Raw genomic sequence first — 210,534 nt, 5'->3', positions numbered from 1 at the left:
GCCCTGCAGGCTTATTACAAAAACTCCAATTGGTCCAAAACGCGGCAGCTCGAGTTCTTACACGTACAAAAAAGTATGAACATATTAGCCCGGTTCTGTCAACCTTGCACTGGTTACCTATAAAGCATCGCGTTAACTTTAAAATCTTGCTTATTACCTATAAAGCCCTACATGGTTTAGCTCCTCAGTACTTGAATGAACTCCTTTTGTATTACAGTCCTTCACGTGCATTACGCTCTCAGGCGTCCTGTCAGTTGGTAATACCTAGAATTTCAAAATCAAGTGCAGGTGGTAGATCCTTTTCCTATCTAGCGCCTAAACTTTGGAATAGTCTTCCCTGCACTGTCCGGGAGGCAGACACACTCTGTCAGTTTAAATCTAGACTAAAGACGCATCTTTTTAATCTTGCATACACTACTCTTCCATAATATAAATCTTCAGAGGGTTTAGGCTGCATTAGTTAGATCAACCGGAACCAAAAACACAACTGATGTACTTGTTGCATCAAAGAGTACAGAACAGTACTCTACTCTCAGCCAGTCTTGTCTCATTGTTCCAAGGTTACCACAGCGAGCAGGATGCAGTTCATGGCCTGACCTGATGGTAGAGCGGAGAATGGGAAGTGGGGACCTGACAAGAGCTGAGATGATAGAGCTGGATAAAGAAGGACGCGGTCTCTTGACATGTCTTCACCACAAAATTTCAAATGCTATTAGATTATTAATGATAATCTTAAACTATAATTTATTTTATTATTAAGTTTATTTATTTTATTTAGCCTTGTTGTGCAAGTTCTCTGGAGCTTGTGCAGAGGCAGCAGCTTTTGCCAGAGGGGAACTGGAATCCCCTGGTTGGGCCTGGGTTCTCCTGAGGTTTTTTTTCTCGATTAGAGTTTTGGGTTCCTCGCCACCGTTTGCATACTGTTTGCACTATCTGCCTGACCGGGGGGGCTGCTTTAGAATTTTAAAATTTTACTTAATTAATATTGCATATAGGAATTTATAGTCTGTTATATTTGACCTGTGCTTCTCTCTCCTTTATCCTAAATGTGTGCTCTCACTGAGCGTGTGTGTGTGTGCGTACTTGTCTGTGTACGTACGTGTGTGTGTGTGTTGTGTGTGTGTGCGTGCGCATCCGTGTGTGTGTCTCTATGTCTATGTGTGTTAGTACGTGTGCATATTGTGTGTGTGGAGTGTTTTGTATGTGGGTATGTCTGTCTTCTGTGTTTTCAACCTTTTCTTGTTTTTGCAGGTACAACTTTAATTATTTTGCTTATAGTCAATATGTCTCATGTACAGCTGCTTTGTAACAATGAAAATTGTAAAAGCGCTATATAAATAAAGTTGAGTTGAGTATGTAAAAGCACTCTGGATTTTCTAATAACGAAGGCTAAAAATCGGTAAATTAAGGCAGTTAGACCTGATCAACATTATATCAATATAAAATTAATTATTAGCGAAGACACACCACCAAATAGTCTACATGTAAAAAAAACTCTTACCTTTTTAAGATTTTAAAGACAACCGTGAGGGTATTCTAACAAAACAATAAAGCCGTTCTCATTTACATCTTTTCAGTTTCTATTAAAAAGCGGCGATTTTGGCTATATTCTTTCACACAGCCTCTGTCTAGGTAACCATGTGCATATTTACAGACGAAATGTGTTCATGTTTACACATTCAAACAGTGGATAACAGTGACAGGCTGTTGGAAACATTGTTTTGTACTCATTTCATTCAGGAGTCACCTGTGGAATGTGCTGCTTCTTCATGCCGCTCACTGAGACGATCCCTGCATGGGGAAAGAGAGACCTTGCGCTCGCGGGGGAAATTTTCCAACTGAAAGCTAAAGTTTATCGGAAAGTCGCTTGATTTGTCGCATTGTGCTTCTCCTGAACAAAAGCTGCTAAAGGGCTTGTTAAAGTTACTAAATCAAGAGACAGACTTGCATTAGAAATAGTGTTGTTTTTGGCGGCCTGTTTTGATTTTAGTTTTAGTCTAGTCTTTGTGTCAAGCTGTCATTTTAGTTTTTATTAGTTTTAGTCACGTTCATACTCTTTTTAGTCTAGTCAAGTTTCAGTCGACTAAAAGTCTGAGCATTTTAGTCTTATTTTAGTCAGAATTATCAATGACTATTTTCGTCTAGTTTTAGTCGACGAAAACTGATGACATTTTAGTCTAGTTTTAGTCAATGAAAATTGTATTTTAGTCTCTTTTTAGTAATGCAATTCTATTTAACCCAGTCAGTATAGTATAAGTACCTAGTAGTAGCCTATAGACGAAACCAAAATTTTGTTTTAGCCAAACCCATTTCAAACAAGGTTATATTATTGTTACCTTTTAGACTCAAGAATACATCCATTCTTGACACGGAAGACGTCTGATTTGAATTTACGGCCATCGGAAGGGGTGGGAATCTCTAGGCACGTCAAGATGCGATTAGATTACGATTCAGAGGGCTGCGATGCGATGATAAAACGATTCTCGATGCATCTTTTTCCTATACAAATTTTCTTGCTGTGTGACTATTAAAATCAAAGTATTTGTCATAACCCAGGCCGATTTTACTTCCAATATCCTTTATTAATAAACAAATGGAAGTGATTTCGCAAGTCAACTGGAAGGTTACATTTGCCAGCATTGCAAAGAACCAACAGGAAAAGAGTGACTGCCCTCAGTGCCCTGTAGTAGCATACAGAATGTAGTAAATTAATGCAGACTATTTTGCACATAGCACTGGAACTAGAGAGGTTTAAAGTTATTATAGTTCACTAAAGTATTTTTTGTCTGAGTGTTAAATTTAACGGGACTTTTATTTTGACGGGACTTTGGGAAGACGCTTGAGTTTTTGTGTTTGCCGATAGCTTTACTCAAACAGTAAACGCTCGCAGATGATATTTAAATAACAGGATTCCGCTCCGCATCTAGGTTAAAGCATCAGACGAAATAACGTTGTAACATTTCGTCTCATCTCGTTTTGGTCAACCAAAATGAAGAGACATTTTAGCATAGTTTTTATTTTGTAAAGCACATTTAGTCTCGTTTTTATTAGTCAACAATATTGCATTATAAATTTAATTATAGTTATCGTCACATGACCAGCATTTACTTTGCGTCTCGTCTCGTTTTCGTCACGTGACAAATGTTTGTTGATGACCATATTTCGTCATAATTTTCGTTGACGAAAGCAACACTAGTTAGAAACACTGTTTTGTGTGCGCACTTGCGTGTGTGCGGCCAGAGAGGCACACGGCAGAATGAATATAGCGAAAACATTTTCTCCCCCTTTCTTGGGCCCCAAGCGCACATGGGCCCCTGGGCCTGTGCCCATAATGCCCATTGGATAATCTGGCCCTGCTGAGTATGCAATCTTGATTTATAGCTATGATATTCTTATTACTTTCTGGGTTTTCAACACAGGCCTACTAAAATATTAGGGCATCATCAAGTAACAGGATTCATTAAAATGATATGAAACAAATGTATGCTTTCATCAAAAGATAATGTTAAGACAGTGATGTTCGGTTGTTTTATTCCTGTAACAATATCTTGCATTTAGCAGACATGGAAGTCTGTATTACATGATGACATCATTTAGGTTGGTAAGCTCCGTTATTAAACCAAATATAAACATAAAAATTGAAATGTGCTTTGAATGGGTAAAATCTAAAAGAAAACGATAGCCTACTGGAAGATTCTAGCAATGTCCAGAAGTCACACCCCTCAGACCTCACCCTCCCACTACCAAGATCTGTAGGTTCTTACACCCATCTTTCCTTCGAAAGAGCAAATACAAAGACTAGAATTTGTGTATATGTTTATAATAAAAGAATACTTGTTTTTAAATGTAGCCTATCAAAATCAGAGCAGATCCACACTCCATTCATTTGCAACTGATATGATAAACTTCACAACGCATTGATATTCCACATAGCCTACTGTTATTTAGTTCAGCTTTGTTTTAAAATGTTGTTAAACATTCAATTGCCGTCGTTCATAGATGAGATTGTGACCTTTGGTCTAATTTCTCCCGAATTTGTTTTGCTTCGCTAATGGCTGCCCTGGTCTGGAAGCAAACAGTCGGTTTGCAGTTTCATAACACATATCAGAGTGGCCACAAACGAGCCGGAATTCTGACCAACAGAGGGATTGTGGGAGGGGAAGAATTTACTGCCACACGCTGGAGAAGGGATTACCCCATCAGATCAGAGTGAAGAGAGGCAGTAGGCTATGCTTACCATCCTCCCCTCAAGCCTCACAGAGCACATGAGCTCGGCCAAAATATATAACAACACATTAACACGGAAACACATGATGTTTTATGGGACAAAATGTGGCACAGCAGTACATAGAAACAGGGTGAACTTAAATATGTAAATTTTTTGAAGAGACTTTTGTACTTGCCAAACTTTAAAATGTGGACGTATTGTACAGAGAAATTAGTCGGTGTGAATTGTGTGTCAAACATTACAAAATGCTTGTATAACACTTAAGTAAAGTGTGTGATAAGCCAGCAACACTGAAGTATGTTAAATCATGAGAGGAAAGTTAAGATTCTCTGTATTAATAACTTGTTGGTGTACATTATATCTTAATAAATGAAGCAAGAACAGAATTTCCAAAAACAGTATTTCCAGTTACAGGAAACAGTGTGTCATGGTCCTGCCGTCTTGTTCATGATTTTCTAGTCTTGTGGCAGGATTGTGACAGATCCCTTATGTTTAGTGTGAGAAAGTCATGGGTTGTTTACCTTTGACATTCCATGTGCTTTCTCGTGTCTCGTCATTGGCCCCGCCCCTCTCGTTTCCCATATTGCTTCCCTGTCGTGTCTTATGTTCCTCACCTGCCCCTCGTAATCTTCCTTTGTTTGTCACCCTATAAAGTATCCTCGTGTCTATTGTCCTGTGCTTGTGTCCTTGTACTTGTACTCTTGTGCGTTTGTGCTTACCTGTCTGCCCCTACCTCGTGGAGTATTGCTGTTTGAGTTCGTTTTTGACTTATTCCTGTGCCTGTCAAGTGTGCTATCCGTTGGGTTATATTATTCTTATTTATTGAACCGTGTTTGTCTTGCCCCCTCGTAGGAGTTCTTTGTGTTATTGTATTTTTGCCTTTTAGTTATCCCCTGGGTGTTTTGTTTATTTAATAAATTCCTGTTAACCCATTCACTGCCGCTGCCTGCACTTGGGTTCTTTCCCACCTTTCGTGACACAGTGACTAGGATGTTTATGTCATTGAGATCAGAGAGTTCCCTGATGCGGTCTTTCATTTACTAATCTGCTCATTGCCAGTAATAAAGTCACCTTTGAGATGACATCATAACCGCTGGTTTTTGATAGATTTGATTATTGTGCATGGGCACAACCTGTAACCAAGACTTTGTGACCACAGTAGACTAAACATGAATGATATCGTCCAATTTAAAGTACATACAACAAACACTAAACCAAGGCCCTTTCACTGTAAAAATGATGTGTAATAAGAATTGTTCTACCACTGAAATAATTTTAGAGACATTATTTTAAGGTCGAAAAACGAAAAAAGTGTTGCTTTAAGTTGCAATAGATGCAGCACTGTAAAAAACACCCATAAAAACTGTAAAATTCCGGCAGTTGAGTTACCAGAAATAAAATTTGTCCCGTTATTTTACACCCAATTTGTAAATTTGCAGGCCCTTTCTGTTATTTAACATTTTACCACATTGCAAAAATTTGAAGATACTGTAAAACAGTAAAATTCTGGAAATGTTTAGTTGTAGTATAGTTGTTGGCTCTCATCAGACGTCCAACAACTCTCTGTAAAGCCAAAGGATAACAGGCTGAACTGCTAGGCCTCAAATACACAATGAAGAATCGTTAATTCTAGGTAAGTATACTCTGTTTTAGCAAATTGTTCGCAGTTGTGATGCACTTGTACATTTTGTTCCTTTGCTGTGGTGATTGCTTCATTGTTCCACATTTTCTGAGTCGCTTTGGATAAAAGTGTACAGGGCTGGAAATCTCAAGTTTTAAAATGACCTGTTTGGGAGATGTCTGAAAACCATGATGATGTAACAGTTCCTTGTCAAACCTTTTGGCAGGCAAAACTTATTTTAATGAGCCCCAAATGAACATTGTCAATTTGTAAAGTCACTTATGCTATCAGGCCTTTCTATCAGTTTTGTTCATCATGTGGAAAACTCAACGGCCAAACATTTGCCAGATCCAGCAGAGACAGCTGGAGAACAAGAATGACGAGTCAAGACATACACTCAAGGACGTGATGCAAGTGCAGTATAATCTTGCGTGACTAGCCAGTTTTTCCTAAGTGGAGCTAAACCTTTAAAATTTGGTTTGTAATAAAAACGTCTTGGTTACGGATGTAACCTCAGTTCCCTGATGGAGGGAACGAGACATTGTGTCGAACCGACAGAATGGGGTTTGTCTTGAGAACCTATCATCTTCTGAGTATTTAGAAAAGGCCAATGAAAATTTGCATGCTGGACTCCTCCCCTGATGTCCGGTATAAGAGGGAAGCCGGCGTGCTCATTCATTCACCTTTGGTCTGAGGAGCCTAAAGCATCCTCCCCCGACCGCTGGGGTGGGCGGCCAGTGTTGTGGCATGAGGGACACAACGTCTCGTTCCCTCCATCAGGGAACCGAGGTTACATCCGTAACCAAGACGTTCCCTTTCTGTCGGTCTCTCGACGTTGTGTCGAACCGACAGAATGGGGTTCCTATGGAAAACGCCACAGCACTGAGCCGCGTCACAATCTCTGCGGAGCGACGTTGACTGGCCTGGGCGAGTCAGACGAACACGCTAGCGCGAAATTATGACCTTCCAGTGGAGAGGAAGGGGGACCCAGAGCTTTCCACAAAAAGTTGGGAAGCCCCCTAACGCCGGCCGTCACGGGCGGAGGCCTAATTCTCTAAATGGCGAGAAGCCGCCCGGCACCGTACGGGCCACTGGGTAAGCATTATTCCCCCTGGGGGAAAAACACTGCAGAGGCCACTACCTACCATAGGGAGGAATTAGTGGAGACACCACATGGTCTCACCATCAGGGGAGAACTCATGGGAAGAATGTGCGGACTGCAGGAGTTAACTGCAAGGTGGGAGTCCACCTGGGGAGGTCATGGGTTGCCAAGGTGGGAACCATTCATGAGGATACATCAGATGGAACAGCCCACGGAGGGGGGGTTACCACGTCTGGAGCACTAGGTCCGGTTAGAGCCATCTGGGAGATAACTCAACTGTTCCCCGGCCTAAGGGGGCAGGGCTGCTCTGCCCAGCTTGTCCCCTGGAAGGGTGCTTAGTGATGGATGGAATGCCTTTTCTTTACCCGAGGGGAAAGAATTGAGGCGGGATCGCCACTGCTCCCCCCGGAGGGGCTTCCGCAGGCGTACACCCAAACGGCTGCCGGTCCTACCTGTTGCCCTGCAGGATGCGGGCTGACACCGGTTCAACGCGGAGGTTGTAGAACCTCGCGAAGGTATTGGGCGTAGCCCAACCCGCAGCTCTGCAGATGTCTGCCAGAGAGGTGCCCTGAGCCAGTGCCCACGAGGAGGCGACACCCCGAGTGGAAAGCGCCTTAACTCCTAAGGGGCAGGGGCGATCTTGCGACCGGTATGCCAAGGATATGGCATCCACGATCCAGTGCGCCAGTCTCTGTTTGGAGACAGCTCTCCCCTTCTGCTGACCTCCAAAACAGACCAAGAGCTGCTCAGAGCTTCTGAAGCTCTGCGTGCGGTCCAAGTAGAGGCGCAGTGCACATACTGGACACAACACGGATGGGGTTGGGTCTTCCTCCCCGGTGGGGAGCGCCTGCAAGTTCACCACCTGGTCCCGGAAGGGAGTGGTGGGAACTTTGGGCACGTAGCCGGGCCGTGGTCTCAGGATAACGTGAGAGTCTCCAGGCCCGAATTCTAGGCAACCCGAGGACACAGAGAAAGCTTGTAGGTCCCCTACCCTCTTGAAGGAGGCGAGCGCTACCAGGAGGGCCATCTTTATCGACAGGCGAGAAAGATCGGCCTCCCCTAGGGGCTCGAAGGGGGGCCTCTGGAGGCCCTCCAAGACCACTTCGAGGTCCCAAGAGGGTACAGGGCGCGGCGGATTGAACTGTCTCGCGCCCCTCAGGAACCTGGTGACCAGGTCGTGCTGTCCTAGAGACTTACCAGCAACTGGATCGTGATGTGCGGCTAGAGCGGCAACATACACCTTCAGTGTGGAAGGGGAGAGATTCTTCTCAAGTCTCTCCTGGAGAAAGGACAGTACGTACCTGATCGAGCATCTCTGTGGGTCTTCTCCGTGAGAAGAGCACCAAGACGAGAAGATGCGCCACTTGAAGGCATACAATCTCCTAGTGGCCGGGGCCCTAGCCTGTGTGAAGGTCTCTACCACCGCCGGGGGTAGGTCGCTCAGGATCTCCTCGTCCCGTCCAGGGGCCAGACATGGAGGTTCCAGAGGTCTGGCCTGGGATGCCAAAACGTGCCCTTCCCCTGAGAAAGGAGGTCCTTCCTCAGGGGAATCGGCCAGGGGGGAGTTGTTGTCAGGCGCACCAGCTCTGAGAACCAAGTCCGGTTGGGCCAATAGGGTGCAACTAGTAGCACTTGATGCTCCTCTTCCCTGACCTTGCACAGGGTCTGTGCAATGAGGCTCACTGGGGGGAAGGCGTACTTCCTCTTGTCCCGCGGCCAGCTGTGCGCAAGGGCATCCATACCGAGGGGACCGTCGGATAGGGAGTACCAAAGCGGACAATGGGTTGAGTCCGGGGAGGCAAACAGGTCCACCTGCGCCTGGCCGAACTGCTCCCATATGAGCTGAACCACGTGAGGGTGGAGTCGCCACTCTCCGTGAGGTGACCACTGACGAGAGAGCCGGTCTGCTGTCTGGTTCAGGTCGCCCGGGATGTGTATGGCTCGCAGGGAGCTGATCACCTGCTGACTCCACAGGAGGAGGCGTCGGGCGAGTCGTGTTAGCTGCCGTGAACGAACGCCACCCTGGTGGTTGATATATGCCACGGCAGCTGTGCTGTCCGACTGGACCAGCACGTGCCTTCCCTGCAACTCTAGGCAGTTGATATGCCAACGCAGGCGGGGGCCCGTCCACCGCCCCGACACTGCGTGCCCGTTGCACACAGCACCCCAGCCCTGAAGGGAGGCATCCATCGTTACCATGACGTGTCTTGATAGCTGCCCTAGGGGGACCCCTCCCGTAGGAAGGCCATAGACGACCAAGGGGTCAGGGTGCGCCGGCAGAATGGCGTGATGACCATATGCCTGCTGCCGGTGTGCCACGCTCTCCAAGGAACTCGACTCTGTAGCCAGTGTTGGAGCGGTTGCATGTGCATCAACCCGAGGGGGACCACCCCCGCCGAGGATGCCATGTGCCCCAGGAGCCTCTGAAATTGTTTCAGGGAGACCGCTGGCTGCCTGAAATGCTTCAGGCAGTTCAACACTGACTGAGCGCGCTCTGTAGTCAGTCGCGCTGTCATGGAGACAGAGTCGAGTTCCATACCGAGAAAGGATGCTCTGTATGGGGGAGAGCTTGCTCTTTTCCCAGTTGACCTGTAGCCCCAACTGATCTAGGTGCCGGAGCACCAGGTCCCTGTGTGTACACAACAGATCTCGCGAGTGAGCCGAGATGAGCCAGTCGTCGAGATAGTTAAGTACCCGCACACCTTCTTCCCTGAGGGGAAGGAGGGCGGCTTCCACGACCTTCGTAAAGACTCGTGGAGACAGGAACAGACCGAAGGGGAGGACCCTGTACTGATATGCCCGTCCCTCGAACGCGAACCTCAGTAACGGCCGGTGTCGAGGGAGGATCGAGACATGAAAGTACGCGTCCTTCAGGTCGATTGCCATGCACCAGTCCTGACGCCTGACGGACGTCAGGATGCGCTTCTGCGTGACCATCCTGAAAGGCAGCTTGTGTAGGTGTCTGTTCAGAACACGCAGATCCAAGATAGGGCGCAACCCCCCGCCTTTCTTGGGGACAATGAAGTACGGGCTGTAGAACCCGCTGAACATCTCGGCCGGTGGGACGGGCTCGATCGCTCCCTTCACCAGAAGGGAGGTGACCTCCGCCCGCAGTACGGGAGCATCCCTGCCTCTGACTGAGGTAAAAAGGACGCCCCGGAACTTGGGCGGACATGTAGCGAACTGAATCGCATAGCCGAGAGGGATCGTCTTCCTCAGCCAGCCTGACAGTCTGGGAAGCTGAGACCAAGCTCCCAGAAACCGACACAGGGGGACTAGAGGTTTGATCTGCTTCATCGCCCCCGCGGAGGGTGGTTCGATGGCTAGCAGTACGGATTCCTTGCCGGGGGAGGCCACCCGGGGAGGAGATCGGCTCTGCTGTTTTTCCTGCCTGGCGATTGTCCAGCTCAACACACTGTCTGTCTGAGAGTGCTGAAGGCTGGTGTTTATACTCGACATTGCGCTTCGCCGTACGCAACGTCGAGTTGCCGTCCACCATCCACCGGTGGGAACGGCTGTGAAAACCCAGAGAGAGAGGAAACTCTTTTTGTGAGGAAGTGGGCGCTGGCCCCCAGGGGGGACCAACTGATGGTAGGACGGGGCAGGAACCGTCCCTGTCCGACCCAGCGATGGAGTGGCTGGGATCGGGCCCGGTGGTAGTCTCAATCTCCCTGGGGTCTCTCCGTCAGGGCCGCTTCTGCTTCCGCGACGGCTGCTGACGGTGAGGCGGTTTCCTCTTTGACATCCTTTTCCGGGAGGCAGCCTGAGAAGGGGGCACTGGAGCCGGAACCGGAGTCGAAGAGGGCCGAGGCTGCTGGGAAGCAGACGCCGCTTGGGATCTCGAAGGCCTGACGGCGGCCGAGTCACTGCGGGGCAGGATGTGTCTGATTGCCTCCGTCTGCTTCTTCACCGTCGAGAACTGAGAAATCCTCAACGGTGTCACCAAACAGCCCTCCCTGCGAGATGGGGGCGTCGAGAAAGCGAACCTTTTCGGCGTCCCGCATCTGCGCAAGGTTGAGCCAGAGGTGCCTCTCTTGGACCACCATGGTGGACATCGCCCGACCCAAGGCCCGTGCCGTCACCTTAGTCTCCCGTAGAGCGAGATCGGTGGCGGTACGGAGTTCCTGCATTACCGTTGGGTCGGTCTTGCCCTCGTGGAGCTCCTTCAACGCCTTGGCCTGATGGACCTGCAGGATGGCCATGGTGTGGAGGGAGGAGGCGGCCTGACCCGCAGCCGTGTAAGCCTTCGACACCAGAGATGCCGAAAACTTACACGCCCTGGATGGGAGTCTAGGCCGAGCCCTCCAGGTGGCCACTCTCTGCGGGCACAGGTGCACCGCGACAGCACGCTCCACCTGGGGGATCTCGACATAACCCCTGGCCGCCCCACCATCGAGGGAAGTAAGGGCGACTGAGCCTTTCTGATTGGAACGGGCTGTGAGAGGCGCGTTCCAAGTCTTACTCAGCTCCTCATGCACCTCCGGGAAGAACAGGACCGGAGCTGGACGCGGCTTGGTGCCGCGCTCAGACCCCAGGTACCACGTATCCAACCGCGAGCGCTGGGGTAAAGGCGGTGCTGTGCACTGCAGCCCAATGCTCACGGCGGCCCGGAAAAGCATGGTTGACATCTCAATGTCTGCATCTTCCTGGACTCGACCCCCCGGGGGAGGGAGCTCCGAGGAATCATCGGGGTTGGATGCCAAAAGATCGCCCTCCGATGCTGTGATCGACATCTCATCTTCGTCACGCACTTCCGAGTACGTGGCGGAGGAACAGACGGGGTAGGACCGTCTTTTAAGGGATGGTCAGACGAGCGACACGGGGCGTGAATGGTCCGTGAGCCTGCGGCTGGCGGGTTAACGTTCACAGTGATCCCCATATCACCCCCGGTGTTCTTCTGAAGACCAAAAGGTGAATGAATGAGCACGCCGGCTTATACCCGGACATCCGGGGAGGAGCCCGGCATGCAAATTTCATTCGCCAATTTTCATTGGCCTTTTCTAAATACTCAGAAGATGATAGGTTCTCAAGACAAACCCCATTCTGTCGGTTCGACACAACGTCGAGAGACCGACAGAAAGGGAACCTGTGAGTAACTGTACATTTACATTTATTCATTTGGCAAACTTGGGTACTACACAAAGCATTTACAGCATAAACGTTTTAAAACAAGAAGACTGATTAAAATCATGCTTAACATTATGCTGAAACTTTCAGTTGCAGATCAATCTGACATTTGGTGCATTTCTTGAAAATGTACATTTTGTCAAGTTTAAAAGCTCAGTATAGAATAGAAGCGATTGCCATGCAGTCTAGACTAAACAATGACAGAGAGGGCATAGTTTCTAGACACGATATAAAAACTGTTTATGAAATGATATATAGTCCTCCATGAAAGCATTTCATTTGGAGTGCACAAATTTCTCCTTCCTGAGAACAACTCTGCAAGAACTGTAAAGGTTTTTAAACTAAAAATAGTTTATTTATTTACAATTTTAAATCAATTAGAGCTGAAATCAAAAAGCAAACAAATATAAATTTTAACATTACAAAGGCATTATTAAAAAACGATCTCTTTACACTAATGCTATAATGTCGCATTTGAAACATTATATTAGTTTAAAGTATATTTTTACAAAATATACAACTTTCAGCCTTTGTACACACAAGTCATTGATTCAAGATGACCATACAGGTATGTCATGTTGTCTAAAGTACTACATAACATCAACAAAAGATTTACAACTTATGTAAATATATATTAAACAATTTACTCTAGTGTATGATTCCCAATGGCATAAGTAATGCTGACGCACCATGACAGCTTAAGATCACAGTTCAGCAGCTTTCAAAAGGCATTGATTACATTTTAATGTCTAATCGTGTCATATACGTAGTATCTTTAACGCTGTTTCCAAAATAACATCATAGAAAATTATTTTAAAAGTATTCAAATATATGGCATATGCATCTACAAAGCCTTAAACACAATTTACATCGTCAAGATCGATATGTAGTCTACAGACAACTTTTTCTAATCAAATAGCTTATGATCTAATGATCATTCTGAAAATATATAAATATCTTTGAAAATAACATATCAAATCTGTCAGTTTAACAAATTTACCACCTACTATTGTTACAAGCATATTACCGATGATCATTGTGACTGGCAGGTGGTACTGTATAAACTGCAGCTCACCACCTCATACTGTGAAGCAACAGAAAATACCAGCATAATTTATTTAGATATAATACTGATAAAGATATAGAAGGCAGTCCGACCTGTATGAAAAAGCAAAGTCAAACGCCATTTAGCATTAGAATAGAAATGCAACATTATACTCAGAACATAAAGTGCATGAAACTAAGCAAACAATTATTGGCACACATGTGAAGCAGCATATCACTATAAATAAAGAAGGCTATGTTAGCATAATCTGCAACAGCATTAGCATAAATGCTACAACACCAGATTTGGCTCTGGCTTCCAGAAAACCCAAACGGTGATCCGGTGAAAGTTTCTAGTGTCCATGAGAAAGTGCCGACGTTGCCTGAATAGTGCCAAGCCTTCCATTCACTTGCATCCTCGTCTGTGTTACAGGGACCTGTGAAATGACACGTCTACAATTGTAATGTTCTTATGCAACTCAATCACTTCTGCATCTAAGATCTACGTATCTAAGAATATGATCAGCCCTTTTTTACCTTCCTCAGACGTTGGGCTGCAGAGCCGGAGCGGATGGCCTCCAGAAGAGCATCTCGAGCCACCTCTGGGTTCTCCCCGGCGGGCAACACTAGAGGTGGCTTGTTTGGAGCTGGAGGTGGGGGAGGACAAAAGGCCGGAGGTGGGGGTGCCACAAAAGCCGGAGGAGAGGTGGGAGGAGGTGAGATACTATCTGTCTGGATATTTCTGTTCTCCTCAGTCTTCCTGAGCTGCTCCAGCTCTTTAGTTGCTCCTGATTTGGTCTAAAAGTAGCAACAATGAAGTGGTATTTATGACTGACGAACAAGCACATCACAGCTTCATGCAACAAATCCGTTTTCCCTTTGAGCAATAAACAAATGAAAAATGAATGATTTCTAAAGCTACTTGTTTAAAATGTACTTGGAAAAAATGACTCCGGTTAGATTTGTGTCCAATTAAATGCTCGCTCTCATAAATGAGAAAATCCCTTCCTCTTGAAACAACTAGCACGTAGCAAATGTTAGTTTATTGCTTTGTAACTACTCTCTGATTAAATAAAGAATGAGCCCCTCAATATGTCCAACCCAAACTTCCCGTTTCAACAGAAAATATGTCAACGCTGGGCAGAAAACTGTGCTTGTCAAGTGATTTCATGGAATCCATCAAGGCCTTTCAGTACTGAAACCCAAAAGCAATGTGGATAATTCATCTGGCAATCCTATGCCACAATACACATATTTGTCACCCAACTACCAGACTTTAATTTTACAGTATTGTAGAGTAATTGTTGTTTCTGGATTTGTATGCAGCCATTTATTACAAATGTTTAGTAGAGATGTACATTTTTCACGGTAATCAAACAACGAATGGCTAACTTATAAATGATTCAGCATACTGGAATAAAAAGAAATTAAATTACACAAAGAAACTGTAAACTTACGCACAATACACAGTTGGATACTGCATTTCAACAGGAACTACTCGTAATCCATGTTATACAACACATAACAGAGCAAATGTCTTACATTTGATATTTTTTCATTTTAAAGGGGTCATGTGGCGCGAATACGTGTTTTTCTGTCTTTGGTGTATTATAAGTTGCGAAAAGAAAGCCTCTTTGTTTGCCCTTCCAAAAGATGAGACAACTAAAAACTAATGGTTACATTTTATTTACAACACTGTTCCAGAACAGTACAATGCAAATATTCAAGTGTGTGCAGCGCATTTCACAGATGATTGCTTCATGAACCTGGGAGAGATCAAGGCCGGTTGTGCACGAATGCTTTTGTTAAAAAGTGGGGCAATTCCAACCATAACAACTTCTCAAGGACAGTCTGGCGCTTCAGATTCGCAGCCTGTAAGTATATTTTCATTTTAAACGACTTTGTTACGGACTAACGCAAGTTGAGTTTGTCGTGTGCTTGTAGCACATGTTGTTTCTTTGTGTGATCTACAAATGCAGACACGCGCGCAACGTGAAAAAAGACAACATAAGTCCTAATGATCAGTAATTATGTTCCAACTAAAGGCAACAAATGTCATGTTTATAATGGGGTTTATTGTCTTTGTTGAGTTTTTAACTATTTAACATAATATATTTTTTAAAAACCTTACCAATCCTTTACATCCTGCTCAAGTCGTGCTGGCAAAGTTGATGTATCGGCTTGATCATCTTCATTTTCCGGATCAGATTCGGGCTCGAATTGATAAGGAAAGTACCGATGACATTTTATCACCTGTCAGTACAATTGCTTGGGATGTTCCGAATATGGTAAGAGGCGTTACATTTCCGTCATACGCTTGCAGTATTCGACCAATCACTACGCACTGGTTAACTGGCCAATCATAGCACACCTCGCTTTTCAGAGCCATGAGCTTTGTAAAAAATCTGCGCGTTTCAGAGAGGCGGGGCAAAGAGGAGATACAAACATGCACGGTATGTGGAAAATACAGCGTTTTAGTGTATAAACACTGCATCATATCTAATGTGATGCAATATGACTCCTTTAAAATATAAATTTGATTAAATTTTTTGGTTTATATTTTTTATAGTATTGTTAATAAACATGGTAAAAATCTTCCTCCGAGATCACCATGTGCTAGCCTGTTGTTCAGTAGAAATGACTGAGCTTAGCATAAAATGTCACTCCTGTTACTGTCCAACCTACGTTGTGTTCACCCCGTTTCCCCTCTGTCCACTTTAAATGAAGTAAATAAAATCAACGTATATTTTACATGTTTTTCTAGTTACTTGCAAGAAATGGATTGGCAAATGAGGTCACAAATTTTTTTATACTAAATGAAATGCATTAAAATCACAATGTGGCATAAACATAACATGGCTTTTTTATAGATAATACTTGGTTAGTAATACGTTATTGAAATAATGCCTTTAGAAAATGTAAATAGTACATGCCTATTAATTCTAAACGCTAAAAAAGAGATGGGAATGTCCTGTAACAGGGGGGACATTTCACCTGTGTCACATGGAGAAAAAAAACTCTAGTAAGAATAAATACACCATAATATCCTGAGCTGGACCAGTATTTCTTATTTAATAAGCACTCCAACTAAAATGATAAAATCATGGAAAGTTTAGCATTTTTTATGGAAAGTTACTGCTCTGAAATAGCATCGAATACTAGGAATGACCCATGCGACAAATAAATATCTTGAAAAATCAATCTTGTTATTCAGTGTACCTTCTTCAGTCTGGAAGAGTTGGTTGGAGCTCTGATTGCAGACAGAAGTGCTGAACGCTCATTCTCTGCATCAACGTATGGCGGCTTCTTAACAGTGCTCTTACTAGAAGAATCAGATACCTGGACACACCAAAAAATCATTTTAATTCCTCAATCATTTTACATTTACTCTGAACAATGAAAGACATGCTGTGATTGACAGTTGACCTTTTTAAGGCGTTCAATCCCCTCTCCAGACTGAATGGCCTCCATTAGTGAGCTATGGAGAGAAGCTTCCTTCTGGGCAGGCTTAAAAACAACAGGCTTGATCTTCTTCAAGGGTCCGAACATGTTAGTTTGGTTGGGTGCTGACTGAAGCTCAGTTTTTTGCAGTTCTGGCTTCTTTCTAAGAGGTGGACGTGTGAAGTCTGTTGGCATCTGTCGGGGAGAGGTGGTGTCTGGGATTGATGTGGCTTCTTTAGAGAAGGATTCAATGGGTTTAATGTGAGAAGATGTTTGTGTGATGACCTGGACTTTATTTACGGAATCCAAATATTTGGGTTTGCCGGCCCCAATTAGAGTTTCTTCAACACTTCTGAAATTTTCAGAATTAGACACCTTTTCCACATTTCTGGGGTATGACTGTGAGCGTTTGGGTCCTGCAAAAGAAGGCGCTGAACCTTCTGTGGGTTTTAAAGTGGTGGCAGGTTTGTACGAAGCCAATGAAGGTGCATTTGTAGGTTTATTCTCATTATTGAACTGCTGACTGAAAGGTTTTTGAACTCTGACAACAGACTCGGTTGGCTCCTGAAGGGTGGTTATTTTAGTAGTGTAAATGCTGTTGTTTTTAGCAATGGCAGAAGCTACATATTGGCTTGATGTTCTTTTGGAGGGTTTCAGAAAGGAGAGATCTCGTCCTTCACCGGTGAAAGAAGATTTCTCCGCAGGAGAAGGATTGCTTACTACTACAGAAATGGGGTTCCTTTCCAAAATAATCACCTCTTTGTGTGTTTCTTCTGAAATTGATTTCTCTGCAATTTTAAAGACTCCAGATTCATCTCCATTCTTCACCGTGCTGCCTTGGTTGGCCATCGTTGATTGGTCTTGCTTCTCTGCTGAGCTCCAGAAGGCTTTCGCATGTCCTAGTGAGGATTCTCCTGCACTCGTGACCCCTTCATTTGTGGCATATTTCTCTGTGACAGTGTTTATCTGTCTCCTTGTAACCATGTTTCCCTGTTCGTCGATCTTAATGGCACCCACGACTAGAGAGCCCGCAGGCTTTTGTGTCTGGGACACAGCTGGTTTGGGAGGGATGACTACGAAGGTTTTCATTCCAAATCTGGAGACTGAACTCTGGGTGATCTTACCTTGAATTGCTGGGGCTTTGGTAGCAGGCGTCCTTTCTTCTTTAACAGTCTCTGTGTTAAGCCTCTGGACGGCAGGTTCAGAGTTCAGCCTGTCGTCAGGAACCTTTGGAGCGCTTTGAACAGCAGGACGCACCACCTGACTTTGAGACTTCAGTGATACAATGTTATTCTGTCCATTTGGTCTTTCAGTCTCAGCTTTACCCTTCGTGTCAAATTTGTGTTCTTTATTATCTCTGAGCTTATTCTTTTGTGACTGCTTCTGGTCGACTAAAGGTAGACTTGTGTTTTTCTTAATGTCTATAAGTTTACGCTCTTTCAACTGCTTCTGTTCATCTGTAGATGGACTCACGTTTTTCTTCATGTCTGGAAGCGACTGCTTCTGAATGCCTGAAGACGGTCTCACATTCTTCACCATCAGGCAGGCATTGTTGTTTTTGTTTTGGATAGCCTCATATAGTGTACGGGATTGTTTGGTGATGTTCGGAAAGCTGCACAATGTTGGCACCTCATGCTCCTTGATGTTAGATCTGTCGTCAACAGGAACTTCATCGATAGTTGTAACTGGAATGTCCACGTCAACAATAGACACAGGGATTTCATCATCCACAAACACAGATGCTCTATCTGAATGATTCATGTCTAATATAGAAGAAAAATCGAAAATATGTTATTCACCGGGTTTTAAATAGCATCTATGTTGTCTGTCATTGACTTTATCCATAAGTCACTTACCTGCTAGATTTGCATCTAAATCGGCCAGGGTCAGATGTATCTGAACTGTGATCTCTGGGTCCTCTTCATAACTATTCTGTCGCTGGATTGGCTGATGTTCTCGCTGAATATTCCCACTACTTGCATCAGAAAGAAATAAAAACATCTTATTTGGTAGTGTATTTATAAAACGCAAAAACAAACAAAAATGGCCAACCCTTGTTAGTGACAATAATATCCTGATACAATATTGCTGCAGGTGCAATTCAATGAAATTATTTTTCTTTTTTTTCTTATTTCTTCAGTCACTCTTTTTATCTTGTGTAAAGAGTTTGAGTCATTGTCACTTTGACAATGAATATAAACAGAATTAGCTGTTTCTCTGCATATTTGTGCTAAACACTCATAATTAACAGGGTTAATTTTAGAACGCTGTTTTGAGCACCATTTCAAAGACTTTGCTTTGTGTACTAAAATGACAAACAATTATGTTTGAATATGACCAAAATGCTCTACAATATTAGATTAGAGAAAGAACTTTTTGTCCTGGACCCATATAGGTTCAGAAGCCTATCTATACACAAAAATGATTCCACTGGTCACTACTGACACTGAAGCAGTGTGGAAGCAGAAACTTGAGCTAGAGCGAGGGCCTCAATGGCAAGTAAACATCAAAATTATGATTCTGGCTCAATACAATACACGTCACATATAAAACAAACCAAATACATGTATTAAACATCCTACCTTTTGAGATTTAAGACAATCCTGAGGGTATCTTAATTTTAAGATGATATTTTACGACAGCTTTTGTTTTTTGAGAATTTGGATTCTTCTTCATTTTTTTCCTAAGATCAATGTGGTCTACATACATAACATTGCTGACTTTTCTTAAATTAGAATTTGAGAAAAAAATATGAGAGTTAAGAATTTCCCTACGAATACTTTGTGAATCCGGCCCCAAAACACTCAGCTCCATGAAGCAAAGTTTTAAAAGGCTACCTTGACTTTACAGTCAGCCCTGTAGGAACATCGATAGGATCTAATTGCCTAATATGAATATGCGAATAATCTGATGGTTGTAAACAGAATGAAGACAGAATGAAAGAGATAAATCATCTGCTCTGTCTCCACTCTTCCTGGAAGAGGTTTAGATTCCTGTCCAGCAGACAAATAAAAGCACAATAAAGCGATGGATGTTTTTCTGTTTAGATGCAGTCAATATAAAAATGACAATAAAAAAACAATGTTTGTTGTTGAAATGTAATATGCTGAAAACTAAAGTAAAAATGTTCCCAACATCAAAAACAGATTATTTGAAGAGTCACCGTTTTTGTGTGTTGTGAAGGTCTGTAGTTAAAGTGAGTGTATACCTGTGTCTGGAGCCCCAGGTAGCACAGCCCTCATCGCTGTCACTGGAAGAGTCTTTGGACTGCTTTACAGCCACAGCTGGGCCACCATTCAGAGACATGATGTTCACCGATGATGCGGATTGGATCATTTCAGAGGGAGAAACCGGACTTGGCTCCTCTGCCATGCCCTCTGACGCTGCATAGCCCTGGTCTACAAAGCTCTCACTGCTGCCCACAGACACCGTTTCGACAGACTCATGAGCTGAACGTAGCCATGCTGGAAGAGAAAGTAAAATTATATTGTTATTGATGCCATGATGCTACTTTAGATGTCCCATGCTGCAAGAACCGAGAATTAGTCCAAAAGGTGCTTGCCACAGTCTCTGTTAATACATGCACAAAACATTATGGAAGGGTGGAAAATGACTCGCTAAATATCGCCTCTAGAATCTCACATTTCTCTCTGAAAATGTGAATAGTTCTAATAATTAGCACCTTTTTGTAAGTGTAAATAGATCTGCGTTCCACGTTCTGTGCGTCTTGCCAAAGGTAAGATATGTGTAAATAAAATCAGGTGGAATGTGGGTCATGGATAAAAGCCAAACAAACTAAACATAGCTGACTTTGCTCTTAAAAACCATTTGTGGAAAGCAAATTCTATTCTATTAACTGCCATACTGCACATACTCTCTTCCGTTGTTGCATCATGAGTTAAACCCTTTTTAATCCACTGATCTTCTAACCTACTCACATACCACAATGCAGTAATTACAGAGCTTGCATCGAAAATGACTAAATTAAAAAAAGCTATTCAACAGCTACCTTAAAAAAGAGACAGAGATGTTTTGCTGGAGGAACCTTTGGATGAACTCGGTGTGTAAGTGAATGTGTGTGTGTTCAGGTTTGGGCAGTTAAGCTGAGGAGAGGCCTGTTCCTGGATTCATTGTGACTCACAAACTGTTTCCCAGCCGTTTCCCAGCAGAGCTCATATAAACGCCAGCTGCAACCACAGCGAGAGTTGTTGTGCTTGTGCATGCACACACACAAACATAAACACACAGACGCACTATCGATTAGCGGCGCATGACATCTTACGACATGAGTAAACAGTGTCACATAACACAACATCAGAAATATTCATGAAATCAAGCTGTGAGCAAAACTACTACATCTAAAATCAGGACTTTAGATTGCAAGTAGGGATGCATGATAAATTATCGGCCATAACGGTATCGGACGGATTTTTAATGGTTAGTGTTAATGGTATCGCCCGATAATAAAATTTAGGCCGATATATTACAGCAGATAAATTATGAATCATTTTCTCTGGTTGAACCACTTCAGCTGCACGCTGCTCAGTTAAAATACTGTCTTTCTGTCATGATCATTCACTTACTGCTAATAGCAAAACATTGTTGATGTAGTATGTAGATATTTATGTATGTCTAAATTATAGGAACAAAAGCATATTGTTTGAAGCTGACTGCTGTCTGAATGCTTTCTGTCGTGGCTATTGAGAACACCTTTCTGGGTTGCTCTGGAAGAAATCTTTGATTTGTTCATTAAATAAACATTACACTAATTAAATATTTTTTTACTTTTAAACTTTTCTGGTATAAAGTAGGTTTGGTTCATGATTTTCAGGGGGGAAAAATAATATTTAGCCTGAGAAAATGTTATATTAATATTTGGGTACTGTATATCGGCCAATATATCGGTTATCGGCCAAAATTGACATATCGGTGCATCCCTAATTGCAAGAGTCACATTTTGCAGCTATTCTCTTAATGGTCCGAGTACAACATTGATTTGATTTTTTTCGTTTTCAGTTATACATGAGAAACACCACCAAAGCTTTGAAAACCGAGCTTTGACTAGTGCTGTTAAACGATTAAATGTGATTAATCGCATCCAGAATAAAACCTTGTGTTTACATAATATTTGTCCGTGTGCTGTGTTTTATAAATACAAAATTAAAATGCACATACATTTATACAGTATATTTAGGAAATATTTGCATGTATATATTTATAGATAGTTTAAATGATACATAAACATTTATTTCTATTAATTTCTGTTTTTGTATGTATGTGTTTATAATACAAAATTAATATGCACAGTACACAGACATATATTATGTAAACACAACATTTTATTCTGGATGCGATTAATTGTTTAACCCTATACATGACTAAGCTGAGCATAAGGCATATCTGTCTAGCCATGTGTCCTGCGCTGTAAATGACTGGATAACAGTGCGTCTATTTTCATGACCCTACTGCGACTACCACGGTTAAACTAAGGATATAAATGGGGGAAAAATACGGCAAATTTATTCACAAGAGCTTTAAAGCCATGGACTTCCATAAATAATAGATTAAGACATCCTTTCTGTTTATGCTGTAAATAATGGCCTTGACATGACTGTCCTTCAATTATTAAGAGCTTGACAAGAAAACTCAGTCCCACCTCATATAGGATATATACTATATGAATCTGAATTGTCATTACATACAGTATATTATTCAGACTGCACTACAGTGAGTTACACACACGGTATCATCTACAGCAGGAGTCTTCAACTAAAATTGCTCGAGGTCCAGTAAACGAACCCTCCTTACCAGCCGAGGTCCGGACAATTAAATACCTAAAAACATGAAGTGTCTATGTCTAGTTTCATAATGCCGTTCAAGGTTTCCACTTTTGACAACCGCAACAGACTCTGAGCAAATGAAACAAACTGGCCTCGTGCATGTCGATGTAGGAAGAATAAATGCAAATCTCTCGACCCATTCATCTCAGAAAACATGGTTTTCAGTGTCAACTTTTCTAACTTTTGAAAAGGACATTGTTTTTCAGTCACCGACAGTTACATCTGTCTACGCGCTGTGCAGTGAGTGCGCATACAGGTGCTGGTCATATAATTAGAATATCATCAAAAAGTTGATTTATTAGTTGATTATTTATTAGTTGATTATTTCTTTTAATTTGATGATTATAACTGACAACTAATGAAAATCCCAAATTCAGTATCTCAGAAAATTAGAATATTACTTAAGACCAATACAAAGAAAGGATTTTTAGACGTCTTGGCCAACTGAAAAGTATGAACATGAAAAGTATGAGCATGTACAGCACTCAATACTTAGTTGGGGCTCCTTTTGCCTGAATTACTGCAGCAATGCGGCGTGGCATGGAGTCGATCAGTCTGTGGCACTGCTCAGGTGTTATGAGAGCCCAGGTTGCTCTGATAGTGGCCTTCAGCTCTTCTGCATTGTTGGGTCTGGCATATCGCATCTTCCTCTTCACAATACCCCATAGATTTTCTATGGGGTTAAGGTCAGGCGAGTTTGCTGGCCAATTAAGAACAGGGATACATGGTCCTTAAACCAGGTACTGGTAGCTTTGGCACTGTGTGCAGGTGCCAAGTCCTGTTGGAAAATGAAATCTGCATCTCCATAAAGTTGGTCAGCAGCAGGAAGCAAGACTGATCGACTCCATGCCACGCCGCATTGCTGCAGTAATTAAGGCAAAAGGAGCCCCAACTAAGTATTGAGTGCTGTACATGCTCACACTTTTCATGTTCATACTTTTCAGTTGGCCAAGATTTCTAAAAATCCTTTCTTTGTATTGGTCTTAAGTAATATTCTAATTTTCTGAGATACTGAATTTGGGATTTTCATTAGTTGTCAGTTATAATCATCAAATTAAAAGAAATAAACATTTGAAATATATCAGTCTGTGTGTAATGAATGAATATAATATACAAGTTTCACTTTCTGAATGGAATTAGTGAAATAAATCAACTTTTTGATGATATTCTAATTATATGACCAGCACCTGTATATTATGTTAACTGTCTGTGGTGCCGTAGGACCCAAACTGCTACTGAGCGGACCTTGATGTGCCTGGTATAAATTTGATTGCATTAGAAAATAATGTTAGGCGTTCATTTATTTATTATGTCAAAAGGCTTTGAGGTCCGGACGGACGCATATTGCGGTCCGCATTCGGACTGGAGTCCGCTAGTTGGTGACCCCTGATCTAGAGTCATGAACTCTTACAGCCACACCAATCATGACCACATGCTTCCAAATCTATTCAGTCAAACGCATAACAGAACAGCCAGACTCATGCTCATGCTTCTTCAAGTAAAGAAATACAATTACATCACTGAAATACTGCGGGGGTATCCTTGTCTTGATTTTATACAAACCCATGCAAAGCTCTCACCTACAGTACTACACACCGGCATGCGAAATGAATAAAGCACCTTTGCAGTAAATCACACGAGGAGATCGTCCCAGGTCACAAACCGAAACTACATTTTTGGTTCATTTCCAGAGTGAATTAGCATTCAATGCCCGCGTTATTAACAGGACCTAAGTAGCATTTGATTAAAAATTCCTAAGAAATTAATAGCACATAGTGGTAGTCATTATACACTGTAGTTGTGGTAGTCATTATACACTGTAGTTGTGGTAATGTCCTGCAGTGTGGACTCACACTAACAACAGATTGAAAAGTCTCAGAATGTTCAGAATGTGAATTTACCTCATGTAACATTTAATGTGAATTTACCTCACGTAACATTTAATGTGAATATACCTCACGTAACATTTACAGTAGACATCAGCTAACACTTAGTAACTCATTTGCTTAACAGACAAAACTGCCCTTTACTACCCTAGTTATCATAATATATATGCTTATAATATCTGCTTTTATTATCCTGAGACATCTAAATGCAAATATCTCACAGCTAACATCATCGAAAATGTAATCTGAATAAAAGAGCAAACTCAAACATCCAGAGTAGGCATATCTCAAATCATTTAATAAAAACCAATCACACAGACCCTTGTAGCCAAAGAGAAAGCATTTGTCAAAACAAAGTGCACAAAGTTCTGAAAGTCCAACAAAAGAGTTTAACACGCCATTCAAAAACGTAGCATATGTAAACGAGGACAATGTTATTCTTAATTCATTTCTTGTCGCCTCACACAGAAAATGCGTGGTTTACCAACCCATAATTCATTGAGGACAATGTTTCAAACAAACCAACATTCAACAGGTATAAAACAAAACTCGTTTTGTTATCTAACCTGTGTATAGATTTAAAATCTGTCTTTGACCAGTGAACATTACATCACATGCTTTAACATCCCTCCAACCATTTCCCGACATCAATCTAAGCCTCTTAAATATCCACGTATGATACATCTGATCATGCTGTACGGTTCCCTTCATGCACATGGTTTCTCAAGCTAATCAGTCGCAATACAAAAATGAGTTTATGTACAGACAAATAAAAAAGGTCTCAAGTCTCACGCGTTGGCTTGAGTTAAGCATCAGAGAATAATATACTTATATAGGGAGAACAGCAAGAAACAAGGCTGAAGCAGATGAGTAGAAAGCCTTCCAGCAGAGGAAGATGAAGGGGAGAAGTGAAAGATGTTCATCGGCGTCCAGAGCGCAGAGACATGGGGGCACAGCAATAGACTGCAGAGGACAAAAAGAGAGGAATAAAGCAAATATTGCATGGACTTGAAAACTATATCTTAAAAGCTGTAAAATATTATGATGTTTACTGCATATGAAACATAACAGCCCTTATAGACGGTTTCAAAGTGACAACATAAACAAACGTTAATGCGCATACACGTGTTCGTGGACTGTCCTTAACTTCCGGTAAAAGTTTGCAAACAATAGAGTGCCTGTAGATTATTTACATTCACATTTAGTCATTTAGCAGACGTTTTTATCCAAAGCGACTTACAAATGAGGTAAACAATAGAAGCAATCGGAATAACATAAGGACAACAAAAAGCATAAGTGCAGTCTCATATAGCCCACCACAGTATGCAAAGCTATGGATTTTTTTTATTGTAGAAAGAGTAGAAAAGAAAGAGAAGTCAGTACTAATCGGTCAGCTGTTGACAGAAGAGATGTGTTTTCAGCCGATTCTTAAAGATGGCTACAGAATCTGCTAGGGATGTAACAATATTATCGATATTATAGATATCACACATACGTTGAGCAAACTTCGGCCATTCGGACATCATTCAGGGATGGAAAATGACAGGCAGCAGCAGCCTCTAATTCGCCATTTAACACCCAAATACACAGAGATAAAACAACGCGAGCATCGATAACAGTATCGTTTGTCATGAAGCTTATCGATACTCAAGTATCGACCTAATTACGTACCGGTCCAAAAAAGTACCGGTTCTCGGTATCCATCCCTAGTCTGGACAGGACAAGATCCTGGACTAGGACTTGCGTAGCATGCTCGGACAGGAAAGGTCTGATTTTCCTAATGTTATTTCTGATAACAACCAAAAGAAACCGAGAAAAAAACGTTACTTGGCTAAACTTGTCTCTCCAATATTTTGAATTTAGAGTGTGATACCAAGCTCAACCGCTAGATGTCAATGTACCATACGGTTTGTTTAAATGTGACCGAACTACAGGACCCATTCAACAAATTGATTATTTAATAAAATGAACATTCAACAAAATTCAATAAATCGTTTATTTAATACACTTATTATACAAAAAGACAATAATATAAATTAATAGTAACATAAATGTAATAAAATATAAATAGTTATAGTATTATACACTAGCCAAACACAGACCGGAAGTTAACTGCTGTCCAGGCATATGCCTCCGATGAAACGATCTACCCAAATCAAGGATGTGAGGGCACAGAGCCAAATAACACAGCTATGGCAAAAAGGGCTGTGACGGTGGCAGTTTTTTACCACTGGGGTGGTTGGGAAGTATATAATATTTATATTTACATATACAACCACATGACGAGTGGAAGAGAAATATAGACCTTATTTAAATACTTTTTGAAATATGATAACATTATCTGAAATAAATGAGGATGAAACATCTGTCCATGTTTAATGCGCAAATCCATCAGTGAAATGGCACACATCAGTAACATTTAAATAAACATCAGTAAATAATGAAAACTTAAAATAATATAAGAAAGTTAAATATTAAATAAAAAAGTTGCAGTGACAATTTGAGTCAGTGGCGTATTAACCCTTATGCTGCGTTCCCACCAAACGCGAATGAAGCATTAAACGCGAGTGATTTACATGTTAAGTCAATGCAAAGACGCGATAGGACATCCTGCGGTTGCGAATTGAGCGTTTTGGGCGTTTGACGCGCGTAACGTGTGATTAGCGCGAGTTGAAAAATCTGAACTTTGGCGAAAATTCGCGCCGCGTTAACCAATCAGGAGCTTGCTCTAGTAGTGACGTGATTATGACGCAGCGAGCGTAGTTGGACACTTGAAAATGTTGAGTTTACTCGCGCGTGAAATTCACTTCACAACAGACGCGAATTCGCATCATGGGAGGGGCTTCTGCCAGGCGGCTCCAGTCTCGTGTATATACAGTATATATATACGTATATAGCTCTAATTGAGTAAAGATCGTTTTTTACAATTTAGCAGATTGTCCGACCTCCTCACTCACTTTCATCCAAGCAAGATCCTTTTTATTCCTGTTTTGATAAAAGTAAGAAGATGTATTGTACAGCTCCAGGTATCCACATACAGCGACGATGATTTTTGTCCTCCATTCTGCCTCTGCTCGCTACGTCATAATCACGTCACTACTAGAGCAAGCTCCTGATTGGTTAACACGGCGTGAATTTTTGCCAAAGTTCAGATTTTGCAAATCGCGTCATTCGCGCCGCCTCATTCGCGTGAATCGCATCTTTGCATTTGCATCTTAACATGTAAATCACTCGCGCTTAATGCTTCATTCGCGTTTGGTGGGAACGCAGCATTACAGGCCTTAACAATTCCATTTGAAACAAACTGTTTAAACCTACCTTGGCTTTCCTATTCAGATTGCCAGAATTTTTTCTTACTTTTTCCTACTCGTTGATGGGAATCTAACATGTTGACATTGTCCAGATAAAGATATGTACAGCTGCACTAAATGCGGGTTCAGAAGATGTGTTCAGAGCGCAAATGAATAGATGTCTCTCCGCAACCGCGGCAACCTGCGTGCGCTCCGACACCAAGCAAGCGGGTCATAGCTGTTTTTTATTTTATGTATCTGTTCATTTCACAACAAGGTCCATTGCAGAACCCGCAGAAAGTTTTGCCGTGCAGGCCCGCGCTCGAACGCACCCACGGAAACGCATGCCAATAATTTCGGTGTTAATGTAAAATCTTTTAAATACAACCATCCACAACTACAAATACCAATCCTTATTATGTCATTTTTATCACACATTTGTCACAGTGACGTGCACTACTGCCGGTGGCAGTTCACCACCGTCATGGCACTTTACCACTGCGGTGGTGCGGTTGTCACGGCCACCGTCACAGCCCTAATGGCAAACATATCCAACCCGTCCTGAATTCTGTTCCTCTAACACAATGACTCATTTTTATCCAAACAGAAGCTCAATCGTGTTCATCTGACCTCTCACAACACATGCTGTATATAAAGTGGTTTCCCGTCACATTAGTCCCTCAAAGAGGTAATGATGACACATGCTAAAGTAAGGACCTTTCTTCTGAACCTGTCACAGCAAAGACAGTCTGGATTAATGGGAAATGAGTCACAGCTCAGACTTCGCAGAAATACTACGTGCAAATACAAGCGAAGTGAAAACACAACACGTGTATATGCAACCATAAACATAGAACTAATGACTGTGGATTTAGTGCCTTGCTCTTTTTTCGCATTTCCCTCATTTCCAGTAAATCTGTGGAAGAGACTGATGTGAGACAAAGCATCACCAGAGCGCTTTAGTTAGAGAGCTTTGAAAGGTTTTAAAGAAAGTCGTTTTGCTTATTTAATTTTTGCTATTTATTAATAAACAACAATTAGTATATCAGTGATACACACAAAGCAGAACTCTGCAATTTAATCATTCACAACATCGTTCTCCATGTTTATTCACTTTAGCTTCATATACGTACAGAGACTGATGTCATCAGCTAATGAGATACTGCATGCACTCATTATATGAATTATTATGAAGCAGAAATAACATGAGTAGAGGAACACTTGTGCCTGGGTGGTGTCTGAATGTTCTCTCATTATCATGTCCCCTACCTCCTGTGGAGATTATTTTGAGTTAGCAGGGGTTTAAACAGTACTAATGTATGTGTTTTGAAAGGAAGTGTGGCAACATTTAGCCTCGTGAGCAAGATCAACAGTGCCAGTTTAGCAGCTAACGGACAGAAACTCAATTTCATTACTGCAGACGTGCGTCTACTCGCACCGCCAGGATGGACAGTGAGTATACACTGAGGCCCAAAGGGTGTATATATGATATTATGTAGATACATGCATGACACTAAAGTTTAAGGAGAATCAAGTAATACTGTTCTAGCATGTAACAGACAAATGTATACAGACAATGCGGCATACAATGTCAGCAACAGACAACTCATCAAAAATGAAACAATGCTCCCCTCAACAGATATTCAGGCACTGTGTACAACTGCAGAAATATTTCAGATGTCTAGGTGGAAATGCTCTTCTCTAACTTTCCTCTAGAAGACCATAGACAACAAGAGGCTTCATAAATGTAAATGCGAAATCTCTACGACCAGTAAAGATAAATGTTATCCTCCTAACCGTCAGAGAAGACACCCTCTCATTTTCTTCTTTAATTTCATACTAAAATTTCCAAGATGTTACCAGAGACGGCTGCCAATACTGCCATAGTTCCTTAAAATGTTAAATGTTTGTGATGTTCTGCCTTTATTTCCCCCCAAAAAACTGCTAGCACAGCTACTGTTACACAAACATATCCATGTTTATTCATATCTCTGTAAAGACAAACATTAAGCCATAACTAACAATTTAACTGGAAAAAAAAGAGTTGAGGCGACTGGTTGCACACATCCCTGTGGTCTAATCTGCACAATGCATTCTTGTCTCTCCCGGCACCTGCTATCATTTAATCAAATGTGTGTCATATATGATCCTCTCCAAATTCAGGGTTGAAACAATTAGACTACAGTAGTGTGATGTGTCAAGCAACTTTGGCAGTCTACAAGGTTGAATTTGTTTTCTACAATAACCACATTTCTTTTCTGTCAAACCGTTTCGGCAAAAAAACAGCAGATCTCACAGTCTGCACAGTCATCATCATTTCAGCAGTATCATATCCAAACTGCACACTGTGAATCTGATAATCCAGTTAGCTATTGGGATCCTATTTGCAAGTTGGGAACCGTTGTTTGTATTACCGGGAAGACGTTGGCCAGGAGCTGGCATGCTGTGCTCTCAGTGATGTGTTATAAAGTTCGCCTGGAGCTGAAAATGGAAACCAGATATACTGGTCGTCTTCTCTTATCGTCCTCCATTCAACATTCACACTCAACACAGATTCAATATTAACTGATTTAGCCTCATACTAAAAAGAGTGTAAGAGTGAAAGGCAGACTTAATATAAACCTCAGTATGTTTGACAAGCACTTTTACACACAGGCTTTCCTGGAAATGTAATCCTATTTCTCTTTTTTCCCCGAAGTCATAAGAAAAGGATCCAATGAATCTGATGTTTTCTAAAATGTAAGTTTTGAAGCTATGGTAAACTAAGCCATGAGAATAACAGTTATGAGCTATCCTCAATGGCAAGTTCTCATGATGCAGGTACTCAATGCTTTACAAGTGGGCCTATGTGGTGTATAGTTCTACTCTAAACTCACACCATTGGTCAGGTCAAACTTGCTGTAAAAAAAAAGCATTGTTTTGGAAAGCCACAGCGATTACAGTTTCCAAGGGAATCACAACTGTTTGTTGTCTCTGTAATAAACGTAATGCATGGTATTTCAACGCTAAAGAAAATGCATAACTCTACATATGTCAACTTGGACATTTAATGGCTCTTTTAATAAAAAGACATTGTCACGTTACCTATTCCACTATTGCGGTTATTTTCCGTCTCGTCCATTTTTAGCTCCATCACTGAATCCGTCTCTTCCAGTGTGGGACTGGGACTTGGTTCCTCCTCTGTCGTGATCTGGGGGGCTGGTTCTGCCTTGTGTTCAGGTACCCGTTCATTCGTGTGTTCAGGTACAGGTTCCTTCTTGTATTCAGGTATATGTCGTTTCTTGTATTCAGGTACAGGGACTTCCTTGTATTCAAGCACAGGTTCAGCCTGTGGTTTAGATATGGTGTACTCAGCTATCACCTGAGCCCGATGAGCCACGGGTTCCTCAGCCAGACTGCTGCTGCTGGAACATGCGACAGCATCATCACCGCTGGAGCTACTGCAGATGGACCCGACCGGCTCTGAATCCTCAATACTGTGACTCAGATCAGAGTCATCGGCTGGATCTGTGGTGCTGGCAACTGTCACCGGGGTCCTTTCCATTGGCACTGGGATGCTGGGGACCCGCAAGGGTGAAGTAGGTAAAACAGTTGGGATAAAGGGCTCAGGTGTACTGGGGGTCGGGGTTGGCGGAGGGACTGGAGCCTTGCGCTTCTTTAACTCGTTCTGTGGGGATGGAGAGATGAAGATTAACGAGAGAGGTTTGAAAAGTACTAAAAAACTCAACAAAATGTATCTAAAGTCAATTTTCACATTTTCTTAAAAAGAAACATATAAATTACAGTAAATGGTGTATATTGCACTATTTAATAAAATATGAGCTTCAAATAAATAAAGTAAGCAAAAGACAAACTTGTATAAAACATTTCAGGACAAAAATGGTCCAGCTTGTTGGAAATATAGCCAATTCTGTCTATTAACTGTAAAGGTTTGGTAAAAGTCAGACAACAGTACATCAGTGAAAAGTAGAGTAAAGGTTGAACAGAGTGATATCTCCACTACATCTCATCAGCACAAGCTGTTTTTACAGCAGGTAACAGATGTATATCTACATGGTGAGAAATGAATCACAACCCTGCGGCACTCACATGTCATTGAGAGTACGTTTACACGATGAAAAACAGAAACATTTTTCCTTTGCCTTTTTGAAAAGTTTCATAAACGAGTAAAAACTATTTGTTACATAAAAACATGATGCATGCCAGGCCAGTGGATGGCGATGTTGCGCTATAGAGAAACCCTACCATTTTTTAAGCTAAAAGCACTTTTAACACATTTTGTCGGCGTGTATGTGCGTATATAATTTGTGTATATAAATGCTTTGTCTCCGCTGGTTGTAGTGGTGCAGTGAATCTACTTTTTGCTGGAGAAATGATAATGGGTATGTCACGCAGCACAACCAAGCAGCATGGAGGCCGCCATTATTGTTTGGGGAATACTCACGCATGCATGCCTAAAGACTGAATGCGTAATACCTATGTGTATGACGTCATCGTTTTTGGAAAACGCTGCCTTCAGAGTTTACACAGAAACGATAATGACGTCATTTTCAAAAACTTGCACTTTGAGACTTGTTTTCAAAAGTTTCCGTTTTCAGTCCCCCAGAATGCTGTTGTCGTGTAAATGAACAGCCAAAACGCATAAAAAGTTTTCAGTTTTTAGTTGAAAACGGTCTCGTGTAAACGACCTCTAAATTTTCATCCAATCTGAGCCAAAGCTGACAGACGCTCTAGTGCTGCAGATTCCAGAGGTCTGACAGGACTCAAAATCTGTACTAAGACAGATCTGCATTACCACAGGCAGCAAAAGATAATATACGTAGAATTTCAAAAGCAGGAAGAACTCCATGTCCTGCCTCATCTGCCTGTACATCAGCTTGCATTTAACTGTTTGTAAAATCAATACACTTTGTACGGCTCAACAGGCTGGTCAAGTGCAAACAAAGAGAGTCTTTCATGAATCAGAAAAGATTCAGATTTTATCTGTTTAAAAACATAACGCTACCGGAAAATCTCCTGTACCATATATGAACCAGCATGCTTTGGCACGTCAAGACCTCTGCAACCAGCTTGACAGGCCCAAATCCAGTTTAATTCCATGCGTGAAGTGATAAATCGAAGACGAGCCATGTTGGACATAAACAAGCCTAAACAATGGTCCTGAATACATGCATGCTCAAATGTAGGTCATAAAAACAGTTCTATGTCCGTCATATTTGCACAAAATATGAGGACAAAAGAAGTGGGTCAACTTCATCTGTTACTATGTTTGACATGTCCCTCCCCCTATGTTTATGTTTCGCTCTTTGAAATCAATTGTTGCGGTTTAAACTGCTCGTGTGAAATTAACCGTGGCGACCATGTGCTTGACAAGTGATCGATGGGTCACAGCCGCCCACTTTTACGCTACACTCATGACCTGAGGTGAACCCGGGTAGCCTACTGTACGTTACTTGAAATGACAAGTTCCCTTCAGGTTCCCTGAATCAATGTGGAGCATCAAGATGCTTCTGTTCTTGTTACCGTTTTGAAATTTTCTCTTATTACATGAGAAAATGTTGTGCCTTTAACAGTGGTAGACTGGCGTCATTAACCTAGAAACATATTTGAATTCAAAACACATAATTCATTAACTAATTAGTTAATATAATAAATAAGTTCATTATGTTTAATTGTGTTAATTTTATGCAATAATAGTGTGCACTGGACACACCCCAACCATGTGTAACACATCATGGGTGATTCTCACCAAATCTTGGTTTCAAGATGTTTCTTAAAACACGCACATCAACAAATTTCCTGTTGATTTACTAAAAAATTATATGACATGTTTAAAAGCATTCATTTAAACTTTTACTGACAGTTCAACACAATTGAAAAAGTAGTAAGATACATAAATAATTCATTCCTAAATCAAAATTAGGTGTTGTGCAAGGTGCAAACTCACAATTATATTTATTATGATCACTTTTTGTGTTACCGAATTATATGTTTTACAATTAAAATCTTTACTGCCATGATGTTGACCCGTGAGAATGACCCTTCAATTTCTGCTTGGTAAGTCTGACGTCACGCACCAGCGCTTCCGGGTCCAAATACTCTATCGGATGCCATAGGCAAATAAAAAAAAATTAGAGATGCACAGATTGCAATTTTCTTTGCCGATTCCGTTTTCCGATTTTATTACAAGTGAAACTTGCCGATTCCGATTTTCTATCCACACACTATAATTGACAATATACTGTATATAAAACCATATTAACTTTTCTTCAATACACACTTTTTTTTATTTTCATTACATAAATGATTGAACATTACATTTCCCCAAATGCAGTTCTCCAAGCTGCATTAAATTACAGAATCTTCTCTTTCCCAAACAACTCTTAAATTGAAGAACTCTGTGACTGAAAAGAAGTACAAATAATAAAATATAACTAAACATGTCACTTAATTTACCTTTTTCATTTTTGTACTCATCTCACAAAAGTCTAAGATAACAATAAAATACTTCAAATTTATTCTCGTCTGTTTCCGTTTATGAAACTAACATTGCTTTATTTCATTTTTTCTGAAATGTAAAATAAATTGTCTTTATCTTGTGTCTGTAGTATTAAAAGGGTTGATTTTTGCTGCAACTTCAATAAAAAAGTTAAAAATCTTATGAGTGAACTCTACTCTAAAGATGTATATGTATTTGCAGTTTTTTGTGTTAGTGAAGAACTCAATCAGATATACATCACATATATCGGCTTGGAATCTGCGAGACGTGAGACTGACCGGCCGGTCACCGGTCCGGCCTATCATACGAAAAAACGGCCAATTCCGGTCTCTGGCCGGTCAATCGGTGCACCTCTACAAAAAATGCTAATATACACTCATTGCATGCTGTGAAACTACAGAAAAATCTCCATAAAAACATCTTAGATGGTGAGACAGCGATTCATTTTTATGAATTATTAAAGAAATGTCTGAGATTCCATGAGCCTTGAGACTGTAGGTCAAAAAAATCAGTTCTCTTTTTTACATTTAATTAACACTTGCAATGTAATGTGCTCTTATTATTTGTGTACCACCCACTTAACCTTTAATCCACAACAGTGCAATGTACCAGTTCACTCCTCTGGCATGTTAATAACTGACTGTGAGGGTCACACAGGGCCGCTGGGTTACGTTAAACCACAGGCCGGTTGTTTAACTATGCTCTTCATGCTCACAGATGAATATGTGATGTCCTCCAGATGAAGAGCTCATCACATACACCACTGCACATTCAGGGAACTTCCGGGGGGATGTTGTAAGGTGTCATATACAGGAATGTATGACCTCTCACTGTGCACCTCTCCTTTCTTCCATGCTGTCTCACATGAGTACATTAAGTATTACCCATAAGTTACCCATTAAGTATCGTATTGACTTTAAAGTTCTTTTAATTACTTATAAAGCCTTAAACGGTTTAGCCCCTACCTACATAACAGAGCTTCTACCACACTACAACCCATCACGCTCTCTAAGATCTCAAAACTCCAGACTTTTGATAACACCTAGAATAACTAAATCCACCAAAGGGGGTAGAGCTTTCTCATACGTAGCACCTAAACTCTGGAATAGCCTCCCCGATACTATTCGAGGGTCAGACACACTCTCCCAATTTAAATCTAGATTAAAGACACATCTTTTCAGCCAAGCATTCACTAATACATAGCTAATGAACAGCAGCTACGCTAATTATTCTCTTTCTGTTTCTGCCCTCGCCTCGGGATGCCCATCCCGAGGTAGGGAGAGATTCCGCCAGGCCCAGATGAACGTCATATGCCCATCCACAACTAGAGATTACGCCAGCTACATCGGAAAATCCCGTGCCATCCTCCTGCGAGAGCCTGCGGACTGACTGACCATCCAGCTCCATCCAAGGCAATTCCATCACCACCCAAGAAAAAGGCGACCATCTGGCCGGCCCAGCTCAGACAATTCCATCCCCAACCGAGAGCAAAGACGGACTACCTGTCACATAAATGCTAAATTTACAATACTTGGTATTTAATGCTAAACTTACATCACACGACAGCAGTTTGAAGTTATGGCTGCACTCAGTGACTTTGATTGGAGGTAGCTGGGTGGGTGTTGTAGGGAGTGGGGGGGCTTGTTGGTTGTGGTTCGGGGCGTTTCATTTGTTGGGACTGTGTGGGTCTGGTCTGGTTGGTCTTGTTTTGTGGTCGATGTCGGACAACAGAGGAATAAAGTTAATTATGCCATTACTACTTTTCCCTGGTTGTCCCTCTGTTGTCTGTTGTTGATCACGGAATGGGACCGGGTTGGACCTGCACGGTTTCGGCGGGTGGGGCTTCCTGGGTCGCGGCTCGTGGGCTCTCCCTGTTCTTCGTGGACGTTGCTCGGTGGCTTTGGTCGGGGTCACTGAGTGCAGCTATGACACGTCAGAGGAGATCTGGCCCTCCCGGCTGAGCCTGGTTTCTCCCGAGGTTTTTTTTTCTCCATTATTCAGCATTGGAGTTTGGGTTCCTCGCCACAGCAGAGCAGTGCAGTGTTGGCTTGCTCACCGGGAGACTGCATTTATTTATTTATTTATTCATTTATTTATTAGATATTATTTATTATAATGATCTTGCTTGGTCTATAAACACCATGCACTGTGCTGTGTTTTACCTTTCTGTGTTTTTCTTATTTGCTCCTGTAAAGCTGCTTTGGAACAATGCACATTGTGAAAAGCGCTATATAAATAAAATTGAATTGAATTGAATTGAATTGAGTACATCTCATGCTATTGTTGTTGTCAAGCATTGTTAACTAGTGATGCACGATATTGGATTTTTGCCGATATCCGATAATTTCCACCTCAATTAAGCCGATGCCGATATATGCTGTCTATCCACCGGGCATTTTTACGCAGCTAAAAGCGCCAGGCGCTGGATAGGGTTTTTTCAACCGAGGTGCTTTGGTCGCAATTATAAGCTGCATGGGAAAAAAAATAAGCGCCAGCACTGAGCCCATGGAAAAAAACAAGGGGGCATAGCCTGGTCACTTCAGTGACTGTGCCTTTTCACAGGGCTTGACATTAAGCAATGTCATGTGGTTGTCCTTCGGACAAGTAAACTTGTCATTCACTTGTCCGAGTACAAAAATGACTTGTCCAACGATAAAAAAATGATATTTCATTTGAATTCTCAATATAATTGTTCCGGATCTAGATTGGTAAAGTTCGCTTCTAAGCATTTTAACTAGTGTCCGCTTTGGCCGCCTGAATTTGGTTATAGGCCTACTCTCCGTGACTGCTATAAAACAAAGGCAAGCAGTAATTATTATTAATGTTAAGGCTGTAGGTTAACTTTTTTGCGCATAGCACTGGTGCTAGAAAGGTTTAAAGTTTGGTAGCACAGGTCAAACTGTAGGAGTATAAATCGTCTGTTGTCATCATTAAAAAAAAAAATGCAAGTGCAGTTCATCATGAATAGACAGGTTACTGACAAAAGACATCAATGTTACATACAGATGAATAAATTAGTGCCGTATCATTTTTAGATTACCTAAATTTGTTTGAATATTTCTCTGTTGTGTATTTTTCCTTTTTAACTATACAATATATAGTGGTATATTTGTCCACATAAATTACTGTAGTATACTATAGTAAACTGCAGTAAAATTCTTAGATACTATAGTGTTTTTTAACTTTACTATAGTATACAGTGTTTATCAATTCACTACAAGGGCACTACAATTTTCAAAAACAAATACTATAGTACACCACAGTATTTTTTGTCTGAGTGTTCAATTTAATGGGACTTTTATTTTGACGGGTCTTCGGGAAGACGCTTGTTTGCAGACAGCTTCACTCAAACAGTAAAAGAGCACAGCGCAACTCTGACTGGAGACGAAGTTTGTGTGTTCACATCCTCATACAGTGTAGACGCAGATAAATCCTCGACCATCACTCGTGTTGTATGTTAAACTGTGCACGTAATTCACAGCCAGATGACATTTAAATAACAGGATTCAGCTCCGCATGTAGTTACATGGACTAGTTACAGTGCGATGCGCCATTGATTATTGTCACACACAACAAGCACCACCACGACAAACGCACTACACACAAACACACAGCTCTGTCTAATGCACATATTCTTATTATTCTACATATACAGTATGTCGCACTGTTGTTATTTTTTTCAAGTTACTTGTCCAGTCGGGCAAGTAAAGTTATCTCTCACTTGCCCATACAAAGCATTCACTTGTCCCGGACAAGCGTTAATGCCGAGCCCTGCTTTTCACATTTTAAAATTATGATAAACGTACGATTATTGATATGTATTAAAATAAACCGTCAAATCACATGCAAACATTCCTATGTGTATAAAGCTCAATAGCAATACGTATAGGAATATGTGCATATGACTTGATGGTTTATTGTAATACTCAATAATCTAAAAGTTGTGCATAATAGCTGACACACATTTCTATACACAATTCTACAACATATCTCCATCAATCTACTCATCAGGAAACGGACTCCACCAAACTGAGGATAGCGCTGCTAAACGTGAGATCGATTTCAAACAAGACTTTTGCAATTAATGAACATATTTTATCTAATAAATTGGACCTCTTGTTTATGACTGAGACGTGGCTAAATGCCGGTAAACTTGGACCACTCTCTGAAGTTTGTCCCACAGATTATAACTTTTTTAACACGACAAGGTCAGTTGGTCGTGGTGGGGGTTTAGCTGCTATCTTTAGAAATAATTTAAAATGTCGTCCACTTGCTTCAGAATTGTTTTCTAGCTTTGAAGTTCAGCAATTTCAGATGGAGGGCCGTAATCCATTATTATGTATACTTGTTTATAGACCCCCCAAGTACAATAAGGATTTTATAAGTGAGTTCTCAGATTTTTTATCCTCTGTGGTGCCAAATGTAGATAGGCTTTTGATATTGGGCGATTTTAACATACATGTTTGCTGTCCCTCGAAGCCTATGGTAAAATAATTTTTACAAACTATTGACACCTTCAATCTTATACAATCTGTTGGTGGCCCCACTCATGTCCAAGGGCACACACTTGATATGGTCTTGTCTTGTGGCCTTTTGGTCGGTGATGTGGATGTTGAGGAATTTTTTCTGTCTGATCATAAGTCTATTATTTTTAACATAGCTGTTTCTAGTCCTGTATTACACCGTGCCTCGGCATGCTGGCGTACTCGGTTTTTTAACTCATCCACATCTGAAAAATTTTTAGATGCTTATATTACTTCCTCCAGAATCCATGAAATAGAATCAAACTGTCTTGGAGCTAATCCTGACGAGCTGGTTAATAGGTTTAATGGGATTTGTTCAGACATACTTGATGCTGTTGCCCCTTTTAAATTGAAAAAAAAAACAGAAGTTGTGTACACCCTTGGTTTAACGATGAATCTAGGGCTATTAGACAAAAATGGAGAAAAGCCGAAAGGAAGTGGAAGAGGGATAAATTACAAATATCATATGATTGCGTCAAAGAGTGTATGATTCACTATCAAAAAACTGTTAAGATTGCAAAGGCGAATTATTTCTCTGATCTCATTGCTAGAAATGCCCATAGTCCAAAAATATTATTTAATACCATTAATAGTGTGCTAAATCCGATGTCTAATTTATATCCAGATCCGTCTCCTATGGCCTGTGAAAACTTTCTTAAGTTTTTTACTGACAAGATAGATGTTATAAGATCGTGTATTGTTCCCTCCTCTCTGGACTTCTTTCAGTCCATATCATTTTCTACATATCAGAATTTACCCCAGTGTCTCACAGTTACCTGGTGCAAATTATTCATAAAATGAAGCCCACCTTTTGTTCTTTGGATGTCATCCCTCCCCGTTTCCTATTAGAGACACTCGACGCTATTAGTCCCAGTCTATTGTCAATAATTAATAACAGTTTAACCAGTGGTATAGTTCCATCCTACTTTAAACACGCCACTGTGCAGCCCCTACTAAAAAAAAACAAATCTGGATCCAGCAGTTTTTAATAATTATCGTCCCATCTCTAAATTACCGTTTTTATCAAAAGTTTTGGAGAAGGTTGTGTTCAATCAGCTCTCCTCTTTCCTACAGGAAAATGGTAGTTTTGATAAATTTCAGTCTGGTTTCAGACCTCAACACAGTACAGAATCTGCATTGCTAAAAGTAGTAAATGACCTGCTGCTGATTGTTGATTCTGGAAGTTGTGCTGTTTTAATCCTGCTGGATCTCAGTGCGGCATTTGACACTCTTGATCATGGCATTCTTTTAAATCGCCTACAGCAAATTGGGATTCAAGGTTGTGTGTTAAATTGGTTTATATCCTATTTAAAGGGCCGAACTTTTTCAGTAGAGACTGGCAAATATTCTTCAACTTGTGCACCAGTCTTATATGGGGTTCCACAGGGCTCAATTTTAGGTCCTGTTTTATTTTCTTTGTACATGCTTCCTTTATATGCCATATTTAAAAAGCACAATGTTTCTTACCACTGTTACGCAGATGATACTCAGTGTTATGTTCCTCTGCACCCTAAGGATGGCTCCAGCCTGCAGCGTTTGTTTGATTGTATAAGAGATGTTAAACAGAGGATGTCTGCCAACTTCCTCCAGTTAAATGAGTCTAAGACTGAGGTCTTACTTTTTGGCTCCCCTGCTTCTTCAGAGGTTGTGGCCAGTAAACTAGGACCTCTATCTGGTAATCTTCATTCACATGTTAGATACTTATTTTTGACTCTACTCTGACTTTTGATAAACAGATCAATGCTGTGGTTAGGAGTTGTTTTTATCAGTTAAAGAATATTGCAAAGATGAAGTCATTCTTAACATTAAGAGACATGGAGTCTGTAATACATGCTTTTATCTCATCCCGATTAGATTATTGTAATGGATTGTACTTGGGTGTTTCACAGTCCCTATTGTCACGTCTTCAACTTGTTCAAAATGCTGCTGCCAGATTGTTGACCGGAACAAGGAAGAGGGAACATATCTCACCAGTGCTGATCTCTCTTCACTGGCTCCCAGTTAAACATCGTATCCATTTTAAAACATTGTTGTTTGTTTATAAGGGTTTGCATGGACTGGCTCCGTCATATATCTCTGATCTCCTGTTTCACTGTAATGCTTCCAGGGAACTACGATCCACTAGTAGTCTTCAGTTGACTGTTCCAAGGTCACGTCTGAAATCGAAAGGCGACCGTGCCTTTTCAGTGGCTGCCCCACAGCTTTGGAACAATTTGCCAACTTACATAAGATTTGCTCCAACATACACTGATTTTAAGTCCCTTCTTAAAACGTATTTATTCAATATTGCATACGGTCGCAAGTAAGCACAGTGGCATAACTGTAGTGTATTATCTGTTGTTTTGTTTTGTTTACCTTTGTATTTTGGTATATGTTTTAATTTTTGTACAGCACTTTGGCCAACAGCTGTTGTTTTTAAATGTGCTTTATAAATAAATATGACTGACTGACTGACACACATGAACACTGTACAGCTAGTTTTGTGGCTATAAATCATTCCCTTTAAATGCTTTTGAAGTTGGAAAAAGGTATTTTAATGTGTACTTTAGAGATGGTCCCTAAATTCACGAACGTTTAATGTCAAACCAACTTTATGCCAGTGAAACGCGGCAATGAACGCATGCTTTACATGCGCCACGCGCTCGTGTGTAAACACATTAGGACAATTTATATATAAAACAGTATACAATATTCATTAATGTTCCTGTAGGTAGGAAGGAGCTTGTTCTGTTGACAGACAGAGGCTTCAATTCCGCGAGTAGGCTACAGTTTGCAAAACTGTGTGAACGGATTGCGAAAGCGTGGGCACAGATTATGAATTTGTGGGTACAGATTTCAAAAACTGATGGGACGGTTTACAAAACCGAGAGCACGGATTGTAAACTCGTGGGTACAGTTTATTTATTCGAGAGCACGGTTTTGTAAACTGTGGGAACGAATTACAAAACTGTGGCCACGGATTTGCGGGTCTTGTTTTTTTTTCTCCGAGGGGTGACCAGACGGGCTCCGCATAAACGAAATAATTTTAAAACATTTGCAAAATGAATTTGGTGAATATGAATTAAAGAAGCAACAAGAGCATAGGTGTCTTTGAAATGGAGACTACAAAACGGCAGTGTGCAGAGACGAAAGTCACAGGGCGGCGCGTTGCATATTATGCACGCTTGAGCTCAAGTTCAAAGTCTACTCCCGATGGACGATGGGCAGGATTCAGCTTTATTTTTACTCTGTTTTAGTTAAAAACGTTAATCAATAAATAGGCAGTGCGCGGCAAACGGGCACAGAGACGGATTTCTTTGCGCACTTAGTTAATGTAAGAATGTGCTGCTTTTACAAGCATGATTTAATTACAGCTTCCTATCGGCGAGGCATATCGGCGCTATTTTCTTTATCGGGCCGATGCCGATAATTAATTTATAAGCCATTATCTGCCGATAATATTGGCGTGCCGATAATATCGTGGATCCCTATTGTTAACCATGAAGATATATATGGAGATATATTAAAGTTGGGTGCCTCACCTCTCCCCCTCCATCCTTAGTCCTAATCAAGACCTACTTTACCAAACAACAAGCAATGCACCATAGTCAGACTTAATCATCTTAAGAGAAAGTTTGTAAAGGATGAGTTGTATAAGAAGCTCTATGATGACTTCATGAGTGAAATCTTGCGAAGAGGGGATGCTGAGAAAGTACCTAACAATGGCAGAGAAGGGGAAAATGGTACCTACCTCACCATGGTGTTTTTCATCCAAAGAAAAGAGATAAATTGCGAGTTGTTTTTGATTGCTTTGCTAGATATAAAGGTCATTCTTTAAACGATCATCTGCTCCAAGGCCCTGATTTGATAAATAGTTTGAACGGTATTTTAATTCGATTCCGACAACACCTTATCGCAATCAGGTGTGATATAGAGATGTACCATCAGTTTCATGTTGCTGAATCTGACAGAGATTTCTTACGCTTTCTTTGGTGGAGCTGTGGAGACCTTAAACCAGTGGTTCTCAAACTTTTTCGTTGTAAGGCCCCCTTTGTGTAGAGTGCATCGCTTTGCGGCCCCCCAAATAAAGACTTATAATCTTAAATTTAACATTTTTATTTAAACAAAAACATATTCGGTTATACAATGCTGAAACATCAATTCTTTTGTCTGGTGGTCTTATTTTTCTGATGTTTGATTGCATAAAATCTATGATCAATTTCTATATTTCCTAAAATGCCACAAAATCTGTGGCCCCCTGGATCCATCTCGGGGCCCCCAGTTTGAGAACTACTGCCTTAAACAACCCCCTAACGAGTTTCGCATGAAGGTTCACCTCTTTGGCGCAGCTTTATCCTTAGGATGTGCAAATTATGGTCTAAAACATCTTGCAATTGAAAACAGCGAGTTACATCCATCAGGGTCAAAATTTGTAATCAAAAATTTCTATGTGGATGACGGATTAATTGGTGTACACAGTGAAGAAGGCATCAAGGTCATGGAAGAAGCACGAAGGCTCTGTGCTCTAGGTGGCCTGCGACTTCACAAATTTGTGTCAAATAGCAAAGCTGCGTTAGCTAGAATTCCCGCATCAGAAAAAAAATCTTTTTAATCTTTCATTTGATGAGCTGCCCTTAGAAAGAACCCTCGGCCTACAATGGGAAAGGGATCTGACCACTTTAGATTCAAAACTCACTTAAAAGATCTACCTGCTACTCGACGTGGCGTATTGTCCACTGTTGCTTCAATCTATGACCTATTGGGCCTTATAGCCCCTGTGCTGTTGAATGGAAAAAGGATTCTGCAGAAAGTGTGTAAACACGGCAGTGGCTGGGATGATCCTTTATCACATGAACACAATCTAAGGTGAAGAGGTGTAAAGAGTACCTGAATACCATACTTGAGTAAAAGTATAGATACCTTGCAGCGAAAATTACTCCATTACAAGTTACAAGTCACCAATGCCAAAACGACTTCAGTAAAAGTCTTAAGAGTATCTGATTTTAACAGTACTTGAGTATTTTACTCATACTGAATGTAGGCACAAAGAAGCACTAGTCCTCAATACTTAAGAGACATGTCAGTGAAAAACAAGAAACAGTTGATACGTGAGGAGAGCAATCGCATTTATTTTCTTAAATCATAATAAGACTGAACACCTCAAAATTGCAACAAATCATGGCCGACACCATAACCTACTGTACGTCTATTACAAACACCCAAGTCTCATTTAAGCTCAAGTGCTCATAAGTAAACAAAACTCCTTCAAAAAGGTCTCTTCAATATAACAAATAAATAAAATAATGTTAAGTAAAATCAAAAAGTCAAAGCCTTTTTGCACTGGATATGCTGGTTTTGGCCTCATCGCCAGCTGCAGTCATGTCCTCATTTCACATATAAACCGCCAGCGATTGACAACTACCTGATACTGCACTCATATTCACATAAAGAAGCCATGTTGACAAGTTTTAATAAGTTAGAGCAAAATCCACAAGATTATAGTACCTGCAATGCCCTGTAAATGGCAATATTAATGCTTCTGTAGCAAAAATAAACTGCTGCAAAAAAGATAGGTGCCATGCAAAATGTAATGTGTAATTGTATTAGTCATTACAAATTTAGTGGAGTAAAGAGTACATATACTTGTTCAAAAATGTAGTCAAGTAGAGAGTAAAAGTTGCTAATATCTTTAATACTCCGTACAACTACAAAGTAGCCAAAAAGATACTTAAGTACAGTAACTACTTACATTTACTCCAATACTTTACACCACTGCTAAGGTGGGAACAATGGAAAGGAGACTTGAATGAACTGCAAAGGGTAAATATACCACGAACATACACATCTCTCAGCTTTGGAAAAGCTATCGAAGCCGAATTACATCACATTTCTGACGCAAGCACCCATGGCTATGGTCAGTGTTCATATATAAGACTTCGCAATAAGGATGGTAATATTCACTGTTCATTGGTGATGGCAAAGTCAAGTGTCGCACCTCTTAAACTTGCAACTGTCCCTCGTTTGGAGTTAACTGCTGCAGTTGTCTCTGTTCAAGTGAGCGATATTCTCAAAAGAGAATTGTATTACTCTGTCAACAAGACGTTTTGGACTGATTCCAAAGGAGTACTGGGGTATATAAATAACGAGGCACGCAGATTTCACACTTTCGTTGCTAACAGAGTGCAAAGAATACACCTCAGCAGTGTTGGGTGTAACTAGTTACTAAGTAATTAGTTACTGTAATTTAATTACTTTCCCCTTGAAAAAGTAAAGTAAGGGATTACTCTTATTTTGTCTGTAATTTAATTACAGTTACTTCTGATGTAATTAAACTAAATACTTTGTGTAATATGTGTGTGCAATAGTGGAATTGACATCAAAATTCCGAGTCTAACTTTAAAATCTGTGCTTTAATGTATAATTCTCACATTTGTAATACTTAGGTCAGTTAATAAGAGTACTTTATGTAGTTTAATATTATTTGACTGAATGAATTAAATAAGCCGTTTCATGTCTATCCTTAAATCACTTAACTAATCAAGGTTGATGTAGGATATAGAAAGTAATTAGTAATAAGTAACTAAATACTTTTTGGAGAGAGTAATTTGTACAGTAATCTAATTACACTATTGAATATGTAATTAGTAGCTAGTAATTAATTACTTTTTCAGAGTAACTTACCCAACACTTAACCTCAGCACAACCACTCCACAATGGAAATATGTTCCAACAGAAGAAAAAACTTGCTGACCATGTGTCTAGAGGGTTATCAGTAAAAGAACTTCTCGCTTCAAATTGGTATACTGGCCCAACATTTTTGTGGGAAAAGGAGATCCCTTTAGTGAAAGAAGCTGTTCCTGAACTCTTATTAGGGGATCCAGAGTTAAAAATCTCAGGTACTTTGGGCATGCAATGTGTAGAAAGCTTTGACTTAACGAACCGTCTCTCAAGATTCTCTTCATGGTCAAAAGCAATTAGAGCTGTAGCCCGTCTCAAAAGAAGAGCCAGTAAAGAGAGAGTAAACCCCTCCCTTTACATATACCGGAATGGATTGCTTTGGTCCGTTTCTGATCACGCAAGGACGAAGCACATACAAAAGATACGGCCTCTTGTTAACCTGCTTGTCCTCTCGTGCTGTGCATATTGAAATGCTTACTGACCTGACAACAGATTCATTCATAAATGTCTTACGCTGTTTCATCGCTATAAGAGGCCCTGTGCGTCAATTAAGGTCTGAGCAAGTAATGAGCTTAGGGAAGCGCTTAAGGAGATTGACACTGACAGATTAACCATTTTCCTGTCTGAAAAACAATGTGATTTTGCAATGAATGCCCCCCATGCAAGCCATGCTGGTGGAGTTTGGGAACGCCAAATCAGAACCATAAGATCTGTCTTAAAGGGAACCCAGTGTATAGAGAGATGTATGGCTTAATGCGTTGTAATAGCCTTACACTACTAGCATTTGTCATTAGAAACACATCAAATATTTTCAGTTCTTAAAAAAATCCGAAATGTAATACTCATTTTAACCTAAGGAGGCCGCCATGTTCTTTTTCGATGACGTAAACTGGTTGCACGCACAGCTAGGCAGCCAAACTAAACACCGACACACTAATCAGTTCTTCAGTAAATATAAGGTTCTGTAGGATAATATATATATACTATATGTGTGTGTGTAACAATATTCACAGCAATTAAGAAGGAGGAGGGTACCGGCGAACGTTGAACAACAAAACTTTAATAAAATAAACAAACAACAAAACGAAAGTAAAATGCCGGCAGCTCCCTCACGGTCGACTGCCGGTCACACATAATAAAACATAACGTAAAGTCCAGGCCTGGTTCTCTCTCGTCCTTTACTGTTGTCGCTCCTCCTTTTATATAATGCTAAAAAGACGCTATTTTGGTGTATTGTTTGTCAGAAACAACACAAACATGCATATTAATAACCAAAATCATTTTGAATTTATCATATACACGATGTTTTTAAAGTATACGATTATGGTGGATGCTGATTACTTAAATAGTCTTAAATGTCTCAAAGGCGGTAGTTTAAAGCTATGATTTAACGCACGCTCACCTTGAACAGACGTCTACTAGTGGTGGGCGGATCGATCCTGAAGTATCGATACTTTCGATACTGAGGTTGTATCAAAAAGGATCGATCCTAACATAAAAATATCGATACTAATGTGTTTTTAGTTTTTACTACTGATTTTATTTATTTACTAATGTAGCTAATAATTGTATAATGAAGAAAAACTATTTCCCATACACCTAGTTTTGCACACGTTGCTCCTCCCTGCCCTGCTGTGTTTTGTAGTCCGCTATCACGTGACTCAGAAGCGCCAAGCGCAAGCACGCAGACGCTGCTGCAGCCGGCGAAAAGAAGAGGAGCATCGTGTGGAGTTTTTTCACCTCGGTGAATAAAAACACTGCGAAATGCGATGTATGGCAGTGGGCCTTTGGGGGTAAAAAGCCAAAGATTAAAAGTACTTTATTGTTTGAGACACAAAGTAAATAAAGTGCTTAAATAATAGTGTGCACTTTGTTTATAAATTCACTTAAAAAGTGTAATGAAAGGGAAACATGTTAATTTGTTCTATTATTTTGTCTAAACATAACACTGAACAAAAACTGAAAAGCAGTTTTAAAATCTTTGTTCTTGAGTAATAATTTTGTCCACTTTGGGTTTTTTTTAAAGCTAGAGAAGTAGTACTGGGATAACGAGAAATTGTTTTGTTAAATATCGTTTTTCTGTTCTGTTAATCTGTTATTGTTACTATTTTACAGTAGTAATTTGGTGCAAAGTTCATGTTTGCAAATTCAATTACAGGAATAAATAACTAAATAAATAGATTTATTTGGTTTAAATGATGTCCAGTGTTTTAACATCTACATGATTAATTAGCCTACAGGCACATTAAGAGCACAAATCACAAAATATTTTAGTGGTCATGAAAATGTGTTCAGATTTAGCATATTAATGATGCATTCATCTTATAAATCATGACATTTCATTTACAGGAAAGTAAATGTAAGTTCAAGTGAATGCTTTTTAAAAGTAAAAAGTATTGGTATCGGTATCGAAATCGGCAATACTGGCCCTGCATTTACTTGGTATCGGATCGATACTAAATTTTACAGTATCGCCCACCACTAACGTCTACTGAACGTGTTCTTCTTTTATGGCTGGCAGGCTGGCTTGTGTCAAGAGGACATACCGCCACCTACTGTCCCTGTGTGTTTGTATATCTGATCTTATGTTTTACGTGTCATATTTTACTGTTATATATGGAAAACGTGTGTGCTTCGCTGTTGCGAAGGAGAACAGGTTTAGGTCGCAACCATTTGACATCACAGATTCTGACGCAAAAAAAATGGCGGCCTCCAAGTAAAAATATTTTTTCCAAGTTTATGAATACGGTGAGTTACACAGTTTTTTTATTTCACAATTATAAAGTCAATGCCATTGTTCATATATTAAGCCATACATCGCTCTATACACAGGGATCCTTTTAAATGCTATCCTTGCACAACACCCAGAGCGACTCGACGATTCTTCCTTACGGGCCTCTTTATATTAGGCAATGGTGATAGTCAACAGTAGGCCTCTTACTGTGGATTGTCTGACTGATCCCAAAAGCTTGACGCCTATCACTCCAAATCATTTGCTCACGATGAAATCTGTCACCGCTTTACCTCCACCAGGAAAGTTTGTCAGGGAAGATGATTATTCCAGGAAAAGATGGTGACGTGCAGTATCTGGACGAACAGTTTTGGAATCGTTGGCGCAAAGAATATGTTGCGAATATAATCTCAAGCCAGAAATGTGTCATGGCTCTGCTTCATTTAGTCATGTTTTTCTTGGTCCTGTAGCAGAGCTATGACAAAGCTTTTGGTTATGTGTGGAGAGAAACATATTATTGTCCTTTTGACAATAATATACGTTCTCTCCAGTCTCTCGTCATTGGCCCTGCTCCTCTCGTTTCCTTGTTATCTTTCCCTGAGTGTTTGATTACCCACACCTGCCCCGTGTCGTTATCCCTCGTTTGTCTTGCCTATATATTCCCTCTTGTTTCTTTGTCCTGTGCTTGTGGATTGTACTGTGTTCTACGTATGTACCTTGTGCTTGATGCTGTGCATTACTCCCCGTTTGTCTTAGTAAGTGTTAGTTCTTGTTTAGTTTGTATTTAGCCCAGTGTCAGTTAGTCTACGTCCTGTTGTTTGTTTTATTGTTTGGTGACCTTTCGTTTTCCCCCATCGAGGGTGTTTTGTTTTGTACTTTTGTTTATTGTTTAAAATAAATATATCTCCTGTTAACCCCTTCACATTTGCCTGCATCTGGGTTCTTCCACCTCGCTGCCACACCCCCTGGTCGTGGCAGACCTTGACAGAAATGGGGTGCATCTAAACGCAATCTTGAATCTGGGGATATTGTTATGATAAAGGATGACAACCTACATGGAAATGAGTGGAGAATTGGTAAAGTTGAGGAAGTTGTTAGTGGAATTGATGGACTTGTTAGAAGAGCTAAAATACGCCTTGGTGATTCGAAACTTAATTCAAGGGGTAAGCGCATCAATGAGCCGACGGTACTCGAAAGGCCAACACAGAAACTTGTTCTGTTGATGGAAAGTGTTTAGTAGATTCGAATTATCCTTTATGGTATTAAGTACTATTTTATAGATTTGTATATTTATAGGATTGAATATTTATGAATGTGAACGTTATGTATTTGGATACTGTAATATTTTGATTGATTAAACGCTATTAATAATTTAAGGGTTTTCTCTAAAATCATTTGTGGTTTATACTTGGTGCCATGGAATGTGCACTCATGATTTTGGTGGGAGTGTTACGTTTGGAATATTTGTTTAATTTGTAATTATTTCTTTCATTCAAAGTTCACAATTTTGAGTATATATTTTTTGTTTACATTTACCGTTGAGTCATTATATATGTTAACTAGGGTTGTTCCGATACCGATTCTAGTATCGGAAATTCCACCGATACTACATAAAATTCTGGTATCGGAATCGGCGAGTACTTGAATCCATGTACCAATCCGATACCAATTTCTTAAACAGGATCTAGTTATGCCCGCTAACTTTGCTTAACGCTGAAACACAGAAAGTTGTGCTGTGAAGAAGAAATGAAAATGTGCTAGGGACATGCACGAATATTCGATCCGCAATAATTATTAGAAAATTAAAAATGCTATTTGAATATTTTTATTTTTATCACCACAGGTTTAGAATTGTCTTGTCTTATTTAACGCTTCTTCACTTCATCTATAATGACTTTTTAATGTACAGAAAATATAAAAAATAATTTGCATGTGTCCTAAATCTTTCTACAGTCAGATCGCAAGCTAGTTTAAATATTTTAAGTTCACACACGACGGCCTGACGGGTCGCGTGTTATGCTCAGCTCACATTACCAAAAATGTTTTAAAAACTGGTGAGCCACAGAATTCGTTAACATTACATTACTTATAAGTTGGTATAAAAATACCAACGTAATATTAAATGATTCGATGATTCATTTATTTATTACCATGACTTGTTCGGAGCAGTTGTTTGTTCGTTAGAAATATGTTGGGCTAACTAATGCTGATTTCAATAACTTTAAACATTAAAATGTACATTTCACTGCAACTAATGTTAATAAATTTTAGCATAAGACTGGTGTCAGGACTCTGTCCTTCCTGTTTTCGAGTTCTTTAACTCTATGGACAGGGTCGTGACAGAACCATGTCCTGCGGGTGTTCTGTGTGGAGACGCGTGGCTTTTGTTTACTTTTTGCCACGTGTCCTCCGGTCTTGTCTATGCAAAGCTAAACAAGACAGACACTGACCATGAAACAACAAAGAAAACAATATTTGCGGTGGTGATCAGCAGAATTAGTCATTCTTCCTCAAATGCCGGTCACGTAATAAACAACAAGCACTAAAATGGCTCTGTCTTTGTTTTTAGGATCAATTAACAGTCGGTATGGAGGTATCAAGAAGCCTGTTTACTTTATTTATTATCAACATTATAAACAATAAAGCCAGATATTCTTGTCAGATCTGGGTTTTGTTACCGGGAGTTAGAGAAGAGCAACGCAACGCATTATTCACATTCTCCGCTGTCGGCTTGTAAACTGTCGGCTTGTTGAACAGACTTTCAACAGAGTAAAATAGACCTACTGCATTATGCTTGCTTTTCTTATCAAGAACATGTTAAACAAAATAAAGAAGATAACCATATATCACAGACTTTCAATATGCGTTTTGTTTTGTATGTTTGGTTTTTGTATGATTTCACTTCGCGCGGGTTTAAATGCAGTTTTTATGTATTTTTCCTTTTTTTCCAACGTTGCTAATCTTTTCAACATTAAAAACCCTATATACAGGATCTAATATTAGTGCATTATGAATATTTAATGATAGTTATACGTTTGATGTGAAATTTTGACTAAATAAAAATGAAACAAATTACGTATTTTTTCAATTAATTTAAATAAACGAATATTCGTTTTCTGAGCTCAAATATTCTAATATGAAATTATTGAAAAATGCCCATCCCCAGTGCTAGCGCTAATGGCAGTATTTCAGAGTGGACCAACCAGCCAGTAAAACTGCGACTTAAGAAAAATAAATAATATTACTGTCAAATGTCTGTCAGATAATAAAAATACTCTTTAATTTACTGTATGTATTTGTTCATGTTTTATTAAGGGATAAGTCTAAAGCACACCATAAAATAATTATATCAATTCACACAGGGCTAGTATATACAGCTGTATACAGATACACACCCTGGTATTGGATCAGTACTCGGTATCGGCTGATACCCTGAGCCCAGGTATCGGAATCAGCATCGGGAAGGAAAAAAGGGTATCTGAACATCCCAAATGTTAACCAGGGACTTTTATTTTGATAAGGTTGTTCATGGAATGGATATGAAGCGTGTGTGTCTCATAGCACTTCAAGAGTAAATGGAGTTGCGTGAAGCTCAAACGCACATGGTTAGCTCGCGCCAAGGCTAATAGCGCCTTAAAGATTTTCTAGCTCCTGGTTTTGAATGGAGACCAAGGTAAATGTGATTTGTTTATTGTATATTTTTGTTTATGTGTTGGGTATTATGGGTTTGTTTGTATTTGATGATTTTCTCTTATTACTCATTCATTGTTTTGTTTGGATTTCTGTTTTTGTCAACATATGTCAGTTCTTACGGTGGATTTCCACGCTTTATAATGATTTTAATCGCAATGTGAAGGAGACGGGTGTATAAATAAAAGCGCGAGATCCATCAGTTGAAGAATCCATTATTCCTTCGAACCAGAGAGCTACAATATGACTGGTGTTATAAACGTCTTGGTTCCGGATGTAACCTCAGTTCCCTGATGGAGGGAACGAGATGTGTCGAGCCGACAGATGGGGTTTGACTTGAGAAACTATCATCTTCTGACTATTTAGAAAAGGCCAATGAAATTGGCGAATGAAACTTGCATGCCGTACTCCGCCCCGGATATCCGGGTATAAAAGGGAGACGATGTGCTGCATTCATTCACCTTTTGGTCTGAGGAGCCTGAGAGCATTTCTTGACCGCTACGGTGGGCGGCCAGCGTTGTGGCAAGAAGGACACAACGTCTTGTTCCCTCCATCAGGGAACTGAGGTTACATCCGTTACCAAGACGTTCCCTTTCTGTTGGTCACTCGACGTAGTGTCGAGCCGACAGATGGGGTTCCTATGGAAAATGCCACGGCGTGCCGTGTTACAATCTCTAGCGGAGCGACGCTGACTGGCCTGGGCGTGTCAGACGTGAGCGCTAGCGCAAAATTGTAACCGTCCAGTGGAGAGGTAGGGGGTCCCAGAGCTTTTGAAGAAAAGGAGGCACTGTAAGGGCCACTGGGTAAGCATTATTCCCCCCTGGGGGAAAAACGCTACAGAGACCACTACCTACCGTGGGGAGGAATAGTGGAGACACCCGCATGGTCTCGCCAGCAGGGGAGAACTCATGGGAAAATGTGCGGACTGGGAGTACCGCAAGGTGGAAGTCCACCTAGGGGAGGTCATGTGTTCCCGAGGTGGGGAACCAACCATGAGGAGAAACATCGGACAGAACCACCCAGTGGGGGGGTTACCACGTCCGGAGCACTAGGTCCGGTTAGAGTTATGCGGTAGATAATTCAGCTGGTCCCCAGCCTAAGGGGACAGGGCTGCTCTGCCCAGCCTGCCCCCAGGAGGGTGCTTAGTAATGGATGGAATGCTTGTTCTTCGCCCAGTGGGGGAAGAAGGGACGCGGAAATAGCACGCTGACCCACCTAGGAGGGGGGAAGGTGCTTTCGCAGGCGTATGCCCTACCGGTCGCCAATCTTACCTGTTGCCCTGCAAGACACGGGCTGACACTGGTTCCATGCGGAGGTTGTAAAACCTCACGAAGGTGTTGGGCGTAGCCCAACCCGCAGCTCTGCAGATGTCTGCCAGAGAGGCGCCCTGAGCCAGTGCCCACGAGGAGGCTACACTCCGAGTGGAGTGTGCCCTCACTCCTAATGGGCAGGGGCGATCTTGAGATCGGTATGCCGTAGCGACGGCATCCACGATCCAGTGCGCCAGTCTCTGTTTGGAGACAGCCCTCCTCTTCTGCTGACTTCCAAAACAGACAAAGAGCTGCTCAGAGCTCCTGAAGCTCTGCGTGCGGTCCAAGTAGAGGCGCAGCGCATACTGGACACAACACGGATGGGGTTGGGTCTTCCTGCCCAGTGGAGAGCAACTGCAAGTTCACCACCTGGTCCCGAAAGGGAGTGGTGGGAACCTTGGGCACGTAGCCAAGCCGTGGTCTCGGGATCACGTGAGAGTCCCCAGGCCCGAATTCTAGGCAGTCCGTGGACACAGAAAATGCTTGTAGGTCCCCTACCCTCTTGATGGAGGTGAGCGCCACCAGGAGGGCCGTCTTCATCATAAGATGAGAAAGAGCGCTCTCTCACAGGGGCTCGAAGGGGGCCGTCGAGTTGCCGTCCACCGTCGTGCCGAGGGTGAGAGCGGCTGTAATGATAACCCAGAGAGAGAGGAAACTCTTTTGGTGAGTAAGTGGGCCGGTGGCAGATCGTGAGATGGGGCAGGAACGTCCCTATCCGACCGACCAGCGATGGAGTGGCTGGGGTCGGGCCCGATGGTGTACTCGATCTCCCTTTGGCCTTCCATTCAGGGCCACTGAACTGCTGGGAGAAGTTTCTCAGCGAACTTTCTCAGCGTCCCGCATCTGCGCAAGGTTAAGCCAGAGGTGTCTCTCCTGAACCACCATGGTGGACATCGCCCGACCCAGTGCCCGCGCGGTCACCTTCGTCGCCCGTAGGGCGAGATCGGTGGCGGTGCGGAGTTCCTGCATTAACCCTGAGTCGGTCTTACTCTCGTGGAGCTCCTTCAACGCCTTGGCCTGATGGACCTGCAGGCAGGCCATGGCATGGAGGGAGGAGGCAGCCTGGCCCGCAGCAGCGTAAGCCTTCGACACCAGGGATGCCGAAAACTTACACGTTTTGGATGGGAGTCTAGGTCGAGCTCTCCAGGTGGCCGCCGTCTGCGGGCACAGGTGCAACGCGACGGCACGCTCCACCTGGGGAACATCGACATACCCCCGGGTTGCCCCACCATCACGGGAAGTAAGGGCGACAGAGCTGGTCTGACGGAAACGAGCCGTGAGGGGGGCGTTCCACGTCTTACTGAGCTCCTCATGCACTTCCGTAAAAAACGGGACCGGGTCCGGGCGCGGCTTGGAGTCGCGCTCAGACCCGAGGTACCACGTATCCAGCCGCGAGCATTGGGCTGCAGTGCACCGCACCGCCTCTCCCCCAGCGCTTGTGGTTGCCCGGGAAAGCATGGTTGACATCTCGATATCCGCCTCTTCCTGGGCTCGACCCCCCCGAGGGAGGGAGCTCCGAGGAATCGTCGTTATCAGATGCCAATAAGTCGCCCTCCGAGCTGCAATCAACATCTCATCTTCGTCACGCACTTCCGAGTACGTGGCCGAGGAACAAGACGGGGTAGGACCGTCTCCTGGGGGACGGTCAGACGAGCGAGAGGGGGCGCGAACGGTCCGTGAGCCTGTGGCTGACGGATTAACACTCCCGATAATCCCCATTTCACCCCCGGTGCTTGCCGTAGCGGACGGCAGGGCCGTAGCCACTGCGGTCTCGGAACAGGAAGCAGACGAGGTGGCGGCTGTGTCCACGAAGAACACAGCTACCTGTGACCGCAACATCTGGATCGCCATCCGCTCGCAGTGCAGGCAGGACGTATCCACAAAGGCTGCCTCAGCGTGCCGGACCCCCAAACACCTGAGGCAGACATCGTGTCCGTCTCCCTCCTCGATGAGCGTGTTGCACCCACGAGAACAGCGGGTCATGCCACGCTGGAGAAATTTGCTCTATTAGAAGAAAAAAAGAAAATAACTCGAACACCTCCGGAACTGCCGAGACACCCAGGGGAAGTTGCTGCAGGAAGGGACAGTCCGCTGCACCACGTCGTACAGATTCCAGCAGAAAATAGATCAGTGTAGATCCGATTTGTGATTATAAGATCGAAGGCTCCGAAGAAAAAAGGTGAATGCAGCACGCCGTTTCCCTTTTATACCCGGTGTGGCAAGGGGGGTGTGATTTAGCGAGGTCTGCAGCGGGAGAGAAGGCTGAGAGAAGAGTGGTGAGTAAATGGGGTGCGAAGTGCAAATGATGATCAGCTGTATTCCAGTAATTGGTGTGGGGATGCATATAAACAGCTCGGAGACAGGAGCCGGGCGTGTGAGAGCCAGCAGAGTCTACTGCGGAGACAGAGAGAGAGAGGGAAAGCTCGAGAGAGGAGTGCTTCACGAGAGGATCGTCAGCTCCAGTGGAACACGGAGGCTGGAAACAGAGACGCGCAGCGTCAGCATTGAACTTTGATTTATTTTGTTAATAAAACATACTTCTCCTCTGCAGTAGTCAACCTGTCCCCGATCTCTTCCTTCTCACCTACACGAACTTTGTTACACCCGGATATCCGGGGCGGAGTCCAGCATGCAAATTGAATTCGCCAATTTCATTGGCCTTTTCTAAATAGTCAGAAGATGATAGGTTCTCAAGTCAAACCCCATCTGTCGGCTCGACACAACGTCGAGAGACCGACAGAAAGGGAACTGGTGTTCACAGTACGTAGGTCTTCATCGCTCTTCACTCTCTATTAGATGCGCACTTTTAGTGTGTTGCGACTCTCTGTCTTTAGGTTTGTTTATTATCGCGCTTGTCTTTGCACTGCGAGTCTCTGGTGACTCCACATGCATCTCCCAGTAGCAGCAAGTCACCTTAAAAGCGTTCATGTGGCGAGCATCATCGCGCGTTTCAGCAAGTTTCGCCTTGGCTTGCCTAAAGTTAAACTTTATTAAAACTATTAACAGCTTTACAAAGCGACCTGACTTCTGAAATACTTGAGAATTAGCTTTTTTATATGCACGCGCAGATCACTGCACCCCTGCACGAGCACTGCGGGTGAGAGAGAAAGCACCAGACTGGGGCAGATCACAAAACTACAGACTTAAAGAAGTATGTTTGATTTGCTAATTTGTTATGGGTAAATTAATTCACATGGTTTGTCATAATAACGCCCAACTTGCAGAGCGCAGAGTTAACCACGCCTACTTATTTACATTCCGCGGAATACACGGAATAAAAAAATCTCTTATGGTTGACATTTTATTCCATGGTAACAGAATATTCCGTCATTCCGCCCAGCCCTACTTAGTCCTAAAGAATGATTGGCCTGTGATCAATTCTAAGAGGTAAACTAAAGCCTGAACTATTTAACTATGCTGTCCTGTCCGCTGGTCATGAGCTGGAACATTCGATTTAGTCCACCTTTATAGTGGGACCACACATACAGCTCAGCTCTGACACACAATCACCACAGCCTCTCCTCACATAAACATAGACTCGCATACAAACCATCAACATGAAACTTTACATTAAATTCAGGCACAAAAATCAACTGAAACATACTATGAACACTACAAGTGTTAATAAACGATTTACCAACATGATGCTTGCCTTAGTAAAGTCCTGTAATCCCTCAATGGTTTGTCACTGCAACACAATGTGTAACTGTTTGCAATTTTGTTCTAATAACAAAACAAAATATTATGCAAATACAAAAACAAACTAACAAGAAAAAGGCATCCTTACAGTGAACATACAAAACAACGTTGTTTGTTTTAGCAGACACAAAGCACAATGTTCACCTCCAAACGCATGTGAGAGAAAAAGAGAGGTGCTGTAAACAGTCTGGTCTTGCGTCAGTACCTCACTTCCTTGTTTTGCCCATTTTATTTTTATCACACCATTCCAGGTCACATCAGACCTCCACAGTGTTGCTTAATCACTCTTAAATCCAGCCACCACTGAGAGAAGCACAAACACATCTGAAGAGGCCACCATGTCAGTGAACACTACATCACATCTCTTTCAGCTTTCTAGATCTTTCTTACACAAGACACCAAAGGATCAAAAGTTAACAATGGCCAGAAGAGTTCAACATGAATAGCTCAATGACCAGAAATGCACATAAGTGGTGCGCAGGTGCGACCTAAATTAAAAATGCCCTCTGTAAATTAAGTTTTTTATCATTTTAACCATTATACCGCATGACGAAAATGTGTTTGTATCAGTGTTAATTTCGTTAACGAAAACTATGACGAAAAGTATTCGTTAACGACATGTTTTCACTGACGAAAACGAGACGATAACTAAATAAAAATGAATGCATTATAACGAAAACTGTAATAAAAATACTGACATTTTCGTCAACTAATAAAAACGAGACGAAAATATTCTTGTCCCACCTGGCGGACATCAGTTTGCGCGCATGTGCTGCTTATCTCATATAAACGGCAGAGAGAAGTCTCTGGGAGAAGGGGAAGCACAACATGTATTCTGTGTCTCCACGCGGTTTACAAAGCGTCTATTTTCCTTCACGATCGCCGGTAAAACGCCGCAAACTTGAAGCGCGACTGCAGGCGAGTCACCCCGAAACACATTACGAAGGCAAGCTCAAAGGTTTTTATATGCCTATGTTAACTTAACACAATAGTCAGCCAAAAGAAACCAGCGCTGTCCTCTACTGATTATAGAAGTGATGAAGTGAGTCAAACTGTACATTCCAACCAATATGTAACATGTTTGCATGACTAAAGAAATGTAATACAATTTATATAATATGTCTTTTTGAAAGCTATTTCTCATTCATTGCTGTTCAAGCAAAGACAGTGCAGCTCTTTCTTCAAAGAGCATGCCATGAGCCAATAGCCTTTGAGTGTGAGCCCTGTCAGAGCGTTTCATTGGTTGAATGAACTGACGCCCACTTAACGAGTCAATTGAGTCAAATGGGATTGAATGAACTGGAACATGTCGTTCATGGTCTAATATTCTGTGTTCCAACAATGCAAATCTAGTTACTGAACTTTTCTGAAAAATAAAGGTAATGACCTGGTTTAATTTCATTCTAAGGTAAGTAAATTATGTCAAAACAGTTGAATCTTTGTATGGAACATTTAATTACACCAAGTAAATGATTTAAACCATTTAGATTTTAGTAGACTAAATATAATGTATATTTATTCGACTAAAATGTTTTTCATATTTCGTCGACTAAAACTAGACTAAAACTAAAATGATGGGGTGACTAAAATGTGACTAAAACTAAATTGCATTTTCGTCAAAAGACTATGACTAAAACTAAATCAAAATTTGCTGTCAAAATTAACACTGGCTGGTGTAATAGTCGATCTGAAAGACGCATATTTACATAAACAAAAAAGATGACTAAGATAAAACTCAAATGACTGTCGTGGACTAAATAGCACCGTGTCTATACGGTCAGCGTGACAAAGACATATAACGCATTAGAGACTTATATTGTACATTTTGTCCACACTAGATATAGCGGTGCGACGCTCACAATCCCTTAGAACAGCATGTGTCGTGCGCATCGTGAGCAGTGTTAATTTCGTTAACGAAAACTATGACGAAAAGTATTCGTTAACGACATGTTTTCACTGACGAAAACGAGACGATAACTAAATAAAAATGAATGCATTATAACGAAAACTGTAATAAAAATATACTGACATTTTCGTCAACTAATAAAAACGAGACGAAAATATTCTTGTCCCACCTGGCGGACATCAGATTGCGCGCATGTGCTGCTTATCTCATATAAACGGCAGAGAGAAGTCTCTGGGAGAAGGGAAAGCATAGGTGTCTCCACGCGGTTTACAAAGCGTCTTATTTTCCTTCACGATCGCCGGTAAAACGCCGCAAACTTGAAGCGCGACTGCAGGCGAGTCACCCCGAAACACATTACGAAGGCAAGCTCAAGTGTTTTTATATGCCTATGTTAACTTAACACGAGCTGCTGCATAACGTGAAATGCAACAAAGTCAGCCAAAAGAAACCAGCGCGTCCTCTACTGATTATAGAAGTGATGAAGTGAGTCGAACTGTACATTCCAACCAAGTATGTAACATGTTTGCATGACTAAAGAAATGTAATACAATTTATATAATATGTCTTTTTGAAAGCTATTCTCATTCATTGCTGTCTCAAGCAGAGACAGTGCAGCGCTTACTTCAAAGAAGCATGCCATGAGCCAATAGCCTTTGAGTGTGAGCCCTGTCAGAGCGTTTCATTGGTTGAATGAACACGCCCAACTTAACGAGGCAATTGAGTCAAATGGGACTGAATGAACTGGAACATGTCGTTCATGGTCTAATACTCTGCGTTCCAACAATGCATATCTAGTTACTGAACTTTTCTGAAAAATAAAGGTAATGACCTGGTTTAATTTTATTCTAAGGTGAAGTAAATTATGTCAAAACAGTTGAATCTTTGTATGGAACATTTAATTACACCAAGTAAATGATTTAAACCATTTAGATTTTAGTAGACTAAATATAATGTATATTTATTCGACTAAAATGTTTTTCATATTTCGTCGACTAAAACTAGACTAAAACTAAAATGATGGGGTTGACTAAAATGTGACTAAAACTACATTGCATTTTCGTCAAAAGACTATGACTAAAACTAAATCAAAATTTGCTGTCAAAATTAACACTGCGGTGTAGACACGGTGTAAGACTAAAATAAAAAATAGCTGACAAAATTAACACTAATTTCAACAACCCAATTCAATCCGCAATTTATTTAGTGTAACAGAAAAGTATTTTTCTCATGAGAACACTTCATTAAAGACTTAATACATGAACAATATCAATCTGAATTCCGTTACATATATTATACATTATTGTACTGCTTATGGTGTATTGCACTGCCTGCGCAAAAGCATGTCCCCTGTTTAACTTTGTTTAATTATGTGTATAGTCATGTTCACTAATTTGTGTTTGGTCCTGTAAATATTACTGTAAGTCCAAGTCTGTAAATGTCACTGTATAAGATAAGCAAGTATCCCGTAACTGTGACTAAGTCTGAGCCTCCAGTGTCCAGTTTCCTTGACTCAAAATAGTCCATTTCAGTTTCCTTGACTGAGAAATACAATAGTATATGACTATGTACTTTTCATCGTTTATAATGTTGGGATTGTTTATTCCCTGAAGACATTATTAAATTCAACTGACATCTGTGGTTGATCTTTAATGTGCTTATGAAACAGCAGGTTTAAGGGTATTTCTGTGAGAGCTATTGTATTTAGATAACAACTCACTGGAAAAACTTTATTACATTAAAGGTTATAACTCAGTCTAGGATCTGGCGAGAGTTTATTAAGTCTATTAAGGTCTCTGTGTAATGTGTAGAGTATTTTAATGCGCTGATCTCACATTGGGCTCTGATGATGTCAAGACCGGATCAGGGTGAGGTGAGTCAATAACCTCGAGCCTCTTAAAGAAAAGCATTTCATAATCCTCATCTCAGGCATACTGAGGTGCACACGAGGTGAACAAACTTTCATAATCATCAGGCTTCCATGGGTTCAAATGGATACCGAATCACTGGGATTTGCTCTCTGATGCTGTGCAAAACATTTTCATGTATTTAAGGTGTTGCGTTCATCATACTACTAAAATAAGATGCTTGTGTACAGTACATTTCTGTCGGTGCTCTGAAATTATTAATTTGACCGTGTGAGATTAAGACAATGCTTGTTAATGTGCTTGTGTGTCATAGTTCAAACCTGTGATGTCATCGTCTGAGTAGGTGCTGGAGGGGGTGCAGGAGCCCTGCGTTTCTTTAATTCCACTTTCGGGGACATCCTGGAGATGTTCATCACAGACTGAGACTGACCCAAAGTGCTAGGACGGGTCTCTACACACAGGCCACTTGGCACCACGGTCACACCCTGAGTACAACACAAAGAGAGACCAGGGAAACAAACACATTTGTTTATGCTTGCATTTATGTTTACATTCACATTTAATTATAGACAATTAACAAGAACATGTTTACAACTGGCTGTATGTTTTACATAAAGTAGAACTGTAGAAGAGTTGAAGTTGAAATAGCAGAGAGTAAAATAGAATGCATTAGTGGTGCAACGGATCACAAAACTCACGGTTCGGATCATAGTACGGATTTTGGGTCACGGGTCAGATCAGCTAATGTAAATGCTCATCATCGTTTTATTATTATAATATGAGCGGTTTCGAGAAAAAGTTGTGAAAAAAACTGAAGATACCTGAAGATATCAACAGATTCATTTAACAGAGAATCTTGTTTCTAAACAGTAAATATTACCTTCTTGGCTATGTCATACAGTATGCATGCATTATTTTAAAAAATGACAATATGCATAACAAATAAATATGATATAAACATGCTGTCAGAGTAAACAGCTGACAAATGGATCTCTAGAGATCAGATTATAAATGTGACACGTGTTTTGAGGTGGCGATCATGAAGTATCTCGACTGACTTTCTCTCGTCTTCTCAAATGCATTACCGAATTATGAGTGAGCATCACATCACATCAAAACTGATGAAGTGGCGCGAGTTTCAGTTTTTTGTGGATTTCTAATATGGCACATATTGGATTGCGTCATTTGACACAACATTACTTAAACCGCTGAGTAAAACTTGTTGTAAAGTTAAAGTTGAGATTATGCGAGAAAGCGCTTTCATATTGTACTCATCGAGATCCTAGAGAGAGAGCGAGAGTGCGCTAAAACTCTCTTTTACTCTATGATGTATAAACTTACAGTTGAAGGAGTAGTTCACCTTCAAAATGAAAATTCTGTCATCATTTACTCACCCTCTTGTCCTTTCAAACCTGTATGACTTTCTTTCTTCCGCATAAAATGAATATTTATAATGATAATTTATCAAATGTGTATTTTGCATCTAATTCGGCTTAATTCTCTCAAATTCTATAACGTAAAACAATCTATAATTTATTAATTGCCTTCTAAGAATGCAGAATTTGTTCAACAATAATGTTGTGACATTTCCACTTCCAAAATAATGGATCTCACATGCAAACCCAAATCATTTTGTGTGTTATTACTTTTAGTTAAATAAGTTACATAAAAATCTTCAAAAGGCAGCGTTCCCTGTGAACGACTTTTATTTATCACACTGCAGTTCATGAGTTCAACACTATATAATCTCACTAATATCCTGTGCGTGTGAGGGTGTCTAACAATAGTCCTGCGGTGGATCCAGAGTTTAGCCCCTCAGGAGAGGCAGGTAAGGCATAAGGCCACTGTACGTTCAGAGCCGCACAGCTCCAACACTCTGAATGCCATTTAAAGGCCAGAAGGTTTAACAGAGGACAGCAAATCAATAACATTTGTGCTGGAAATGTCACGACCTGCTCATGGAGAGAGGCTGAGTTCTGAGGGCATTACCCTTGCCATGACCCCACAGTCACATGCCATAAAGCAGATGTTTAGAACAGAGACTTGTAACATACAGTATACAACAATAGTGAGGAGAGATCACAGCAGTATTCAGCTCAAATTCTCCTTTTGTGTTCTTTTGAAAAAATATCAGGAAACTGGTTTGAGATAACATGAGGGTACAATGATACCTCCACATTCCAGAGTTCCCCTAATGTCTAGTGCACAATGAATGAATTAAGTTCATCTGCTTTTATGTTTGGGCGACAGGAAGATGCAGATCACATCTAGTCTTATAGCGCGAGTATGAGCACCACACTTTGCAAAGACTTGAATCTGATATCTAGTCATCTAAAGCAGTGTTTCCCAACCCTGGTCCTCGGGGCACACCTTCCAGAATGTTTTAGATCTCTCCCTATAAAAAAAACACCTGATTCAACTCATCAATCAGGGGTAGGGCTGTCACGATTATGAAATTTGATTGACGATTAATTGTCTGATAAATCATTGCGATTATGGCGATTAATTGTCTGTTTTAGGGCTTTGGCGATTATGCCGATTAATTGTTTGTTTTTGAGCTTTGACATTTAATTCTCATTCATTTTTGATTCAGCGATTGAAATGACCATATTGTTCTGAATACAAGACTATGTTTTTTTCTTGGAAATACATCGGAAAAAATTGGGTCATCATATATTCAAGGTTTAGGCTTTTACCTGTCATTAATACAACCACCAAATACTTGTAAATTAAGTAAATTCATCAGGTGTGAAATGAAGCCACCGTTAAAATACTATCAGTCATAGAAAAGCTTCTAGTCTTTTTTTTTCTCACTTGCAAGACTACATTAAAATTTTACTTGTGTGTTAATGAAATTTTGGTAGACTGGTTTTCACACTGAGATTTGCTTAAATAATATTAAATTGTACTGCAGGTAATTTGTATATGTTTTAGTTTTTGTTTTAGTGATTGTGTTGTGGTGGTACATTTTACAAGTATTACCATGCTTTAGTAACAATATATACACTAAAATATGCAATATGCAGATGCACTACAGCTCCCCCTAGTGTCTTCTATAGAGATGTGCGATAATTGCGATGATCCGAAATCATCGCGATGAGGTCAAACAATCGCGATGAGACGATTATTTAATAATCGTGACAGCCCTAATCAGGGGTTTCATATAGGGAGAGAACTAAAACATTCTGGAAGGTGTGCCTCGAGGACCAGGGTTGGGAAACACTGGTCTAAAGCCCTTTTCACACAGAGATCCTGGAAAATACATGGAAAATGTGTCCAGGAATTTGTCCCGGGATCGTTAGATTTTGTTCATTCACACTGCCAGTGATTTTCTGGAAACTGTGCATGCGTTCACACACATTCCGTAAAGTCACGTGACGTAATAAACTGCAATGTAATGTTATGTGCATTTTTTTCGTCATGAAAATAGGGTTGATCACGGTGAAAGATATTTCCTTGCGGTCTTTTTTTGGTTATTCTGTGGCATATATTATTGCCTTTTGCAAATGACAAAGACATCAATTTTAAAACAACATTTTTATTTATATTTTTTATTGGTAAATGCAGAACAACGAAGAGGAATGAGGCACAAGAGCGCAAGGTAGGCTATAGCACAACAAGATTAAGCTAAATATAAGCTAAATATAAAATGTCATATCAAAACAAATAAAAGCAAATTGTTCTGGCTTGTTGGGTGCAAATTTACACAGCCGGCTTGAAAAACTATAATGGAATGCTGCGAAGTTAAAACTAGGCAGTATTTGTGCGACATAGCCTAATACAAAATGCACGGCATAATAATTTTTCAGTAATATGATGTAAAAAAATGTGAGTTTAAAAATACGTTTAGCATTTTTTTAAAACAAAGGTTGAGAAAAGTTTTTTAGCATTTAGATTTTGTAACCATTTCGGAATAAGCTCATGTAGATTGAATAAAAACCCGTTAATAGGGTCTAAAGCATATTGCACATAATGCTATAAAAACCATAAATAAACACTTAGGTCAGTATATGATCATCATGTTTATATTGTTTACAATGTTTTTTTTTGAGAAAAACAAGCACATAAATGTTCGGGTAAAAGTTTGGAGTTAGTCGGTTAACGGTGTCTGCTCAGAAACTCGTGGCTTCTCCGTAGTGCAGCACGAGCACGGCAGGTGCACACACAGCCGTGTTTTAAAGGTTGGTAAGCGATCAAGTTTATTGACGCGCTGTGTATTTTCGTGTTAATAGTTTTGATAAAAGTAATTTCAAATTTCAACTCTTGCATTCATCCATGATTTAGCTAAAGACAAATAGTAGGCCTATTTTTTTAGTTTTCGATTTACTAACGAATAGGGATGTAACGATTCACCGTGAGCCGGTTGAAAATCGGTTATGATGAGTGACGATTCAATTCGGTTGAGGCTTGAACTGAATCGCAATACATTTTTTGAACAGCAGGGGCCGCTATTTTCACTGCAAACCTAAACGTGGATGCTGATATTTCTTAAATGCAAAAAAATCCAAGAAAAAGACAGTATTAGTTTGTTTATATTAAAGAGACTTTTTCTATTATTAATTTGTTATAAAATCACAGTTTAGTTTTGTTATTTGAAATAAAACATTATTTTATTATGCAAAGAAACGTGAAGCATTTAAGAAATAATGCAAGGGACGTTGTTCATTTCTAATTTGTTTCAACTCATTTTTTAAAAATAAATCGTGAGTAAATCGTGAATAAATCGCATCGTGAGATCAGAATCGTGAATCGCATCGCATCGTGAGCTGAGTGAATCGTTACATCCCTACTAACGAACAAAAATTACTCGCTTAACTACAGTATATTTGTTTTCATAGCCAAATTATTTACGATTTATTATTGATGTGTGTCATCACTACACGGCTTTTAAGGCATTGTTTCTGCCTTTTGTTCACACAGGGCGCTTTCTGGGACTGATCCCATTAATGTTACTAGGTCCCCTTTCCGGAATCACTTTTCGGATCAATCCAGGATGCGTTTGTGTTCACACAGAAGGCACTCTGGCAATGCTACAGCATTTTTTTGGGATCAGTGGTCTGTGTGAATGGGGTTAAAGAGATGTGAGAAACATTCCCAAAAAAGACAGAAAGTTCAGCTGTCAGCTGGAAGGAGAGACAGAGAGCGAGAGAGAGAGAGAGAGAGAGGGCAACACAGACTATGCAGTATTACAGCTTGACTGAAAAAATTGTGACAAACACAGACATACTGTCGTGATTCTGCCTCATCTTGTCATGTCCTTCTTGATCTTGTGGCAGAATCACGGCAGGATCCCTTGTTATATGTGAAGAGAGATGTTTTGGCCCTTTTGGGCCTTCCATATTCTCCCTCTCTCCGGTGTTGCGTCTTTTAGCCCCGCCCTCTCGATCCCTCGTCAACTTCTCCTTAGTGTTTAATCCCCGTCACCTGCCCGTCACCCTCCCTGTATTATTATCCCTCGTTTGTATTCCCCAATATATTGACCTCGTGTCTCTTGTCTTGTGCTGATTCGTTTTGTGCTACTTTGTACTGTTTTTTGTACTGTTTGAATTACCTCGTATTCTCAGTGTTCCTCATCTTTGTAAGTGTTACGTTTTGCTCTGCCTAGTCTTGTGTGTGTAGATAGTTTAGTCCTGTCTAAGTTTCATGTAGTTTAGTTAGTTGCCTTGCCTCGTCTGTTTTATCCCCCTCGAGGGTGTTTTGCTTTGTATTTTTGTAAATAAACCTGTTTCCGTCCACCGTTGTCTCCACCTGGGTCCTCATTTCCACGATCATGACACATACGATTCAAACCGGACACCATGAAAACGTACACACGCACCAACACAAACAAACACTGACACTTGGAAGTGCAGCAAGACAAAATAATCACAGCTCTCCATCACGGCCGCTGTCATTAGACTACACAAGCTCGCTGCTAAAAGTTCAACACCTCTTTTTTTCTTCACGTCCCTAAGAACGGAATGTTCAAAGCAGGAATGGCTATTAGCGGGTTATTTAATGGGAAATCAGTTACTGCGACGTGTTGGAAATGCCTCTTGGCACTGACTGTGATGATGTTCCATACAGCGTGCACCTGAACGTGTGTAATTACAAGAACAGGGAAGATCCTTTTAAAAATTAGGCACTGGGCCGTTTAGCAGGGTGTATCTGAGACTGACAAAAGCTGACATGTTAGAGATAAAGTATGGACATCTGTGACCCTGGATCACAAAACCAGTCTTAAGTAGCACGGGAATATTTTTAGTAAAAGACAAAAATGCATTGTGTGGGTCAAAATTAACGATTTTTCTTTTATGCCCAAAATCATTAGGATATTAAGTAAAGATCATGTTCCATGAAGATATTTTGTAAATTTCCTACCTTAAATGTATAAAAACTTTAGTTTTATGAGTGGATGGTCTGCCACAGTGCCCCTGATTAACAACTTCAAAGACAATTTTCTCAATATTTAGATTTTTTTGCACTCTCAGATTCCTGAGTTTTAAATGGTTGTATCTCAGCCAGATATTGTCCTATTTTAACAACTCATACATCTATATAAATCTTATTTATTCAGATTTCAGATTATGTAAAAATCTCAATTTCGAAAAATTGACCCATAAGACTGGTTTTGTTGTCCAGGGTCACATCTGTGCTATTGGGCGCACGTGCCAGAGTCTGTTCAAGAACACAATGTGTTTTTTGGAAAAGAGAAGAGAGAGGGTCAGAGCAATCTGGGTGTGAAGATAAGATCTTTGGCAGCTTGAGTATGTGTGTGTGTGTGTGTGTGTTCTTGTTGTAAGAGATGATCATAAATGTGGCACATGAAAAGCATGTAATAAAACAGCGAGAGAGAACTGTAATGACCTCAATGAAACACATTGTGTAACACTTCTAAACCACACGAACTTGTGACAAGTGATCCGAAGCATAAACATCCACATTGTTTACCTCAAATGTGTGAAGGGCTTAGGTGAAAACATGAAAGGAGTGTCATTAATAGTGTTGTGATTAGCAAGAATACATCATAAAGAAAATAGCATGCTTTGTGCTCACTCCTGTGCCTTAGTGATTACCGACACCTAGTGGTGTTATCTAGTAGTACATACTTCATGTAGAATCAAGAGTTTAGCACAGTTCAGCATTAACCAATCAGAATAGACAACCAAAATGATGTTTAAAAAAAAGCCACTATAAATGAAACGGTAGAGAAATGAAACTGCATATATATTAAACTATATGAAAGAGATGAGAGTACAGTAGCAAAGGACAGGGAGGTTAATGGGTTAGTACTTACATTCTTGTTAGTATCAGCATTGTCAACAACACTATCACCATCAAGACTGTCCATGTCCTCAGACATCTGAAATGGGATTGTAAAACTAGCACTACAGTCACACTTCATAATATCCACAAAACCATGAAGTTCACTGCATATAGACTGCTACTGGAGTAAATAACAGTGATAGCTTTCATTTTCACATGCTTGGTTATTCTAATACACCAGTTCCCTCCGGTATATTCAACCACCCAGTCAATATTACAGGTTATGGTCAATGAAGTCTGAGTTTCAATGTGCAGTATTCAAATATACAGCCCTGTAAAGACATAAATATAAACACAATGTATTCCTTTGTTTTACCTTTGATTTCCTGCGATTAAACTTCAGGAATCCCAGCAGCCCCTTCTTCTCTGAGCCACTCAGACTCTGAGTGGAGTGAAGAGATTCTGCTGGAAGACAAATGCATTTAGTGGGCATCTTACACAAAAACCAGAAGTCAAGAGATGGGTAATGGTAGTAAACATTAAAGATTTGCATTTCCAGATGAAAATGATTTGCAGAATGGAGTTTTAGGTTGCTGTAACTAATGTTTTATTTTGAATAAAGATGTGCATACAAATAACAGTTATTGTGCAGTGAATGAGTAAATGGACCAATCACAATGTTCGGTTTGCAAGCACATGTCAGCACATTTGTAACTCTTAATGAATTTGTCAAATATGTCAACCTTAAATGACACAGTTTGCACGTACTGTAACAGTTACAACTCATTTCTTGTACACTTTTTCTACAATGCATTGCAGTCTAACAAAACACTTCACTCAATTACCACAAAAAATACAGAAAAATGTAGAATAATGTAGTTACACAAACGGTAAACCCATACACAATCTGTCTAATTAAAGAAAGCACATGAAGTGTTTTGAAAGCTTTTGGCACCAAGTAAAGTGCCATTCCTGTGACATGTACTACATTTCAACACAAGATGGCGCTACTCTTCTGTGATGCTGCAAAGCCTCTACTGTATATCCACACATCTACACTGCAAGAGCACTACATCAGTTGAATTAGCAAGACATCGAGCAGGTTATTCTAAATGCAAAAAATTACCCAAGCATCACACAAAAAGCACAAGAGATGAAAATATAAGACAAACACTGCATGTCTTACATTTCATTATTAACAGGTTAGTTCCATTTTAAAATGCATGTTCTACGACAGAGACATAAATCAAGCCCAGCATATTCAACTACACATAAAGCCCTTGTGCTTGAAATCATCTACACAGCATTAGTACCTGAGTAGCTCAGGGCAGGTGTCAAAGTCATTTTAGGCTGGAGAACTGAAAACAAATCAAGTTATAATCAAAACTCAAATATCATCTTAACCACTACCCTCACTTCATTCACGATTTGCTTTGCTATTTCATTTAATACTTATAGATTAATTACAAAAGAACATTTGGGATTAAAGACAACAGACCGTCTAAGTGACCAAAGGGTCTCTTAAACAAATACACCATGTGTTTATGCTGTACCTAGGGTCTGGTCCAGGACATACAGTTCCTTGATTTCCAGATCACTCAAGGATTTGTCCAAGTCCAGCTTGTGGTTGCTGATGTTGTCTGTGAGCAGGAGAACACGGGCTGGATCAAACTCGCACTTCTGACAGATAACAGGCACCAGGGTATGCAGGGGGACCAGTGGATTTACTCGCAACACCGCCTTCTGATTGCGGTGATAGTTCACCACCAAACGCACGCTTTTCTACAAAATATGAATAAAAAGAAAGAAACAGGCAGCTAAATAACCAGGCTTTAATAGAGAAAGGAATTACTGCAACTTAGTAAATAACTTATATTTAATATATAACTTCTATTAAATATAAACACACTTGGTTCTAATAAAAAAGATCAAATTGTGAACATGCACAGTGCCAAGTTACATGTTTTGTTAACAAACAATTTATTGAGAACAATTGCAAATCTCAAAGAAAAGCCTCAGACAGCATCAATATTCCTATTCATGAAATTACTCTTCTACTATGCAAATATTGTTCATATGAAAGTTTCAGCTGGACAGGTAGACACAACAGACCTTTTATGTACACAAGCATGCAGACAGACAGCCAACACAAACAAGACAAGTTTTTTGCCCACTTAAAGAAAGTGCCATTTGTTTGTCCATCTGTCGTGTCTTAAACCATATTTGTAACGTGATGGATATAGTATATATAAAGATATCAACACTAGACACAGCCTGGTGCCATTCTGCATTGACTATTGACAACCACGTCCTACATAGCGGAGCTGCTTTTTCACTCTTGTAACATTCTTGGTCTTTTTTATCTCAATTTAACCACAAACCAATATTTCCATTGATTGTGCAACATGTAATAGCCGACATAATATACAGTCAGACATCACAAAATAAACACAGCTGAAACAACACCCTATTCCCCTGGTCATAATTATGCAATAATGACCTGTACATATTTTTTATCTTTTTCTTGCAAAACACCATCACACACAAAAAATAAATTGCGGAGCCGACATGTGGTTGTGTGTCAATACACAGAAAGCCTTCCATTTCTCTGCTTATTCACTTATGTGTTGTGTGACTGCTGTAGCCCAGTGACAGGCTGTATGTTTGCTGTTGTAACAGCAGAATCAGAGGGTCAGACTATAGTGAAGAGCCTCTAACTCTGGCCAGAGGTCAGACATGAGAGAGAGAGAGAGAGAGAGAGAGAGAGAGAGAGAGAGAGAGAGAGAGAGAGGCCAACCAACCTGGCTGAGGAAGAAATAATGCATGGTAACTAAAGGTAAGACTCTCATCAAATATTCACACATGTGGGGGAGAAAAGGGCACTACAGAAAGAGAGAATGAACACTCAGAGCACAACCTTTTAAAGACACACTGTACCTTTACTCGAACCCTTTTATTGATGACTCCACCCTCCTGATGCAGTACATGGGGAATAATTACTGTGCCATTAAAAGCAATATGAGTTATATGCTAGATCAAGAACACACAACTAAATAAAAAAATGAATCAAAACTATATAAACCAGGAAACTTCGCACATGGGATGTAGACAAACACTTGCCAATGCTTGAATCTCTTGGAGGGATGTATGTCTACATCCGTGATCTATTTACAGCAGTATTTTCTGAGCCCCCTTACTGTTCCATTGATATTTATTCATTTAGCAGACGCTTTTACCCAAAGAGACTTACAAATGAGAGTGCACTTTCATTTTTGTAAATGATCCAACAAAAGCTATCCCAGGACTGCCACATTACGATCTTTGAAAGCTTTAATGCCATCAGCCCTATATGTTGTCCAGCACGGTTATAACACGCAGCGTTTCAGACAGTCACTCACCTCTGGCACTTTGGGTGGAGGTTTCCGTACCACTTTGTCCTCAAAGACTCGTTCTTTGATCAGGGCGCAGGAGATGTCCAGAGCGCCCAGCAGGGCGTTGGGCTTGAAGGCGACGGGCTGAGCATCAGGTGACAGCAGCTCCAGGGTGTGATATGTTGGATTGAGATGGTACTGACTGCACAGATCCACCAACAGATCCATCAGAGCTTTTCTGAAGAGACAAGGGGAGAAACAAGGACAGAGAAAGATAGAGTTACTTGACAATTAAGACTTGTAAGAGAGAGAGAGAGAGAGAGNTGCTCGAGGTAAGGGTGGTGGAATCGCTAGCGGGACTGTGAGTGCCGGGATCGGAGTTAGTGGTTACAGAGGGAAGCAAGTCCACTACTGTTGCTGTGGTATCAGCAGCATGCCTGTGAGAAGAGGGGGAGGGAGAGAGAGAGAGAGAGAGAGAGAGAGAGAGAGAGAGAGAGAGAGAGAGCTTAGGTTACAGGTGTTACGTAAAGCAGCAAACTGTTACATGAACGCTGGTCATACAGGTTTGGCCTCACTAACCAGCTGTCAGTAATTGAACTGTCACCTATCAAAAACTGCTATTCATAAATAATTAAACACTACAGATGGCTTTATTGCCTTATCACAACATTAGACACAAGAGCATCAGTGAGATCAGTAGGTGATGGGGTCTGACTCTCTATCAGTGTTTTTTACCAAATGTCTTTGTTGTTTTTCTAAAACACATTTGGACTCTACTATAAGCCGACTGCTTTGTGAACAAGAGCCACAACAGTACTATTTGTACATGTATTTAGGAAAAGGTCCTAAATTATTTTTTATATGCCAACCTGGTCAGGTCTGTTTGCCATGCTGTCAGTCTTTCACATTGCTGTCGGATGACTTTATGTCACTCCTGAGGTTTGATTTTGTTGAAATTCCACAAATACTGGACTGGAATGACCAGAACACATCTAGAAATGTTGATGTGAAATGAAAATTTGGAGCGGGCTTTTAATATTTTAAATTGCTGTATTATTGACCACACTTTACGTCATTTGAACCTTGAACCCTTCAGTTACCATGCCAGATCTTTGACCCATGACACACTAGTGCACGAGTACTTCGAGAACTCAGCGTTGAGAGGCCGCTATAATTCATCATGAAAAGGTTTTAATTGTGTTGAAATCAGCAACTATACAACATTGTCAAAAACAAGCCCACGTAGGTGAATGCGAGTCTCTGATAGTCACGGCTACTATACTCCTTAAATCTATGTGTATAGGGTTTCTTTTCATCTCATGATTAATTAAAAATATATATAATATTTTATATATCGCCATCGCTGTTTTTCCGAAACCTTGGATGTCCAAATTCACAGTTTTTCCAGGAAACGGGAAAAACGCTGCACTTTTTAAATGATTAAAAACTGTGTTGTCAAAGTTGATACAGTTTAATACTTTTTATTGGTTAAATGTAAAAATAAAGGGTGACTAATTAGAATTTTGATGATTTATGCCCAAAAATAAAAATGACATCAGCGACATGACATGTTCAGAGTGTCTTATGAGTTGTTTAGTAGCAAAAACTCTTGCATTAACTGTCCACACTTATATTTTACAAGGCTGTGAACACTAAGCTCTTCTTCCGTTAACACCCTGATAAGAAACGTAATTCTCACTTTAATAATGCATTGTTGCATCATCTAAGAATGCACTCTCTGCACCATCAAGAACACATAAGTATCATCAAATGTAAAGTGTACTTTCATTGAAACCAAGCACGCAAACTAAGCTATATACAGTATAACCAAAACTGGCTAGTGGTAAAATGCTGCTATAAAGACGTGACTGTCAAGTCTGCACTTCAACCACAGGTAACTGTGTAACAAGACAGACTGTTCACAGTTACAGAAATATTCCAAAACATAAATCGTATGACTCGTGCAACAGTGAGAATATTCAACATTTTGCCATGCAACCTTGCACTATTCATATTCTATTTATACTCTTTTCAAAAGAACAGACTATTTTTTACACAAAACACAAAAACATTGCCATATTTGTGATTTAATAACTACAGAAAACATGTACACTTTGTTGCCTTCTGTAATCATATTCATGTATTTATGGGCTAGTGACACTCGAATGAACATTCACCTGCCGTCCACATTGATGGTGGTCTGGTACCCTGTAGGCATAGTGATGTGGAGATCTACACTGGATTGAAGTATGTTTTCTTTGCTTTCTCCACCAGAAGATCCTCCTCCATCAGGCACAGCATTACGGAAGATCCTGCGGGGGGCAGGCTGAGGGGGTCGAGGTGGAGGGGGGGCTCTGCTCTTCATTCTCCTCCTGCAAAATGAAAGCAGTGAAAATGTAAAAAGCATCAAATTAAATATTCTAGTACCAAGGTAAATTATGCACTGCTAATAATCCCTGGTCTTAAACTACAACAAATTACATAACTTTGAGCTTTGCATCGTTGCAAAGACATAACTGTTTGCTTTAAAATAAGTGCTTGTTTTTTGGGCAAGTCCCTCCGGGCTCTTTAATACATTATTGTTCTTCTGCATGTTAGGTGTGTCTGATAGAATAGTGGGATCTCATGTCCTGAATAGTCATCAGATGAAATGACTTTATTGTTTGACCATAAAATAAACTTGTATTGACATTGCTAGATATCGTGCTATTGTTTAACAACAAGCTTTAATCATTGACAGGTAAAAACGGCACGTTAAATATTTCCAACTAAGCAGTGAAACGCAATCATGGCATGAGATACTGAAGCAAATGCTATGCACATTAACTAGAAGTCAATGGTGCACCATTTGGTGTTATACCGACACAGCCAACAACCCATTGCTTTAAATGACAAAGTATTGAAAAGATATCCCTCTGCCTCAATCCACTCACTGTATACTAAAAAAAACGAATCTATTAGGGTTGGGCCGATAATGATTCCAACAAATGTTTCACTTTCGTCACGTAACTCTCGCTGCGGGCTGCAAATCGCGTTGTAAACAAATATGAACAATGCTAAAGGGGCATATAAGCTCGCACTGTTCACACTGTTCAGATGCACCTGACTTTATAACTGTGGAACTCGCGCTGTATAAAGAAGAAGCTCAGCTTGCCTGACTTTACAACGGTATAAAGACTCTTGTATTACATTATATTAAGCAAACTCACCTGACTTTATATACCTGCGAAGCTCGCGCTGTACAGATGACACAAGTCTGACTTTATAAATGCCCAGCTGGCACTGAATAAAGTCGTGTCTCTGCGCAGCTTGTGCCTACACGCGCCTCACTTTATAATGCCGGGGCGAAGTCATCGTACATCACGATGTTTCACTGTAGACATCGTCCGATGCCAATTTGGTAGACATCACCCAAACCTAAAATCTATGCATACAAGTATGTAGTGTTTAAGTATCACATTAAAAATACGATGAAATATCAATATTATATATGTCAATATTACAATTCCAATGGGTTCCTTTGTCATCAGCATAAAGACATGCACAGCTCCTGCCAGACAAAAATTTGTATGGACAAGAATGTGTATGCCGCAAACCTTGACATAAATTTGACTACACTTATGCAGCACATCAATTATGTAAGTGTATTGCTTACAAAGATCGAACATCAATGCGATAATACGTCATTTCATATTGCAGTAATAAAATGCAAGTCTGATCACAGCCCAACCCGCAAACTCTTTAGTTGATTAGATCAAAAACTTTTGTTCAGTCCATAAAAGCACAACATTAGCTCATTACATTATGTCAAGATGTGCTTTAGACTAGTTGTTCTGACAATTCATGAAAGACCTGTAAATTCCTGCAAATAATCTATTCTATATGAATTTAATAATTATTTTGTAAATAACTGTATAAATAAAATCAAACTGTAAGCTATAAAAACAAAAATCCACAGACAAAAACTTGTCACCATATGAGAATCTAATACATTTAAGCAAACTAAAACAATGCGTTCCTACATGACACTGCTTGGCAACTGACACACAATTTACTTTGACTTCTAAACAACACAGTAATATAATACACCAATAAACAAGCACAGAGAGTAACATACAGCTAGATCACATTACAATAATCTCAGTCATAGTTTTAAAGTGAAAAAATCTGGTAAAACATGAAAACATTTTCAAGTTAAAAGAATATCTATTTTTTTGTCTCCTTGATAAACAAGGCTAAAAATAATCTCCGAAAGCCTGTCTCACTTTCACTACCACACTGACACCAAAACAAAGTGCTTTTTAACTTTAACTTATCAATCAAGCTAATTTCCTTTCCATTGTGAAAATATTAGCAAATGATAAAAACATCCTACTACTGTCAAAGCAGCGTGAGTCTACAGTCTGTATCCAGGAGTCACACGGCACCCAAGCTACTGGAACATAGCACGTCTTTGATCCTGGAAGACGCTTCTGGGCAGCTGAGAGGTGCAAAGCATGTGAGAATGCTTGAACCCTGAGCACATCCAGTAAATGATTGATTCAAACTTGTGCCAATATCCCTGCTATCAACATGCTGTTGTGTCATTCACAGATTATGCAACCAGGGTTACTCTCCGCCCCGGAGCTACGTACATGGTCACCTACTCCAAACAGACCAAATGAATGCTAAAACAGATTGATTTGAATAACACACAACACTGGACGTGACCGATTTCAAAAAGATTTGAATGTCTCTGTTCTGCAATGCTTTATTTGTAGCCTGTGCACTATAATGAGAATAGGCATTCTAGAGACATGTCATTAGGGGTAGGAGAAAAAAATTGATTCACAATGAATATCGATTCAATCTGCTAGAGATTCGAATTCACAAATTTCAAATATCTAGTTTTTTAAACGTTACTAAATATAATAACGTGACGTCTTTGGAACAAATAAGGCGCAAGTCAACTGCAAGAGCAGTGCAACACCCGGACCTTTTACAGAGTGCACACCTCACTCGCAAGCACAGCAGAGAAAGAGAGAAAACCAAATACATTCAGCCCTGTAGGACTAAACTGCAAAATCCCCCCCCAAAAACAAAAAGATATTCTTAGCTTCGTATACAGTGGTAGGCTAACTGAGACCAGTTTTACTACACCTATGCATTGTTGTTCTTTTGTTGCACATTTTGCTTCTATTGTTTTCCCCTACTTTGTAAGTCGCTTTGGATAAAAGCGTCTGCTAAATGACTAAATGTTAGGGATGCCGCAATTCTCAATATAATATTGAACCATTTGGTACAACCGCCACTATGGAGTTATTCTGCGGACTATATTAAAAAGGAATTGCAAACTGCATTTGCAAATGCGTTTTCTATTTGTCGTGTCAAAATTGTGACATAATTCAAACGCAAATGCAAACCGTTTTCATTTGCATTTACGCGAACGTACAATGTCTGCCAAATTTCAAAAGGAAAAGCAAATATATTTGCAAATGAATTACCTGTGTCTTACGAGTTACAACCCTGCAAATTTAAATCGCAATAGCAATTCCCCATATGCTATTTCACTTCCTCTGGCGTCGCGTATTAAGCCTGCCAAAACTCAAATGAAATCGCAAATCTCTTTGCATTTGCGTTTCCTCTGACTTGTACAGAAACCTGTCAATCAATGGCGGGGGTGGGCTTATTCAACGGGGTGTGTTTGTATCGGGAAGTGACGTCATTCATCGTCGTAGTGGTGGCAGTCAGTCCAACACTAAGGTGACACCGGTTGTGGCTAAAAGGGTTTCAGCTACAGCTAAAAGCCAAAATAACAATAATGGAACAAATGAGGATCAGATGCAAAGTTTCATATAGAGAAAATCTTTACAATGAATCACAATTGCGGTATTTAACAAGTATAATTTAAAGAAGTTCAACGGGCTCGATAAACAGATGAACACAAACAGTGGTCTGGTGATTTCAATGAGCTACCAATAAAAGTCATATTGAAGCCGTGTGGATTCATCATAATTACATGAATTTCTCAGGTTGGTGCATCACCTGATGGGCTCATTTACTGCACATGTTGTTGAAAAGGCTGTTCGGAAATTAAATTTTAAATACAGCAACAACTCCATCCAGTAATTTGTAGATGACAGCTACTTCTGTGTCCAGCAAACTCACTAAAACACTGGAGCACAAGTTTGTCTTTGTCTCACTATGTTATGATACACAAATAAAGAGATGTAGAATTCACGTACTTTTGTAATTTATTATTAACTTGTTATATGCATAATGAACAACAATGATAATGCAGGATGCTGTTTATTCATACAAAGTGAACATGTTTTGTTATGGTTTACAACACGTATTAATCATGATGCAAAATACGGTCACAGTGTTGTCAAGAAATGTCATGTCCTCGGAGTACTGTGAAAACGAATATCATAAACAAACATGTGTAGAGGAATGTTGCAGAAGGTGATGATTATCCATCCTGCACCGAAGTTTCACATGCTAAGTGATGCCGCTCTGAGCCCAGAGTTCCAGCGCGAGTTATTTCCAAAAAAAAAAACTGAAAACTGCACTGTTTTCAACGCCGATTGTGAGTGCAGTTGTAACTTCACTCCTAATGTGTTTAGCTGTATCACATGTATGTATCTACTTAAGTTCCAGTCGACGGTGAATGACGTCACTTCCCGATACAAACACACCCCGTTGAATAAGCCCACCCCCGCCATTGATTGACAGGTTTCTGTACAAGTCAGAGGAAACGCAAATGCAAAGGGATTTGCGATTTCATTTGAGTTTTGGCAGGCTTAATACGCGACGCCAGAGGAAGTGAAATGGCATATGGGGAATTGCTATTGCGATTTAAATTTGGCAGGGTCGTAACTCGTAAGACACAGGTAATTCATTTGCAAATAGACTTTGCTTTTCCTTTTGAAATTTGGCAGACATTGTACGTTCGCGTAAATGCAAATGCAAACGGTTTGCAATTGCGTTTGAATTATGTCACAATTTTGACACGACAAATAGAAAACGCATTTGCAAATGCAGTTTGCAATTCCTTTTTAATATAGTCCGCAGTATCATTCCATACGCCACGGTTCAATACGTGTAAGTGAATTGTGGTTTTCCGGTTTTGCGTTAAAAAAAAATTCTGCGCGCTTCCTGGCTCTGTCCATGTTTGGCTGTATGTCTGTGCCCTGAGATAGATAAACGCATCCCCACGAGTTATATCTAATAGCGAGTGGTGGTCGGGCCGTGAATCGAGACTGCCTGCAACACGAGAAGCAATGTGCTGTTGAATATAATACTGTTGAGTATAATGCTGACGAACAGACGCGGGCTGGCTTTATTGTATGCCCGTTGTACTAAAGTGATAATGTCCGAATTTGGCACATCAAGAATGTATTTTTACACTGCATACGAAAGCAGCACGTTCGTGTTCCTCTCACCCAGCACATGCAGAAAGAGCGTCTACAGCACCATGCCAAAGTCCGGCGGCCTTTCGGACAGCTATTTACGTCATAGCAAGAGCGCCTCCAGGCAGCTATTTAGCATTGCATTTCTTCCAATTTATTGCAACAGCAGTGACGCACCTTGTTAATATATTATCTTTAGCCTTTCCCATTGAGCACTATTGTTTGCAGGGTTACGTGCACCGCACGTTTACTTCCATTACAGCAATCGCAAGTTTTGCATTACTTTATTTTAAATACTCTGATATTATGCAAAACCTATTCAAGAAGCTTATTTTACTGGCATGTTGATGAACAGTAAACCAAAAACTGCTGTGAGCTGCCAGTGTAAATCTTTACATTTATTCAATACACCAGGAATTTGTACAAGTAGATTTTTGCTTAAAGATAATAAAATAGTGTCAAGTCAAGTAAAATAAAAAGAATTTCAGTAAAATAGTTTTTTTTCTTAACGTTTTATTGTTCCTATCACATAAGCATAGAACAATGAAAATACAGTTTAATGTGCAAAGCCATCAGAACCGAACCGAAAACCGTGGGAGAAAAAATGAGGTTCGTATTGAACCGTGGGTGAGCTGTTTTGCTGTATTGTTGCATCCCTACTAAATGTAAATGTAGAGATAAACTGAATAAATGTTTAGGGTGGTCTTTCTCTGCATCTGCTTTGTGCAGTGAGTGAGCAGCAGGGAGAAACAGCAAATTCAATTTACTATACCGCCGCTTACTTGTCAGTAAGTGCAAAATAGCGTTTCCCAAAACCTGTCACAGTTTAGACTTAAGAAAATGAACATACTTCTGTAAATATGCACAGTTTGTTAGCCAAACGGACGCGCTGGGTGCTCTGCACGAGACTAAAACACTAATATTGGTAAAATAACCGCTCTTTTAATGTATGTGTATGATGATTTTATCATACGATGTGGCAATGCATGGAAGTGACTGTCGTTTAACATACAGCATTAATGAGTCACGTTTAATTACTATTATTTACTTATTTTAATGTCTGACAGCAGAATACATCAATGAGAATGGCTTTACTGGGCACTCAGTTGTATTAAAATACAATTTGTGACAGTTCTAAGAGTAGAAGCCAATGTACCAACACTAGTCTGACTCTGAGCACAAATGTGACACGATGACATCTTAAATATGCTAATTAGTACATCAAGAATCGATTCTGAATCGAATCGTGAGGAACCAAACGATTCCCACCCCTACATGTCATCATAAATAACGGCATGATAACAACACATTCAACACAATCAACATACTGTACATGTATTGTGTTGCATTGTGCAACATTTAAACCTGTAACAATAACCGGTTGGGCAAGTATTACAATTATACCTGGTTAGTATTATAATTTATTATAGTTACTATGCCTTAATTGAACACAATGCATGAAAACGCACAATGAGGCATTTAAAATGCAGTTATTAAGCATTTTAAGTTATTTTCCGTGTTTGCCCAAAGCAGATTTGACAGTAATAGCAAAACCTCAGCATCTGTTGTGATGAGCGCACACGTGTGGGTGTTACATTAAAGCAACACTTTGCAGTTTTTTTACCTTAAAATAATGTCTCTAAAATTACGTCAGTTTTAGAACAACGGACGAATTCTACTGCCGCTGCTACCTGAGAATGCTGCTACCATAGCAGCTATAACCACACTCTGTAAGTTATGTGTTCGGGTCGGTACACGCAGCCCCGCCCATTCCCTGCCTGCACAAGAGTGCAATATGGTTTCCAAAGGATGTTTCTGCATTCACCGGTCCCATCAGCTTACTTAAACAAATTCACGTGCACTGTAAAAAAAAATCCCGTAAAAAAACAGATAAAGTACTGGCAGAAAATTACCAGTACATTTTCCTTTATTTTACGGACATTTCCATTAATGCTAAAATGCAAATGAATGCAGTGCAAAATGTAAAATACAGGTAAAACAACTGTAAAAATGAACACGGAAAATTCCTTCATATTAATACAGTATATTGTGCCCTATTTTTACGGCTTTTTTTTAGAGTGTGTATTGTTATTTCACGACATTATTTATGACACTAGTAACAGACAATTGCATTTATCAACCACATTGGGGAACCTGTGAGCAAAAAATATAGAGCTGCTTTAAAGGGATAGTTCAGAGGCAAAACAAAATTACAACTCGTTTTACTCACTATCAAGGCATCCAAGGTGTATAATGTATGTGACCTTCTTCTTTCAGGCGAATACAGTCCAAGTTATAATACCATTTATCTTGGCTCTTCCAAGCTTTACAATGGTAGTGAATGGAGGATGAGATTTTGAAGCTTAATAAAGTGCATCCATCGATTATAAAACTGCTCGACACTGCTCCATGGGGTTAATAAAGGCCTTCTGAAGCGAATCAATGCGTTTCAGAAAAAATATCCATATTTACAACTTTATTAACTGTAATGTCTAACTTCCGTTATCCCTCAGCCGCAGCCGCCTGCGTCATTTGCCGGAACGCCATCCTCATCAGTTTTTTGATAAATGGATGCACTTTATTAAGCCTCAAAATCTCATCCTCCATTCACTCCCATTCTTAAGCTTGGAAGAGCCAAGAAAAATGGTTTTATTAACAATTATTAACTGTATTCGTCTGAAAGAAGAAAGTCATATTCACCTAGAATGCCTTGAGGGTGAGTAAAACATGGTGTAACTTTGTTTTGCCTCTGAACTATCCCTTCAATTATGAAAAAACACACCTCCGGTGCTGATGGGGACAGGAGGCCTAGAAAGTGTGTTTTTGTGTCGAGCTCAGTAGCTGCTCAGAACGCACACCATGTCTAACAAAGAGGCCTTCAGGCATGAGCCAGATTCGCTCAGAGAGCAGGAAACTCAGCTTCTCAGCTGGCAGCTCCATTCACTCTGGGACTGGGTTACTAATGCACTCACTTTGTCCTTTGGATAGGACTAAGCTTTCATTGCCTATAGTTCTCACTGCTATTAACAGAGCATCAGTGTTCAGCCATGTATTAGCAAGCTATTCTTCACATACTATTTCTGCAGCATTTAATTTGTATATTGAGTGCAGCATGCAAATTTCCTGTCTACTATGATGACCTACTACTAGATGACCTGTGCCCAACCTTTGTGCAGTATTATGCTCAAAGCGTAGGATTTTTCTACTGGGCCGGTTGGGCCAGTGGTTCAAAATTTTACTGGCCCTGCTTAAAGTTTTACTGGCCCCACCACAAAAAAGTGAAACGCCTTTTTTACCCATGTAAATAATCTTAATAAAGAAGGTTATGGCACCAAAAAAACAAAGCCTAACTGATATACATTTAAACTAGCATCACAGAATAGAAGCGCACAGAAAATATTGTGAATACACACTGTTTTAATCCTGAAATGCTGTAAAATTCATTTTAAATGCACTATAAATAGCACTGCCAGAAACATTTACACAGCCACCTTACATCTAAGCAAGATAAAACAGAGATAACCAATCAAATCAACAAATAATTATCAACAGTGAGTGAATTGGAAAAAATAGATGAGATGCCATAAAATAATAAATGCTAAGGGCAAATGGTAACTAAACAGGGTTTTTCCTGGGTCAAGATGGGGCGTGTCCCTCATAGTGACAATGAAAAGATTTTGATACGAACACTGATACGAGACATTCCCTCCATGGCTGGCTTAACAGAAGTCATTCAACCTATCGACAGTTAATCAAAGAAAAGGAAGCTGTATGATGCCCAGGGCTTGACATTAAGCATTGTCATGTGATTGTCCGAGTACAAAAATTACTCGTCCAAAGATAAAAAATGATATTTAATTTGAAGTGTCAATATAATTGTTTCGGATCCTGATTGGTCAAGTTTGCTTATAAGGGTTTTACCTAGTGTCCGCTGTAGCCATCTAAATTTGTTAACGCCATGATTTCTATAGAACAAAGGCATGTAGCACTGGTGCTACAGAGGTTTAAAGTTTTGTAGCACAGGCCAAACAGTTCATGATTAAAAAAACAATCATCATTAAAATAATATGCAAGTGCAATTCATCACATGAATAGACACAACTGACAAATGACAATAATGTTACAGACAGATGGATAAATTAAGGTCATATAATTTTTAGTTTACCTAAATTTGTTTTATTTTTAAGTTCTGTGTACTTCATTTGTTTACTATACAGTAGAGGTATATTTGTCCACATAAATTACTGTAGTATACTATAGTGATATTTACTATAGTAAACTGCAGTAAAATTACTAGATACTATAGTGTACTACAGTGTTTACTACAGTTTATCAATTTATTACAAGGGTACTACAATTTCCTTTAGCAAATCCTACAGTATTTTTTGTCTGAGTGTTCAAGTTAAGGGTACTTTTATTTTGACGGGTCATTGGGAATACGCTTCAGTGTTTGACGATAGCTTCACTCAAACAGTAAAAGGCTCGTAAAATAAACTCTCAGAGCAACTCTGGAGATGAAGTTCATGTGTTTTATATCCTCATACAGTGCAGACGCAGACAAATCCTTGACCATCACTCGTGTAGTATGTTAATCTGTGCACCTCATTCACTCAGACATGCAGAACAGCCAGATGACATATTTAAATAACAGGATTCCGCGTCCGTATCTAGTTATGATATGGACTCAATGCGGTGCGCCATTGTTTATTGTCACACGAAAACAAGCACAACAACGACAAACGCAATTCACACAAACATGTAGCTCCATCTAATGCACATATTCTTATTATTCATAGCACAGACAAAGTTTTCGTAGCACTGTTTTTTTTTTCAAGTAACTTGTCCGGTTGGGCAAGTAAAATTCTCTCTCACTTGCCCATACATAACATTCACTTGTCCCGGACAAGCGTTAATGTCGAGCCCTGCTGCTTAACAGATTAGTCAGAGAGAGAGCGTCTGTGCGACCCAAATCAGGACCCAACCAAACACCCACACACCCCTCCTGTCCATCACACTCTCTGCTCCAGTTAACAAAACCAACAGAAACAACACATTATGTTAATTTCTACTAGCACATATATGTCGCACATGTTACAAAAAAATCTGTCTATGCGAAGAATACATTTGCCAGTGTAGCACGCGCACAATTCAGTTTTGCACGTGATTTAGACAGAGCCGCTTGTTTGTGTGAGATGTGTTTGTCACAATGCTTGTTTGTGTGTGGTGTAAATCAATGGTGCACCGCTATTTTAGTTGTTTTTGCGTTTACAACTTGTATTCCTGCTGCACTGAGTCCATATTTAGTGCCCTGTGAGTTCAGCGATGTGGAAACAGAGAAGCAATAGCGGAGATGTGATCTGGCTTTTTAAATGTGTCATCTGCTTGTTTTGCGTGAATGAGCTGCACAGTTTAACGCATTACTACATGCGTGTGATGCTCGTGCACTTGTCTGCGTCTCACTGTATGAGGACATGAACACATGAACTCGATCTCCAGAGCTGCTCTGAGAGTTTATTTCATAACCATTTCACTGTTTAAAAAAAGATATCATCAACCGCACTCTCTTTGCGACAACCCGTCAAAATAAAAGTCTGGTTAACTTGTATTTTTAATCTGCATGTTCTACTAAAAATATTAATTTACGAGTGATATTTTTGCAGAGATCGCCACTGCGACCATGCAAATTTACTTGTTTTAAATTGTTTCCAACGGAAGCGCTGCACTTAAAAAAATCCAGTGCACCAAATGCCAACGGGAGAGAGAGAGAGCTGTGCAGGTAAACCTCACTTCCCGACCCCAAGAGGTGCTCTAGCGACAGACACTAGAGGCTGCAGTCTTTCCTCGTAAGCCCGATTCACAATTCGCTCAAATAGGGGGTGACACGGTCGCGACACACATGCGGTGCGACATGCTCTTTTTTTAAGTCGAGATGAAAAAATCTCAACTTTTCAGAAAGCCGCAAGCGCCCCGCAGGTCATGTGACAAGAACCAACCAGCCAATATAGACAAGCTCAATGAAGATGGAGACACAGATGATCACAGCATAACTAAATCTAGTAGCAGAGTTATTGCAAGGTATTTTCAGTGCATATAATCCATATATCCTTTGTTTATACCTCCTCGTCTCAACGGCTATCGTGGCCCATGGTTGCTTAGCGACACCAGACGCCAGGAGAGTGCAAAGTCCAGGCGCTTTGGGAAAAAAAGGAGAACGCAGTGCAGCTCACATTTTCCACGCAGTTTTAGACGCGAAATGTGAATCGGGCCTAAGAGCGCCTGTGTCACGGTTCTCGGGTGAGGTGAGAGACAGAGGACCCAAGTGCAGACGGGAGGTAAGGGGTTAAACAAGACTTTAATAATAACAAAACAAAAAACCCACGACGGGGTAAAATGACATGACATAGAGAAGACAAGAACAGTAACAGGAACTAAGACTAACTAAACTAACAGGACTAGACTAGTAACACATCACATAACTACAAAATAAACTAGACTTACTGACATGACAGGAACACAACAGTGATCCAGCACAAGACAAGAGACACGAGATCAATAAAAAGGAAACAAAATCAAGAGGTAGACAGGTGCGGGGCATGAAATCATTAACAGGCAATAACGAGACGAAAGGGCGGGAACAGAGACGAGACCTGGAGAGTATGGAAGGCCATCTGCGCCAAATTGCCTCTCTCCACATGAAACAAGAGGTTTTGTCATTTGTCAATTTTTAAAGATCATACTCATCCACTTCATTCTAACTTCGAAATGCTTCCTTCTGGGCGCAGACTTAAAGTCCCTTCGGCCAGAAGAAATGTATACAAAAAATAATTTGTCCCGATGGCAGTAATCTTTTTAAATCGAATGACTTTTTAAGGTTTTTATTTATTGTTATTATTATTTATTATTTATCTATTTTTTGTGATTTTATTTATTGTGTTTGCGGAATTGGGGAGTTGATATGTGTAATGTTCATGTCAATGTATTGTTATGTTATGTGTAATGTTTATGTCAATGTATTGAACCATGCCACCAGTGTCAAAGACAATTTTCCGCTCTGTGACAAACAGAATGGACAATAAAGTTAATCTAATCTAATCTAGTCATGATTCTGCCACTGGATCAAGAAAAGCAAGACAAGATGGGGCAGAACCATGACAGAAGCCCCTCCTTAAGGAGCGGCATCCTGACGCTCCCTAAGAAACAAACAAGACTAGACAGACTGTGACAAAAATCATAACTATACAAAACATGACTGTAGCGAGGAAGGCGGAGCGAGAGCCGTGGGGCAGGAAGGCGGGGCCGGTGGCGTGAGTGATAATGAGTATCAGCTGTACGCGCACCAGTCCCGCATGCCTCACGGGGGAGCGCGGGAGCATAAGAGGACGAGCGACGGGACTGCCGACGAGAGAGGACCGGGCCCGGAAATGTTAAGTTTTGTGTTTATGTTTGTGTGGCCTTTTACTTCCGTATTATTGTTTGTTTATTTTTTATTAAAGTTTATTGTTAAATGTTCGCCGGTTCCCGCCTCCTTGCTTTCCCTTTTATTGAGCTTTGCTACATTGGTGCCGAAACCCGGGAGGAAGGAGGGACATGCTGTCGAAGAGCCCTCGCCACCGAGCGGCCTCGCGGTGCTGAGGAGTTCGGGCAGCGCGGACGAGGGACGTCTGCCACATGAAACAAGAGGTTCTGTCATGGCTCTGCCTCATCATGTCATGTCTTTCTTGGTCTTGTGGCAGAGTCATGACAAAGCCTTTGGTTTTGTGTGGAGAGAAACATATTGTGGTCGATCAAGACTTAATATGCATTCTCTCCGGTCTTGTCATTGGCCCCGCCCCTCTCGTTCCTTGTATAGCTTTCCACCCGTGTCCTATTACCCACACCTGTCCCTTGTTTATTATCCTTTGTTAGTCTTCCTATATAGTATCCTCATGTCTGCTGTCCTGTGCTTGTTCGTTTTGTGATACTACCTTGTCCGTCGTGCTCGTAAGTTTATATACTACCTTGTCCGTTGTGCTCATAAATTTATATACTGCCTGTTTTCATGTTCCTGTCCTGTACATTGTTCCTGATCCCGTCTGTCTATTTTCCCTGCCTGGTTTTATTTTAGTCTTGTCATTGTTTTTCCCCCATCGTGGGAGTTTTGTTTGTATTATTAAAGTCTTGTTTTGTCACCCCTTACCGCTGCCTGCGCTTTGGTTCTTCTCCTCTGTGTTCGTGACAGCCTGACTCTCATGCCTCATAGCAGGAGCGCCAACGCTCTGCTCTCCGTTTTTTCCACAATCAGCGCACCAGAACCCGATAAGGCAGCGTGGAATAAGCGCCCGTAAATCTCCGCAGAAAACTCCATGGAATTCCGCGGATTTCAGCACTTGTTTTTGACAAATATACAAACACAACATGAGCGCATTACTATGATTTGCTGTTTGCTATGACAGATTTTAGTGAGCCTGAGGACGAACAATGTGATATTGGAGAAGTTTAAAAAGAAACTAACCACGAAGAAGTTCAGGGAACGTAATTTGTCTATTACTTGAGACACCACTGGATCATTTCAAATCGAATGTGGTCTCTTGTGAACGACATGCGAATTCTCTTGTTAAGTTTTATTTGAAGTTATCTTTACATTGTGTTGTGAACATGCAGAAAAATTAACATAATAAATAAAATCAACATAATAACGTATTAACACAACCCCTTTCTTTTTGCTTTAAACTCTATAAGCAATAAAATGTTTACTCTTTCATACAGTATATATAATATATTAATATGGTCCTAACATGCACCTTTTCTGTTGGTTCAAATGAATTCAGAGTTCAAAATTGGTCTGGTGTATTCGGAGTTTAAACAAAAATCTGCAGATTCTGTATGGCTGTAACAACTCCTAGACTACATCCCCCATAATGCCTTGCACCTGCACTCCTCCGGCCATATTGATTGTTCCCCACACCTGACTCTCGTTACCGTACCCTTTACATGTTTGCACCTTACCTTTGTTTTGTGTCCAGTCTTGTTTTAAGTCAGATATTGTAAATCTTGTTGCATATCTAATTGTATTTTGGATTCTAATCTAATGCGCTACCTTCGACTCCTTTTGGATTATCTATTTTGCCTATTTTTGTTCCGTGGATGTTATTATTTGGATTTATATTCCTGTGGATGTTTAACCATGTTTACAATGAATCTGTTCTTCTTGCCTGGATTCATTAAATATCACATACTCATCAGTTTCCTGTGTGGCATCGTTCATCATTAAGTAGAACTGTTACAATGGCCTTGCTTATGAGAAAAACAACTTGAAAAAAACGTTATGTGAAACCTATGAGAGGAAAGATACACATAAAACAGGATAACTAAAAGTATGTCATTTAAAAATGTAAGTTCATGTTATGTGGCTCTTAAAAAAATCATTTGGCGCCTGTGTTTTTCCTCTATAGGAGCCAATAGCTCCTTAATTGATTTTTTTGTCTTGAGCCCTGTACATAAACACTAGAGTATACTTACTCTTATTTACTAAATTAATATTTACTATGGTAAGGTTCAAAAACACTATCGTATCTGCAAAAGGAGGAATTTTACTGCAGTTTACCATAGTTAATCATATAATAGTATACTACAGTATGTGGGACAAATATATAATTATTGTATAGTAAAAAGAATGGAAAACACAGAACTCGGTTTTAAACAGAAAAAAAGGAACATGGGAAAAACTAAATTATATGGCTCTACTTTACCCAATTGTAACATTAATGCCCATTTAAACTACACATAAATATTTTTTATGTGTATAATATTTTTTAATATAACAGATGTTTTATACTTGTGCTTCAACTGTTTGGCCTGTGCTAGAGAACTTTAAACCTCTGTAGCACCAGTGCTACGTGCAAAAAAATGAACGTATAGCCATATTAAACCTACAGACACAGTTTAACTGTACATAGGCCAAAATAAAGTGCTTCCACTGCCTTAACAGAAGTCATTCAACCTATCGACAGTTAATCAAAGAAAAGGAAGCCGTATGATGCCCAGGGCTTGACATTAAGCATTGTCATGTGGCTGTCCTTCGGCAAGTAAAATTCTCCCTCACTTGCCCATACGACACACACAGCGTTAATGTCGAGCCCTGATGCCATTGTTGATACTACAGCCAGTCAAGTTGCTGCCATCACAGACAAACAGGAAAACCAAAATATTATTTGAAGACACAAGGTAAATCTGAGATAAGGGCAAAGCGCAGGGCCTTCTAAACTACAGTAGGGGGAGTCGTGTCATGAAGTCTGTCTACCGCTGAGGGTTTCATGAGAATCGGCACAGAACAACAGAGCATTCTTTTATTAGCAGTTCCCACTGTGTCTGTGCGTCAGCGATAGACATAAAAATCACCCACACTGCTAAATAGGGTGATATTTGCCCATTTTGACATCACCAGCATTTGCCGATAACCCTGACCACTGGGTGGTTTAAAGGACATTTGAGCTTCAAAATGGTTTGGCCAAAACAGAGAGACTTAGGAGAAGCTCATTTCCTCAGGCCATCAGGCTCCTAAACTCAGTCTCTTAACATCATTTGACCTCACTCACTGCACTCTAAGAACATTCAACATCCAATATAGTGACATTGCTACTTGCCAAGTAACCACCTTGTGTTACTATCTGTTTGCACATTCCTGCTCATGTAAATATTTACAGTTTACTTCTATCATAGACTATATATACCTTTATCTTTATAATATTTATATTTTTCTTTTGTGTTTGTATTTTTATAATAATTGGAACTGACCTGACCTACGTTTCACTGCTGGTTGTATATTCTATATATAATTTTGTATGTGACAAATAAAAATCTTGAATCTTGAAAAATGTAAATATATTGGTTCCTTACTGACAACATATCTTAAAGGCGACTATGCATCAATGTTTAAATAGTCTCGCGTAACTTATCGCCACTTTCTTTGGCCAAGGCCCGCCCAAGAGGCCATATGACTGACAGGTAAAGCAACCAATCACGTTTTGTTTTGTCCTGCGTCATGTTTAGATGCGTGGAAATGTCTCCGCAGTAACAGACCGGTGCATATTCACGAACATGTCAAAAGTTAACAGCAACAAAATGATTATAAGTTTATGCCGTGAACCTCGCATACTTTTAAGAATTGAGCATTTAGTCGATCGTGATGAATTCTTATAGCAACCGTTGTAAACGTCTCCTGGAAATCCTGTAAAATTCAACCAATATGATGACGACTTCGAACATGCTGAAGTGTTTCCAGAAAAGTGTGCCTTATGCATCAGACGTTTAGCCAACGGTCCGTGGGCGTGACTTCTGAGGCTGAGACTAATGTTTAAATAACAGAATGGTGGAGTTATTGGGCCACCAGGACTCTCAAAATTAGGGGTGGGCCGATCCCGATACTCTGGATCGGTATCGCATCGATAAAGAATTTTTTTGCTGGATCGGGTATCGGAAGTGGCAGGACGATCCAAAATCCGATCCTGTGATGAATAATTTTATCAAGCTTTAAGATGGATGAGCTATTAGGAAACTGCTGTAAGAGTTTTCATGCACTAAATTTGAACATTTTCTTATGTCATGCGATAGCTTTATGTGAGGAGAAAACAAAAGATCATTAAGCTCATGAAAACTCGACTACTGCTGTCACCTGTCACTCTCCATTCAGCATTCTCTAGTGTTCGGTGACAGTCAGGACACTATTCTTTCCAAGATGTTCCAATGTTTTAATTATTCTGCATAATCACTGAATAGTAGTGTTTGGTTTTGTTTAAAAGGATTGTATTTTGCTGGAGTTGGTAATCACTGATGGGTGTCTTATATTAAAGAATTGGAAACGGTCTGAGTAAAATAACTGATTCAAAGGCTCAGTAAACTGTTGGAAGGATGCAACGTACTTCATGTAAAACATATAACATATCTCTTACCTTTGTATAGTAACTGTTATGAACTTCAGATGAAGGTGCATTAAGTGCATCTAGGCGCACCATTTCTGCGCCCGAGACGTGCACAGTAAGTGTAAATAAGAGAATGAATGAAGCGCGTCATCCAGCTCCCAGAATGTGCAATACGTGTAGAGAAGCGGATCCATTAAGTGCATCATTCTGCACCCGGGATGGGCATGGGCCCTTTTGTGCCACTTTACATTAGAGCAGAGAGTGTTTTCACTTTTACACATACTTTGAACATAATGATATATTCTTTATAATGTAGTGCAATATTTTTTTTCAGTCAACTTTCATAAATACGTTATAGTTTAGTTCAATACAATAAAATACATTCTACACTGATCAGGAAAAAGCAGGAATAGTATCGGATCGGTCGATACTTACAATTCAGGTATCAGAATCGGATCGTAAAGGAAAAACTGGTATCGGCCCACCCCTACTCAAAATCCATCAAATAATGCTCATCATGCTAATATTTTTTAGCCTATTTACCAGAGAGATATCCCTAATATTCATCTTGAAAAGTTCACCATCCAATGTCAACTTGACATGACAACACAACCTAATAAAAAGGACCACGGTCAGAGCTCAAGTGTACGTGAATGTTTCCCCTACCATCACCTTAGGGGGGCGCCCCGCCCCTCCAACGGCACCTCCCGTTTACTCAGTTCACTGTTTGCTATATAGGTTTGTGACAGATTATAAACCATAACGTCTTGTATCTACATTTAGCATTAATGATATTAATAATATTAATAGCATTAATAATCAGCATGTTAAGAGCATTTCATAATGAATCATGTTTTAATCAGAAAGATTATTTAGAATCAGTAGTATGAATGACATGGAAAGGCTACTTGTTAGTAACTTTGTAAGTACTTCTGCACATGATAAATTCATTTCAGTTGTTACATTTGTTGTCAATAGTTTTTTAAATATTAAATGGACTACTAGGACTCAGCTTCAGCACCCTAGCCTACAACACATTTTCTCAGTTACCAGGCCTTACTGTGGCTATCAGAATATAAAATAAATGGCCTGATAAAACAATAGATTTTTTTACGAAAGCTGTAAACCTAGGGGAAACTCTGTACATGTAACATTCAAAACTACTGACACAAACTCACTGATGGTCTTCTACAGAATAGTCCGACTTAGGAAACTACCCTGTTATTCATTCATCACACAAAGCTGCCCTTTTTTCTGAAAGGACACCAACAAGGACACGGATCTCTCCTGAGTGCTACTCCATTATGTTGCCTGCACTTAAATTTCTTAAAGTTATAATATTGACATTTTATGCAAGAAGTTTACACTAAGGCTACTTCATACCAATATAAACAAAAACAGAAAATGTGTTTATGCACAATACATTTTTACAGAATAAAAAGTGTATGGATTACATTCCCATAGGACGAAAGCTCACTTTCAACGGGTTCTTATCTACCTAATGCTCAAGTGTTAGGTAAACAAAGAAATCTATGCGCTCCATGTGTAAGTGGCACATGAGATCTGACCTGAGCAAATGCTCTAGTGAACTGAACAGTGCTGTAAACAATAGTACCTTTATTAGCAGGATGAGAGCCGTGACAGAACGGTGCGAGGCCGGTGACGCGAGTGATAATGAGCGTCAGCTGCGTGTTGCACCGGTCTCGCATCTCTCACGGAGGAGCTACGGAAGCATAAAAGGACGAGCGACAGGAGTGTACGACGAGAGAGGACCAGGAATGGACATTGTGTTAAGTTTTATTTATGTTATTTATGTTATTTATGTCAGCTACCTCACGGTCAACTGACGGCCCTTTACTTTCGTTTTGTGGTTGGTTGGTTTATTTATTAAAAGTTTATTTAATGTTCGCCGGTTCCCGCCTCCTTCCTTCCTTACTTTGAACTGTATTACAATCACTATTATGCAACATGATCTACACACACACTATAAATGCCTCTGGTTTTGCCAGATTTAACTCGCATAGCCCATTTCTTCAAATGTCGCCACCTGCCCCTTGAGTATGGTGTAGATTATGCTCCATTGAGGAAGTGAGTGCCTTCACCCTCAGTGGCTCGGTAGGGCGTATCAACAAGCACATGCCTTTTGGGAGTCATGGTGTTCACATAGCAACCTATTTTTATACCTAAAGAGAGGGAGAGAGAGAGGGAGACTATACCTACGCAGCTGCAAATTTATGATTTAGCCCTCACGCAAAGAGTGAATGACCCAGACTGGACTGGCAAATCCGGAGAGACATTCAACTCTTTACCAGCATTTGTTTGCCGTTGCTATGCACATAACCCGCTGGCACTGCATCTGCCCTTGATCTCTGGTTACAGGGCCATTTTGCTTGCCGAAAGCCCCACCCTTTTACTGCTGGGGTATAAAGCTTCCCTGTCCTTTGAGGAGCTATAAACAGCTCACAGCAATGCTACCGTACGGACAACTTGTAGCAAAAGTGTTAAAGGTGACAAAATGGCAATGACTACACAGAAACACTAAAAATCAAGGCAATGGCAGAATCCGAACACGTTAGTTCTTCGGTTCAACCAGTGCAGATTTGTATTCATAAAAATCATTTTAAAGCTTAGTATTTGTTTCCTGCTTTTTTAAAGAGTTTTCCATCGTGTTACGCATAAACCTGTCTAAAATGGTTTCATTACATAAATCCTATGGAAGACTCAGAAGCAAATTTGCTTTTATATTAGAGAAGCAGCTTGTACTCAAACAAGTCTATTCACCCTGTCCCATCTCTCACTGTCTGGTCACATACATACATACACGAAAAAATACGTAGTCACGTTTTAAAATGTGGGCAATAACAGTTAATAATGTCAAATTCAGAAAAGAAAACTGCTGAAGTAACAACACGTCCCATCACAGGACACTCCTCACTTTCCCACAATGCCATTCTCTCACTCCAAACACCCACACATGGAAAGAGGAATCAGGCAGGCGTTCTTTAAGTTCCATGGCTGCTGGAATAAACAGTCTGTTCTCCAGGGAGACAGAAAACTTAGTCCTCTCTGGTACAAACACTCACTGGGATTCTAGGCCCAATTACTCATTCTCACCAGAGAGTTGGCGGAAAAAGAGGGTGATAGAAAAGGTGACCAGAAGTACAACAGGGTTTGGAAGAGCTAAATTCAATGTTTAAATAATATGACCACCTCAGCCATTCTTTATTAGAGCAATACTAAATATACAAGAGAAAATAAGACGGGTCTCTTAAAATGCACAACTAATTTGTTTCCTTTTTAGAAAAATTTACATATTTATTGCTGAAATTGCATAAATTCATATCTGTGAAAACTAAACCCATTTACTACATTCCATTGCCATATTACATTCAAAATGCAAAATAGGCCTAATACAAATGTATACATATGAAACATTAATAAAAATAGAAAGAATAATTTCAAAGGTAAACAACTAACTTCAGCTTATGCATGATGCATTTAGTTTATCTAAATTAGTTTTAGTTTCTTTTTTTAATATAAGTAATATATTTGTCCACATAAAAATACCGAGTTAATCTGACTTTTATTTTGGCAGGTCGTCGGAAGACTCTCTGAAATAAACTCTCAGAGAGCAACTCTGGAGATTAAGTTCATGTCCTCATTCAGCGCAGACGCAGACAAATTCATGAGCATCACGCGTGTAGCACGTTAAACTGTGCAGTTCATTCACTCAGACACGCAGAACAGACAGATGACACGTGTAAATAACAGGATTCGGCGTCCACAAGTCCGCGTGTAGTTTTATGGACTCAATGCAGCCGGAAAACAAGTTTCACTCGCAAAATAGACTAAAACCAAGTAAAATAGCAGTTCACCATTTCAATAAGCGATCACTTATTTATCAGCATGAGACATGCGTGTGAACAGACTAAAATGCGTGTGTCTCGCGGTGAATGCGTGAGACTTGAGAGCCCTGTAACATGTACAGAGTTTAGCGGGCTGTGTGTTAGTAATAAGGGACCGTGGGGAAACGCAGTGCTCCGTGTGTACTGTAGTTAAATGGATTAAACGAGGCTTCGAGGCAACACAAATTGCCTCAATGATTTATTGTATTCGAATAACTCGAGTTACTCGAGGAATCGTTTCAGCCCTAGTTCCATCCTTTGGTTTCTCAGTCACATCAACTGTCTGCTCACTATCTACACGAAGAGAAGCAAATACAAACCCGATTCCAAAAAAGTTGGGACACTGTACAAATTGTGAATAAAAACAGAATGCAATGATGTGGAAGTTTCAAATTTCAATATTTTATTCAGAATACAACATAGATGACATATCAAATGTTTAAACTGAGAGAATGTATCATTTTAAGGGAAAAATAAGTTGATTTTAAATTTCATGGCATCAACACATCTCAAAAAAGTTGGGACAAGGCCATGTTTACCACTGTGTGGCATCCCCTCTTCTTTTTATAACAGTCTGCAAACGTCTGGGGACTGAGGAGACAAGTTGCTCAAGTTTAGGAATAGGAATGTTGTCCCATTCTTGTCTAATACAGGCTTCTAGTTGCTCGACTGTCTTAGGTCTTCTTTGTCGCATCTTCCTCTTTATGATGCGCCAAATGTTTTCTATGGGTGAAAGATCTGGACTGCAGGCTGGCCATTTCAGTACCCGGATCCTTCTTCTACGCAGCCATGATGTTGTAATTGATGCAGTATGTGGTCTGGCATTGTCATGTTGGAAAATGCAAGGTCTTCCCTGAAAGAGACGACGTCTGGATGGGAGCATATGTTGTTCTAGAACTTGGATATACCTTTCAGCATTGATGGTGCCTTTCCAGATGTGTAAGCTGCCCATGCCACACGCACTCATGCAACCCCATACCATCAGAGATGCAGGCTTCTGAACTGAGCGCTGATAACAACTTGGGTTGTCCTTGTCCTCTTTAGTCCGGATGACATGGCGTCCCAGTTTTCCAAAAAGAACTTCAAATTTTGATTCGTCTGACCACAGAACAGTTTTCCACTTTGCCACAGTCCATTTTAAATGAGCCTTGGCCCAGAGAAAACGCCTGCGCTTCTGGATCATGTTTAGATATGGCTTCTTTTTTGACCTATAGAGTTTTAGCCGGCAACGGCGAATGGCACGGTGGATTGTGTTCACCGACAATGTTTTCTGGAAGTATTCCTGAGCCCATGTTGTGATTTCCATTACAGTAGCATTCCTGTATGTGATGCAGTGCCGTCTAAGGGCCCGAAGATCACGGGCATCCAGTATGGTTTTCCGGCCTTGACCCTTACGCACAGAGATTGTTCCAGATTCTCTGAATCTTTGGATGATATTATGCACTGTAGATGATGATAACTTCAAACTCTTTGCAATTTTTCTCTGAGAAACTCCTTTCTGATATTGCTCCACTATTTTTCGCCGCAGCATTGGGGGAATTGGTGATCCTCTGCCCATCTTGACTTCTGAGAGACACTGCCACTCTGAGAGGCTCTTTTTATACCCAATCATGTTGCCAATTGACCTAATAAGTTGCAAATTGGTCCTCCAGCTGTTCCTTATATGTACATTTAACTTTTCCGGCCTCTTATTGCTACCTGTCCCAACTTTTTTGGAATGTGTAGCTCTCATGAAATCCAAAATGAGCCAATATTTGGCATGACATTTCAAAATGTCTCACTTTCAACATTTGATATGTTATCTATATTCTATTGTGAATAAAATATAAGTTTATGAGATTCGTAAATTATTGCATTCCTTTTTTATTCACAATTTGTACAGTGTCCCAACTTTTTTGGAATCGGGTTTGTAGAACAAAATCTCAGTATCACAGAAATTTAGTTTAAAAATAAATTTACACTAATAATAACACTAACAACACCTTTGTTAATATCACAGAAACATTTTTAAAAAATACACAGCTACACAATAAGACAAGAACAACGGATCTGCAGTAGAATCAAAACATTAAAGAAATTGGTAAATAATATAACTGATCGCAACAAATGAACTGATTTGCTAAAGTAAATCTCACTTGCCAATATTCAAGGACAGCGTAGGAGAGTGTGTTTGCTCCTTAAATCCTCTAATGACTCATTTTATTTCATAATCACTCTAATCACTCATTGTATTTTATTTTGTTGTTGTTTGTGGCATTGAAACAACACCCTTTAAAATTAGGAATGCACCGAAATTAAAACTCTTGGCAGAAGCCGAATAAAAATGAAACACTTGGCCGAATACCGAACATGGCTTTTCGTATTTCTTATATTTATTTAGCAAATTTTTTCACTATTGCATAAACTGAATGGTCAAAATGTTATTTCTATATTTTGTCTTGCTTTTCAATATAATACAATATAACTTAAAATAAAATTGAGCAAAACAAGTAGGCTCAATTAAAACAAAAAATTGAGCCCTCTCCCTTCGTGAATAGCCCATATTAGGCCTATAACTGACTGCTGAAAGAATGTACTGTACTCTGTACCCTTACACCCAAACACTTCATTAAAAAGTGTCATTCAACATTATAATCTTAAAATATGAATAAACGAAAATTGTTGGATTATTATAGGCAGGGGTGTAAATCTTGGGGGGGCCGGAGGAGACACGTCCCCCTCCATCCGAGGGTTGTCCCCCAAATCATTAAAAATCGCACTGTCTATTGTGCTAAATATATGTATGTATACCTAAACTAATTGTGTAATTAGAAAAAAATACAAATGCAAAAAAATTCGTTTTAAGTTTAGAAACAGTTGAGTTCCCCCTCCCCTGCCTCACAGTGGTTTGGCCCACTGCCTGCTTTCCCCATTCATCTCACCTATGCTACACATAAGTAAGGTATGCGGCTCAGTTCATCAGTGGTTGTTGATCTCCAGTAAGAAGGCTATTTTATTCACGTTAAATGAAGTGATTCTCTTTAATGTAGTTGATGCTGATTCATTAATAAATTAGTTGTGGCAAAAAAGGCTGATTACTGATGTATTTTTCCATGAATCTGCTATGTTAGCGATTAAAACGTTACTTAGCTAGTTAATGTTAGCTTGTTTACAATAGCTTGTTGCATAGTGCGTCACACACTGCAACTAACACGCCGAAGCCGTTTCCCATGCATCGTTTTATTTGTGGCGACCTGGTATAATGTTAACGTTAACGGCCATAATTTAGCCACCGATCCTTGCCATTCAGGTCCCGTGTCACACACAGTCGCGCACATACCGGTGACAATTTAGTGACTTTGGCACTATATTTAGCAAATTTCAGACCTCTTTTGTCCACAAAAGGTGCACAGCTTTCATTCAGTTGGAAAAGGTCGTTTTCTCAGCATCTATTTTGTGCAGTGTGTGCGTGGCTGACAAGCTAAACATTCAGTTGACTGAAACTCGACGATTCATCAACGAGTACAACAAAGAATTTAAGCATCTGTCAATGTTACTGACTGTTTGGGTACACGAACATGAACATAGTACATCTATGCACATAGCTTGTTGGCGGAGGCAGTGCACTACATTGGAAAATAACCACCACTCTTTAATGTAGATGTATGGTGACTTTGTCAGACGATGTTGCAGTATAAATCAGGATAAAATTTTAAAAGTGTTCAAGTGTTTAAAAAGTGACTCATTGTTAACATGTAGTATCATGGGTAGTGTGTTTTTATACTTGTTTCCTGTCTTGACAAGAGAGACAAAAAAAATGTAAATGGAAACAGCTTTATTAGTGTTCACTTGTATTACAGTACGTGGCAGTTCAGTTATAATATGACTGCAAGTCTGCATGATAAACCTATGAACCTAACGCATATTGTCGCTTTGTGTCGTAGTAAGTACAATTTTGACTGTATTATTTGTGTCCCCTTCAAAAATTGCTCTTGAGAAATGTATTGTCCCCCTACTGTTAAATGAGATTTACGCACCTGATTATAGGCTACACTGCAAAATGATTTAAAGAAAAAAGCATCCATGCAAGCAATTCTGACTGAACCATTTCAGTTCATGTCTCTCCTCCAAACTCCACCCACAAAAGCTGACTTCTCTCAGAAGGTGCACTCGTGGCCGGGATTCACAGAACATACTTTGACAAGTTGTTTAGTACAGGGAACTGTGTGCACGCGACCACTGTATGATGTCAAAGGATGCTGTGAGCGGCGAGGCTACTGTCAGACCTGTCTGAAGTACACAAGTTACCGACTAGTAAAGACGCTTTCATTCAGAAATTTACTCCGGCGCAGCAAGTTCTGTGCTGTGTCTTTCTCTGACACTTATTATATGCTCCACACACTGCCGACACATTTGCGCATGCTCGCTCTCTCAGTTTTAGATTATAAGTCTTTATTTGGGGGCACTATACACAAAGGGGGACTTTGACAACAAAAAATTTTGAGAACCACTGCTATATATGTAGTTCAAACCTATTTTCAAAAATCCTGACTTAAGGCAGATCTTATGAGCAGCTGGTCCTAAACTGGCTACTCGTCTTTAACTACTAATTCACTGCCTGCAGGGATTCAGCCAGTGCTCTGTTCATGCCCCAACTTTCTGATGTGCGTTACAGATGATCTATTCACCTGTGCATTACTCAGACCCTGAGAATTACAGGAGGCATGTATAGACGGCACACAACATCTGCAGTATCACTACAAGAATAACGTGCCGTGTAATCTATATGAGGTTCAACAGACATTTTACTACCAGCGAGTAGTGAGTGATGTGGTCTACTTTGCTAGCTTTAAGTACTTTTATCTAGATAATCACTATTTACACTGCATTTAGAAGTAAAAGCCGTGGGCCTAAGTGGTTCCGTAGCAGGCTGCTTGGCATCATGTTCAAAACATGTCATGATCATTTAGCGCCAGTGTTTATTTGCACAGTAAGACTAAACCTGTTTGGTTATTTTGTCTATTTGATCGGTCTATGAGTTAGGCTACTTGTAAACAAAAGGTGGTCAACTGAGAAGGCTCAGACAGAATCGTGACCAAAATGGTCAATCATGATCAAATGTATGTCATAAAGTGTGTTGTTTTCCCATTTTCCAGTAAAGGAATAATCAGTACATAAGAATTGCACTGTATCTTACACTGGTCTGTCATTATCATATTCACCCATTACGGTCTGTCAAAATTAAATTCAATCATATCTAGGGCTGCACCAACTAATCGATAAAATCGATAATAATCGATAATGAAATTCGTTGTCAATGAATTTCATTATCGATTAGATGGTCTGTGACGTCACTTGCGAGCTGCGCAGTTATAAATCAAGCGCATCTTCTTCCCTTTTAAAATTACCGTTTTAGATGCGTCTCTCTGTGTATGGAGGACTAAACCTGCAAAAATTATAAATAAATGAATGTATAAATAAATAAATATATAAACGAATAAATGTAATAATATGAAAATAAATACAGGAATGAATGGTTTGATAAAACAAAATAATTCGTTTTAGCTATTATTGATCTTAGCTTTAACTTTTCTTTTCATTTTTTAAATTGATTTATTATTTTTTGTGTCCATTTTTAATTATTTTTAATTATTATTATTTTTTATTTTTAGATTATTTTATTTATCATTTCCTTTTATTTTTACATTTATTTATTTATACGTTTATTTATTTTTATATTTATTTATTATCGCATGTATTTATTTCCACTTTTATTTATTTATTCTTGTATTTATTCTTACTTTTCTGTGTCTTGTATGATAATTAGATGGGTTGGTCTTGCCTACTATTGGTTCAGCGTAGATTGAAGCGTTTGATCGATTACTCTTGACTTGTTTTGGACTAACGTCACGTCACTCACTGATCGTTTGCTTCGTGTATAACGTTTATGGCGTGCGCACAATTAGCTAGAGAGTTACAGCATTTAGCCAATGAAGTCGATAACCATGCATCAAATGACTATGTGTCATTCAGATTAGATGCACTTATTGAGGATTTATTACAGATTGACGGAGAGATAAATGACAAAGTTCTTCAAAATCTGTGCGAGTCAGGGGGTGCTAAGGTGGTGACCAAGTTCCGGTTACAGGTCCTCTGCCAAAGAGGTGCATGAACGACCTCAGCAGATTCGTCGATTCTGAAAGCACAAGACGACTTGATATTAAGATGTCTAATAAACACAGACTTTCTTGTTACATGATTTTGACATTCTTGTTAAGATTGCAAATTATTGGTATGATCGCCCGTAACGGCTGAAGCGAGGTGAAAAAATAAATAAAGCGATTTGACACGGGATTCGTACCCATACAATAAAGCGAGGCAGCGTGTCACTACGGTAACAATCACACTAAGCTATTTCGCAATGCTAGCTGCTGCGGATCTTTGCAATAATATCAAGATGTCACACAACAATATGCAGCTGGATGAATCAAGGGAATATGCCCGTTTTAACTTGTGACCTCTGTGTTATTTATCTCTTATGGAATGTAGTTTACGAGTACCGTTTAGTAACCACGTCTTTTTAGAAGGAATGGTTTCCATTTGATGGCCCCTGTAGTGAAAGAACGATGCTCATTACTACCGTGTTAACTTGTGACTTAAGTTCACTATGTCTCAATTCATTTACATTATGTTACATCATGTTACATTAAATCTTTACGCTTTTTCTAACCGAAAGGCTGCTTATAACTATCACTTTGACAAAGCGTTAGCTTGCGACTTCGGTTTACAAGCTCATCTGTGTAGTTAAACCTTATTACATTTTGTGCTTTATGATTTTCACCAGTTGAACTGTAACACCACCATAGCACCCTCTGACTCGCACAGACTTTGAATGTGCTGCAAAGAGGCTAACAACCGAGGAAGAACTTTGTCATTTATCTCGCCGTCAATCTGTAATAAATCATCAATAAGTGCATCTAATCTGAATGACACATAGTCATTTGATGCATGGTTATCGACTTCATTGGCTAAATGCTGTAACTCTCTAGCTAATTGTGCGCCCGACATAGTTACTTAACGTTATACACGAAGCAAACGATCAGTGAGTGACGTGACGTTAGTCCAAAACAAGTCAAGAGTAATCGATCAAACGCTTCAATCTACGCTGAACCAATAGTAGGCAAGACCAACCCATCTAATTATCATACAAGACACAGAAAAGTAAGAATAAATACAAGAATAAATAAATAAAAGTGGAAATAAATACATGCGATAATAAATAAATATAAAAATAAATAAACATATAAATAAATAAATGTAAAAATAAAAGGAAAGGATAAATAAAATAATCTAAAAATAAAAAATAATAATAATTAAAAATAATTAAAAATGGACACAAAAAATAATAAATCAATTTAAAAAATGAAAAGAAAAGTTAAAGCTAAGATCAATAATAGCTAAAACGAATTATTTTGTTTTATCAAACCATTCATTCCTGTATTTATTTTCATATTATTACATTTATATATTTATTTATTTATACATTCATTTATTTATAATTTTTGCAGGTTTAGTCCTCCATATCTGTGCACCATGAGCTGCGCAGTTTTAAAGTCAGACGTGTCTCTCCGTGGATGCGTCTCTCCGTGCAGCGCGAGGTGTGCAGTTTTAAAGTCACACGTGTCTCTCCGTGCAGCGCGAGGGAGTAGCCCCAGAGTGCAGGCTGGACGATGGGGCGGGGCAACACATTTGGAAGGAGCGACACGTGTCGCCACCTTTCAATAGGCTTGTTCGACTTGATGCGGCGCCGCAAGATCCGACAGGCTGATGACATCAAAGTACCGCGAGAGCGATTCGATAGCAAACTTTTAACGGTTTTTCGAATCGCTCTCGCGGTACTTTGATGTCATCCGCCTGTTGGATCTTTCGGTGCCGCATCAAGTCGAACAAGCCTATTGGTTCATGATCAGAAGGAGCTTATTGGTATAGAGAAGTGTGATGCTATTACAGCTTACTGGGTTAGAGAAGCATGATGACAGTACAAGGAGAGTAAAAATTGTTTCTATTTATTTAACTTTATATTTTAACGTTTAGCATGATGTTCGAGAATTTAATGTGGCGTAGCCTAGTTAACAAACACTGCCTCCGAAGTCATTGCGTGACAGGAGGGCAGCAAGGCAACAGCTTTCGCACGCAGCTCATAACACAGCGTCTCAGCTCATACCACAGTGTCCCTTAACCTATAAAATTAAAATGTTCATTGTTTTTTCCACTTTAGAAAATGTCAACTACCGACTAACCGTATCTCCAACAAACACGAAGAAGCACCACACCATTTAAACCAGAGAAGAATATGTTTTTATCTATATTCAACTGTGCCCGTTTTGTAATTTTACAAACAGTGTCTCATGTGGTACAGATCCATGCGCGTGGATGACATTTGGAAACTGTACAAATAAAACGCGGGTTTTGTAGCCTGTTTGGAAATAACACATCTGTAAAAGACGGAGAAAACATCACCTTCTTTAACATTTTACACCCGTTTTTTTGTTCACGTTTTTTCACATTACTCCTATTTAAGGCAAGGACATTTATTGACAACACTGTGACCGTATGCTGTGTCTATTAATAATATGCGTTGTTGTTCATGATGTACAAGGAATATAATAATAATTTCCATCTCCCCCTATTTCAATTCTGCATCTATTTATTTGTGTATCATAACTTACAGTATTGAGCCAAAAACTGAAGTTTGGTTAGACACAGAAGCAGAAGTTGCTGTCAAATGCAGATTCCTAGATGGAGAACATACAGTATGAAGAGTTTGGAAGTCCGTTTTAAATGTCAAAAATCATGTTTTTTTGTGCATTCCAATTAATATCAATCAAACTGCAGTTGGTTTGTTTTGATTTAAGCCATACTAACTCAAAAAATACAGCTAACTAACACAATACAACACAATAAAAACATGATAACATAATAAAAAACATTTTATGCATGTTTTTTTTTTTTAAACGGAGATATACACACACTGCTTAAACTTTAAACTTCATATAGCCTATACACACTGCTCTAGTATCACTTTCGTTGCGGTAGCTCGTTGATATAACCAGAGCACTGTTTGTGTTCGTGCGTATGGATTTCTTTTATGTTTACTAGGTAACCCAAACTTTGCTTTATTGTTCACATTTCTACTAAATGGAACTTTCCATATATTATTGTTATTATGTTGTTTATTGTCGCTGATGTCTAATTCTTCGTTTCAACCCGTCCAAAGTTGTCTAAACCAATAAGCTGTTCCTAATCATGTACCAATGAAAGTTGAAGTTGGCGGGGCGACACATGTCGTTCCGCCTAATGTGTCGTACCGCCCCCTCGTCCAAACTGCACTCTGGGGTACTCAGCGCGAGGTATGCAGTTTTAAAGTCACACGTGTCTCTCCGTGGATGCGTCTCCCCGTGAGGCACAAGTTTATGGAAAGCCAGGAGGGTCAAAAACGCGCGAATTTTAACACGTCAACAACGCGTAAAGTACGTGTTGTTTGCGCGTAGAGTACGTGTAGTTTACGCGTGAAAAATCGACGCGTATTCTACGCGCAAACAACATATGGAAAGCCAGGAGGGTCAAAAACGCGCGAATTTTAACACGTCAACAACGCGTAAAGTACGTGTTGTTTGCGCGTAGAGTACGTGTTGTTTGCGCGTAGAGTACGTGTAGTTTACGCGTGAAAAATCGACGCGTATTCTACGCGCAAACAACACGTATTCTACGCGCAAACAACACGTACTCTACACGCAAACAACACGTACTCTACGCGTGACGTCAGACGTCAATTTCGCGTGTTTTTGAGCCATCCGGCCACTTGACCAGTTTGAACGTGTAAGCGTGATGAGTTCCTATTGGCTGCTGAGCGGTAGGGTTAAACCATTACTGTAGGCCTAGGGGTTTGCCTTCCATTTCTAGACTCTTTGCCATCACAATGCATGTAAGATGCGAAAGTTCCACTTATCTATTTGTGCTTGACGGCCAGTGAAAGTCCTCACCACAACAAGCTATTAGATATAGACTTTAATAATCTTATTTGCTGTCTAATTCTCTCGCAATTGAGATTGATTGTTTTAGCAGAGACAGTAAGTACTCTAAATTTTTCGAACAAGTTCCAGCTTGAGTGGTTTAGGGGTAAAGTCAACGTACGACTCATCAGCCCGATTGCGGTTCGAATCTGCCTTTTGCCAAAGGTGTTATCTTCTTTTCCCTTCCCTCATCAGAATGAAAAGGCATATTTTTGTAGCGCAAATAAAGGACATGTTCCGAAAGTCGAAATAAAGTGCCTCACGGCTAATAAACAATGAAGCTTTTATCTGATAAAGTTACTGGTAGGTGTAGCAGGGAGCTAGGCTTTAACTGTCCCAAAGGCAGCATTCGTTTGTAACAAAGAAGTTGCTAACGTTACAGGTGGAAGCTAAATACTGTGGGAAGGATTTAAGCGCACTGCACGCTTGCTTTGAGTTCAATGATCTTGTTTGTTTTCTATTTGCTCTTTCTTGAGATTGATTGTTTTATCTATAGCTTGGCGATCTTATACAAGCTTAGCCTGAGGCTTTTCTCTAGCTCATCTTTTACAAGACTTGCAAGAATACCATGACAGTTGTACTCAGTAAACGTGATTTAATTTATAATACCTATATATGTGTGTACATAGTATGTAGATACGTATGTGTCTGTATTTCATTGCTTTGTTTTTTCCTCTTTTTGTGTTGTACAGCTGCTTTGATACAACGCAATTTGTAAAAAGCGCAAATAAACATAAATTTGTCTTGACTTGACTGTTTTCCTGCTTCTCTGTAGACTATAAAATAAAATACGACTAAAATAACGAAGTCTACTCAAATAGAGTACAAGTACCTGCAACATTGACAAACTAAATAAGTAAAATGCTCTTGACCCTCATTAGCTTCGGTGGCGTATGGTTAGAGACGTCACATCGCTATGCAGCTTTTGTAGCAGATCGATAGGGGTTCGTATCCCCCTTTTGCCGAACGTGTTCTCCTTTTCCCATCACTCATCAGGTTGGAAAGGCATTTGTTTCAGCACAAGGACATGTTCAAAAGGTGTAAAACGCTTCTTGTGTTTTTATGCAAGAGAGGAGAGATCGATCTGCATTTTTATAAAGTAAACAGCTGATTTTACATTATAACACGGGTTTATGTTTTAGAGGGAAATCCCTAACAACATATAAAATGTATAACTTTATGATATTTTACAGTTTTATTTAAGAAGTTGCGACGCTTTGATCACTTTGATTTCCCCTGAACAGCGGGAAGAATGCAGTCATCTTCGTCCATATAGGACATCATTAGACAAAATAATCTAAATGATTTTATTTGCATATACTCACAATACCAGCAAAAGTTAGTGCTTTTGTAGAAACAGAATTAGAACTCCATTGGACACAGCATGGTGTTGCGTTTGTTATTTGTATCGGTTAGATTTTAGATGAAGAAATATTGTTGCAGTTAGAAAGAATAGGTTTAGGTTTTATCAGACTTGATGAAAATAAAGTAATGTTTTATAATAAAATTTTATTGAAATATAAGATAAATAAATACGAATTTATACAGAAATCAGTTTTTCTTTTTAAAAATAAGTTAAATAAATATTCAAAACTAATTGTCGCCTGAACACACAGAACACCTTGCGATAATTTGTAAGCGTACAAAAAGTACTGCTTTCATAAGATAAGCACATTTATCAATAATAGTCACAACAGCTAGCAGTGGTGTGGTTTTTAAAGTTTTAGAATGAAAAATGTTTTCATTAGTTTTCTTGAATATTAATCTGAGCGAAAATAACCAGTTTCAATAAAATTAGTTTCACACAGAATCTAATGTTTGCTCGGGTTTTCTATACGTTCTGCAAAAGGTTTGTCTCTAATTTAAATTATTGAGGGATAAATAAATTCCTTCTCTAACGAAATTCAGAATTACAACATTTCTGATGTGTTAATATGAAAATATAATCCCCACATATTACCCGCACAAAAAAAAAACAAGAAAAAAAGCAAGTTGAGCGATGGTTAAACGGTGCACACCCAACATAGGGTTTGGCTATGTGTATATTTTCTTGTCTCTGCCAAAATACAAATAGGAAAATTAATTTGTACGTCAAAATCAAAAAGTGTCGTGTTCCTGGTCTGATCCCCGGGCTTTGTTGTCTTTTTGTCGTGCTTCATTTGTTGGTTATTGCTTCAGGTTTGTGCATTTTAATTCACAAATCCTACTGTATTTATATATATATATATATACAGTGTATATATATGTATATAAATACAGTAGGCCAAGGGGGTTGCCTGCCGCCGCTCACAGATTCGGATTGGGGTTTTTTATTTTTTTGTTTAACAGATAAAATAATTGTGATTTCATATTAAAACTAACCAATGAATCATTTAAAATCATTTAAATAAATTAAATGTGAAAAATTGGATGTAAGTCCAAATAAAGTCTAGAAGAAGAAAGAGAGCCTGGAAGCATGGCCTAGTGGCCTGAACCCCAAAGCTCAAGTAAAAAGGAAGAGAATGAAGTGAGGGCAGAACTCAAGAGCAGAGCTCAAGGAGAACAGCCCAGAGGAGAAGAGCAAGAGCTCACAGAGATAGCAGCTTCCAGTGAGAAGAAGTAGAGACAGAGCATATCTTATCCTTTTTAAAAGATTCAATTTAAATCGAATATGGCCCAAAACACACAATACTTTGTAATTGTTTTGCTGTGGAGTCCTTCAGGTCACTGGGTTCCACCATCTCGCTTGAACAGATTTTGCCAAGTAAGAGATGTTGTTATGGCAACATTGTTGACAACATTTTTGTAAAAAAAAGTCTACACCCACTCCAAACTCTATAACCATAACCATATCCCTTAAACCAGAGGGAAATGATAGATGAATAATAAGGGTGCAGAGGCACAAAGCCTTGGTTAGCTTAATCTTAACATGAAGTGTAACTAATCCCTCAAATCTGATTGGTTGATTGAAATGTTGTCCCAGGGTCAACATCTCTCACTTGGTGAAATCAGGAAAGCCCCACCATCTCACAGGACCTAAAGTTAGAGACTTGCAAGGTGTTGTTCTGTGCACTTCAGTAACGGTCTGGTTTGTCTCAGCTGCTCCCCTGCCCGTCCTTGTAGTGCTTGAAAATGGCAGGAAAAGCCATCACAGAGTTCATACCCTGGCCACAATCCTTTTGAACTGTTGCCTTCTAGCCAATGCTTCAAATGAAGTACAAGAACATTTAGGCTCAAAAGTATATACAGGTGCATCTCAATAAATTAGAATGTCCTGGAAAAGTTCATTTATTTCAGTAATTCAACTCAAATTGTGAAACTCGTGTATTAAATAAATTCAATGCACACAGACTGAAGTAGTTTAAGTCTTTGGTTCTTTTAATTGTGATGATTTTGGCTCACATTTAACAAAAACCCACCAATTCACTATCTCAACAAATTGGAATACTTCATAAGACCAATAAAAAAAACATTTTTAGTGAATTGTTGGCCTTCTGGAAAGTATGTTCATTTACTGTATATGTACTCAATACTCGGTTGGGCCTCCTTTTGCATGAATTACTGCATCGATGTGGCGTGGCATGGAGGCAATCAGCCTGTGGCACTGCTCAGGTGTAATGGAAGCCCAGGTGGCTGTGATAGCGGCCTTCAGGTCATCTGCATTGTTGGGTCTGGTGTATTTCATCATAGATTCTCTACGGGGTTCAGGTCAGGCGGGTTTGCTGGCCAATCAAGCACAGTAACACCATGGTCATTGAACCAGCTTTTAATACCTTTGGCAGTGTGGGCAGATGCCAAGTCCTGCTGGAAAAGGAAATCAGCATTTCTGAAGTCCACAGTCAACTCAGCCATCTACCAGGACATTTTAGATCACTTCATGCTTCCTTCTGCTGACAAGCTTTATGGAGATGCTGATTTCATTTTCCAGCAGGACTTGGCACCTGCCCACACTGCCAAAGGTACCAAAAGCTGGTTCAATGACCATGGTGGTACTGTGCTTGATTGGCCAGTAAACCCGCCTGACCTGAACCCAATAGAGAATCTATGGGTATTGTCAAGAGGAAGATGAGAGACACCTGACCCAATGCAGATGACCTGAAGGCCGCTATCAAAGCAACCTGGGCTTCCATTACACCTGAGCAGTGCCACAGGCTGATTGCCTCCATGCCACGCCGCATTGATGCAGTAATTCATGCAAAAGGAGGCCCAACCAAGTATTGAGTGCATAGAAATGAACATACTTTTCAGAAGCCTGACATTTCTGTTTAAAATATCCTTTTTTTATTGATCTTATGTAATATTCTAATTTGTTGAGATAGTGAATTGGTGGGTTTTTGTTAAAAGTGAGCCAAAATCATCACAATTAAAAGAACCAAAGACTTTTCCACAACACCAACTTTTCCACAACATTCTAATTTATTGAGATGCACCTGTATATATTTTTCCCACAGATAATGTCATAACCTATTCCTATCTCTTGTAGCCTATGCACATCTCACTCCTTGATGGATGTGACATTAAAATGCTCAGAGTGTTACCATTTTACTGAACCCTATTTCGGTAAACACTTGTTAGAGTTTAAACATCAGAAAAATGTCATTCTATGCACAAGATTTTAAATGTGTTATGGATGTGACAAAAAAGGACACGGTTTTCGGGAGACGACAAATTTTGTAGGATTTCTGTGAATTAAAATGCACAAACCTGAAGCAATTATAGCCAACAAATGGAGCACATAGCGAGCTGTCAAAACTAAAAGCCGTGTGCTCGACACAACAACATACGCACACTGACAAAAAGACAACAAAGCCCGGGGATCAGACCGGGAACACGACACTTTTTGATTTTGACGTAGGCCTATACAAATGAATTCGACTATTTGTATTTTGGCAGAGACAAGAAAATATACATATAGCTATAAAACCCTGTGTTGGGTGTGCACCGTTTAACCATCGCTCAATGTGCTTTTTTTCTTGTTGTTTTTTTGTGCGGGTAATATGTGGGGATTATATTTTCATATTAACACATCAGAAATGTTGTAATTCTGAATTTCGTTAGAGAAGGAATTTATTGATCCCTCTGTAATTTAAATTAGAGACAAACCTTTTGCAGAACGTATAGAAAACCCGAGCAAACATTAGATTCTGTGTGAAACTAATTTTATTTATACTGGTTATTTTCGTTCAGATTAATATTCAAGAAAACTAATGAAAACATTTTTCATTCTAAAACTTTAAAAACCACACCACTGCTAGCTGTTGTGACTATTATTGATAAATGTGCTTATCTTATGAAAGCAGTACTTTTTGTACGCTTAAAAATTATCGCAAGGTGTTCTGTGTGTTCAGGCGACAATTAGTTTTGAATATTTATTTAATTTATTTTTAAAAAGAAAAACTGATTTCTGTATAAATTCGTATTTATTTAGCTTATATTTCAATAAAATTTTATTATGAAACATTACTTTATTTTCATCAAGTCTGATAAAACCTAAACCTATTCTTTCTAACTGCAACAATATTTCTTCATCTAAAATCTAACCGATACAAATAACAAACGCAACATCATGCTGTGTCCAATGGAGTTCTAATTCTGTTTCTACAAAAGCACTAACTTTTGCTGGTATTGTGAGTGTATGCAAATAAAATCATTTAGATTATTTTGTCTAATGATGTCCTATATGGACGAAGATGACTGCATTCTTCCCGCTGTTCAGGGGAAATCAAAGTGATCAAAGCGTCGCAACTTCTTAAATAAAACTGTAAAATATCATAAAGTTATACATTTTATATGTTGTTAGGGATTTCCCTCTAAAACATAAACCCGTGTTATAATGTAAAATCATCTGTTTACTTTATAAAAATGCAGATCGATCTCTCCTCTCTTGCATAAAAACACAAGAAGCGTTTTACACCTTTTGAACATGTCCTTGTGCTGAAACAAATGCCTTTCCAACCTGATGAGTGATGGGAAAAGGAGAATACGTTCGGCAAAAGTGGGATACGAACGCCTATCGATCTGCTTCAAACGCTGCGTAGCGATGTGACGTTTCTAACCATACGCCACCGGAGTTACTGAGAGTCAAGAGCATTTTACTTATTTAGTTTGTCAATGTTGCAGGTACTTGTACTCTGTTTGAATAGACTTCGTTATTTTAGTCGTATTTTATTTTATAGTCTACAGAGAAGCAGGAAAACAGTCAAGTCAAGTCAAATTTATGTTTATTTGCGCTTTTTACAAATTGCGTTGTATCAAAGCAGCTGTACAACACAAAAAGAGGAAAAAACAAAGCAATGAAATACAGACACATACGTATCTACATACTATGTACACACATATATAGGTATTATAAATTAAATCACGTTTACTGAGTACAACTGTCATGGTATTCTTGCAAGTCTTGTAAAAGATGAGCTAGAGAAAAGCCTCAGGCTAAGCTTGTATAAGATCGCCAAGCTATAGATAAAACAATCAATCTCAAGAAAGAGCAAATAGAAAACAAACAAGATCATTGAACTCAAAGCAAGCGTGCAGTGCGCTTAAATCCTTCCCACAGTATTTAGCTTCCACCTGTAACGTTAGCAACTTCTTTGTTACAAACGAATGCTGCCTTTGGGACAGTTAAAGCCTAGCTCCCTGCTACACCTACCAGTAACTTTATCAGATAAAAGCTTCATTGTTTATTAGCCGTGAGGCACTTTATTTCGACTTTCGGAACATGTCCTTTATTTGCGCTACAAAAATATGCCTTTTCATTCTGATGAGGGAAGGGAAAAGAAGATAACACCTTTGGCAAAAGGCAGATTCGAACCGCAATCGGGCTGATGAGTCGTACGTTGACTTTACCCCTAAACCACTCAAGCTGGAACTTGTTCGAAAAATTTAGAGTACTTACTGTCTCTGCTAAAACAATCAATCTCAATTGCGAGAGAATTAGACAGCAAATAAGATTATTAAAGTCTATATCTAATAGCTTGTTGTGGTGAGGACTTTCACTGGCCGTCAAGCACAAATAGATAAGTGGAACTTTCGCATCTTACATGCATTGTGATGGCAAAGAGTCTAGAAATGGAAGGCAAACCCCTAGGCCTACAGTAATGGTTTAACCCTACCGCTCAGCAGCCAATAGGAACTCATCACGCTTACACGTTCAAACTGGTCAAGTGGCCGGATGGCTCAAAAACACGCGAAATTGACGTCTGACGTCACGCGTAGAGTACGTGTTGTTTACGCGTAGAGTACGTGTTGTTTGCGCGTAGAATACGTGTTGTTTGCGCGTAGAATACGCGTCGATTTTTCACGCGTAAACTACACGTACTCTACGCGCAAACAACACGTACTCTACGCGCAAACAACACGTACTTTACGCGTTGTTGACGTGTTAAAATTCGCGCGTTTTTGACCCTCCTGGCTTTCCATACAAGTTGTGCTGTTTTAAAGTCAGACGTGTCTCTCGGTGCGTGCGTCTCTCCGTGCAGCGCGAGGTGTGCAGTTTTAAAGTCAGACGTGTTTTCTATGCATCTCTTCAAGCTGCGCAGTTTTAAAGTTTAAAGGGGAGAGGTGTTTTAAATGACAAAATTAAAGATTATATTAGTAAAACCCAATTTGTGGCGTTTGCACTTTGCAAAGTACATAATAGGCTAAATACCCTGATTTGGTGGTTTATTTATTTCAGAGGTGGGTAACGAAGTACAGTTACTTGAGAACTGTACTTAAGTACACTTTTTGAGTATTTGTACTTAAGTATTACTTTTTCTGTTTACTTTTTACTGTACTTCACTACATTTGAATGACAAATATCTCACTTTTCATGGCACAAAAAAATGATTTCCTTGGCCGACCCTCCCCTCGCTCCCACGTTTGGGAGAGACTATTGTCAGTTGCTTCTAATATGACACACCTGAATCAACTCACCAGGTGTATTAATTATGGAGACATTCACAACATTTTGGGAGAAGGCTAATGAGTTCAGTTGTGTATACTTTTCCCATATCTTATTATAAGCAAAAGATGTAATTAAATTTTTATCCGATTAATCGAAAAAATAATCGCCCAACCAATCGATTATCAAAATAATCGTTAGATGTCTAAATTTTGTTGTATAAACTGTTGTATTGTAAAAATGGCACATGCGTCTGCCCACATGTATGCGCCACGAGAAGACGAGAAGATGCGCATCCGGGTTGCGTGCTCGAGCGCTGCATGTCGCATACGTTGGGGCATACCCTAACCTAACATAAACAAAGTCTTGTGAACGCGCATCAGAGACTTACAGGGAGAAGAATATGTTGATTAAAGTCGTTGTTTTGGTTTCTTTTGCGCACAATAAGTACTCTCGTCGCTTCATAAAAATTCAATTGAACCACTATGATCGGATGGACCATTTTACAGATGTCTTTAGTACTTTTTGGACCTTGACAGAGATAATTACCATGATGTCTTTGAGGAGGCCTGGGGTGTATTCCAGAAAGCTGGTTATGTGACATACCCGGGTAAGTTTAAGGGTTAGTTAGCGGATAACCCCAACTTTCCGTTCCAAAAACAGAGATAAGTTTCAGGGTATGTAAGTAACCATAGCAACTTACTCTCTGAAGATAACCTGCTCCGGAGCAGGTTATGTTCCAGGGTTAGTTCATTTTAAGGAAATGTTACTAAGCTTCAGAGGTTGTCTGCGCATGTGTGCATTTTTGATGTGCGTCAAGTGGGCGTGAAAGCACAGATTACGTATAATATATTACAATTTTACAGCAATATTACAATTACATTTCAATCTCACCCATCGCAATTTAGCATTCACAACTAATTTTTTTATTAACTTTATTATTTAACCTTTTAAAATGAAATAATCTTTAAATAAAATAATGTAATTTATAATGTAATAAACTGTTATTGTTAAACTTTATTTAGGCTATTTATATTAAATATTGTATATACTTTGAATTAGGTTTATTAAAACATCTCCAAATATCACTGGATAAATATACACATCTTACAATTTCCAACAGTTAAAGGATGTTAATAGTGAAGTATTTTAACTCCCGAGGACTGCATATCATTACTCTTGTCCACTTATGCAATATTTGATGCATTGGGTCGAAGAAAGTTGTGGCCTAATGGTTAGAGAGCCAGATTTAAAACTTCAAAGGTTTCCAAGGCTTTATTAGGTGACCCCTAATGGGATTACCATGGCATAGTGTTCACATATTTAAATTCTTATTATAATTTTAAATCCATTTACATAAAAAATACATAAAAAACTTATACTTAAGGTTTTTCATACTCACTGTATTCCATAAAAATATCTTTCTGATCAACAGCCTCCTCCCGCAGTTTAGTATTGAAAGGTCTTTCTCCAAATTACAATTAGCCTTTCAGGATAGGCCGTTTCCACCTCTTTTAACATTTGGAAAGCCATGGCCTTTAAGCAAACAAAGTCAAAAGAAACAAACAAAAATACGAAATGTATGTGTATGTGATATATAAAGGCTACATGATTATTATGTATATATGACTCGGGCTAACATTTTAAACCTCTACCTCATGTCACAGCAGACCTTCATCCTCTGCTGTAAATTAATTATCATACATATTGTAGTGTACTGAAAAGCATTGCACAATTTTTTTTCCAAAATTATGACCAATGTAGTAGTTTCTAGAATTAAAAGAGTCTCCATTAATATGACTACATCAGCAACTGTTGCAAATAAAGCTCATACAATGCAAAATCAGTTTTCAGAAAACCAAATAAAGGTAATTTTTTTTAAGGAACATACAGAGAAGGAACAAAAAAGAGGTTTAATACTGCCTTCAAAATGACCAATGTGATACATATACACAACACAATTTTGGTAAAATACCATGGTAAACACGTTAAAATTACAGTTACAAACATCTCAACAAATCTACAGTTTATTTAACAAAGATAGCCATGATGAGTATATATTTTAAATATTATAGTATAAAATAGTGCATATATTTACAATATGTATATATTTAAATAATTAATTTATAGCATTTATAGTTTTATAAACACAACCTAAATAATTTAATTTTATGATTTTTATCCCGCACTTTATACACTGATGCAGATTTAAGTCTTTGAAAAAAACTATGATTTATAACGTTGTTTTACAGTCAAAAACTTTAAGCTTCCCGGCCGTTTCCATGGTGACTCGTGAAATCTGTGATCCATTGACAATGTCTTCATGTTGTTTCTGTGAGCACGCATTAACTATGGATATCTTTCGGGAGGTTGATTAAACTAACTCTTCTCAGGTGATTTGGAACCGACATACCCCGAGTAAGCAAGGTTTGGGTTAATCAACCTAGAGTTCAGGGTTTAGCTGACGGTAAGTTAACCCTGCTTTCTGGAATACACCCCGGGAAAGCTTGATGTCATCAAAAATATCTTTATCTGTGTTCTGAAGATGCTGGGAGGTCTTAAAACGTGTAGTAAAAAAAGACAAATTTTAGATTTTTGGACGAACTGCTGTTGCTTTTTCAGTAATCAATCATGGAAAAGAGCTTCGGTCAGGAGCATTCCTACTTCTGTAGCAGAGGATAGAGGACTGTAGGAGAGGACAACAGGTGTCTTGTGAAACTGCTACAAAAATGCGATTGCTCAGCTGAAAGAAGAAACTCCTATGGGATCATTGGATGGGTGGAGAGGAGGAAATAATAATTAGACTGTTCCAAACACCCACAGCCCCTGAGTGAATTAGGAATACACCTCAGATCTTAAGCAGATATTTAATTACTGCTCCCTAACCTGGCCTCACAGGACCCACACCCAGGCGCTAAGCCTGCTCCTTCTAACATTCAGCATTATTAACACCTTCTGCACCAATTAGGGATGGGTATCGTTAAGATTTTAACGGTATTACTACTCTTATTGATACTGCTTATCGGTCCGGTACTTTAAGGGTATTCTTATCGGTACTTTTTGATATAAAAAGAAACAAATTAGGAACAGAATTAACATTGCTTTATTTGAATTAACATAATTAACAATAAATAAATTATTCAAAATAAATCAAATTAACAATTTACAACAAATAATATTTTTCATAAATTCTTCCTTAATCCTTCAGAATTCAAGTAACGTCTGTTAGCATTCAGCATACATGAGATGAACTAGATTGGGCTAAGCAGTCAAAAACAGTGCATCTCTGTCTGTACATGATGCACTTTTGACAGGTGCTTTGACAGATTACTTGTGTTTCCACCCTTACAAGCAAAGGTTTTGTTGCACTTGTGGCAACGAGCATTGTCACTGTCAGCATCAACTTTGGTTAAGTGAAACCACAGTTTTGAACATTTAGTTCAAAAGCCATCGTCACGAATTAAGAGTTTAATTCGGCTGTTCGTGTGTGCGCACGCTGTGTAGACACAAACTGCACGAGAAACACGTGACGTGCCGCCTCGCGCGCTATGCTGGGAATAACGAATATGCATGCGCCAAAGACAAAATTCTTGGTGTTATTGAAAATTAGAAACTATTGTTGAGTTAAAATGTGCAAGATAACATTAATGTAGCAATAGCATATACGATTTTTTTCCTGAGGACCGAAAGCAGAACCGATAAGGGCTGAACTTATCGATGCTCCGGTCTTTCATAGTTTTGCCCTGGGGCCCGTTTAATACAGGGTTTCGGTACCCATCCCTAGCACCAATAAAAAAATATATATTGTGCTATACCTGCCACAGGACCATCTGTTTATTTATAAATGACAGGGCTCGACATTAATCTTGTCCAGACCCGGGACAAGTCAATGTTTTGTATGGGTAAGTGAGAGAGAATTTTACAAGTAACTTGAAAAAATATATATAACAACAGAGCGACATATATGTAGAATAATAAGAATAAATGCATTAGACAGAGCCGCGTGTTTGTGTGAAGTGTGTCTGTCATGGTTGTGATTTGTTTGTGTGTGACAATTGTAAACAAATTTAGGTAAACTAAAAATGATATGGCCCCAATTTATCTTTTGTCAGTTACCTGCCTATTCATGATGAACTGCACTTGCAATTTTTTTTTAATGATGACAACAGACGATTTATACTTGTGCTCCTACTGTTTGACCTGTGCTACCAAACTTTCAACCTCTGTAGCACCAGTGCTATGTGCAGAAAAAGTTAACTTACAGCATTTACACTAATAATAATTACTGCAGGCCTATAACCAAATTCAGGTGGCCAAAGCAGACACTAGTTAAAATGCTTAGAAGCAAACTTGACCAATCTAAATCCGATATTTGAGAATTCAAATGAAATATCTTTTTATTATCTTCGGACAAGTAATATTTGTACTCGGACAAGTGAATGATAAAATTACTTGTCCGAAGGACAACCACATGACACTGCTTAATGTCAAGCCCTGAATGAGTGTTATAATATAAATGAGAGAATAGGAAAGATTTTGAGTGAAAGGCAACTTGGCTTCTAATCTGTCCAGGGTTGTTCCTGCATAGAGAAATTGGAGGCGGCCGCCTCTGTCAAATGTCGTGCCGCCTCAGACTCTCGCCAAAATTATGTCGGGTGTCTTCACAAGAAATGCTGCGTGCATTTAACAGACTGTCATTTGTAACTGCAGTTGCGGCATTACGCTACAGTGGAGGCGCTGTTTCGTTATCGGCACACTGATGCGCTAAAGTGTTGCAGAACAAGAGATAGCCGTGTTTCATGGCTGTTTGTTTTGCATCCAAGTACGTTTAATTTCTTGAAATTTCTTAAATTAACATGACATACATCATTATAATGTCTTTAGATGTGCAGTTGGATCGTTGAATCAGCGTATACTGTACACAGCGAGTTCGCCAGTATGAACGCACATTGCGTTCAGAACGACTCGCACACGAATGACTCATTTGAACCAATTCATTTAAATTATTAAACTTTTCAGTCACTAGCGATCATTGAATAATTTAAAGTGAACCACAGAGAATGCAAGATGTGAATGAGCTTTGCTCATTTAGTAAGACTGGTTAATTCAGTTGGCTATTGTGGGCTGAAAAGTAAATTTTTTGAAAATGATAAAAAAGCTTTATTTGATAAAAAAAGTCTGTTTGGTTGAATAAAAGTAATGTTTTATACAGTATAACTTAATAATTGTCATTTTCATCTAATTTTATTAGAACTTTTAATATGTCAAAGTCACTTTGGTTAAGCCACTTAAAGGTACGTTAGGCCTACGAGTGTGTACAAGATCAGGATGGCACCACCTCCGCCTCATTTTGAGCCAGGAAAAACCCTGCTGTCTATTTCAAGTTGTTCAGTGTTTCCCACAGAATTTTGTGAGACTATGGGAGCAAAACATATTTTCTTCTAGGGGGGTCCGGGGGTCTCTCTAGGGGGTTGCCCGTAAGAAAATTTTGCATATTTTAAAGGTAAATGCTGCAATCTGGTGCATTTTTAGAGCAAAATTAAGTAGTAATTTAATCATTGGCTCCATATATGAATGGGGATAATAGGGCACAACTAGGGCTGTGCCGATAAACGATATCATATCGAATCGCGATAGAATGTATTTCAAAAACGATGATAAGCTATTGGCATTTTGACTCGATATGGATTAATCTTACAGTCTAACAGAACGCAGAAATAAACGCAACATCAGTCAGTCAGCGTGCAGCTTTTATCATGCGCGTCAAAGTACAAAGTCCATTTCATACTGCACTTGGCAAAGAAAACTCGACATGAGGAGGAAAACATTACTGGAAGCGGAAACAAAGGTGAAACTAACCTCGAGTTGTCATCTGCTGTTTATCAAGTGTCTTATTTTTTTTCGCAATCGCCGGTTAAACAAAACAAACTTGAGGCGCAATTGCAAGCGAGTTACTTCGAAACTCAAGCACAAACGTTTTTATATCCATCGTTAACAATATCTGCTAACATGAGCTGGTGCATATGAAACAAAGCAGCGCTGCCCTGTACAGATTAGAGATGTAATGAAGTGAGTTTGTGTGCACATTAAAATATTGAACCTTGTATGTAAGATGCTTGCATGATTAAAGAAATGTACTACAGTTTATGTGAGATGTCTTTTTGAAAGACTAAGGTTCACTGAATGCATTGAATGAATCCCACTACTCGAACAAGACATTATTGCAGCGTTATGTATGTGCGCAGGTGCTGAGCCAATAGCGTTCGAATGTACCAGTAACGGAGCCCTTTCATTGTTTGAATGTACCTAATGAACACTCCCTTTACTTAACGAGTCAATTGAGTCTAAATGAGACTGAATGAACTGGTACATGTTGTTTATGGCCTAATATCCTCTGTGTTGCAACAGTGCATTCATTTAATTGAATTTTAACTGGTTAAAGGTTAACTTTTGTTAATAAACTGTATTTAAAATAGATTATTTTAAATACAGTTTTTTAATTAAATATATATCGAAATAAATATCGTTATCGATCAATATAGAAAAAAACTATCGAGTTTACTTTTTTGCCATATCGCCCAGCCCTAGGCACAACACATGGTAAAATGGGAGTTCACAAACAGTCAAAACATGTAGAGCATGAGTCATCAAAAAATGAAACAAAAAAGTGTTTAACAGTTGAACTTTTAACTTTTTTAACAATTTATATATTACCACATATTACACGCTGATTGTCTGAGCAGCACTGCTTGATGTCCGACAAACAAAATATATTGACAAGTTTGGGACACAGTGACACAGGGAAGCATGTAATCATTGGCACGCACCGGTATATATTTTTTTCTTACAGGAACAGCTGAAGCTAAAGGAGTAATTAACTAACCTAATGAAGAAACTAAACAAAATATAATTTACCATTAAAAACAAAACTAAAGTATTTAAAAGAGTACATAACTAGGGATTTTTAAGGTCCTACTTTGGTTTATGGACTGTCCAACAACAATTTTATGTACATAGAAGGTGTAAAAATACTGTTATTTCGTAATAATAGGCAGTTATTCTTACCTTACTTCTTGACAGACTCTCAAATGATTCGTTGCTCGATTCATATTTCTAATCCCCCCTTCCACTAGCCTAGTCTGATGTGATGGGTCAGATGGTCTAGTCTACTGTGATTGGTCTAATGCGAATGAGGTTTACGTGCTACTGTGTTTGGGGGAGAAGAGTGAAGTTTTTGCGGGCAGTCCTACGCAAAACGTAGGCGGGGACTATATGTAGTGACGTAAATCTGCGGCGGTTCACGAATCGGACTAGGGACGACTCGTTTGCGTGATTCAGAGTCGACTCCCTTTTTTCCAAGCCAATAACTTTGTTATTCATTCACCTTCGGATTTACAACTTGGCAGACTGCTTACTTTCCAAACACGGCAACATTACACACTGCATGAAATGTAATTTTCATGATCTCATGTTATGTACTCTTTAATACTTTTTAACTATTTATTAATTCTAAACTATTTTAACAGTTTAAACAGTGTCATTCACATCATAATTCAAATTCGTGTTCCAGCACAGTTGGCAATCAAACTAAGTGTTCTGCACCTGAGCCACAAAAAACCCCAAACATTTTTCAAAAATAACTTAACGAAATGAAACGAAATATGAATAATTTGCCATTAAAAACAAAACTAAACTATTTTAAAGGTTACAGCAGTTTCAACACTATTATTCACATCATTAATTCAAATTAGCGCTCCAGCGCAGTTAGTAGTCAGACTATGCGTTCTGCACCTAGCTAAGCCACAAACAAAAAATACCCCAAACATTTTTTTAAATTAACTTAATAAAGAAACTAAACTAAATTTGAATAATTTGCCATTAAAAACAAAACTGAACTATTTTAATAGCTGCAACAGCCTGTTTAATGCGGAGGTACAAAAAACAAGACGGGCTTCAGTCGGATTCAACTTCAGCTCCGTTGTGTAGACATGATGCTTAATTAACAAAGTTCGGGAGGAGCCGGAGCATATAATCAGCACGGCCGGTCTACTATCAGCAATCACCGCATCTAGACAATCAGCCCTACCGAGCTCGCTTATAAATAGGGAAACCATCTTACCTGCTCTATCTCTTAAGATTAAGCATCCCTCCTCCACCCCGGCTCCTCTCCCTAACTCATTATCCCCAGGGGGTGTGCTCTGGGCTCAAACCGGTTCCGAGCTCGGCGCACTCACCCCGACCAAGGTGTAGAGTGTTTCGGGCTCGGATAGATCTGGCGAGCTCGGAGCCCGCTTCCCGGACAGCACGCCAAATACGCATAACCTTATAACCACGCTCTTTCATTATTTCCCTATCAACATCACTATTATCTGCGCAGGTAAACTCGTGAAGCGCTGCTCATTTTAAACGACAGAAATGGTGTTTGTCAAAGGTCACTATATGCAGACTGATATTTTAGCTGGAAATAATATGGAAGCTGAATATAATGATGCTAACGCCATGAGGAAATGCTATCAGTTTGCTCAGTCGTACACTGATAAAATCATGTTTGTACTGGTGGAAAACTGCAGTGAATACTGAAACATTAGTTAGATTTACTTATACCTCAAACGATGTTGTATTCAGTATGGCTTGGCGATAGGGGTGTAACGATACACTCAGCTCACGATTCGGTACATATCTCGATGATGGGTTCACGATACGATACACATCTGGATATTTTGAAAAAAATAAAAAAATTAAACTGAAATTCAAATAACATTTATTTTCTAAATATTAACAATTTCAGTAACTTTTTTTGTTGCACATACAACTTAATAAAGAATTTTAACATTTTAAGGCTTAACTGAACCTGCTGTACTGCAGATTTGTCACTGAGTGTCAATTTTGACAGCAAATTTTGATTTAGGTTTAGTCATAGTCTTCTGACTAAAATGCAATTTAGTTTTCATATCATATTCATGTCATATTTTAGTCATCCCCATCATTTTAGTTTTAGTCGACAAAATCTACATTATATTTAGTCTACTAAAATCTATCCGGTTTAACTAATTTAAATGGTGTAATTAAATGTTCCATACAAAGATTTAACTGTTTTGACATAATTTACTTTACCTTAGAATTAAATTAAACCAGGTCATTACCTTTATTTTTCAGAAAAGTTCAGTAACTACTGGATATGCATTGTTACAACACAGAGAATATTAGACCATGAACGACATGAACCAGTACATTCAGTCTCATTTTGACTCAACTGACTCGTTCGTTCAGTGAAGGGTGTATTCATTCAGTACATTCAACCAATGAAACGCTCTGACAGAGCTCACACTCAAACGCTATTGGCTCATGTCTCTTTGAAGCTGCACTGTCTTTGCTTGAGACAGTAATGAATGAGAAATATCTTTCAAAAAGACATATTACATAAACTGCATTACATTTCTTCAATCATGCAAATCACATACTTGGTTCGATTTTTAGCATGTCATTCAATCTTTTAATCTACAGTACGACTCACTTCTCTAATCGGTACAGCGCTAGTTTATTTTGGCTTTATGTTGCATATCTTCTGATTCTGATATCACATTATGCAGCAGCTCACGTTAGCGGATAAACTAACATTGGCATATAAAAACGTTTGTGCTTGCCTTTGTAATGAGTTTCGGGGTGACTCGCCAGCAGTCACGCTTCAAGTTGGCTGTGTTTTACCAGCGATTGTGAGGGAAAATAAGACGCTTTGTAAATCACGTGGAGACACAGATTGTGTCTTGTGCTTCCACTTCTCCCAGAGACTTCTCTCTACCGCATTATGTGAGATAAGCACACGTGACACGCTGGCGCAGAGTAGGTAGTGTCTTGACCGCTCAACGAATACAATTAAACATCATATCGTAAAATATCCCCATCTCTCTTCGATGCGCATCGTGACATTTTTGCATCGCGAAATATCATAGTACGAAGTATTTTTACACCCCTACTTGGCGACGTCTCAAATCCTGGCCAGTTCATGTGTCTGCGTTTCAACCGCGAAAGCTGAAACATTAGCGAGCGAGCGTGTGTTCGTACATACAGTATGTGTTTGTGTGTGTGCTGCCCACATTGCGCTGAAGCAACAGAGAGGGGGACGCATTTCTTCTAGCTGTGAACAATGGCACAGCAACGAAACAATGCTGCAGAATTCAACGAAATTCAAAGAAATATTTGTTGTTATAAGAATTTGTTTTTTGCCTAGTTTTAAGACTGTGGCGGAACAAAGGAGACTATGGTGGGCCGCCATAGTCTCGTCAATGAATGGGAAACACTGTTGTTTCTACTACTTTTATGATAATTTGATATCATTTTTGGACAAGGTCTTCATTTGTGTTCCACTAAAAAACCATACAGGTTTGAAACAATACAGACCAGAGTTTCCCATAGGATTTTGACAGACTAGTGGCGCTGGTGATGTCACAAACTAATTTGCATATATGTGACATCATCACGTCGTGTTAGTGTTAGCCCTTTTAACGCTTGCAGCGTTTGGTTACAAATAGCAACCGAACTCCATGACTTCGCGCACGAAGGCAGCCCAGAGAAACATAGGCAGCGTAAAGGAAGTCTATTTGAATTATAAACAGATAGCGTCTTTGCAATAACTAATCACATATTTAAAAACTACAATACTAATTTCTTGATAGAAATGCAATCTGTTGAAAGTGAAAATTAAACTTACATTTATACAAAACTATCCTCCAGCGGGCGTTTCGGCCGCCATTTTATTTTTTCGAGCTTGAGACTTCTCGACCAATCACGTTCCTCGCATGTTGTTATGGAAACAACAGGTCTCTGTCATTGGTTAGCTGTGAAAAAGGAGCTTGACGTAGGGCTTTTTTTTTTCAGAAAAGTTGAACTTTTTTCAACCTCAAAAGACACTCTGAGCTGCAGAAAAAGACGCCGGCGCTGGCGTTTAAAAAAATCGCTGAGGACGTTTTTTGAAAACACAGTTTACTTCATAGGATTATAATGTAAAACAGACGCTAGCAGCTTCAAAAAAGAAGTCAAGTCTGAACATGGATGTATTTCACAACTGGATGCCGCGAGAGAGAGTTTTTGCCTTCTTTAGCTAATTTCCATTGAAAAGAGTTGGTAACACTGGTCAAAATACGTGCCTGCTGCAGAAGCGTCGAAAGGGTTTATGATAAAAAAGACGCTTGCGTTCAGAAGACATTGCGTTAACACTTAACTCTGATTACACATGAGACTAAGCGAGAATCTAGCAAAGGCGAGCGTCTTTTATTAAAAACCCTTTCTGCAGCAGGCACGTATTTTGACATGACGCACCACACACATGACGGCCTAAATACATGTTTTGCCGAGCTTCACATTACTGCTTCCCCTGAAGAGGAGTCACGGATCGCCACTGCAGCAGTCACTTTAACCGCTGCTAAATTCTTATTTATAAACGCAACATCATCGGACAAAATCGCAATACAGTACATCTACATTAAAGAGCGGCTATATGCTGTTTGCCCTTTCTCGACAATGTGTTGCTGTATTACAAACGCTTCTTTGATTTTAAATGCAAGTGACAGTTAAATACGAGAGGCCGAGGGCTCGAGTACACACACAGGGAGTTCATTGGAAGAGAGAGTGCCTGCGAACACGGAAGACGTGCACGCGGCCACACTCCACTCACACCAAACAAGTCAGGAAGGAGAGAAGACACGCAAGCGCTGTTTATCCATAAGTTATTCGATCACAGATACTGTCACTAGCACGGATGGATACAAAAAAATGTGACGCCAAAAAAATCATGGGGCAGCCATAAATATACCTGGGGGACTGCCCAAGTAATTTCATTGTATGGGAAACGCTGCAGACTCAGAGTAAATAAATGATAACAGAATAACTCTTATTTTATACCCAAAAGAAAAAACCTTGTCCCATCTTTCTGGAAGGCGATTCAATGTTGTTTTATTCGTCCAACAAGCTAATGCGGTAATAAGATTACTTGACTGCTCTGGTCTTCCAGGACATACCAAGTCTTTGACAAGCCTGTTCCTCCATGGCCTCAACTGTTGAAGTGAGTGGCATAAAGTTCTTTGGCACTCCAAAAATAACCACCACATAACAAACTATGACACACAGTACAAAAAAAGTACAGACAATGCTATCCGGATCATTTCTATTGGAGTAAAAGGTGTTAACCCGGCTCGGTCAGTAAGGATCAATTGCAGTATATTATACGCATCTGTCCAATGAAAACCGGGTACATTTCAAAGACCTGAACTCAGATCTATTGCAGGATTCAACAAGTTTCTCGTCACAGCATTTCATTCGATGCCACACTAATAAACATGCTGTGCTATATTTGTTGAGTCAATATTAAAGAAGTGAGACCAATGTGCTGGAACCCAAATATGCAAAGCTTGTTTCTCATCTTTCAGCATGAGATTTGCTCATTTGTAAAACATTGGAAGCAAATAAATGTGGTCAAAGGAATAAATGAAAGTGTGAAAAAAGCTGAAATGAGGAATTAACTATTTCGTTTCAGAACATCAGAGATATTCGAGTCACGTTTAATATGCAGGGTGTGTCTCATAGCTCCAGTGTGGGTTGTGGTGGGTGTGGGTAAGGAGGAGGCTGTAGTGATCCACTGGTTAGTAAAACAGATTATCTGTTGTCTATTTTAAGCCTTGGTGACGTGGAGGCCGACTCAGGGAAGGAGAAATATGAGCTGCAGCGCACCAATGCATACAGATAGTGTCAATGGAAGGTCTTTGGAAAAAATTGTTTTGTGGAGCAAAACCTTTTACCACTGGCATAAAGTCTGGTGCACCTTTTTCTGGACAAGAACCACCAACAGGAAGAGACTGTCTAACCAAAATGCAAATTAAAAAAACCACAGACTGTTCCATTTACACATGCAATTTAGATGTGGATTTAGTGGATTTTTAATTGTTTAAAACTATAATAGTTGTCACTTTAGATATACTGCAGGGCTCCAGACTAACTTTTTTTACTAGGAGCACTGTAGCCCCTGACTGAAAATCTTAGGAGCACAAGCAAAACATTTAGGGGTACACCTTAAATTAGCCTGCAATGCAATTATTTTCCCCAAATTAACTGTATTACTGATACTGACAAATAAGTTACTTGATGACTGCAGATTTAGTTCTGCTTATTTAAAAAGAGGCAGAGTTTACAGAGAAGCTTTGTTATTGATTGGTGCTAAATAGAGAGACTGTAATCTGAATTCATTTGAACCAACAGAAATTGTGTTTGTCACATAAGTATATATTATAACAATTAAGTATATATTTAATTGTTAACAGTGTTACACATTAAAGCAAAATGAAAGGTTATTACGTTCTTAAGAAGATTTTATTGTGTATTAAGCACACTTTTCCTCATGTTCACACAACACATGTAAATATAGCGTCAAATAAAACTAGGGACGTGTGTTTCCCATTTATTAGCTTCCTTACAAATGCCTGGTCCTTTTTGGAAAATGCGCGTGCGGTCAGCAGAGACTTGAGGTGCAGATGCATTTGTCACTCAGCCCCCGCATTGCGTGCAAGGATACACACACAGACGGCAGTGGTGCGGTTTCCTTCAGAAAAGCGACTAGCGTCTTTTTGGATAAGCATTAGCTTTCAGTGAGTAGAAAAATGTCTCTCTCTCACATTAGTTTTCACATATCGTGAATTACTGTTGCTCCTCTGTGCCCCGCCTTTCTGAAACGCCTCGATTTTTAACAAAGCTCATCGTTGTGAAAAGAGCAGCATGCTCTGATTGGCCAGCTACCCAATGCTTTGTGATTGGCCGAATACCTCAGGCTTGTGGCGGAAATGTAACGTCCTTACCATATTCGGAACATCAGCCTTCAAAGCATATTGACAGCTAATAATGTCACTGGTACCGTGTGAGTTCAAGCCCGAATCAACTTTGCCAGCACGACTTTGCCAGCAGAGCGTAACAGATCGGTAAGGTTTAATTTTTAAAAACTTTTAGTTTTAATAATTAGCTAACTATAGCTAACTTCTTGAGGTGCCTTTGACGCTGTGTCTCGACGCAACACGACAAAGTCTATAAAACATAACGAGGCATTCGTTGCATTCAGCGGGGACATAGTTACTGAATATAATGACTTATACTTACTTTTTTCGTGTAGCATCATGCTGCAGGGGAAAACAGTCAGAGGATACGAGGCTGAATACAGCTCCCGATGGATTCAGCCTCGTAAATATAAAAACAATTTCTGCATTTGTGATCGTAGGACCGACAAAAAGCTTACGTTTGAATAGTCAGTTGCAAATTCTTTAATAATGAAACGTACTTACAGGCTGTGAGTGACAAGCGGCACACTGTCCTTATAAAATTGGATTTTTGCCCCACTTTTTAGAAACAGCCTTTGTGCACAACTAGGTGTTAATGTGCTGCACACACTCAGATTTTGGAGTGTTTTGGAACAGTGTTGTAAATAAAACTTAACCACTGATTTCTAATTGTGTCCTTGTTTGGAAGACCCAACTAAGTAGTTTTTCATTTATAATGAAACACACGGTATCTCCGCAACATGAAGGCTGCAACAACAACACTACAGCAGTAATAGACTTCTTTCTTTGCGTATACATTTTGAGCGGTGTTCTTCAACGCTTCTCACGAACAGACGCAGAAAGGTGGGGGCGTGTTTAAACGAGGCTTTTTAGGCAGGTTTGGATGAGCCTCCGCTTTTAAGTAAAACATCTCTTTTGGTTTGAGACTTAAATTTTTGCAATTTTACGTGTCTTATATATGCATGAATAACTTGTAACACACCAAAGATACAGGAAAACACGAAATCGTGCAATATGACTCCTTTAAAGGAACAATACGGCATTTTTAGGAGGATCTGTTGACAGAAATGCAATATAATATACAAAACTATTTCTTCAGAGGTGCATAAAGACCTTACGTAATGAACCATTAAGTTTGTAATACCTGTGGCGAGTCCCCCATTGCACAATCAGCGTCGCCATGGAAACGCCTGCCATCAGAGACACACACCTGCCGGTCGTCAGCACCTGTTCCCAATACACGAAGAGGCATAAAAGCCAGGGAACAGGAGAAGAGGGTGAGATACAACTCCACATGAATCGACTGCTAACATTGTGTGTTTTCTCCCCTCGTAGAGACCGACGGCTGACGACCGGACACATTCCGCGAGCACCCCGGGATCTCACGAACACAAGGGACGGAACACAGAAGCACCACATTCTTGGACACACATTTCACGTTTGTTGCACTGTCTACTAATAAATCACCCTCTGGGGCTTTTGTGAAACTCGTCTGTGTCCGTATCGTTGCTTCCCTCGCCACAGTTGGTGGAGAATGCGGGCGATGTAAACAAGCAACGATATGGCAGTATTTCACTTTCCCCTTTGTTTGTTTTTGGCAGTTCCCGGAAGTCACGCTCTCTCTCTCTCCCGCCTAGGCGATTGTGATGGAAAAGATTATTCGCCGGCTAACGGAGCTCACCGCTCGACAGATGCAGTTCTCTGAGCAGCTCTCCCAAAGACAGGACGCAACGGAGCAAATGATAGCGGCGACCGCGGCAGCGCGAATCCCATTACCGGACGCACGGTCGACAGCCCACTTCCATCTCACCAAGCTCAGCGATCAGGATGACGTAGAGGCCTACCTTCACATCTTTGAGGTCATCGCCACCCGGGAAGCCTGGGACAAGTCGGAATGGGCCCGGATACTGGCGCCTTTTCTTACCGGCGAAGCCCAACGGGCGTACTACTCCCTCCAAGCTCCGGCCAGTGAGGACTATGAGTCGCTCAAGAGAGAAATCCTTGCTCGAGTTGGATTGTCCCCAGTGACCGCGGCACAACAGTTCCAGGAGTGGATGTACAACGAGGCTTTGCCTATCCGAGCCCAAGTAGCCCAGTTGACACGCTTGACCCACCTCTGGCTGCTAACCGGGGAGCCTACAGCCTCCCAAGTCGCTGAGAAGGTGATGCTCGACCGTCTCCTGCGAGCGCTGCCCCGGCGCCTCCGGGGACCTGTGAGTATGCGCAACCCTTCCTCCCTCAGAGAACTTGTCGAGTCGGTCGAGTTGGCTGAGGCGTCAATTGCTCGCGATGCTCAAGAGAGAGCGATGACACAGCCCCGGAGGGTGAACCGGCCATGGCGGCCACCGGAGGGCACCTCTCAGCCAGTAGGCAGATCAGCTGTTTCCTCTCTCCAGGACGAGCCAATGCCTATGGAACCCGCGCCTGCAGCACCCCGGGCTTGGCTCGCCGGCTGTGGCGTACATCGGAGGATTCCCTCCGGAGCCCCAGAAAGGAGGATCAGGTTAGACGGCCAAGCGGTCACAGCAGTGTTGGATTCGGGGAGTTCGGTGACACTGGTGCAATCTTCAGTCATCCGACCCCGACATCGAGGGAAGATCATGATCCCCATCACCTGTGTCCATGGAGACACCCGCAGCGTACCGGCCAGGCGAGTCACCATCTCCGCTGGACCAGGAGCCTGGCCACTGGATGTGGGGATCGTGGAGGACCTCTCCGTACCAGTATTACTCGGGAGAGACTGGCCGGGTTTTGACCAGCTGCTGACACCCTCGAGAGAACCGGCTGAGAGAGGAAACGGCCGCCGACGACGGAGACCGGCGCGGCCAAGGAACCCCCGACCCGTCATGCTGGCCACAGATAGCGAGAGAGAGGGTGAGTGCCTATCGTCTTCCTCTAATCTTTTCAACGATCTATTCCAACAGATAACCACCGGAGGATCATTCGGAAGAGAACAGAGAGAGGACGAGCGGTTAAAGAACTGTTGGCGCCAAGTGCGGATCGTAGAGGAGGACGTCCGCCAGCCAGCCCCACACCCCACCCCTCACTTCGTCGTCAAGAACGGTCTGCTTTATTGCGCTGCCCAGAGGCGGGGGGAGGAAAAACTGCTACTGGTAGTCCCAAAGCGAAAGACAACCACCATTTTGGAACTGGCCCACACCCACCCAATGGCAGGACACCTGGGAGCCGCCAATACTGCCCAGCGGATTCGGGACCGTTTTCACTGGCCAGGACTCGAAGCCGAAGTGAAGCGATACTGCCAGAGCTGTCCCACCTGCCAGCGGACGTCCCCAAACCGGCCTCCCCCTAGCCCTCTCATTCATTACCCCTTCCCATCATAGAGGTGCCCTTCAACCGCATTGGGATGGATCTGGTAGGACCGTTGCCGAAGTCTGCCCGGGGCCACGAACACATCTTGGTCATCGTAGATTACGCCACGAGGTATCCTGAGGCACTACCCCTGCGGAAGGCCACTTCGAAGAACATCGCTAAGGAACTCTTTCTCCTGTTCAGCCGAGTGGGAATCCCCTCAGAGATCCTGACTGACCAGGGGACACCGTTTATGTCCCGGCTGATGACCGACCTCTGTCACCTCCTCAAGGTGAAGCAACTCAAGACATCGGTCTACCATCCCCAAACCGATGGACTGGTCGAAAGATTTAATCAAACTTTAAAGAGGATGCTTCGACGTGTGGTGACAGAGGATGGGCGTGACTGGGACTTAATGCTGCCGTACGTGCTCTTTGGCGTCCGAGAGGTTCCCCAGGCCTCCACCGGATTCACGCCATTTGAACTTCTTTTCGGCAGACAACCCAGGGGTCTGTTAGATGTGGCTCGAGAGGCCTGGGAACAACAGCCGGCTCCCCATCGAAGCGTCATCGAGCACGTGCGGGAGATGAGGGACAGGATCGATCGAGTGATGCCCCTGGTACGGGAACATCTGGCCGAAGCCCAGCGCGCCCAAAGACGGCTGTATGACCGGCCCGCCCAACCTCGGGAGTTTCACCCAGGAGACCGGGTGTTGATCCTCACGCCAACAGCCACCTCCAAATTCCTGGCAGCCTGGAAAGGACCATGTACCATCATTGAGAAGGTAGGGCCGGTCAACTACCGGGTCCGCCAGCCGGGACGACGCCGGGAGGAACAGCTGTATCATGCCAACCTGCTAAAAAAATGGATCGCCCCACCGGAGCAAATGGCTGCCTTCGCCGACAAGGAACCTCCAGTGGTCCAGATGGGAGAACAGCTGTCCCCCGTGCAGAGGACGGAGCTGGATTCCCTGGTCAGTCAGTTCCGTCTTTTGCGATAAGCCCGGGAAGACCAGGATCATATACCACGAAATCCGTATGCCCCCAGGCGTCGTGGTCCGGCAACACCCCTACCGGGTCCCGGAAACTCGTCGACTGGCTATAGAGGACGAGATCGCCAGGATGAGGAAACTACAGGTCATAGAACCCTCCCGCAGCCCATGGTCCAGCCCCATCGTCATGGTTCCTAAGCCGGACGGCACTCTCCGCTTCTGCAATGACTTCCGGAAGCTGAACGAGGTGTCCAGCTTCGACGGGTACCCCATGCCCCGAGTGGATGAGCTCTTGGATAGACTGGGAAGGGCCCGCTTCATATCCACGCTGGACTTGACAAAAGGATACTGGCAGGTCCCCCTGAGCCCGGAATCCCAAGAAAAGACTGCCTTCAGCACACCGTCGGGCCATTGGCAATACCTGGTGCTGCCGTTCGGGCTCCATGGGGCGCCTGCCACGTTCCAAAGGATGATGGACATCCTCCTGCGGCCACATCAGGAATACGCAGCGGCCTATATCGATGATTTAGTCATCCACTCGGAGAGCTGGGGAGAACATCTTGATAGATTGCGGAGAGTGCTCAGGGACCTTAGGAAAGCAGGACTAACGGCAAACCCAAAAAAGTGCCAGCTGGGTCTCGCCGAGGCACAGTACCTGGGATTCCGGATTGGCAGAGGTCTTATACACCCCCAGAGCAAGAAGGTGGATGCCATCCGGAATGCGCCAAAACCCGCCAACAAAACCCAGGTACGTGCCTTCTTGGGGCTGGCGGGCTACTACAGGTGTTTCATTCCGAATTTCTCTTCTCTAGCCAGTCCCCTGACCGACCTGACCAAAAAGGGGCAGCCCGAAAAGATGAAGTGGACCCCAGAGACAGAGACCGCCTTCCAGAGGCTGAAGCAAGCACTATCGTCCTCCCCGGTGCTGCACGCCCCAGACTTCGGCTGCCCCTTCATCCTCCAGACGGATGCTTCCGACACCGGCCTCGGTGCAGTTCTCTCCCAGGTCCAGGAGGGAGAGGAGCACCCGGTCGTATTCATCAGCCGGAAGCTCACCCCTGCCGAGTCCCGATATGCCACGGTGGAAAAGGAGGCCCTGGCCATAAAGTGGGCAGTCCTGGAGCTCCGCTACTACCTGCTAGAACGGAGTTTTTCCCTGGTCACCGATCACGCCCCCCTACAATGCATGTCCAAAGCGAAGGAGACCAACGCACGAGTGACCAGGTGGTTCCTAGCGCTCCAGGACTTCCACTTTAAGGTAGTTCATCGGGCCGGGACCGCCCACGGCAATGCCGACGGTCTGTCGAGGATGTGGTCAGGTTGGACATCCCGGTCAGGGACATCCCCCCCTCCTCCCCGACTTACGACCCGTTCGTCGGACAGGACCCCCCACCGTACCCGGACGACGCTTTGGGGGGGGAGTGTGGCGAGTCCCCCATTGCACAATCAGCGTCGCCATGGAAACGCCGGCCATCAGAGACACACACCTGCCGGTCGTCAGCACCTGTTCCCAATTCACGAAGAGGCATAAAAGCCAGGGAACAGGAGAAGAGGGTGAGATACAACTCCACATGAATCGACTGCTAACATTGTGTGTTTTCTCCCGTCGTAGAGACCGACGGCTGACGACCGGACACATTCCACGAGCACCCCGGGAACTCACGAACACAAGGGACGGAACACGGAAGCACCACATTCTTGGACACACATTTCACGTTTGTTGCACTGTCTACTAATAAATCACCCTCTGGGGCTTTTGTGAATCTTGTCTGTGTCCGTATCGTTGCTTCCCTCGCCACATACCTTAGAATAAGCAATTTATATCTACATACAGAGTGGCCCTACATACATTGAATTCGCCGCCATGTTTTGTACAGCAGCCCTAAATGGACAAACAACTCTACAACGCGCGTTTCCTCTTCCTTTCCTCTGCGTTATCATGGTGAAACGGATCCGTGATCTGTACGGATCGTGCTCTCCGGTGCGGAACGCATGTGACCCGTGGATTAACTGAAAGTTTATCCATCATTGAGTAAAACGCACTATCGCTCGCTCTCTCCAGTATCTGGACGAGTACACTATTAAAGCGGTTCCAGATAAACAATGATGCTCAAAACTGCTCCGTCACACAGCTAATATTACAACAACATATCTTGGTATGTTAGTATGTTACTCACGTACTGATCCGAATCAAAGCAACCTCCTCGAGGGTGATTCTTAGACGTTCTTTCTCTCCAACGTCTGTCTCTGCTGGAAAGTATCTCCATAGATATCTGTGAGTATATCTGCTAAAAGCCTTAGTACCGCGGGTCTTAACGCGCCTCTGCTGGAAAGTCTTTATAATATTAACACAGGTCCTTGCTCCTAGGGATGGGCGATATTATATCGTTTGCGATATACCGGTAGAAATTCCCCACACGATAGGAATTAGTCTTCCCGCAATATAAATGATCAATTCTAGTTGATGACGTATTTCTTTGTGAGACCCATTCACAGCTCATACGTGAAGTGAAAACGGGTATAGCGGAGGGCGGACGTGAAGCTGAGAAAGAGTTTGCACTAAAAGCTCTAAATCTCGTTTAGGTTGGCACTGTAGATGCATCCGAGTTAATGTTTAGTTTCACTTTCGTTTGATTAAATTTGTTTGTTAAGTATTCGTTGATAGTCATAATACGTTACACCACAATGTTTAGTTTGGCTAAAAGTATTTATTTAAACATTCGTTAGATGTTATGCGTGCATGCACAAATTGTTTAATATGATTTCTTGCCTGTTATATACAGGATGAACGGAGTGTCCCGTGCGCAGCTCGCGCACACATATGCTTTCATAGCGACACAGCGTGCACAGCACTGCTGCCTGTTTATGCGAGTTTGTATTATTAATTTTTAAATTATTTTAAATAAGTTTATGAGCGCATGAAAGCGTGGATTATTTAATTAGATTTCTTTAATCTGCATTTTTCTGTTCTCTTTCTGTAGTGCGAGTCATAGACAGATTCAGTGTATGTTGCTGAGAGAAGAGAAGGTTCACACAGTTCAAGAGAGAGTGATTGACAGCGTGATGCGATCGTTTCTACCCAACAATAGGCTATATACAGTTTAGGTATGACATGAATCTGCCTACAGAAAGGAGGTTGCTCAGCTGGCTGCCTGGTGTAGTCAAAACAACCTAGAGCTGAATGCATTCAAGACAGTGGAGATGATAGTGGATTTCAGAAGGAACCCTCCATCACTTCCTCCCCTCACCATCCTGGACAGCACTGTGGATACTGTGGAGTCATTCAGGTTCCTGGGCTCCACCATCTCTCAGGACCTGAAGTGGGAGTCCCACATAGACTCCATTGTAAAGAAGGCCCAGCAGAGGTTATACTTCCTCCGTCAATTGAGGAAGTTCAACCTACCACAGGAGCTACTGACCCAGTTCTACTCAGTGGTCATCGAATCTGTTCTGTGCACTTCAATTACTGTTTGGTATGGCTCGGCCACCAAATCAGACCTACGAAGACTACAACGGACAGTTCGTAGTGCTGAGAAAATTATTGGTGCTCCTCTGCCCACACTTCAGGACCTGTACGATTCCAGAGTGAAAAACAGGGCAAGAAAAATCATCATTGACTCCACACACCCAGCACACAAACTCTTTGATCTGCTGCCCTCTGGCCGGCGCTTTAGAGCACCAAACACCAGGACTTCCAGACACAGAAGCAGCTTCTTCCCCCAGGCAATCTCCCTCCTAAACAGATAACTGCTCCTTAAGAGCAATATTCCACTTCCACTACTCCTATAGTGTGCACTATAGTGCCTTATTATATCTACATCTTATGTATACATGCATATAACACTACCTCTACTTACTAAATTATCCATTTGCACAAGTGTACATACAATATGTTTATTCTACTATATACTACCCTGTACAATGTCTCTTATATGTTATTATCCCCCATTTTCTGTAAAATAGTCTTTATTTTATATATGCACAATTTAGAATCTTTTAGACTGTAAATCGTATTATATTGTATTGTCATTGTGTTGAATGTCTGTACTAGAAGCTTCCAACACCAAAGAAAATTCCTTGTGTGTGCAAGCACACTTGGCAATAAAGCTCTTCTCTGCTGTGTTAATTGAGTTTTAGTTAATTAAATTTTTCTTTACTACAACCTTTTGAAGTCGAATGTCACTATTATATTTTATATTTACAAAAATACTTTAGGTATATTTTAGGAGCCTGTTTAATTTGGGGTAAGTTTTACTTTTTGATTAATGTTTGTGTTTCTGAGGCTCTAGACTACATGCAGCTACTATCACTTCAGCGGTGGATGGTGTTATAGATACATCGTCATTTGTATCGTTATCGCAACAAATACCAGAAATTATCGCGATAGAGTTTTAGGGCCATTTCGCCCATCCCTACTTGCTCCTGCCTGACTTTTATCCTTCTTTTTAAACTTAAAATCCACAAAACTTTTATTTTATGTAATACATAAGACATCGCTCTTTCTACAGTCTTTCTAATGCCCGCAAAATCTCTTCCCTGCGTCAACATGAGAACGACATATTTTTGTACTGTGGTGCCACCGTTGTGTTTGGACTGAGCGAATCGTGGCAAATCTATAATACAACGCTAGTGGCCGCTGTTAATCAAGAACTGCGCCTTTAAATATATAAGTGAATATAAACAACAACAGCTTTATTGGGCATTCAGCTGTAATAAAGTACAGTAAGTTCAGAGAGTAAACGCAAGTACAGCATGATGACATCACAAACATGCTAATTAGCACGTAACCCCATCTTGCATCATAGTGATGAGTAATAATAGATTATGACAGATTTTTTACGAGCCTGTCCGTCAAAATGACAAACAATAAAAAAAAGTCTAGCGCAACCTCTGTACGAATGCTGTATTGCAAGAAACAATTTGTCTGAATTTCTATATTTTTTATTCAGTATGCATCATACTTATCTGTCTGCGCAGCTTGCATGGTATAGAGAGGTATAAAGAGTCAGTGCAACCTGCGGTGTACAAAGACGCGCCTCACTTTGTAACTTTTTTATTGAATATATCATTTTTATTGAATGTTTTTTCTGAATAACAATACAACCAAGCCCCACTTTATAACTGTGAAGCTCACGCTGTATAGATGGCAAGCCTGAATTTATAAAAAATATGCATCTCTGCACAGCTCGTGCCAGATGCGCCTTACTTAATAATGCCGCAGCCCAACCCTAGTGTGGAGTAGGGGTGTAACGATGCTGGGTTCACGATACGATACACGTCTCGATATTTTAAACAAAATTTAAAAAATGAAACATTTATTTTCAAAATATTAACAATTTCAGTCATTTTTTTGTTGCATATACAACTTACAAGAATTTTAACTGAAATCAGAATTAAGATCAGTGTCAATTTTGACAGCAAATCTTTATTTAGTTTTAGTCATAGTCTTTTGACTAAAATGGAATTTAGTTTGTCATATTTTAGTCATCCCCATCATTTTAGTTTTAGTCGACGAAATCTACATTATATTTAGTCTAGTAAAATCTATCTGTCGACCATGAACGACATGTACAGTAGCAGTTCATTCAGTCTCATTTTGACTCAATTGACTCGTTCGTTTAGTGGGGCATACTAACGAGTCAAAAGGGCATATTCATTCAGTACATTCAACCAATGAAACGCTCTGACAGAGCTCTCACTCAAACGCTATTGGCTCGTGTCTCTTTGAAGCTGCACTGTCTTTGCTTGAGACAGTAATGAATGAGAAATATCTTAGACATATTACATTATCTGTATTACATTTCTTCAATCATGCAAATCACATACTTGGTTTGATTTTTAGCATGCCATTCAATCAAGTACAGTACAACTCACTTCATCACTTCTCTGATCTGCACAGCGCTGGTTTCTTTTGGCTTTATGTTGCATATCACGTTATGCAGCAGCTCACGTTAGCGGATAAACTAACATTGGCATTTAAAAATGTTTGTGCTGCCTTTGTAATGAGTTTCGGGGTGACTCGCCAGCAGTGATGCTTCAAGTTTGCTGTGTTTTACCGGCGATTGTGAAGTAAAATAAGATGCTTTGTAAACCACGCGGGGACACAGATTGTGTCTTGTGCTTCCCCTTCTCCCAGAGACTTCTCTCTACCGCATTATGTGAGATAAGCACACGTGACGCGCTGGCGCAGAGCTGGTAGCGTCTTGACCGCTCAACGAATAGAATTGAACATCATTATTGTAAAATATCCCCATCTCACTACGATGCGCATCATAACATTTTTGCATCGCGAAATATCGTACTACGAAGTAGGGCTGAAACGATTCCTCGAGTAACTCGAGTTATTCGAATACAAAAAATCATCGAGGCAATTTTTGTTGCCTCGAAGCCTCGTTTAATCCATTTAACTACAGTACACACGGAGCGCTGCGTTTCCCCACGGACCGTTATTACTGACGCACAGCCCGCTAAAATCTATTCATGTTACAGGGCTCTCAAGTCTCATGCATTCACCGTGAGACACACGCGTTTTAGTATGTTCACACGCTCACACGTGTTTCTCATGCTGATAAATAACTGATAGCTTATAGGGCTGTGACGGTTGCCGTAACAACCGCACCACCGCGATGGTAAAGTGCCATGACGGTGGTGAACTGCCACCGGCGGTAGTGCACGTCACTCTGACAAATATAGGTGTAATAAATATGAGAGTTGCGATAACGATTGCTAGTTGTAGCCTTTCAGTTGTGGGTGGTTTTATTTAAAAGATTTTAAATTAACAGAAATTATTGGCATACGTGTCCGTTGGTGCGTTCGAGCGCAGGCCTGCACGGCAAAACCCAGGTTATTCTGCGGCTTCTGCAATGGATCTTGTTGTGAAATGAACAGATACGTAAAATCAAAACTGGCTATGACCCGCTTGCTTAGTGTCGGAGCGCGCGCAGGTTTTGCCGCGGTTGCGGAGAGACATCTCTTCATTTGCGCTCCTGTGCACATCTTCTGAACGCGCATTTAGTGCAGCTGTACACATTTTAATCTGGACAATGTCAACAAGTAAGTTTCACATCAACGAGTCGGAAAAAGTAAAGTTTTTATGGCAATCTGAATAGGAAAGCCAATGTAGGTTTAAACAGTTTGTTTCAAATGGAATTGTTAAGGACTGTAAGGGTTAATACGCCACTGACTGAAGTTACTGCAACAAGAGCTTTTTTATTTAGTATTTAGCTTTCTTATATCATTTAAGTTTTCATTATTTACTGATGTTTATTTAAATGTTTTATATGCTGTAGTGTGCCGTTTCACTGATGGATTTGCGCGTTAAACATTGACGGATGTTTCATCCTCATTTATTTCAGATATCATATTTCAATTATTTAACAATTTCAAGTATTTAAATAAGGTCTATATTTCTCTTCCACTCGTCATGTGGTTGCTACACGCAAATATAATAATATAAATATTATTTATATAAATAATATATATTTCTCAACCACCGCACCATCTATTACCACCGCAGTGGTAAAAAACTGCCACCGTCACAGCCCTAATAGCTTATTGAAACGGTGAACTGATATTTTACTTAGTTTTAGTCTATTTTACGAGTGAAACTTGTTTTCCGGCTGCATTGAGTCCATCAAACTAGATGCGGACTAGTGGACACCGAATCCTGTTATTTACACATGTCATCTGTCTGGTCTGCGTGTCTGAGTGAACGAACTGCACAGTTTAACGTGCTACACGCGTGATGCTCATGAATTTGTCTGCGTCTGCGCTGAATGAGGACATGAACTTCACCTCCAGAGTTGCGCTGAGAGTTTATTTCACAAACATGTTAATGTTTGAGTGAAGAACCAAACAGACATACTAAAAAATAAGTGTCTTCTGACAACCTGCCAAAATAAAAGTCATAGGCTATTGTTTGAAATTATTATTTCCATTTTTATCCATGTTTCTTATTTATATATTTGTATTATATTGCATTTTGAATTTAATATGGCAATGGAATGTACTAAATGGGTTTAGTTTTCACAGATATTAATGTATGCTATTTCAGCAATAAAAACTAATTGTTCTAAAAAGGAAACAAATTAGTTGTTTTACTCATTTTAAGAGACCTGTCTTATTTTCTCTTGTATAATTAGTATTGCTTTTTAATAAAGAAAAAGTACTTATTATCCGAATACCCGATTAATCGATGGAAAAATCAGTAGAATACTCGATTAGTAAAAGAATCGATAGCTGCAGCCCTACTACGAAGTATCGTTACACCCCTAGTGTGGAGTGTACCTTTTCACGTACAAAGTCTGTTTTGATGCTAAGCTATACAAAGCTATACATCTCACTTATGCATGTAATGCACAGCATTACAAACCAGATACATAAAATTACATATCGTCGCTGTCGGGCGGAAACCTCCTATGTCCAAATTTGGTCAATTTCATATTTTTTCACAAATTGATGCTATTGGTCAGTCCTCATGTGGGTCTGTTATTTTTACAAATTATTAACCAATCTAAAGTGTTGAAAATAGCTTGAGAGCAAATCTCTTAACTCCATTGGACACTTCAACTGTCTGAGAAGACTCGTAACTCCACCTCTTCTTCACTCCGCGGGAGCCTCTCGGCATTACGTCTCCTGATTGAAAGTTTTTTAGACAATAACGAGTGAAAATAGTTAGGTTAGATACATTTGAGTAGGTCTGTTTTGTTAAAAATCGATAGCTGTAATGCTTCGGTGCAGAAGGAAGCCCGTGAGCCACGAAGGTAAGTTTGCGAGCAGATTCGGCTAATTTCCGCCTATTAGACAGCCTAGTCAGCTCATCGTTTTTTGTATTACATCACTTATAGTTCTTAAACCTTTAAAATAGAGTTTAGGAAGATGCATGTAACCACAGTCGTTAGCTTTGGTTAACTATTGAAGCCTTTTCTCTTGTCAAGAGGCTCAACGCGACCGCCGACTTTATTTGCGTGCAGATTAATTTCCGCCTATATTAGACAGCCTGTTTAACGTTTTATTTTGGTATTGCATCACTCATAGCTCTAACGTTTAAAATAGAGTTTAGGAAGATATATGTAACCACAATCATTAGCTTTCATTAGCTTTTAAAGCCTCGTCTCTTGTCAAAAGGCTCAACGCCACCGCAGACTTTGATGAACACTGCTGGCAGCAGCGACGTCTGTGTCCGTACCATTCTTATCAATGAGTGATCTCGTATCTCCCTGCTCCCAAGTCATAAACCTTGTATCTCCGATTAAACATGGTTTTGGGGAAATGTTGTGTTAATGTTGGTACACAACAGTATATGATAGCAATATAAGGTATAATACCAACTTTAACGATACAATGTTTAATAACTAAAAAATAGGCAGTTTTTTTAATTTCCTGAAAAATAATGGTTTTGGAGATACGAGGATTCCGCCTGACAGCGACGATATAATACTGCATACGTTATTATAATTAAGCTCTATTTCTACAGAGATTGTTTACAATAATCAGGGCTCTAGACTGCAGCTAAATAGTCAGAAGCTTGTATTTTTGAAGAGTTAAGTGCTTTCATGACTAAATGCGGTCAGGATTGGGCTAACTGCAAAGGCATCACCAGCGACGGAGCAGCCAACATGACTGGCAAAAATAGCAGAGTTGTCAGAAAAATTAAGGATGCAGCAGGACAGAACATTGTTTGTAATCATTGTTTCATTCATCGCGAAGCTTTAGCATCAAAAGGAATCCCACCGGAACTTGAAGTAGTGATGAAAGACATAGTCAAAGTTGTGAACTTTATTAATGGCAGTGCTCCTAATAGCCGACTTTTCGAGGCTGAATTGGGAGCCGAGCACAAACATTTACTCTTTTAATACAGATGTGAGATGGTTGTCAAAGGGAAGGGTGGTCAGCTGAGTGTACGAGTTGAGGGATGAAATACATGCTTTTCTTACTGAGAAACTGTCACCTCTCGCAAACTCATTCCGCAATGAGAAATGGCTTTTAACACTGTCTTATCATGCCGACCTATTTTCTGTTCTAAACAAACTGAATCTAAAACTGCAATGACGTGAGGACAACATTTTCAGACACTGCGAACAAATTCAGGCTTTCCAGAAATCACTCGAACTCTGGCAGCTGCGACTCAAAACTGCAAGCTACTATATGTTTCCGACAATAATGAGACACATTGAAGAAAATGATGTTTGCAAGAAATCGGTCGCAAATCTAACACGTCTCATTCAGTCACATCTGGATGCACTGATGGAGAGTTTCTGTCACTACTTTCCCAAGTAGAATTAAAAAGACAAGGAGTGGGTGAAAAATCCCTTTGATTATGAAACTCCGAATCAATTGCTAAACTGAATTTAACCTCTGAAGAAGAATCAGAAATGCTTCAGTTTACTTGTGACAGCACATTGAAAACTTGTCACAAAACAGTAAAATTGTCTTTGTTCTGGATCAGCCTTTCCACAGAGTATCCCATGCTGAACAACACAAGCATTTTATTGCTACTACCCCTCACAACCACCTATATGTGTGAAACTGGATTTTCAGTTTTGACCAAAATGAAGACGAGACAGCAAAACAATCTGGATGCTTCTCTGGACATGTGTGTTGCCCTTTCGTCCTGCGTACCTGCTTGGGAACAGATTATGCAGAATAAGCAGGTCCACCCTTCTCATTAAGTAAGTTGTATAAACATACAGACACGCGCACACACACATACTTATTATCTACCCCAGTCTCGCTCCACAATATATATATATATATATATATATATATACAGAAATGGTCGCACACGTAATTTTATATTATATATAGACAGAGAGAGGTGGGTCGCCTAATTTTTCTTTCTTTTTTTAAGAGTCGCTCTTTAAAAAAGTTTGAAAACCACTGGTCTAGAAACCTGAATAATTACTATTATCCACATATATATATTATCATACCCGTTACAACAAGATTTACACTTTGTTTTGTGCAGACAGAAGCATGCAACGGAACTATTTATTGTTATGCAGATTACTGCCGATCATCTTTGTGTGCAACGGAGAACCCTTCTCGACCTTGTTTTTCAAATTATAATGTTTTGCAGCACTCTGTACAATGTATTTTCTTGTATTATGCGTATTAGTGGAAAACACTTAATTATAATGTGCGATCCAGCAGGAGTTGAGGGTAAAAAAACAATTAGTTGCTAATTAGGAGTAAAACACCCACATGTGAAAGTCAAATGCCTGCGATTCGGTGCGAGAAGGTTAAGAGCTCCACCTATACACCTATATTAAGAGAAAAACAAATTCAAGGACACTATGACACTAACCTTTGTGTGGTCTTTAAAATAAATTCTGTTATTGTGGTACGGCAAACACTTTGAAACCTCCAATATACTAAAAAACAATCCACTACTTAAGCTTAGAAATGCCAACTGTGATACGTGACTTGTTAACTAGAGTTTAGTAAATGTGTCTGCACATCTGGTGAAAGCCTTACATATTTCTAGAATAACATATCTGAAAGAGCCGTCGATATGTTTGACCTTTAGTCATACAAGTAAAGTATATGACTAAGAAAACTGCTGTATATAAGACACCTCTGGTGTTTTGTAACCAGTTACTCACAGATTCAAGCCAACCTGCACCCAAATCTGAGCAAAACAGCGAGTTTCACAGAACACAGATTGATCTTTCCATTAAAAATCAAGTTATAAAGTAAACCTCACCTGTATATCACAACGTCAAAACCCTAAAGTATATCTCATGCTGAATATTTTTAACATGAACATTACTACAGCAATGAAATGATAGTGGTGGGAATGCTCAACAACTGTTCAGCCTTAAATAACCACAATCATCTTCTGCTTTTGCTATGTAATGGGGTCTGATTACATAAAGGGAAAGGGGGGCGGTGGGCGAGATCCACAAAGCAGACTGTTGTGCTAAACAGGCGTCAGACAGTGGCCACCGACCAACATTTAAATGATGAGATGAGACACTTTCCCATCAACAACACAAGTTTCTGGGGTAAAAAGGCAGAAAAGTGTTGAACTCAAACTCACGATGAGGCTTCAATTCAATGATAAGTGCATAGAGTCAAAATTGTTTTTGATGTAGAAAAGCCAAGCAAACATGTGGCTAAAAAAAGGAATAACAAGCAATTGAGTCAAAAGCGCAGAGCACAAAAGGTGTGAGAGGTACAACATAAAAGCATCACTGGTCAATGAATGAGCTGTTGTTTGTTTTTTATTTCCTGGTTACTCTCTCCTCTCACTTTGCTGCTAGAACAAAGCTTCTCTCCCAACCGGCCCATCTTTTGTTTAGATGTTTTGTTGACCTGAAATGGCATTTGCTAGAGCATTGCTTTTAACTGCAACAGCCATAATACTAAAATGTAGGCAAATCTGAATCTAGGCTGCAGATTTACAGCCAATTTGCATCAACCTGCCTCACAAATGTGGAATATTAAGCCTCTAATTTCCACTTAGTTTAACTTCTTGTTCTTTCCAGTAGTGAAATAACAAGAAAGTGTGGCTGAAAAGTATGCACACAAGGTTGACACTGGAAGACCATGTCAAAATGCAGATCTAAAATAGCCATGTGTAACAAGTTAATGCACTATAAACTAACTAATCTGTGTCCACATGTGTGCACAAGTGTACGTGTAATATCACGTTATTTACATGCATGCAGGGAGTTCAGTAGAGGTGTGTAGACTCACCCTCCAGTTCTGACTGAAGCGTCTCCGAAACTCATGTCAGCAACTAAAGCCGCTTTACTTCAACACTGCCTTCGTTCGTCCAGCCGGGGACATTGAGATATAAACTCAAAGACCATTAATTTACATATATGTCACCTTTAAAATACAATATAAAAAAGAAATTAGCAAACGAGACCTTTTATTATTCTTCAATGTCAAACACAGTCAACCTGCAGCAAGGTGCCACGGTCATGTATTCAGAAAGAATTAACGTTACCTCAGACTAGTGTTTAATGTACGTGCTGTTCATAGTCAAACATAGAAACACCTAAACTGGTCAAACCAAAGGCCACTAACACGAACATAGAAACGCAACAGTTACGTTATTAATAAAAAAGTTGCCAAGTCCAAGTAAAAGGAATATTACCGCTGTAACATTGTCATATTATCAAATAATGAAACCCTTACCGATTCAGCTGCGCGTGTGTATCGGTTTTACAACGGTAGAGGTGTTTTGCATGTGAATTCTGTGCTAATCCCGTCGAGCACCTTCTTCTCCGCGTCTGCTCGAGCCCGCGCTTAAAGAGCCGGGAATTCCGTGCGCGAGAGCGCGCCTGGCCTGAAAGGACTGGCAGCGGGAAGCACGTGCCCGTTAAAGTAAACAGCAATACTGTCAATAAACAGTTCCTAATATTAAAATATCTTTAAAAGAACAATCATTTTACTTATTTAAGAGCACGATTCGTATCATATCGCTTTGATAAGATGCTGCTTAAACATGTTATCAGTAAGCCTGCAAATAAAATGCATTTCCTTAATATTCAAACTGTTTTCTCCCAGCATCCATAGCGTTTTTAATCTGTCTTTTTATTCTGATTGGCTACTCGTCCTTTATGTGCCCCACCGTTTGCGATTTAAAAAAAACTTGTAAAACTGTTCATTATGTTTATATTTTGATTTTATATATTTTAAAAGTAACATTTGAAAGACACATTTGCAAAGACTACTGTTTTCATGTAAATTAGACTACTGTTTTGTAATGTAAATATACTCTTAATTTAGTCTTGCAAATTGCATCCAGTCAGGGCACCAAAGTTATTAAAAATGCACAACTACTAAGTAAATCAAAGCTATACCAAAACTAACTGCTGTAAGCAGTTACAACCCAGTCACAAGCAAACCTTGTCGGCATATAATAACGGAACCCCTGGGACTTCTTTTTTCTGCCACTTTTCAAGAATTAATGAAGGCTACAGGTAAATAATATTTATAGGAAGATTCCTCTGCACTGCTATTATAACCCTGAAGAGGGCGCTTTTTGACTGATTTTATCTTAGGTGCACCTGCTTAGTCATGCAACTCACACTAAAGGTAGATAAAGAGACATTGAAAATGAGCAAAGTGTGTCATTTTACAGAAAGTTATAAACCGATTTAAATGGCAATGCGTTATTGTTAAAATAATGTTCAACAAAAGTTAATGTTTAATGAATTCATATTGTCATTGCAAAATTGTGTACGGAATGTTTTGTCTTTGATTCTGAAAAGCCTCTGCTTTGAATTTCTTTTTTTCAATGTGTGTCCTGTGTAAATACCAGAAGCACATTCCATAAGTATCGTATTATGTATCGTGGTAAAGCAGCTGTGTGAACATTTGCAATACCATTTTCAAGTCTATTCACATCTCACAGTGAGCTACATTCCACAGTTTTTTTTAGGTTTATTGAATTTGTTTCATTTAGGTGATTGTTTGTTTGTCAGAAAACTACAATTATTTACAGTACAAGTAAATGGATGGCTCTTGGATATCCATGTATGCTCTTGCATATTCTAAACACAAATATACTATTTGCTAGTATATCTGGGATATTTAACAATTATTAGTGGCAGTTCATAATGTTCTTTTCATTAAGATAAAGTCCCGCCTCTGGGAGGTTCAGGAAATAGCACCTCCTGTGTTCTGCAGCTTTTTCACAGAGAAGCTCATACAAATTTCACAGATTCAGCAGTCATTACCAAGAGACATGACACAGGACCCATCACTCGGTAAGTGACAATTTGATCCATTTTGGTTTAATGCCATTAGATTGCTTGTAAAGGTCTTCCTGATTCAGATCATTAAATGTTTATTTTGTCACATTAATAATGTTTCTAATTAATCATTTGTTAAAAAGATGCAAAATAAAGAACAAAGCATCGTTATTAATTGAGAAATTTGAACATTAAAATTAGTTTCCAAGAAGCATACATTAAACAAACAAACAAAATGTTAACTTTAAAACACACAGTCAGTCATGTCATGTCATGTCAGTCATGACCACTAGATGTCATGAAAACACAGACTAACATTGAGTCCTTTTCAAGTCCTTTTTGTGGTGTGGCTTGCCGATTTCCGAATGCCTTGCAAACAGCTCTATAATGTTCTACTGTAACTGTTTTCTGTTCCAGAATCATACAAAGATTACTACAGCCAAAGCGACGATGATAATACCGGACAACCATGCAACAATGGCCACACAAAGGCCTTCAGTGAAGTCTTTCTTCCGACCCTGTACAGCATCGTCTTCATCATTGGCTTCATCGGGAACAGTCTGGTAGTGTGGGTGCTTTTCAGATGCCGTCGCAAATCCAACATGACAGACGTGTGCCTTTTTAACCTTGCCCTGTCTGACCTGCTCTTTCTTGTGTCACTCCCCTTTTGGGCCCATGCTGCCATGGCCGAGTGGATCTTTGGTAAATTCTTGTGTCATACCGTGACGGGCCTTTACATGCTGGGTCTTTATGGCAGTATCTTCTTCATGGTCCTTATGACGTTGGATCGCTATGTCATCATCGTCCACCCCTACAGCATCTTCTCCAGAAACCGGTCTGCCAAAATGGGTGTGGTTTTGGCCTCGTGCGTGTGGATGCTCAGCCTGTTCGCAGCTCTCCCTAATATTATATTTGCCCATGTGCATAACGAGACAAATCATTCGCAATATTGCAGTTCACACTTTCCAGTAGACTGGAATTCATTCACTTACCTTGAACTAAACTTGCTGAGCCTGGTTCTCCCTCTGATTATTATGGGCTATTGTTACGCACGCGTCATCCCCACTCTGATAAGCATCAAATCACAAAAGCGACACAAAATCGTTCGACTCATTCTGGCTGTGGTGGCTGTGTATTTCCTATTCTGGACACCATACAACGTTGCCATATTCCTTCAGTTCCTGCACCAGAACAGCTACCTGGACAGTTGTGAGTGGTCTACTGGTTTAAGCCTGGCCATGCAATGGGTGGAGACTATTGCCTTCAGCCACTGTTGCCTCAATCCCATCATCTACGGCTTTGTTGGAGAGAAGTTCAGAAGAACGGTCATAAAGGTGGTGAAAGAGCAGTTTCCTATGTGCTTCAGACAATGCGCTACTTTCTCGCAACAGCTTTCTGAACGCAGAGGCTCAGTCTTCTCAAGATCTACTGAATATTCCAGCACGCATATCATGTAGTGCACTTCTGATGCATTTCGAAATTATACACTTCATTCTTCCTGTGCAAATTCAAAAGGTTATTTTCATTTTGAGCAAGTCCTATTCCTTCGAACCCAAAGTTCCTCTTTTTTACTAAATGTATCATACTGTAAGTTTATCTACGAATAGGATTTGAAAAAAATTTTTTGCTTTGTTTTTGAGTGTTTTGTTAGCATTATGGATGCGAAGGCTATAATATGTCTTGCTATCAGAGCTGGTGCTTAAATATGTGCAAAATTGTGCAAAATTGTAACTCTTTTTTGAGTAATTCTCACATTTGATATCTACAAATGCAGATCACAGCTTCTGAGATGAATGATCAACTGTATATTATCTACTGAATGTATTTTCGTAAAGGGTTTTAAAATATTTTGTTCTTAAGCCATTTTTTTACATTAAGCCATTAAAAGTTTTGCTCGTAGCTTTTTCGTGTAGTACTGCTTGTTAAAATGTAATATTATTATATTATATTATAATATATTATATAGTATTATATTATATTATATTACATACATAGTATTATATTATATTATATTCGTTTACTTTGCATGCACTGTAAGCCACTTTGCATAAAAGCACCTGTTAAATGCATGCAAAATGTATAAATGTCATGTTTACATTCCAGTATTCAATAAATGGCTGAAATATATGCATGTAGAATATATCAATGGAATATGTAAATGTAGTATTCCTGGAAATTTTAAAGGAAGTGTAATGTAGCAGCCTGTGTCTGTGTGGCCTCGTGTGGTTGGTGTATTTGTTTGTGTGTGTGAGGGGGGGTGTGTTTCCCCTTACAGAGAGGAAACAATCTGAAGCATAGCAGTTAACCACATGTGCAGGTGTGCGTAAGTCTTTGTCTAGTGTTAGCACGTGAAACCAGTCTCAGGAATGACACAGTACATTTATGCCAGTTTAGTTTTGTAATGCTCGATAGCACAGCAAACGTTTAAAGGGGATATGAAACAATGTTTCATGCATTCTGACTTCTTTACAATGTTAAATGTGCTGTTTTCTCATGCTTGACATGGTCAACTTGTCAAAAAACGAGTTGGACGTATGACGTAATATTTTTGTGCTCGATACACTCCCCCAGCGTTCATATAGGTTTCGGAAAGTTTTTTTCGAACATGAAAATATGTTTCGTAACAACTTTTCTTAGTCCCTTATTGGACAATTCTCCTGGAAAAGCACATCCACGCGTCAACCAGCTAGAGCGAGATGAAAGAGCACGCCCACGTGTCAACCCGCCGGAGAGGTGAAACACCCACATGTCAACCAAGGATAGCGGGAGAAGGAGCATGCGCACATGTCACTTTCACTTGGGTGCAGGAGAGAGAGAGCAAGTTCAGCTGTGTTTGCTTGTTCACTGCATTTGGGTGATAAATGTTATGTAAACTGTGGATATAACGCTGGATTTGGAGATTGTTTGAAACTGATGGAGTGGTCCCAGCACTAAAAGATGCCGGAAATGAACCGCACGCAATAAGTGAAACTGAGTCATACAGTATGTCTGTGTTTTGTTGGGTGCTTTAGTTTCACCTATCCCCACCCCATCCCCCCCACACGCGTCGTATGTTTTCGGAAATAATCGTACATCTGTATCTGTCTTTTATAAATGTGATCAAACTAAAGACTACGGATTTTTAGAGGGTACGATTCTGTCAGTAAGATTAACATGAGATCTGCAGAAACTGTCTGAGTGACGGACACTTTAAAATAGCAACCATATTTGAATATAGGCCTAATTGAAGAAATAATGAAATGCAATTAGAGGGATCTTAACTTGATTTTACATAATGTAAATCGCTGTCATTATTTCTACGAGTGACAACAACATAAATATGTTCTGGCCAGCTGATTTGGAGGGGGCAACCCAATCTCCCATCAGATGATTCAGTGCTCTCATAAAACTTCTATACCACCCGAAAGAGCTCTCTTAGCATTGTGGTTGGGTAGCGCTGTTGTTTTTTGTCCTGGAGGGCCACATCTCTGCGGAGTTTAGCGCCAATCAGCTCCAACACACCTGTTTTCAGGTGCGTTCCAAATCGCACACTTATGCACTATTCTACGCCATTTCGTAGTATAAATAGTGTGAGTAGTTTGTTCACATTGAAAATTCTCAACAAAGAAGTGCACTTTAAGTGATGCACTCATCAACCGAAAATGTTAAGTGTGGATCACGCACTTCATGCACTTAACGGTCGCAGTTTCACTTACGTAGCGGAAGGGAGGCGGGGGCTATCAGACACTGCTCGAGCAAAGTTCTCCTGTGGAGTGATTACGCTTAAATTTGATGATGACCGAAGTCATGAAACAGATGGAAATTACATTAAATGTACAATATACGAATTTATTTGATTGACACACTTTGTGTTGTGCGTTTGGCGTCATTTGCCCTCATCTGGGAAACTGCATATACCAACTAACCGTTAAGTATTCCAACTGGGATGATACTCTTCCTAAATTCATACACTAGATGGCTAGAATATATCGTATGTCATTTGGGACACAACTTTGAAGTTTCTAGTAATCCCGAAGACCTTGATTAGAAGTTCCAGATGTGTTCGATTAGGGTTGGAACTAAACTCTGCAGAGCCCTCCAGGACCAGAAATCGCCTACTTCCTCACCATATAATGAGTATGAGTCATGAGTAGTATGTCCGAAACCTCAGTATGCACAAAACAGTAGGCAAGAAATACCCGGATGGTCTACTGCTTCCGCTGAGATTTGTGAGTGTGCATCGGATGGACACTTCTCTATCCCATGATGCAACGGGAGCTGAGCAATGGTCAAATTTCAAAATTTAATCAAATAAAAATAGCAGAGAACTTCAAAGCGGGTGTCCGTTTTTTAAATGTACATATAGATTAATGAATTTCTCGTGAATAAATATTGTATGTACCGACGCCAAGATACAGGTTGATGTTACTACGTCATAGGTCAAAGAGCAGATGGGTCACATGACAATAAAACATGGTGGATGCAGTACGTCCAAAATCTATTCATACTACCCCGACACATACTATATAGAACATACTGTTTTAACGGTCGATAGGTAGGTACTTCATTTAAATCAGTATGTAACAATCCCTGCTACAACATTTCTGAAGAAAAAAACCTATACCCACCTCAAACCCTAACTATAACATATACTACAAAAAAATTGCTCTTCAAACCTGGTCTTGGAGGTCCTCTACCCTGCAGAGTTTAGCTCCAACCCTGATCAAGCACACCTGAGCAAGCTAATCAAGATCTTTAGGATCACTAGGGCTTTGTCTCAATCAGCTCCTCCCGAGGTCGTGTATATCGTGTACACGAGTTCGGGCACTGGTAAGGACCCTGGCTCACTTCTCATTGGGACACTGTTCACTTGCTTTCCTGTGACGTCACTGCGTAAGCACGTTGTGATAATTCACAGCTGGTAGTTATCAGCAACAGGCAAAAGTTCTGTCGCGTTTTATAAAGTGTATTGAATTGGCTCATGTGATTTCAGTTAAAAGGCTTCAAAAATGGTCACGTGGTTTCCAGTGAGGGAACACAGGGAGCACCGATGCTCTCTGGTTTTGCGGTGCATTGTGGGAAATTTTTGTTAACAAATGTTTCCGTGCACTGGAAGGATTTTTTGAATGAGACAGCCCATAAAAGGGCGGACTCCCTGATCAGTGCCCTGATTACTGAACAAGGGAGCTGACTGACACACACCCTAGGACAGTGTCCGAAATTGCCCCCATACCCAATTGCTTTACATACTGTAAGTTCACTAATATAGTCCACTTGAAGCAGCGAATGAAATTATTTAGTGAATTTGGACAGCGCCAGAAGCGCTGTGGGCACCATTTTTCTGCTGAGATGAGGAAATGGCTGGCAGTCGTACAAAGAGTTGTACACTCATTATTGCAATGCATCATGGGATTGAATTATTGCACTCAATAATTTCCACTATGAATTCGGACACCACTAAAAATGGAAGTCTCATTAAATAGTGAACTATATTAGGGTAAAGGGGTTTCTCGGACAATGCCTAGTAAATCACAGGTAGGTTAGTTTGATCAGAGCTTGAGCTAAACTCTGCAGGGCAGTGGACTGGATCTGAAGAGCCCTGGTGCAGAAGCATCTAACCCGCTTGTAAGCTTAAACTTCACATGAACTGTAAACGTATCTCTCAAATCTAATTGGTTCTAGTTCAGTTTTGTGTGCATTTATACCTTATTTGTTCACCAAAAAAATAACATGTATTTGACAGGTACGCCAGAATCATCAGTAAGCAGCCTATTTGCAGTATACAGCGAAATGCACCGGTTTCTGTTCTGTTCAGAATTCCCTGTGATTCTGGAAACGGTACCAAAAAAGTATTATTCCTGTGCATGATGAGCGATTACACCTGACAAAATCCTTTAAACCCTGTTAAACATATTACTTTATAGTATTTACTGTTCTCTAGGAAATGCGTATACTGTATACTTATTTGTTTAACTTGTTCATTAACGCAATCAATGTTTCTTCAAGTTCTAAAATGTTGCGTATAGGCAGCGTTTTACTCCATGCCTGAAATAAATTTTTGTATTCTTAATATTCTCTTTTAATAATAGTAGAACAAACAAAAGGCCCGAACACACAAGGCCCAAAACCCAGCCAACAGCACTCTAAAAATTGCTGGGTTATTTTTAAGCGTAATGTCAAAAAGGCACAAACTCAACCGTTGGGTTGTTAATTAACATGTGCTGGATTGTTTTAACCCTCAAATAAAAAAAAGTCAAGGTTGAATTAACTCAGCGGCTGGGTTTGTCCCTTTTTGACCCAATGCTGGGTTGAAAATAACGATGTTACATTCTTGAACAAGAACGTTACGTTCTTTTGAGTCGGTTTTGACCGTTTCTCAGGTAGTAATCAGTCGAGCTGGTTCACTGAACCGAACTTCAATTCCAGGTTGATGACGCTAGACATATAGCACATTTATGGGACGTCCGTCCCAAAAGAAGCTGAATGAGCCGGTTCAAGCAACTGTCAGTGTTTACATACGAACAAGGATTCTGAAGAGTGGGTTGACAGTATTCACACACGCAGGTACCACAGAGGACTTGAAGGGACCAAATGTGCAATGCAAGTTTCTTTAAAAAGAAACAAAAGCTATACAATTACAACTCGATTTTTTACTAGATGTTTATTTGAAATGGAAACCCCAAGTTTATTACCCCTGATTTATTGTGACTTTGATTACAGTAAGAGGACAAAAGTAAATCAACCTCAAATGGGTGCTCGACCAAAAAACGAATGAAGGATTATATACAAAAGTCGACACACCAAAGCTCCAAAAAAGACAAAAATGTATTGATTAAAAGACTATAGGATGGCGTGTAACATTTCTCTTAACGTTGCTCTTCCGCCTGTGTGCTTGAAACGTTACACGTCATCCTATAGTCTTTTAATTAATCATTTTGTGTCTTTTTCGAAGCTTTGACTTTGATTACAGTCAAATCAAAATCTGAAGCGAAACAAAAAACAATGAGAGAATAAAAAAATCAACAACAGGAACAGGATACGTTAACCAGACTTTGACCTCAGATTCAAACATTAAACTAGATTAGAAAATGCAAACAACAAACCAAGACAAGAAAAGACAAAGGCATTGAATAGGAGAGAAACTGAAGAGAGATAACAAGGGCAAGAGGTGTGTGGCATGACTTATTAACCGTATAATTATGAGGAAACAAGGGGGCGGGGTCAAGACATGAGACATGAAAGCACATGGCACACAGCAACCAAACCAAGACCACATGCTTTCAAACACAGAGCACAAGAGATGCAGAGCATGAGTGTAGATCCTGACGCCATGAACAAAAACCAAGAACTAGACTCCTCTGACCAAACATGAGACAAGAACATAGCCTTAGTGTGCCGACATATAGCACCAGTGCGCTTGCGGCAACCTGAGTTCGAATCCCATCTCGGGGGGGGTCCTTTGCCAATCCCGCTCCCTTAATATCTCCACGTAACCCTTTCCTGTTACCTTTCTATTCATCATATTCATCAAAAAAAATTAATATTCAAGAATTTCCTCAGAAAGAAGTTCATAACAAGTACACAAGTCACAATTCTGGAAATGAGTGTTCCTTAAAATGGGGGTGGGGAAGTTTGGGTTGTATTGTGACATAATGAAAGGTCAAATGGTCATCTCAGGAATATTTATGAATAATTTCACGTTATCATTTACTGTTCAGATTAAACAATTATAAGATATTTTCATAAATGATACCTATGACCACTCAGAGGAACATAATGGATAACAAATCCCAGACAGCACCCATCATTCAACCACAACACCGATAACTTTCAAAGTACTCCTACAGTTTGGGTTTTGGGTCTTAAAACCTACGAAGAGCAGTTTGTACAGGATATGAAGCGTAGGCAACGATCCTAATTCTTGTAAAAAAACTAAAATTCGTTTACTCATAATTGACTAATTTTACACTTTGTTATTCTAATTCCAGAAAACCGACTCACTGTTGAAGCTGAAAAGAGCACAGAATATCATTCATCTCATGACAGACATATCGCTCATTTGTGTGGTACTGTACGGCCTTGCTTATTGACGACATTAGACTCTCTGTGGGTGGGGGAAGGTATTACGGTTCATTCAGTAGCTGGTTCAGCATCAGTTGACTCAGAGTTATTGTTTTATCAAGTCCAAGGGAATTTTTGTCAGTGCATCCAGACCTGCTAACATCAGAACAGTGACAGGAAGTGCGTTCACACCTAACCTTCCCTTGCAAGATACAGTAATGCACCAAAGCACACACACACATGCACGTGCTTCATTTTACAGGAAATTTGCTGAAGACAAATGTACCGAAAGAAGGTGAAATGTACTAGTCTCTCTTTCATGCCCATATGAACCAAGTCTCGACAACAAGTTAGTGAGTTAGTCCCAACATCTCACAACAATCATTAATCATGGATGAAGGGCATACCGAAAGGTAAACAGAATTTTTAATTACTGGATTTCGAATTTACTGAAATACAGATTTTTTCATGTTGTATTTGGATATATCCTTAAAACGTGACAAATTTCGATATATTGGACAGAGAACAGCCATGAAACCTCAAAATGTCCAGATTGTTTTTTATGTACAAGCAATTTAAATAATGAATCTTAGGGAGGTATTGTACATTTATTTTAGGACCGGTTAAAAATAGTAGATCACAGATACTGATGTATGTTGACAGCAGTGGGATTGTGGTGGGATGTTTCAGAGGCCTGTGGTTTATCAGCGTTATGCGACCTCCTTCTGTTTGTATATACATATATTTGAAAATGCTGCGGTCTGCATGTACTAGCTGTGAGGTTTACTTATAGTGCTACTTTCAAATCATGTTTACAATCGAATTTTGCATTTATAGTGCTTTTAAGTTAAACATTTATTATAAGATCATATTTATGGGATGTATAATTGTTACATGCCGTTATATACTACATCCTTTGTTATAGCATCCTACATTGTTCAGAACAGAATGGACAATTTTCAGAAAAACCAAAAACAAAATATTTACTTTCATAGTTGACCTTTGTCTGAACATGCCAGTGCGGTTTGTGTTCGCTTTTTATTGCGATACAGCTATTACAGAAAATGTTTTACATTTATTAGGATAGTACCTGATTGAGAAAACTTGCAGAATATTTACAGATGGTATTGAATGTGGTTGAGATGTTTAAAACAAACATACAGCACCACGGCTAGACAAAATACACATTTGTGTAATAGGACTCTTAAAAGGATAGCTCACCCAAAAATTAAAATTCTATCATTTACTCAAGCCTGTATGAACACAAAGGAAGATGTTTTGAAGAATGTTGGTAAACCGAACAACGGCTGTACCCATTTACTTCTATTGTATGGACACAAAACCAATGCAAATCAATGGATACTGCTGTCGTTCGGTTACCAACATTCTTCAAAGTATCTTCTTTTGTGTTATGGAGAAGAAAGTTGTACAGGTTTCGTACAGTTTCCATTAGTGGTTCCAAAAAACATTGTCAAAAATCACTGCATGATACAGACAAGATAAGTGCACTCTTTAAAAAAACTCTTGCCTTAGAAGCAAAAATGTGTGTGCCTATACTGGAAAATATAATGCAATAAATTAAATTATATAGTATTCTATATATTTTTTCTATAATATATATGGAATGATTGAATATATTGACTGTTAATACATAAGAAAATACATTTTCTTTGCCTAAACTTGCATCCAAATAATTATTTTTAATTAAATATACTTTATATTACAGAATGGAAACGACATATAACTACTACAACCTCCCAACCCAAGAGCCGTGCATTACTGGAGATTTAACCCTGAATTCACATGTCAAGTCTGCCATTTTCTGTGTGGTCTTTGCACTCGGCCTTGTTGGGAACATTATCATCTTATGGGTTCTCCTGAAAGTCATGCATTTGAAAACTATGACAAACGTCTGCTTACTGAATCTGGCTCTGTCAGACTTGCTGATGGTCCTGTCGCTGCCCTTCTGGGCTCTGTATGTTCAAGGTCATTACATCACAGCCAATGCCATGTGTAAGGCTATGACAGGCATATATCAGGTGGGATTTTACAGCGGGATCCTGTTTGTGACCCTGATGAGCGTGGATCGCTATCTGGTTATCGTACACGCCGTGGCAGTGCTGGGGGCCAAGATGCTGCGCTACGGAGTTGTGGTTAGTCTTGTTATATGGGTGATTTCGATCTGTGCCGCTCTCCCGGAGGTCATCTTTGCAGCAATGGTGACAGAGGACAACCTCACCAGATGCCAGGGAAACTATCCTTTGGGCTCGGCCCATAAGTGGAAGCTTTTCCGCAACTTTAGCGAAAACACTGTGGCACTTTTCATCTCTTTGCCCATTATTGCATTCTGTTACATCAGAGTGCTGATGGTGGTGCAAAAGACCAAAAACTCAAAAAAGGATCGAGCCATAAAGCTCATACTTGCCATTGTTGCAGTGTTTGTGGTTTTCTGGGTGCCCTACAATGTGGTTGTGTTTCTAAAGACCTTGCAGCAGTTTGATATTCTCAATAGCTGCGAGGCGTCTCGTCATATTAACATGGCCATGGACTTGACAGAGACAATCGCACTGACACACTGCTGCGTCAATCCAGTCATTTATGCTTTTGTTGGAGAAAAGTTTCGCAAAAGCCTAACAAGCGTGTTTTCGAAATATATCGTGTGTTTGAAGGTCTACCAGTCAACGTCGATTCATTCAAAAGTTTCAGAAAATGACACCTCCAACACGGCTTTGTAAAGAACAGACATCTTTTCTTTATTTACTCCCACCAAAACAGGACCCAGTTCAAAAGTCCCTTATGATTTTTTTCTTAAATGATGGAAACGTTTTAGAAACTGCTTATATTTGCTTTATTAGTTTTGCTTCTCTGCTTTTGTAGCTTCGCAATATACATTTTAATGCAAGCTTTTTTGACAACACAACATCATATCGCTGTACTACCTCAATAAAATAAAAAATCCCTTTAAAAAAAAAAAAACATCTGGTGAGGCAAAAGAAGGTTTCTTCCACCAAGTGTGCTTGTGAATAATACAGTGTCTTACAGTCAAACTATTTTTCAGTGGCTGTAAAATGACCTAATGCATTAAATTACTTTAATCGTATTTCAGTACATTTAAATTTGCAAATGTATATAACACATCCAAACCAAATCTTCTCCCGTGAGCTCTTACCTCATACCATGCAAAAGCATTTAGCACATGCTCTGTACTTCACTGTCAATAACCACTGGACTTCCTAAACCATACGCATCAAAGGCAAAACCAAAAAGAAATATTACAAGAATGTACTGAAATGGCCTAAAGAAGATGTCTCAATGTTGAATGTTGAATCTGGGTCAAGAACTCAAATTGTTATGCTGTCTTTCTGTGTAATATCCAATATAACATTTTATCTTCAAGTTACTCATTTCAAACACAGAGATTGATTCATGTTCATCAATATATTGATAAACAAATAAATCACAAACGTGTGTTTCAAATGTATGTTGTAATGCTTTATGTTACCACAAGAGCACTCCATATAGGGCATGGTTTAATGCCTCCGATGAACCAGGAAAATACCAGGTAAAAGTAGTACAAGGATAGACACAGACAAAGTGAAGTGCTAATGCTGTACTACTGCTGGTTCACTTACTGTACATGTTGGATTCTGGGAGTTTCTGAGTCGGGATTCTGATTTGAGGGGGTAAAAGTTTTATTGGTAGCTCAGATTTTCCACCGTTGAGTACAAATAAAACTTTGCAAACTTGCTGACTTGCATATAACTCAATACTTATCTGTTTACACAAACGTAATGTTCGCTTGTTTAAATTTCTGACAGTGAATAAATGTTTATATTACGTGAATATTTTCAATCCATTTTTTACTTAAAACATTTTTAATTCACTTTATTTGTTCATTTTACCTTTTTTAACATCCCTTGAGTCTGTCTTTTTTTCAAGGGAGACCTGGCCAAGAATACACCATTTAAAAATAAAAACACAATAGTAACATTTTTTTAATATAACATTGTTTGTGTCGGGTATCGTCTATGATGTGACCTGTGCCTCCTGTGCCTCCTGTTACTGATTATTAAAAGTCGTTAGAATAGTGCTTGTTCTCCGGCACATACTTGGGCAAGTATGTTGTGTGACAATAACAATATGCTCTTCCATTACGAACGTTTTTAGCAGTGTTTTGAACTCTCCCATGACAACAATGTGATCAAGATGTAGTGTTTTTTGGAGATTATTCCAAGGGAGAGGTGCAGCGCAAGCAAAGACTCACTACAAAATTCAGAACAAAACATGGAAGAGTATTCATCTACAAGAGCGAGAATCATACTAATTATAAAAATAAGAAGATTATTTAGATAAAGAAGATTAACCAGGATGGCTGAGTCCTCATATAGTATTGTCAATGTCCTTCTAAAACCTCAGATGTCCAAATTAAGGTGCTAATAGGTTTCAAAATGAAACCTAAAACTATGATCCGAACTTCTCTTTTACAGTAAAATCTACCGTAAGGGGTATTTACCAATAAAATCATTCCTCGTGCTTTTAGTATTTTAGTTCACTTGTATAACAACATCTGAGTAAATGTATATATATATATGTGACCCTGGACAACAAAACCAGTCTTATGGGTCAATTTTTCGAAATTGAGATTTTTACATAATCCGAAAGCTGAATAAATAAACTTTCTATATAGAATCTGAGAGCGCAAAAAAATCAAAATATTGAGAAAATTGCCTTTGTATTTGTTAATCAGGGGCACTGTGGCAGACCATCCACTCACAAAAATAAAGTTTTTATATATTTAAGGTAGGAAGTTTACAAAATATCTTCATGGAACATGATCTTTACTTAATATCCTAATGATTTTTGGCATAAAAGAAAAATCGATCATTTTGACCCACACAATGTTTTTTTTGTCTTTTACTAAAAATGTTCCCGTGCGACTTAACACTGGTTTTGTGATCCAGGGTCACATATATGTAAACATGACAATGCAAACGTAGCAGATGTAAAATGTTCCAAATGTATTCATGCTCTGTAGCTATAAATGAAGTATACAATGTCACAGTAAGCAGTTTCAATTACAGCTAACCTCTGATTACAGCATGTGGAAAGTTCAGTCAACTTCCTGTTCTTTGTCACAAAATGAAACGTGGTCATTCAATGTGACCCTCATAGTGGATGGGTTGCGAATAGTCGACGAGTGTACATCAGTTGTACACTTATTATTGTAGTGCATCATCAGGGTGCACTTGATAATGTCAACTTTAATGGATGTTCTGCATTACCAAACCATCGTCATCAGAGAAGGACCACTACCCCATAACACAAGAACATTTTCATATTTTGATTATGAATAGGTTATGAAGGCACATGATTCATGATTTGAAGCCTGCAGCATATTTAAATTATTAACAAAAGAGAAACAGCAAAATGAGCATTAAATACATTTAGACACCTTTCTGGTTCACTTAATCTTTCCGTGCGGGACAGGCTTCATTGTTTTGATCTACATTAATTGTTGATTTTTTTAATTCTTATTTGAAATTCTGCTCTGTAAAACTTTTGTAAAACTGCTCTGTAAACGTTTTTGTAAAAAATGTGTTTGAGATGCAGAACTGTAAAGTAACTTCACCTCAACCTTTGAATTTCTTTTTAAAAAATACAGCAGAAAGCCACAGGTTTCTGAACGACTGAAGTGAAATGTTCTGCAGAGAGACGGATTTCCTGTGTGCTTACTGCTAATACACTAAGACTGCTGACATGACTATGTTTAAAAAATAGTTTCAAGTAGGCACAGTCAAAAATGTTTTCAAAACTTTTGAAATGTGTCAAATTAAAAATAACTTTAATGAAATTGGCCCACAGCTCGCCTCAGTCTAGCACCCTGAAACATAAAATACTTTGACATGTCTGTTGAAAAGTAGCCTAAATAATTTGAATGCAAAATTTCAATTTGGTTTAATTAAGTTTCTGATGCAAACTTAATGTGAGATGCATGAATTCACTGATTGTTTTTTTTCGTGGACTTCTGTGATCACACACACACGCATACACGCACGCACGCACACACACACACACACACACACACACGCGCACACACACACACAACCACTTCCCCATTATGAGATACAGTTGATTTTATCTGCATGCAGATCTACAGTATGGTCAGGACGACATTCTGTGAGGACTCTCAATATTCTAACAATGCTGCGTACTAAATGGCCAAAAAAAAATTCTGTATAAAAATGAGTCAAGATGGAGTTCATCTGTCAATAAAATAATACCTGACAACTGAATGCTACCTCAGACATTCAAAATAACACAGAAATTTTATCGAAATAGCATACTTTAAAAAGTAAACATGCCATTGGCTTACATTGCAGGAGCAATCCTTATCTACCAAAATACCATAGGCAGTGGTGTAAAGTATTGGAGTAAATGTAATTAGTTACTGTACTTAAGTATCTTTTTGGCTCTTTGTACTTTGTACTGAGTATTAAAGATATTTGCAATTTTTACTCTCTACTTGACTACATTTTTGAACAAGTATATGTACTCTTTACTCCACTACATTTGTAATGACTAATGCAATTACACATTACATTTTGCATGGCACCTATCTTTTTTTGCAGCAGTTTATTTTTGCTACAGAAGAATTAATATTGCTAGTTACAGGGTATTGAAGGTACTATAATCTTGTGGATTTTGCCCTAACTTACTAAAACTTGTCAACATGGCTTCTTTATGTGCATAGAAGTGCATTATCAGGTAGTTGTCAATCGGTGGCGGTTTATATGTGAAACGAGGACATGACTGCAGCTGGGGATGAGGCCAAAACCAGCATGTCAAGTGCAAAAAGGCTTTGACTTTTTTTTCAATTTGACTTAACATTATTTTATTTATCCGTTATATTGAAGAGACTTTGAAGGATTTTGAAGGAGTTTGGTTTACTTATGAGCACTTGAGCTTAAATGAGACTTGGGTGTTTGTAATAGACATAGATTATGGGGTCGGCCATGATTTGTTGCAATTTTGAGGTGTTCAGTCTTATTATGATTTAAGAAAATAAATGCGATTGCTCTGCTCACAAATCAACTGTTTCTTGTTTTTCACTTACATGTCTCTGAGGTGTGAAGGATTAGTGCTTCTTTGAGCCTACATTCAGTATGAGTAAAATACTCAAGTATTGTTAAAATCAGATCTCTCGAAGACTTTTACTGAAGTCGTTTTGGAATTGGTGACTTGTAACTTGTAATGGAGTAATTTTCGCTGCAAGGTATCTGTACTTTTACTTAAGTATGGTTTTCATGTACTCTTTACACCTCTGCCACAGAGTCTTTAGTGTTATATTTATTTATTTTTTGACATTGAGGCAGCAACTTCTTAAGAAATACATTATTATACTCTCTGCAAACTTCCGGACTGACAAGCGGGCATTTTGCCTCATAATAACTTCAAATGAAAGGCAAGCATGAAACCACACAAGAACAAAGGGAAATTATCAACATTGTTTTATTGAAATGTGTTCCATGAAAGTTTGTCTATCATGTGTCATATTTATCTATCATGTTATATGATATGACACACCCTTTAAGAACACAACTTACAACAGAAATATTGAAAAAAACCCATCTGTAAGACTAGTGTACTGTGTGTCTGTCCTTTTAAGAAGTCACTTGTGCACTTAAGTGATTAGGTGTGTGCTTTGTGTAAACCACAACACGTTGCTTAGTTGTTCTTCTAAAGCTGCAGGTGTTTTTTCAACGATTTACTAAAGAAAGAAATGTCTGTGCAATCATTAAAAAGACATATATACGTAACTATTTATATTGTAGTACCATTCACCATTAGTGTTTGTTTTCTCGTGCTGTCTACAGGCTGAGCATGTAAAGTAGGTAATTTCCTCTACATTTTGCTCCAAAGATGGTGGGAACCAATCATGTCATTGCTATCGACTACATACAATAGTTCTGAAACTAGTCCTGCACTTTGCAAAGCCCCTACCCCAATTTAACCAGAGGAAGTGTCACAAACCAATGCCCTGACAGAAAAAAAAGAGAATCTATATTAGATCTTATTTATCTCAACCGATCTCATATCATGCAATCTCATCTGTTCTTATTGTCTTGGAAGATCAGAGGGCAATTCCCAAATTGATCACATTTGTGTGAGTATTCTTTACTTATACACTATTGATGTTATACTTTGAATATGCATGCATGCACAAACATGCAGTATGTTCATGTATTGGAATAAATGTATTGGAGTGAAAGTGCAGTAGCCTATGTCATAGTCCCTTCTGCATGTTCATAGCAGAAACCTGAGGTGTCTTTTTGATAGTATGGTTTCACACTTTTGTTGAAAACATCATATGGTCACATTTGCTCTTCGAAGTTGGTAAAACATCTGTTTGAAACATTCACCAGATAGACCTAAATGTCACAGGTGGTTTGTAAAATCAATACATAGTTGTAGTGCTGAGAGGTATGTGAGATCTTCTGTGTCAAATTTATTCAATAATTATTATAAGACATTAGTTATTCACAAATTCGTACTGTACATGTTTTTACAGAAGAGTTATGCAAGCAGTTAAACATTTGTGTGTTTGTTTTCTATGTTGGGTTAAAAATGTAAAAAGATTCACAGATCACACACCAGCTGTTGTTACAAATACAGTTCGTTATTTTATTTATTATACGGTATAATTTGACAACAAAATAATCTTGTAATATTGCTAACATTTTTATTATTGGAAGGTAGAATCATTAGATGAATATAATCAAAATACAAATAATTGATTATTGCACGGAATTGACCTGTTTTCCCTTCTTTCATTCAAATGTTTTACTTATGGTAGCTACTGCATTATTATAAACTCTGTCTGTTTTCATCTACCACACAGTTACAAGTCCTCTGATTCTTCTGAAAATGAATTCTACCGTTTCAGAGCTGGGGTAAGACCACGCATCTCATACCTTATTGCAATAGGAGACCAGCAGAACATTATAGACACAACTGAAAAACAATTTGAAATCAGATGCATCAGTCTCTATAGTAGTGCTTCAGTTGCTGTCAGCTAAATCTGACTGGTTTGGGGAAATTTAGTTAAACGTTCACTTTTAGCAAAATCAAACAGAGCTTTAATGGCCAAAAATGCACATGCACCAAGAAACTTTGATGACAGACGTTTTCCGTACTTGCAGAGAAACAACAGACTGATACAGAAATACACATACTGTATAAAGAAGACCGTATAAGTGGGTTGTACAATAATAATAAAAATGTTTGAAAAGAGCACCATTCTCAAGCTCAAGGTTGCTGCACAAAACTAAGTAACAGCAACAATAAGCAAAATACTGACAATGAGCAAAAAAAATATATGACAAAACAATTCAAACAAATAGCAGGAATAACAAGAGAGATCTAGGCAGAAATAGGATAATACATAGTGAAGATAAAATTTTAACTTGAGGTAGAAATGGAATATAATTAAATGTCAGTGGAAGTGACTTTGGTGTTATGGCACTAAATGATTTGCCAAACATGGAAGACAGAAGGAAAAGAGGAACAATAAGGAGTTTGGATTCTGAATGTAATAACAGGTCATTCAGACATTTTAAGGTTAACAGAATTATTTAGTACTGTTTCCAGATACAGATAGGTAGCCAGTGTAATTCACAGAGTAATACTGTCAAGCATTATGCCAAAGTGATGTTGTAATTGGGAGGCAGACAGGCAGTCCAATGACAAAGGAGTTCGAATAGGCATGAGATTATGACAGTGTATACTTAAGAAAAATTGCAGTCTTGGTAATGGAGAGTACATAAGACTAAAATGTATGTATAAAAGGGAAAAAACTTAGATCAGACTTATTTAAAAGGAATGCTGGACCAAATACAAATACTCCAGTTTGATCAATGTTACATTTTAGAAAATTATCGTGTTACCCGATTTTGATATCAGTAATACAGGCATTTGCTGAACAATAAGACGCAGAGGACGCAGATAAATTGAAGGTCATCAACCGCAGTGGTTGAGACCATGGCGGCAAACAGTGTGACCGAGAGGTAGCATGTACATAGTGAATAGTAATGGACCAATCACAGAACCCTGAGGTACACCTTCAGTAGGACGAGAAATTGACGCCTTAAAGTTGTGCATCAAAATGAAATTTGTCTATAAGTAAACTATGATGTATTCCATGAAAGAGCATTGCCAGAGATGCCATTAGATGAAAAATGAGAGATACGAATATGTACAGCATATACTGCAACATACTTTACATGTATACAGAAAAGGTGCTAGTGCAATGCATTCCAAATTGACCTTCAGGCACATTTGCACAGAGTAATTTGTTTTCTTGTCTCTTTGTTATAAAAAGGACCACTGCACAGTCTTCTTGGACAGGCATGGTATCCTTCAGTACCCCACAGGTGTATAATCAAAAATTTACCAGGTGAGGCAATGACATGTTCTCATCATGAAATGAATAAAACAGTAATGACAGCCATGTTTATAAGTCACTATTGACTGTGTAGCTTTGCTTTATTTTTTCTTTAAATTATTATGTTTATTTTTCTGATTAAATTCGAATAGAACAGTTAATGATGACACAAACACCTCGCCACTCTACAACTATGGTGACTACTACAATGGAAATCTTGATCCATCTGACTTTTCCCCCTGTGAATATGGAGATCATGCATCCAGCCTCCTACCTGTTTTATACTCTCTGTTTTTCGTGGTGGGCATGCTGGGTAACTTGCTGGTGGTCTGGGTGATCTTGATGAGTGTGAAGCTGAGAAGCATGACTGACATCTGTCTTCTGAACCTGGCTTTAGCTGACCTGCTGCTGGTCTCCTCTCTCCCATTCCTGGCACACTATGCCAGTGATCAGTGGATCTTTGGAGGTCCCATGTGTACCATGGTGTTAAGTGTCTATCACATTGGATTCTACAGTGGGATATTTTTCATTGTATTGATGGGCATCGATCGATATTTAGCTGTTGTTCATGCTGTGTTCTCTTTGAGAGTCAGAACAAGAACATATGGGATCTTAGCCAGTGCGGTCATCTGGATCATTGCGATTGCAGCTTCATTTCCTGAGCTGATCAACCTTAATGTCAGTAAATACAAAAATCAAACCCTTTGTCAATCATACCCAACAAGTGATGAAAAGTCTCTTTTTTTAAAGACTTTCGGTATCTTTAAAATGAATGTTCTGGGATTATTAATTCCACTTGTTGTCATTGGATTTTGTTACTCAATGATACTAAACAGACTCCTGAGAGTTCGCTCTTCCAGAAAACAGGCCATGCGACTTGTCATTATAGTGATGGTGGTCTTCTTCTGCTGCTGGACTCCATATAATGTTGCAGCTTTTTTGAAAGCTTTAGAACTGAACAAACTCATAAATATAACCTGTGAAAGCAGCAAGAGAATCACTCTTAGTCTCCAGATCACAGAAGCTGTGTCTTACTCGCACAGCTGTCTGAATCCCATTCTCTACGTGTTTGCAGGAGAGAAATTTAGGAGGCACCTTTTCCGACTCCTGAATAAAACCCCCTTCAGCAGATTACAGTTCATGAAGAGTTATCTTACACAGGCCACAGGATCTTTTTATTCACAGACCACCAGCGTGGATGACAGGTCTACAGCAGTGTGAATGGAGGGAATTAATTGTGGTAGGAAATATGGACAAGGAACCATCAAAAAAATTCTATGGCACACATCATTTGCAGCTGATGTGCCCCATTCCTATAATGCAGCAGTTTGTAACCCTGGTCCTCGCGACCCCCCTCTCTGCATATTTTGCTTCTCTCTCTTGTTTAACACACCTGATTTGAATCACCAGCTCATTAGAAGAGCACTCCATGAACGAACTGTGCTTCGATTGACATTGTCCCTAGACAGTGTTCATTGCTCTCTACTCCTGCACACAGGAAATCAGCTGAAGTTTAAGAGCACGGATTTACGCTACGCGACAGCCTGCAGCGTTTTCACACACAGACAAACCTTACTAAGTGTTATTTAACCGTAATCATGAGATTTGCATGCGTCTTGTGCACTTTAATGCCCTTTGAATCTTACATGGGCCTACGCTCCTTACAAAGTGGAATCATGGCAGAATATAAATTGATGTTCACTTCGCAGGGCACTTACGGTTGTATTGAACAAACCTCTGAAAGAATAAGAAAAACATACAAAATATGCAGAGCAGGGGGTCGCGAGGACCAGGATTAAGAACTGCTGCTATATTGACTAGTTACAGTATAAACTTTAAATGCTTAGATTACAGGCAGGTTTGTTATTAGTAACATCTGTAAATGTTTGTATTTAATTTGAATTAGATCATTTATGTGTGCTTTGATTTTTATTTGTTTTCCAGCAATGCATATGTATGTAGTTCTCAATCATTTTGTGATGGTATTGTGTTGGGTTTGTTTCTTGTACTATATCTTCTAGAACTGTATTTACTTGTTACAATACTGTATACAAAACATGTTACAATAATGCATTTACTAACTAGATAAACCGTTTTTATAAACAAAAATACTTTCAGTAAACAAATCCTCACATTGGAATTATAAAGTCTGCCATTTTTGTCAAAATTGAGTTATTTACATGTTCACACATAACTTATTTACATTGTGATGTTTTTTCTTTACATTGTGTACATTTGGGGACTTTTTGGAAAACAAAAAGGTTTTATCTACAGAGTCAAATGGAATGCAAAAACTTTGCTCAGAATGTAGATAGAACCTTATAATTCCAAGGTGACGAAATATAAGTGTGTGACCAAAGTGTTTAAGTGATATTTGTGATATTAACGATAAGAACGTGATTTAATATTCTTACAGGTTGAAAGTTTTAAAACGCTTGACCTGAATGTTTAAAAAGCGTTTGTTCTGAAGATGTACGCTAAAATGTCTAAAATTAGTTTCATGGACAAAAATATAATTTTGCAAACACAAATGTTTTTGTCATTACAAAATAACCATTTTCTTAAAAAAAATTTAATTAATGACTGACCGAATAATGAAGAGAGCAGCCAATAAACGCTCAGAATAGATGGGGACTCCTTTAATATTGTATAAAAGCATCTCAAGGTGAAACTGCCGCTTGATACTATGATTCAAATACAAATGATACAGTGATACAATGATACAAATTCTATTCAAAAATGACTACACTGAAGATGCCAAAATGTAATAAGTTTTACTTTTTGTTTCAATTTTTAATTCACAGCATAATTTTAATAAATCCTTTTGTGTTATTCCACGGTTTTGATGAGCTTACTATTTTTATAAAATGTAAAAAAAGAAACATGAAGGAAACGAGTGTTCTGAAACTTTTCACTGGTAGTGTATATGTTTGTTTTCATATTGGGCAAATGGACAACAAAAGGTTTTCTCATATTTTTGTGTGTATGAAGTTTCAAATAAATGTGTAGAATAGATAAAAAACACCAGTAAGTGTATAACTCTCATTCCAATTCAACACATTTAGCCACATAACTATTTAGAAAACTATACAGAGTATATATATATATATATATACAGTAGAAAACAAAACTTTTTAACAGTCGTATGTAAGATATGTACATGTAGAGCACATAAAGTATACAGTGGCCTTCTTATGCAGCTTAAACTCTTAAGTCACACTTAAATTAGATATAATAACCTGAGAGGAAAATTACCTCTAGAACTACATAACCTCTTGGGTCAAATATGGACAAACCCACCATTCGTTAACATTAACCTAGAACATTCTCGTTTAGTTTAATCCAGTGGTTGGGTTTGTCCATATTTGACAGAGCCATTGGTTAAAACAACCCAACATTTTTAGAGTATTGGGCCCAGTTGGTTAAAAATAATTCTGCAAATGACAAATAAAAATTAGTATAGGTCATTGTTTTAGCAAATTCCAGATGTCAATTATGCATTGACTTTCTCACTTCATGTTATGCATGTTTGTATAAGAACTAGGGGTGTAACGATACTTCGTATTAAGTAAATTTTGCGATGCAATAATGTTATGATGCGCATCGTAGAGAGATGGGGATATTTATGATATGATGTTTAATTCTATTCGTTCAGCGGTCAAGACGCTACCAGCTCTGCGCCAGCGCGTCACGTGTGCTTATCTCACATATGTGACCCTGGACGACAAAACCAGTCTTAAGGGTCAATTTTTCAAAATTGAGATTTTTACATCATCTGAAAGCTGAAGAAATAAGCTTTCTATTGATATGTGGTTTGTTAGAATAGGACAATATCTGGCGGAACAACAACTGTTTACAAAGCTGGAATCTGAGGGTGCAAAAAAAGCAAAATATTGAGAAAGTCGCCTTTGAAGTTGTTAATCAGAGGCACTGTAGCAGGCCATCCACTCACAAAAATAAAGTTTTTATACATTTACGGTAGGAAATTTATAAAATATCTTCATGGAACATGAACTTTACTTAATATCCTAATGATTTTGGGCATAAAAGAAAAATCTGTCATTTTTACCCATACCCTGTATTTTTGGCGATTGCTAAAAATGTTCCCGTGCTATTTAAGACTGGTTTTGTTGTCCAGGGTCACATATGCGGTAGAGAGAGAAGCACAAGACACAATCTGTGTCTCCAATTGGTTTACAAAGCGTCATATTTTCCTTCACAATCGCTGTTAAAACACAGCAAACTTGAAGCGTGACTGCAGGCGAGTCACCCCGAAACTCATTACAAAGGCAGCACAAACGTTTTTAAATGCCAATGTTAATTTATCCGCTAACGTGAGCTGCATAACGTGATATGCAACATAAAGTAAACCAAAAGAAACCAGCGCTGTTCCGATCAGAGAAGCGATGAAGTGAGTCGTACTGTATATTAAAAGATCGAATGACATGCTAAAAAACAAGTATGTGATTTGCATGATAGAAGAAATGTAATACAGTTTATGTAATATGTCTTTTTGAAAGATTTTTCTCATTCATTACTGTTTCAAGCAAAAACAGTGCAGCTTCAAAGAGACATGAGCCAATAGCGCTTGAGCGTGAGCTCTGTCAGAGCGTTTCATTGGTTGAATGTACTGAATGAATACGCCCTTCACTGAACGAAGGAGTCAATTGAGTCAAAATGAGACTGAATGAACTGTTACATGTCGTTCATGGTCTAATATTCTCTGTGTTACAACAGTAGTAGTTACTCAACTTTTCTGAAAAATAAAGGTAATGACCTGGTTTAATTTAATTCCAAGGTAAAGTAAATTATGTCGAAACAGTTAAATCTTTGTATGGAACATTTAATTACACCAATTAAATGAGTTAATCCAGATAGATTTTAGTAGACTAATATAATGTAGATTTCGTCAACTAAAAATAGACTAAAACTAAATAGCATTTTAGTCAAAAGACTATGACTAAAACTAAATCAAAATTTGCTGTCAAAATTGACACTGATCTTAATTCTAATTTCAGTTAAGCCTTAAAATGTAAAAATTCTTTATTAAGTTGTATGTGCAACAAAATAAGTTGCTGAAATTGTTAATATTTTGAAAATAAATGTTATTTGAATTTTTAATTTTGTTAAAAATTTCGAGTTGTGTATCGTATCGTGAACCCAGCATCAAGATATGTACCGAATCGTGAGCTGAGTGTATTGTTACACCCCTAATAAGAACTATAGTTAATGTAATCTATATTTGACCGCACATTACTCATGAAAAACAGCCCTCCACTCATCAGCGCTTAAAAACTGGGTTACAGGTTTAACCACATACCCAGCCATTACCGCTACACAAACATCTGATTCAAACTGTGCTCAGCTATCATTCTCCCACGGTACGAAAGCAGTCAAAGCCAGATTGTCGTCATATTGTAGCACACACTTGTAATATCTCTAGTATGACCACTGTGATGCAGTCTCATTTCTGACATTGTGGGTTGGTCATCATTGGCCAGCCCAGATGTCAAGATTAAACAGCATGTGTGGACGTTCATTATGGGGGACATTCATAAGAAACAAGCTTTTGTGGGACTATCCCCACCACTCAGATGAAACTCTTGCCTACATTGTTTTTGTTCTCTGCAAATTTGCCCACAGTACAAAGAGCAAGAGGGTGGAGACTATGAACAAAGTCAAAGAACAAAAACATGCAGTATAACATTCACACACAAATGGCTAATGGAAGTGTGTTTGACGAAACTCCTGTTAGTAACCTGTGTCCTGAAACCTAATCAATAACCTTAATCAGTTTTATCTAAGGGTTTGGAATGATAATGGAATTGATGTAGTACGCGGTTTTGCACCTGTTTAAAAAGTTTGCCTTAAGAGCCACAAAGGTTACAAACTCTCCTCTCGGTTTCCATACACCAGTATTTTGATTATGATTCATTGGCCAAAAAGTGAAAACACAAAATAAACAAAATTAAATGTTCATATGGTGATATTGTGACAGCACTAAATGTATCTAGTTATGAAAAGCTACTCTGAGGAACAAAATTAGCATTCAGGACATAGGAAGATGTGCCAACCTTGTTTTAAGACCTTCAGTACTAGTAAAAACAATTCATTGGCTTAGTAAATAGCACAAAAATAAAATCATTTAAGTGATTTTTTCAGTGGGACATATTAAAAAAATCAATAAAAAATATTTTGGTGAATTCTGATAGAAATATTTGAGGATTATTTACTTGAACTGATCAGTTTTAAAGTAATTCCTACCAATTGTCTCTGTTTTTAACATCAACTGATTAAATTGAGTAAAATTCACGGCTAAAGTGATCACGTGCGCATCATGTCTGCTTTCCTCAGCGACAAGTCTAACCAGCAATCGGCACTCCTCAGAAATCTTGTTTGTAATTGTATATTGTTGGACTTTTTAGGCAGTCCTGCATGTTCAAAAATTTGCACAGAGACGTTCTCCAAAATCGATTAGAAGTTTATTATCAGATGTAAAAAGGAGTAACAAAGCTTTGGGTTGTCAGACGATCTCCTCACTCCACCACAAGCCAACAACCCAAATTATTCAAAAACACCCATATTTATTCAGTATGTGACGTCGCTCGCATCTTCTGACTCCTCCTCTGCCTTTTAAAAGAAAACACTCAATCATCTAATGCTTTTAATTATGTAGCGTTGTTTCTTAATCCTATGATTCATTAAAACACATCACAACTCATGATTATACTTAAAACATATGCAGTGGATTGATTCATAACATTTCTTTTATATGTGACTCTTTGTGTGTGTGTGTGTGCGTGCGTGCGTGCGTGCGTGCGTGCGTGCGTGCGTGCGTGCGTGCGTGCGTGTGTGTGTTGATTTAGATAATTTATGGTTCCAACCCCCACTTATCCTGTCTCACTTCGTTTGCCACAGTAACTTTCCACTGAGTAAAATAGAAAGCACATGACAAAAGCACACAGCTTAATGATTTAATGAAAGAAAACACTTATTGATTATATTGATAATTAAATCATACTTTTATCTGAAAAATATTCCCACAATATCCAATAGTTATATATTAAACATTTACTATCAATTGTCTTTGTATTTTACCTCAGCTTAAAAAAAGAAACCTTGATGATTCTACTCGCGGCTAAACGAGAGAGCCACCTAACTTAAAAGACTTCTCTTGCAAATCCTGGTAAGTAGTCAGCTAATACTGCATATGTTGGCAAACTTTAAGCTCATTAAACATTGACGGTATGTTCGTGTATAAGTTACACAACAGTGAGTTAGTTTTCTAAATGTTGGCGCATCCGTTTGTATGTTAGCTAGTACCAGTGACCATTTTTGGAATGGGTAACGTTAGTACTGTTTGAATCACAGTGTATTTATTTCAACTGACAAATGTTAATACAGCCAGGATATTTAAATTTATAACGTTATATATATATATATATATATATATATATATATAAAATCAATAACGCTAACGTAACGTTACACTGATTTCACTCCGCCTTCCGCCACCATGTTGAAAAAGAAACCCGGGAGTACAGATAGACTTTGGACTACCAACCTGGTGTTATTAAAACTATTTATGATCTTATATGTGGAAAACATGAGCTGAGGATGTATGTTAAATAACACAAGATGTTTTATGTCATGAAATGGAGGTGAGACACGGTGACAAGGTACAGAGGACCCAATCGCAGACAGTGGGTAAGGGGTTAACAGATTTTAATAAAAAAATGACAAAACAAAAACCCACGATGGGGTAACACTACAAAACAGGGGACTAGAATAACAAGACAGGACTGAGACTAACTACACTAAACTAGACAAGACTAAAAAATAACATTTACCATATAGTACAGAAGACTAAACTACACTAACAAGACAAGACCTCACCCACATGAAACAAGTGACAATCACACCATGAACCAGCACGGGACAGAAAACACAAGGGCATTATAAAGGGGATAAATCAAGAGGAAACAGGTGCGGGGCATGAACTAATAAGGAGCACTAACGAGGAAACAAGAGGGCAGGAACAATGACGAGACCTGGAGAGAGTATGGCAAGCCAAAAGGTCCAAAACGCCTCTCTCCACATGAAACAAAAGGTTGTGTCATGGTTCTGCCACTAGATCAAGAAAAGCAAGACAAGATGCGGCAGAACCATGACAGTTTTACTTGACCACTTCAGACGTACCATCACATATTTGTAACAGTTTAAGCTACCACAAGCGGGTTTCACTCGCACACACAGCTACTCTAACGGTGTTTTTAAATGAATCATTTCTTTATTCATGTCACAGACACGAATAGCAACACTATACCCGCTTGTTTCTAACACTCGTGTGTGTGTATATACTGTACTGTATACGGGGTAATCGGCGCTCCGTTTCCAGCTGCACTGCCGAGGGCAGCTGCCGCTTCGGTCTTGTACCGGCCGGGGCTGTCCCGGTACAGCAGAGCAGCTACAAACGGAGCGCGGATTACACCGTATGTATCAGTATTTACACATAGAAACAAGCTAGTATATGGTTACTAATATGGGGTCTGTAAGCACACTATTTAGGGCGCAAACCTCCCTTTAAACGAAATGACGCGTTGTCATTTGTGGTGAGCCACCGCGGTAAAGTTAGTTTGACATTGGACATTCATTAGACATTCGGTTTCATACCAATTAAGCTCTTTGAGCCTGTTATGTTTTGATCCCAAACTAACTCAGATAGATATAAATATATGCCCTTTACGTTGCACAAGGCTTAATTACTAAAAAAAACTATATAAATTAACCATGAAAATTGATTAAACAATTTAACTACGTGACATTAATCTATAAAACCAGTAATAAAATGTTCAGAAAAGCATGTCTGTTATTGCACAAGGCTCCATTTTTTGGAATTAGCTTTTTGTGTATTTTATAATAATTGTACAACTTTTAATGTATGTAATTACATAAATCCATTAAACGACAACAGCATTTGAGATAAAGGTATCAAACCAACTGTAACATACACAGAGCATTATTCCCTATGATGCACAAGGCTTGTTTTTCTGATTATCTTTTAAGTCTCACTTACACGCTGGATCTGAGACATCCCAAGACTCACAGATACTCATTTGAAGTGTTCCTAAAACGTCGTCTTGAACTGGATACAGCAAAACTTTCTTTTAAGGTTCAGAGACTAAATAAATCACCTGCTTGCATAGACTACTGATTCAAGAGCATTCCATAGAATGGGAATTCCTGTTGGAAAGTTTTTCTGATTCCTGTTGGAAATAAATGCCTTCAAGGGATAGTTCACCCAAAATGAAAACATTTCAATAGACTCACCTTTAAGTTGTTCCAAACATGTATGAGTTTCTTCTGTTGAACACAAAAGAAGATATTTTGAAGAATGTTGGTAACCAGACAGTTGATAGACCCCATTGCATTTTCATAGTATTTTTTATTACCATGGAGGTCAATGGGGCCCATCAACTGTCTGGTAACCAACATTCTTCAAAATATCCTCCTTTGTGTTCAACAGAAGTAAATATAGGTTACAGGTTTGGAACAACTTGAGGATGAGTAAGTAATGACAACATTTTCATTTTTGGGTGAACTATCCTGGTGTTGCAGTTTGATGCATTTATTCATTTATTGCTTTAATGGTGATTGTATATGGGGTATGCACCAGGAAATAAAGTAAGGTTTAATCATTAAGGCTGTTTTAAATGCTCTTATTTTACATGCAATCTTAATTATTAAAACAATATAATTTTGTTAGACTTATTTCAGATTGTCCAATGCTTAATTAACAAATACATTATATTTAAATAATTTGTGTACAGTTGCTTTCTTATTTGGTTTTATTATTCTTGGTAAAGTACTCCTGTAGTAAACAAGTAACTGCAACATTTTGATAATTGATAGTCTAATATTACATTAAATTACATTTACTAAATTACTAATTGAAATTTAACAAAACAAATGTGCTATATTTCAACAATTTACACAAGAAAAACTGAATAAAATATGTAAAATGAGTAAATCCGAGTAACTAAGCGGTCAATTCAATGAAATATACTATTTAAATTGATTAAATGCAAGTAAAAATGTAAGTAAATCTGAGTAACTCAATTATTTCATATGTAAAATAAAATTGAGCAGATCTACTCGATTTTATTTTACATATAAAATAGAGTTACTCAGATTTACTTACATTTTTACTTGCATTTAATCAATTTAAACCATATAATTCATTGATTGTCTTTTTTGTGTGTAAATTGTTTCACAAAAAAAATGGAGTAAATCGCAGTAAAACTTTTTAGAGTGTAGTAAGCATGCTTTTTGGCACATTGATTACCATTTGTGTAACCAAGAGTCCCTTTTGACAAAACAGTGTGTTGGTGCTATGGCAACACTTCTGGCATGTGCACCAGTGTCTGAGCATGTGTAAAATCATGCTTATTTATAGTCGATGCCAGGGTCAAGTGTTGTAGCACCTATGCGCACTATGGAGACCATAAAAGGCATTCAACTTCTTTTGTCCTCGTGAAGTTGTATGTTGTGTTGTATAAAACAAAACGGCAGAGTTTTGAGAAGAGAGAAGTGTGAAAATCGTGCAAAGTTTAAAATATTTAAATGAAGAATAATTTCTGTAATTTAAGAACAAAACAAAATACTTGTACAGTATGTGCTGCCTTGCCCATCCTCCTGCAACCCAGCTAACAGGGAACGTTCGCACAACTTTCGCTAACGTTCTTTAAAAGTTGTCTAAAAGTTAGAACAAAACGTTCTTCAAATAACGTTTATGGAACGTTTTCATAACGTTATATTTAGTTAATATACGTTCTCAAAACGATGAGAGAAAACGTTCTTAGAACAATGTTCTCGGAACGTCCTCATGACGTTATTTATACTTGATGAATGTTCTCAAAACGATGAGAGAAAACGTTCTTAGAACAATGTTCTCGGAACGTCCTTATGACGTTATTCATACTTGATGAATGTTCTCAAAACGATGAGAGAAAACGTTCTTAGAACAATGTTCTCGGAACGTCCTTATGACGTTATACTTGATGAATGTTCTCATAATGATGAGAGAAATCGTTCTTTTTATTCTTTTTTTGTGGGCATTTCAGTTAATTCAGGTGCATTCCCCTCCCAGATAGCAAACTGACATTGATCAATGTCGATTTCTGGTTATAAATGTCATTATCGGGCGTCAATCAGATTTCCATGTCGAATCAACGTTCACAATTTGGTAGGTACATCAGTAGGTTTTCGTCAAGAATAAAATATAGATTCAACATCGAAATGGGGTTATCAACACGACGCATCAGGTCGGAATCATAACCTAATTTGGAAACTTGGTGGGAGGAGTCGGAGTGCTGCTCGCTCTTGACTTCAACACTCTCGTGCGTGCATACAACTTTGCGCGGCCAACTTTCGCCAGAGTACATCTGAGGTAAGCGAATGTTTTGATTTTACATAGTTTTTTATACTGAAATATAATATATTTTACCAATATTTTGTTATCGTAGTTTTAATGTGTTATACAGTATTGTGTAGGTTTGAAACGTTCTTGCATCATAATCTTGTAATTTATCGTCGTGTTAGCACACGGCCTGGTGAGCCGGTAGTGAACTCTAAGGTAAATGTTAATGCCGTTTTAGTTTTTTAAAACTGCCACATGCAGCATCGACCACGTGTAAAACTTTATAATTTTCTAAAATTTAGGATGAAAGCGATCACTTATGTCGTAACTATGACAGCTAGAACATGAAGCACGTAAACTAAATGAGCACACAGATTGTAATTATTTTAGATTTTCAACATTGTCTCTATGTTGCCAGGTTTTTGTTTGTACCTGAAACTTAAGGCACCACTTCAGCTCAGTTATGTAAGTAAAAAGTTATCAAGTAATTATTAAAGATCAGTAAACAGTCAGTAATGAAATAAGAACAAATTGCAAATAGAACAGGTACAAATTATGTAAACAGTGTTTTTATTTAAGCGTTGATTCAGTAAACTAGTGAAATAAAACATTGAAGAGTGGTCACTGTTGTTCTTAATACATTTGCATCTCACAGAATGTTTTTTATGATTTCTGACTGTGATTTGACATAAAAGCCTGTGATTGTTATTATTTCCTCAGACAGGAAACCTGGAGCCAGTGAACCAGTACACTGCCAATGATGAGGCACAGAGGGCCATCTCTGCCACTGAAGCCATTCTGAACAACTGCTTTATCAGAGTGTACTGGCACACCTCCAAAACACAAGAGCAGGGACCCAGTCAGAGCTTGAACCCTGGTAAGTAGTTTTCGCGGGGAGTGAAAGAGAGATACCCAAACATTAAAATTTGGTCATCATTTGCTCACCCTCCAGTTGTTACAAAACTGTATATATTTCTTTGTTATTCTGAACACAAATTAAGATATTTTAATAAGTTTGTTTCAAAGTCATTTTGGGTCTAATTGGGCCATTCCCATAGTAGGACAAAAGACTACTATTAAAGTCAGTGGTGACCCAAAACGGCTTAGTTACAGACTTTCATTAAAATATCTTTATTTGTGTTCAACACGACAAATAAACGTATACAGGTTTGTAAGGCTGGTGGATGAGCAAATGATGACAAAATGTTCATTTTTGGATGAACTATTCCTTTAAAATGCAGGAATGAATCCCCTACATTATTGTTCCATGTTGGTACGGCGGTGTCATCAACAACAGCTATTAGTTCAGTTTGGTTCCAATCTGTACACACAATAGATTTTTGTTCTGTTGCGTAGTTACTGTTATGTGAATAGTCTTGTGACTGAATGGATTTGTAATGGGTTTAAATTCTATGGTTGTTATTGCTGGTCTTTTTTTCTGTGAAATCCAGATGAAGAGATCAAGAGGCCTGGACAGATGTTGACTGCAGAACACCACACTGAGCAGACTTGTGCCACAGTTTTGCATAAAGTATGTCACAAACCAAAGAGAAACGCTGCGCTGCTTCTTTAACTACTGAACAATTACATCAATGACTGTGCATGCACCCCACAGATACACTGCGCCGCGTCTTTGCCAAACACGTTGTTGACTATGCGCACTGCACAGACGCGTCTCGCCGAACACAAAGTTTTAATGTATGCACACTCGCATCTTTGATAACTGTGCACATTGTTTTGTTTGACTGTACATATACTGGCAGCGCGTAGCTCCTGCCGCAACTAAATTACATTATACTTGTTTCATATTGTCATTTATATACATACTGATCAACCTGTATGGACCTCAAAATAAATAGACTGCTGTTGTTATGTACGTAAGAGGGTTAGCAGGGCTCTAGTGTGCGACCTTATTTCTCAATGGTGCAACTAAAAAAATCTGAGGTTGCACCGGTGCGACCAGCCGTTCGAGGGAGAAAGAAAGTCTCCGCGACTCTGAAAGTCTCCCTGTGATTCAACAACAGACACACATTAGGCCCATATCGTGGTCTAAACCAATCAGAGATAGTGAAGGGCGGACCCCGTCTGATTGGCCGTGGTCCAGATATTCCTGTACGTGTGTGTACCAGAGGTCAAGTTAAACGAAAATTCTCTGTCATTGACAGATTTTTTTTACCAGTGATGGAAAAACCTGAAGGCCGTCCGTCCGTCCGTCATTTTGACGGATTACAATGAGGGCAATTTGTAACTCCCCGTTTCCCTTCATTAGAGCGTGATATGCTCGCGAAGGGACGTGCGTGTTTTCACCTGTCATTGTTACATGACTAGACATATGTGATGCGATCTGGGAAAACCCGTCGGATGTCGCGCTGGGATGCGGGAAAGACAGTTCACCTATCAAAGTAAACCACATAACATGAAGAATGAAGGAGTATCAATGCACATTTCCCGCCAGTCCTGTGTAAACTACTGCATGCAAAGTTTTTTATACAATGTTTTTGTGAGATGACAGAGCTCCCCGTCTGCAGCACCTGGAGTTATCCGATCGCAAAACATACAAGGGATGATCAAAAGTCCAGACACTATGCACATGATAAACAACGTAAAACTTGCTTCACTGCTTATCAGTTGTTATCCGTAATGTTTGCTAGTTTCCTTGTGTAGTGATAATGGCAGAGCTCTCGTTCTTTAAGTGTGCCCGCACCATTTTCCTTTCGTTTTATTCAAACGGTTTTGTACAGTATTTTTATAGACTTCAACACTAGTAAATGTTTTTTTATTAAATTGTTATTAGAGTAAGTATTTTACCACTGTAAAGTGACTTTTACTTGTGATTCTGGACTGTTGTGCTTTTATTTTCATCACTTAACTTTAAACCCGTTTTCCTCCAAATTCCGTTCCTGAAAATCATAGCGCTTCAGCCGACCTCAGCCATAACTGTTGTTACACACCCGAGGTTATGAGCAAAATAAAAACTGATCTGGAAAGGGCTTCAATATGGTATCAAAAACTGTAATACTGTATATAAATTTGCACCATGTGTTGGGTTTTCACAGATCGAATCACATATGAACATAAACATTAAATATATAGATGAATATAAACAACAACGGCTTTATTGGGCATTCAGTTGTATTAAAATACAAGTTCCGAGACGCAAGTACAGCGTGATGATGTCACGACCATACTAATTACCACCTAAAGCCACCTTGCACCATAGTGACGGGTAATAATAGATTATGACGGATTTTTTACGAGCCTGTCAGTCAAAATGACAGACAATAAAAAAGTCTAGCGCAACCTCTGGTGTGTACGTGTGAAAATGCGTGTGCTGCAGTCAGACAGAGAGGTGAGGAGCATATAGGCCTGTCAGTTAAACAGAGTGGATGTAGCTGCGGATGATGAGAGAAGATGAAAAGAACGATTGACAACTTTTTTGTGAATAATGTTAAGTTAAGGCCTGATCCGTCCGAAACTCATAAGCGATGCTCTGACACGGAGCCATCAACCTCCCAGGTTATGTCAAGCCCTGGTCCATTTATCTTGAGATGTTTTAAGTTTCAGTTCAGTGAAGCACTTTAAGCACCAACACTTTTTCAGTAAGTTACCTTTCTTGTAGAATTGTGCTTCAAATAAACAACTTTATGTTGACCAGATTGTTAGTTAATCATTTACAAGTCAATTTTGCCTATATGGACAGCGATTTAAAAAACAGTGAACTGGTAAAACTGTGGTGTTAAATGCGATGCGGTCGAAAATTTGGGTGCACCTAACTTTTGTGCTGGTGAACCCAAGAAAAAAAGTTAGGCGCACCAGTGCAACCAGTGCAAAAAGTTAGTCTAGAGCCCTGGTTAGATTATTTAGTGTAGAGGTCATTTCAAGAGTGATAAACAAAGTGATGGAAAATACTTATTTTCATGCATGTTAAAAATGTGGAAAGAACTCACTGCATCTCACCCTTTCCTGGCTGCATTATTATTTGTAGAGTTTATGGAATGTGTGCATACATTGTTACAAGTATGACAGTTAACATTTCAAAACAACATTTATTTATTTTGTTTAATATTTTATTAATTTAGGGAAATGAGAAAGATTCTTAGCCCTCATCAGTCTATTTGGATGTTGTTGATAGTGTAAAAACATAAACTTTAAAGCACATGTGATTGATGGATTAGCATTGCTCAACAATACGTACTCAATTAATGTAAAATAGTTTGACTTGCAAATTATTTTTAACAATTTAACTGTGAATCTGTGAACATTTTTACTGTCAGTTAATGGGCCAATGTTAGCATCCTTACCTAGAAACACATGCTATGACTGTCTTACATGTGTTAAATAAGTTAGTAACATCTATTTACAATCTATCTATTTACTTTACAGATAGAGCATGAAGAGACACCACACACACATTCAGATAAGATTTCTCACTGATTAAATGTTCATATGAAAGTTTGTTACGTTTTGGTGGTCAAGTTATAATTCACTGTCATAAATCTAAATGAAGGGTTTGGTTCCAAAATGAGATAACTAAGTTTTAATTTTTTTTCAAAAATATGTTTTTTTATTGAGCATTCCAATTTATATAAATCAAAGTGCAGCTGCTTTGTTTTGATTTAAGCTATGATAACTAAAAAAAAGTACAGCTAACTAACACAAAAACATGATAACATAATAAAAAAAGATTTTTGAAAAATTAATGAGTTTTTAAAAAGCTTTTATAATTAAAATACCTGTTGATTGCACATGTAACTGTTGTATACTTTTTTGTTCCTGGAATGATGTTAATAAACGTGATGTTGAAAGAGAACGTTGCAGCACTGCTCATCTTAAAATAACATTTTAATAACCTAATCTAAACTATTTTTTGTTCCAAATAAACGTTCTCAGAACGTTGGATTTTCAATACATTTTTGGTGGCAAGAACGTTATAGGAACATTATGCTAACCATACATTAACGTTCCAGCAACGTTAAGCAAACTGGACTTTCTAACGTTCTTCTAATGTTACAAATAAACGTTCTTAGAACGTTGGATTTTCAATACATTTTTGGTTGCAAGAACGTTATAGGAACATTTTGCTAACCATAAAAGAACGTTCCAGCAACATTAATCAAACTGGACATTTTTACGTTTTTGGAACATTTTAAATAACGTTCCCACAACCAAAACAGAACATTTTGAAAACGTTCTCAGAACATAATTTTGTTAGCTGGGAAGAACTCTGGACTTCATGCATGCCATCCTCCTGAGAGATCCTGCACAGCAAAATCGCCAGTGTTAAAAAAGGTCTCGTTAACTCTCACAGTGTTTATATAATCCACATTTTGAGAGTGTGGATTATATATACACTGTGAGTGTTAATTTGTCTTTTTTAACAGTGGTGATTTTACTGTGTGTGAATTTATCTGATCATCCCAGCTCCAGCTGACAATCTCTGTCAACAATCAAGAGCAAAGATGGACCCTTGTTATTTTAATCCTAATTCTAATTTTTATTTATTTTAGTCTTTCTTCCAGTAAAGCTGCTTTGCAAGTTGCAACAATGAAACATTGTGAAAAGCGCTATTCAAATAAAACTGAATTGCAGTTTGCCCCTGCAGTTGTTTTTAAATACATGTTTAACCTAGTGATGCACCAAAATGAAAATTGTGGGCCGAAATCGATACAGAAAATTTAGGATGCACTTGGTCGAAAACCGATATCGAAAATTACTTTAAAAAAATATTTGAAATAATTTGTATTTAATTGTATTAATTACACACACTAAAACCACACAAATTAAGGAGAACATATTTAAAACGATACAAAAAATTATTTTCCCCTTGTCATTGCAACACAAATCAAATATAACTTTTTTTTTACCAATCATCTAAACATTGTAATTTTCAAATTATTCTGGTATTATTATATGCATAACAGTAGTCAAACAGCTCTTGCTAATACAATAAGTTTATATATTGTGCACAATCATTTTAATGAAAACAACATGCAGAAAACAGAGGGGCAGTGAGTCAGTGAGTCAATTCATGTGAACAGGCTTAAAATGAGCTTCAGTGATATCAGCACCTGCCGGATGACATCCATGTGAGCTACATCACTTACTGACAGATCCTTCCGCTGACCAGGGCTGGCCCAAGCCTTCAAGGGCCCCCCCACCCCCAAGCAGAATTTTATTTGGGGGCCCCTCTGTGCCACCAATATGACTAATTATTGTCAATCCTTGATTAGTCGCACACTATAAATCTAAAACACCCATTATCAATTTTATTAGTTGTAGCTGTGTTAATTTGCTTACATCATACCAATGTTTTTACCCTTCTACGGATGTAACAGTAGCAAACCCACAGGAGTGGTAAGGTGTTAATTTGCACTTTAACATTCAAAGTCTTGCAGTACCAATTGGCATACTTAATGTGGTGTTTTTAAACCACTAGACAATGCATTTACTGTAAACATGTTAACCACTTTAATTACTTTTGGTTAGAAAAATTAGCAACATGCAAATAGTGCAATACAATCAACTAAATTCCTTTAGATAAAAAGTATATTTTTATATAAAAAAAATATTTAGATGCACAAAATGGACAATATTAAACTAAATAATAAAATAATAACAAAATGAAAAGATCAGATGGATCTGTAACAAGGTGGTTCAAGCATAAAATATAAAGCTGAATACCAATCAACTACAAATAAAATCAAATACAAACAGGATCTCCTTATATGAAAAAGAAATACAATTGTAATGAAAAAAATGAAAAATGTTTCTAATAAACACTTTATTTTAGACAAACTAACTCAACTTTACATGTACCACCAAACTATTTGCAAACTACACCGTCAAACTATATAATACATCACTGCAGCAAGCCATCATTACGCCGAAAACACTGAGGCATAATGATACTGGATATAATAGCAAAGACCCCAAAGGTAGGCTAATGTAAGTAATGTTAAACTGTTATCAGTACCAAAGTTATAAAACAGAAGCTTATTTTTTATTATCAGTACCAAGTTTATGAAACAGAAAGAAACTTATTTTTATTACAGAAATATAATCCAGGAAAGTTATTTTTAAAACCAGCTAAGTAATATGTTGTGTATTATAATATATTAAGATTGCAAAGCTATTTGCGGATGTTTAATTAAACATACTTTATTGCTTGCTTAATTAACTAGCCAGCTAACTTTAGCTTGCAATATAGTTTACTAGGTTAACTAGGCTAAGCCATTTAGTTTATATTGATTTTTTCAATTTACCTTTGCTGTTTTTTCTCTTCCTCGGTTTTCTTCCTTTTTCTTTGTGTCCTTTCTTAATGTCCTTTTTTGTGACATTATTGAGTTGAAATTATTCAACTTCAATTACGTCAATCAGTAATACTCTAGCTGTGCATGTATCCTGCTGCAGCAGCACGTTAACATAATATTGCGTTGTTTTTTATTCCATTGAATCAGAATCAGAAAGAGCTTTATTGCCAAGTATGTTTGCACATACAAGGAATTTGTTTTGGTGACAGGAGCATCCAGAACACAGAAACAGCAACAACAGTACAGAGACCATAACACAATAGAATACAGTACACAGTTATTTAAATAAGGGCCTATGGGTATAAAAAAATTAAGAAATACAATACATTATATAATATGTATTGTATATAATGCATTTTGTGTCATTGCCCAAATCCATTGAAATATTATATAAAAAAACCGATGTCAAGAAATGGCCCAAGAGTAAATGAAATGACATCGGATTTTTTATTATAATATTCCAATGGATATGGGTAATGATACAAAATCTTGGCCACGGGGTCCCCAAGCAGCCGCTTAGTTCGCTTGCCTTATGCCTTTAAAACACGGAGGAGTCAATGCGCGTGATCTCCGACAATAAAGAAGGTATTTCGGCTTTTATTTTGGCCTCTTTCTATCTTTCGTCCGAAACCGATAATGCCATTTTGGGCCGAAATTTTTCGGCAGCCGAAATTTCGGTGTATCACAAGTTTAACCAATTTCCATCTTGAGACAATTACATCGCCGTGTAAACTGGCAACAACATACGCTTAGAAACTTGCACTTCACTCGATACTGCTGTTGTCTCCTGCTGCAACTATTTATGAGAACCGGTCCCAAACATTAGATTTATCAGCTTGACTTTTTTTTCTTTTAATGATGTAAATTCTCTCGCACCTCGTCTTGCATCTTCACTCTTATTTCTCTGTTTGTTTTGTTGTTGTGGCTGGCGGCGGGAGCTGCTTGGCGCTTTCGTGACGTGTTCGGTTTGGGGACATCACGCAAGTTACGTTGCTACGTAGGCCTACTTATTGTAACCTTATCAAAGAACCTAATACAATATAAAAATATATATTCCCAAATATTTTATATAGGCTATAGGGAATTGCACGCAACATACTTTATCTTGTTTTTAATGACCCGGCCGGCAAACAAAGTTACAATTTCTTTACACGCCCAAACCAGACCCAGTTATGAGACGACCCACGCATCACTAACAGGAGCAGCAGGTGACGCAAATCACACAATTAGGAAATCCGCCGCGAAGCTAGACCGTCTCATTTCAGTTCGCTTCTTGGACTTTTGAGGCTGCGTGCTTTGAAAACCAAGTCCGTCTGCGACCTTAAGGGTTGCAGCCCCTGAATTGGGACACAGCTCTTGTGTCCTTGTCCCACGTCATCATCAACCGTCAAAATCCGATTCCATTACGCAAGTACACAAGAACGCTTGACCTGATTTTGCCAAGTGGTTGGTTCTCAAATGGAAGGTAGAAGAGCGCAAGGTCTCTAACATCCACCAGCTCCGTGATGTCGTCATGGAGGAGTGGAAGAGGACACTCCAGTGGCAACCTGTGAAGCTCTGGTGAACTCCATGCCCAAGAGGGTTAAGGCAGTGCTGGAAAATAATGGTCGCCACACAAAATATTGACACTTTGGGCCAGTTGTGTAGTCTACGTGATATGCAAAAATACGACTGCGGTCAAGCCAGCCGTGGTTTGAAAATACACGGTCAAGCCAGCCGCCGTTTAGATTCTGATGCTCGCATACTGAGTGGTTTACGGTATATTCCAGAAATGCCGCTTTTAAAGTTTTTTTTAAATGTAGATGATCCGTGTGTCTCGTCAATAACATATTTCTTGTCTTACGTTTAGAATATCTCGTTTTTGTCGTAATTTATGCTTTTTTTGTAAGAATGTTTGCATTATCAATCCTGTATATTGTGAAAACAATGTCTCTGTAACTTTTAATTATTTATTATTTTAATGCCTTTTAGACCTTTGTCGTGCAAATAAAACGGTTTATGCAGTTAAATAGTTTGTCTATTATCTGTAGTCTTACGAAAATTGACCACTTGATTTGTGTGGTAGAAGTGTAGTAACCATGTTTTTTTTTGTGTGTATTGATTACTATAGGCAAACCATGGTTTTAATACAGTACCCATGGATTTGAACAGGTAATAAGTAGGTAGGCTACAGTATTTTTGAAAGCATTTTGTTGCGTTTTGTAAAAATATTTTAAGAATAAGAATATATTATATACTGGACTACAGAAACATTATTTCTAATAAGTAGAAACAACTGATGGTGGGTTTCTGTAGGGGCCATCCGACACTATATGCACACCATATATGGAATTATTTTACTGTAGCGTTTTGGAGACATACACATTTTTCCACTTCAAATGCCTATAGAAACATTATTTCTAATAAGTAGAAAAAACTGATGGTGGGTTTCTATAGGGGCCATCCCACACTATATGCACACCATATATGGATTTATTTTACTGTAGCATTTTGGAGAAATACACATTTTTCCACTTCAAATGCCTATAGAAACATTATTTCTAATAAGTAGAAAAAACTGATGATGGATTTCTGTAGGGGCCATCCCACACTATATGCACACCATATATGGACTTATTTTACTGTAGCGTTTTGGAGAAATACACATTTTTCCACTTCAAATGCCTATAGAAACATTATTTCTAATAAGTAGAAAAAACTGATGATGGATTTCTGTAGGGGCCATCCCACACTATATGCACACCATATATGGACTTATTTTACTGTAGCGTTTTGGAGAAATACACATTTTTCCACTTCAAATGCCTATAGAAACATTATTTCTAATAAGTAGAAAAAACTGATGATGGATTTCTGTAGGGGCCATCCCACACTATATGCACACCATATATGGATTTATTTTACTGTAGCGTTTTGGAGTAATACACATATTTCCACTTCAAATGCCTATAGAAACATTAGTTCTAATAAACAGATGGTGGGTTTCTATAGGGGCCATCCCACACTATATGCACACCATATATGGTTTTATTTTACTATATCATTTTGGAGAAATACACATTTTTCAACTTTGAAAGCCTATAGAAACATTTTTTTTCTAATAAGTATGGTGGGTTGCTATAGGGGCCATCCCACACTACATGCACACCATATGGATTTATTTTACTGTAGCGTTTTGGAGAAATACACATTTTTCCACTTCAAATGCCTATAGAAACATTATTTCTAATAAGTAGAAAAAAATGAAGATGGATTTCTGTAGGGGCCATCCCACACTATATGCACACCATATATGCGCAGACGGGGGAAGCGAGCCGGCGTGCTTGTGAAGCTCAGACAGCACGGATTTCGAATGCCGTTGCCTAGCATCCATCTGGCGAATCTCCGCTCTCTACCCAACAAAACGGACGAACTCCTTCTGCTTTCCCGGTTTAACAAGGACTTTTCTAACTCTGCTGCTCTGTGTTTCACGGAAACCTGGCTGAACAGCGCCATTGCAGACAGCGCGTTACAACTTCCTAACTTCCAGCTGATCAGAGCAGATCGCGACGCAGAATCAAAGGGGAAATCGCGCGGCGGCGGGACGTGCTTTTACATCAATGAGAGGTGGTGTACAGATGTAATCGTGTTAAAGAAGATGTGCTGTTCAGATCTAGAAACACTCTTCATTAACTGCAAGCCGTTCTACTCGCCGCGGGAGTTCTGTTCGTTCATTCTTGTGAGTGTTTACATTCCTCCGCAAGTGCACGTGAGCTCAGCTTTACAGAAACTCGCTGATCAGATCACACAGACACAGATCAACAACACCCGGACTCTGTTTTAATTATTCTCGGGGACTTTAATAAAGCAAATCTCTCCCGCGAACTGCCAAAATACAGACAGCACATCACATGTCCCACCAGAGACAGTAATATATTGGATCACTGTTACACAACAATAAAGGATGCATATCACTCTGATCCACGAGCAGCTTTAGGACTCTCTGATCACTGTTTGGTTCATCTTATCCCGTCCTACAGGCAGAAACTTAAATCTGCAAAACCTGTATTAAGAACTGTTAAAAGATGGACTATTGAAACAGAGCAGGATTTACAAGCCTGTTTCTCTTTCACTGATTGGACTGTTTTTGAAGCTGTTGCCACCGATCTGGATGAGCTGACAGAAACTGTAACTTCATATATCAGTTTCTGTGAGGATATGTGCATCCCTACCAAGTCTTATCTAACTTACAACAACGAAAAACCGTGGTTCACGGCAAAACTCAGACAGCTCCGTCATGCCAAAGAAGATGCTTACAGGAAATGGGACAAAGTCTTGTATAAACAGGCCAAATTCACACTGGAAAATGAGATCAGGGGGGAAAAGAGGAATTATTCTGACAACTTAAAGAACAAATTCTCTTCCAGTGATCCTGCTTCAGTGTGGAAAGGTCTGAAAGATATCACCAGTTACAAGACACCATCTCCCAGCACTTTAGAGAACCAACAACTAGCTGACGACTTGAACAAGTTTTATTGCCGGTTTGAAAAAACACCCCACATCCACCCTGAACACCTCTCCACACAACCATTCACACCTTCAGCAACCCCCCTCTCTCCCACACCTACAATTCAGATCACTGAAGAAGATGTGCGCCAGGTCTTCAGAAAGAACAAAAGAAGGAAAGCACCAGGCCCAGACGGTGTGTCACCAGCCTGCCTAAAAATATGTGCTGACCAGCTGGCCCCCATCTTCACACAGATCTTCAACAGATCACTGGAGCTGTGTGAAGTCCCCTCATGCTTCAAACGCTCCACCATCATCCCAGTCCCAAAGAAACCCAAAATTACTGGACTTAATGACTACAGACCTGTGGCTCTAACGTCTGTGGCCATGAAATCATTTGAAAGACTGGTTTTGGCCTATCTGAAGGACATCACTGGTCCCTTACTGGACCCCCTGCAGTTTGCCTACAGAGCAAACAGGTCTGTGGATGATGCTGTCAACATGGGACTGCACTTCATCCTTCAGCATCTGGACAGACCAGGGACCTATGCGAGGATCCTGTTTGTGGACTTCAGCTCCGCTTTTAACACCATCATCACGGACACCCTTCAGAATAAACTGGCACAGCTCTCCGTCCCCACCTCCTGTCTGTCAGTGGATCAACAGCTTCTTGACAGACAGGCAGCAGTTAGTAAAGCTTGGTAAATTCAAATCCAACACCTGCACCATCAGCACTGGAGCTCCTCAGGGCTGTGTTCTCTCCCCACTGCTCTTCTCCCTTTACACGAATGATTGCACATCTAAAGACCCCTCTGTCAAGCTCCTGAAGTTTGCAGACACACCACACTGATCGGCCTCATTCAGGACGGTGACGAGTCTGCTTACAGACAGGTGGTCAAGGAGCTGGCTGTCTGGTGCAGTCTTAACAACCTGGAGCTTAACACGCTTAAAACTGTGGAGATGATCGTGGACTTCAGGAGAAAGCCCCCTGTTCTCCCCAAACTCACCATCATGAACAGCACTGTGACTGCAGTGGAGTCATTCAGATTCCTGGGCACCACAATTTCTCAGGATCTGAAGTGGGACACTCACATTGACTCTATTGTTAAAAAGGCCCAGCAGAGGCTGTACTTCCTTCGCCAGCTGAGGAAGTTCAACCTGCCACAGGAGTTGCTGAAACAGTTCTACTCTGCCATCTATCGAATCCATCCTCTGCACTTCTATAACTGTCTGGTTCAGCTCAGCACCAAATCTGATCTCAGAAGACTACGGAGGGTAGTCCGGACTGCTGAGCGTATCATTGGTACAACCATCCCCACTCTCCAAGAACTGTACTCATCCAGAATGAGCAAAAGGGCTGGTAAAATCACTCTGGACCCCTCACACCCAGCACACTCCCTTTTTGAACTGTTACCGTCTGGCGACGCTACAGAGCACTGAGCACCAGAACACCAGACACAGGAACAGTTTCTTCCCTCAGGCAATCCATCTTTATGAACACTTGACATTAAACGCGGAACACACAACTCTATTTTACATTATTTATTCACCAAATTTGCACATATCAGACCTGTAATACATAATTGTCTATATTGTATATTGTGTTTTTGCTGTTTTGTACATTGCCTATTTCTATATTATTGTATATATTGTTTTTATTTTTTATCATCTGTGTTCTGTCCTGTTGCTGTCTTTCTGTTGCACTGTGGAGCTTCTGTCACTATAACAAATTCCTCGTATACTTGGCCAATAAAGCTCATTCTATTCTTTCTATTCTACAAAGTATATATGGACTTATTTTACTGTAGCGTTTTGGAGAAATACACATTTTTCAAATTCAAATGCCTATAGAAACATTATTTCTAATAAGTAGAAAAAACTGATGGTCGGTTTCTGTAGGGCCATCCCACATATATGCACACCATATATGGAATTATTTTACTATAGCGTTTTGGAGAAATACACATTTCCAGCATTTGAAGTGGAGAAATGTGTATTTCTCCAAAACGCTACAGTAAAATAATTCCATTATGGTGTGCATATAGTGTGGATGGCCCCTACAGAAATCCATCATCAGTTTTTTCTACTTATTAGAAATAATGTTTCTATAGGCATTTGAAGTGGAAAAATGTGTATTTCTCCAAAAGCTACAGTAAAATAAGTCCATATATGGTGTGCATATAGTGTGGGATGGCCCCTATAGAAACCCACCATCAGTTTTTTCTACTTATTAGAAATAATGTTTCTATAGGCATTTGAAGTGGAAAAATGTGTATTTCTCCAAAACGCTACAGTAAAATAAATCCATATATGGTGTGCATATAGTGTGGGATGGCCCCTACAGAAACCACCATCAGTTTTTCTACTTATTAGAAATAATGTTTCTATAGGCATTTGAAGTGGAAAATGTGTATTTCTCCAAAACGCTACAGTAAAATAAGTCCATATATGGTGTGCATATAGTGTGGGATGGCCCCTACTAGAAATCCATCCATCAGTTTTTTCTACTTATTAGAAATAATGTTTCTATAGGCATTTGAAGTGGAAAATGTGTATTTCTCCAAAACGCTACAGTAAAATAAGTCCATATATGGTGTGCATATAGTGTGGGATGGCCCCTATAGAAACCCACCATCAGTTTTTTCTACTTATGAGAAAAAATGTTTCTATAGGCTTTCAAAGTTGAAAAATGTGTATTTCTCCAAAATGTAAGTAAAATAAATCCATATATGGTGTGCATATAGTGTGGGATGGCCCCTACAGAAATCCACCATCAGTTTTTTCTACTTATTAGAAAAAATGTTTCTATAGGCTTTCAAAGTTGAAAAATGTGTATTTCTCCAAAAGCTACAGTAAAATAAATCCATATATGGTGTGCATATAGTGTGGGATGGCTCCCTACTCCATCAGTTTTTTCTACTTATTAGAAATAATGTTTCTATAGGCATTATGAAGTGGAAAAAAGTGTATTTCTCCAAAACGCTACAGTAAAATAAGTCCATATATGGTGTGCATATAGTGTGGGATGGCCCCTATAGAAACCCACCATCAGTTTTTTCTACTTATTAGAAATAATTTCTATAGGCATTTGAGTTGGAAAAATGTGTATTTCTCCAAAACGTACAGTAAAATAATCCATATATGGTGTGCATATAGTGTGGGATGGCCCCTACAGAAACCACCATCAGTTTTTTCTACTTATTAGAAATAATGTTTCTATAGGCATTTCAGAAGTGAAAATGTTATTTCTCCAAAACGCTACAGTAAAATAAGTCCATATATGGTGTGCATATAGTGTGGGATGGCCCCTACAGAAATCCATCATCAGTTTTTTCTACTTATTAGAAATAATGTTTCTATAGGCTTTCAAAGTGAAAAATGTGTATTTCTCCAAAACGCTACAGTAAAATAAGTCCATATATGGTGTGCATATAGTGTGGGATGGCCCCTACAGAAACCACTCATCAGTTTTTTCTACTTATTAGAAATAAGTTTCTATAGGCATTTGAAGTGGAAAAATGTGTATTTCTCCAAAACGCTACAGTAAAATAAGTCCATATATGGTGTGCATATAGTGTGGGATGGCCCCTACAGAAATCCATCATCAGTTTTTTCTACTTATTAGAAAAATGTTTCTATAGGCATTTGAAGTGGAGAAATGTTTATCTCCAAAACGCTACAGTAAAATAAGTCCATATATGGTGTGCATATAGAGTGGGATGGCCCCTATAGAAACCCACCATCAGTTTTTTCTACTTATTAGAAATATAGTTTCTATAGGCATTTGAAGTAGAAAATATTGTATTTCTCCAAAATGCTACGGTAAAATAAATCCATATATGGTGTGCATATAGTGGGGTATGGCTCCTACTTAAACCCACCATCATGTTTTTTTACTTATGAGAAATAATGTTTGTATAGTCAATTATATTGGAATAATATTTTTCAAACAAAACGCTTTCAAAAAACATACTGTAGTTAAACCTGTTCAAATCCATGGGTACTGTAATTGCATAATTGCAAACTGCATAAACCGTTTTGTTTGCAGGACAAAGGTCTAGAAGGCATTAAAATAATACATATTTAAGATACAGACAGAGACATTGTTTTCACAATATACAGACAGAGACATTGGTTTCACAATATAACGTTACAGCAATCATAATGCAAACATTCGGAGAAAAAAACCTGCATAAATTACGACAAAAACGAGATATTCTAAACGTAAAACAAGAAATATGTAATTGACAAGAGACGCGGATCATCTTCATTTAAATAAAGCTTTACAAGCGGTGTTCCTGTAATTTACCGTAAACCACCCAATAAGCGCACATCTGAACCTAAACGGCGGCTGGCTTGACCGTGTATTTTCTAGAAAAGATCAAGAATTTCCGTATACCCACTTAAAAAAGCGCGATGATACGTAACAACATCGTTTTGTGACTTTTGGACCATTGGTGCAACCGGGAGATGAAACAAAAGGAGATCTTGAAAGGCAAGCATTTAAACTTGTTATCATTAGCATAACTGTAAGGGGTTTGTTGTCATATTAAATTGTATCTAACTAGCCAACTTCACAAACGTTAGTTTGCGTGGTGGTGAATCAATACATGAGGGAGAAAGGGAGAGATAACTTATACTACAATGAACTCCTGGCCAGCCTTGTGAAAGTTAGACTAGAGACACTGCCAGCAACGGGTGCTTGATAAAACTGCACAAATGTTCATTGTCAATTATAGTTAACTATCAATGTCAATAATACTTACACTCCTAAGTGTGACCCAGTGTGAGAAAACTAGGCTTAAAATCTAGTTATTAGTGAGGAGCATCAGAGTTTGATTTAAACATTTATTTCAATATGATTTACTGTAAGTCTTTGACATGGCCTTAGTCAAACTAAATCAATATCTTAAGATTATACTTTCACAGGATATTCTTTACATTGGTGCCCTGCTGAAAAATTAATAGAACCCTGCCCAAAACACAAGAGATGCAGATGGGAATCAATAGAATACCCAATACTTTTTTATTTTGTAAGAGAAAAAATTGTGGAAACCCCTAGAATTAATGTAATACTATTTTTAGCAGGGTTTATGTAGAAATAGTATATCACAAATAAATGACTTTATAGCTGAGTTTTCACATGGATCACAATTTTGTGCATTGAAAATTGCCAGCTGATAAAACCTGTGCTTTGGGGACAGTATATATACATGCAATCTTAGGCTAAATGTAACTCTTAACTGACTGATTTAGACAGTGATTAACAAAATCAACAAATCAAGTCCCCCCAGCCGTCGTTGGCTATTGAAATCTTGTTTGCAATAAATCTTTCAGAATGCTCTTGATGACATATTGAGGCGTACTCTATGCATTCATGAGTGTGGTGGTGCTCATGGCTTGCCGATCTGGGACGGATGAGTAGACTGGGGGATCAGAGTATACTCACTACAAAAAACTAGACTACACCACTGCTTTGGGCCCAATTTGGACATTTTCACTTAGAGGTGTACTCACTTTTGTTGATGAAAAGATATAATAAAATATTTACAAAAATGTGAGGGGTGTACTCACTTCTGTGAGATACTGTACTTTCTGTGTCCTCTGTTTAAATCCCTGTTTTAAGACAGGGACTTTCCCTGCAGAATAAAGACCAAACAACAGACTAAACTACAATTGTGTCGCCTCCTTGAGGTCATGTGTGCTGCAGGAGGTTTCATATAATGTAACCGTAAAATACGAAAGGGTTTGGCGTATAGGTAAAAATATACAAGAAATGTATCATTGCTCATTATGTGTGAAATACATTATCTGTTTAAGTCAAATATTTTAAATACTTTATTTATTTTGTTGTAAAGGTTTAAATTTGTTCCAACATTGTTTATCTTAAAATTGTGTCAAATATAAAATAAAATAAAAAATAGAGAACTAAAATATTCCAAAATAAGAAGGAATGTAACATTATTTTGTAGCAGTAATTAAATGTGTGCTAAATAGAGAACAAAAATAGATTAAACTTGATTAATCATTTGATTAACTGGTTATAAACATAAGCTTTATTTATTTTAAGTGATGCATTTCATATTTTTATTTCATAAATGCAAAAACATGGGTATTCAATGAATGAAAATTTAAATGACATGTTTTCGTGATATACAGTTATTTGATATAACAGAATGTATATAAGAACAATGGATAAAAAATGTGTAATATAAGTAGGAAATTGCTGTGCAGTTCTATGAAAGTGCCTTTGCAAATTCACCCATGGAGTCTCCTGAGGAATGAGATTTTTAATTATCTCTGTGCAAAACAAAAAGGGGAACTTTGCTTCAGCGATTTGTCATCTTATTGACACACCGCTGACACATCTTAGTCATTAACAGTTACTTAAAAGAAAGTTGTAGTTTACAAACCAACAAAAACACATTTATTACATAAATTGCTTGCATATTTTATTCCATTTATATTTATGCCACATTTTATTTTGCACATACATACAATTCTTCAGAATTACAAGTAGCGCTTACCTTTTAAAAATTGAATGTTTATTAAAAAATGATCCTGTACAGTACACAGGCTAAACTAGGTTTACTTTACGTTTGAGTCTTTCTTCAGTGCACTGAAGAGAAAATTGGCAACTTTGTAAAATAACATATGAGTGGTCCAGGAAGAGATCTGAACAAAACATTACAGCTGCAAACCACAAACATATCAAAATGTGTACACACACAAGCACAAACTAAACAACAGCCCCCCAGACCTGCTTGTTAAGCGTAAGTGTGCCTCCTGGTGGTACTGAAAAGTTCACTAGGAGCTCATCTGTGAATGCAAAGAAACATCCCCTGCCATGTGAAATCAACTCATTTCACATCTGAATGACAACAAACAAAAGACAAAAATGAGTCAATAGTGATGCCCACTGCTTCTTAGAAAGCCGTTTCACTGGGGAAATGTTGATTCTTGGAAGTCGGAATTATTTGTGAAAGAGAACGGAGATCTCGTCATTTGGATACAGTCACCACTCAGTGCACGAGCACGTTCGATACCATCAGATGTTATCATTGTAGCATAATTCACGATTACTGTACACAACATCATCACATTCACATAGTCGATTGAAGATGAAACAGTTTAAATGAATCTTATTGTGTGGGCGTAGAGATGCGCGCTCACAACCTCATCAAAAACAAAGCGCTTATATTCACACAATCAGCTTTAACAACCACAGATGCTCCAAGTGTCAAAACAGCTCAGAATAAAGTCACGAACCTTTCTGTAAAAGGCAACATATTCTTCTTTTATTACATGCAGGTATACTTGCCGGTACATGGGCGTGCAGTTGTTATGAAACGGCATGCAATAGTTACCTACAGGAATAACGTTACATGACTTCAAATATACAGGTTCCCTTTTTAATTCAAGTGAATTTAAACCTGATGAATTTAATTATTTACAAACAAACAAACAAACACTAAACCAATGGGTTTATTGAGTGTGTCTGCTTATAAATAATTCAAATCTACTGCATAGATTGACAGTTTCAACTCTCATAAAGAAATCTGCAAACTTCTCTCTTTAACACATCGTGTTGTATCTGCACACAGTGACATGTGTTGTAAAATCAGGGGAGTTTTAATTCATCCTTATCTTTTCTCTGGATCTTATTAAACAGTTCACTTTTCACACCTGCCTGTACTTTCTCAGCCACTCCGGATGGTCTGCTGGAGGCCTCAAGAGAGCTAGACAGGAAACGTGTGTGGAAATAAATATAAATTGAATGTGTAAAAAAATGTACCGTGTGTACACACACTGTAAAAAATGAAAAGTTGACTTAACTTAAAATTTCAAGGCAACTCGCTGCACAGCTTTTTTGAGTTTACTCAAAAGTATTTCACCTAACTCAATTAACTGAGTAATGTCACATGACTGAAATTCTGAGTTCACACAACTATGGACTTAGTTGACCCAACTCAAAAGATTGTTTTATATAACGTTAATATATAATTGTTATATACACACTCTTCTTAAGTAACCGCTTTAGCTGTTTGTGTTTAAAACATTTTAGTAGTGGCCTCACTTGGCCACTTTTACTTCAGTGGCCTCATTTACTTCAGACCTCAACACTGGGCACATGAGCCTCAATCATGGTAACAATCATCAAACATCATTAACCATCATATAGTTAAAAAAGGAACTCTAATTACTAAAGGTAACTTACAATGACAACAAAAAATATAGCCAGCAAACACTAAAATAACAATAATTTTAACTGGCGAATTGAAAATTCTGCGATGCATTCTGGGAACTTTCAAACGCTAGAATTGTTTTTTGAGATTACACACTTTGGCAAGTTGGTCTAACCTCTTGACGCACTTTGGACAATCACTTAGATATGTAAGTACAGTCAACAAAATAATCTTTGTTGGTACCACATTTAGACTAATTTTATTCAACATTCTCAAAATAATATATTCTTCTTCTTCCACTAAAAAAACTTTGTTCAAGTTACTTTATTACCTTTGTTGGGAGAACAATTTGAAGTTGTATTTTTTACAGTGTAATTACCGCACAATGCAACAACACAGCAAGTAATAAAAACACTGGAGGCAAGTGGTACCAATAAAATGTTTCCGATGTTTAATCTCAAAAATAACTGAGGGTAAAGTAACGTATGTACAGCACAGAATGTGCAAACAGGTATGGTTTCTGTACAAAGAAATATACATGCAAAAATAATCGTCAAAAACATTCAAAATGACATTAGACTTGTGTAAAAAACAGGGTGTAGCTACGTTCAGGTTTCACGGTGTCTGTACATCTATACATTATAAGGTAACTTAAATAGGCCTACAGTTGAAAAAAAAACATACTGACCAAATTATGAACCTCGATTTTATATCCAGTAAATTGCCAATTGTGACCGCGGTTGCTATTTTGGTCATTGTACCACTGCAACTTGAGGTGACCAAGATGAATACAGTACGTTATATTTAACCCAGAGTGAACTGAAACCAACACATGTAGTCGGAATGGAATAATAATTGTCATTTAGTCATGCGAACTTACATTAATAAGCGACTGCTGCAATGAGCAGAAATGGAAATAAAAACTTACAATTCGACAATATTGAAGCACTACTGACTTCAATTCGATTAACAAAAACCGAACGAGACACAATAAATAAATCAACAATCAATACGGGTCAACTCCCGCTTCAGGAGTCATAACTGCATTCATAACTTATTGGCAAGTTACAAAAATGATAAATCACCAAACAGGGAGAAGAATCGTTTAACTTTGGTTTAACAATACAAATCAATAACGACATTCATAACGGAAGTGTGACGTAGACACAAGCGATTTTTACCAATGAGGCTTTAAGCTTAAAAAATAATACTGAACACAGAGAACTCGGCAAAAGAGCCACGGACACATCATAACATCTCAACTCGCAGTGGCCGACACGTGTACTTAACAATTGAACACGAATTATTATAAATATCTGCAAAATGTAAAAGCCCCAACATTGCACATAGAAATCTCAACAAATTACAAAGAGTACCAAAACTCCTGCTTTCAGCGGCTTTCCACCTCGTAGCTCGTATCGGTCAAAGGTGACGTTCAGCCAGTGGAAACACTGCAAACGAACGTGAATGAAGCTCCAGTTTATTTACAACATAAGGCTGAACAGACAGATGTGAGTTTGAACGAAGCGTTTCTCTTTTACTCCTCTTGTTGGAAGAGCTGCAGCTGGGTAAATAAGTTGCTTCAGATTTCGAATATGACTGTACGATTACCGAACCTGAAACTTTGTGCACAGCTAAAATGATCTTGAGATGAATGTCAAAATCGAACCAATATCCGTATCTTCAAATAAGCTTTTCTCCAAAACGTTCAGGATAAAGAAATCATCTTTACTGTGCTTCTATACAGGGTTTGTACAAAATGCATCTTTCCTGAATGTAACTGTTCAAATTACAGTACTCCACTGAAACAACCTGATTGAAATACTGTCTGAACAAAAAGCTAAACTTTACTGGCTCAGGAAACATAATCTTCAAAATAGGACATCAACAACAAAAAATCCCTCCCCTCTTAATTCACATTTTTTGTCGTCCATAGAAAGAAATTAAAGAAGAAATGTGGCAGAAATGTTTTTTTTATCTCTTTTTCTTTTTGAAGGGTAGGGACGGGGACTTCAGAGTTTTGTCAGCAGCAGTAAAACAGGAACCATTTCAACATACATTGCGGCTCTAAAACCAGGATGAGATTTCAGAATATTTATTTATATTCTTTTCTGTATTTTCACCAGACTTCCTCCATTATTCGCTCCGAACTTCAGGAGAAAGTGAAACTGACATTATGCCACAGATTTTGTAACCCAAATATATCATGGTTTGTTTTTTGTGGACTATCCCGTTGCCTCAGCAGTTATTCTTTCTATGTTTATGCTGTGTTCCAGACAGATTGTAATTTGGAAATTCCCACTTCCTACTTGAAAATGACCACTGGAAAAATTTGTCAAAGTCAAATAAGTTACAGATCAATCATATTTCATACACACGTTACAAAAAGTTTTGAAATGTGAAAGTGACCTATTAGTCAGATATGGTGACCCATACCCGAAATGTGACCTCTGCTTTTAACCCATACAGAGAGTAGTGAACACACGCACAGCAAGTTGTACACACAACAGCTATCACTGCAGCATGCGTGTAAGTGAGCAGCTATCACTGCAGCACCCGGGGAGCAAGTAGGGGTAAAGTGCCTTGCTCAAGGGCACCTCAGTCGTTACCCGCCGGCCCTGGGAATCGAACCGGCAACCTTCTGGTCACGAGTCCGACTCTCTAACCATTAGGCCACGACTTAAAAGGACGACTTGTACCAAATAATAAATGAGCTGGGGCTGGATTCACAAAACATTTTTAAGACGACATTTCTTGTTAACTGCCATATTTTTTCTTAAATTCTAATTTAAGAGAAAAGTTAGGAAGGTTTTGTATTCCCGAAAAAAAACTTCTTAAGACCGTTCTTAATTTTTTTTCTCAAAATTGATTTACAAAGCATGTCATTAAAAATGAAGATGTTCTAAAAAAATTTGAAAACTTAGGAAGTAACATTCTTACGCATGTCCTATAATTGATCTTAACAATCTTATCAATCAATATTGTCTTAAGAACAGTTTCATGAATCCGGTCCCTGGATGATAAAATGGAAAGAGTACAATTTCGCAAATTTTACGCAAAGGGCGGCTACTTTAAAGATGCTAGAATTTAAAATAGTTTAGATTTTTGTAAGCTTTTAACATTTCTGTTACCATAGTTTTGTTGAGTTTACAATTATTCTAAAATGTGGAGAAAAAAAAAACGTTTGAACGGTTTTGTATGTAATCATATTACTTATTACTGTATTTGATTGTTATTTTTACTGTAGTAAATTTTGCCTTTCGTTTTCAGACTTTGTTACACTTTTCATATTTTGTGGGATGGTGAGCATAAAAAAGATATTTTTGTTTACATTTGACGTGATGTCCGATTAACTGGAACTCATTTAAGTAAGAAGTGGGAAATTTCAACAGATTTTTCCTGTCTGGAAGGTTGCATTATCTCTGGTCTAGCTTAGGAGACGGCCGCGCAGAAAGGCTTTGAGGGTGGCTATTGGCCGCAGATCATTCTGGTGTTTCCGGCGCTCTATAAAAGAGATGAGTCTGGAAGTGTCGAGGCGAGCTGAGCTTGATGCCGCGTTCGGCTGCAGCCAGGGTTCCTCCCGCAGGCAAACCTGCGCAGTGGGCCGTCTGCACGGTTCACCCTGCAGTAAAACGCGGATGAAGTCCCGCGCCGCCTGGCTCACACCGTAGAAATAGTCCTCCGGGAAGCTGTAGTCGAGGCGGCAGATGTTCAGACAGGTCTCCTCGACGCTTTCATCCAGGAACGGGGATGCCCCGCTGAGCATCACGTACACTAGCACACCCAGACTCCACAGGTCAGACACTAGAGCTGCCGGCTCACCCAAGACCAGCTCAGGGGCAGAGAACTCAGGGCTGCCCAGCAGAGGGTGGATGTAGGGGGCGCTGGAGAGATGCGCCGCATCACCGAAGTCCGTCAGTTTGACGAGAGGCTGTGTTGAAGTATGCTCGATCACAACGTTTTCAGGCTGGGAAAGATACACAAGAAGAATACATAATGAGCATATATTTGCTCATAATAAAATAAACCAGACACGGTGGTCAGGACAGCAATGTGAAGCTGAAGGGTTTAGTTTCAAACTCAAGGAATTAATTTATATGGAATAATTGGTTGTTTTCTAAACACGTTGTTTTTTCGTTTGCATTGATTGGGTTTTAACTATTTTATTATGCATGAAGAAAACGACTGGGGATCTATGCATCAACCCTTACACAAAATAAGACTGTAAAAATACAAAGCAAACTCTAAAAAATGTATAATCTTATAAATGAGACATATCATTTTTGTGTACAAACAACGAAACGATAATAAAAAATAGAAAAAATAAAATGTATTAAAAAATATTTATTCAAATTCTAAATGGCAAAACACGCAAAAAATAATCACTGTATGTCCTATGTGTGGGCATCAATATTTTTGGTAAAGGATTTATTAATTATTCATGAATTTATTAAGAATAAAGAGTAGGTCTAACCTTCAAGTCCAGATGAGCTAATCTGCATGCATGAAGGTAATGTAAAGCTTCTAAAATATCCCGCAGGTAAAGAGTCACTTTCTCTTCAGTCAGGTTCCCCCAGCTAACTATGTAGTCCAGAAGACGACCTTGATCGGCACTGAAAAAATGAAAAGTATTAGAACAACGCTACAGTTTCACATTTTTCTGTTAACCCTTTCATGCATAGAAGTCACTACAGTGGACGGCTATCAAGAAGTCATTTCTTGTGCTTGCATTGGTTTGATGCATAGTTGCACATCAGCCACTACTGGGGACACTAGTGTACCTTCCTATACATTGTCACCTTGTCCTCTACCAATGTCCACTCAAATGGAAACGAAGAAGTGAAAGTGTGTAAAAACGAACAGGAAAAAATCCAGAGTTGTTTAATTCATGCATGAAAGGGTTAAATAATGCTACAGTACATCTTTCATTGCTATCATCATTGTATGAATAAATTGTCACAGATAAACAAATGTTAAGTTCTCATACATGTCCAGGATGAGAACGTAACTGGCTGGGGTCTCATAGGTGTCCAGCAGAGCCACCAGGTGAGGATGCTGAAGACACTGTAGGACGGCCAGCTCCTGAACCACCTGCTCTCGACGCATTAGCTTCTTATTTACAAGCTTAGCGGCCACAGACCGTCTGGTCCCTCTCTGCTCACACCACTTAGTGACAGCAAACCTGCCCCTACAGCCAGAGACAAAACAAACATTAGCCGGTTTCAAATATTAGCATGTGAATAGAGACACATTCGTTTGTTTTATAATGTTAACAAAGGGGTGTAATGCTACATCATTATTACAATTTACGATATGTATTGCAGAGCTATGACGATTTTTTTTACAATCTGTATAATTCTATTAGTTGAGCTGAAAACACACGGCCCATGTCAACATACTGTGTATAATGTTTTAATGTTTTGTTTTTGATTTTGTGCTTTTACTTCTTTACAACATTCTCTCTTAGGGTTTAGCATTCTTCATTTCCTGCTTTTAATGTTAAAATTCTGTTTTATTTTCAGTCACAGATCTATTCAATTCTTATTTACATACAGGGGTACATAACAAGTTGGGTGTTCAGCAAAAATGTTATTTAAAATATTGTAATATTGTATCGTAAATCCATTACCATACATTGCATCAAATGGTGAGTGTTTAGCTTCATTTATCTGAATCAGAATGTGACTATAAACAATATTATATACATGTACACTAATCTACCTCCCCAGTTCCATGACCTCAGTGTAGAGGGACTCAAAGTTATCCTTCCAGAGGATGCCGTCACAATTGCCTGAGATGAACAGCAACAAGTATTATAAAAAGTATCAACTGGTATTAAACTTCTCTTTTAAACTTCTCTTTGGGCAAACTGTAGATTCCTTTTTGAAAGATAGAGATTAAAGATTAAATGTAGCTCGCACATCAGCACAAGACCTCAAAATTGTGAATTTAAATAGCAAAAACATATTTCCTCATAAATCGGCAAAAAAGGTTTGTTGTCAAAATCAACTGACCGAGCACTCTGAGGTAGGCTGATGATGTCACTGAGCCTACATCATTGGAGGCTATGCAGGTGTAGGTACCACTGTCGTCCAGTATGACAGGTGAGATACGCAGGGTCACTTCACCTGTCTCGCTATATATAAAGCAAACACATAGATGACAGATAAATTTATCAGCAGTACCCAGAGGTCTGTCTATTTAAAACTTGAAAAAACGATTTCATGACATCTCTCAGCATTAATAAAATAAACATTTATTTTAACAATACATATTAAATAAATATATAATGTCCATTTATTTGTCAGTTAAGCATGTGTTTAATAAGCGATATAATGTACAAATGTAATTAAAAAACAACAACAACAACAGGGTGATACAAGACCCATTTTGTGAGATTTGTGAAAATGACCCATTGTTACGTAAGTTTATTCATTTTTAACCAATGTACTGTTTAAAAGCTTTAATCCTCAATATTTAATGTGTAAAAGTGGTTTGTTGCTCAAATGTTTATACCAACAGTATTATTCATAATTTGTTTATGAAATTGCTCAAAAGAAAATCAAATGTTAAATTATTCAAATACAAAGATGAGAATTAGATTTTTATGAAATTAATAAAGTGTTATTGTAAACTAGTAACTGATTGGTTTTGCTTTTAAACAGAAATGTGTTACATGTTTCGTTCAGTAAGCACATTAAAGTGCAAAATGACCGTGTTCGCAATCCAAAAGAAAATTGGAGCAAAAGCGCCCCCTGTCTTTCAGATACCTGCACTACATGTAGTGCTGTGTGTGTGTGTTTACCTGTTCGTGAGAGTGTATCTGCCGCCATTGCTCAGAGTGCTCTGGTCAGGTCCTCTCCAGGAGACCGAGGCTTTGGGCTGCCCACAGATCTTACAGCGGAGAGTCACGCTGTCACCCCTCTCACACGTCACCTCGCTCAGAGGGACCACAAACTCTGGGGGAACTGCTGCCGACCATTCAGAAACGTACAGTCATTCTCATGTTTCCCATTATGACTCAGTTTTCAATTCAAGATTTCCAAGAACAACATATTCAAACTTACCATCATATATGTAGTTGGGATTCAAAAGCTGAAAAAATAAGATGAGCAGCATTGTAATGTCTCTTATTTAAACACTAAAGCTTTGAAAGAATTGATTACAGAATGGATCACTTCATGTTTAAAGCTGTACCTTTACAGAAACTTTATTAGCTTGTGCATCTCGAGACTTGCGATAGCCGTTTTCCGGTATGCTCTCCTTCTTGGCCTCTTTGTCTCTCTTTTCGGACTTTCGTCTGATGCGGAGGGCTGTGTGCCATGATGAAGACTTCCTAAATATAAATAAAATACAGCGTTTAGATGCAGAACTGCTCCTAACACATAAAAGAACAACAAAGAAAGACTAGAAAATATGCAAGCCGGAAGAGTTTTTCACACATAACAGTTCATTTAACAGCTTGTTTTCCTGTTTAGAGGTTATGTGTAACACATTGTCAAGATAGCATCAACTGGCACTGATGGACTGTACTGATGAAAAGGGGTAACATTAAAGGGATAGATCACCCCAAAATGAAAATTCTGACTTCGTTTACTCACCCTCAAATCTGTGTCAATGTATTGTTTTGTTGAACACAAAGAAAGATATTTGGAAGAATGTTTGTATCACACTGAAGGGGCTTATTTCGCGATTACAGCCAGCTGCTTGTAGATTATATGAGAAAAAACTGGACATGAAATGTGAATTTGAAATATTTGATTAGCTCATTTTTACCGAATGCCGACCTTCTGCGAGGAAAAGCAGTTTACTTTCGGTTTTAAGGTAATAAATGACGTTCAAATGTCACGAACAAGCAGTGGTGTAGTCTAGTTTTTTGTAGTGAGTATACTCTGATTTTCTCTCCCAGCCTACTCACCCGTCCCAGATCGGCAAGCCATGAGCACCACCACACTCACGAATGCATAGAGTACGCCTCAATATGTCATCAAGAGCATTCTGAAAGATTTATTGCAAGCAAGATTTCACGTGAAAACCCAGCTATAAAGTCAGTTATTTTGTGATATACTATTTCTACATACAGTACGTAAACCCATCCTGTTAAAAAATAGAAACCATTACATAAAGTCAAGTGGTTTCCATAAAAATACCATTATGAACCACAATTTTATCCAGAATATCCTGTGAAAGTATAATCTTTAGATTTTGACTGACTAAGGCCATGTCAAAGACTTGCAGTAAATCATATTGAAATAAATGGTTAAAATCAAATTCTGATGTACGTCACTAATAACTAGATTTTTAGCCTAGTTTTCTCACACTGGGTCACACATTGAGTGTAAGTTGCGCCTATTATTAACATTGATAGTTAACTATAATAATCAACAATAAAAATTTGAGCAGTTTTATCCGTTGCACTTATAGATTGCTGGTGTCTCTAGCCCGACTTTCACAAGGCTGGCCAGGAGTTCTCATCTCTTATCATCTAAAAACAATTATGAACATTGTAGTATAAGTTTTCTCTCCCTGTCTCCCTCACTTATTGATTCACCATGCAAACTAACGTTTGTGAAGTTGGCTAGTTAAATATAATTTAATATGCCAACAATCTCCTTACAGTTATGTTAATGATAACAAATATGCTCATTTTATTAAAGAATACACAGTGGTTTTAAAAGTGGGGATGAGTATCAGCAGAAAGTATAGCACCTTAGCACCTCGTCGGGCTCATTTTCTGTAACACCTGCTGCAGCGTCACCCGAAGCACCAGTAGCCTCAGGGGCAGGCTTACGAAAACACTGAAATAGTTTAGTTTAAATGCTTGCCTTTCATGATCTCCTTTTGTTTCATATCTCCCGGTTGAATCAATGGTCCAATTAAAGTCAGTGCGTTGCACTTTCCTGACACAAAACAATGTTGTTACGTATCCTCGCGCTTTTTTAAGTGAGTATACGAAAATTCTTGATCTTTTCTAGTGGGTATACGGCGTATACCTGCGTATCACGTAGACTACACCACTGCGAAGAAGCAATCTGGTTTAATCATTTGTAAATATAATTTTGTATATGTTATTAAAAGACGGTCAAAAAAACCTGCAAATGCCTCGACTGACCAATCAGAATCAAGCATTCCTATGTAATAACATAGTAGAAAAGTATTGTATGTTTTTAAGAATGTTTAGGAAAATAAATAGTTCTGGGGCACCTTTGACTACCATTTAATTTTTCCTACTATGGTAGTCAATGATGTCCCAGAGCTGAAAATTGTTAACATTCTTCAAAATATTTTTCTCTGTGTTCATCAGAACAAAGTAATATATACAGGTATGAAATTACATTCCGTTGCGTGTTGCGAATTGGAAACTGTGCATAAAATGTAGGGTGATTAAATGATTTCAGAATCTTCATTTTTGGGTGAACTATTCCATTAATGTTTCAAGCTTGTCATAGGTCATTAAATCTTAAAATTGAACAAAGAGTCATGTTTGGATTGGATAACTTGGTTTAGTGAGCCCCTGCTGGTAGATACTGTAACAGCAGTTACTTTAAAGGGATAGTTTACTTAAAAACAACAATTCTGTCATCATTTATTCACCTTCAAGGCACTCAAAACCTATATATGACTTTTTCTTCTGTGTAACACAAAATAAGATATTTTGAGAAATGTCTCAGTGGTTTTGTGTGTTCATACAATGAAATTCAATGAGCCCGTTGTTTGGTTACCAACATTCTTCAAAATATCTCCTTGAGAAATCATTTTTATTTTGAGTGAACCATCCCATAACCAGTGCACATTTAACTAACCAAAAATGTTAAATGAGTGGTGGGACACTCCAGGATTGTGAGACATTGAATTATCCATCAAAACTAAAAATACAATAACCAATCCTCACTTGAGGGTTCCGTCGGGGTAGTCGGGGATGATGGTGGAGGTGTGACCCAGAACGTAGCCGGGGATCCAGCCCTCGGCCGCTGGGCCTTGTTCTGTGGCGGCACGGAAAACCAGAAACATGTTCTGCTGATTGGAGGCCAATATCTGCACAACCTCTCCTTGATATACATTGATCTCATCCTCCTTTAGAGCCACATAGTCCTGAGTCACCAACATGGTTGACACACTGCTGCTGCTGCTGCTTTCACTCTGACAGAAGAAACACATACATAACACACATCACATCAACACAACATACACAAACTGTGCATTATTATTACTCAAATATGCATATTCAGCTGTATAGAGTATACGAGTAAGTACATACAGTACAAGATATTGAGTCAGTACGATGAAAACTTTCAAGCAACAATTAAAGCAAGAGAAAGCATTTCTAGGAAAAGCAGATTTCCATGTCAAAGTCATTGAGTTTGGAAAATCATCTTTTGAACTAAAGGATCGATCCCACTGACACCAACTACTTTGTACATCCAATTTAAATATCGTCGCTGTCTGGCGGAAACCTCCTATGTCCAAATTTGGTCAATTTCAAATTTTTTCACAAATCGATGCTATTGGTCAGTCCCCATGTGGGTCTGTTATGTTTACAAATTATTAACCAATCTAAAGTGTTGAAAATAGCTTGAGAGCAAATCTCTTAACTCCATTGGACACTTCAACTGTCTGAGAAGTCTCGTAACTCCACCTCTTCTTCACTCCGCGGGAGCCTCTCGGCATTAGGTCTCCTGATTGAAAGTTTTTTAGACAATAACGAGTGAAAATAGTTAGGTTAGATACATTTGAGTAGGTCTGTTTTGTTAAAAATCGATAGCTGTAATGCTTCGGTGCAGAAGGAAGCCCGTGAGCCACGAAGGTAAGTTTGCGAGCAGATTCGGCTAATTTCCGCCTATTAGACAGCCTAGTCAGCTCATCGTTTTTTGTATTACATCACTTATAGTTCTTAAACCTTTAAAATAGAGTTTAGGAAGATGTATGTAACCACAGTCATTAGCTTTGGTTAACGATTGAAGCCTTTTCTCTTGTCAAGAGGCTCAACGCAACCGCCGACTTTATTTGTGTGCAGATTAATTTCCGCCTATATTAGACAGCCTGTTTAACGTTTTATTTTGGTATTGCATCACTCATAGCTCTAACGTTTAAAATAGAATTTAGGAAGATGTATGTAACCACAATCATTAGCTTTCATTAGCTCTTAAAGCCTCGTCTCTTGTCAAAAGGCTCAACGCGACCGCAGACTTTGATGAACACTGCTGGCAGCAGCGACGTCTGTGTCCGTACCATTATCAATAGCCGGGTTTCCATCCAAAGTTGCGAATTTATCTTATGCGCAAAACTGGAATATCGCATAAAACATTTTCGAATAAGCACCTTTTCCATCCAAATAGTCAACCGTCACTTCCTAATAAACTGCCACTAAATATCAGTAAGAAAAGTAAGAGAAGCCACTGAATATAATGATTTTCATATAGAATAATACTTGCGCAAGCAGACGATTACGAAACAGAATAAATGCGGTGCTTTTGTGGATGCCTGCTGTTTGGGAAACACAGTTGTGACAGTTCTAAGAGGCAATTACAGAAATACTTGACGACTTTGCTCAGGCGTTTAAGAATGACCATCACAATATTTCTGATGCTGTGTAACAAGATCAGTACTCTGGTTAGTCAGGTTACGCCGTCTCAATTACGTGACTTTTTGGAGGAATTTATTCGGCAAATGCGTTTCCATCTCACATTATTCGTATTAACCCTTTTTCGCAAAAAAGAAAAACCACCTCATGCGAGCGTAAACACTTTTTGCTAATTAAGGGTTTTTAATTCGAAATTTGGCGTTTCCATCACTCGTTTCTGATGCAAAACTTCAAAATGCGAATAAAACCAGAGTGATGGAAACCCGCTTAATGACAGCGTAATCACGTATCTCCCTGCTCCCAAGTTATAAACATTGTATCTCCGATTAAACATGGTTTTGGTGAAATGTTGTGTTAATGTTGGTACACAACAGTATATGATAGCAATATAAGGTATAATACCAACTTTAACGATACAATGTTTAATAACTCAAAAAATATGCAGTTTTTTTAACTTCTTGAAAAATAATGGTTTTGGAGATACGAGGATTCTGCCCGACAGCGACGATATTTACATTAATACATACGGAAAATGCTTTAATTCAAAGTGACTTTATGAAGTGTTTATCTATCTATCTATCTATCTATCTATCTATCTATCTATCTATCTATCTATCTATCTATCTATCTATCTATCTATCATCTATCTATCTATCTATCTATCTATCTATCTATCTATCTATCTATCTATCTATCTATCTATCTATCTATCTATCTATCTATCTATCTATCATCTATCCAGTATCAGTTTCCTAGGGTTCGAACCTAAGACTATGTATTGTTGGTGCCATGTTCTATGAGTTGAGATTTTATTCCTCACTTTACCACATTTTTCTCCCCCATATTTATGTTTTAAACTGGGATAGTTCACCCCAAAATTCTATTTTCTAAAAATTCTAAAAAGTCTATTTTTTACTCTCTAGTTGTTCCATACCTGCATAAATGCCTTTGTTTGGTTTAACATATTTGGAAGATATTTGGAAGAATGTAAGCAGCTGACATTTAGGGGTTATCATTGACTACCATAGTAGATTTTTTTTTAAATGGTAGTCAAAGGTGCCCCGGAACTTTTTGCTTTCCTAAATTCCTCAAAATATCTTCTTTTGTGTTAATCAGAACAAAAAAAACAGACAATTGTTTTTCCTACTATGGTAGTCAATGATGCCCAGAAATATCAGTGGCTAACATTCTTTGTGTTCAACAGAACAAAGAAATTTAAACAGATTTGGAACAACTCGAGGATGAGTAAATGAAGACAGAATGTTCATTTTTGGGTGAACTATCCCTTTCCTCCGATCGTATTTAAAAAAAAAACAGGTTTAAACTTACAGTAGTTTCTCAAGTAAATCTATCTTAATTTAGGAATTTGTACATACAGTAGTTATAAAAAAACAAGGCAATTTTTTGCTAAATAGGCCTATGGAGTTTCCTTCTAGAGAACAGACTGAAGACATTTCAATTTTTACCCTAAAACTCTCTCTTGAACATGGCTCTAGGTTGAGCCATTTAAACTGTTTAAAGGGAACAAGCCCTTCTATATTTTCTGACCTAACTTCCTATTTAAGTAAGACATGTGTCATAACAGGAACGAAAACTGCACTCGTCAAAGTTTAGAAATCCTAAAAGCTCAATTTGAAGTCTGTCCAAAAGGCACAAGCAAGCTAAATAAAGTGTTAGTAACTGTTAGTTGGCTGGATCACATGCTCCCAATGCTTGTGTATTAGAAAGAAAGTCCTGCAGGTTGACAGCAGACAGTCACCACAGATGCTTGACGGATTGGCCGAGTTATCCTCATGTTAGTGGCTGAGCACAATCAAACCACACCGGTTAATTTTCACATCAGCCTTTGAGAATCCTCTTCTAGTTCCACGCCCAAGCACCCCAGCGGGTTAGTATGAAGCCGGATGTGGAGGTGAAGCAGAACTAGGCCTCGCTGGAGTTAGAGTTTGGCTCTTACCCCATTGCTGTGAGTGGAGTGCAGAGAGTGCTCGCTGGTGGACGAGCAGGTACTGATGCGGTCCAGCTCCTTACTGTGAGCCGAGTGCCGACGGTTCTGACTCTGGATGCGACTCTGCGTCTCGCTCTGCTCTGTGCATGAGCCGGGCCTGCCAGTGAGCGAGACTGGCATCGAGGCCCAAAACGGAGAGACCTTCTGAGCCGGGACGCTCGTTGTAAGGGACGTGAAGTTCTGATGGTTAGAGGGGGAGAGAATGGGCGAGGGCGCCCCAAGACGGGGCTTGGTTAGAGTCAGAGACAGGGGAGCGACTGTGGCTCTCGGGATGGGGGTCTCCTCACGTGGCTCCTTCAGAGGACTTTCGAGGACCCGCATCCTGGGCACCTCACCGTTAACGTCCTGGTCAGGGAGGGGGCACGTACCTGAGGTGCGGTCATCTGGGGCGGGGGCGTGGTGGTGCTGCACAGGCTGGGGGAGACGTGAGGACGGTTGAGGGATTCTGGAGGTCCGGGATCGGGAACCGCAGCCAGGGCCCATGGCTGAGCTGCTGCTGCCTCCTGGGAGTCCGCTGCTGCTGGGGCCGCACAGACCGCTTGCCCCAACATGGTTCCGTTGGTATTCGATGGGTGAAGTCAGTGCTGAGAGAAAAGAAAACTTAGAATCAGACATTTTGACAGGAATGAAAATTTACAGATGCAGTATGGATCAAAACAGGAACGATTCTCACATCAGGACATTATTTCACTTTTGAAGGTTGTGAATTTTTTTAAAGTGCTGCTATGATGGGCACTATGGGTATTTATAAGAGATACACTTTCGTTACCATTGAGGAAGTTTCTCTGGTTCTCCAGGATGCTGCTGATCTGCTGGATCCAGGCCTGGCAAACCAGCCGGTTGGAGGAGTGGAGGACATAGTGTTCTGTACTGCCAGACGATGATCTCGACGTCAAAATAAATTTACAAGGGTCATTGTCAGGACTCTCTTCTAGACCCAACCAACTGACCTACAGGGCAGACAGAGATTTTAAGCAAGGAGAGCGAGTAGAATACCGTGTATAGGGTTCACAGCTTGGCTGGTTAAAGCTGGTCTCCCAGCCTGATTTTGGCTGAACAGGCTGGAACCCACCAGCTAAAACCAGCTGAACACCAGCTTGGCCAATCTGGAAACTTGCTGGTCTTAGCTGGTTAAGGATGGAAGTAGCAGGTTTAATCGCCTGGCAAAACTGGTCAACCTGGTGTTAAGCTGGTGGGTTCCAACCTGTCCAGCTAAAACCAGCTTGACCAGATTAAAAACTGTCCAAAACCTCACCAAAACCAGCCTGCTTCACCAGCTAAAACAAGCCTAAGCTTTTTTCAGTAGGGTTAGTAAAGTCTACATACTTTTATGCTGTTCTTAAACAGATAGCCTGGCATGGAGAAGCCCTTCTTCTTATCCAGAGGTTCACTGAAGATAACTATCTGCTCAAAGAGGAAGACTCGCCTCTCCTTCATACGGGCAAGAAGACCACCGTCCTGGTCCGAGACCATGAAAGTGTCCTGGAGAAGCAGTCGACCCTGGGCTACGATCTTACCCTGAACACACATATAATGGAATAAACAGGGAATTAAAACCACACAAAGGAAAGTTAAAACAAAACTAAAATAGCACAGTTGAACTGTTAAAGGGATCCTCCACCACAAAATGAAAATTCTGTCTTCTTTTACTCACCATCAAGTTGTTTCAAACCTGCATACATTTATTTGTTCCGTTGAACACAAAAGAAGCATGTAGAAAACGAAACAGTACTGGGTGTCATGGTTCTGCCCCACCTTGTCTTGCTTCTCTTGACCTAGTGGCAGAACCATGATAGAACCTCTTGTTTATGTGGAGAGTGACGTTTTGTCCCTGTTGGTCTTCCACTCTCCGGTGTGGCGTCTCTGTTCCCGCCCTTTCATCTCCTCGTTATTGTTTGTTAATTAGTTCATGTCCTGCACCTGTCCCCTCTTGATTTATCCCCTTTATTATGCCCTTGTGTCTTCTGTCTCGTGCTGGTTCATTGTCGTTTGTCTGGTGAGTGCCTGTTCTGTGTTAGTCTAGTCTAGTGTAGTCATTTGTAGTTCATGTCATGTTATGTT

At 39.3% G+C, this 210,534-nt stretch overlaps 5 protein-coding genes across 19 annotated transcripts in view; 3 read left to right on the top strand and 2 right to left on the bottom strand.

Annotated features, from left to right (window-relative positions):
• Positions 1-12,052: 12,052 nt before the first annotated feature.
• Positions 12,053-143,552, bottom strand: cobl (cordon-bleu WH2 repeat protein). 12 transcript variants are annotated; one of them, XM_057339495.1, is made up of 16 exons: positions 143,442-143,552; positions 142,995-143,129; positions 73,253-73,447; positions 71,103-71,313; positions 69,258-69,486; positions 69,018-69,062; positions 68,081-68,169; positions 67,736-67,801; positions 60,780-60,944; positions 30,664-31,246; positions 19,772-20,027; positions 18,420-18,538; positions 16,549-18,326; positions 16,342-16,461; positions 13,660-13,920; positions 12,053-13,559 (listed from the first exon to the last, which is right to left on the bottom strand). In XM_057339495.1, the coding sequence occupies exons 2-16, from the start codon at positions 143,027-143,029 to the stop codon at positions 13,476-13,478; spliced, it is 4,236 nt and encodes a 1,411-aa protein (XP_057195478.1). In that variant the 5' UTR covers positions 143,030-143,129; positions 143,442-143,552; the 3' UTR covers positions 12,053-13,475. The 12 variants fall into 12 exon arrangements, with proteins under 12 accessions (XP_057195478.1, XP_057195480.1, XP_057195479.1 ...); XM_057339497.1 differs by having other exon boundaries at positions 18,420-18,535; XM_057339496.1 differs by having other exon boundaries at positions 68,081-68,166.
• A 1,412-nt stretch (positions 143,553-144,964) lies between these two features.
• LOC130558186 (C-C chemokine receptor type 5-like) lies at positions 144,965-147,119 on the top strand. Its single transcript, XM_057340469.1, has 2 exons — positions 144,965-145,018; positions 145,421-147,119. The coding sequence occupies exons 1-2, from the start codon at positions 144,997-144,999 to the stop codon at positions 146,458-146,460; spliced, it is 1,062 nt and encodes a 353-aa protein (XP_057196452.1). The 5' UTR covers positions 144,965-144,996; the 3' UTR covers positions 146,461-147,119.
• A 6,179-nt stretch (positions 147,120-153,298) lies between these two features.
• si:cabz01093077.1 (C-C chemokine receptor type 4) lies at positions 153,299-156,878 on the top strand. Its single transcript, XM_057340424.1, has 2 exons — positions 153,299-153,456; positions 154,770-156,878. The coding sequence occupies exons 1-2, from the start codon at positions 153,434-153,436 to the stop codon at positions 155,776-155,778; spliced, it is 1,032 nt and encodes a 343-aa protein (XP_057196407.1). The 5' UTR covers positions 153,299-153,433; the 3' UTR covers positions 155,779-156,878.
• Positions 156,879-161,087: 4,209 nt separating this feature from the next.
• Positions 161,088-166,434, top strand: cabz01093075.1. Of its 2 annotated transcripts, none has more exons than XM_057340333.1 (4): positions 161,088-161,207; positions 161,943-161,994; positions 163,422-163,496; positions 163,637-166,434. In XM_057340333.1, the coding sequence occupies exons 2-4, from the start codon at positions 161,969-161,971 to the stop codon at positions 164,703-164,705; spliced, it is 1,170 nt and encodes a 389-aa protein (XP_057196316.1). In that variant the 5' UTR covers positions 161,088-161,207; positions 161,943-161,968; the 3' UTR covers positions 164,706-166,434. The 2 variants fall into 2 exon arrangements, with proteins under 2 accessions (XP_057196316.1, XP_057196317.1); XM_057340334.1 differs by lacking the exon at positions 161,088-161,207 and adding an exon at positions 161,479-161,524.
• Positions 166,435-195,291: 28,857 nt separating this feature from the next.
• The window catches only part of triob (trio Rho guanine nucleotide exchange factor b), a 66,848-nt gene continuing 51,605 nt past the window's right edge, over positions 195,292-210,534 (bottom strand). The window contains exons 39-50 of one of the 3 annotated variants that reach the window (XM_057340692.1): positions 209,800-209,991; positions 209,243-209,423; positions 208,423-209,057; positions 204,777-205,024; positions 202,082-202,220; positions 201,952-201,979; positions 201,690-201,855; positions 200,899-201,020; positions 200,606-200,675; positions 199,872-200,072; positions 199,359-199,497; positions 195,292-198,851 (exon numbers count right to left, since the gene is read on the bottom strand). In XM_057340692.1, coding sequence (XP_057196675.1) covers positions 198,312-198,851; positions 199,359-199,497; positions 199,872-200,072; positions 200,606-200,675; positions 200,899-201,020; positions 201,690-201,855; positions 201,952-201,979; positions 202,082-202,220; positions 204,777-205,024; positions 208,423-209,057; positions 209,243-209,423; positions 209,800-209,991 — 2,661 coding nt within the window. In that variant the 3' untranslated portion in view covers positions 195,292-198,311. Of the gene's footprint in view, positions 198,852-199,358; positions 199,498-199,871; positions 200,073-200,605; positions 200,676-200,898; positions 201,021-201,689; positions 201,856-201,951; positions 201,980-202,081; positions 202,221-204,776; positions 205,025-208,422; positions 209,058-209,242; positions 209,424-209,799; positions 209,992-210,534 lie in introns of those variants that run through there. The other 2 variants (XM_057340693.1, XM_057340694.1) reach the window with 2 other exon arrangements.

The sequence above is a fragment of the Triplophysa rosa genome, linkage group LG8, assembly GCF_024868665.1.
Source record: "Triplophysa rosa linkage group LG8, Trosa_1v2, whole genome shotgun sequence".
NCBI lineage: Eukaryota > Metazoa > Chordata > Actinopteri > Cypriniformes > Nemacheilidae > Triplophysa > Triplophysa rosa.
The sequence above is the reverse complement of the archived record's forward strand: the minus strand, read 5'-3'. Positions and strand labels throughout refer to the sequence as shown.

Coding starts and splice junctions, on each gene's coding strand:
- cobl (XM_057339495.1), bottom strand. CDS start 143,029: ATGAGTTTCGGAGACGCTTCAGTCAGAACTGGAGG. Junction 71,314..73,252: donor ACCATCAATGTGGACGGCAG/GTGAATGTTCAT, acceptor TTGTCTCTTCAG/AAAAGCTCTGATGGATCTGT. Junction 18,327..18,419: donor TTTAGATGCAAATCTAGCAG/GTAAGTGACTTA, acceptor CTTCTATATTAG/ACATGAATCATTCAGATAGA.
- LOC130558186 (XM_057340469.1), top strand. CDS start 144,997: ATGACACAGGACCCATCACTCG. Junction 145,019..145,420: donor GACACAGGACCCATCACTCG/GTAAGTGACAAT, acceptor TTTCTGTTCCAG/AATCATACAAAGATTACTAC.
- si:cabz01093077.1 (XM_057340424.1), top strand. CDS start 153,434: ATGGATGAAGGGCATACCGAAAG. Junction 153,457..154,769: donor GATGAAGGGCATACCGAAAG/GTAAACAGAATT, acceptor TTTATATTACAG/AATGGAAACGACATATAACT.
- cabz01093075.1 (XM_057340333.1), top strand. CDS start 161,969: ATGAATTCTACCGTTTCAGAGCTGGG. Junction 161,995..163,421: donor TCTACCGTTTCAGAGCTGGG/GTAAGACCACGC, acceptor TGTTATAAAAAG/GACCACTGCACAGTCTTCTT. Junction 163,497..163,636: donor TATAATCAAAAATTTACCAG/GTGAGGCAATGA, acceptor AAATTCGAATAG/AACAGTTAATGATGACACAA.